The sequence below is a fragment of the Cnephaeus nilssonii genome (genome assembly GCF_951640355.1).
Source record: "Cnephaeus nilssonii genome assembly, chromosome: 5".
Classification (NCBI taxonomy): domain Eukaryota; kingdom Metazoa; phylum Chordata; class Mammalia; order Chiroptera; family Vespertilionidae; genus Cnephaeus; species Cnephaeus nilssonii.
The window spans coordinates 28,376,180-28,658,399 of NC_137076.1; the positions used below are offsets into that span (position 1 = coordinate 28,376,180).

General features: G+C 50.1%; 11 protein-coding genes across 15 annotated transcripts; 7 read left to right on the forward strand and 4 right to left on the reverse strand.

The window, feature by feature from the left end:
- The first annotated feature begins 3,938 nt into the window (after window positions 1–3,938).
- Window positions 3,939–9,435, forward strand: DUS3L (dihydrouridine synthase 3 like). 2 transcript variants are annotated; one of them, XM_079771920.1, is made up of 13 exons: window positions 3,939–4,132; window positions 5,058–5,346; window positions 5,591–6,103; window positions 6,456–6,497; window positions 6,664–6,816; window positions 7,063–7,179; window positions 7,377–7,442; window positions 7,509–7,619; window positions 7,841–7,937; window positions 8,045–8,120; window positions 8,472–8,660; window positions 8,737–8,865; window positions 8,951–9,435. In XM_079771920.1, the coding sequence occupies exons 1-13, from the start codon at window positions 4,035–4,037 to the stop codon at window positions 9,021–9,023; spliced, it is 1,953 nt and encodes a 650-aa protein (XP_079628046.1). In that variant the 5' UTR covers window positions 3,939–4,034; the 3' UTR covers window positions 9,024–9,435. The 2 variants fall into 2 exon arrangements, with proteins under 2 accessions (XP_079628046.1, XP_079628045.1); XM_079771919.1 differs by having other exon boundaries at window positions 7,377–7,619.
- Window positions 9,436–9,505: 70 nt separating this feature from the next.
- PRR22 (proline rich 22) lies at window positions 9,506–11,357 on the forward strand. The gene is given in 4 exon segments (XM_079771921.1): window positions 9,506–9,773; window positions 9,875–9,937; window positions 10,239–11,299; window positions 11,301–11,357. Coding segments are annotated over 4 exon segments (1,296 nt in total). The 5' UTR covers window positions 9,506–9,643; the 3' UTR covers window positions 11,343–11,357.
- A 4,318-nt stretch (window positions 11,358–15,675) lies between these two features.
- On the reverse strand, window positions 15,676–58,328 carry CATSPERD (cation channel sperm associated auxiliary subunit delta; the record flags this gene model as incomplete). Its single annotated transcript, XM_079773075.1, has 20 exons — window positions 58,221–58,328; window positions 51,146–51,218; window positions 49,792–49,906; window positions 48,367–48,434; window positions 47,137–47,250; window positions 41,756–41,839; window positions 39,209–39,359; window positions 37,220–37,315; window positions 34,691–34,773; window positions 32,043–32,219; window positions 29,638–29,751; window positions 28,649–28,738; window positions 27,851–27,909; window positions 24,772–24,850; window positions 23,400–23,452; window positions 21,642–21,716; window positions 20,749–20,877; window positions 19,092–19,272; window positions 17,315–17,472; window positions 15,676–15,913 (listed from the first exon to the last, which is right to left on the reverse strand). The coding sequence occupies exons 1-20, from the start codon at window positions 58,292–58,294 to the stop codon at window positions 15,676–15,678; spliced, it is 2,211 nt and encodes a 736-aa protein (XP_079629201.1). The 5' UTR covers window positions 58,295–58,328.
- A 666-nt stretch (window positions 58,329–58,994) lies between these two features.
- On the forward strand, window positions 58,995–78,294 carry LONP1 (lon peptidase 1, mitochondrial). The gene is made up of 18 exons (XM_079771309.1): window positions 58,995–59,458; window positions 61,768–61,856; window positions 62,517–62,636; window positions 64,373–64,601; window positions 67,132–67,193; window positions 67,724–67,853; window positions 68,327–68,410; window positions 68,688–68,908; window positions 70,101–70,239; window positions 71,037–71,215; window positions 73,130–73,217; window positions 73,596–73,718; window positions 73,799–73,915; window positions 75,394–75,534; window positions 75,899–76,064; window positions 76,675–76,889; window positions 76,968–77,132; window positions 77,978–78,294. Exons 1-18 carry the CDS (start codon window positions 59,024–59,026, stop codon window positions 78,152–78,154), a joined length of 2,880 nt encoding a protein of 959 aa, XP_079627435.1. The 5' UTR covers window positions 58,995–59,023; the 3' UTR covers window positions 78,155–78,294.
- Window positions 78,295–78,411: 117 nt separating this feature from the next.
- On the reverse strand, window positions 78,412–80,253 carry RPL36 (ribosomal protein L36). 2 transcript variants are annotated; one of them, XM_079771311.1, is made up of 4 exons: window positions 80,118–80,253; window positions 79,842–79,936; window positions 78,663–78,797; window positions 78,412–78,538 (listed from the first exon to the last, which is right to left on the reverse strand). In XM_079771311.1, the coding sequence occupies exons 2-4, from the start codon at window positions 79,932–79,934 to the stop codon at window positions 78,449–78,451; spliced, it is 318 nt and encodes a 105-aa protein (XP_079627437.1). In that variant the 5' UTR covers window positions 79,935–79,936; window positions 80,118–80,253; the 3' UTR covers window positions 78,412–78,448. The 2 variants fall into 2 exon arrangements, with proteins under 2 accessions (XP_079627437.1, XP_079627438.1); XM_079771312.1 differs by having other exon boundaries at window positions 80,062–80,153.
- Window positions 80,254–80,284: 31 nt separating this feature from the next.
- Window positions 80,285–85,666, reverse strand: HSD11B1L (hydroxysteroid 11-beta dehydrogenase 1 like). Its single transcript, XM_079771313.1, is given in 7 exon segments — window positions 80,285–81,880; window positions 82,014–82,107; window positions 82,467–82,558; window positions 82,947–82,994; window positions 82,997–83,057; window positions 83,659–83,789; window positions 83,873–85,666. Coding segments are annotated over 7 exon segments (942 nt in total). The 5' UTR covers window positions 83,946–85,666; the 3' UTR covers window positions 80,285–81,437.
- A 505-nt stretch (window positions 85,667–86,171) lies between these two features.
- On the forward strand, window positions 86,172–88,387 carry MICOS13 (mitochondrial contact site and cristae organizing system subunit 13). The gene is made up of 4 exons (XM_079771310.1): window positions 86,172–86,626; window positions 87,340–87,517; window positions 87,710–87,761; window positions 88,163–88,387. The coding sequence occupies exons 1-4, from the start codon at window positions 86,598–86,600 to the stop codon at window positions 88,258–88,260; spliced, it is 357 nt and encodes a 118-aa protein (XP_079627436.1). The 5' UTR covers window positions 86,172–86,597; the 3' UTR covers window positions 88,261–88,387.
- Window positions 88,388–92,284: 3,897 nt separating this feature from the next.
- Window positions 92,285–133,511, reverse strand: SAFB (scaffold attachment factor B). 2 transcript variants are annotated; one of them, XM_079770104.1, is made up of 21 exons: window positions 133,151–133,511; window positions 129,526–129,610; window positions 113,840–113,904; window positions 113,551–113,754; window positions 112,184–112,246; window positions 109,079–109,106; window positions 107,629–108,139; window positions 107,156–107,205; window positions 106,127–106,221; window positions 103,778–103,927; window positions 103,615–103,697; window positions 103,133–103,272; window positions 102,860–102,948; window positions 100,807–100,913; window positions 98,307–98,597; window positions 96,820–96,957; window positions 96,563–96,605; window positions 94,016–94,134; window positions 93,619–93,719; window positions 93,140–93,206; window positions 92,285–92,881 (listed from the first exon to the last, which is right to left on the reverse strand). In XM_079770104.1, the coding sequence occupies exons 1-21, from the start codon at window positions 133,337–133,339 to the stop codon at window positions 92,752–92,754; spliced, it is 2,748 nt and encodes a 915-aa protein (XP_079626230.1). In that variant the 5' UTR covers window positions 133,340–133,511; the 3' UTR covers window positions 92,285–92,751. The 2 variants fall into 2 exon arrangements, with proteins under 2 accessions (XP_079626230.1, XP_079626229.1); XM_079770103.1 differs by having other exon boundaries at window positions 93,619–93,725; window positions 133,151–133,510.
- A 201-nt stretch (window positions 133,512–133,712) lies between these two features.
- Window positions 133,713–171,800, forward strand: SAFB2 (scaffold attachment factor B2). The gene is made up of 21 exons (XM_079770496.1): window positions 133,713–133,983; window positions 135,128–135,215; window positions 140,233–140,297; window positions 140,383–140,586; window positions 142,591–142,653; window positions 143,758–143,785; window positions 144,695–145,205; window positions 145,630–145,679; window positions 146,113–146,213; window positions 149,977–150,126; window positions 150,217–150,329; window positions 156,289–156,419; window positions 157,798–157,889; window positions 161,167–161,303; window positions 163,127–163,402; window positions 164,405–164,545; window positions 165,733–165,775; window positions 166,774–166,904; window positions 170,786–170,898; window positions 171,047–171,113; window positions 171,409–171,800. Exons 1-21 carry the CDS (start codon window positions 133,798–133,800, stop codon window positions 171,557–171,559), a joined length of 2,841 nt encoding a protein of 946 aa, XP_079626622.1. The 5' UTR covers window positions 133,713–133,797; the 3' UTR covers window positions 171,560–171,800.
- Window positions 171,801–189,533: 17,733 nt separating this feature from the next.
- On the forward strand, window positions 189,534–193,153 carry TINCR (TINCR ubiquitin domain containing). 2 transcript variants are annotated; one of them, XM_079772733.1, is made up of 3 exons: window positions 189,534–189,833; window positions 191,831–191,921; window positions 192,467–193,153. In XM_079772733.1, exons 1-2 carry the CDS (start codon window positions 189,574–189,576, stop codon window positions 191,832–191,834), a joined length of 264 nt encoding a protein of 87 aa, XP_079628859.1. In that variant the 5' UTR covers window positions 189,534–189,573; the 3' UTR covers window positions 191,835–191,921; window positions 192,467–193,153. The 2 variants fall into 2 exon arrangements, with proteins under 2 accessions (XP_079628859.1, XP_079628860.1); XM_079772734.1 differs by having other exon boundaries at window positions 189,534–189,777.
- A 64,018-nt stretch (window positions 193,154–257,171) lies between these two features.
- ZNRF4 (zinc and ring finger 4) lies at window positions 257,172–258,254 on the forward strand (the record flags this gene model as incomplete). The annotated part of the gene is made up of 1 exon (XM_079770226.1): window positions 257,172–258,254. The coding sequence occupies one exon, from the start codon at window positions 257,172–257,174 to the stop codon at window positions 258,252–258,254; it is 1,083 nt and encodes a 360-aa protein (XP_079626352.1).
- Between the last annotated feature and the right edge of the window lie 23,966 nt (window positions 258,255–282,220).

A 282,220-nucleotide genomic window follows, 5' to 3' on the forward strand; every position in this document is an offset into this window, starting at 1 on the left:
ACACATACAAAGGACACACATGCACTCAGACACATAAACATGCTCATAGGCACACACACAGATACCCCCAAAGTCATTCATACTCGGCAGTCACAGCTGTAAATGTGTATACACCGTCAGCCTCCCCCACACACTCACACACACAGCAGCCCCAGCAGCACATCCATCCTGGCATCTGGCTCTCGGTCACCCGCCTGCCCTGCTGTCTCATGTCCTTGGCCCCAGGCTGCCCTAATCCCGGTCTCGTGTCCCGAAGCCAGAAGATAAGGGGCAGCTGCAGCCTCAGATAAAGAAGGCGCAGCCACAAATCCGGGGCAGGCCCAGCAGAGGTGGGCACCAAGCCCAGCCGCACCTGCCTCGCTGCTGGCAACCCCATCCGGCCTGGCAGAAAGGGACCGGATGGACTAGAGGGCAAGGGGGAGACAGAGGAGAGGGATGGGGGAGGGGGAGAGACAGAGAGATGCAGAAAGAGACACACAGAGAAATAACGAAATGTGAAGAGAGATGAGACAAACATGGAGGGAAAGAGAAATGCGGAGAAAGGAAGAGAGCGAGGGACACACAGAACGAAATACAAAAAGAGGACCAGAAACACGGACAGAAACAGGAGGAATAACAGAGCCAGGCAGAGAGCGAGCTAGGGACTTGAGAGAAGTGCCGGTGGCCTTCCCCAGGCCCCGCACTACCCCCTCCCGGGTGCCTCAGTCTCCCCACCTGCCTCCTTCTTGCTTTGGAGAATGACCCAAGCCTGGTTCACCTTCCTCAATGTCCCCACACTCTCCAGGGTGACACCTGGGAAGGCCTCGGCCCCCTGCCACAACCTCAGTGAAGGTGGGACCCCTAGAGCAGGTCCTACCCTGTGTCTGTTTCCCCAGCCATGGTAAGATGTGTTCACCCAGGAAGTGTTAATTGAGCACCTACTGTGAGCCAGGCCCTGTGTTGGGTGCCAGGGTCACAGGGTGCCCAAGGTAGACCCAACTTCCATACTCTCTAGGCTCACAGTCCAGTAGGGACGTGGCCAGGTAGCCTCCAGAGTAATCAGAACGGTGATGGGGGGGGGGGGGCGGGGGGAGAACACTCAGGCAGCTGCAGAACCTGTAAGGGATGCTGCACCCTCGCTGCCGCTCGAGCAGGGAGCCCTTATGGTGTGGCTCAGGGGAAAAGGAGGTGAGAAAATGTGAGTATAATGAGCAAGGTGAATAGGAGCAGGGAATAGACTTCCTGGAAGAGCATGTACAAAGACTAGGAGGTAAGACTGGCTCATGGGAAGTCTGAAATGAACTTAGTGCTTGAGTTTAGGGAGTGAGGAGGTCATAAGGGATAAAGCTGGGGAAGGCAGCAGAGCTGAGTCATGTAGGAACTTGGGGGCCATGGTCAGATATGTATTAGAAAGTGCTCTGTTGATTAGAGCATTGTCCCAATATGCCAGACTTCCCATGAGCCAGTCTTACCTCCTAGTCTTTGTACATGCTCTTCCAGGAAGTCTATTCCCTGCTCCTATTCACCTTGCTCATTATACTCACATCAATCTCTGGTCAGGGCACATACCGGTGGCCCAACCGGTGTGGCTCAGTGGTTGAGCATCAACCTATGGACCAGGAGTTCACGGGTTTGATTCCCGGTCAGGGCACATGCCCAGGTTGTGGGCTCTATCACTAGTGCAAGAGGCAGCCAATCAGTGATTCTCTCGCATCATTGATGTTTCTCTCTCTCCCCCTCTCTGAAATCAATAAAAACATTAAAAAAAAAAAGAAGCAACCATTGATTGCATAAATAAGTGGAACAACAAATTGATGTTTCTCTCTATATATACATATAAACACTGAGTGGCCAGATTATTATGATCTCTGAATGCATAATAATCTGGCCACTCAGTGTGTGTGTGTGTGTGTGTGTGTGTGTGTGTGTGTATAGGTGTGTGTGTATATATATATATATATATATATATATATATATATATATATATATATTTTATAGGCCCAGTGCATGAATTCGTGCATGGGTGGGGTCCGGCCAGCCTGGCCAGGGGGAGGAGACATGGGTGGTTGGCCAGCCTGCCTGCTGGTTGAACTCCTGGTCGAGGGGGCAATTTGAATATTAGCCTTTTATTATATAGGACATACACTGAGTGGCCAGATTATTATGCATTCAGAGATCATAATAATCTGGCCACTCAGTGTATATCTAAAATCAATGAAGAAAATAAAAAGAAAGAGCTGTGGGAGGATAGGCTGTTGGGGCAGGATGAGAAGACACTGAGGCCTGAAATGGGAGAGGAGACTGACTGGAGAGGCACCCTGGAGGAAAAGATGGCAGGAGGCGGGAGAGAGGCAGTCGGGGGAGGCTGATGTCCTGGTCTCTGGCTCAGGACAGTGTGGCAGTCCCTGAGCAAGCGACCACTGCAGCCTGTGAGTTCAGGTAGAGGTGGAATAAATCCAGTTACTCCCACTCACAGTCAGAGGGAGTCAGTGAGTTAATGCAGGAAAAGGGCACACAGTCAATGCCCAATAATGGTTTAGCTACTGGTAAAAAAAAAAGTAATATTATATTGTTAAACAATATAAGTAATAGTGGGTAATATTATGTCATTAATATTAATGCCATGGTTATCAATGGCCAGTCCACAGCCCCCCTCCTACAGGGAACCTTCCTGATTCCCGCCCCCCCCCCCCCCAGAGGGGACAGACCACCTTCAGGCAGAGCCATGGAACCCTGGGAAAGCTCTCCTCAGAGAGGGGAGGCCATATTCCTGAGGTCCTGTGCTATGGGCTCAGTTTCCCCACACCAGTGCAATCGTCTCCCCAGACTGGTCATGGGTGCCTGTGGGAGGACAGGGCGGGACTACTGGCAGGACCTCAGGCCCCTTGGGAAGGAGTGAGCTCCCGTCCCTGGAGGTGGGTAAGAGGGGCTGGGCAAGAAACCTCCCAAGGACTGCAGACGTTTCTTCCAGTTTTAGATTCCCGACTCCACTGTTTTATTCCGATTGTCCTACAGAGGGCAGCCGAGGCCAGTGATGGAAGACAAACTGCTCCCCTGCCCACTCCATTTTCTCCCAGTTCTTGGAGAAGCTAGTTGTGGCCTCAGGCAAATCCTTTTTCTCTCTGGTCCTCATTTTCTCCATCTGTTAAGCCGGGTGCACACGCCCCGCGTCCCGTCCCTCCCCAGGGAAAGCTTTGTTGAGTTGAGCAACGAAATGCAAGGGAATCGAAGGGATTGGTTGTTCCCACCCGGCACTGGGTTCACGTAATTCAGGGCAAATAACAGAAATAAGTAAGAACAGTAGTCATTAACATTTATTGACTGTTATTTATTAAATCCTTGTCTTCCAAAAGAGATTTTTAAATCAGCCCCATTTTTCTGATGAGGAGATGGAGGCACAGAGAAATTAAACAACCCAGTTCCCAGCTGGTAAGTGGAAGGGCTGGGATTCGACCCTTGCAGGCAGAGTACAGAGAGCTCAGCATCAAGCCTCCGCCAGACACAGGGAGCTTTAGGCGGGGCACGACAGGGCACAGGGGGGCTGTCACAAATAGTGACGGATTCTGCCTTCCTTGCTGACAGCCCTTCCACTTCTCTCGGGGTAAAAGCCAAGTCCTCCCAAAAGGCCGCAAGACCCTGCACGACCGCTCCCTGCCCTCCCCTCCTCCCCGTCCCCACCTCGCTCACTCAGGTCCAGACACACAGGGCTAGCCATTTCTCCAACACCCCAGGCGGGGTCCGACCTCAGGGCTTTGCACTGGCTGTTCCCTCCACCTGAGACGCTTTTTTAAAAACCCAGCAAGGAAACAAAACACTTCTGTGAGCAAATTGCTGTCCGCAGGAGGGCAGTTTGCGAGCTCCTCGAGGACACTGAACATTTCCCACGTGCTACCACAGAGGCCCCACCCCCACGCACGCCCCGCCCCCGTTACGTCGACGTGCGTACAATGGCGTCTCTGGGAGCGACCCGGGCATGCGCACTTCCCAGCACGAGCGGCCAGGACACACGCGCGACCCGGAAGGCCTCGCTACACTCCAAAGAGAGAAGGGGGCGGATGGCGGAGGGTGCGGCGGAGGCCCCAGCAGAGAGTGGTGGCGATGGCGACTTAGGAGCCGGCGCGCTGGAACGGGGAGTGGCGCCCATTAAACCTCGGTGAGTCGCCGGGACTGACGGAATGCCTCACGGGGCCTTCCAGGGCCCGTAGGGCGGCTCGAGTGGTGCATGCCGGGAGAGAGGGCAGCCCTGGGCGGGAAGTTCGCAGGCTTCTTCAGCCTGGGCTGTTCCTCCGCGGCAGTACCTGGGCTAGTACACGTTCGGGGCTGTCACTTACACTAAGGACGCCGCGGGGCGTGCTAGCGTGGGCGGGGTTTGAGGCGAGGGCCGCAATGCAGGCTGGGGACTGTAGTTCCAGCGCATGTCGGGAATGGAGCATGTGCATCTCCAGGCAGCCGTAATTACTTAGGCTGAGTTTTTTATTTTTTTAAATATATTTTTATTAATTTCAGAGAGGAAGGGAGAGGGAGAGATAGAAACATCCATGATGAGAGAGAATCATCGTTTGGCTGCCTCCTGCATGCCCCCTATTGGGAATCGAGCCCACACATCCCCAACCGGCACTCGAACCTGCGACCTCCTGGTTCATAGGTCCACGCTCAACCACTGAGCCACCCTGCTGGGCCTGAAATTTCTGTCTGAAGAGATTCGCGGGGCAGGCTGGGGTTTGTAGGGCTGAAAGGTGTGCTGGGAAGCGTGGCAACTGTGGTCCCCGTTGTAAGGCATGCTGGGACCTGTAGTTTCTTTTAAGCCTAACGTGGCCTAGGACGTTCATGCCTGATACCTGTAATTTGGCTTAACACTCCGGCTGGGGGGACCCAGGGACAAAATAGGGCGTTCCTGTAGCCTTGAGGTGCTCCCAGGCTGGCAAATGTCCAGTTTTAAATAGTGAGTTCCCATCAGCAGAGCATGGAAGCAGAGACAAATGTTCTCAGCCCGTTTCCCCAGTTTTCATTGAGTGGAACTCTGGGGGGTGGGGGGTTCCCTCAACAAGCCCTCCTTTTTCCTCCTTCTCCGGTGGCAGATACCTCGCCACCAAGGAGCAGTTCCACGAATTCCTGGAAGCTGGAGGGCAGGAGAAGCCCAGCCAGGAAACCACGGGAGAAAACCATTATGACCGTGACCTGACTGAGCCTGAGGCCAAGCGGATCCGACTGGAGGATGGACAGCCAGGAGAGGGCGCCACGGAGGAGGCAGCTGAGCACCTCGAGCAGCCTCAGGCTCAGAAGAGAGCTCGGGGTCAGAACAAGGGCAGGCCTCACATAAAACCCACCCACTATGACAAGAACAGGCTCTGTCCCTCCCTTGTGCAGGTTAGTGTCATTGTCACCATAAAGTCCCAGAAGCCTTCAGTTTGAGCCTCTGTCCCCCATTCAGTCCTCATGGTGTTGTAATGTAAATGTCATTATTGTTCCCATTTCCCAGGTAAAGAAACTGAGGCACAGTGAGGTTACTGACTAGCCCAATGACACAGCCAGGAGGGGAAGGATCTTTGGTTCAAAGTGTGGCTGCCCCAGCCCCTCCCTGTCCTCCTTCACTGCCCCCCCTTCCCTGCAGGGATCAGCTGCAAAGTGCTTTTTTGGTGATCGCTGTCGTTTCCTACACGATGTGAGTTGCTACCTGGAGACGAAGCCAGCTGACCTGGGCCCCCGCTGTGTACTATTCGAGAACTATGGCAGGTGCCCCTATGGTGTGACCTGCCGCTTTGCCGGGGCCCATCTGGGGCCTGAGGGCCAGAATCTGGTGAGGGAGGAGGTGGTTCCGGCCCCTCCCGTCCGCAACAGCTTGGACAAAGCTCTGCAGCAGCAGCTGCGAAAGCGCAAGATCCATTTCGAGCGTGCCGAGCAGGCCCTGCACCAGCTGGGCAAGGGCCACCTGCCAAGCCCCACCCCTTCTGCCACTGTCCCTGAGGTCCCAGGGGCTGAGAGTGCCCCAGGGCAGGACAACTGTGATGCCCAGCAGGCCCCTCTGGCGCCCTGCCCTGGTACCCCTCCCAGCAGCCCCAGGCAGACCTGCGGGCCCCTGACGGATGAGGACATAGTCAGGCTTCGGTCTTGTGAGAAGAGGCAGGTACGTGTCACAGGCTTCCTGTTGAGGACACTAGTAGTGGGGAGCAGAAAGAGTGGGACATATCTCCCAGCCCCAGAGAGGGCTGAAGCAGAGGGAGGCAGTGGGGAAGGCTTCGTGGAAGAGGGGGCATTGGGACTGGGGTTTTGACGGTTGACTGGAAATTATCCAGAAGAGAGCATGGAGAAAAGATCATTTCTCATCGATGGATTGGTTGACATATGCAGAGATTAAGAGGTGAAAGAGTGCTAGGCCAGTGGGGCAAAGCTAAGCAAGTCCTAGATTGTGGGGAGAAGGGAGGCCTCAAAATCCAGATTGGAGGTGGAGCCTCACTGCGTGTTTTCTTCCCTTCCAGCTTGACATCAGTGGCAAACTGTACCTGGCGCCCCTCACCACGGTAGGACCCACGTGGGCGGGCTGGGTGGTGGCAGTGTGGTCACTCCCACGGTGCCCAGTGCCTGCCAGTCTTGGGTATTCCTGCTGAGGACACTAGCAGTGGAGCGGGGGCAGGAGTTTGGGGTCCCTGCTTGTCACACCCTTACCTGTTTGTGACCCCCAACCAGTGTGGGAACCTGCCTTTCCGGCGAATCTGTAAGCGCTACGGGGCTGACGTGACGTGTGGGGAGATGGCCGTTTGCACCAACCTGCTGCAGGGCCAGACGTCCGAGTGGGCCCTGCTCAAACGCCACCAGTGCGAGGACATCTTTGGCGTCCAGGTTGGTGCTGCCACCAGGGAGAGAGGAAGCGAGGGAGGAGGGGCTTTCAACTGCCAAGATTTGGAGCAAGGTTCAGGGTCCTCTCTCCTGGATCCCAGGCCCAGCTCAGTCACTTCCCAGATCCTCTCGCCAGCCTGATGCATCTCCAAGGGCTGATGCCTTGGGATGGGGCCGGGGTGGGGCCAGGCAGCGATGGTCTGAACTGGCCCTTGCCTCTCACCCCCTTTGCTCCAACACCTGCCGTAGCTGGAGGGTGCTTTCCCGGACACCATGACCAAGTGCGCAGAGCTGCTGAACCGCACCATCGAGGTGGATTTCGTGGACATCAACGTTGGCTGCCCCATTGACCTTGTGTACAAGAAGGTAGCGACCATTCAGCCCTGGATCCCCAGAGCGGGCAGATTGTAGATAAGGCGGACCCAGCCTCACTCCTGCCTGAGTCTCTGGGAACCTATGGGTTCCCTGTGCCTCAGTTTCCCTTTTCACAGCAAGGGCAGTGAGGGGTGTTGGGCCCGGCTTGGGTCTTGCCCTCCTTTGCTCCAACCGCCCATCTCTCCCAGGGTGGGGGCTGCGCCCTCATGAACCGCTCGGCCAAGTTCCAGCAGATCGTGCGTGGCATGGACCAGGTATGCCCTGAGATGCCCCCACCGTCCCCGCCCAACCCTGGGCCCCGCTCACACACTCATCCACAGGTGCTGGACGTGCCGCTGACCGTGAAGATCCGCACGGGCGTCCAGGAGCGTGTGAACCTGGCGCACAGGCTGCTGCCCAAGCTGCGGGACTGGGGGGCAGCCCTGGTCACGGTGGGTCTCGGGGTGCAGCGGGTATCAGGCCTTGGGGGCACTCCAGCAACCCTTTCTAATGGTCTCTCTCCCCCACCCCCTCTTCATCTCTGCTCTCCCTCCCTGTCTGTGTCTGTCTGTCTGTCTGTCTGTCTCAGCCTGGGTCTCTCTCTCTCTTTCTTCTCTGATGTTCCGCCTCCCGGATGGACCTTCCCTCCCTCCCTGTGTGGCCACTCCTCTAGCTGCACGGCCGCTCTCGGGAGCAGCGCTACACCAAGCTGGCCGACTGGCAGTACATCAGGCAGTGCGTGGCGGCAGCCAGCCCCATGCCCCTGTTCGGTGGGTCCCCAACCCTCACCGGAGACCCCTCCCTGCCCCAGTGGGGGCTGCTGGGCTGGCTTTCCTGCCTGTAGGCAGCTCCCCGAGGCCCTGTCTCTGCCCCTCAGGAAACGGGGACATCTTATCCTATGAGGACGCTAACTGCGCCATGCAGACCGGTGTCACTGGGATCATGATTGCCCGGTAGGTGGGCCCGGAGCCTGGGGGCTATCTGAGCTGCCCCTGGGCCCGGCCTGCAGCTCCAGAAGGCTGAGGGCACCTCTGAGCTTTGTCCCTTTTGTCACAGTGCCTCAGCCCAGCTGCTTGACCTCCTGGTCCATTTATCCCCAGCGGGCGGCTCTGTCTGAGCAGAGAGATGGCAGGGCTACAGCTGGCAGGGGCCAGAGGGACTAGGAATTTCTGCAGCTGTTGGCTTGGGGTGCGGGTTGGGACTCTTGGGCTTCAAGGCTTCTAGAACAGCTGGAGAGTCTGTCTGCACAGCTAGAGGGACAGGGACTGTGGGTTTGGGGCCTCTGACCACTCCCCGCCCCGCAGTGGTGCTCTGCTCAAGCCGTGGCTGTTCACGGAGATCAAGGAGCAGCGACACTGGGACATTTCCTCATCCGAGCGCCTGGACATCTTGCGGGACTTCACGAACTACGGCCTGGAACACTGGGGCTCGGACACGCAGGGCGTGGAGAAGACCCGCCGCTTCCTCCTCGAATGGCTCTCCTTCCTGTGCAGGTGGGCGTGGAGCTGCTGGGGGCGGGGGGTGTTGGTGAGGCCATCCTGGCCCAACCCTGTCCCCACCTGCCGGCAGGTATGTGCCTGTGGGCCTGCTGGAGCGGCTCCCACAGAGGATCAATGAGCGGCCCCCCTACTACCTGGGCCGGGACTACCTGGAGACACTCATGGCCAGCCAGAGGGCAACCGACTGGATCCGCATCAGGTGCCTGGGAACCGAGGAGCCGGGGTGGGGGCGTCCTGTGGGGGGTGTGGCCCAGCCTGACCCTGCCCTCCGCCTGCCCTCACAGTGAGATGCTGCTGGGACCTGTGCCGTCCAATTTCGTCTTCGTGCCAAAACACAAGGCCAATGCATACAAGTAGCTGCAGGGGTGGGAGGGGCATCGGAGGGTCCCCGGGGCGTGTGAGAAGACAATAAACTTCCTTCTTTTAAAACTCGGGCCTTTCTGTGACCCCGAGGCTGCCCCTTACACTCCCGGGAGCTCTCCCTGGACACCTGCCCGTCCCTGTCCGTGGCAGCTCCCTTCCTCCGCCCTCCCTCATGCACCAAAGTCGCCCTGCAGACCGCTGCTGATGCCCAGAGAGGCCCTGCACATAAAGAAGCCGCTGGGGCTTATGCGGGGGGGACCATGAAGGGGGACCCTTGGCCTGTGGGGGTGTGGATCAGGACGGGCTGCCTGGAGGAAGGGGCCTCAGAGCTATTAGATTGGCATTGCTGGTAAAGGCAGAAGGCAGTGTACGAGGCCCAGGATTTGCCCCACACTGGGACACATGTCTGTGGCTGCCTTGGTTTCCCCTTCTATCCCTGTCCACCCTCCCCCACCTCCAATACCCGGAATCCTGACCAGCGGGCTGGAACCTGCTGCCCGGAGTAACCAGGCAAACAGAACTCCGCATGACCTCTGCGCCTGTTCTCTGGGTGGGCTGCCTGTGCTCCCACCTGCCACCCTCTGGGCCTGCCCAGGCTGGGCCCCCGCCCCCCCATGCAGCACCCGAAGCCTTTCTACACTCCTGCAGCCCCCCCAGAAGGTTTCAGCCCTCGGGGCCTGGATGGCACCGAGGGGCCAGGCAGCCAGCCCACTCCTGCCTGCACAGAGCCTCTTCCCACTGTGGGTACGCATCAGGGAGCGGTGGGGGCGGGGCTAACAGGGTTGGGGGCCTGGGCTCTGCCCACCAGCTTCAGGACCCCACTACCAGCCGGCCTTTGTTCACAGGCTCCTCCAACCTGTATCACCCCCCAAACCTGGAGAAAGAGGTGTTTCCAGGCCCTCCGGCAGGTAGGCCTCCTCCCAACCCTGACGGCACCCTGGGCGTGGGTCGGAGGAGGCAGGGCCATCTTGCCTCCACCCTGGCCTCCGAGGCTCCCGGAGCAAGGTTCATGCCCGTTTCCCCAAAGGGCTCCCAGACCAAGGTCTGTGTGCCCCATCTAGACAAGGCCTGTTGGCTCTTGGCCCCGACGGGTCCCTCAAGCCCAGGCTCCTGTCCACAGGCCCCCGGGTTTAGGGCCCCCACCTCACCCCCTCCCCTGCAGGCGGGTTGTAGCCCTGCCCTCTCAGGGCCACCCTCCTGGGCCCGCAGGTTTCCAGATGGCGCCCTGCGGCTGCTTCTTTGACCCCCGCATTTACCGAATCGAGTGGGCCACCACCGACTTCGGCCAGTCGTCCCTGTACAAGCTGGCAGCAGCGGGCGGTGGGGTGCCAGCCGGGGGCCCCAATTCACCCAGCACCTACCTCCTAGAGCCCCAGCACTATCTCAAGGCCCCGGTGCCGCCTCCGCCATACCCCCATTTCCAGCCAGTGCCTGGGGGCCCCCAGTACCTCATGCCCTACTTCCCCCCTGAGGGGCCCGGGCCTGAGGCCCTGGGCTTTATGGGGGATGGAGGGGCCCCCGCCTTTGTGGAGCTGCCCCCACCCCTGCTCAAGGAAGGCCTGGTGCCCCTGCCACCGCCGCTGCCCGCCAAGGAAAAGCTGCCGCCTGTCGTCCTCACGCTGCCTCCTGAGGCCGCCCCGCCCCCCGGGGGCTATGGCCACCTCAAGGGGCGCCTGAGCCAGTTCCACATGCCTGGGGAGTCCCTAGCCTTTCCTGCCAAGGAGCTGCAGGGCAGTGGCACTGGGCCGGGCCTGCTGTACCCCCCAGGCCCTGGGGGCCCCAAGGCTGCCCCAGCAGAGGCAGCCCCATTGGAGGCAGGGGAGACCAGGTCCCCCGAGGCCACCAGGGCCTTCGTGCTGCCTGAGAAGGTGCTGCTGGAAGATGCCATGAAGCTCTTCGACTGCCTGCCAGGGGGCGCCGAGCCCGAGGGGTCCCTGCGCAAGGTCCCGGGGCCAGCCCTGCCCGACAGCGGGGGCGGTGGGGATGACTCCTCCAGCGACATCCGCTCGCTGCACCTGCCGGATGAGCTGCTGTCCTTCGACTACAGCGTGCCCGAGATCCTGGACACCGTGTCCAACGTGGACTACTTTTTCAACTTCAAGGCGCTCGATGAGGAGCCACCACCCTGCCCAGGGCCCCCCGCCATCACCATTGCGGCCCCTGCGCTTCGGGCCGAGCCTCCCAGCAAGAGAAAGTCCGGTGCCTCAGCCACCAAAAAGGGGAGACAAGGAGGCAAGAGTAAGCAGGCCATGGGCCTGGCCAGCGCCCCATCCCCCGGGACCCAGGCAGGACCTGGGAGCCACCCCCCATTAAAGCGGATTTGATCTCTCAGCCAATGTCTGCTCAGTGGCGATGGGGGCCGTAGGCAGGGCGGACGTGGAGGGCTTGCCTCTCACCTGCTCCAATGCCCAGTGGCCCCAAACCAGGAGGGGAGGCCCGGCAGGACCCCATGCCTCCTGGTGCCAGGCTTCCAGACTGAGCGAGGAGGTGGGCTCGGGATTCTAAATCCCTTCTGTCCAGGCCCGCGCTGTAAGGATTCCTCGCCTCCATGTTTGGTGAGAAAAGTCCAGGCTGCCCGAGATGGGCAGGAACCTGCCTGGAGGGAGACACACAGCAAGCAGGGTGGGCCCCAGGCCCTGCCCTCTTCTGTCCCCGCGAAGCCATAGTCAGTGGAGGAACCTGTGAGGGGGTTTGGCTGGGCTCCGCCTCAGCCCATCTCCCAAGGGGTGGGTGAGAGGCATGGGAAGGGGCCGTGGTGCCTGTGAAGGACCCCGCGCTGTCCAGGCCTATGTGGAGGCAAGTGCTAGATGGAGGTGAAGGCACCTGGTGGTCGGAGGGTGGCGGCTGGGCAGGGAGGTGGGAGGTGGTACCCCAAAACAAGCCACCTGTGATGGGGACCAGCAGAGTGCACCCGGGTGACTCTGGGGTGGGCAAGTCTGTCCCAGGAAGGCAGCCAGCCAGGCCCCGTATGCTGGGCGCCCCCATTGGGTCCCGCTCAGGTTCTATATCCCAAGCAGCAGGCACGGAGAGCCCCGAGTTTGGGTGTCCATATCTCACCCCTGCTCCCTCCCACCCTGTCTCTCCTCGGGCCCATGGAGCTCCTCTTCCCCTGCCTGTCCAGGCTCTCCCCAGCCTTTCCAGGGCAGCTGCCAGCCACAGCCTCCGCCTCCGAAGCCCTCGAGGTGAGCCTGAAGGGGCCAACTTGGTTTCCCAGGTGACTATAAGGCAAGCATGTCAAACTCAGGCTAACACGGGCCAAATAAACGAGTTTAAGTTTCTGTGGGCCACAAAAAAACAAAAGCTTCACTTTTCATAGAAACGTAGGTTCATTTCGATAGAGACATGCTGAATACAAAGGGCTGAAATTAATGAGTAATCGTTAACGTAACGTAAGAGAATATTTTAATAAAAATTAATATTTTTTCTTGAACATTAACTTACCAGACATTGAATAACTGCACAAATTAATAAGCGTAATGCAAATAAACCTATTTCTCTTGTTCTCCCAAAGTGAAATAATTCCTGTTGTGCACACCAAACAAGTCAGTCCAAGACTAATGACGTGGCATTCGGCTGCTAAAATATTCACTGCTAGTATTAGTGGAGATAAATGGTGCGCCTGTGCGGTAAGGCGTGTAAGGGAAATGAATGCAACACGTTATAGTGATCAGTCATTAGTGGATGTTGTAGTTCATTATTAATAATGATGTATAACAGGATATTGTAAAAATTAAGGTATGAAATTTTTATTAAAAGGTTTCTTACATACCATTATATTGGCTGGGCCGCAGAAATATTCCTTGTGGGTCACGAGTTTGACATGCTTGATATAAGGGATCAGGAAGCAAAGGGAGATGGGGGCCTGCTCCCCTCCCCCTACAGAGAGGCCCTGGGCTGGGTGGTGGAGGTCCGGGGTTTGACTAGAATCAGGAAGTGGCTAGGTCCAGGGAGGGCAGACGGGAGCTGAAACCTGGTGCCGCTCCCGTGCCCAGCACCACACCGAAGCCTGCAGTGCCGTGGGCCTACATGGCTCATCTCCCTGAACCCTATTGCAAAGCTCAGCGAAACGGAGACAGTTATGCCCTGGCTGGTTTGGCTCAGTGGATAGAGCGTCAGCCTGTGGACTGAAGGGTCCCAGGTTAGATTCCAGTCAAGGGCATATGCCTGGGTCTCAGGCTCGGTCCCCAGTGGGGGGCATGCAGGAGGCAGCCGATCAATGGTTCTCGCTCATCATTGATATCTTCTGTCCCTCTCCCTTCCTCTCTGAAATCAATAAAAATACATTTTAAAAAGGAAGAAGTGGAGACAGCTATGCCATGTGGGCACTGTCCCCTCCACCCCTGGACTTGCACAGGTACTGGCATCATTTACGTTTGTCCCCACTGTGTCGGTCCCGTCTCTGTTCTGAACCGAGCATGGGCTTCGAGAAGTCCGGAGCCCACTTCCCTGGCCTTCCTTCTGAGCCCTGAAGTAGCACGTGGGGTGTTTGGGGATGAAAATCAAGTGTCCCCGACGCAGGGAAGGCCCTGGCAAAGGAGGTGGTGGATGATGAGCTTGTTTTTCTGATGATGACTGCAGACCAGGGCCAGGAAGCCAGTGTCACTGACAACCAAACACGTCCCCTCCAGAGAGGCTGCAGGGGTGGGGGGTGGGCCCTCCTGCTCAGCCCTGGAGGGCAGAGTAAGTGGTTACTTCACTGTGTTTGGCAGTGGAGGTTTCGATGACTGGATTGAGGCTGCAGTGGGCAATTTAGATGATCACAAATATATTTTTTAACTTAAGAGTAAACAGGAGAAGTCGTGGGACCACCCAAGTTTCCACTGACAATGAGCTGGCTGCCCCATGCCACCTGGGTTTATGACGAAGTGGTGACCTCCCACTGATGGATAGATGGATGGAAAGAGTATATATGTACATTTTATGTGTACAGGGTGGGGCAAAATTAGGTTTACAGCTGTGAATTTGCAAAACATAGTGTATTGCATTTTTTTTATTATACTAGGGCCCAGTGCAGAAATTCGTGCACCTTGAAAGGAACTGTGGGCCGCAAGGCTGCGGTGGGCACAGGGGCGGGTCTTGGCCCATCCTCTGCGCCCCTACCCGGCCCCTCCCGCCGTAGCCCCCAGTCCCCTGTCTCCCGGCTGGTCCCACACACTGCCGGCGCAGAGCGATTGGGGCCAGCGCACCGGCAGCGGGTGTGAGTGCCTGGCGGGACCGAGGCACGTGGGAGCAAATTGGCTGCTGCCCTGGATCGCCCCTTAGGAGCAGGGGGAGGTGGAGAGGCCCTCAGGGGCCATTGGGGCAGGTGCTGGCTGTGGGTGCGAGTGCCTGGCGGGACCGTGGCACGCGGAAGCAAAGAATTTTCAGTAACCACCAGAGGCTCACCCAGATGACAGTGACTGATGCCCTGCCTTGGTCTGGCGCCCCCGCTCACCTGCTCCACCATCCCGCCACGGCCAATGCCCACCATGTTCCACACTCTGCCACCTGCTGCTGATGCCCACCATGTTCCGTGCGCACCCCCTAATGTTTGGTGCCTGTCATAGTGACCGGTTATTCGGTTGTTCCGCCATTCGGTCTTTTTACATATTAGGGTTTTATATAGAGAGATTATTTTCCATACAAACAACTATAAACCTACTTTTGCTCCACCCTCTTTATGTACATATCTACACACATGCATATAAGTATACACATGCACATGTTGCCTGCACACGTTTTATACACACACGTACATATATGTATACGAGTATACACACACGTCACACAAATATGTGTATATGTGTTGCATGTATATATGTATGCACATGCAAAACATACATATGCATATATACATATGCATACATGCTATGCATGTAGAATATTATCCACACACATGTAATGTGTATATATGTATGTATATGTATGTATTTACCTATAGGTATATACCCATGCTTATGTATATACACAGCCATAATAAAGTATATATATGTAAATGTATATGCTTACCTCTCTACACACACATATATACTTGTCTGTGCATACTATATGTATGTATACATAAGTGTATACATAGTACACAGACATGCACGTGCATATGTACACATACTATATGCACTAGTACCTATTATATGTACCTATGCATATACACACATATCCCTATATATCACATACATACACACGTGTATAGATATGTATGTATACATGTGTGCACATCACCTCATGCATATGTATAAATAACATGCATTTCAATTTTATTCATGTTTATACAAAACATGCCTATTTATGTTTGTTTGTACATGTGTTAGGGTTTATAAACACAGATATGGAATTTCATCAGCCTACAGACTCCACTGCTTTTTCCTGGGTCTTAACCTTCACTAACAACATGTCACTGTCTCACGCTCTGCTGAGGCCCGCCTGTCACTCCACGTGTGCCTGCTGGTCTGCATCACCCGCTCCTCTTGATTAGTGCTTGGGCCGCCCCCTCCTGACTGTTACAGCCGATGGAGGTGCTGCCATTGAGAGGAACCCCGACAGCAGCATATTGAGGAAGGCAGAGCAGTGCAAACAGGTGTCAGGAAACCCCCACCCATGACTGATGCTCACGCCACCTGCTTGTTTCGTATGCACTTTATTATGACAACTCTGAGCCTCCAGTGCACGCTCAGTGCCTACATTGGAAACACGCACAAGACCTTCTGCACCTGTTGCACAGACTGACCCAGTACCCTGTCAACCTGCGGCCCAGCTCCGTGTGCAGCAGTTTGGGGATCATGTAGGCCAGCCACACAGACAGCAGGATGGAAATCATGAGCAGGAAAATGGTGATCTCAGGCATGAGGAAGGGCAGTGGGAAGGCCCCGTACACGTAGACGCTGAAGGCGGTTGTCAGGTGACAGTAGCTGCAAGGGGTGGGTGGGGAGAGACCACGGGGCACTGCCTTCAAGGGCCTTGCCTTTACCCAGAAAACAACACCGAGATGAGGGCCCTGGACCGGCACCAGGACAGCAAGTCCCACATATGTCCACTCAACTTCATCCATCCTGAGTCTGCCTTCCTCTTGTGTATTTTGGCAGTGGTCATGTCCCCCCACCCCCAGGACGCCTGGAGTCCCCTGCTCTGGGGACAAAGGGCCCCCTGCTCCGTGCCCAGGTTCCATCAGAGCGTGGAAGCAGAGGGGGCAGGACAGCCACAGGCATCCATGAGGCTGGCGGCCAGCAGGATGGGCCGGAAGGGCGCCCCAGGAGGGGCCCAGGGGATGGGAGAGCTCGCTGAGGGCTCTACCGGAAGCAGGTGAAGGAGGAGGAGGTGACATCTCACAGGTAGCCAGCCGCCTCTCCTCTGGGTGTCCCCACCCCTGTGCCTTTTGCCCAGTGCCATCTCAGAGCTAGTCCCTCCGGTCCAGGGTGTGGGGCCTCTAGGGAAGTCAGGGTCTCCACGTGCTTTGGGGGGTGGAGTTTGTACCTGTCTTAAAGGGATAGATGATGGAGAGAATGGGCCTCCATAATTCCCTTCTCAGTGGGAGACACTGATGCTCCAGATAAGCACACCAGGTGTGACTTAGGACAGGCGTCCTCAAACCACGGCCCGCGGGCCACATGCGGGTGTTTTTGCCATTTTGTTTTTTTACTTCAAAATAAGATAAGTGCAGTGTGCATAGGAATTTGCTCATAGGTTTTTTTTAAACTATAGTCCGGCCCTCCAATGGTCTGAGGGACAGTGAACTGGCCCCCTGTTTAAAAAGTTCGAGGACCGCCAAAACCGGTTTGGCTCAGTGGATAGAGCGTCGGCCTGCGGACTGAAAGGTCCCAGGTTCGATTCCGGTCAAGGGCATGTACCTTGGTTGCGGGCACATCCCCAGTAGGGGGTGTGCAGGAGGCAGCTGGTCGATGTTTCTCTCTCATCGATGTTTCTAGCTTTCTATCCCTCTCCCTTCCTCTCTGTAAAAAATCAATAAAATATATTTAAAAAAAAAAAAAAAAAAAGTTCGAGGACCCCTGAAGGAGGTTCTCAGTCCTCATGGATGGTAAGTGTTCAACCACCAGCTCTGGGGTGGGAGAGTGCTGGTTGATAGTGTGTGCTGATTCCCCTGGTGTAAATACTCCCACCATGGCCAATTTCAAGTCCACTGGCTTGCAGAATCCCTGAACATTTCTGAGTCGGCTCCTTCACATCACCAGACATGGCACGAGAGGGCGACTCTGGCCCCTGTTGGGAGAATGGGTCTCCCACACGTGTGATGTGCCCAGCCGTTCCCAGAGGCCCCGGGCACAGGGTGGTTTCCCCCACCCCGCCCTACTCACCTGTAGTACGGATCCACGATAGAAATGAGAAAGACATAGATTCCATTCCTTTGGTCGAAAATGATCTTGTTTTCTGTTGGGCCTCCCAGGATCTGATATGGGACATTTGGCCATTGCAAGGGAGCGTCATTGTTGGGGTCGTGGCAGCTCACGTAGTTCTGGGAGGAGGACAGGGGTGTGCCCACTGGCCTGCTAGCACCACAGTCAGTCCCCCTTGCTCACCAACCACCCAGGGTGCAGGCCAGGGCCCCGTGCTCGCTGGGTGGGCCCTGTGCTCCCGATCCCTGTGGAGGCAGCTTCACCCCTCCCTCTGCTTTCCCGGCATTTGTGCAACATTGTGAATGTACAAGACAATGAGTGTGCGCTCTAAAACCCACTGTGTTCTGTGAATTTCACATCGGTAAAAAAAAAAACCACAAAAAACCCACACAGCCTGAATCGGTTTGGCTCAGTGGATAGAGCATCGGTCTGCAGACTGAAGGGTCCCAGGTTCGATTCCAGTCAGGGGCATGTACCTTGGTTGCGGGCACATCCCCAGTAGGGGGTGTGCAGGAAGCAGCTGATCGATGTTTCTCTCTCATCAATGTTTCTAACTCTCTATCCCTCTCCCCTCCTCTCTGTAAAAAATCCATAAAATATATTTAAAACAAACAAAACAAAAAACCCCACACACATGTCACCAACAAAACAGATGACCAAATTCACATGACAGAAGGGGGTATAAAGAAAGGAGCCACGCCCTGCTGGGTGACTGAGTTGGTTGGAGCATCGTCCCATGCACCAAAAGGTTGCAGGTTCGATTCCCAATCAGGCCAGCATACCTAGGTTGCGGGTTTGACCCCCAGTCGGGGCATGTAGGGGAGGCAACCAATGGAGGTTTCTCACATCAGTGTTTCTCTCTCCTCTCTAAAAAATCACTGAAACAAACCCCCACGTCCTCAGTGAGGATTTTAAAAAGGAGCCAAGAATCCGCAGGCAGGAGGGGCCCGGGTGTGGGAGCCAGCATCGCCGTTGGTAGCGTTGCTGCATTGCGCTGTGCCTGTGCTTTGGAGCTGAGGGACTCCGTCGATGGAAATTATTAATGTGCATCCCAAAAGGACTAATGCCATTTCTTCCATTTCCTGACATGGTGTCCTTACGTGTCCGTTGTGTACAAACCAATGCACATGATAGAAATGCTCGCTGAGCAGAACAGATGGCGAATTTAGTCAGCCCCTTAGAAATGGGCATTTGGATGGTTCTAGAACATGATCAGCAATGCCCACAGCTCTGAATGTTTGGCCGAAAGCCCTTGGGAGAGATTCCCAAAGGAGTCACAGGTCTTACATTCCCACTGTGTTCCCCACCTGCTGTGGACTGAATATTGGTATTCCCCTCCCCTCACCCCGCAAATTCACATGTTAAAACCCAACCCCCAAGGGGATGGTGCGAGGAGATGGGGACTCTGAGAGGAGATTAGATGCTAAAGCGGTGCCCCTACGAAAGGCCCTCCCGAGAGCTCCCTCGCCCCTCGGCCTCGGCCACGTGAGACACAGGGAGAAGACAGTCACTTAGGAACCAGGAGGTGGCCTCTCACCAGACACCAGGTCTGCAGCACCTTGACCTTGACCTCCAGCCCCCAGGATGGAGAGAATAAATGTTCCTGTCCATCGCCCCCGGCTCTGGTGTTCTGCGACAGCAGCCAGACGGACCCAGAGAACCCTAACTGGGTTCGCGCGCTCTGTGGTCACCATCGGACTGGTGACCTGCGTGGAAAGAACGGAGGAGTAACTGCTACCTCTCGGTCCCAGGAGAAGGACGACCCCTGGGCTTCCTCCCGGATGGTGGTCCAGTTCTGCGGCTGGGAACTGCAGAGCGCGGTGTCCGCCGTCAGGGAGTACGTGTATGTGAACAGCCCGTTCACCTCCACCAAGACGTACTCGGCCTCCACAATCTCCTGGAACTTCCCCGCCTGCCACCTAGGACGCACGCACAGAGCGCTGGGGCGCAGGGAGGCAGGCAGCCCCGTGGGTTAGGAGACCCTTCTAGGGGCGTGCGAGCAGCAGAGCAAAGAGGAGCCCCCCTCCCCCCAATGACACTCATGGATGGTCAACAGGTGGACGCAGCAGAGGCAGGTAGGACAGGGAGGGGGCGCGGGGGGCAGGCATTGAGGTGTTCCGTGGGGTGGACACAAAGGCATCTCTGGGGAGGAGACAAATGAGCAGAGCCTGGGAGAAACGGGTGTGACGTCCGATCGCCGAATGATGTCATTGTCAGAGACATCGATTAATTAATGAGTAAACCATGAGTGACACCCTTCACACCAGCGTCTGAGAGTCTCCTGCCCGCATCTGCCAGCGGCAGCAGGGAGCCATCTGGGCTGGGGGTGAGGGCCGAGCCAAGCCGCTGTGGCTCGGACACCCGGTCTGTTGTCTCCCGCCAGCGTGGAGCTTACCTCCTCGGACAGGACCCTCCCTGCCCCCACCCCGCTCACACCCCCCCCAGGTGGCAGCTCTGAGTGGGGACTGGTCCCTCGGCCAGGGGCTCAGGCTGTGTGTCTGGCCTGGGCCGTTGCCTGGGCGTGGACTGAGACCAGGTGAACTGAGACGCGCTGCGCTAAGGAGCCTAAGGCTTACAGGTGCGCTGTGCCGTCTGGCGCCCACCACGCAGTCAGGGGGTGTGCCCCGCAGATGTGCTCCTTTCAATTAGTTCCCACCAAGCAACAGGCACGCCCGGTGCCCAGGCTGCATGCCCGGTGCCCAGTGGCCGCGTGGAGCTCCTGGCTGCCCACTGGGTGATCCAGGGTGATGGGGCATTTCCGCCACCGCAGAGTCCTGGCCAGCCCCCGGGGCCTGTGCTGAAGTGACCTTACTGGACCATCCATCACCCGTAAAAACGTAGAAATGACACGGAAGTGTGTCCCCCCAAATTCTGATGTTGGAGCCCTAACCCCCAGGGTGACTCTCTGGAGGTGGGCCCTGACCCGGAGGAAGAGGAGACGCAGGGCTCACTGGCTCCCGCCGCCTGAGGACACACGGGAGGGAGGCCGTGGGGCGCAGGAGCCTCGGGGAACCCGCCCTGCTGACGCCTTGCTCTTGGACTTGGGGCCCCAGGACTGTGAGACAGTCACGTCTGATGTCTAAGCCCCCCAGTCCCTGGAATGTTGTCATGGCCGCGGGAGGTAAGACAGTGGGCACGTAGGGGCTGTCTGAGCTGAGAGCTAAGGGGGAAAGGCAAGAACGGGGTAGGGAGAGGGCACAGCTGGGCAAAGGGCCGGTGGGGCTGGAGGGGCCGGGGGTCGGGGGCCTGGAGGGGCCGGTGGGGGGGGGGGTGGAGAGACGGGTGGAGAGGGCTGAGGGGGAGACTGAGCTTTATCCAAGGGCGATGGGGGCACCTGAAGGGCCAGGCGGAGCGGGGAGCAGGGAGCGAGGCCGCCAGCCGCACAGGGAGCTTACAGTTCCACCACGGGCTTCCAGGGGCTGTCGTAGTGGATGAGGAGGGGACAGCCCAGCTTCTCGTAAGGGTAGTGCACCAACAGGTCCTCGGTGGCCTTCTGGCCCTGGAAGTTGGGGTCGTAGGCTTCCCTGAGCAGAGAGGGGGCAGGGGTGAGGTCCCTCCAGGCAGCCCCGATGCCCCCACCCCCTCCTCCCAGGCTCAGCTGCTTCCAGTGGAGGGGAGTCTGAGGAGGGGGTCAGCGGTTAACTTTGCGGGTCCACTGGGCTGTGCCCCAGAACCTGGGTGTGGTCAGACATTGTTCTGATGTTTCCGTGAGAGTGTTTTTGGGATGAAATTAGCATTTGAATCAGTTGGACTCAGTCGAGTGCCCTCCCCAATGCAGGTGCATTCAAAGGCCTTAATAGGAAAAGCGTGTGCCTTCCCGCTCCCGCCTCCTCCCTCCCTCCCCTGCCGTCTCTTTCTTTCTCTGTGTGTTTCCCTCACACAGCCTGTTGCTTCTCTTTCCGTGGAGACCCCTGGCTCACACATTCCTTTGTGCCTCATGAGGTCTGACTGTAGCCACACTGGTCAGTAAGCCCAGCCGCGCCAGTTTTGTCCTTGGCTGTGGCCCTGGACAGCTGACCGACTTTTGGCTTGTATCCAAGGCCATGTCTTCTCACAGCGGGGGACCTGCACCAGCATAGAGGGGCTCCCCGAGCCCGGGGCTAAGAAGGCTGAGCCCCTTCCATGCCCGCTTAGGGGTGCACCTTGGCTCGCCACCCCCTCCTGCTTTGGCTGACAGTGTCTGGCCAACTCTCCTAGCTCTGATGAGCAGGTGGCCGGGCGCTGGGAAGGGTCTGTAAGATGGGGGTGGTCACAGGAGGGAGGGGGTGAAGGAAAAGCTCTGGCTCACTTCTCGATGATGTAGCTGTAATTGTCCTGGAGGGCCACGGGGTCCAGGTTGCCTTTGTAACAGGCTGAGATTTCGCTGAAAGCAACAAAAGGGGGTGAGAAGCTGCTGACCCCACACAGAACTGAAGCAGCATGAATTCTTCCCGTTGACATATATGCCCCGTTGGTTTGGTATTGGAGCCCTTTCTTACTTTCTGGTTCTCTGAGATGTTCCAGGCTTATCTCACCCGAGGATATTATTCCATTGATTTTTACAGAGAATGGAACAGAGGGAGAGGGACAGGGGAGACAGGGGGGGAGAGACACTGATGTGAGAGAGACACATTTATTGGTTGCCTCCTGCATGGGCCTAGGATCGAACTTCTCAGCATCGAGTCACATGCTCGTCAGCCTTCTTTTCTTGTTTAGACGTGCCGTTGCCCATTTTTGTCTGTTCATTTCTCTCTCTCTCTCTCTCTCTCTCTCTTTTAATTTATTGATTTTCAGGTAGAGGAAGGGAGCGAGAGAAAAAGAAACACTGATTTGCTGTCCCACTTATTTGTGCGTTCATTGGGTGTTTCTTGTATGTGTCCTGACCAGGATCGAACCCACAATCTTGGCATATTGGGACCACGCTCTAACCAGCTGAACTCCCTGCCAGGGCTTTCTCTCTCCCTTTTTAAATTGATTTGTAGGAATCCTTTATAAATTCTGGTTACAAGTCCTTTGCTGGTTACATATGTGGCAAATATCTTCCCACTCTCTAGGCAAAAGTTTTTAAATATTGTGTTAAGAACCTTTCCTGCACACATGTTCTAAGTAAGTAATTTATTGCTCCAATAAAGTGTTTCCATGGGGGGGTGTCATCACCTGAGCGTGTGATTGCCTTGTGCAGGGAGCACTCAAGTCCGGTCCTGATGGGCCCTGGAGCCGACTGCAAAGTTGCAGGATCGGGAGCCCTGTGGATGGCTCATGGGGCAGCCAGACATCAGTGCCCTGGGAGTATTTACACCAGGGGGGTTGGCAGTGCTGCAAATTAGGGCTCCCTCTCTACCCAGACTCTGCCTGAAGGGCAAAAGGCTGGTAATTTGGCCGATCTTCAGACTTCGGTGTTGTTTTTTTATTTTTTGTTTTTTTTCGGTGTTGTTTTTTTTTAAGTATATTTTTATTGATTTCAGAGAGGAAGGGAGAGGGGGAGAGAGATAGAAACATCAATGAGGAGAGAGAACCATTGATTGACTGCCTCCTGCACACTCCCCACTAGGGATGGAGCCTGCAACCTGGGCATGTGCCCTAACCTGGAATCGTACCATGACCCCCTGGTTCATAGGTTGATGCTCAATCACCGAGCCATGCCGGCCAGGCCAGACTTTATTTTTTTCTTGGATTCTCATGGCCTCATTCCCTGGGGTAATGATGGATACTGGAGGCAAAGTTCCCAAACTATTCATCAAGCAATTAAAACAAAAAACCTGGCATGATTTTGATTAAAATGAGGAATTAAGGAATTCAAAGGAAGGACTAGGATGAGCCAAATAACTAGGGAGGAGGAGGAAATGTGAATGTCACCGAGTTGGTGAAGGAGGAGGACCACTGGGCAAGAAACTCAAACCTCACCTAACAGTATAGACTAGCGCCTGTTTATGGCGGAAATGGTGAGCAGAGACACAGGCACACAGGATGCAGCAGCAACTTCAGCAACTGTGGAGCCACGATGACCAATCCCACCCCATCCCTATGCCCCATTCCCCCCCCACCCCAATATTAGCAACACACTTACTTCTGAACAACGATCTTTTTCTTCAAGTCACAGCCAATGGAAATGATCGCTGTCTGGAGAGAGAGGGGGGGGGGGGAGAGAGAGAGAGAGAGAGAGAGAGAACCGGATCTGTGAGGGCCACGAATAGCCCAGCCACACTGAAGACCAGTCGGGGACACCCTGGCACGGGAACTCACTGTGACTATGGCCCCCACGGAGGTCAGGCCCTAAGAGCTGCTGAGCACGGGGGCACAGCTGAGGCCCCCCCACGGCTGACCTACCTCTTAGGAGTTTTGAAGAGACCAGAACCCAGTTTATAAACTCAGCACGATGTTTGGGATACAAAGCTCAAGGAAAGGAGGGAGGGAGGGAGGGAGGGAGAGGGAGGAAGAGGTTACAATGAATAAACAGAAAGGAGAAAAGAGGAAGACCAATATGGGGTCAGCCTGACAGCCCTAGGGATGTGCTTCTGAAACGGGGTGTGGAGCACCCTCAGTGATCGACTAGGGAATCTGAACCCACAGGACAGGGAGACTGTTATTTGAAAAGGGACCTTATTTTAAGACAAACATGGGCTTAACCATAAAACGGAATGCAAGATTTGTATCAATTTTTTAAAAAATTGTGGTAAATAGACAATATATACTTTAGCATCTTTTTAAATATATATTTCTATTAATTTCAGAGAGGAAGAGAGAGAGAGAGAGAGAGAGAGAGAGAGAGAGAGAGAGAGGGAGAGAAACATCAATGATGAGAGAGAATCATTGACCGGCTGCCTCCTGCACGCCCCCTACTGGGGATTTAGTCTGCAACCCAGGCTTGTGTCCTTGACTGGAATCAAACCCAGGACCCTTAAGTCCGCAGGCCAACGCTCTATCCACTGAGCCAAGGAGGGTGTCCTGTTCCTCAGGTCCATCTTCTTGGTGCCCTCACCCACTGCAGTAACTATATTGTCTTCTCTTTGTCATCTTGATGCCCTGGCACCTGGGGCCTTGCTGACAGGACCCCCCCCCCCGCCCCCTGCCGAGGGCTGGCTAGTTCATAAAGATGGCCAATATTCACCTGAGAACACAGTCCTCCATTGCAAACCAACCAATCCAGAACCACAGTTTTTTCTCTTAGGAGCTGTTACCTGAGTCACCAGGGGCTGACGGTACCTGACCAACAAGGACCAGGATTAATACACCTGCTCCGAGGGTGGTCCGTCACGAGCGGCAGCCCTGGGGGCTAACGGAGGAGGGGCAGTGACCCAGCAATGGGGAGAGGACCACCTGCCTTCCCACATCCTGTGTGTGGGCTTGGCCAGGCCCTCAGGGGACAGTCAGTTGAGGCCTGCTGCCATTATTCCTAACACTCATGACAAAGGACAGGGACAGCAAAGGTTTGGACATACCAGCGGCTTGAGGTCCACGCACGAAATTTCCTTGTTGGCTATATCCACAGTGATGGTGGATATGGTGGGCTTCTCTATGCTGTAAGGCAAAGGGAGTGTTGGTTATTGCACACGGGTGTCGCAGTAGAAAGAATTGCCAACCCATCCATCTTATTTGTTTATCTGTCTATCATCCGCCTGTCCATCTGTCCATCCATTCTGGCACACCAGAATATTGACTGAGGACTTCTGCTCACATATGGTGACCCCATCTTCCCTTGAGTGTCTACCTCTTCTTGAATCAGTTTTGTTCACTTATTTATAACTAGTGGCCTGGGGCACGAACCTGTGCACATTGAAAGGAAATTAATTAGAAGAAATATTTTGATATCACTATTCACCATTTCTCTATAATAGAAGTGTCAACCGAATTCATGATTGACAGTGACAGATTGAAACACATGCGTGTGATTGGTGCCAGTGAGAGCTTCATAGGTATCGTGCATGTGCGAGTCAACGTTTATTTTTAAACTAGAGGCCTGGTGCACGGTTTCGTGCACCGGTGGGGTCCCTCGGCGTGGCCGGTGGGATCAGGCTGACGCTGGCAGCTAACATCCCCTGAGGGGTGTGGAAGTGTGCCAAGTGGCAGGTGGCTCATCCCTGCCCTGCTGAGCGGAGCTCCTGCTGCGGGAGTACACTGACCACCAGGGGGCAGCTCCTGTGTTGAGAGTGCCCCTGGTGGTCAGTGCATGTCATAGACTTTAGACTTAGACTTTCATATATATAGATAACTTGTTGAAAAGAACATCTGGCCCAGCCAGTTTTTTCTAGATAGTCGGCCCGTGGACTGAAGGGATGTGGGCTCGATTCCAGTCAAGGGTACGTACCTTGGTTACAGGCTTGATCCCGGCCCCGGTCAAGGTATGTGTTGAAGGCAACCAATTGATGTGTCTCACATCAATGTTTCTCTCTGTCTCTCCCCTCCCTTCCACTCTTACTAAAAAAAAAAAAAAAAAAAAAAAAAATCAATGGAAAAAATATCCTCAGGTGAGGTTTAACAGAAAAAAAAATCTGACATTCAGTTTTATCACCTAGCTTCATATAATGTTTTCTCATTTTAAAAGTAGCTTCTGTATTCATACTTTTATCTTCATTTCCTATTCCTATTGCTCATCCATCAGGATTATAGGGTCTTATTTATTGCACCAGTCTTCTGAAGAGCCAGCTTTATGTTTCATTTTGACTTTATATTGTCTTTTTGCCCTCGATTTAATTCATTTCAGATCATATAATTATTAATTCCCTTCTCATAATTTCCTTTTTTTTTTTTTTTGCTCCCCTGGTTCCTTAAGTTAAATATTTAGTTCATTTATCTTTAGTTATATCTTTTCCTAATGACAAAAGTGCTTGAGGTATAAACTTTCCTCTGAGTATATTTTAGCTGTATTTCATGAGTTTTTTGACTCAGGAATTATTTGTAAGGGTGCATCTTAATTCCAAGTAAAGGAGATTTTGGTATTGTTGTTGCTTTTTGTTGTTGTTGAGTTCTAGTTCTGTTGGATTTAAGGTCTGAGGGTGTGATCTGAACATTTCTACTGGGAGAACTGATTTTTTATGGCTAAATACATAAATTATAAGGTGGCTTTTCAATGAATTTACCACAAGCACAAGAGAAACATAATTCTATAGTAGAGAACACAAAGTTCTATTTTTTACTTTATACTTATATTTTTTCAGTTCTATTGAGGTGTAATTAACAAATATAATGGGAGATATTTAAAGTATAGAATGTAGAGTGTGATGATTGACTGATACAGGTACACATTGTAAAAGTTAACACATCCATTACCTTGCATATTATTATAATTTGGCAGGAACATTTAATTATACTCTCTTGATAAATTTCAATTGTATAATGTAGTGTTACAAAGGTCTATGGATAGAATTAAGACATACTGTGTTGAAGTATATTACTCTAGCGACATCCTACAAGCGGAATCGTACATATGTGTCCTTTCGTGTGTGGCCTGTTTCACTGAGCATGAGGTCAAGGTCCATCCACACTGTAGCAGGTGTCAGAATGTCCTTCTTCTTCAAGGCTGAATAAGCTTCCCTTGTGTAAAAGAACCACATTCTGTTTATCTACTCATCTGTTAATAGATATTTAGGTTGCTCCCACCTTTTGGCCTTTGTGAATAATGCTGCTGTGAATGTGGGGGTGCAGGTATCTGTTTGGAACCCTACTTTCAACTCGTTTGGGTATGTACCAAAAAGTGGGGTTGCTGGATCATGTGGTAATTCTATGTTTAATTTTTGTGGAACTGTCATTTGTAAAGTGTTTTCAGCATTCTTTAAAAAATATTTTATTTTAAAAAATATATTTGTATTGATTTCAGAGAGGAAGGGAGAAGGAGAGAGACAGAAACATCAATGATGAGAGAGAATCATTGATCTGCTGCCTCCTGCATGCCTCACACTGGGGATGGGGCCCGCAACCCGGGCATATGGCCTGATGGGGAATCGAACCGTGACCTTCTGGTTCATAGGTTGATGATCAACCACTGAGCAATATATGGCTGGGCCCCTCATTCTTTTTTAAAAAAATTGAATGTATTGGGGTGACATTGGTTAATAAAATTATATAGGTTTCAGGTATATAATTCTATAATACATCCCCTATAGTATTATCTGTTCACCACCCCCAGTCCAATCTTCTTCCATCATCATTTATCCCCCCTATTTTTTAAAAAAATATTTTTTTTATTGATCTCAGAGAGGAAGGGAGAGGGAGAGAGAGATAGAAACATCAATGATGAAAGAGAACCATTGATCAGCTGCCTCCTGCACGCCCCCCACTGGGGATTGAACCCACAACCCGGGCACATGCCCTGACAGGAATCAAACTATGACCTCCTGGTTCTTAGGCCGATGCTCAATGGCTGAACCACACCGGCCGGGCCACCCTCCCGATTTTAATCATTCTTGCCTTACCATCCTCCATGAAAGGGGGCGTCTCAAACTTGGTTTTGCTTTCCTGGCTCCTGTTAAGAGAACCCCATAGACATCCTGGGGCCGCCCGCCAGTCTGAGTAATGACATACCTGGAGGTGAAGTTGGGGTCAGCCCTGCCCCAGTGTTGCTGCTGCTTCAGGGAAATGTTCTGTGGGATGAGAGAGAAAACCCGGTGCCACAGTGGGGTAGCCTGGGTCAGTCCCAAGCTCGGGGTTTGGGAAGGAGGGGGGAGGAGGGGGCCCTGGGAGGAGGAGCCCGGAGACCGTCCAGGCCTCTCCTGGTTCTAATTCTCCCATGAAAGGCTTCTGAAAGCTCATGGAAATGGCCACCCCAGCTCCTTCGTTCCCTGTTGCCTTTGCCCTGGACATAGTGTGAGGTGTAACTTTGTTCCCCGTCTCATTTCTCCGGGAAGTGACAAGAACTGGTCCAAAGCATCCTGCCTGGCTGAGTTGGGGATCCCAGGCTTCTGTGCACAAGTCCAAATGCTGTGATGCGACCCATGAGGCCTGGCTCAGACCTACAGACCCCCGGCCCATATATCCAAGTCCTTCCCGTCCCCGTGGCTCCCCCATTCTAACACCTCAGTTACCAGCTAATAGGGACCTCCTCCTTCCTGGGGCTGGGTGAGCTTCCCGGCCATGTCCTCTGTGCTCTCCCAGTGTCCCCTTAATGACGTCACTTGCTTAGGTGAGTGCTGCCTGCCTGAGTTGGGGATGAGCTGGGAATGTTTCCCCCAAGTCCTGCAGCACCTAAGGCAGGTGCGTGCGAGGAAGGAGAGGAGGAAGGAGGGTCAGGCCCAGAAAGGACCATGGGCGTGGACTCGGCCGGGGCGGTCAGGCGTGCCCTTCACCTCACTGATCCTGGTGTGGGGCGTGGGCGCGGCTCACCAGCCTGTGCTTGGTGTTCCCATCATAGGTGTAGCCATCTTCGTAGTTGAAGACATTAAGCCCCAAAGCGTGGGGATTGCTCACCATGGCCTGGGGTGGGGACAGAAGGGGCATCAGGGGTGACACCAGCAAATGCAGCTGCCAGTCCTATCCCCAGATGTTCCCCCCACCTCATCCACAGCCCTTAGCTGTGGCCTCTAAGCCTCGAGCTGCTGAGCTGCTGCTGCAGGGCCCAGACCCGGCCCTCAAGCGAGGAGCAGCCGCGGCCTGATCTGCAGAGGGAGGCCCAGATGAGAGACCTCTGGATGAGAGCCAGCGCCAGCCTGGCGTTCCCTCACTGGCCCTGGTCCTGGCAGGCTGGACCCCCATATTCTTACACTAATCTACCCCCCCAATTTCCAGGCTTGGACACTTGTGTTCCAGGCCCAGGACACCCGTGATTCTCAGCACTCCCGCTGCGTGAGGGAAGGCTGTGGGTCAAGGCTCTGCTAAGAAGAGAAGGAACTTGTAGAAAGCACATGGGCAGCTGAAGGGTAGAGAATGGGGCACGGAGATCTGGTGAAAGGAGCCCTGGCACACGGCTCCGTCTGCCCGGACACGTAGAGGCTAGTTGAGGAGAAAAAGACAGGTTCTATGGGTTTCGTGAGTGAGTTCTCTCCATGGGAGTCTGGGAACAATGGGACAATGGGTACAGGGCGTGAGGTCAAGGACGCTGGGAACATCACGTGTTGGAAACACTTGTCCAGCCGGGCTGGTGTGGCTCAGTGCACTGAGCATCGTCCCTTGTACTGAGAGGTCGCCGACTTCATTCTGGTCAGGGCACATGCCCAGGTTGTGGGCTCAGTCCACAGTGGGGGCGGGGGGTTGTGCAGGAGACAACCGATCAATGTTTCTCTCACTCTCCCTTCCCCTCTCTCTCTAAAGTCAATAAAAACACATCTAAGGGAAAAGAAGAAACACTTGTCCAACAGATAAGGAGATGTCCTTACGAGTGGGACAGGGGATGTGCCTGGCCGGGGTATCATCATGGCGGTCAACTCCAATTTGCTGTTCATATCAATGGTATACATTTTATTGTCAAAGTCTCCTTGCAGTATTTCCACCTAGTTAGAAATGTAAAAAAAAAAAAAGAAATGAAATGAAATCAAGCCTTGTTCCCCAAAAAGAAAAGGGCAAGTAGGTGAGAGGTCAGCGGTCACCCCGCTGGGTGGGCGAAATGGGTGATGGGGGTCAAAAGGTACAACCTTCCAGTTATAAGATACTAGGGATGTGATGTATAGCACTGAGACTATAGTTAACAATAGTTATTGCATATTTGAAAGTTGCTAAGAGTAGATCTTAAAAATTCTCATCACAAGAAAAGAAATTTGGCCCGGCTGACATGCTCAGTGGTTGAGCATCTACCTATGAACGAAGAGGTCATGGTTCGATTCCCGGTCAGGGCACATGCCCAGGTTACGGGCTGGATCCCCAGTGTGGGGTGTGCAGAAACAGCCTATCAATGATTCTCCCTCTCCCTTCCTCACTGAAATCAATAAAAATAAAAAATTTATAACTATGTGTGGTGATGAATGTTAACTAGGTTTACTGTGGTGAGCATTTTACAACATTAACATACATCAAATTATGTTGTAGACTTGAAACTAATATAATGTTCTATAGTATGTCAATAATATCTCATTAATCCTGGCTGGGTAGCTCAATTGGTAAGAGCGTTGTCCCCACATGCCAGGGTTGTGGGTTCAATCCCGATCTGGGCACATACAAAAATCAACCAATGAATACAGTATATGAATAAGTGGAACAACAAATCAATAGTTCTCTCTCTCTCTCCTCTCTAAAATCAATGAATAATTTTTAAAAAAATATTTCATTAAAACTGGAAAAAACTTTAAAAATAAAGTTAGAAAAAACTTTCCTGTATTTCTGACCATGTGATTTCTAGGGACTACAAAGATGGATTCTGGGAGCCTAAAGAAGACATTTTACTATTTCTGTCCAGCAGCTGCTCCCCCTTCCTGAGTGTATCCCCAGTTTCCTTTGGGACTATCCTGAGTTTCCTTTGGCAAATCACCCTCTTGCACATCCTTGGATATGTGGCGTGGGGTGAACTGACTACACCACTGTCTCTAGGAGTGAATTCTGATTGGCTCATCCTAACCTTGTGATTGGTTCAGGAATGGGTATGTCATCCCCTATGAGCCAATGAGATGTGGGAGACATGCTGGGCTTTCTCTTGGCTTCTCCAGGACTCTGATGAGACCCTTCTCTTCTCTTCTCTTCTCTTCTCTTCTCTTCTCTTCTCTTCTCTTCTCTTCTCTTCTCTTCTCTTCTCTTCTCTTCTCTTCTCTTCTCCTCTTTCTTTCTTTCTTTCTTTCTTTCTTTCTTTCTTTCTTTCTTTCTTTCTTTCTTTCTTTCTTCTTTCTTTCTTTCTTTTTCCCTCCCTCCCTCCCTCCCTCCCTCCCTCCCTTCCTCCCTCCCTCCCTTCCTCCCTCCCTTCCTCCCTCCCTTCCTTTCTTTTTCTTTTTTTAAATATATATTCTTATTTGAACCTGGGACTCTTCGGTCCGCAGGCCAACGCTCTATCCACTGAGCCTAACCAGCTAGGGCTAGAGACCCCCTTTCTTGCCTGGGTACAGCATGAGGATGCCAGGTCTTCAGGGTTGGCTGCAGCTTGCTGCCATGATATGAGAAAGCATGAAACATCCTGGCAGGCAGAGTGGAGAGGTGGAAAGAAGCCGGCTCCTGGTGGCATGATATCAAACACCAGATCAAGCCTCACCTGAAGTCTTCCCCCTTTGGATGTTTTGGTCCTAGAGTCAATAATTGCCTTTCTGGTTTAAGGCCATTTGTTTGGATTTTCCATCACTTGCAGAATAATGAGTCCAAATTGATATGTGCATATTTCTCCATTTCTATGATTTTCCTCTCTTTAATTAGTCTGCTTGACGGAGGTCAAGGCTGACCCCCATGGCTCACGGATAGCCTGAGCCCAAATGAATCTCCCTCCCTGGGGGCTCCAGGTAAGTTTCTGTGGAGCCAAGACTGTTCATTTAACTGCTTGTGGTCTGGATAACCAAATCTCTTACTTTCTTCTCTTCTGAGCAATTTGAGGGTTTGTTGACTTCCTTGTTACAAAGAGCATCTACTAAAAGTGAAATACGTTTCTATTTGAAAGAACGAACAGGAAACTACCTACAAGATGTGGGTGCCAGCCTTTGGGGCAGTGGTGGCTGACTGTCAAATCTAGTTGTTCATGTGAAGTTCAGGCAGCCAACCCTACTTGGAGCTCGACATGTGGTTGCCGGACACAGATGCCCAACTCTGGGTCTCTGGGATTTGTGGGGTTTTTTTAGTGTCTTGAATATGGAGCTAAACAGTTATGATCACATACTTTGCAGACGTCAACTTGGAGTTGAGGGTCCATGAGAACTGCCTGGATATTCACGGGGCACTTCTGGAAATCAAAAGCTGGAAACTCCGAGTCAGGAAGTGGGGTCAGGATTTCAAGTATCCCCAGGCCAGTGAACATCAGGGCTGCCTGTTGGGACCAGATGTCTTGGTGTGCAAACTGGAAAAGAAAAAAAAAGTGATTCTGAAATCAGTTCATTCTAATTCTTTTTTGAGGATTTAAATTTTGTCTTAAGATTTGGGTTTAAAGAAGGTAGACCAAACAAACAAACAGCAAAATTATAGGTACGCTTTGTTGAGACACCTACTCAAGTTTTACTCCTCCCTTGTGTTTAAATTAATCATGGAAACTGTGTTTCCTATCAGAGAGGCTACCCGTGGAATTTCTTAATAGGTCATGGACCTGCTTGGAGAGTTGGAAAAGCCACAGGATCTCTCCCCAGAAAATGCTGGTCATCAGAATGTCAGGGTTAAGGCTTCAAAGAGACAGTTCTGGTGCTAATGCCCCACACCAGTGATCCTGTCCTAACTCCACTGTCAGGCAACTTTTAGGAAATAGGGTGGCTGTAGATGTAACAGGACAAACACTGAAGTAGCAGTCGGCACAGCCGGGGGACTTTTCTGGCTCAGTTGCAAAGAAGTTACGGGACCTTCGGAGAGAGAGGGACTTGAACTTCAGTTTCTCCCTGTAAAAGCTGAATGATATTGACACCTTCGTAGGGTTGTTGTGAGGATGAAATAAAATTAGATAAGCAAAATGTACTGTGAGATATTCCAGCATCACCACTCCATACCTCTGTAACCTTGGATAAATGACTTTACCTCTCTGCACCTCGGTTTGACCATCTGTCCAATGGGAACAATTTAAGAGTCTGCTTCTTAAGATGATGGTCAAAGTTAAATGAGGTTAATAGTCAGAAGATGGTTAGACCATATTCTAAGTGCTCAGTAAGTTTTAGCTGTCATTGCTATCCTCTCTAATAAAATGGTAATATGCAAATTAACCATCACTCCGCTACATAAGCCATGCCCACCAGCCAAGCCACGCCCACCAGCCAATCAGGGTGAGTATGCAAATTAACCCCAATCCAAGATGGCTACAGCCACAGAGAGCAAGGTTTCCCAGGTAACAGAGTAAGCCAAGCTTTCCATAGCCGTTGCAGGCCTAAGCCTCCACTCAAGCTACAAAGTTTCAATTATAGAAGGTAAACAAATTCAAACAAATGGCGGCAGAATGGAGCTTGAGAGAGCAGGCCAGGGTTGCCAGCGGCAACAGGGGAAGCAAAGCTTTCCTGCACACCCTGGCCGGGCTCAGCTTAAGGCTACAAAGTTTCAATTGTAGAAGGTGAATTAACTGCCACAGAAATGGCTGCCGGAGCCCCAGGCTTGGCTCCGCTCCAGGCTACAAAGTTTCAATTGTAGAAGGAAAATAAATTCCAGATACCAGGGCCTCCCCTTGGGTTGCCAGGGGGCGTGGCCGGCCTGCAAACCACCACAGGCCCCTCGCTCAGGCCGCCCCACACCCCAAGGGAACCCCCACCCTGATCTGTGACACCCTTCAGGGCAAACCAGCTGGCCCCCACCCCTGTACCAGGCCTCTATCCTATCTAATAAAAGAGTAATATGCAGATTGATCATCACTGCAACACACAATATAGCTGCCCCCATGTGGTCAAAGATCCTGCCCCCATGTGGAGACAAGATGGCCACCACAAGATGGCCAGCAGGAGAGGGCAGTTGGGAGGCACCAGGCCTGCAAGGGAGGGCAGTTGCGAGGGACCAGGCTTGCAAGGGAGGGCAGTTGGAGGTGATCAACCCTGCAGGAGAGGGCAGTTAGGGGTGACCAGGCCGGCAGAGGAGGGAAGTTGGGGGCAAACAGGCTGGCAGGGGAGCAGTTAAGCATCAACCAGGCTGGCAGCAGAGTGGTTAAAGGGTGATCAGGCTGGCAGGCAGAAGCGGTTAGGGGCAATCAGGAAGGCAGGCAGGCAAGCAGTTGGGAGCCAGCAGTCCTGGATTGTGAGAGGGATGTCCGACTGCCCGTTTAGGCCCAATCCCACCAGGATCGGGCCTAAACGGGCAGTCGGACATCCCTCCAGGAGTCCCAGATTGGAGAGGGTACAGGCTGGGCTAAGGGACAACCCCCTGCCGTGCACGAATTTCGTGCACCGGGCTTCTAGTTATTTTAATAACTATAAAAATTACTATTACTACTAAGTTAATGTTAATAATGATATTAATTTAAATTATTGTTATTACTTCTGCTATTAAAATACTGTTACTATTTTGATAATTAGAGCAATTTCTAGCCTCCAGTAAGAGTATTGGAGCCCTAGCCAGTTTGGCTGAGAGGGCAGAGCATTGGCCTGTGGACCAAAGGGTCCCGGGTTTGATTCCAGTCAAGGGCATATACCTTGGTTGCAGTCTCCTCCCCAGCCCTGGTCTGGCTCATGCAGGAGGCAACCAATCCGTGTCTCTCACACCAGTGTTTCCCTCTGTCTTTTCCTCTCTCTTCCACTCTCTCTAAAAATCAATGGAAAAATACCTTTGTGCGAAGACTAACAAAACAACAAAAGAGAATATTGGAAGTTTGAGAACAAAGCCGGGAATAACCCTAACTTTGATTTTACCTACTTTGATTATGAAACTTGTCAGGATTCCCAGGCTGCCATAATACAAACTATCCTCCTGAGTTAAAACTGCCAGTGCATTTTCATCTAGAAAAAAACAATAAGACAGAACACTGAAATGAGGCTTTTTTTGCCCTAGTCGGTTTGGCTCAGTGGATAGAGTGCTGGCCTACAGACTAAAGGGTCCCAGGTTCAATTCCAGTCAAGGGCACATGCCCGGGTTCTGGGCTCAATCCCTGGTAGGAGGAGTGCAGGAGGTAGCCAATCAATGATTTTCTCTCATCATTAACCCTTTGCACTTGCTTGCTTTTTTCTCGATTCCTGCTACCGATGCTAACCATGTCGAGTCACACTCGACATCCGAGAGCAAAAGGTTAATGTTTCTCTCTCCTTTCCTCTCTGAAATCAATAAAGTATATTTAAAAAAAAAAAAGAAATGAGGCCTGTTTTAATAGACAAAAATATTTAAAATATAAAGTGATGTTTTTTTTTAAAATTACCCCAAATTCCATCATCTAGACTGGGCTCAACAAACTTCTGCAAAGAACCAGATGGCAAGTAGTTTCTGCTCTGCTGGTCATGTCATGTCTGTTAAAAGTATTCAACTCTGCCCTGGCCAGTGGCTCAGTTGATTGAAGCATCGTCCCGTGCACCAACAGGCTGCAGGTTCGATTCCCGGTCAGGGTACATACCTAGGTTGTGGGTTTGGTCCCTGGTCGGGACACGTATGAGAGGCAACCAATCACTGTTTCTCTCTTCTCTCTTCTCTCTCTCTCTCTCTTCTCTCTCTCTCTCTCTCTCTCTCTCTCTCTCTCTCTCTCAAAAATCAATAAACATATACTCAGGTGAGGGTTTAAAAAAAAGTATTCAACTCTGAAAGTAGATCTGGACAAATCGTAAGTGAATGACTGTTCCAATAAAACAAGCTATGGGCCAGATTTGACCTGCAGGCTAGGGTTACTGAACCCTGACATAGGTAACCACTGTTAACATTTTAGTAAACATCTTTTCTGATAGTTGCATATACTGGGATCATATTCTGGAACCCTCCAAGCTGCTTTGTAACTTAATTTTTTCCTTTCCTTTTGTGTACATGGATGTAGTTGGCTGGTTGATTTTCTGGCGCCTGGGTAAACTCTAAGTTACTTAACCAGTCCTCCACTGATGGACATTGAGGCTGTTTCTGATCTTTTGCATGTACAAAGTTCCAAGGAAACACAGGACACCATTAAGAGATTTTATGAAAGAGGGTAATAAGATCCAATGTATATTTTTATTCTTTTTTTTTAAGCAACCAAGGAGTTTTGCACAGTGGCAGTATCGTAGCCAATGAAGTTTATCTGATTATTATTATTATTATTTAATATTTTTATTGATTTTTTACAGAGAGGAAGGGAGAGGGATAGAGAGCTAGAAACATCGATGAGAGCGAAACATCGACCAGCTGCCTCCTGCACATCCCCCACCGGGGATGTGCTCGCAACGAATGTACATGCCCTTGACCGGAATCGAACCTGGGACCCTTCAGTCTGAAGACCGACGCTCTATCCACTGAGCCAAACCGGTTTTGGCAGTTTATCTGATTATTGCTAATTGGGAAAAAAGCAACCAAGGAGCCCTGGCCAGTGTTGCTAAGTGGTTAGAGAGTCGGCCCCACACGGAAGGGTTACAGGTTTGGTTCTCAGTCAAGGTCATGTACCTGGGTTGCAGGTTTGAACCCCGGCCCTGATCAGGGCACATGCAGGAGGCAGCCAGTTGATGTGTCTCTCTCACATCCATGTTTTTTTCTCTCTCTCTTTCTCTCTCTCCTTCTCTCCTTCCCTCCCTTTCACTCTCTTCAAAAATCAATGGAAAATATATCCTTGGGTGAGGAGTAACAAAAATAATAACAATAAAACAACCGAGGAAGTTTTCAGAAGAAGCAAGTCTTAAGCTGAGCCTGGAAAAAAGCTTCTGATGTAGAAAGGTGAGGTGTTCGTAGGGGAAGGACCAGACTAATGTTACTAAGGGTTTCTCAACCCAAGCTCCATTGTTTTTTTGTGGTGGGAGTGTCCTGTGCATTGTATGATGTTGGGTAGCATCCCTGGCCTCTACCCAGAGGGTACCAGGCATAACCCCCCCTCCAAGTCATGACAAGCATCTCCATATGTCGGGCAGTGTCCCCCGGTTGAGAACCATGGGGTAAGGTGGACAAAAGGGATCCCTTAGGGCAGTGGTGGGCAGTCGGATGAGATACAAGATATACAGACCTGAATGTCATTTTTGCGAATTTGAATATTATTCTTTAGAAAATATGAAAGATTCTAGACATGGAAAATGATGTGTACTTAATAATTTTTTTAAAGGAGTGGGAAGACAAGCCATTGACTGGGAGAAAATATTTGCAGAGACTATTTTTGATACGGGACTTGCATCTAGAATATATAAAACACTTGAAACTCAACAATAAAAAGGCAAACAGCCCAGTTAAAAAATGACCAAGGACCTAAAGGGAGAGTTCAGCTACAAAGCTACCCGCAGGCTGGATACGCACTCGCAGCCACAGTGTGGATGGTGATGCCGGCATCAAAAACGGAAGGATACAAGGTGCCAGGTCTTTCTTGCACCTGGACAGGGAAGACGAGTTGACCTAAGAGACAACAGGGCAGAATCATGAGACCTGGGCACATGTTGGAATGGGGAGTCCACTGGTGAAATGATAAAGATTCAACAAAAATGTAATACTGAGGTGCAATGTTGTAAAACACCCTCCGGAACGAACTTAGGTTTAAGGAAGCTGCTTCACCGCCTGGAACAGAGCGCGTACTCAGGTAACCAGTATTAGGAAAAAGAGCGCTTTCTTTCTGGAATGGGCTCTCAAACGGGCAGCCCGAGCCCCTCTCTTACACGCTGGGGAACACGGGGTTCAGGTAGCCTGACTGGCGCTGGGTAGCTGGCTGTGACTGTGGGCGCTCTTGCAACCACACCTGTGCCCAGAGGTTCCTGACAGCACCTCTTCAGGGAGGGCTGCCTTTTGCTCCCCGGCTGTGCCCGCTGGCGGGCTGGAGCTCCAGGGCCTGGCACTTCCAGGATCCCTCACCTAGGCCACCGACAGGTGCTGTGCCACTTCCAGATTCCTTTCTCGCCCAAGGGAAGCTCAAGTGAGTGGTCCTGACACGTCTCCTAGAATCCCTACCCTCAGCCCCAAAACAAGGTCTGCAGTTCCTGCACTGAAGGCTCGGACCTCTGCCGTCAGATCTGGTGACTTTCAGAACCTGCTGCCTATGTGTCCCTGAAGGTCCCACAAGGCAGGGGAGGGGGAGGGCGAAATGCAGTTAGGAGGTGTGTGGTAAATGGGAACATGGCCCCTTCCCATGCTCCAGCTCCCCGCCCACCCTATGGGAAGACCATGAAGGCCATCAGTAAGTGGACCATGAGGCTTTGGGAGCCTGGCCAGCTCCTCAGTCAAGGAAACAGCTAGCAGTTTTGAGTTCACACAGCTAATGCTAAAAAACATCCCCCTTCCCCTGCATGCCCCGGTTTCCTCTGCTTTCTGTTCTTTTCTTTTTTTTTCCAATTTTTTTATTAAGGTATTATATGTGTACATATCTTACCATTGCCCCCCCCCACCCCACTCCCATATATGCCCTCACCCCCCAGAGTTTTGCATCCATTGGTTATGCTTATATGCATGCATACAAGTCCTTTGATTGATCTCTTATCTCCCCCACCTCTCCCTAACCTTCCCCCTGTAATTTGACAGTCTGTTTGATGCTTTACTGTCTCTGTATCTATCTTTTTGTTCAAGTTTATAATGTTCTTTATTATCCATAAATGAGTGAGATCATGTGGTATTTTTCTTTCATTGACTGACTTATTTCACTTAACATAATGTTCTCCAATTCCATCCAGGTTGCTGCAAATGATGAGAATTCCTTCTTTTTTATGGCAGCGTAGTATTCCATTGTGTAGATGTACCATAGTTTTCTGATCCAGTCATCTGCTGACGGGCACCTAGGCTGTTTCCAAATCTTAGCTATGGTGAATTGTGCTGCTATGAACATAGGGGTGCATATATCCTTTCTGATTGGCGTTTCTAGTTTCTTCGGATATATTCCCAGGAGTGGGATTACTGGGTCAAATGGGAGTTCCATTTTCAGTTTTTTGAGGAAACTCCATACTGTTCTTTATAAAACCTTGTGTTGGGCAAGTCTGGGTGGCTGCGAAACAATAGGTAGTAGCCCATCTGCAGGCCGGATGGGACTTAGCTGTTCAACTCCACCGGCGGCAGGTGGTGTGGCGTTCACTGGACCACATGTACGTAAGACCTAATAAACCCTTCTCTTCCCCAGCCTGCCCTCTGGGTTATTTCTTTGAGAATCCGAGAACCATACCTTGAGGTGTTGTGGGACCTCAGCACTTTGCAGAACAGGCGGCAAAGTGAGAATGGGTTCCACTCAAGTCAGGGGAGAGAAAAAATAGTGGCGTGTGCTTCCCCCACCTGGAGGGGGACCCTGAGTGGCAGCCCTGAGCCGGCACTCACCTGAATTTCGGGAAACGAGCAGGCTCTTCTCAAACCAGAAGATCAGAATGCCTTTCTGTCCGGGGATGATGATGATGTTAAGGGTGCCATTGTAGTCAAAGGGCAGCCCAAAACTGTGGTTCAGAGGGTAGTCTGAGTACTCAAACTTGGCCTGAGAAAGACATTCCAAATCCGTGATTACAGAGCGGCAGCAGGTGTAGGTCCTCCTGCTTCATTATTCAAACTTTCTTCAAACTTGCTTAACTGTCCCAGCAGCTCTCAGCAGGGGGTGGTTCTGCCCCCCGGCATGTCTGGGGAAGTCTGTGGTTGTCACACTAGGGGTGCTCCTGGCATGGTGAATGGGGGCCCAACATCCCACAGTGCACAGGACAGATTCTCACAACAAAGAACTGTTCACCGGAACTGTCCACAGTGCAAGATGCGGTGCCTGCTCTCCCTCAGTCTCTGGCAGGCCCAGCTGGCGCCCTTGCTCCTGAGTTATTATTCAAGTTCCTTTCTCTCCTCCAACCCACCTGTGTGCACACCCCAGCTTCATTTCCTAACAGCCTCCTTCATCAAGCCACTCGCACCTTGCGACCCTCTAGGGCCGGCTCCGGCGTCCGGTCTGAATTGTTGGGCATGGTTGTCCAAGTTCTCTCTTATTTGCTCTTTATGAAAGCACTACAGCACTGTGCAAGGATGCAATTTTTAAAAAACACGGTCACTGGTTCATGTGAGTCCCACCATGCAGCTGCGGCCCTCCCAGCTGTCGGTGGAGAGGAGGGGAGACTCCTGGCTTGTTTTCTAAGTGCCTCCTGGGGAGAGAACTAAGTGCTCAGTGTCAGGACCCAGGTGCACAGGCTGCTGAACTTGACTGGTCCACCCCCCACCCCCACTGTGGACACCCGCCAGGCCCGTCTGCAGGAGGTGCCTAAGGGACAGTGAGTATGAGTTCTCATCTCCCAGCTCATCCCTGTGTGTGACCTGGCTGGCCTCAGGCCCCAGGTATTAGAATTGCTCAGCTGAGCTGCCCGTGTAGGCGAAGCCAATTAAGGCAACAAGGCAAGCCTTGACAGAGTTCTAATTGCTTCCTGCGGTGGGCTCAACCAGGAAACAATCAGCCCTCCGTCCCTCTCCCCGCGGAAGGGCAGCCAGGGGAGGGTCTGCTGGATCAGCACAGGTGAGGGGCTCCTCTCACTGCCTCCACCAGGAGCCCCACAAAAGGCCTCTGAAGACATACGGCCAGGGCCTGGAGGGGAGATGGCAGCCAATGGAGAGGTACTGAGTGCTGAGTCAGAGTAACGTGTCAGCGAGGTTTTCTCCTCTTTTCTCCATAGGGAGGCTCCTGAAGCTAAAGTCCTAGGAATGAAGGCCGCCCACAGGGGCCTGGGACAATTGCAAGTCCTTCAGAACCTGCAGAGCATCATCCTGTCCTAAGTCTGGACTGGGGAGGGAGCATCCCCGGGGGCCTGCCAGGTGCCGCTTCCTGATAGCCTGTGGTCAGGCCTGAGAATCAGGCATAGGCGGCAGCCAGGAGCTGGACTCCTCAGCCACTAAATTCTTGACATTTTTCTGGGTAGTGGGAGTGTTTCTGTAAATCGGGCAGCTCCTTATGCTAATGAGGGGACTCTGGGTGGGGCTGGACCAATCTCGTGTTAGAGGGTGGAGCTTTCAGCTATCCGACATCACCCCAAGCTCCTGAGGCTTACTGAGAGTGGGTCTCCCTCAAACTTCAGAGCTGCACACCCTGTTCACAATTTTTGCAATACCAGGTCCTGACTGTACTTAATCGCTTTCCGATGTGATATTTTATCTTCTGATGCAATTTAAATGGGGGGGAGGGAAGGAGGGAGGGAGGGTGTGTGGATGAATGGGTATCTGGATGAAAGGTAGGTAGATGGCCCTGGACGGTTTGGCTCAGTGGATAGAGCGTCGGCCTGGGGACTCAAGGGTCCCGGGTTCGATTCCAGTCAAGGGCATGTACCTTGGTTGTGGGCACATTCCAGTGGGGAGTGTGCAGGATGCAGCTGATTGATGTTCCTCTCTATCCCTCTCCCTCCCTCTCTGTAAAAAATCAATAAAATATATTTTAAAAAAAAAGAAAGGTAGGTAGATGGACGGGTGGGTAGATGGACTGATAAGTAGGTAAATGGATGGATGGATGGATATATATGTGAATGGATGGACTGCTAGGTAGATGGATAGGTGAATGAAAAGCTAGATGGATTTCAGCCCTAGCCAGTTTGGCTCAGTGGATAGAGCGTTGGTGGACTGAGGGGTCCTGGTTCAATTCTGGTCAAGGGCATGTACCTCGGTTCGTTCAGGCTTCTCCAGGGCTGCATGCAGGAGACAACCAATCGATGTGTTTCTCTCACAGTGATATTTCTCTGTCTTTCCCTCTCTTTTCCACTCTCTCTAAAAATCAACTGAAAAATATCCGCACGTGAGGATTTTTTAAAAAATCTAGACAGATTTAAGATATGAAAATCCAAGTGTGTGACATTTAATAAAACCCTGGCTTGGGACAAAGATCACTTGAAGTCATTCTTCCCAGGCCAAATGACTCACCTTCTCTTGATTAATGAGAAGCACCCCAATCTGTGACAAGGAGAAAAGGTAGAAGATTCCACCCAAAGACCCCACTAGTTGTTCCTGTGAAACAAAAAACATTGTATATGAATAAATGGTAAGCATGTGTTTAATTCTAAATTTAACTTTAGGGTATCCAATAAGCTAAAATGAAGTAAAATCTTTAAAAATTATGATCTATTCTCTATGAAATGTAGCTGTTAGGTCGAGGCAGGGGGGACATCCAGAGCCGATGCATGCATCTGCAAGGTAGATGGTGACAGAGATAACTGGCGCCTTCCTAGACCCCTGGCCCGAGGCGGAAATTCCACACCTCTCACGACCTCCGGCCTCCCCTCACTAAACAGCTGTATAAAAGAAGTACCTATGCCCCCTTTTTGGTGCGAACTTCCCTGGCCCACCCTGGGACCAGCGAATTTCGCCAGGGAGCGCAAGATTAAAACCTCCCCCCTTTTAATCGCCTGGACTCTGTCTTGTTTCCTGTGTCGCAAACCTCTCAGTAGCACCCTCAGTAGAACCTCGAGTGAAGACAGCTTTGTGTTGGGAGTTGGAGAAAGTGGTGTGACCGGCTGCTAGATGCATGCCTAGCTCCTTCCTTCCTGCCTAGGTTCCTCACGCCCGTTGTTTGGCTGGTCAGCAGAGCGCACAGCAGCCACACTGGCGCACAAGGCCACGCCGACATCTTTCAGGTAAGAGAGACGACTGTCCTCATTAAGCCTCTGTTTTTTTTTGGAGGTGCTACATAATATACAGTGCTTTGGACTGAATTGTGTCCAAACCCCCCTCCAAATCCACTGGTCAAAACCCTAACCCTTTGTATTAGTCCAGTCAGGCTGCTGTGACAAAATACCACAGACTGGGTGGCTTATAAACAATAGAAATTTATTCCTCACAGCTCTGGAGGCTGGAAATCTAAGATCAAGGTGCCAGCATGGTCAAGCGAGGGCCCCCCTCTGGGTCACAGACTTCTCCCTCTGTCCTCACAAGGCGAAGGGGGCCAGCAAGCTCTCTGGGGCCTCTGGTAAAGAGCACTTATCCCATTCCTGAGGGCTTTACCCTTATGACCTAAGCACTCCCAAGGGTTCCACCACCACCAATAACCACACACACACACACACACACACACACACACATGCAGCAGAAAGACTCTTGAATTAATCATGGGTATTGAAGTGATGGGACATTATGAAGAGTAAACATTGTTCTAGGACTTTATCTTCTCTCCTGGGGAGGGGTAGTGCATTTTTGTTGTTGTACACAGGATGGCTGTATTGTGTTGGGCAGACTTTTGTCCTTGTTAGTGTCTTTATTTGGAGGTTCTGGTTGAAGGAGATGTGTATGGATGTCAAATTGACAAGAATGGACTTGTGATGGTTAATTCCATGTGTCCACTTGGCTGCACTGAGGGATGCCAAGAGAACTGGTAAAACATTGTTCCTGAATGTGTCCACAAAGTGTCTCTGGAAGAGCTTAGCATTTGTTTCAGTAGATGAGTAAAGGAGACTCACTCTTACCAGTGTGGGTGGGCATCACCCAATCCTTCAGGGGCCCAAAAGAACAAAAAGTTAGCCCTGACCAGTTTGGCTCAGTGGACAGAACGTCAGCCTGCGGACTGAAGGGTCCCAGGTTCGATTCTAGTCAAGGGCATGTACCTTGGTTGTGGGCACATCCCCAGTAGGGGGTGTTCAGGAGGCAGCTTATCGATGTTTCTAACTCTATCCCTCTCCCTTCCTCTCTGTAAAAAATCAATAAGATATATATATTTTTAAATTTAATAAATCTTCATTGTTCAGATTATTACAATTATTCCTTTTCCTCCCCACAGCTCCCCCCGACCCGGTTCCCACCCCACCCTCTGCCCTTACCCCCGCCCCCGTCCTCATCCATAGGTGTACGAGTTTTGTCCAGTCTCTTCCCGCACACCCCATATCTCTTTCCATCCAAGAATTGTCAGTCCACTCCCTTTCTGTGCCCCTGATTCTATTATATTCACCAGTTTATTCTGTTCATCAGATTTTTAATTCACTTGATTTTTAGATTCACTTGTTGATAAATACGTATTTGTTGTTCATAATTTTTATCTTTACCTTTTTCTTCTTCTTCCTCTTCTTAAAGAATACCTTTCAGCATTTCATATAATACTGGTTTGGTGGTGATGAACTCCTTTAGCTTTTTCTTATCTGTGAAGCTCTTTATCTGCCCTTCAATTCTGAATGATAGCTTTGCTGGGTAGAGTAATCTTGGTTGTAGGTTCTTGCTATTCATCACTTTGAATATTGCTTGCCACTCCCGTCTGGCCTGCATAGTTTCTGTTGAGAAATCCGCTGACAGTCGTATGGGTGCTTCCTTGTAGGTAACTAACTGTTTTTCTCTTGCTGCTTTTAATATTCTCTCTTTGTCTTTTGCTCTTGGCATTTTAATTATGATGTGTCTTGGTGTGGTTCTCTTTGGATTCCTTTTGTTTGGGGTTCTGTGCACTTCCTGGACTTGTAAGTCTATTTCTTTCACCAGGTGGGGGAAGTTTTCGGTCATTATTTCTTTTTTTTTTTTAATATATTTTTATTGATTTTTTACAGAGAGGAAGAGAGAGGGATAGAGAGTTAGAAACATCGATGAGAGAGAAACATCGATCAGCTGCCTCTTGCACACCCCCTACTGGGGATGTGTCCACAACCAAGGTACATGCCCTTGACCGGAATCGAACCTGGGACCCTTGAGTCCGCAGGCCGACGCTCTATCCACTGAGCCAAACCGGTTTCGGCCGGTCATTATTTCTTCCAATAGGTTTTCAGTATCTTGCTCTCTCTCTTCTTCTGGCACCCCCATAATTCTGATGTTGGTACGCTTGAAGTTGTCCCAGAGGTTCCTTACACTATCTTCATATTTTTGGATTCTTTTTTCTTTTCCAGTTGAGTGCTTTTTGCTTCTTTGTATTTCAAATCTTTGACTTGATTCTTGCATTCCTCTAGTCTGCTGTTGGGTCTCTGTATAATATTTTTTATTTCAGTCAGTGTATGCTTAATTTCTAGTTGGTCCTTTTTCATATCCTCGAGGGTCTCGCTAAATTTGGCCTTTTCTAGAAAATTCTTGAAAAACCTTATAACTGTAGTTTTGAACTCTATATCCAGTTGTTTGCTTTCCTCCATTTCTTTCATTTGTGATCTGTTTCTTTGTCTCTGCATTTTGGCTGCTTCCCTGAGTTGACAGAGTGGCTTTGTGTGCTAGGTGTCCTATAGGGCCCAGTGGCTCAGCCTTCCCAGTTACCTGAGGTGGACACTGTTGGTGCACCCCTTTGTGGGCTGTGTGCACAGTCTTGTTATAGTTAAGCCTTGATTGTTGTTGGTATCACTGGGAGGAATTGCCCTCCAGGCCAATTGGCTGTGAGGATCAGCTGTGTCTACACTGAGAGAACTTCTGTGCTGGAGACACCCTTATGGGAGAAGACTTGCAAAAGCCTCTGTGCTCACCTTGAATGGGGCAGAGTCTCAGGACAGAGCAGACAGCATTGGTTTCCCGTCAGCCCTGCCTAATAGGCCCCTGTGCCCCATGTCCCATGGTTATCACTGCAAGCACCTCTGAGAGAAAGCTGCCCTCGAGTTCCGCCCACTGCCAGACAGTCCAGTTTCTCCCCGAATGAGTCTGGGTCCCCAGAGTCTCGCCCGGAACTGGAGTTCAGTGCAGTTGGGAGCTTGTGTCTCCTTCCCACTTGAGAAAGCCAGCCACATACTCAGTTGCCTGCCCTCACCGCGCGCGCCTTGGTACCTCTGCCTTCCGCAGTTCCTCTGAGTCTCAGTGTGCTTTTCTCTTTCCTGACAGTCCAGTTTCACCCTGTATGAGTCTGGGTCCCCAAGGTCTCGCCTGGAACTGGAGTTCAGCGCAGTTGGGAGCTTTTGTCTCCCTCCCGCTTGAGAAAGCCAGCTGTGCACTCAGTTGCCAGTCCTCTCATCCTGCGCGTCTCAGTACCTCTGCCTCCTGCCGCTCCTCTGAGTCTCCGTGTGCTTTTCTCTTTCCTTCTAGTTGTGGAATTTCCACTCAGCCAGCCTTCCTGTGGTTCTGGGTGATGTCCGTTTTGTCTTTTAGTTGTAGTTTTGAAATTGTTGTGCGAGGCAACAGTTTAGGTGTTTACCTATGCCGCCATCTTGGTTTCTCCCCAATAAGATATATTTTTTTAAAAAGTTGGAGGAAGGGCAAATCCACTCTCTCTTTTTGACCTGGGGCCTCCATCTTCTCCTGTCCTCTTCCTGGTTTTCCAGTTTTTGTGTTCTGGGACTTACATCAGCAGCCCCTGGGTCCTTCCAGGTCTAATTTCAAATGAAAACATGTGGCTGGTTAGGTTCTAGGCTTCTTTGGGGCTCTTAGGCAGGACTGAGAAATCAGATCTGAGACATGATCAGAACTTGGGTGTGGAGTAGACTCTGTCTGCACTCCTTTGGACATACTTCCTAAGTGCTTGGGGGTAAAGCCATTCTCTGAGTCAGAATAAAATGTCCTCATTCTCTTAGCTACCCAATGTCCTGATCACTTCAGCTGTGCCGAGCTGCGTGGCCTTGGTAAAGGCCCTGAGCTTCTCTGAGCCTCCATCCCTCTATTAGTTTCCTAGGGCTGCCACAAAACAAAACAAACCAACAGAAAACACCACATACCGGGGGCTTAAAACAACAAAAACTTAATGTCACTGTTCTGGAAGGCAGAGTCTGGAATCAAAGTGTTGGCATGGTTGGTTCCTTCTGAAGTTCTCAGGAAGAACCTGGCCATCACTTAGAGCGTGTGGTGGCTGCCAGCAGCCCTTGCATTCATTGGCTTGCAATTGCATCCATCTCTTCAGTGTCAGCCCCGTCACACGCCTTCTTTTCTGTGAGCATCTTTGTGCCCTCTCCTCTTATAATGACACCAGTCATTGGATTTAGGGCCCAACCTAATCCACTATGACTCCATCTTGACTTAACAAATTACATCTGTAGAGACCCTATGTCCAAGTAAGATAACATTCTGAGGTTGTGGGTGGACATAAATTTGCAGGGGGGGGGGGGCACAAATTCAACCCAATACCGTTTTCATCTATAAAATCAGGGTCATAAGAGTACTGATCTTCAGGTGGGCATGGGGTTAAATATCATAATTAATGTGCAGCCTTTACTTTGGCACTAGTTTTCATAAGCACTCCATAAACGTGCTATCATCTAAAACCTCTTGTCTCCTTTCCTAACTTCCTAATCTCCCTAGCCAGGTCCCATGACCTGGAATTTTCCCTACCCTCCTGAGAGACAGAAGCCCTGGTTCACCCACTGCGTGCTAATTACTCCAATCACACACAAGACATTTATCTTTTTTGGTTCACGTTTTCATGCAAATGCACATACCTGTCCTTCATGGATATAATTCTCAAATATGAATCCCCAGTTATCTGAGAAATATATATTGGTCTGAGATATCTGCTCTCCATGCGAATAGGCAAAAACGAAAATACTTATATCCTGGAAGAATACACACAGAATAGTCACTTTAAAAGGAGGTTTGGGGGGTGGGGATGGGGAGATGCTGTTGAAGGTCACAAACTTGCACCCAGTAGCTACATACTCCTGCAGATCTAATGCCCAGCAGAGTGATTATAGACAGCAGTGCTATACTGTAAGCTTCAAAGTTGCTAAGAAACTAGATCTTAATGGTTCCCACTACAAAAAAAGAAATGGCAATGATGTGCCATGATGCAGGTAACCCTACAGTGGCCATCACATTGCAATATGTAAATGTATCAAATCATCACATTGTACACTTACAGTGTTATGTCAATTATATCTCAGTAAAAAAGGGAGATCAATGCCAAGGGTAAAACTCCTGGGCAATTACCCCAGAAAAATTAAAACATATGCACATACAAAAATCTGTACATAAGTGGTTATAGTAGCTTTTTTCACAATAGCCCCAAAGTGGAGGCAACCAAATCCGGGTGCATTCAGACCACAGAATGTTACTTGACAACGAAAAGGGAAAGACTAGAGATATATACAACAAATTGGATGTGTCTCCAGAGAATTTAGCTGACAAAAGCTGGTCCTCAAAGGTCCCATATTGTACGGTTCCATTTATATAACATCTGTGAAGTGGTAAAATTATAGAGGTGGGGAACAGATTTATGGTTGACAGGCGTTGGGTGAGATGGGGGCAAGGAGGTATGGAGCTTTGGGATTACAGAATAGGCAGTCTGGTATTTCAATGGCAGTAATGCTTCTGTGATGTGGCAATGTGATAAAATGCTAGATACACTGTATCTATGTTAATACTAGTTTTAGTATGATACTACAGTTATGTAAGATGGTAGATGTGGGAAGGGTACATGGGAAACTGTATGATCTTTTCAACTTACTGGAGAGTCTATAATTATTTTAAAATAACAAGTTCAAAAAAAAGGAAGGCAGATGGATATATTCTTAGTGTACTAGCCCCAGAGCCCCTCCCGCATCTTAGGTTGTCGGGTGAGCCCTGGGGAAATGACATTGCCCAAGTCCAAAGGCCCAACCCCCAAGGATTCGCCTGTCTTTATTTCTATCTGTGCTCAGAGCAGAGTAAAAAAAATGATACCCTGTACTCACCAAGCAAAAGGGATGCTTACTATAACAACAGTTGTCACCAGAAATATGTGAAACAGGGTGTTCTATGCCTGAAAGGAAAAGATCATTTGGAAACTATATGAGTTACCTGAAGGTCAGAGAAAAGGTTTAGACACTGTTAAAGATTTTGCTTACTTTGGTCCAGTCACTAATTTAAATGGAGACTGACCTTGTATGCACATATACATAACCCATGGACACAGACAATAGGGTGCTGAAGGCCTGGGGGGGGGGTGGTGGCGGAGGCAGGCTGGAGGAGGTCAATGGGAGAAAAATGGGGACATATGTAATACTTTCAACAATAAAGAATTATTAAAACAAACAAAAAACAAATGGAGACTGCAGCCAAGAAATCAGGACAAGGCTAAGTAACCTGCTATTGACATGTGGGGCCAGATGGTTCCTGGTTGTGGGGGTCGTCCTGTGCCTGTGGGACATTTTGCAGCACCCCTGCCTTTAATGACTCAATGTAGCACTTTCCTCCAGTCTGGATAACCAAAAATACCTCCCCACGTTGCCAAAGTGTCATCCGGGGGCAGAACTGTCCCTAGTTGAGAAGCACACACCACAATCATGCCGGGGAAAAGGAAAGGCAGCAGGAAAAGAGGAAGACAAAATGTAAGATGGATGGATTCCGTAATAGAAGCCACAGACATGAGTCCACAAGAGCCGGGCGGGGCTGCTGGGGGAAGGGCAGTGTGGACATCACTCATTCAGAGTATTGCCAGGAATCAGAGCCAATCCAATGCCACTTCTGGGAATACAAAGAAATTTAAAAATTAAAAGCATGGACTCAGGAAGATATTTGTACACACACACACACACACACACACACACACACACACGTTCAAACAGTGTTGTGCACAATAGCTAAAACACAGAAGCAACCCGAGTGTCCACTGGCCAATGACTGTATTAACAAAATGTGGTCTATCTGTACCATGGAATGTTGTCGCCAAGCATCTAGAAGTCATTCTTGTCCAGAGAAGGGTTCTCTGGCTTATAACTGCAATCTGCAGTGGATGGGGGTTCAGCCCATCTTCCATTTGAATTTTAAAGGACAAGGTGACATTCAGGGACAGACATCCACATAACGGATGGTTTGTCCTTCCGAAATTAATAACCATTTCTCTGAGGTTGGCTGAACTCAAATGAAATAAAAAAATACAAAAAGGCCCTGGCCAGGGTGGCTCAGCTAGTTGAGGTGTCATCTCATACACCAAGAGTTGGTGGGTTCAATTCCTGGTCAGGACACATACCCAGGTTGCAGGTTTGATCCCCGCATATGGAGGCCACCAATCGGTGTTTTTTTCCTCCCCTCTCCCTCCTTTCCCCCCATCTCTCAAATCAGTTAAGTAAAACAAAAACAAATACAAAAACAAAAAAACACATAAAAAGAATATATACCTGTCGATGCAGTCCAGGAATTGGTTTTAATATTATAAACATAGACTTTTTTATTCACTACTAACAGCAATACTGGACCAGCAAAATGTGCTGATGTTACTTCTGGTATGCCAACCTATAAATAATGACATACATAACATCAATAAACACCTCTTTTTGGACATCAATTTGGGAAGCAATACTTCTAGACACACATCCAAGAAACATTTGTGCCAACAGGAGCTGTTCGGTTCCTAGATATTGGGGACTATGTATCCTGGGGTAAGCTGGAACCAAAACTGGGAGGTTGAAATGGGTGTTTGGTGGCCTCAGACAGTTAAATTCACTCCCTCATCAAAACCTTCTCTGAGCCCTGGCTGGTATAGCTCAGGGGTTAGAGTGTCAGCCTGCACCTCAAGGGGTCATGAGTTCGATTCCCAGTCAAGTGCACATACCTGGGTTGCAGGTTTCGGTCCCCAGCCCTGGTTGGGGAGTGTGCAGAAGGCAACCAATTGACGTGTCTCACACAGATGTTTCTCTTTCTCGTCATCCCTCCCTCCCTCCCTCCCTCCCTCCCTCCCTCCCTCCCTCCCTCCCTCCCTTCCTCTCTTCCTTCTACTCTCTCTTAAAAAAAAAAATCAATGGAAAAAAATATCCTTGGGTGAGGATTAATGACAAAACAAAAAACCCAAAATACAAAAAACAAACCTCTTCTGAGGAGGCCCTGGCCAGGTAGCTCACTTGGTTAGAGCAATCATCCCAATATGCCAAGGTTGCACATTAGATCCCAGGTCAGGGCACATACAGAATCAATCAATGAATGCATATAAGTGGAACAACAAATCCATGTTTCTCTCTCCGGAAAAATAAAAACAAAATAACAACAACAAACGCTTCTCCAAGGATAAAGCCTAAAGATAAATGATAAATGAGGAGCATAAATGATGAGCATAACTATTGCTTCCAAGAAACATTGGTATCTTGATAGATGGCAAAACTTCTTTAACATAGGTGCTAATGGTAGAATTTCTCAAGATAGTTACTAAGAGGGTAAAGGTTTTTCTGTTTTGGTTTAGGACAATTTAGGGAGGCCCTGGAATTAGTGCATGTAATCTATCTATTCCCAACACACAACCAATTGTAGGAAGCATTGGCAATAATTCTGCTTCCTTTTTCAGGAAAAAAGGGTACCATTTTGGTAGTAAGGACAGAATAGAATCAACCCTCTCAATGTCTTAAAGAGATACATTTTTTTTTTTTGTAAAATAAATTTCAAATAAACAAAAACAAACTAATGTGATATTTCCAAATTATACCTTTACCCTGAGTATTATGTATTTCAAGCATCCTTCAGATTGTTCCATATAATAACTACCTGCATTGATGGAGGGATGGAAAATGGAGGAAGACTACTCTCAAAGTTATTTCTCGTGAAAAAAAGTTGTCGTCTGAAATAAACAATAAAACAGTTAAATTAGGAGAATTTTACACAGGGGAAAAAAAGACAATGAAAGTCACTCTAAAAATGTTACACATATCAAAATTCCTTTAAAAATAAGGAACAATTTAGATTCTGCCCATCTATCTATCTATCCATCCATCCATCCATCTATTTTTGCATGAGTAAATTTGTATAACCTGGGTATTGAACTTCTTGAAATAACATTATTTTAAAAGTGTGACCAGCTCTACCAGTTTGTCTTTCCCGGGTTTGATTCTGGTCAAGAACACATAGCTACGTTGCAGGCTTGATCCCTGGCCCTGGTCAGAGCGTTGTGGGAGGCAACCAATTGATGTTTCTCTCTCTGTCTCTCCCCCTCCCTTCCACTCGTTGTAAAAATATCCTCGTGTGAGAATTAATAAATAAATAAGCGTGACCACATTGTTACCATAGACAAAGTACAGGCAGCCAGTGGCAGGGTGAGTGTGGGTTGACTGGCCACTTTGGAGGGCCAGGCTGTATGGGGGCTGTGTGGAGGATGCAGGCATGCTGGCATCCAGGGGCACCCTATGGACTCCAACGGGCTCCTCGTGATGTGCAAATGCTGTGTCCAGTGTAGGGAGATGGGCCTAATGGTGGGTCCTGCAGCCCCCCCACCCCCCACTCACACACACTCCACTCTCCACTAACTCTGATACTATAGACAGAGAGTGCCAGGGAGTCTTCCCCATTAGTCAAGATGGCGCACTAATGCGCCAAAATCTATGAAGATAAATGGATAGGGCCTGAACATGCCAAAAGCTGGAAAGACAGGGCCCGAATGCACCAAAAGACAGAAAGATGGCCCTAGCTTGTTTACTCAGTGGTTAGAGCGTCAGCCTGTGGACTGATGATTCACGGTTCAATTCCAGTCAAGGGCACATGCCTTAGTTGCAGGCTCAATCCAGGACCCCAGTTGGGGCGCATGGGGGAGGAAACCGGTCAATGTGTCTCTCTCACATTGATGTTTCTCTATGTCTCTCCCCCTCCTTTCCAGTCTCTCTAAAAAAATCAATGGAAGAAATATTCTCGGGTGAGGATTAACAACAAAAAAAGTTAGAAAGATGAATGGATAGGACCTGAGTGTGCCAAAAGCTAGGAAGATAATTGGATGGGGCGGGGTGGGGGGGAAGTCTTCCCCTCCCTTTCCTACAAAAATAGTGGGCTTGAACAGGTAGGGGGGATCATCTTTGAGATGGGAGTCAATCATTTTCCCAGGTCATAGCACCTGAATAAACCTCTTTCCTTTTGCAACAGCACCTGTCTCATGAGGTTGTCTTTCATTGTGGCAGGCAGCCAAACCTGTGTTTCAGTTATAGTTTTGGTGACCCAGATGGGACAGCATGGACCTCAGTAAGTCCTGGAGGGCCTGGGCTAAGGTCCCAGCTGCCTGTGGTAGGCTGACCCTGGGAGCAGGACTGTGGGGGCTTCCCAGCAGCTGCCGAGAGTTTTTCTCAAGGAAGTTCGCTGCACTCCTTTTCAAGGCATCAGCTGCCTGAAATGTTTGGCTAGTGAAATGTAATGGGTTTCTGAGAAGTAGATGGACTCCACGACTGAGTAAGTTGAACTGGCATGGATACCGGGGGTGGGGGTGGGGGGGTCCTCTTTCCCTGTGCTTGGGCTTCATGCCACTTGGATCCAGTTAGAACCACTTGTCGTATTGGTTGGCAGGAGATAAGCAGCTAGGACCTGCTTGTGAGTGCTCATTTGAACTAATAGAATATGGATCCAAGTTTTTTTTTCACATGTTCCCACTTTGGAGTCTTTCTATGGTTATGGTTTTGGGTTTTGTACTTTTGTGCCACCAGAGGATGTTCTTTTGTTGTCTCCTGAAGGGAGCCCACTGGGAGCCCAGATTTTGGTAGATTGATCTATGGTACAGCTATGATCCAATGACTAAGAAGGGATTAGTTTTCTATTGTAACACTGCTTGGCCTATGCATACTTTAGATTACAAGGAAAAATGACCTCTAAATGGTTCCTTAAATTACTACACCATCATACAGTTGGAATTGTCTTGCCAATGGCCAGGGAAATGTCCAGGTGTTTATATCTTTATACAATGGGGATTCAGCAAAAAGAAAAAAGAAAAGGGAACCAAACTAATGGTGCAGAGGAGAGAACTGGCTTCAAAACTTCTCCCTAATAGTAAGACACAGGAAGAAAAAGAAAATGAGGAGATGAGCCTCTTTAATGCCCTGAACCTGGGGGACCTTGGAATAGCAGCAGGAAGATTTCCCCACCACCATCACTGCTGCTAGATACCCCTGAAATAGAGCCCAGAGGAGCAACAGCTCCGACCCTGTCTGATGAAGGAATGGTCTCCCCTGGAAGACCAGGCAGGGCACCCAATGTGGCCAGGGAGCATCCTATCTGGAGCAGGACAATTCCCTTTGAAGAAGAATAAACTAGGGAGGCAAACCTGCTGGCCACTGCTGGCCCATACTCAATTTTCCACTTCAGATTTACTGAATTTGAAGAATTCCAACCCCTCATATGGGTAGGATCCACAGAAAATGGCAGATCTTATCACCTCCATTTTTTTCCATTCACCATCCAAACTGGGCATACTTACAGGCTATCTTGAACATCCTGCTAATTGCCAATGAAAAGTGGTTAGTTATAGATAACACTGGGGCAATTCCCTTTACAGAGCCCAACTGGGACCCAAATGGCAGGGACCATTGAAAGGACTTAAGAAAGAGTGCCTAAACAAAAGAATCTGACTAGGATACAGGCCATTCAATAGAGACCAAATGAAGACTATTCTGAGTTTTTAGAAAGGATCTATCTGGCCTATTGAAAGCACACTGATGCTGACCCACAGGGAGCAGAAAATGTTCAGATGGTAAACATGACTTTAAAAAAAATACATTTTTTAATTGATTTCAGAGAGGAAGGGAGAGGAAGAGAGAGAGAGAGATAGAAACATCAATGATGAGAGAGAATCATTGATCGGCTGCCTCCTGCACCCCCCCAAACCGGGCATGTGCCCTGACCTCAACCTCCTGGTTCGTAAGTCAATGTTCAACCACTGAGCCACGCCAGCCAGGCTAAACATGACTTTTATTGGGCAAAGTGCCCTGGAATTAAGTACTTTCTGGTCTCTTCATCTCTCTTCCTCTGACTTCCATTCCAACTGTGGACTCCCTGAAGGCTAGTAACTAGCAACACAGGACAGACCCATCTTCCTTAACCTTTGTTGAATGAATCAATGAGGGAAAATCTAACATTTTAATAAAAATGATGGTTAACAATCCATAAAATGGTTACTTACCCTAGATACAGGGCTATGTTTTTGTTGCAAGGATGTTTAATCAAGCGTGTTGTCATAGATGAAGAATACAGGACATCCTGGGCAGATAGTCGCAAAATTTAATAATAATAAACACTTGATGAAAACAGTATCCTAATGTGCAATATTGAAAATGTAAAGGTGAACTCTGAATTAAGCAGGTGCACTGTATCAATATCATTTTCCTGTTTTGATATTACACTCTGGTTATGTCAGATGTCACCACTGAGTATAGGGTGCCTGGGATGTTTTGAAACTATTTCTGCAACCTGCGATGAATCTATCATTTCAAAATAAAGAGTGAAAAAAGATTCTTAAGCTAATTCATAACACATTTCATTCCACATGTTATTTTTTTTTATGTCCAGATTGTTAGTTATTAGAGAGGCGAGAGGACAAAGAATTGTAAAGCTAACAGGTTAGAAACCAGCCACTTTGAGATTATTTAGAAATGCTGTCACCTCTTCACAAATGATGTAATGTCAATAGATAATTTATTTTAACAAGTGAAATATTTTTTTCTTCATACATTTTATTTTTTAAATTGAATTTATTAGGGTGACATTGGTTAATAAAATTTATAGCTTTTGGATGTATAATTCTATAATACATCATCTGTATATTGTATTGTGATCTCATTACCCCAATTTCTTCATGCGTTTTAGGTACACGTGGGGGGAAAGGAAGTTTCCTATTGTACTATCTCTACTAATAATAGAAGAATATGCAAATTGTCCCAGACACTGTCACAGTAATAACCGAACAGCAGGCTGCGTGGGGCAACCAGGCTGGCAAGGGGGTTAGTGAGGGACAATCAAACGACTGAACAGTAGGCTGTGTGGGGTGACCAGGCCAGCAGAGGGGGGCAGTAAGGGGCGAACAGGTTGGCGGGGGGGGGGGGCAGTTAGGGGTGACCAGGCTGGCGGGGGGGGGGGGGGCAGTTAGGAGTGATCAGGCTGGCGGCGGGCGGGGGGGCAGGTAAGGGGCAATCAGGCTGGCAGGCAGAGGCAGTTAGGGGTGATCAGGCTGGCAAGGGGGTGGGAGCAGTTAAGGGTGATCAGGCAGGCAGGCAAGTGAGCAGTTAGGAGCCAGTGGTCCCGGGTTGTGAGAGGGATGTCCAACTGCTGGTTTAGGCCCGATAACCGATCCCTGGGATTGGGCCTAAACCAGCAGTCGGACATCCCCCGAGAGGTTCTGGATTGAAGAGGGTGCAGGCTGGGCTGAGGGGACCCCCCCCCTCCCTTGCATGCACGAATTTCGTGCATGGGGCCTCTAGTATCATATAAACAAATATAAACAAATTTGCTTCCCATGTTATTGCAGATTTTAAAATCTCCTATCAAATAGAAGAACACTGGTGACCTGATTTCTAAACCCACTTCTGCCTCCTGGCTTTGTCCAGGTTACTTGATCTGTACTTTTTTAGTGAAATGGGAAAGACAAATCCTTTATTTCAAAGTGCGATAGTAAAGATTAATATTGTATATCTAACACAACACGGGCACCACAAAAATACTGGGAAATATTCTGATCTAGTTATTAGATAAAAGCAAAGAATGAATATTAAATATGGAGTCACATACCCCTGGAGTTTCATGGCCATCATGAATTACCTTTCCTGTCCTCACTGTTTGAACACTAGAGGTAAGCAACAAGAGAGACCTTCTGTCAATGTTTATTGAATGTTCAGCATGACTCCCACCAGATTGTCTCTGGGTTAACTCTGAAGTACCTGTTCTTGATGCTTTTCAGGTTATGGAGCCCCTGGAAAATCTAATTAAACTGGGGGTCCTCCTCTCCCACAGAGACACATGGATACCCCAAAATGGTGATATTTCCAAGTGCTCATAAAGGCCCATTTGCAGACCTCAGATCAGGAAGATTAAGAATTCCTACTTCCACGTTTTCTTTTTCGTCTTTTTGTGTATGTGGAATGTTGGTGGCTGGAAGTATGTTGGTATAGTTTACAGCAGGGTTCTCAATCTTGGATGTGCGCCAGAAGCACCTGGAGGGCTTGATAAACTTTATACGGTTGGGCCTCACCTGTAGGTCCAGGGAACTGCAGTTGTAACAAATTCTCAGGTCATGCTGTTCCTGCTGACCCAGGACCACATTTTGAGAACTCATATGGGGAAATGGGAGAATTAGATGAAATCTTTACAGACTTTGAAACAAATCCTCCTAGTAAATCTTACTGGAAAACCCTACTCCACACGGACTAGCTATGTGTCTTTAGACCTGTGTGTCTTTCATTTCGCTGGGTCTGTTTTCACAGCCCTAAACAAGGTTAATGGATCACTAGTAAAGATGAAATGAGGCCAAGCACCAAAGCACACATTCAGTATTTCATTATCAAACAGGGCCCTGCTAAATGTGACAGCTCACTTCTGGCAAGAGCTCCCTGAGGACAGGAACTGGGCTTTATAGCTTCTGTCCAGCTCGTATAGCACCTTGCATAGCCTTCACTAATATAAGTTACTGAAATCTAATAATGTTCTAGGTATTGAGCGAATAAAATAAACATTCTACACTCTCATGGAGCTATTATTTCTAGTGACAGCAACAGAAGAAAAAAGTTGTCAACAGAAAATAACAAGTTAGTGATTGATAGTAAAAGGCAGATATGAGGAGGGGGGCCTTAAATGAGGAAGTATTATTTAAGTCGGGATTAAGACCTGATTGATGAGGAAAAAGCCATGGAGAAACCTGGAAGCAAAGCGTACCATTGGAGGAAATAGTATGTCCCAAGTCTCTCCCATCCCCAAAGCTGGATCTGGTTTGGTGTGTTCAGGGACAGTGTGCCCAGAGCAGTGACTTCATGGGCAGGGATCAGATTGGTGGTTGTAAAATCCCTAGGAACCTTGGCAATACCTAGAGACATTTTTTTATTGATGGGTAAAGCCTGGGATAGTAGGTACACCTGGCATCTAGTGGGTGGAGGCCAGGGATGCTGCTCAACATCCAACAGTGCACAGGACGGCCCTACCCCAGAGAATGACCAGGCCCTACATGTCAGCTGCGCTGCTGTTGAGAAACCTGGGGCCAGATCATGCGAGGAAATGATCTGCTCAAGGAACTCGGGTTTTATTCTGGGTGCCACAGAGAACCAGAGAAGGGGAATGACGAGATCAAATTAGTGTATCAATTCCTCTGGCTGCCTGCGTGAGGGATGGATAGGAAGGCACAGCCTAGGGGGGTGGGAGTGGAAGTGGCTTGAACAGTCCAGTTTTGAAGTGGCAACAAGAGGACTTGGTGATGGCCCTAACTGGTTTGGCTCAGTGGATAGAGCGTCGGCCTGCGGATTCAAGGGTCCCGGGTTCGATTCCAGTCAAGGGCATGTACCTTGGTTGTGGGCACATCCCCAGTAGGAGGTGTGCAGGAGGCAGCTGATGGATGTTTTTCTCCCATCGGTGTTTCTAACTCTTTATCCCTCTCCCTTCCTCTCGGTAAAAAAATCATTAAAATATATTTAAAAAAAAGAAGAAGAGGACTTGGTGATGGACTGGATGGATAGGTTAGAATGGGGTGAGAGAAGGGGAGGTATCACGTTTGATTTCTAGAAGAGCAAACTGGGAAACCTAAATCCCTCCGGATTCCGCCCAGGCCTCCACTCAGAGGAGCCAACCTTCCTTCCCGACCCCTGGTAGCACCCCAAACCCGGAAGGGCGGCCGCACCGGCACAGCGGCTGAGCTCTGGCCAGCGAGCAGAGCCGCAAGGACGCTATGGCGACTAGCATCAACACCAGCATCTGGTTAGAGGCACCGCCGCCACCACCAACGTCCTCAACCGCCGCAGTGGTGCTTCACAGTCTGGGCATGCGCAGAAGAGAGCCTGAGCACCGTGTCTGGGGTCGCCACGGATCCTGAGCATGCGCACCTCGGCTCCTGGGAAGCCTAAATCCACCTACCTCAACACGCCCCCTTCCAGAACCTGGACACGCGCATACAGTCACACGCGCATGCTCTCACTGGAGTCTGAGCATGCGCGCGTTGTCCCCCGAACCGGCCCGGAGAGATTGGGCAGGAGCACGGGGTGCGCGTTGACAACTTCAGCTTGAGCGCAGAGTCTCCCGAGGAAGTTCGAGTTCACCAACCAGGAGCCTGAGCATGCGCCTATCACTCGCACGCCCTCTAAGCGCCCACGTGTGCACGAGGCTCTCCACACGTTCGCGAAGGTTCACTTTCAGCGACAGCTGGTCCTTTTCCTGCGGGTTAAAGCGCGTGCTCACCCCCACGTGACCCGAAGAGGCCTGGGCGGTGCCAGCTGGTTGGCTGGAAGAGGTGGATTTGTGGAGGGAGCTGGAACCCCGCCCCCTCTTCAGGCCCCGCCTCCACTTTCTTCCAAGCCTCAGTCCCCTCAATTCTTCTTTCCGGGACCCCGCCCCGCAGGCACCGGAGCACGCTCCCGACGTCACGTACACTGCAGTCCTGTGAGCGGAAATGACGCAAGCCCTGTGCGCCACCAGGATGGCCGGGCCATGGCGGCGGGCACAGGGTACGTGCGGCTGTGGGGCGCTGCGCGGTGTTGGGCGCTACGGCGGCCACTGCCGGCTGTCGCCGGGGGGCGGGTCCAAACTGCGGCCGGAGCGTGGTTGCCCAGAGGCCGGCGGGCCTGCGACACTTCTCCTCCGTGGGCGCTTTGGGGCCGCGGCCCCACGGCTGCGGGCCAGTGGCGGGGGCTTTGGGAGGCTAACAGCCGCGGCGGCGGCGGCAGCGGATTCTCGGGTGGCGAGGATGCCCCTGAGGGCGGCGTGGAGGATGGCGCCGCCGGCGCGGGGGGCAGCGCGGGCGGCGGGGAAGGCCCCGTTATAACGGCGCTGACACCTATGACCATCCCGGACGTGTTCCCGCACCTGCCACTCATCGCCGTCACCCGCAATCCGGTGTTCCCGCGCTTTATCAAGATTATCGAGGTAATGAGATCTCCTACGTTGTCCTCCGTTTCCCCACCTCTGCAAGCAGCGAGTTGGGCCGAGAGAAAGTTTAGCACCCTCATTTCTCGAAAGTTTTTCAGACACGAAGTTTATCAGAGGCAGGAGTTGGAATTTTGTCTGCGTATCACTCACTAGCTTGGTGAACTGGAGCCACATTCCTCCTCTAGGATCTCTTAAGGGGAGTTGAACCCAAACGAGCTTAGGACTGTGCACTTAGCGTGTAATCATAGAAATCCGGCTCTGAGAAGAACCAGAAAAGCAATGTTGCGGCCAGTTACTTTTCTGCAGGTGTTGGTAAATGTTTTGTAACCCCGTCTCCCCAGAGTGGCCTCCTTTCTGGTTATGAGCCCCTTTGGGATCAGGATTAATTCCTTTCTTAAACAAGTATTTCTAGATCCTGTGCCAAGATCAGTTCTAGCTGTTAGGGGTACAGCAGTGAACAAGACAAAAATTCCTGCCTTTGGAGCTCACATTTTAGTGAGAAGCAAGAAGTAATTAACAAGATTAGTAAGTAAAGTATGTGCTGGAAGATAATAAGTACTACAGGGAGTAGTAGAGCAAGGCGCTGAGGAGGAAGGTGGGAGAGGAATCTTCTCCGAGGGGTGCAGCGATGGTTTTTTTCACTCGGCAGAGTCTTCTTAACCCCCTACCATGTGGCCAGCACTGAGGTACAGCAGCAAACAAATCAAACAGTCCCTGTGCCTAAGGAACTGAGGTTGTAATGGAAAGAGGCAGGAAACAAGGTCGTTTCAGACTAAGAAACCTAAAGGGAGGGTTGGGTGGGGAACTAGGGTGATGTAATAGAGAGAAAACATTGTGAGTGCAAGGAACTTGCAATTTTAGAGTAGGAAGGACACAAATACCTCCCTCCCCCACCCCACCCCTTTTTTAATGATGTGGAAACTGGAGTCCATGGAGGAGAAAGGTTATCTTTAACTGTCTAAGCAAGGTCGTACAATGAGTCAACCTCTGTATTCACCCTCCAGCTTCTCCCCCTCACCCTAGTTTCTGCTAAGTAAATCTCAGGGATGCCTTGGAAAGGAACAAAACAGAGGGGCAGCAGCCAGCCAGCGAGGAGGGGACAGAAGAGGCCCCCTCCACCTCCTGTTTTGCACTGCTGACTATGTTTGCCTGAGCTGTTCTCCCAAGGGCCTTCCTTGATGTTGAGTAGTGGTTATTTGGAGGCCCCAGGGTGAGACCCTGTAGCTGACTCCACCACCCCTAGTTCTGTAACATTGGGCAAGCGGTTCCTCTGGGCCTTCATTTTCTCATCTGTGAAATGGACATAATAGTATCTTCTGTCTTAGAGTTGTTGTGGGAAATAAGTGAGGTCATGTAAAGGATCCAGAATGGTGCCTGGTGCTTAGTATGCCTCAATAGTAAGCAGCTGCACCTGTTATTTTTTATGTGGGGCTCTTCAGACATTTCAGAAGCCTGCCTTGGAGACCTCTTTCCCGTCTTTGACCCACCATCAGCAGTCCTCTCTACCCTACTAGGCCTCTGGGGCCAGGACCCTAAGTTAAGAGCTGCTGTTAGAGTTAAAACACTGTTTCTCAAATTTTGGTGCTTGGACCAGCAGCATCACCTGGGAGCTTGTTTAGAATGCAAATTCTCAGGCCCTCTTTAGATTTCCTGCATCAGAAACTATGTATACTAAAGATTGAGAGCCATTAAGTTTAGGCAGTCTGGTCTGGGAATTATCGCAGGCTTGAAAGAAATCATTTGAACCCTAAAAGAAATTTGTGCACCACCCCCATCAGCTGTTTCCTAGGAGACATCATTAGCCCTCTGCCTGTCGCCGAAATGACATCAAGAAAATGTGCTGTGATCTTGGGGGTTTCAATGATCAATAAATAGGGTAAAGATGTGATTGGGAAATACTTTCAGTGAAAATTAGAGGAAGTTATCATCCTATGGGGTGGGCCACATTTGAATTACACACGTTTAGTGTAGTTCTTCTGACACTGATGAAATCAGTAAAGTTTAGACTGAAACAGCTTTTGAAATTGAATCAGTTGCTTAGTTCTGGCCATTTGTCTACATTGAGTTTTCTTTAGGAAGGGGGAGAACCACTGAGGAGTGCAGTTGTTCAACCCTGTACCACTCCCTTCTTCATATATCTGTCTTTTGTTTGTTTTTGGTTCAGGGGTTCCTGGACTAAGTTGGTTAGTGACCTGGATCAGATTAGCATGTCCCCAGAGAATAATGTAGAAAATGTTAGAGCTGCTATCAAAATGTCAGCTAGAAAACCTACCCTGCATTTCACTTTGGGGTCATTGTCATGCTAGGTTAAAAATAAGAAGTTGGTTGAGCTGCTAAGAAGGAAAGTCCGTCTTGCCCAGCCATATGCCGGCGTCTTTCTAAAGAGAGATGACACGTAAGTGTAATTTTTCCTTCACTCCTTTGCTGAAGTCGCCCTGGAGTGTAGCTCACCACCAGTTCTGCTCCCTAAAGTAGCCTGGACCTCTGACCCTTGATCTGAAAGAAACCAAGTAGAGCCTACAGGGGACTCGGCCAAGAGCCAAGCATTCCTTTATAACCTGGACTGAAGGCTCGGCTTGCAGCGCTGGGCTTCATGCCTTGTCAAGATAAGGGGGGCGGGAGGTATTAACCTTGAGGACCCTTGGTGTTAAAACACGCACACCTGCAAGGCCGCTTCAGCACAGAGCGAAGGGGGCAGATATTACTGCTTTGGATATGTCCACCTTGACTCCAGGCAGAAATTTAGTTCCACTTCCAAGTGAGAAGCCTAGGGTGTCCTGAGTAGGCTCTGTCCTGGGATTTTGGAATGGAATGAAAATTCCATCCAGGATGCCTCATGGCCAGGAGCTACTCGCCTGTGCAGTTACCGCTGGTATTCCTTAGCTGGCAGGTACTTCACTGGGCTCCACAGCCCCTGTGGGAGCAAGGAGGTCACTGTTGGTTTTCAGTCCAGGCCAGTTGAGTTTTTCGTCTCTCCTTCCTCCAACCTAGCCTGAGACACTCCATGGGAATTAGAGAGCCTGTGCTGATGTTCCTTTGTGTCTCTCTCCCTCAGTAACGAGTCCGACGTGGTCGAGAGCTTGGACGAGATCTACCACACAGGAACATTTGTCCAGATCCATGAGATGCAGGACCTTGGAGACAAGCTGCGCATGATTGTCATGGGACACAGAAGGTTCGGGGGTCTGTGGGACAATGGGGAGGGTGGTTCTGAGTACTCCCAGGTCCCAGCACTGACCCACCCTTCTCAGTCATCCCTGCAGCCTGTTCACTACAGTGACTACACCAAAGCTGGAGATGGAGGCTAAGACATGTCACCTCTGGACCCTCCCTTCTCAGAGTTCCTTTGTTAAAGTGGCAGTATGGGTGGTCAGTGAGAAGTCGTTTCTAAGCATCACAAAAACAGAAAGTAGCAAGTTGCCTCATGTCTAGGTGTCCGCTGTTCACAGCTGGGCTTGCTTTTCCTCCAAGTGCTTGTGTCTGCGTCTGCCTGCAGATAATGCTGTATTGTCATTCTTTGCAATTTGCAGTTTCTCACTCAGACACGCTTCTTTGTCGGTCCATGGAATTTTTAACTGTCAAAGGACTGCATATGTTTATAAGTCCAGTTTAAGCCCTTGTAAATATCACGATTTAAAAAATCTGCAAGGTCAGCTTAGGGTTGAAGCTCTCGATAGAGGAACTAACCAGCTTTTCACATGTGTTCCAAGGAACGTTGATCCTGTGAGATGCTTCACAAGAGTCCTGTGACCAAATATACATGAGAACATGTCAGAGTACAAGCTGATAACGTGTAGTGAAGATACAGTGAATGTTCTGAAAAGCCCCTCATTGGAGATACTTTACAGCATTTTTTGAATTCAGAGTCTTCCATCCGTTTTTCTCATCTAGCCTTTTTCTTGGGTCAGCTGGGCAGCACCCCAGAATACACTCTGGGGAAAGGGCCTGTGCCGGGCCCTGATTCTGTGCAAGTCCTGATGGCACTCCCTGCACTGAGCCTCCACACCCTTCACCTGTTCCCGCTAGTCTGTTTGAGGGAAGAGGCTGTTCCTCTCTGTCCTGGAAGGATTCATGAGCCAGAGGGAAGAGAATAAGATTCAGTCAGAATTAATAAACAGTGGTGGCTGCTAACTGCCCTGCCTTACAGAATGAGGTGCCCTATAGAATGAGCCCTCTCTCCTGAGGCCAGGCCTGCCCAGGACTTACCGAGGCCCAGCCTCCTTTTCTCTGTGCACCTTGCTGATGACAGCTGGGCACTGAGTTGGCATCTGTGTTGGCTGACAGGCCTTTCCTCTGAGGAAGGCACCTTTGTTAGTTACCTGTGTGACAGAGGGGAGGTGAAACACGTCGTTTAACACCTGGATGGAGAGACAGGACGGGGCCACCTTGGGGAGCACCCCTAGTGGGGGACACCAGAGGCATGAAAACAGGTCACAAGCTGAAATCAAATGGTGGTGGGTGCTTTAGGGAGGAGGGGAGATGAAGATGGGCAGGGTGACGGGATCTGGCCTCCTTGAGGAGGTGCCCTTGAATCGAGACCTGAACAACACGAAGGAGTGAGCTCCAGGGTGAGAGAGGCAGGCAGAGTCCCAGAGATGGGCTTTGCTGAGGTGGCAGCTTGTAATGGTCCCCAGAACTGGTTTCCACTGGCTCATCCATGAGTTTGTGGAGGACAGTAGGGCATTGGTGTGAGAATGGAGTGGATGGGTCTGCTGGAGTCTGAGGGCAGAGGGGGACCCTGGTCTTTGGGTTCTGAGGAAGTAGCTCAGTCTTCAGCTCCAGAGTTTGTAGTTACCCTGCCCTAGGGCCCTGGGCCCTGCAGGACCCTTAGTTATCAGCACTGGGGGCCTCATTAGGGCAGGGCCCCTCCCAACCTCAGCAGCTCCATTTCTGCCTCGCTCCCGGCTACAGGATTCACATCAGCAGACAGCTGGAGGTGGAGCCGGAGGAGGCCGAGGCTGAGAAGCAGAAGCCCCGCCGGAAGCCCAAGCGGAGCAAGAAGGAGGCGGAGGAGGATCTGGGTGCCAGGCGCCAGATGGAGGTGGTGGTGGAGCCCAACTCAGGCACCCCCAGCGAGGTGCTCATGGTGGAAGTCGAGAATGTTGTCCATGAGGACTTCCAGGTCACAGAGGAAGTGAAGGTGAGTCAGCACTCCTGAGTAAGGGGCTAGCCTGTTGCAGCACTCAAATTGTTGGAGAGTGCAAAGCATACTTTCCCTCACAAAAGTCTTTGGGAGAAACTGGGATGAGAAAGGTGAAGGAAATCCACTGGGGTCCTTAGCTGCTCTCGAAGGAGGCAGGGTTTGAACCCAGGTCCAGCCCCAGCCTGTGATCTCCAAGCAGGTGCCTCCAGCCTTCCCCCCAAACCTGGTGCATTGGGGAGGGGAAGCAGGGCACATTCCTCGGGAACCCGGGCTCTGAGGCAGGAAAGAAAAGCCTTCCTGGTGAGCCAGCTTTGGAGGTGGTGGTGGGAGTGTCCTTCCACCAGTTCTTCTAGTGCAAGTTCTAGACAGGGTGACCGCTGGGTAGGAATATAGTGAATAGCTTTGGTCTGATTCTGGGGCACTGTGGTTTTTATGTTTTCTTTTCTTTTTTTTTAAATTTATTTTTAGAGAGCGAGAGAAGCATTGATTTGTTATTACACTTAATTTGTGTATTCATGAGTTGATTATTATATGTGCCCTGACGGGATCGAACCTGCAACCTTGGCGTATAGGGACCATGCTCTAACCAATTGAGCTACCCAGCCAGGGCCCCAAGGCACTGTGTTGAGAAGGATTCTGGGGCAGCTTCTGAGCTCCGAGGGAGGAGTGCTGTGATTCGTTGGTGATGTCAGCCTTGGGTGTTGGAAGGGGCTTGGCTGCATTTGCCACTGGCCTGTACCAGCAGTCCAGGGCCGCCCAGGCCCTTTAGAGCAGCGCTGTTTGGGAGAACCTTCCATGGTGGTGGAAATATTTTGCAATTCGGCACCTGTGGCTATTAAGCACTCTACCTATGGCTGGTGTGACTGAGCAACAGAACACCCATTTTATTTATTTATTTATTTATTTATTTATTTATTTATTTATTTTAAAAATATATATTTTATTGATTTTTTACAGAGAGGAAGAGAGAGGGATAGAGAGTTAGAAACATCGATGAGAGAGAAACATTGATCAGCTGCCTCTTGCACACCCCCTACTGGGGATGTGCCCGCAACCAAGGTACATGCCCTTGACCAGAATCGAACCTGGGACCCTTTTTTTTTTTTTTTAAATATATTTCTTTATTGATTTCAGAGAGAAAGGGAGAAGGAGAGAGAGATAGAGACATCAATGATGAGAGAGAATCATTGATCGGCTGCCTTCTGCATGCCCCCTACTGGGGATCGAGCCTGCAACCCAGGCATGTGCCCTTGGCCGGAATCGAACCTGGGACCCTTCATTCCGCAGGCTGACGCTCTATCCACTGAGCCAAGCCAGCTAGGGCGAACCTGGGACCCTTGAGTCCGCAGGCCGACACTCTATCCACTGAGCCAAACCGGTTTCGGCAGAACACCCATTTTAAGTGAATAGCTACCAGTGGCTGCCGAACTGAGGTGTGGGTTTGTATGTCATAAACAGCACAGCTTCAGAATTTCCTATGAGGATTGTGTAGTGGGGGAAAGGCAAAGACAGATTGTGTTATGAAAAGAATCAAGGAGCAGGCTGGGGGTCTGGTGCGGAGAGCCCCTTGTGTTGGGCTGGAAATGGGGCCGCCACTCCGCCTGTCATGCAATGCACGTTCGTGGGAAACCTGGTGCTAACCCATTTGTAGACGACCTGTATGTAGCAGAGCAGCTCCCCCACTGCCATTTAATGAAAGTCAGCCCTCAACACAAGGACTTGAATAAAAAAGGAAAAGAAAAAAGAATCGAGGACCTTGGAGAGACAGCGCACTCATCCTTGTTCACGCAAGGGCGGTGGACCTTCAGCTGGCTTCCTTCTATAAAGATAACTTGGGCAATTCAGGGACAAATCCAATAAGTAGATACCACGAGATTACACTAGAAAACCCCAGCCATTGTGGCTGCTTGCTTCGTGCCCACTGGTGCCCTCATTGGAGTACAATATGCTGCAAACCGGGCCTTCTGGAAACAAATGAGGTGTGGGTATGTGTGTCATAAACTGCCTGGTGGTCCTGCCAGAACAAGACCAGCTTCACTGTGGCAGGGAACAAAGGAAAGAAGTAACGCAGTACCCATGGGTCCACAGCCTAGGGCCCCACCACTAAAGGGACCTGTGGCAAAGTTCCAGGAGGAACAGGATGAGAGCCCTAGTGACTCGGGCAGATTTCAGGCAAAGAAGTCACAGACTGTATGTTTTGTGGCCAAGGTTGAGGAGTGTCAGTTGTGAGGAAAAGTAAAGAAAACATCCACTCCCTTTTTAATACTATCAATAAAAAGAAAGGATCCCCCTCCCCTGCCCCGAAACACCTCATTCTAAGATTAGAATGGTGTAAGGAGGCAGAGTTGGTTTTAGTATTTGCTCAGTTGGTTCGGTGTCCCCGTGACTAGTGAATTCTGGCTCTGCTCCTGGGTCTCTAAGGCCATCCTTGGCCAGGAACAGGTGGGAGGGGCTCCCTAGGGCCACAGTGCCCCCCCACCACTGGCCCCAGGACCCCATGTTCCATGCTACTCTTCTCTCTTGCCAGGCCCTGACAGCTGAGATTGTGAAGACCATCCGGGACATCATTGCCTTGAACCCACTCTACAGGTTGGTGTCGTGCACCCTCCCCAACCGGAATCTGGTAGCCTTCCTGAGGCCAGGCTGGGCTCTCTCTGTGGCACCTGGGTCGGCAGAAGTTTTTCTCAAGAGTGTCCTGGTAGAGAACCTTTTGGGGGCAAGAATTTGACACCCAGGCCCAGTCTTGTGCAGGTGGAGCCTCTTCCTCTCTAACAGGGACATCCTGGGGTGGGATGGCTGACCTGGCCCAGGTTCTTTGCCTCTTCCTACTAACAAGGATCTGGATTTGCCTGGAAGTCTTTGTTGTCATTAGCTGGGGTGAAGGGGGATCTCATGAGGTTACCACGTGGCTGCTGGAGGGGCTTCTATCAGGGCTGGAGGTGTTACTCTCATGACTCTCGGACAAGGAGGCCCTACTGGTCCTGAAGCTGGGGAGGCCCATATGCAATGCTGGCTCTCAGTGCTGCTAGGGACCAGGAGACTGAGGGCCAGCAGGAGTGAAGTCCCAGCTGCTGTCATGGTCCTCGTGCCCCATGACAGTGTCCCTCTGTCCCTTCCAGAGAGTCTGTGCTGCAAATGATGCAGGCCGGCCAGAGGGTGGTGGACAACCCCATCTACCTGAGCGACATGGGTGCTGCACTGACTGGAGCAGAGTCCCACGAGCTGCAGGATGTCCTGGAGGAGACCAATGTGAGTTGTCCGCACATGCACTGAGCTGGTTCTGTTCTGTGTACTGGGCCGCTTCCCAGGCTGGCTGGTGTCCTCAGCTCCCTTTTGAGATGATTTCACATCAACACATGTCCTTCATGCACATCCAGCTCCCTCATTCTTTTTAACTGCTGCATAGTATTCCATCAGGTGGTGTCCATGATTTAGTGGTGGCATATTTGAGTTGTCACCAGTCTTTTGCTGTTACAAACAACACCTGTATAAACATCCTGATCCACACAGCTTATAGAACTGCTGGAGTTTATCTGTAGAAGGTGTTTCCAGAACCCGGCTTGTTGAAACAGAGGTGCATGCCTCTTTTTGTTAACGTGTGGCTGGTGGTCTATCACAGTTTAGGCTCCCTCTAGCAAAAGCTTGCTGAGTGCCCTGATCTCCCCTCCCCCATCCCTGCAGAGATGGACAACCATTCTGATTGATCTCTCCTTTTTTGGCAGATTCCCAAGCGACTGTATAAGGCCCTGTCCCTCCTCAAGAAGGAGTTTGAGTTGAGCAAGCTGCAGCAGCGCCTGGGGCGGGAGGTAAGTGGGGTGGGGACAGCCCTGAGCCGAGAAGGCTTCTGTGCGTGCACTTGGGCTGTGAAACTCATTAGGTTAAAACTTACAACTGATCCTCGCGGCTGAACCCAGAGAAAGAGGTCTCCATCTGACCATCCCCCTTTGAGGGGAGGAGCTCTCCGCATTCAGAGTCCTGGGGAAAATGTTCGAAACGGGAACCAGATTGGGAAAGGTTGCAAAGCTTTTTTCCAAGACTGGACTGTGTACTCTCGGGTCTGAGGGCAGCTTCTCGGCCCTGCAGGTGGAGGAGAAAATCAAGCAGACACATCGCAAGTACCTCCTGCAAGAGCAGCTGAAGATCATCAAGAAGGAGCTAGGCCTGGAGAAGGAGGACAAGGACGCCATTGAGGAGAAGTTCCGTGAGCGGCTGAAGGAGCTCGTCGTCCCCAAGCACGTCATGGATGTTGTGGATGAGGAGCTGAGCAAGCTGGGCCTGTTAGACAACCACTCCTCAGAGTTCAAGTGAGTGCCTGGGGGCAGCGGTGCTGGTTCCTCCGTCACACCTGGCTCTCAGAAGAGCCTGTGAGCTGGCAGGGTCTGGGATGTTGACCCAGAAAGCCACCGGCACGGGCACAGGCACTTGTCTTAAACAGCCGTGACATGCATCGGTCCTCTCATACCACCCTGTGTGGGACCTGCCTTTGTCACCCCCATTTCTCAGATGAAGAAATCACAGTTCAGGAAAGTCAAGTCAGTAACCAGGGCCTCTAAGCTGGTGGTTGGGACAGGGATTTGAACCCAAGGACATATGGCTCTAAGCCAGTGCTTCCAGCCAGAACCAGGAGTCCCTGAGCCATCACCCTGAGGTCACTATCTTCCCCTGGCTTCGGTCCTCTGGCCTCCCTCTTGCTTTGAGAGTCAGCCAGGAAGTAAGCGTATTTTGTTGGGGACTCAGCCTTGACCAGCGGTCCTTGTCCCTCCCACACTGGCTGTGAGTCAGGCTGGCTGCCCAGGGTTTGGGCAGAGAGGCTCAGAGCCTGGGGTGTCAGATCCCAGGGACTGGGCGTTGCTCCCGGGCAGTTTGTGGACTGGCTGGTCCTGGAACGGCCCTTCTGAAGGGAGGACCCAAGCACCAGGCCCCTCCCTGGCTCAGGATGTCTGGGGAGGGCAGCACTCTTTCCACAGGACCCTGGGAGATGCTGACGCCTCCATTCTAAAGGCGCCCCAGCTTTTCTTCCTCAGGCAGCTAATGAGCTTTCATGCTGCTGTCCCAAGTGTTCATAAACTAGAGCCTTAAAACATGAACTGATGATACAGTCTCCTATTAGGATCCTAGTGAGGGGGCCTCTTCTAGGCCCCTGTCAATGACACACAACTCCCAGGCACAGGTTACTCTCTTGGTAATGCTGACCTGCCATCATCCAGGCTTCAGTCTCTTCACTTGCCCTGGGTTAGGTTGTCCCCTCCATTCTAACCACTGTCCCTTCCATGGTGTTAGACCCTAAGCAGTCCCCATGCTCGCCGTGTCTCTGGTCTGGGAAAGGGGCCTGGCACTTGTGGTGTGGCCCTCACTGAGATAGCTTTCCATAGTGCTGGCAGCCGATGGTGTAGTTCACGCTTTAGGCTCAGTGGGTACCAGCCATGTGGATTTGCAACAGCAGGGATCAGGTGCCTCTCTGGGCCCCACTCACCACTCTGGTCTGTCCTGTGGCAGTGTCACTCGCAACTATCTGGACTGGCTGACGTCCATCCCATGGGGCAAGTACAGTGACGAGAACCTGGATCTGGCCCGTGCCCAGGCAGTGCTGGAGGAGGACCACTATGGGATGGAGGACGTCAAGAAGCGCATCCTGGTGAGGCCGTCTGTACCCTCTTCTGTGGGCCCCAGGGTCCTGGGCACAGACCAGGCTAACCCTCCGCTGGGCACCACTCCCACATCCCATGCACTTGGTTGTTGCACCTAGGGTGGATGCTGAGAGGCATGGTCTGTAATGGTCTGGGTTTGCATGTGGGTCTGGATGCCTCAGGGGCTGGGGCCCAGGATCTCTTCCCCCGCCCTCTGCCGTCCCCCCCGCCTCTGTACTGTTGGGGAGACCTAGAGGAGCCCCATGGTGAATGTGGGGGTCTAGAAGGGTACAGAGGGGTTCAGGAAGGTAAGCGGTAGAGGGCCCTGGCCAGAGGTGTTGGATTGGCTCAGAAATGTCTGGGGCTGCCAGAGCCAGCCTGCCCTGCTCCAGGGGCTCAAAGATTTACAATGGGAAGAAAACAGGCCTGGCTGAGGGCATTGGGGCGTGGACAGACCAGGAGAAAGGAGGAGGCCATTGTGATCCATGATATGGAAGAAAGCCTGTTAAGTGGGGGAGCTGGCTGATGGGCCTGTACTGTGGTCATCCATAGTTGATTGTCGGTCACACATGTTCTCCTGGCATCTACTTGTCCCATCGGTGCCACAGGCTATCCCACCCTGTGGCAGATGACACCTGCAGTCAGGTTGGCTCCTCCAGGACAGGCCTTGTCCCTTCCCACCCCCCAGAAACCTAGAAAGTACCAGAAGGTGGCCAGGCTCATGTCAGGCATAGCCCTTACTTTCCACAAAGGCCATGAGCGGCGAGTGATTGATTGTCTTATGAGAGCCCACCTCTGCCCATAGGAGTTCATTGCCGTCAGCCAGCTCCGAGGCTCGACCCAGGGCAAGATCCTCTGCTTCTACGGCCCCCCTGGTGTGGGCAAGACCAGCATCGCCCGTTCCATCGCTCGAGCCCTGAACCGAGAGTACTTCCGCTTCAGTGTCGGTGGCATGACGGATGTGGCCGAGATAAAGGGGCACAGGTAGGCCCAGCCTCCTGGATCTGCTCCTGCCTTGGTTAAAGTGAATGGGGTGGCAAAGGAGTAAACTCCACTCACACTGGAGGTAGTAACTGAAAAGCTCAGGTGTCTAGGCCCGGCTGAATCCAGGTGCTCAAACATTGGATCCAAATCTTGACCTCTTAGGGAGGGCTTTGTCAGCATTTCCAGCTTAGTTCCCACCAGCAACTCCCCCGCAGCCCCACCAGAGTTCCAGGGCTGGTGCTTGCCATTCTGCCTGGGCCATCTGACTAGTGACTGAACTATAGTGAGGGGCAAGGTGGTCTCCCCAGTGAGAATGGGCCAGCCCACACCTGTGAGGCCTGAGCACCTGTCTTGATTCTTTCCTCCCTCATCAGACCCAGAGCAGGGGCTGGTATCTTCTGTGTCCCGGGTCTTAACCATTTGTACACCATAAGCGTCTATAGACGCAAGCAGGGGACCTTTTTTAATTAAATTCAAAACATCGTGGCAGTTAACTGGTTAAAGCTACCTGGTCCTGTGCCTGGCACCCTTCCGGGGAGCAGTCAGGATCTTGGGGAGCAGTCAGGATCTTGCGTTCTCATGGGGCTTCCCGCCATGCTGGCCTCCACACAGGTTGGTTCTTGGAAAAGTGTAAACTGCTTGAGACACAAGTGTAGCAGAACACTAGTCTCTGTTCTGTTTGCCACAGTGTTCAAAGGTGGGTGGGGAGGCCGGGTGGGGAGAAGGTAGCGCTGTCATATGCTATTCTTGGTGCTTCTCCCTAATGACTAATAGATGCGTTATCTCTATGGACCACCCACAGGTTTTCCTGTTCTCCCTTGTACCTGGCCACATGACTTTCTACCTGCCCCCAAGCTCTGGCAAACTAGTGTTCAAGGATGATTTGAGTCCGTATTAAAAGTTCCTTTTTTGTTGTCTCTAAAAACATGGATATTTTGGCCACCCACTGGGCAGGGCAAGTTGGGTGTAACCTCCACCCTTCACTGTCTCGAACCCGCAGGGAGGTGGGCAGTCTCTCGGCTTCCTGGCACAGAGCCTTGTGTGAGCTCCAGGACGGGTCAAGAAGGGACAGGGCCCACACAGCATTGGAGGCCTCCAGGCTGGGATGGTGCAGATGTTCCTGGGAGACCTCCTCTGAGGGTGGAGGTGTGCAGGGAGCTGACTTAGAGGCTGGGAAGGTTCTTGCCTGACCTCTGAGCTGGGTGAGCAGGAGGCTGAAAGTTAGGGATGAGCCTGAGGGAAGGTAGAGGGGATCCTAGCACCTCCTGTGCTCTAGTTGGGAACTGCCTAGGAGCTGCAGCAAGGACCACTCCCCAGGGTGAGAAGCATTGGCTGAGTTTCTGCACAAGTACAGGCAGTCTGACGTAGGGAGGTCATTGGGGAGAGGAGCCCAGGATGGGCAGTTGGGCGCTCTTTACTGATGCTAGTCTGGGATTCCAAACAAGGACAAGGACGGGGAACTAACTGACTGCTGTTATCATATTGAAAACTGCCAAGCTCCCCTCGGCCCACATAGCCCACCCCTGTCTCCTCGCTGCCCTCACCTTCTTCCTCTCTCAGCTCTCACTCTCTTCCTGCCCCAGGTGTTGGGGATGTTCCTGGTGCCGGTTTCTGGCTGCTCCCGGTCTTCTGGTTCTGTTGGGTTTCACTGGATAGGAGGTGCTGACTGGGGGATGGGTCTGAGTGAGACCTGGATATGAATCTGTCCCCTGCCCTGAATCTGAGCTGGGAAAGGTGGTTGGGGTGACTGAGTGCTCTGCAGATTGGCCTGGCCAGAAGCGGCCAGCATTTCCTCCCAGAGGGCACATGGCACACTGAGGTCCTGGATCTCCAAGGGAGCTGGGCCTGCGAGTGCTCATGTGGCCCCCAGTGGATGAGGCAGGCACTGACCGCCCAGCATGCCCTCTTTCCCAGGCGGACATACGTGGGCGCCATGCCGGGAAAGATCATACAGTGCCTGAAGAAGACCAAGACCGAGAATCCCCTGATCCTGATAGACGAGGTGTGTGTGGGCCCCAGAGGGCTGAGCTGTGGCTGTGCTTCCCTGAGGTTCAAACGCTGTCTCCTGGGCCCTCCTAGCCCAGAGCTCCGGGCAGCTCTGGCCAGGCAGTCTGTTCAGAATGACACCCATGGCCCCTGTGGCTTCGATGGTCCCTGAGTCACCGTGGGCAGCCTCACTGCAGCAAGGCCATCTCATGACACTGACCCCTCTCCTGCCCCAGAGCACCCCATGTCTGCCCACAGTCACGCTGTGAGGCCAACCCTCTTGTCCCTTCTCAGGGCTTCCCCAGTTCTTGGTTCCCCCGCCTTAGTACCTGGTGAACAGGTGCAAGGGGCAGGACAAGGTGCCAACACCATCTGCCCTCTGATACCCTTCCAGGTGGATAAGATTGGCCGGGGTTACCAGGGGGATCCCTCGTCAGCGTTGCTCGAGTTGCTGGATCCTGAGCAGAATGCCAACTTCCTGGACCACTACCTGGACGTGCCCGTGGACTTATCCAAGGTGTGTCCTGCCTGGGGGCTGACCCTGGCAGGGAGAGGTAGGGTGGCCAGTCCTCCAGCACCTCACACTGGCTCCCCTAGGTGCTGTTCATCTGCACGGCCAACGTCATTGAGACCATCCCAGAGCCACTGAGGGACCGGATGGAGATGATCAACGTGTCGGGCTATGTGGCCCAGGAGAAGCTTGCCATTGCAGAGGTGAGGCTAGGTATCCCATCTGTCAAGCCCTGGGGAGGGGGTGCCCCACTGTGCTCAGGCTTAAGGAACATCTGAGTGCACACTTAAGTACTGGGCACTTAGAGTTGGGGGTGCAGTCCACAGTGCCCCTGCTCTCAGAGCTCCCAGTCCTGTTCTAGTCAACTATCAAACCTGAGGAGGAGGGAGACAGGATACTTGATCCCCTGTGTCATGTATGTATGACCAAAAGTAACTTGAGGCATGTTGTAAACTGTATAATGTCACACCCCTGACACCAGGCGTGGGGTGTTTGCCCCCACCAGCCAGTTTTCTGGCTGGGTGTCCTGCATTTCAGTGACACTATCCAGGGTTAGCAGCAGAACTTCCAGGTTCCGGGCTCATCCCACAGAACTGCCCCAACTTGAGGAGCCACTCACAAGTCCCGGCCTCTCTGACCGACCAGCTATAAGCTGGGTTCTTACAACCTCTTCCTCAGGTTTGATAGTTGACTGGAGCAGCTTACAGAACTCAGGAAAACAGTTTATTTACTGGTTTATTATATAGGATGTACCTTGGGAACAGCCAAAAAGAGTGACACAGGATGAGACATAGGGAAGGGCTGCAGAGGGGAGTCTTGTATTTCCATTGCAGTGTTTACTATTTGGAAAGGGGTTTCTCTCCCTCCATGCCTTTGCAGCCCGGAGACGGGCACTGGGCCAGATTTCAGGGCCCAGGGGAAGGGAGGGAACAAGGAGCTTGGGTGGCAGGGGTGCTGGGACTCCCTGCCATGTCTGTCCTCCATCCACAGGACTCAACCCGGTGAAGGATGGGCTAATTCAGGGTCTGGGTGGGGGCTTCCTTCAAACCCCTGAAGGGATGACAGGAGGGACACAAGGACTTCTGGGAGCTCCAGGACCAACTTGCAGAGTCAGTCGGCTCTGTCCCCTACCTAGTGCTCAGGACTGTCTGTCCAAAGACTGCTGTACAGCAGGAGTTGTGCTGGGCTATGGGTGACCATGGAGCCTCTGTCTGCTCAGGGCAGCAGCTACATAACCTTGTCTGTATGTGGGGTGAGCCCAGGAACCAGGGAGGCCTTCCTGAAGGAAGTGACATCTTAAGATGACACCTGGAGAGAGGATAGCAATTGGATCTGGGCAGAGGATGGAGCAGGAGCAGGGGTGGCTGGCTGGGGGTCTGTAGGTTGCGGGCCTCTGTTCAGGGTCCTGGCACCCGCTGAGCTCTGCCCAGATACTCTGTTACCGTCCTTCCAAGCTTACTGGTTCCTTTCACCATCAGTGACACCCTTTAGCCTGCCCTGACACCTGTGTTCATTGGACGACCCCAGCTTCCTCAGGGACCAGAGCTCCATGAAGGCAGGGTCCACCTCAGTCCTGTCTTTACCAGCCAGGGATCTGTGGCTGGGCGGTGGGCCCTGGATCCTGAGACCTGGGGTGGGGAAGGACCCAGGGGGGTCCTGACAGAGCTCTCCTCTCTGCCAGCGGTACCTGGTGCCTCAAGCCCGTGCCCTGTGCGGCCTGGATGAAAGCAAGGCCAAGCTGTCGTCGGACGTGCTGACCGTCCTTATTAAGCAGTACTGCCGGGAGAGCGGAGTGCGCAACCTGCAGAAGCAGGTGGAGAAGGTGAGCTAGAGGGTGTGATGTGACAGAAGGGAGCCAGACACAGGGCCGATGCCGTCTGACCCCACTCCTGTGAGGTCCCCAGCAGTCAGACTCAGATATAAAAGTAGAATGGCGGGTGCCCAGGGGCTGGGGAGTTTTTGTTAGGGAAGCTGAGAAAATTCTGGAGATCGACGGTGGGGATGGTTGCACAGCAGCGTGAATGTACTTAATGCCGCTGAGCTTTACTCTTAGAAATGGCTACAATGGTACATTTTTTTATGTGATGTGCATTTTACACAATTTAAAAATTAAAGCAAAAGGAGATGGAGGTGGTGAGTGGGGGCCTGTGGCCCGGCTGCCCATCATCCTGCCACACCTGCCCCAGGTCTTAAGGAAGTCCGCCTACAAGATTGTCAGTGGTCAGGCTGAGTCCGTGGAGGTGACACCTGAGAACCTGCAGGACTTCGTGGGGAAGCCAGTGTTCACTGTGGAACGCATGTATGAAGTGACGCCGCCTGGCGTGGTCATGGGGCTGGCCTGGACCGCCATGGGTGAGTGCTATGTGTCCTTCCGTTTGTCCTCTGGACAAGTTTGTACTTTGTTGCTCTGAACCGCCCTCTGGCTGACCGGTGGCGCACAATGAGGCCAAGGGAATGGGGCTGTTGGAGAGGTGGCCGGTGTGCTCCCTGAGCTTTATTTAGGTGATGCTGTGACCGGTTTGCATGTGGGACAGTCCTTCACAGCATGAGACCCTGGGACACCACCCAGCAGGGGAAGGGGTGAGAGGGAACTTCAGTGTCTAGGTGACTTTGCTCTGCTTGGGGTTCAGGGTCTTTTAGAGCCCAGGGGTTGCTGGCAGGGGTTGTGCCGTTTTGGGGTGTTTGTAAAGGAAGTGAGCTCTGGTTGCAAAAAGTTTGCTTATTTGGACTATATTTAGAGCTATTGTGTAAGAACTTGGTGTTGGCAGCCTGTGTGGGTACACAATGTAGGGCCAGTGCACAGTGGCTCCCTTAGGCGGCATGGGCGCTGGCACGTGGAAGAGAAGGTGCTAGGCTGAGGAGGGTGAGGAAGTGTTGCAGACAGTGGCCCAGCATTGAGGAGTGGCTACCCTGGGAATCTGAACTGTCTCGGAGCTCACAAGCCCTACACACTGTCTTCCAGGAGGCTCCACGCTGTTTGTCGAGACATCCCCAAGGCGGCCTCAGGAGAAGAACAGCAAGGACAAGGACGGGAGCCTGGAGGTGACAGGCCAGCTGGGGGAGGTGATGAAGGAGAGTGCCCGCATTGCCTACACTTTTGCCAGGGCCTTCCTGATGCGGCATGACCCCACTAATGAGTACCTGGTGACTTCACACATCCACCTGCATGTGCCAGAGGTGAGCCACAGTGCCCACCCCCCCCCCAAGCAGCCTTGCATTGGGCCTGACGACCACCCACCTGCCTCTCCCCACCAGGGCGCCACTCCCAAGGATGGGCCGAGTGCTGGCTGCACCATCGTCACAGCGCTGCTATCACTGGCCATGGACAGGCCCGTGCGGCAGAACCTGGCCATGACCGGTGAGGTCTCCCTCACAGGCAAGATCCTGCCAGTGGGCGGCATCAAAGAGAAGACCATTGCGGTGAGTGCTGTTCCCTTCCCCACCCTCCACTGCCATGTAGTCAGTCCTCTGACAGGTAAGGCACAGCAGACCCATCTAATGGCCCATTTTACAGTGAGCATGGGATTTGGACCTGGAACCCCCCCTCCCCAAAATGAATGCCTCTGTGGCTTTGTGGGCTCCTTGAGGAATGAGGTCTTTAGCTTCATTGCCCACTTCTCAATGGCCTGGCACTGAGAACCTTGGGCAGATCCTTCATCCCCTCCCCTACGTATCCAACTCCTGGCAGAGCCCCACTGTCTCCTGAGCCTCCACTGCCCTCTGACTAGTATACTCCAGATTGGGCAGGATGGTCAGTAAGACTCAAAAAATCTCAAGTGTTGGCTACATTTTCAAAATAATGTTTTTCTCTTTCACTGCATTTTTAGGTGCCCCACCTCTAAAGCAGAGGTGGGGAACCTTTGTTCTGGCAAGATTCATTTGGGTATTTATAGCATCCTTTGTGGGCCACACAAAGTTATCAACTTAAAAATTAACCTGCTACACTTGGTCAAACATCTAATTAACTCTAATGCCTTGGCAGGGCCAGACCACATGATTTTTTGGGCCTTGGCCTCACATTCCCCACCCGTTCTAAAGGTAAAGCAATGGGTGCCGATTCACACACGGTGCTGGGCAGTCATTTGTGGTGGACTCTGAAGGAGCCACACTCCTACGACCAGCCCTAGACTTCTTCAGAAGCCAGGGCCCTTATCTGAGCACTGCTCTGGGCCACTACGAACAGGAGCCCACCAAGTCCTCCCCCTCCTGGAGCACACTGGGTCCCTGCAGCCTTCCTGGACTAACCCATGACTAACCCATCCTAGGCCAAGCGTGCTGGAGTGACATGCATCATCCTGCCAGCAGAAAACAAGAAGGACTTCTGGGATCTAGCTGATTTCATCACTGAAGGCCTGGAGGTCCACTTTGTGGAGCACTATTGTGAGATCTTTGACATTGCCTTCCCCAAGGAGCAGGCGGAGGCCCTCGCTGTGGAGCGGTGATGGTGGCCTAGGCACTGCTGGTGCGGATAGGCCCGTTCTGAGCTGAAACTGCACTGGGGGGAAGGGGCTCTGGGCAATTGAGCCACCAGGACTCGGCAAGTGGCCCGGAACCCAAGGACCTCAATTACAACTTGATCACGGAATCTGACATATATGAACTATTTAATTATGATTAAAGACCATTTCTAGTACTACCTGTGTCTTCTTTCTGTGCCTACCATATGGACCAGCTGCAATGCCAGCACAGGAGCCGCAGGTTTCTGAACAGGTTTTATTATACAGACGGGGTGGGGCTCAGTCCTTCTTGGCTGCTGCCTTCCTCATGGCTGCAAGGACATTGCTCAGCTCCTCTCTCTTCCTCTTGGCGCGAATGTGTGTCCCCACCTGCAAGCAAGGCGGGCCATCAGCCTGGGCCCCATCCCACTCTCTGGGCACAGATGTGTTTGCACCTGCCTAGCAAGAGGCCAAATGCTTCCACCCAATCCCACCCCACCAACTGCCCACCTACCCTTTTCTTGATGAATTTCAGGGCCCTCTTGTCCTTAGAGACCTTGAGCAGCTCCATGGCACGACGCTCATAGGGGGCAAAGCCACACACCTCTCGGATCATGTCCCGAACGAACTTGGTGTGCTTGGTGAGGCGCTGCGGGGTGAAGGGAGGCCATCAGGACGAAGGGCTCCAAACCCAGACCCTTAGGGTCACGTCTGGGCCTCCGCCGGGAGTATTCTGTCTGGTACAATGGAAGCAGGAATCCTCCCCACCCCCCACCCCCCAATGGCAACACAGCATGTCATGCCTGGTCCTTTCCACAGGCTGTGGCTGGGCCAGGAATCTTTTCCCATCGGACACAAGCTGCCATGCAGAGTTGGGGCTACTTAATAAAGTGGATAAAAAAGGGGTCCTGTAACAAACACAAGTCTTGCTCAGGAAAGTCTTCAATTATGAGCAAGTCTTTGTGGGTAGTCATGCTCCAGGCCTGTAACTGCTTTGGTGAAAGGTTTTCAAGCAAACCCTGGCCACTGTTCTTGGGCATCTAGGTTAACACCTTTGATGACAATGCCAGAGTAATCCCCTTCGAGGGTGTGACAACCCTCAAGAGCACATAATCTTAACCATCCTGCAATCCAATCCCCGCCTTGCTTTCTTCCTTAAATTCCCTCCTTAATTTAAAATGCATTCAGAAGTTGCAGAACTGTTAACCTCTGGGAAAACTTTAGATCTTGCTTCCAGGCAATTGTCCGTTTGGCTCAAATAAACTCATGAAAATTCTCTACAGGTGTGGACGTTTCTTAGGTAGTCAGAGGCCCATAAATCCTGACCTGCCTGAAACGCCTCAACCTGATACTCCAAAGAATCAGCTGGCTAACCTCCACCCGACGCCTATTCTAGTGGGCAAACTGCTTATGTCAAAACCCGCTCCCAAATTCGCTCCACCTGCCCCTGCTTCCATCCCGCGGGCGGGAGGGTGGTGGTGTATGGCCCGGCTGGGCGTTCGCCGGGCAGACATATTAGGTATTTCACTCACTGCTCTGGCCCGCCGGCACCCCCTTTCTGCCGCTCAGCCCACCGCAGGGCTCCCCACTACTCTCGGTAGCCTGGAGCCTGTGGCCGGGCCGTGCCCTCCGCCCGGAAAGCCCTTCCCCCCTCACTACCAGAAGCAACCCGAGCGCGCGACTCGGAACTCACCCCGCGGCGGCGGCTGTGCCTCGGCTTGCTCACGTTCTTGGTCACCTTGTGGCCCTTGTTGAGGCCCACGGCCATGGGGTAGCGCAGAGCCATGGCTGCGGACAAGGGTGGGGAGAGGGGGGAGAGGTAAGTCTCGGCTCGGCCACTGCTGCCCAGAACGCAGCGTCCCGGCCCCCTCGCAGTCGTTCACTACACCCAGCCATTACCCCAAGGGAATTACCGGAGGCCCTGGGGTACGGATGGCGGTGGATCCCACCAGCGCCGAGATGAACTAACCTGCTGCTCCTCAATGGCTGCCGCGGCGGAAGGGCTGGCGCAGCGCGGAACTCTGGGATATCTATTCCTCACGGGTTGCGCGGGCCAGAGAGGCAGGGTTGCTGCGAGCGCCCCCTGGCGGCTGGAGGATTTCCTGCGGTCTCGTAAGCAAGCACATTTATCCCAGCCGGCCCTAGCGAGGGGTGGGAGTTGGTGGGTATGCCTATGGCTAGGGTGCCTCCCTATTCCGGGGGCGTGGAAAGTTCGAATCTCACCTCTGCTGGGTGAAATCCCATCTCAGCCGCTAGCTGGCGCCAGGGACTTCAACCTCAATACCTGAATTTCTCCATTTATAAAATAAGGGCAATAATAGGACATATTCCAAACTCTTTGATATAATGGTACCTGACGCAAAATAAAACTTCCATAAACGGAGGCATTTTATATGAGGCCAACCTCTGAGTTAGGGATAAGGAAGGCGATGTGGTATAGTGCCCATTGGTGGCATTTGGTGTGAATCGATTTTATTTTAGGCGATGCAGAAATGAGAAGTATAAGAACAAAAATAATTTTTTTTCTCGTTTTTCTCTTTCAATCCTAATGTCAAGTGTGTAGTCCTTGATGCACATTAGTATTACCCATGCACAAACCATGTATTTTGTGTGGCAAATAATACCTTTGGTCCACAATCAGTATCCTTCCTTCTGCCCCGGACTTGCTGGGTGAGCCCACCTCCCTCCCAGCCTGTTTCTCCACCTGTGAAATGGGGTTGAGAGCTCTAGTACACACACTCTTCCCTGCCTGCTGGAAGGACCAAGAAATTTGAACAACAGATGTGCAAGGGGAAAAGGATTTGTATTATGAAAAGGGAGGCTGGGTACAGAGCAAAACACACTCCTTCCCTTCTCCCCTCCTTGGACCCTGCCATTGGGTAGATGGTTTTGTGGCTCTCCTTTGCTTAGGGCAAGGAGTGAGTGGAAAGAACAAATCAGGTGGTTCCACGTGGGAGACAGAAGGATGGATCCAAGGGAGCCCCTAGGGCTGGCTTTCCACATGACCTCTAGCCTTAGTTTCCCCATCCGCGAAACAGAAGCAGCAATCACGTCAACAATGACCAAGGAGAAGACTGAGGTAATGCCTTCCAGGCCCCTGACAAGGTACTGGCACACACACTGCTCTCACACCCAGAGATTTCATTGTTTCCGGGTGCTAATAGTTTTTCGGTTTTCCTTTCCTGTATTGATGATGCTATCTTGGGTCATGGCCACCCTCGCAAAGGTGTCTCTGTGTCCCACCTTCAGGGTGGCTGGATGAGGGTCCTCTCCGAGAAGATGAAGGAGCTCAGGCAGCAGCAGTGGCAGTGACATTGAGCTCCTGGCGGATGAACCAGGCCCTTGGGTGAGGCAGCCAGGCCCGCAGGAGGCAGAGTACGTGGAAGCACCAGGGGTAGAAGACGTAGGAGACCCGCGTGGCACCGCCCCGAATCACAGCCAGGGCTGCCTTGGGCCCCAGGCCTGTCTTGGTCCTTGTGACACCCCTGGGACAGCAGTGCTTGGTGTGGACTGTGGCTGGGGCTGGGTGGCCCCCCACAACCCCCGGTTCCTGCCCCTGGTCTTGCCTGACTCCCTCCTTAGCTGAGGCGCGATCCTGGAGGCCCAGGACGCATATGGTGATGGCCACGTTCACATCCTGCACATGCAGCTCCCGCTGCAGGGAGCCAAAGAAACTGTCCAGTGCGAACTTGGCCGCAGAATAGGGACTGGAGAAGGACGTGGGCACACGGCCTGGGGGTGCAGGAGGGTAGCAGCTGAGCTGCCACACACTGCTCTCCCCCTCCTCGAGGTAACCTCCTAGCCCCATCCAGGCTCTCCTGCATCAGGCCTGTGGCTTCCCCACTCCCCGCCCCGCGTCACGCACCGAGCAGCGAGGACACCACCACCAGGGAGCCCTGGCTGTCCGTCAGACTGGGCAGCGCCAACAAAGTCAGTTGCACGTAACTCAGGAAGTTCACCTGGAGGCGGTGACTGGGAGTCAGGCAGCAGGCCCAGAAGGTGGAGGCAGGGGGCGGAACCTATAAACCTTGGGGGAGGGGCTGGTTAGGGATGGGCAGGAACTAGGACCAGGGCGGAGCCAAGGCCTGGAGAGGTGGAGCCTAGAAGCAGGAGGGCAGGGGGGGCCGGAGCCCAAAGAGGGATGGGGGAGAGGATGGAGCCTGGGAAGGAAGGGCTGGAGTGCCGGCAGTGTGAGGAGCCACAGTCGAAAAACGGGGTGAAATCTAGCAAACTTAGAGGTGGGACCCGGGGATAGGAGGGATGGAGCACCCGCCCGGGAGGCTGGGAGGCAGGGCCGGGTCGAGAAGGGGCGGAGCACCTGCATGAGCCAGCTAGTTCCTGGGGCACTGTGGGCCCGCGTGCCTGCTGGGGCGGCACCCAGGTGGTTCAGCACGAGGTAGTCCAGCCCGCCCGTCCAGGAGAAGCCCATCAGCGAGGAGCTAGTCCTTGAGGCTCCACCCCCCGGACTCCTCCCTAGCCCCGCCTCTTAAACTCTCACACTTCACCCAGAGCGTGGAACCAACGAGTTCCGCCCTCGGTAGAGCCCTTTCTCCCCCCTCCCCCCCCCCCCCCCAGATGAAAGAGACCCAGCCCTACTCCCCGGATCCTGACAGGCTCCAGGCTACGGCCTGAATCCAATGGAGCTCCCTGGATGCAATGCGGCTCCACCCCCAGTTACGCCCCAGAACCTTATAAATTTCCTCCCACAGACACCCATTACTACCACACCCCCACGCCAATTGGGGTCCTGCCCCTAAAGTCTAAGCCAAGGTCCCAGACTCCAGGCCCCGCCCCTCACCCAGCTTGTCCAGCGCAAACTGCACCACGCGCTCGGGCACCTCGGGGAGGCCGTGTCCGCAGCGATGAAGAAGACCTTGGGAGCGCCCAGCTTCCGGCAGTTCCCTACCACCTGGGGGGCCAGAGCTGCCCGTGGGCCCCTCTACCCCGTAGGCTCCCTCTACCTGCCAGACGCATTGGGGCCCCAGCCTGGAGCCCCGTCCCCTACTCTGAACCTCCTGTTCAGTTCCCAAAGCTTTACCACTGGGGTCGTAAACTGGCATCTGTTTCATTTGATCAATCATCACGATTTAAAACTCAGGGGATATCAGATAAATCTCAAGGTTTCTGGCCCCCTTGAAATTCTGGAAGGTGTGTGTCCAAGAGCTGTGCATTTCCTCGGAACGTTCTGCTGCTAAGAAAAGTCCACCCACCCCCCTTTTCAGTTTGGGAGCCCTGTCTATCATCACAGCCTTTGGACACGGCCAATACTGCCATTTACCGAGGAACACTCCTGTTTGACACTCACTGTCTTACTGCATCCACCCAATTCCACAGCACACAAGAAGGTACTTTGTTTTCCCTTTTGCAAATGAGGAAATTAAGGCTCACAGAGGTTAAGCAACTTGCCCAAGGTCACATGGGAAACCTGGGATCTTTGCAGAGATTCAAACCCAGGCCCCATTTTCTACCCACTCGCACCCCCACCATTACACTGGAGATGGGTGTCTCACCTTCTGCAGGAAAGCCTCGGTGCGGGCAGTGAGCACCAGGTGGGAGCCCAGGTGGGCACAGTGATATGCCAGTTCCTCCCCAACGCCAGCACTGGCTCCTGTCAGCAGCACACGGGCTCCCTGGAGGCTAGCTGGCAGCGAGCAGGGGTGGTCAGCCTAGAGTGTGCACAGAGCAGCTGGCCGGATTCCTCCCTGGCCCACCTCAGGCACTCACCTGGGTCAAAGCTGTCAGCCCAATAATAGGCAAAGAATAGGGCTCCCAGCCCAGTGAGGAGGAGTACCTTCATGGCCCGCCCTGGGAAACAGTGAGAGAGAGGGTGGCCAGCATGGTCCTGGGCCACAGCCACACCTGTTTCCCCAACTGCTCCTCTGTTTGAAGATCATCTTGGCCCCTAGACTTGCGCCTCTTCTCCATCAAAACAGCCACCACGTGGTCCAGGCCACCATCCAGGTCACCTGAACCACTCTACCAGTCTTTGGGGCTTTCTCCTTCCAGGCAACAGCAGAATCACATCTTGCCTCCCTCTGCTGAAAATTCTCCCAGATTCATTTAGGACAAAAGTCACACTCCTTGATGACCAAAAGGGCCCTTCATGCACCAGCCCCTCTTGCTCACTCTGCTTTTTGCCACACCAGCCTCTGCTGTTCCTGAGAACCAGCCAGTCACCATCTGCCTCAGGGCCTTTGCACTGGCTGTTCCCTCTGCCCTAAATGCTCCAGGCAGATAATCCAATGGCTTGCTTTTACTTCATTCAAGTCTCCGCATAAAAATTACTTCTTCCCAGAGCACTTCCTGGGCCTCTTTTTCTGAAGCACGTCCCTTACTCTCCCTTACCTCTACAACTTCTTTCTCCTTCTCAGCACGTAACATCACCTGAAATCACCTTGATGATTTGTTTCATGTTCACTGTCATTCACTTCTCCTAGACCAGTGATGGGCAACCTTTTGAGCTTGGTGTGTCAAACTTCGCCAAAAAACTGAGCATAACTCGGGTAGTGTGTCACTTTGAGGAAAAAACATTATTTTGCAAATGTTTCATCCTCAGGAGCAGCAAATGTTTCATCCTCGGCATGCGGCCGCCTCAGCGGCCACGTGTCATCAGAAATGGCTATGCGTGTCAGTGCTGACACGCGTGTCATAGGTTCACCATCACTGTCCTAGACTGTCAACCACACGAGGTCAGGAAGGAAACAGAAACCTACTTCTGTTTTTTTCACTGTTAGGTCTTCAGTGCCCCAAACTGTGTCAAGGACACAGCAGGTGCTCAATAGATACTAGATTAACACAGGAATGTGGGAGGCAAGAGCTGGGGGAGCCTCAAAAGACCACTCTGGAGATACCCAGGAGGAGTGAGAAGGTCCCCATGTCATGAGAGTTAAGCTATGGGAGCGATTTACTTGGCCCAGGGAAAAGGCAAAAGAAACAGGCTGGCTGCTTAAAGTTTGGGGAGTCATAGGTTTCCTTTGAAGAGGGCACAGGTTCATCACATCTTGGGGTTTCTATCCTCTGTACTCAGTGGGACAAAGAGGAGAGGGGACTTCTAGGACCCAGGATGCTGAGCGCTGGTGCGATTGGGAGTTCCTATATCCCCAATCTCTAGATCCAGCCCTATGTCCTTTGCCCCACAACAAAGCTCCAGCGGCCTCCCCTCCTCCCTTATCTTTACACTCCGCTCCTCCCAACCTGTTCTAGCCAAGCAGCCAAAGGGATGTGTCAAAAGAAGTCTGGTGTGCCTCTTCCTGCTCTAAACCCTCCCAGGGGCTCGCCACCGCTCCAGATGGAGACCAAGCTCCTCACACCCCCAGGGGGTCTGGCCGCTGCCCACCTGTCCATTCCCATCTTCCCCAACTCCTGTCTAGGAGTCAGTTCTCAGACAAGTGAACTTGTCGCCCTTCCCAGTCACACCAGCAATTCTCGCAGCAGGGAACCCGCTCCCACCTCCTTCCCTTCCAGGGAAAGCCCGTGAAGCCCCTCAGCTCAACCCTCTTCCCACCGATGTATGGATGGATGGACGAAGCACCTGGGCTGAGATGGGGATGGAGGGAAGCGGATCCTCGCAGAATCCACTGGCCCTCTGACCTCGCTGGGCATCAGTTTTCCCGTGGTACAAAAAGGGCGTGCGACCCGTTCCGAGCTCCCAACCGCTCACTCACCCACTCGAGCCTGTTTCTTCCGCCGTACACCGGGGCTGGGGGTCCCTGCCCGGGAGCCAAGCGCACGCCAGTAGGGTCTACCCTTCACGGCGGGCGGCCCCCGAACACGCCCCTCCCGTAGGGCCCGAGTCACGTGACCAATCCTGCCTCTTCGCCAGAAAGCGCCAGGCCGCGCGGACTCTGCGACGCCCGGCGTTGCCAGGCAACGGCCTCCGGCTGGCTCTTTTGATCCCAGCCAAATCCCTAGCTCAGTTTCCTGAAGGAAAACACTCCCCACCATTCGAAACCGCTCACGTGACCTAGATCCGCCTCTCTCGAACAATTCCGACCTCGTGTTGCCGTGACAACTGGCTTCTAGGGACACTCTTCTTAGGCCCTTGTCCTGAGTCACCCGCGCGGGCGCGGGTGGATCTCCCGGGCTCCGACATCTTCTTGGGTCACCCTCAGGCCTCACTCCAGACACCCTGCTACTCTTTTCATTCACGCCACCGAGACCGGACTACATTTCCCAGGAGCCTTGACGGCTAGGCAAGTCATCCGGCGCCTCACAAGGCAGCGCCGAATACATTTCCCAGACAGCTTTGCGGCGGCCCGGCCCATAAGATTACTCCGCACACTTTTGCGGTGGGACCCAAACCTCTGGCATTTCTGAGCGGTAACGAGACTCCGACTCCCGGAGGCCTTTGCGGCTGACAAAGGAAACTACACTTCCTAGAGGCCTCTGCCGCGTCGCTACCGGAAGCGGCGGGCGAGCCGACTGTCCTTGCGCGCGGAGTCGAGCGGCTATGGTGTCCCGAGTGTGGTCGATGATGAGGTGCGTGTGGCGGGCGGGCCTCGAGCTCCCGAGAAAGTCCTCCCTGCGGACACCCTCCTCTGGTTTGCTCCCCATCTACTCTTCGTTTCCCGTAGTGTCAGGTGCCCTATGGCCCACATGGGGAAACTGAGTTTCAAGCGGAGAGGTGATTCCCGAGGTCGCGCGAGCCCTTGCTTTCGTATTCTCGGAATACGAGATCTCTCCGAGTCTCAGTTGCCTTCTCTGTAAAGTGGGTGTGCCGCACGCCATTTATTAGGAGGTGAATGCGCACCCACAGCGGCGCTGGACATACAGGAAGCGACCAGATACACTTGGAAAACCCTTGCGGAGGGTGCCTCCTCGGGCAGAAGGCAGAAAGTCAAAGGACTTCTGTCTTCACTGTTCCCTGCTCTATGCTTAATCATTAGTGATCCACTGTCCCTTTGCGGGCCTCAGTTTATAAGTTGAATGGGGCGGAGTACTCCTGCTTTGCACACTGTAAATGGACTACTGTGCCTAGTACGGGTCAAGCATGCCTCTGAGCTAGCAAGGTGCCCAGTCATTTCCCTATTAGCTGCCTGGCTTCAAGTATGTCACATTTTGGATTGTGGGGCTCCCTAGGGGGTCTAACTCCTACTCCCATAGGCCTAGGGTCCTCCCCCCGCCCCTCCTCCACATCCCGTGGGTGGCCTGCAGTGTTCCCTAAGCTGCTGTCGTTCCTTCCCTGCATTCAGGTTTCTCATCAAGGGGAGTGTGGCTGGGGGAGTGGTCTACCTGGTGTACGACCAGGAGCTGCTGGGGCCCAGCGACAAGAGCCAGGCAGCCCTTCAGAGGGCGGAGGAGGTTGTCCCCCCTGCCATGTACCAGTTCAGCCAGTACGTGTGTGAGCAGACGGGCCTGAAGATACCCCAGGTACCCCATGCCGGGAGTGAGGCTGAAGCTTGATGGGAACCAACTTTGGGGTGGCCTTCAGTCCCTGGTCCCTCCAACCTTGCTTGGTGTCCTCCACACTGGGGCATGTGCTGCTTTCCCTGCCTCGGGAGGGAGTTGGGGCTGCCAGGCCCTTCCCCTCTCATCAGCCCCTTCTCCCCTGTCTCTTCCCAGCTCCCAGCCCCTCCAAAGTTTAACTTTCACATCCGTGAGTCCTGGAATTCAGGTAGGCCCTGGTCCCTCTGCTTGGGGGTGTGGCCCCAGGTACCTTAGTCTAGCACCCCTGACCCTGCTTCCTGGTCATGCCTTTCCATCACTCCCCTTTCTGCTGTGTGTCCTCTCCCACATCTGAGAGAGAAGGGGTGGAGGTTCCAGGGAGGTAGGAGCAAGATGGAGCCTCTTTTTGAGAGCTTGGGCCACCACTGGAGCACATCAGGGTCAGGTGGCCTCGGACAAGGTGAGGTCCTGTCCCTCCTCTGTCTCAGTTCCCTGGTGTGGAATTGACAAAGTTGGAAGTGGCACTTCTAAGAGCATGGCTGAGTTGGGTGTCCCAAGGGGTTGGATTAAACCCTTTGGCTGCAGGTGGGGAGCCTGACCAGGCATTGGGCCCTTCTTCCCTCCCCACAGGCATCATGACAGTGATGTCGGCCCTGTCGGTGGCCCCTTCCAAGGCCTGTGAATACACCAAGGAGGGCTGGGAATACCTGAAGGAACGAATCAAGTAGCCTATCAGAGGAGGCTGTCTCCCCAGTCGGAAATGGGCACGGACCTCAAGCCTCTGGAATGGGACCCTGATCTAAGGGCAGCTCCCGGCCTTGCCGCCCAATAAAGGACTTTGGAAGTGTTTCCTGACCTGTGTGCTTGTCCCAGCTGGCTCTCAGCGTGTGTGCTTCTGGCTCCTGGGGGCTGCTCACAGCCTGATCTCGGCACACACCTTTCTGTCTGGTCCCTGACCACTGGGACCCTCACCCCATATGGGAAGTGGGAACAGATAGGTGGCCCCAGTGCTCAGCGCCCTGGGAAAGGGTTAAGAAAGTGCTGAAGGCCAAACTGGGCTGGGGGATCTGGGGTCTTAGCGGACTGAGCCCTGGGTAGGCAGTCTGGGAGCCAGGGCTCAGTAGATTGGGAAGAATTCATCTCTCCTGTGCCGTCTACACTTCCAATCTTGCCTGGGGGAGTGGTCTGGTATTCTCTGGGAGCATAGGCCTGGAGGTCACTGCCCTCCCGATTTCATCTCACGGAGGTGCTCTGTTCCCTTCAGAAGCCTTCCCTGGCACTCGTACCCACACTGGATCAGCTGTCTAGTGATCTGAACGTATCTGCTGGGAAGTTGGGCTGTCTAGATGTTCCCAGCCACCCCACCGTTGAGGGCATCCCCCTGTTGTGACACTAGAAGGAAATCTGTGCCCCAGTCAGCGGTGGAGGTGGGCACAGATAGGAGCCAGAGGCTGACCCAGGAACCTGCCCTGAGAGCAAGGAGAAGACCCTGGTTATGGTTCTCTGAGCCAGCATGGAATTCTCTGTTCCCAAGAGTGCTGGGGTGTTTGTCCCTCAGTTTAGGGATAAAGCTCCCACAGACCCATGATTCTGGAAGAAGCAGCAGGTATTACATGTGAGGAAAGTAGAGGCCAGGCATTTCCCCAGAGAAGCAACGCATTGTTACCTGATGACAGGGCGAGGTGTAGCTGAGGGTGGGTGGCCTGGCCTGCGGTGCTTGGGGAGGCAAAACCCACAGAGACCTGTGCTACCATGGTCTCCCATGTCCATTGTGGCACCTGAATGCTGCCCAGCTCCCTGTGCCTCCTCTGCACTTGGGCCTCTCCTGGGATGGGAGCAGGTCTAGGGTGAAGGCAGGATGGGTAAGGCCAGCATCCCTGATCCTTGGTGCTGCCCAAGAGGGACCTGGCGCTGGCCATCTCAGAAGCAGGAGTGTGGCCTAAGTTCAGGACCCGCCCAGCCTGGCTCTCTACCCACTGTGCCCTTCCCCCAGTCCCATTGGCCCATTTTTCAGATGGAGACACTTGCATAGCCAGGTTAAAAGCCCAACCTGTCCACCAGGAGCCCAGATGGTTAACCTTAAACCCTACCTGGGACACAGGATTTCCACTTGCTTCACCCTCATGGGCCCATGAGGGATTTATACCCTGAGACTCATTGATCGGCTGTCTCCTGCATGTCCCCCACTGGGGATGGAACCCGCAACCTGGGCATGTGCCCTAACTGGGAATCAAACCGTGACCTGGTTCTTATGACATTCAGCCACTGAGCATGCCAGCTGGGCTCAACCCACCTTTATCATAACTATTTCATGAAGTGGGGAGAGACCTGCTAAGGCCACCCCACCGCACTTGAGCAATTGTTAAAAGCCCGTTGTCAATCCAACAAAGCCTGCAGAAAAGGAAACCAACCTCTGTAGGTGTGCAAGGGGCTGCCCTGGGAGCATGCTCAGCTCTCCTGGCACCCTCACCTCCAGGAGGCTGTCCTGCAGCTCATGAACTTTGTACTCGGGGTGTGTGTGTGTATTGGGGCATGGGAGAGTCCCCGAAACTGAACCCAAGACCTGGTCTTTACAGCCTCTATGATTTACTTAGATACTGCCCACATGCTGGGCCCAGGATCAGCTGCTGGCTCCTGACTCCTCATGGCTACTCTCTCATCCTCCATGTGGATCCAGCCGCCAGCCCAGAGACCAGACTGCCACTCTTGACCCCTCCATTGCCTCACCTAGTCAGACCCCCCAATTCCTCTCTGTCCACTTGTATCATTACCAGTGCAAGACCACCTTCCTGGTCTCCCCACCTCTAGGCTGGCCCCACCAATCTTTCCCAAAGTCAAGTCTGATCATGTCACTATCCTGCTCAGAAATACCCGATGGCTCCCCACTGCCCTCCCTGTGAGCCCAGATACCTCCCAAGGGCCCTCTTCTTACTTCCCTAGGTGCCCACAACTCATGGGCCCCCTTCACCAGGCCACCACCCTTCCTCCTGGCTGACTGCCCTAACCTATTCCTTCTTTCCTCAGACTGAGTTGAGAGCCCACTCTGGGCTTCTTTGGCACCCTGTGGGTGCCCTTGACAGCACCTACCACCTCGGCAGGGTTTCCTCACCTCAGCATCAGACATTCAAGGTCAGATGAATCTTTGGGTGGGGGGGGGAGGGGCATCCTGGGCACTGTAGATATTGAGCAGTACCTCTGCCTCCACCCCCAAATGCCAGTAACACCCCTTATTTCCCAGTCATGACAACCACATGTCTCCAGGTGCTGCCCAATGTCCTCTGGGGACATAATCACCCTAGTTTGAGAACTGCGTTAGGGGTTGGTATGAGTACCCTGTGGCTGTTGGCTTAACATAAATTGTTTCAGTTCTGGAGGTCAGAGCCTAACCCAGGTCTCACTGGGCTAAAATCCAGGTGGTAGCGGGCCTGGCTCCTGGAGGCTCCAGAATCCGTTTCCTGGCCTTTTCCAGCTTCTAGAGGCTGCTGCATTGCTTGGTCCTTGGGCCCTTTTTCCATCTTCACAGCCAGCAGTGTCTTCTTCCTCCCTCTCTCTCACATCTGTCTCCCCTGTTGCCCTATTTTTTTTTCTAAGGATCCTTATGATGATATTGGACCTACTTGGATAACCCAGGGTCATCTCCCATCTCAAGGTCCTTAATTTTTAAAATCTGACCTGACAAGTCCCATTTGCCACCAGAGTTCACTTTGCCCACCCCTGTCCTGGTGGGACTATGCTAAGATAGGACGGATGGTGAGTTCTGCTGAATGGAGAGACATGAGCCTCAAGGATCCTGTGTGTGCTGGGCTCAGGGTTTCCATGTTACCTGCTGAGAACAAGTCCAGCTGATGCTCTGTTCCCAGAGCCATATGCTGGGCAAAGGCCGAGCCCCTTCCTTTATGCTGTCCAACTTTGGGCCACATGGTTTGCAGCAGCCTGGTCTCTTCCCATAGTGGCTGAGGGCCAAACCAGCTTTTATTAAGTCTGAAAGTACAAGGTAACACACCCCCACACACAACCGCTGTGTGTTTCTTTGTAAAGTTTTGTGGTTTATAGGTATCCTAGTGGACTAGAACTTGGGAGCTGTTATGTGGCCTTCAGAGAATAAGGCTATTTATATCTTGGGTGGAGGGGAGATGGGATGGGTTGGGACGGGATGGGGGGGGAGAGGGAGAATAGGTAGGAAGGAGAGGGGGAAAGTCCCACAATGGTACCTCTTAAAGCAACCCAGTAGCTGGATTTTACAGTTGAGCAAATGGAGATTCAGAAATGAAGGAACTTGCCCCAAGGCAGGATGCAAAGGCAGAGCTTGGTCCCTTTGTCACAGGTCAGGTGGTTGGTCTCCGGCAGAGGAACACAGTGGGCCCATTGGCTGAGCAGAGGACATATGACTCCTTGAAGCTGAGGGTGGGAGACAACTACCAAGCTGCAAACCCCTGGATTACAGGAATGCTTGGTCCCTGAACACATCGGCCTCACACTGTCCAGCCATAAGGTCTCCTTCCTTCTCATGTCCTGACAACACCCCTTCCACACTCAGGCCCTGCCCCTCCCCCAGCAGAGTTCATCACTTCCTGGTATTCAACAGCTCTTCCTTCAGCTCCCCACTTTGCTATTAACTTGTCCTCACCCCACTAGGATGCAGTTCCACTCATGTGAGGTCCCTAGAGGAGTTAGATCCATAGAGACAAAACTAGATGATGGGTGCTTGGGGAGGGGGAAGGGGAGATAAGTTAGTGTTTACTGAGTTCCAGTTGGGGGAAATAAGTTCCAAAGATGACTGGTGATGGTTGTACACAGTGTGAATTAAATGCCACTGAACGGTGCACATAAAAATAGTTAAAATAGTAAATTTCATCTTATATATATTTTACCACACACACAGAAAATAACAGCCTGTTCAGCAAGGGCTACAGGATTGCTGGAAACCCCAACAGTCCCTGGAAGCTGCCCTCCTTTCCTAAAGGAAAAGCTGTGCTGAGTATAGTTTTGTTTTAAAGAGACAGAAGTAAAAAGAGAGGATGCTTTAAATAAAGGATATGTGAACAGAAACACATTTATTACAAAAAAAAAAAAAAAACAAAAAAAAAAAAAACAAATTCACATTGTATCGAGCTACAATATGGCAGCAGATAAAAAAAAAGTTATTGTACACAGTTTAAGATAAATCCTAACAGAACATACTCTGGTTGCCACATGACGGAACACAGGATTCCAAGCACTTAGTAGCGGCGAGTGAAGCGAGCGTCATTAGGTCGGCTGCCCCGGTTCTGGCCAGCAAATCCACCTTGCATTCCACCACGCGGGATCACGTGACCCCGAGAGGCCCCACCGGGGGTAAAGCTGCCACGCCTGGAACAAATGCAGATGCTCATATATTCTGAGTCTGTTTAGTGGGATGTGTTGGGTGCTGTGGGTCACATGCTCTTCGGAACCCTCTTCCCTCAAGCAGCAGCACCATGGGACAGACCTCGCACCATTTTAGGACACAGTACATTAGGGGAGGCAGGGTAAGTTGGGAAGACTTGAATGTTTCTAAAACTTCCCCAAGGCAAGCCAACATATAAAGAGGAGACTAGTACAGAGAGACCAACTGACAGAATGCCTTACCCTGACATCCCTCCCCTGTTCATCATGTGACCTGGCCCAGAGTGACCAGACATGCTTCTCTCACCACCTGGAAAACAAGAGACACTTTTCACATGGTGCTTCTAAGCACAGAATGTAGTTTAGAGGACAATGACACAGGGTTCTGGTATGTCCAGTCCCTTTCTTGAGCCACCCAGTCAAACCAAATCTCACAGGTCTCCAGTGAATGTATAAGCACCAGAACGCCACAGGGCTGTCCTCACTAAGTTACAGGGGGGAGGAGTTACCAACACCCACATCACTCTTCTGTGCCAACCCTCACTGCCCCCCCCCCGTCATTAAGGGGCTTCTCCTCTACCAGGCCCTGGGGAGGGAGAGCAGAGAAAGTATTCCTGCTCTCAGAGGAGGGGGATTAGCAATGATTAGTGAAGAGCAGGTGCAGCTTAAACTTTCTAGATGCTTCTCTACGGACAGATGCATCCCTGAGAGCCAGGCCTTACCTTGCCACCTCTTGTGGCCCCTGTCTATCATGCCTCCATCAGCAGCGCCCTGCCATGCACGGTCATCCTCAATTCTTCGGCCATGGTCCCCCCAGTCACGTCTGCCCCTTGGAAAGAAACATCTCTGATTTGGATTGCCCCCATCTCTGCCTCTCAGAACATCAACAGCAGTGGGTTCTGGAGCTTGGGTTTAGCATTCTGTGTTCCCAGCCCCCCAGCCCTTCAGGCAGTGGGGACTGAGGGAAACAGGGCTGGCTCTGGCCCCATGTTACTCAAAGAGCTCCAAGGTGGCCTGAGCCATAGAGCCAGTGCTCATCTCACCCCAAAGATGGTGGGTCCTCAGCCTGTCAGCTATATGTGAGGCCCACAAGGGAACTGTGGAGTGTGAGACACAAACCTGGGTGGAGGAGGCAGCCCCCGGCCCTCGCTCATCCTCTTGTCAGAGCCATATCCACCCCACCCGTCACGGGAGTCCCGTCCGTGGCGCTCTGGTCCTCCGTGGCGTTCAGGATAATGCTGAATGTTAAAGAGCCAAAATGAAAAGGCTTTAGTATTAACCCTTCATCCCAAGGCCTTTGGGGCAACAAGGTAATAAAGACAACTACTACTCAGAAGCACTTGCACACCCGAGTCCATGTTGCCAGGCACTCTGCACACTGCCTTATGCCACACATGCCATTTCATCTCACATGACACAGCTGCATCGCTGAAGTCTGCTCATGGCCTGGTGAAGAACAGCTGCTCAAGAGTCAAGGAAAAGGAGAAGGATATTTAGGGCTGAGATTCACCCTAATCAGAAGGCAGAGAATTGAGAGATTGAGGGACTGAGGGGTGCTGGGACCTAGCAACTGCTCCATGCCAAGAATGAGCCCCTGTGCTAACAATATAAACACCCCTGCAGAACCACAGAGTAGAAGGGCCACAAGGAATCCTTTAACACAACTCACTACTGGGCCTCGCATTATGCCCCTGATTTGCCACTGGCTCTGCACCATCAAGTGCTTCGCTGGCACAGCCCTAGTAGTGCCTGGCCCCATTCTTTGTGCTCCATGAAGGAGGAATGAGAGAAGAAGCCCCTGTCTGCTAGAGGAACATCTATGGATGACTTTTTGGAACCAGGGGAGGTGGCTTTCCCTCCATGATTTGCTGTTCCACAAACCCAACCGGTGACCTTGGGGGCTTTTGCCCCAGAACCACATTTGATATGAGAGGGAACTATAAGGGAGCCCTGGTCATGAAGCCCCTTGGATGCCTGCTACAGCAGTCCGGTCACTGCCTACAGCCATGTTCACCTACCCCTTAGGCTGGGAGCCCTCCAAGGCCATGCCCTTACATGAAGCCCTAACTGCCACCTGGTCTCTTACCCCCAAATGTGCATGGACACCTCCCCTCAACAAGAGAAGATAAGGGGTCAATTTTACCAGGTGGACAAAACAGAGCACTGTCCCTTCAAGGGGCGAAATCAAAGACCAAAGTGTCCACCAAAGTCTGTGCTGTCAAATTAAAGAAAAGCTGTTTAAAGCGGACCCCTGAAATAACACTTCTACAAAATAAATTATAGCTCATGATTTACAGAGCTTCATCTGATTGTGGACAAAGACGAAGGTTGAAGAAAGAATGAATTTTTACATGTAGCCTTCTATCTAAAGACACATAACTGGACAGAGGAACATTTAATATAGGGAAGCAGGAAAGTTCAACTTAGCAAGACCTGGTTCTTTAAAGCCCATTTCCACCTCTTCCTGGCATTTTAAAGTTTAATCAACATTCTTTTGTCCAACTAACTAGCCCATGTAACAGTTCAACAAGGCCCCGAAGATCTGTGATATTTCCCCTTCCTGTTGTCATATGTCATCATTTGCCACTTGGGGCAGCACTAAAATCAACAAACCCTTTCAGTTTTGCATTGTCTGATATCAGATGAAAACCCGCTAGCAGTAACAGCTATGTGTGGGGGACTGTGCAAACACTTTCTCTGAACATGTGGTCTCATTTATTCAACCACCTATGTGGTACAATAACCTCATTTCACAGCTAGAGAAATAGGCTCGGCAAAAGTGGTGGCAGCAGGCATGACCCTGGTTCTGATTCTAGAGCCTTGACAGTTTAACCACTGTGTTCAACTTCTCCACCAAAGAAAAACCTTAAGACTGGGTCTAGACTTGGCTGCATGTAAGATTTATCTCCAAGAGAAAACGGACTCATGCGAGGATCACAGAACTAGTCCTGAGGTGGCAGAGGAACCCCTCGATATACCAAGGAACTAAGCCACCCCCAGCCACGTTCTTAGGAAATGATGGAACAGGCTGGGAAAGATGCTGGAGTCAGGGAAAGGACAGACTCATAGGACAGCAATTCTGCTGAACATTACCCTGACCACAACCTTCTCTCAATCCCTTCGATTTTCCATTTAACCACTCAAGAGTTGGGGCTCCTTGGGAAATTTCTCAATCCACATGTAAGATAGGAAAAAAAGTAGAAAACTAAGCTTATTTCCTAAGGTGTTAATTCTGCAAAAGGAACGAGTGTGGACCAGAGACTGGGATGCTATCTGAGGATCACCAGGGAAGGCTGACCAGGGACCACAGGTGCACCTGGACTCCACAAGGAAGTGTGGCATCTGTCAGCTGTTTAGGTCACAAGGTACATTCCTACAGAGCCTTTCAGACTCACCCAAGGCTCTCTAGCATTTTACTACCAGTGCATTTAGCTACTAGGCGTATAGAACTTCAGGTCAAATCCAAAAAAGGCTTCAGAAAATCTGTTGAGATTTCCAAACAAGACGAAGCACAATTCAAATTGTCATCCCACAAACAGTGAAGGGCTGCCCTTCTCCTTTACTCATTCTTGCACTAATGCAAAAGGGAGGAGGAGGAAGGCTGGTATAAGAACGAAAGAGAACTCAATGGGAAAACTTGGCCTACAACCATAGCTTCTGATTTACCTGTCCTTCTCTTTCTCCCATCATGGACCTTGAACCTTCTCTCCTAAAAGAGATAATTGAAAAGAAACCATAAGGAGATATTGGTTAGACCACCAAATAGAAAACATCTCCCAAATTGAATCCAGTATTCCACACACACACTGTTCAAGTGGATTCACAGAACCTAGAAGGGCCAACCTCACTTCCTTGCTATTAAGAATGACTCAGGACAAATGTCATCTGCATTAAGTAGGCAGGATCCTGGGGGCCCAGCTAACCTGTCTACTGAGTGGTCAGGGTAGCGGCCCCGGTCTCTGTGGTCAAAGTCGTGGAAGCGGTCGTGGCGGCTGAAGTCAGAATGGTAACGCTCATCCAGGGCAGCTCTCTTGGCTTCTGGCCAATAGGCATCGTCTCGCCTGGAATGGGAAGAAAGGGCTGAGTGCATTTCCCCCTCCAAATAGACCATCTTGTGGGAGCTGGTGAACTACCCCTCGAGACTATCCCTGACCCCACCACTTAACTTGATCAACGGAGTATTCTTTGCTGTACAAGCTGAGAGAGGCTGGAGGGGTGACATAGATCTGACTGAAAGCCCTGGCTGGTGCTGTTCAGTGGTGAGAATGTTGGCCTGCACACTGAAGGGGTCATAGGTTCGATACCCAACTCCTGTTGAGGTGTGTGTGAGTGGCAACCAATGGATGTGTCTCTCTCACATAGATGTCTCTTTCTCTCTCTGCCCCCCTCCCACCTTCCCTCCATTCCATTCTAAAAATGGGAAAAATATCCTCAGGTGAGGATTAACAATCAAACAGAAAAAATCTGTCTGAATGACTGTTCTATTTTGTTCAACACATCCGCTTCCCCTATGTAGAAAAGCTTTGGTTTGCCTGTAAGAGGTGATCACACATACTCATCTGCAGAATGGCCACCATGAGGGTTGGCCTCAATCTATCAAGACAGCAAACAAGAGGTGTCATCGGGGCTCTATAATGTACTTCTGTGTCTTCATCCATGACACTGACTTGACCCATTAAAGACATCCGGTGGGGAGGACTTTTAGAAGTATTTTGAAGTGATGTTTGAAAACATTTATGAGTAGAACAGACTCCCAGCATCAGTATTCTGCACAAAGGCATTAAAAAGTCCTGAAGGAATCTAAAGACCTCTTATAGAAGTCACGTTGTATGTTTTACAGAGACCTCTTTTAGCTCGAGGAAGAAAAAAGATAAATGCATTTGGGAACACTCAGAAAGGATCACTGCTGGGATTATCACCCAGAGTCCTCATAGCAGGGTTCAAATTTAGTCCTCTTTTTCACTGGTGGTTAGCACTTTAGTTTCATGTACCACATCAATATTTTTTATAATAGAAAGTTTTATTATTTGAATAAGCAACAACAAATTACTGCAATGATTACAAAGCCTGGAAGGGGCCCAGAGCAGGTGCTCCTTGTCTGCCTGCCTGGGTACCTGAACTTCCTCCCCAGGGAATCTGCTCTGGGTACCTGAACTCCCTCCTCAAGGAATCTGTTCTGGGACTGGAAGATAGTGCCTTCATCAGCACAACTTTGCCCAACTATTTCCTCACTGGACCTCAGACCATTGCAGATTTCCCGACCAAGTACAGGACATTGAATTGGACTGTAGCAAGTATTAGTGCTTCTTTTTAAATAAGAATTCCAAGTGAACATGATTTTGGGGACCATAACACAATTCTTAATGTCATAGGCCACCCCAGGGTAGCCGGTGGGAGCAGCTCGGCTTACCGGCCATCCACATCATAGGGCCTCCGCACAGCAGGCCGCCGTTCCTGCTCATAGCGTAATTCCTGCTGACGCCGCAGCTCCTCCCGCTCTCGGAGAATGCGCTCTTGCTCCTTCCTGCGCTCATGCTCCACATGCATGCGCTCCCGCTCTAGCCGCTCCCGCTCCATGCGCTCCCGCTCCAGGCGGTGCCGATGGAAGGCCAGCCTCTCCCGGGCATACTCCAGCTGCTCCCGCTCCTCCTGCTCCCACAGTGCCTGCATGCGCTGCTCCCGTTCACTGCGCTCACGCAACCTGTGGGCAGAGAGCAGCAGCTGCAGGGGCCCAAAGGCTGCAGTGCAGGTGGCATCACCCAGTGGGGTGAGCTTTATGAATGCAGAGCAGCCATGGAGCACTGCAGAAATGTAGCTTGCAGGGCTGGGTGTAGACCTGCAGGACTGCTGCTCTAGCAGGAAGAACAAGGATGGAGCCTACTGCATACAAAAGAGCAGCAAGAGCCCGGAAACTAAGCATTGGCTGTGCTTTCAGATGAGTCCAAGACCAGCCAGGTTACAGCAAAGGGGTATGTGTGGGGTCTATAATATAAACTAAGATCTTTTGGAGTTCAACATCTGATTCTGTAAAATTACCCATTAAAAATAAGAAACAGAACATATTTTTCATAGCTAAGTCTGAATTAGAACCTTTGCTCTCTAAATCATGAACTTCAATTAGTCACTGTGAAACCAAGCTAGGGCACTAGAATCAAAATCATTTGATGCTGTTATATAAATTCAGGTGAATTTAACAACAAGCAAGGGCCTGTAACAGCTGAGTGGTGAAGTGCTGACGAGGCCATGCAGGGCCCCTGCCCCATACTGGAGAGCCCTTCTTGTGGTAGTGATACTGATCATACTATAGCACGTTTCCTCCAGTCTCTGTATACCTGCGAGCCTGTCTCCTTTCCATCTTTTGCTATGCATTTACTGACACACATTTGTACTAACAGAAATGCATAATCTTGCCTTGTTTTGTGTCTGTATTTTGGACAAAATGGCAGCTTCCTTGGCTAACATAACACATCCAGAACCCTCCCATATCCCCATTTTGTAATTTACCACGCACTTTCGGGAAGGAGCTCGTGGAGTAGGCAGGTTTACATAACCAGCACCCAGAGGCAGACCTCATCGTTGTTCCCAATCTCACAAAAAGGGACACCCATATCCCCATTGTCCTGTGCATAAGTTCCTCCAGGGAGCTTTGAAGAGGAGGCATTACTGTGTCTGGGACACTAGGATTTAGAAGTGTGCCTATGCAGAATGTCTCCCTAGGCTGTGTGCCATGTACACTCCCACACCTACCAATACCCGTCTCCCACACTATAATTCAAATGGTGGATCAAACTAAACTGGTGAATAAAAAGCTGGTCTCACTGCTGTTTTCATCTCAATTTCCCTGATCCCCAGTGAGGCTGAACCACTTTCTACATGTTTCGTGGACACTTGTATGTCTTTTATCCATTTTACTATCAGGGTTTTTCCTTATTACATTTATTTCAAATGACCTTTATTCCCACCTGTCATATGTCTTTTGACTTTTTCTTCGGTCTTTCATTATAGAAAGGTTAAGTTATGATTTAGTCTACTTCTCCCTCATGACTTTTCAGGACTTCTAAAGCTAAAATTCACAAATATATTTACTTTCATATTATATAATTTTAATTTTTATGCTTGTGTTCAGTCATCAGTTCATTTTAACTATTTTGTCAAGGACATTGGTGAGTTGGGAGACCCAAAAGACTATCCAAAGAACAAATGACCTGAAGTCATTTTTGGGGAGTCTATCACTAGTGGGAAATGTCATTTTTATCAGGTTAATTTCCACATGTACATGGTTCTGTTCTGCTGATTTATTTGCCAATTACATTATGAAAACAAAAATTTCCTTTGCCCAATGCCTTTCCCTCTTAGGCATAAAGTTCTGTGTGGGACATTAAAAACAAAACAGTACCCCATTCCCTTTCCTCTCTCTTACTTTCTAGACTTTTTTTTTTTTTACTAACAATTATTTTTTAAACTACAGTTTAGAAGTTCTTTCTTGATAAGGAAAAGTGTCACTCAACGTGGTCAATACTATTTGTGTTTAGTTTAGTTTTAAAAAATTATAAAAACATTTTTTCCCTCAGCTTATTTAAGGATGAGGATGTCTCAGCTCTCTCAATATCTGTCCCACCATTCTTCCTTTTTCATAGCTTCCGGAGCAAATTGGTGTTAACTAGCATGACTGCACCAAGAAGCATTCCATCTCCTGCCACTGTTCCCTTCCATAATCTTCAGGAAGACATGAGCCTATTTACATGAGAAAATAATCTGAAAAAGCCTAAATTAAAAGTCACAGCATGGCAACCGGAAACCAAAGGGGCCAACAGTTTCCACCCACAGGGGGCTTTGAAATAGCCTTGGACACAGTTATAATCAGTTCAGGGCAGCAACCAACCAGTGAACCTTTCTGGACCCTGACTCACCTGCGGGACTCTGAGTCTCTTGATTTCCGAGGCTCTTTGACTCTATCAAAGGACACAACAGACCGCTTCTCTCTGCTGGCTGATTTGCGATCCTGGCTCTTAGAAATCTGGTTCACCAAGGAACATTATGAAGGTAGAAATGACAACAGAAACAATCATGTCCAGGTCCAAGCATCCAACATGAAGATAAGAAATGAAGATTAACGTTTAATGAGACAATTAAGTAACAACAGGTTCCCTCCTAGGGAACTTCATATTTTGCTTATAATTCAAAATCACAGATCTTCATCACCATTTAATACTAATATACAGGTGATGCAAAAGTAGGTTTACAGTTGTTCATATGAAAAATACAATAATTAATAATAAAAGATCAAGGAAGTATTTTTTAATACTTTGTCTTTTGCATCCACAGTAAATTCCTTAATCTTATAGTTTTCGTTCATAATTTAATATGCAGTGAGTGTCCAACTGAGGCCCCTTTTGGTATGTTGGAGGATTCCTTATTTGTGCTGACTGCATTCTTTTTGAGATCTACCTATCTTAGCCCTAGAATCCACACTTTCATTTTACCATTTTCTAAAAAAAAAAATGTATTTCTATTAATTTCAGAGAGGAAGGGAGAGGGAGAAAGAGAAACATCAATGATAAGAGAATCATCAATGATAAGAGAATAATTGACCGCCCGCCTCTTGCATGTCCCACACCGGGGATTGAGCCCGCAACCCAGGGACATGCCCTGACCGGGAATCGAACCGTGAGCTCCTGGTTCATAGGTTGACGCTCAACCACTGAGCCATGTGGGCCGGGCCTAAACATTTTTAATAAAGTAAGAGTAAAGGCTATATTAAAGTATTTGCAAAAACATATACACAGACTTCCATAATCAGAATGTTTACTTGCAACTGATGCACACTACTCAATAGCTGGAATGGTTTGTCATCTGTGCAGCACAGGGTTAACACAACAGGCCTAGGTGGAATCTGGGAACCCAATGCTCAAAGTGTCCCCAGTGGAGAGTTAACTGGTATGGGTGGTTCACTATGCCTGAACTGTGCAAACTATAGTTACACAGGAACACCTGCTTTCCTTCTGGGAGTTGGGAATTTGATACATGCTAAGTAACCAGCCCCCTATAAAAATTTTGCCTGAGACTCTAATGGGTTTCTGTGGGCAGAAGCATCACCCGTGGGTTGCTGCATTTTCACTGCTCTGTGAGCCTTCATGGGAGGGAGGGATACAAAGGAGCTGGTAAAGGGTTCCCTCCAAACTCTGCCTGTCTTTCCCATGATCCACTGTGTATCCTCACTGCATCACTGTAGCCAACCTTAGCTGAAGTACTTCTAAAAGCTCAGTCCACGGGTCCATCTAGAGAATCACTAAATGTGGGTGATCTTGGAGACCCACACCTATCAAAGTTGTAAGGCTGTCAAAAGTTGAATGTATGATTATCAACACTGTTCATGACCCTAATGGAAGGGAGACTGAAGCCGTAAGAACCTAACACAGGTACTTTGTGGATTCTGTGTTCTGCAGAGCATCTGTAAGGAGACAGTACAGGATGAAGCTAAGGTGGCTGGGTCACATGTAGATTAGGAATGCACGATGAAGTACTGCCGAAACTTTCAGGGCAGGCAATGAAAATGGACTGGTAAACACTGGCTCAGGGAAAAGGTCAACCACTCCCATGTTTGAATCTTAATATTAGCTTTAGAAAAAAAGAGCAATAATTCTCATCAGAACAAAGTTAAGTATAAAGAAAAGCATTTACTTATTTATTCAGAATTTCAAGAGTTTATTGGGGGGGGGGGGGGGGGGAGGAAGAGTTTATTAGAACCAAACTGACAGCATGGGCCAGAAAGCAAGATCTCATGTGCTCCTAAAGGAAAGCTTTTAAGCTTTTTTTTTTTAAGTTCAAGATATCTACATTTTGAAAAGATAGACAACCTTTCTCAAATTAACCTCAAGAATTCCCTAAAACACACTTAGAAATGTAAATGGATGTCAAATGAAAAAAACTGCTAAATACCCTCGTTAGAAAATCAATACTCACTCTCTCTTTGGATCCCGAGGTTTTGACACTAATAACGGGCACACCTTTAGATTTATCCATTACTACAGTCCGCTCAGTTCCTCGACTACCTACAGGAAGAAAGGTGTCAGTGTAAGGTAAGAAACAAGAAACATCCAAATGAGAAAAAAATACTGAACTCTGGAAAATAAATCTAGTTTGTGTTGCCAACCGATGACAGCAAACCAACAAACCACAATGGCCAAGAACAGAGCTCAAAGTGAGCTCTTACATATCGGTTAGGTGGTAGGCTACCTGATTTTGTGGTTCGAGATCGCTCTGAAGGGCCAGGTTTCTGATCATCTTGATCTTTACTCTTTTCTCCACTTCCATCTTCACCCTTTCTAGCATCATCTTTTCTGTCAGCTTTATCTTCCCTTTTAAGGTTTGCTGATCTAGGTAAGACCCCAAAACAAAGAAGTGTGTTAGATCAGGTATTTTGATAAACAAACCAGCCACTATCAGATTCTTGCAATGAGCACCAAGTGCCAAGAAGGAGGCTGCCTCAACTGGCATTGACATGACAACCAAGAACAAGGAGTCTATCCTGCTTTCCCCAAGTACCCCTGGATTAAGGAAATCCAGCACAATGACTGGTGCTGGAACTGCCTTACAACAAATGGGAAAAACAAAGGGGGTCAGGGGCCTCGTGCTCTTCCCTATCTGTGGAGAACGTGAAGGATGTGAAACAAAGAAAAAAATCGTCTTGGCCACAATTTCCTTAGAGAAAAGAATACCTTTCACCGGTGCTGGACTTCTCTTTTTTCCCTTCACCCTCTCTTTTGTCAGAGGTTTTCTTTCCAGCAGGCTCATTTTTTGCCTGAAAAATAGAAGCAAATGGAAGTATTACCTTACTGTTTCCTCAAATAGTCACAGCCCTGGAAGAAAATGGCCCTATACCTTTTCCACTGAGATCATCTTCCCGTGGAGCTCAGTCTTATGCAGGTGGTTAATGCATTTTGTAGCCTCTTCCGCTGTGGACATTGTCACAAAGCCGTAGCAGCGAGCTCCAGGACTCCGAGCATTTGTCACAACCTTGGCACCCACCACCTCAAAGGAAAACATAGAAATATGTCTTGAACACGAAACCCTCCCACACAGTCATTACAGTTCACACTGCTATCCTCTGATATACCCCAAGTCAGGCCTCCTCCCTGGTATGAGGATCCATGGGAAAACCCTATCACCAGGTGCCTGAAAAGAGGCAGATGACTGGGGAAGATAATGCTACTGTCTTGCAGTTAACTACTCCAAGGACCTCCTCCACTTATGGCTATTCCTCCAGGGAACCAGGTTGGTAGTGTGGCAAAAGCAAAATGAAGGCAGAGTTCTGCAAACATTCCTTTAATATTATCTCAAACTTGTAAAAAAGTTACTCTGAATATACAGTCATAGATGTGAGCAGCAAATAGAAAGACATATCTACAGATGGCTATTGACATAAGAACAAGTTTGCAACGAGCACTCTGGGAGGCAGAATCCATCTCATTAGGAATAACAACAAGTTCGTTAAGATATCTGAGGCACTAAAGGTACATCTTCACATACTGAGTAATTCCCCCAATCATTTCAGCAAGCTGATGTCTGGCACCAGGTTCAGAAGCCCCACAGCAGCCAGTATTCATCCTTATTTTCCACATGGAATCTTAGCCCCAAAGGAAGGTTTCAGAGTGGTCTGATTCTGTGTTCAATGAAACCTACAATGCTCCCAAGAACCCATAGGTCTCAGGGTGACATTTCCCTGCTGAGAGTACCCATCTCCTCTGAGGGCCACAGGGGAATGAGGAAAGGCTCACCCTGGATTATTGAGGCCCAGGGAATCGTCAGCTATTTCTATCACCAAGGCATGTTTAATTTTCCCTTTGTTAACTCTTGGACATCAATAACCAAGGTAAATACTGTTGGTTTTATCTCTTATAAATAGCCTATTTTTACCTATAGCTGGGGCATTTATGGCCACTTCCCCTGTGCACCCCCAGCCCCTCTCTCTTTCCTCCCTCCTCAGGCCTTGGAGGGAGGAAAGAGAGAGTCCAGGAGGCACAGGGAGAAGGTGAGAAAAAAGGAAGGAAAGCCAACACAAGTGCCCTAACAAACAACTAACTGTAGTGGGGCGGGGCGGGGGGGGGGGGGGAGGCCCCGAGGCTGGTGCATGAGTGTCTATCAATCACTGCCATTACCAAGGGCTGAGGAGGGAGGAAAGAGAGAGGGGCTGAGGGTGCACAGGGGAAGTGGCCATAAATGCCCCCGCTATAGGCAAAAACAGGCTATGGGTGCCCTAACTGGTTTGACTGAGTGGATAGAAGGGTCAGGGGCCCTGGTCAGGACGTGTGCATGAGGCAACACAATCGATGTCTTTCCCTCACATCAGTATTTCTTTCTGTCTTTTCCTCTCCTTTCCAATCTCTCGGAAAATCAATGGAAAAAATATCCTCGGCCCTAACTAGTTTGGCTCAGTGGATAGAGCGTCGGCCCGTGGACTGAAGGGTCCCCAGTTCAATTCCGGTCAACGGCACATGCCTGGGTTTCAGGCTCGATCCCCAGTACAGGGTATGCGGGAGGCAGCTGATCAATGATTCTCTCTCATCACTGATGTTTCTATCTCTCCCTCTCCCTCTCTGAAATCAGTAAAAATGTATTAAAAAAAAGAAAAAAAAGAAAAAGAAATCCTCGGATGAATTTATTTTTTTTTTAAATCAGGCTAAAGGTGAGGGTCACAGGCAGGGCATCCATAGCTCTGCTATAGCTACATACCATCTTTAGGAGGCAGCAATTGAAGGTCCCCCAGTGTACAGATGTTCCCATAAGGGAAGTGACATGAACCTGGCCACACAACTGTGAGTGGCAGAGCCGGAACCTGTCACTGGTCAAGATGCAAAGGCCTTATATGTGTACAGCCTCACTTGTGCTGTCCTGCAGTTACCACTGTCTCACAGAAGTGCTGAGAGCATCCTCCGCCCTGCCCTTTGCTACAGCCCCTGTAGCCCTTCTTGGGTTTAAGTCTTGAAGCCTTAAAAAAGTAGCTTGGGGGCAGTGGATGGGGGAGAACAGAAAATAGAGGAGGTCTGGGAGCTTCCACAGATCTGTCACCTCCACACGTAGAGGGGTAGGTGATCCTGCACAGGCCATGAACTGTGAGCTCAAAGAACAGCAAGGTGTCAAAAGTGGCCACTTGAGAGGACAGTAATCTGCATATAAAGGCTATTGTAAATTGGCTTACAGACATCTTCTCCAGAAAACCCTTGGTCTTACCTTTCCATATTTGCTGAAAAGATTCTTCAAATCTGTAGCTCTGGTGGTGGAAGAAAGTCCACTAACCCAAAAATTTCTACCACAACTGCTACGACCTATTTAAAAAACACAAAGAGTCTGGTCAAGAATATAATTCAAACAATATCTTAAAGTCATTAGAAACCCCATATGTCCCTCCCACTTGTCCAATATACCAGCAGCCCCCAAGGCCCACTGTCCTTACACAACTGGATTGACACACTAGGCCCAACAGGACCTGAAGCAATGCCACTTACAACAGCAAGCCAGGGGCTGTTAGGATCATGGAGATTCCCTCAAAGTTACCAAACCACATCATGAAAAACAGTGAGGTAGCTTTTGAACAAAGGATGCTGGTATCTGTGTCAAACCACTTTGGGGCTCCTTTCTGGTGACACATACTTTGCACCTACCCCAGTTATGGTTCTTTTTACAATACTGATTAAGAATGAATCTGGGCCAAAACCGGTTCGGCTCAGTGGATAGAGCGTCAACCTGCAGACTGAAGGGTCCCGGGTTCGATTCCGGTCGGGGGCATGTACCTTGGTTTCGGGCACATCCCCAGTGGGGGGTGGGCAGGAGGCAGCAGATCGATGTTTCTCTCTCATCGATGTTTCTAACTCGCTATCCCTCTCTCTGAAAAATCAATAAAATATATTTAAAAAAATAAAAAAAGAATGAATCTGGATAGTAAAATGTTAATTAAAGAAAAAAAAAATGTAATCAAGGGGTAAGGTGCTGAAAAACCAGGTAAGCCCCAAGATATCTGACACCAGAGCATTTTTTTCCATTTCCAAAGTGCCCTCGTGAAAACAAGGGCCTGCATGACATTGATACATCAACCCGAAAGAACTGGCCTGCTCCCCACTACCCAGGACCTGCAGAGTGAAGAGCAGGAGTGGAAAAAGACCTCATGTAAGACACACAGACACATCTGGGTGAGAAATACACTAACATACCACACTAGTGCTGAGGCCACATACCCTACAAGAGACTGCCGTAGGGACCTACCTTTGTCCTCTTTGGAAAGCCGTTTTGTATCCGAGTCATCTTCGATAGAACTAGAGAGAAAAAATAATGTCACTCCAGGAGGAAGAAGTAGAGAGGAAACCAACTCAAAATTATAAAACACGTGCTGAGGTTGCATACCTACCCGAAATTTAGTTCTGAAAAAATGATACCCCGACAAACTTGTATTGAAAATCTGACCTAACCATAAGATTTCAGACCCACAGGAGTTAATTAATTCGGCTGGGCTAAAGATAATTAAGAAGAATTAAAGAAAACAACCATGACTGGTTGAGAAAAGAAAAAAGATTATATAATCAGTTTAAAATAAACAAAGAGAAATAAAACATTCTTTAGAGGTAAATTACAATTTCGTCAGTCTGGCTGGCCAATTGTAGAAAAAACAGCTTATGTGTGTCATTAAACGACCAATGAAAAGGAGATAGCGTCTGGTCTAAAACTGAGAAAAAACAAACCTCATTTTCTGATCAGCGCCCTCACTGGCTGAGGACTCTTTAGGAGCCGGAGGGACTTCATTACAAGCTTCAAAAGCAAACTTCTTCACGTCTTCTTTGCTATCTCTGGGGTCTGGGCTTGAGGCTTCCTGGGGCGCTTCTGCGACCTCCTCGCTAGAGGCTTCTGTGCGCTCTGAGGCTTTACTACTCTGCTCAACTGGCTCCTCTAGCCCTACAGGCTCACAGTCCATCCTCTCGTCACCGCCTGTCTGCTCCACGGGCTCCCTTTTCACTACCGCTAACAGGGTGTCTGCCTCGCTCCACTGAGCTTGTGCTGTTGACTCGCTGGCCAAATCTAAATCACCCTCCTCCGGATGGCCGCTGCCAAAAAGGTCCTCTTCCTCCGCAAGCTTTCTGTCTGGCCCCACGCTACTTGTATCCTGTGCAAATGGCTGCTCCAGCTCGGAACCTTCTTCTTTTACTGGCTCAGATTTACAAGTTTCCCCCAAAATGTCGAGTATTTTCTCATTTTCTACGGATTTAACAGGAATAGAATGGCACAAGGTTTAATTACCAGGGAAATAAAGCAATCACAAATGTGGAACTGGCACGGCTGCCACACTAACACGAAGAGAACTGCTAGCTACACAGAGATTGGAAAACCCGCGGGTACACACGTTACACTGGTTACACTACCTGCACTCCAACCGACTGCTAGAGTAAGCCGCTACGCTACATGGAAGAGAAAAGCATCCCAGAGATTTAACCCCCAAAACCTTCTGGCTGATTCTTGACAGTCTTCATTCTGTCGTCGTTTACATATGACTCTTCCAAATTTAGCTTCCAAAGTCCAAGTTGCTTAACTGAATGTATCACCATTCACTGAACAGCTCAATTTCCAAATTTCTTTGAATTTCTTTTAACAGAACAGTCCAACATGACAATCAGAATCTTTTCCATCGGTGCTCTGAGATATTTGAAGTCCAGAAAGTGAATAGTATTTGTTTGGAATTCTCATGAAGAAACTCTTTCCTCTTCTGGAATCCAGTTATGTCTCAATGTTTTAAAATGTATCTCCCTACCTCTACCTGCACTGCCTGAATTAAAAAGCATAAAGTTAAGGTACTGTCCAATATCACAAGATCTGTTTTGTGGGGTACAGCAGTATTAGCTCGAGAGGCATGCAAACTCTTTCTACATACATTTAAGTGCCATTTATATTTAAAAAGGCATGAGATTGGTTCATCTCATAAATACATTTTGCAAAATGAGAAATTAGCCACTTTCACAGATCTGGTGATATGGCTGGGTTTCCAATCTCTATGATCCTGGTATGTTCTGGATTGTAAACTTTTAGAACAATGTATACTATACTAAGGCAACTTTTTAAAATTTAAGAATTCAAATTAGAGAAGGTGGAAAACTAGAATGGTTCCAAACCCCCGCTGATAAATTTTTCATTGAACAGTACCTGGCTCCAAGGATGGCTCTTCAATTTCCTGTGAAAAAAACACAATAAAATAAAAAAATAAGATTTGTGCTAGTTGATTTATACCAAAAACTACAATAACTAAAAGGGAAATAAAAACATAGACTAGAGCATTCACAAATGCAACAGGAGGAGAACTTGCTCGTGAAGGAAAAGAGCCCACACAGCTGGCATCCAGCTCCTTCCTCTGGGCCCCAAACCCCACATATTTCAGGCTACTCTCAAGGAACCTGGTATCTGGTTTTCATTTTTTGCTGTGTTTCCCCAGCACCTGGCAACATTTCACTTTTCATGGTGATGAACTGATCACATGCCTACCCGTCCCTCTAGACAAAACTCTTAAATGCAAGGAGAGCAGTGTTTTCATTTTTCTATTTTTAGTGTCTAACAGAATGCCTGACACATAGCAAACAACCAGGTTTTCAGTAATTAATGTAGCATTAGTTTAGAATATTCACAAGACTGAGGGAATACAGGCATGTCGTTGGAAACTGTTATTTTGCAGTTGTACCACAGCTACCCCTTTGTCACCTGAGAGCTCTCCAGGATTACATATATCTCCTACAATCAAGGTCCCCACTGGGCCAGCCCTAATTCCTAAATATCCCTCCAACCCTTCTCAGGAAGCCCTGTCAATTCAGACCATTGTTATCCCTCACCTACAATAGCCTCTGGTTTACTATTCCCATCTCTCCATCTGTCTGCACTTTTGCCACCATGGTGAACACATGTCCCTCTGTGGCCCCTAAAGACTTTAGCAATGGCCCCTCACACCACTTCCCTCCCCAACAGGCCCACTTGTTCCCTGACCTCACTCCCAGCCAAGTCTTACACATTTAGGTCAGGGGTCCTTGAATCATAGAAAGGTCATCCTGAATGGCTTCAGAGGCTGAAGGGCCTTTCTCTCAATATGTAATTCATGTCCCCTAGAAGGTACATTATTCTAGAATTCCAGTCAATAGTGATGAGCACTCACTAGGTTCCAGGTGCAAATTTAAACACCTTATGTATACATATATTAATCATTAGACAATACTAGCAGGATGGAACTATTAGTATCATCTTTTCTCTCAGATTAGGAGACTGGCACAGAACGATTGACAAACTTGCTCAAGAACACACAGCACACAGAGCCCAGATCTAAGCAAAGGCTGTGTACCAGTCAGGCCAATTCCCAATGCTCTGTTTATGTGTGTACTCCACACATGGAGGACCGGCCCTGTGAGGATGGAGACCAGTCTTTCTTCTCACTCATGTCTGTATCCACACCACCACATCACAGGTACTTCACATATACCCCATAAATGGTTGTGGATGGTCTATATCTTTCTCTGGAAATTGACCTGCCATTCTAGGAAGCCCTAGGAAATTGTTCACTTTATTCATAGTTTCATTTAACTGTTAATCAAGTTGTTTTTAACATAACATATGCACTTTGGGAAGTAAAACACTATGAGCAAAACAAAGGATCACTCTAGGCAGAACAATTCTCTCAACTTTTTCCAAAGAAAAATGAATATATTCCTATTTGTCTCTGGAAAGGGTTATATGCTTTCCATTTTAACTTGGGAGTCTTTGACCTAGAACAAAAACTCAACGAAACAACCAGAACTGGCTCCTCTTTCTTTTCATAGGGAGAAATAAAATGCATCTCTTCAAAGTAGGAGAGACATCAGTCCTAAAGTGAGCTGGGTTCCACGAAGTTTTATTTTTTGAGGTATGCATACTCCTTGAGGCTAGGGCTCTACTTAACCAGTAACAATCAACCTTGCCCTGCCTGGCAGAGCAAAAAGAGATTATTTGAAAGGTGATTTCTAATTAAGCAGCACAGTTAACATAAAAAACAAACAAACAAACAAAACAATCAAGGACTGGAATAAGCTGATTGTATTTTCATTTCCTTACAACAGTTTCTATTAAAGCCCTAGCTGGCTTGGCTCAGTGGATAGAGCATTGGCCTGAGGACTGAAGGGTGGCAGGTTTGATTTCAGTCAAGGGCATAAGCCTGGTTTGAGGGCTTGATCTCCAGCAGGGGTTGTACAGGAAGCAGCTGATGATTCTCTCTCATCATTGATGTTTCACTCTCTCCCCCTCCCTCTCCCTTCCTCTCTAAAATCAATAAAAATATAAACAAACAAACAAACAAACAAACAGTTTCTATTAAAAATTAGACCCAAGCCCTGGCCAGCTTCTCAGTGGTTAGAGTTCTGGCCTGTGCAATGAAGAGCTGTGGGTTCAATTTCCAGTCAATTGCATGTACTTGGGTTGCATGTTTGATCTCCAGTCTTTGTTGGGGCGTGTACAGGAGGCAGAGTTGATGTGTCACTCATATCAATGTTTCTTTCTCTCTGCACCCCGCCCCCTCTAAAAAAAAATCAATAGAAAAATATCCTTGGGTGAGGATTAAAAAAAAAATTATTAAAAATTAGACCCAAGTAAGTTTATTCCAACAGTTTACATACATGTAAGTCTGGCAGAAACATTAAAAGGAAACTCAAGACCCACATTTATTGAAATCATACCTGTAAGTTAGTCCACATCTCATTTTTTCTCATCTAAGGTTTAATATTTACAGATGGTAATGAAACAGCCAAGATGATATGGTAATCAAAAAAATTCCTTGCATTTTCCAAAAGAAATACTTGCCAAAGGCAGAACCAGAAGCCTTGGAATCCACCTGTCCCAGCTGTGATGTCTGTGCTCTGCCCACTCTACCCCCGCCTGCATCCTAGTCTGGACCCCATCAATCTTTCTTAGGGAGGGAGCCCCCCTTGCTATTTGACCCAACAGTCTTTCTGCAGAGGATGCCCTCAGCAATCAAATCAGCAACTTTCCCAAATATGCCCTCTGTTACAGGGAAGCCATAGTAATTGAGTGGGAAGTCAAGATGATGAGTCCTTTGCAACAGGTACATTGTATTTAGGGGGAGGGGAGCAAAACCCTCTCTAAAGATGCTGACAAAGTAGGCAATATTAACAAACCTTGCAATGACTTTTCCTTGGGAGTGCAACACAATGTCTGCAGTGGTTTCCAGAAACTGTAGTATAACCTTTGATGCTAAAATTATTGAGAGATACAACAATTTACCTGTAATATAGTGAAGTCAGATGATGAAGTATCTAAATTATTTATAGTTTCTCTGTCCTCTAGCTGTAAAATAAACAGAGAAGACAGTTTATTACATCAATAAGGTAACATAATGGAACATCTATACAATAACAAGTAACAGCCATGAAAAATCACTTATGACAGCCCTGGTCGGTGTGGCTCAGCTGGTTGGGGGTTGTCCCGTGTACTGAAAGTTTGATTACCAATCAGGGTGCATCCCTAGGTTGTGGGCTCAATCCTCGGTAAGGAGCATGCAGGAAGCAGTTTTGATGCAGGAAGCAATCAATGTTTCCCTCTCGCATTGATGTTTCTCTCTTTCTCCCTCCCCTTCCTCACTCTAAAAATCAATTTAAAAAAATCATTTGACAAAATTCTAAATACAGTACAGAAATCAAAACAGCAATATAGTGTGATTCTGCTGGGGGTTTGGAACCTACCCCCATGGATAAGGGAGGTTACTGTAGTACATTAACTTTGTAAGTAGATTTGGAGCATGAGGTTTGGAGACTACTTTTCAAGGAACAATGTCCAGAATCATGCGTTAGAGTGGATTCTTAAGACTTTGGTGGCCACCACCACTTTCCCCAAACCTGGATGCCAATGACAATGGGACTGTTGCCCCTGAGGTGGCAACTGCCCTGAATGGAATGGCATCTCTGAGAACCCTGCTTCCTACCATTATCAACTTCCAAATCAGAGTATGGGGACAGAAGCACAGGACTGGCAAAGCCCCAGTGATCCATCACTTTTTCTGTATACCTAGCAAACTTATCCTCAAAAAAGGAAAATTATCTAATAAATGGTACCAAGACAACATGGTGCATGAGTTAAGTACATGGACTCTGGAATTGGTCTGGTCTTAATTCTTATCCTCTTATGATCCTGGAGATATTTCTTTACCTTTTAAACCCTCAATTTCTTCAACTGAAAATGGGCATAACCACCTATTTGTCATACTGTTGTTTAAAAAACAGCCTGGGCCAGCGTGACTCAGTGGTTAGAGTTGCCTATGCCCAAAAGGGTCTCAGGTTTGATTGCAGGTTCTATCTTGGCGCTGTCAGTGCGAGTGAGGGAGGCAGCCAATCAATGTCTCTCTCCCCTCCTGCCCTCCCTTCCCCTCTCTCTAAAAAATAAATGGGAAAAATATCCTTAGGTGACGATTAACAGCCCCCCACACCCAATTAAAGAACATAATGCCTAATGCCTGGCAGACAGGCCTTCAATGGTGTCCCTGAAACGTTTAATGTATCATTCTGCAAATGTATAGCATATACTCCACTTCTCATCTATTATGACATTTGAGGAATTGATGCACTCAGGGCACATTCTAGAGACCGAGTACCTACAGCATGTTCTTGAAGTTGCTCAGGAAGCTCTTTCATTTCTCCCTCTAGCTCTCTACTATCAGATAGAGACTCTGGGAGATTATCAGCATCATCGTCTTCCACACAATCTGCAACACTTCCATTATCGATTTCTGCTTCATCTAACACGCTGATATCCATCATGTCAATGTCCTGCAAGTTCTCCAAACTGGCTTCAACATCCTCCTGTGACATAACATAACACAGCCATCAACAAATGAACTGCTACTGGTCCATCACTGAGCAGAATTACTGTCAATGCTACACATACCTGTCCATCCCCAGAATTTTCCTCCAGCCCATTATCTTCCACACCTTCTTCTTCTGGTTTACGTCCTAAAGAGATAATTGTCAAAGCAGATTAGTAACATGCATTTTCCAGAAGCAATATATATTTTTTGGAAATATTTTTATTGATTTCAGAGAGGAAGGGAGAGGGAAAGGGAGAGGGAGAGGGAGAGGGAGAGGAGAGAGAGAGAGAGAGAGAGAGAGAGAGAGAGAGAGAGAGAGAGAGAAACATCGATGATGAGAATCATTGATTGGCTGCCTCTTGCACACCACCTTCTGAGGATCAAGTCCACAACTCGGGCATGTGCCCTTGAATGGAATCGAACCTGGGACCCTTCAGTCTGCAGGTTGACACTCTATCCACTGAGCCAAACCAGCTAGGGCCAGAAGAAATAATTTTTGACTTTTATAGGCCCACAGCACTACAGAAATGGCCACCTAAAACACCCCCACTGTCATTTTGTAATCTTTTCACTTAATATGTTGTGAACATATTTCCATATTCTTTTGTTGTTAATCCTTACACGAAGATATTTTTCCATTGTTGTTGTTTTTCCCCCCCTGGAAAGTAGAACGAAAGGAGAGAGGGAAGAGTGGAAGGAAGGAGAGAGGGAGAGAGAGAAGTATCAATGTAAAACACATCAATTGGTTGCCTCCTGAACGTGCCCCGACTAACTGAGGCCAGGGATCGAACCTGCAACCTTTCAGTGTATGGGCTGACACTCTAACCATCAAACCACATGGACCAGGAAGTATTTCCATATTCTTTATTAGCATTGCATGGAGATATCATCATTTGTCTAATTCCTATGGCTGGAAATTTAAAAAAAGACTTATAAAGATGAATACTCTGGCGATTTTTATTTTTTTTTGGCATCTAGGCAATTATCCTCTTAGAACATGTTTCTAGAAATGGCACCCCCAGGACAAAGAGGATATGTATTTTTAAGGCTTTGATGAAAACAAACGAAAACACACACATTATTGCAATATCCCAGAAGGTAGTTATTTCAATTCACACAGTTTCATCCACAATGAATAAAAGTGCCAATCTTTCTGAATCTTTGTTAAAATCAGCCATTTTTCTTTATCCTTACCAATGTGCTAGGCAAAAAGGAATACTTGTAACCTGAATTTATCTGATTACTGCTTAGGTTGAAATATTGTTGTTGCTCAAATTGTAGTTTTATAACTCTCATTTACATCCTTTTGCCATTTAAAAATTTGTTCCACTTCTCATTTTATTTAATTAATTTATTATTTTTATTTTTTGGTTAATCCTCACTGGAGGATATTTTTCCATTGACTTTTAGAGAGTGGGAGGAAGGCGGGGGGGGGGGGGGGGGGAGAGGCAGAGAGAGAGAGAGAGACAGACAGACAGACAGACAGACAGACATCTGGTTACCTCCTGCATGAGCCCTGACCAGAGGCCGGGCCATGGAGGAGACTACAACCAAGGTACGTGCATGCCCTTGACCAGAATTGAACCTGGGACCCTTTGGTCTGCAGGCCAACGCTCAATCCATTGAACCCAACTGGCAAGGCTCTCCTCATTTTATTTTTAAAAATGCATTCTTACTGATTTCAGAGGAAGGGTGAGGGATAGATAGAAACACCAATGATGAGAGAGAATCACTGATCGGCTACCTCCTGCACACCTCATCATTGAGAATCAAGCCTGAAACATGGGCATGTGCTCTAACCAGGAATCGGACCTATAACCTCCTGGTTCATAGGTTGACGCTCAACCACTGAGCCACGCCGGTTGGGCCAGTTCTCATTTTATATTTGCACATCGCACACACAACAGATATTTTCTCACAGTCCTTCACCAATCTTTTATTTATGGGTTCTGGGTAAATTTCACTTTCATGTAGCCAAAGCCATTGAACAGTTTTTATGTGTAAACGGTTTTTTACTTTCATGTTTAAAAGCCCTTCTCCATACTAAGACTACATAAATACTCACCTGTATTTACATCTTTATTGGTTTTCAATTTAATACTTGACTCAGTTTTGTTCAGACTGAAACTATTTTCCAAATGACTGTCCTACTTGGAAACTAATTTTCCTACAACATTTAACTAATTTTTCCTCTCACCACTGATTTAAAATGTTGGTACAACTCGTTATTTTATTTTTATGTATGCCTGGGACTTTTTTTAAAAATATATATATACTTTATTGATTTTTTACAGAGAAGAAGGGAGAGGGAGCGAGTTAGGTACATGCCCTTGACCGGAATCAAACCTGGGACCCTTGAGTCCACAGGTTGACTTTTTATCCACTGAGCTAAACTGGTTAGGGCTGTCTGGGACTTTTTAAAGTTTCTATTCCCTTCCACTGATTTCTTACCAGCTTTAATTATGTGGTGTTATAATATTTTTTAAAATATAAAGTATTGGTATTAACTAGAAGAAAGGAAACTAAAGTGAATTGGAAGGAATGGCTTAACTTCAGGGGTTTCAAGAGGTTAGTAATTTAAGATTAAGAAAAAAATAAACATTAAGAAGCTAGAGCCCAGCCAGCATGGCTCAGTGGTTGAGTGTTTACCTACGAACCAGAAGGTCATGGTTTGATTCCCGGTCAGGGCACATGCCCAGGTTGTAGGCTCGATCCCCAGTGTGGGCTGTACAGAACGCAGCCAATCAATGATTCTCTTTCACCCTGATGTTTCTATCTCTCTCTGCCTTCCTCTCTGAAATCAATAAAAATATGTTAAAAGAAGGGGGGGAAAAAAAAGAAAGAAGCAGCTGGACACATTTTTGGCTTGCATTCACTTTTCAGACAACTTTAACACAGTACTTTAAAAAAAAAGGAAACAACTTACTCTAACTTCCCTTATCCAACCTTGTAATTTTTTTCTTTCTTTCTTAATCCTTACCCAAGGATATTTTTTCCATTGATTTATATTTATATTTATTTTTAAAATATATTTTATTAATTTTTTACAGAGAGGAAGGGAGAAGGATAGAGCGTTAGAAACATCGATGAGAGCGAAACATCGACCAGCTGCCTCCTGCACACTCCCCACTGGGGATGTGCCTGCAACCAAGGTACATGTCCTTGACCGGAATCCAACCTAGGACCCTTCAGTCCGCAGGCCGACGCTCTATCCACTGAGCCACTCCGGTTAGGGCGATTTATACTTATTTTTATTGTGAACTGTTTATAACAGTTCACAGAGGGCAGGACTGTTAGCACTTTCATCCGAACAGCAGTATATAGGTGGTTATTTAAAACTAGAGGCCCGGTGCACGAAATTCGTGCATGGGGGTAGGGGGGGTGTCCCTCAGCCCAGCTTGCACCCTCTCCAATCAGGGACCCCTCAAGGGATGTCCGACTGCCCGTTTAGGCCCGATCCCACCGGACATCCCTCTCACAATCCAGGACTGCTGGCTCCCAACTGCTCGCCTGCCTGCCTGCCTTCCTGATTGCCCCTAACCGCTTCTGCCTGCTAGCCTGATCACCCCCTAACCACTCCCATGCCAGCCTGGTTGATGTCTAACTGCTCCCCTGCCAGCCTGTTTGCCCCCAACTTCCCTCCTCTGCCGGCCTGGTCACCCCCAACTGCCCTCCTCTGCAGGGTTGATTGCTTCCAACTGCCTTCTCTTGCAGGCCTGGTCCCTCTCAACTGCCTTCCCTTGCAGGCCTGGTACCTCCCAACTGCCCTCCCCTGCTGGCCATCTGTGGTGGCCATCTTGTGTCCACATGGGGGCAGGATCTTTGACCACATAGGGGTAGCTAGCTTGATCTTGTGTGTTGGAGTGATGGTCAATCTGCATATTACTCTTTTATTAGATAGGATGAACAAAATAGATACAGGTAAATAATAACAGAAATGACAGACCTGAAGCAAAATGAAATTAGGCATAACAAAAATAAAAAATTTATGGGAAAAATAAATTTTTGGTCTCTAGAATTAGGTTAGCTAAAATTAAATCAATTCACTATTTTATTTTAAAATTTTTATTTTTCAATTACAGTTGACATGCCATATTATATTAGTTTCAGGTGTACCTGATTGACTATTCAATGTGAATGAAGCATAAAATCACACATATGAAATACATAAAATATACTCAAATGCAGAGTAGTGTAGTACTTTTTTGTGTCTTAGAGGTACTGCTAGAGATGCAGCTTCCTATAGTTCTTTATCTGCTCAGCTTCTGGAAGGATGTGGGAAAGGACGCTGATCTGCCATGCAAACTTAAGAAACCTCACTTCGCCCTAACTGGTTTGGCTCAGTGGATAGAGCGTCGGCCTGCGGACTCAAGGGTCCCAGGTTCGATTCTGGTCAAGGGCATGTACCTTGCTTGTGGGCACATCCCCAGTGGGGGGTGTGCAGGAGGCAGCTGATCGATGTTTCTCTCTCATCAATGTTTCTAACTCTCTCTCTCTCTCCCCCTTCCTCTCTGTAAAAAATCAAAAAACAAACAAACAAAAAACCCCAGGGACAGGAATTTTCTTGTAACATGTCACCTGATTTTTATTTAGGAACATAAGGGATCGTCACACTAACACTAGAATATATTATGTACAAATAGCCTTGGTGACTATTATGATATTCTTTTTAAAAAAACTGAATTTACTGAGGTGATACTGATTAATAAATTATAGGTTTCAGGTATACAATTTTATAATACCTCATCTGTACATTGTATTGTGTATTCACCACTCCAAGTCTCCTTCCATTTTATAATATTATTATAGCAAATCATGCTTTGGGCTTCAAAGGACATTAGGAACTCAACCTAGTTGTCTTTGCACATATGCTGGGAACACACAGCAGCAGCACTTCCCAGCTTTACTGGATTTGATAAAGCTGCTATCACTTTGGAATATGTATATGTTTGTTGTCCAGTTCTATTCTATTAGCTAGGCAAAGTCTGACTAGGCTACCACAAACTCGCCACCCTTTTTACTGTATTTCTCCCTTTCACAAGAAAGGTAGCAGATTTTTATCAAGCAGAATCAAAGGTTTCCACTCATAAGACCAACTTTTCTCCTGAGCAGCAGCCCAAATCTCTTCCAGGGTAGAGCTCTCCAGGTAAGACATGATTGGAAATGTGAAGAGAACAGGCTGTCTTATGAATGTTTAGTTTTCAATATAGAAAGCATATCCCCCCACTAGGAAGCTTCTCAACAATTACTATTTGGGAAAAGAGCCCTACTTTCCAAAGATGAAAAACTATGTATTTAAACCAACTTCAAATTAAGATAAATATCACTCCCTGGCAAAAACTCAAGCACTGCCTATCTTTACCCAACGAAAAGGACAGCCCTCAAATTCTTCCATAAAGTAAATGTCATCCTTGTTAGCAGCCTCCAAACTGTAAAAATCACTATTCTTGCCTCAGTAACCTGCTCCTGCCCCCACTTGCTTGGGATTCTACCTTCTCTTCTGGTTCAGCTTCTGATTATGTCTACATTCACCTCCCACTTCCACTGTGTGGCCTGAGGAATGGGTAGGCCACTGCTTATTTTTATCTGACTACACAACTATACAAATACAGTCATTAAAAGACTTACTTATTTCACTGTAAATTTTACTTCACTAATAAAAGACTCACCCTCTTAAAGATATTAAAAAAGTTAGTCTCCTTTTCCCCACTGTACTCCTAAGAAGTAATCATTGTTATCAGCTTTGTAGGTCTTTAAAACATTTTATTGTGCATTTACATACATATATAAATGGTAATAAACTTGTTATGTCATAGGATCATACTTTATATACTTGCTGTAAATTGCTTTTGTTACTCATTAACAGGCCATGGAATATTTTCTTGCACTATATAATGATACATCACCATCATTTATTCCACACTGTGGACACCTCCCACCAAGAGGCTTTATTAGTTTTTCACCTCCAACAACTGCCCATTTCCTCATACCCTTGGCCAAAGTGGGATATTAGGAACAGTGTAAATTTTTACCAGTGTGGCAGGCAAAAATGGTATCTCATTATTTTTATATTTTCCTTCAATTACTAGCAAGGTGGAATCTTTGTCATGTTTGTTTCTTTTATTTGTGAACTGGCAATTCAGTCTCTACTTTTTGTCACCTGGATTGCTCTATTTTCCTCATGAATTTGTAGGAATATTTAATGCTTTCTGGATATTTATATGCTGCAATATTTTTGCCCAGTCTCTTGTGTGTTTTAATTATTTACAGTGTATTTTATTTTAATTTCTTTAAAAAAATATTTTAAATATATTTTTATTAATTTCAGAGAAAGGGAGAGACAGAAACATCAGTGATGAGAAAATCATTGATTGGCTGGCTCCCACACATCCCCTACTGGGGACCAAGCCCGCAACCCAGGCATGTGCCCTGACTGGGAGTCGAACAGAACCATGACCTCCTGGTTCATAGATAGCTCATCCACTGAGCCACTCCAGCCAGGCTGTGGTGTCTTTTGTTGGTAGGCTTAAACTTTTTATATAACCAAATTTATTTTTCTTTGTAGCCTCTCAGTTTTAATTTCATTTAGAGCCTTCCTTATCTCTATATTATAAAAGTGCTATCCTAGCTGGAATTTCTATTTTGTTTGAAAAAAGAATAGTTTTCCCTATCAGCCAACTGTTCTATTATCATTTATTGAAAAATATATTAAAATATATTTTATATTAAAATTTTATATATTTTATATAAAAATACATTAAAATGAATAAATCCTCAAACTTTGTTTCCAATAGCCTACCACTAAAATTAGAGCAAGTCTGCACCAATGATTTTTCAAAATTCTAGTTATTCTTGTGCATTTTTTCAGATTTTTAGAACAAATTCCATAGTCTCTTTTTTTAGTTTACTTTGGGGGGAAACTTGACAACTTTTTGATACAAAGTCATCACATCAAGGAAAACCTCCTCAAAATTAGTCATGTAACAGGTCTTGAATAGTTCTTCTTTGTTTCACTTATTGTTTAGATTACTATATATATATTTTTATGTCCATCTGGCAATATCTTACTTAATAGTAAGTCTTTGACTTACAGATGCTATCACTGACATCTCAAAAACGAAAGTGAATCAAGTGACAAACAATTATATCTAGGCAGCAAGTTTGTCAGATGCACTGTTCATATTAGCCAGGGCTTAATTTTTTCACATTTAAGTTGTCATTGGCTTATATCTGATTGCTTTACCAGTAGTTAATTTCCTGAGGCATATTCAGCCCAACAGACCTTACAAATCCAGCATTGGCCTAGTTAGAACTGACATCCCAGTAGCAGAGTACCACTCTCCATAAAAAGGAACAAGAGTGCCTGGAAGAAATGGCTGATTGTCAGGGTGGGAGGGGAAAAGTACAAGAGAATGGAACACCCTCTCTTGTGCCAGAAAGTAAGAATTGCTCAAAGAATGACATGGACATGTCAAAAAGACAGGGGAACCAACCTGAAGAGCTCTCATTGAGATAATTTGAACTTAAATAATAAAATCTTATAACCTATTGAATAAAATAAGAATCTCTAAGTTCCTCTTGATAAATGGGGGAAAGGGCAAGTTATTCTTTATGGTACAAAACCAACTAACAGATGGAGAAGGAATAATAAAATTTAGAAAAATCACTACTAGGTAAGAATCAGTGGATACTAAAACTAGTGAAGGATGAACAGGATATTTACATAATTCTCGAAGTATTTTCCCTAGAGATATAATTAACTTTCAGGTGGAGAAATCTGACCAACACCATTTTAAATCAGTTACTTGAATGGGCTGCATGTGCCTCTGGAGAAGATACACTGAGAAGAGTAATACTTCCTGTGGTATTGCTGACAAATATATAATTTGAACCTAATCATAAGAACAGGCTCCAAAATAAGCTGTCTATATACTTAAAAAATGGCAATGCCATGAGTATAACGCAAGTCTCAGGAACTGTTCCGGATTAAAGGAAACCAAAAAGATATGACAACTGAATGAAATGCATTATCTTGGATTTTCCTTTTGAATTATGAAGAGCATTACCGGAAAAAAAGTCTAAATCTAAATAAGGTCTAAGCTTAGATAACAGCATTGTATCAAACTTAATTTCTTGATTTTGAGAACTAATGCCATGTAATGTCCTTGCTTTTAGGCAATACTGTATGTAGTATTTAAGGCAAAGGGGGCACATGCTTGCAACTTACTCTCAAATAGTTCAAAAAAACATATACATACATACATATATAAACCAACAAAAGACCCAGTAGCACAGTACAGGTAATAGCTTAAAAAGCAAATGTGCCCTGGCCGGTGCCCTGAGCAGTGGTTAGAGCATCAGCCTGTAAACCAAAGGGTCTCAGGCTCATTCCCTGGCCCTCCAGGTCCAGGAACATACAAGAGGCAACCAATTGATGTGCCTCTCTCACATTGATGTATATTTCCCCCCCCCCCCCCGCTCTCTCTAGAAATTAATGGGAAAAATAACCTCGGATGAAGATTAACAATAAATAAATAAATAAACAAATAAATAAAGTTAAAAGCAAATGTGCTGACTTTGCTTTTCCAGTTCCAACCAGATGGGAGATATTTGCAAACAGTAGCTCCAACAAAGGTTTAATTTCCAAAATATATAAAGAACTCATAGCCCTAGCTGGTTTGGCTCAGTGGATAGAGCATTGGCCTGCGGACCAAAGGGTCCCAGGTTCGATTCCGGTCAAGAGCACATGCCCGGGATTGCGGGCTCAATCCCCAGTAGGGGGCGTGCAGGAGGCAGTCAATCAATGATTCTCATCATTGATATCTCTATCTTTCTCTCTCCCTCTCCCTTCCTCTCTGAAATCAATAAAATATATATTTAAAAAAACAACTCATGAAACTCAACACCAAACCAACAAACAACCCAATCAAAAAGTGGGCAGAAGAAATGAAAATACACCTGTCCCAAGAAGACATACGAGCAGCCAACAAATATATGAAAAGATGTTCAACCTTACTGGCAATTAGGGAACTGCAAATAAAAACTACAATGAGATACCATCTCACACCTGTTAAGAGTGGCCATTGTCAACACAATAAGCAATAACAAGTATTGGAGAGGTTGTGGAAAAAAGGGAATCCTCATTCACTGCGGGTGGGAATGTAGACTGGTACAACCACTATGGAAAGCAGTCTGGTGATCCCTCAAAAAAATTGAGAATAGCGCTACCATACAACCCAGCAATCCGCCTCTCCTGGGTATATACCCCAAAACCTCGAAATCATGTATTGGCAAAGATACATGCACCCCTATATTCATTGCAACATTATTCATGGTGGCCAAAACATGGAAACGACCAGTATTCCACAATAGAGGACTGGGTAAAAAAGATGCAGTACATATACAGAATGGAATACTACTCAGCCACAAGAAAGGATGAAAGAGTACCATTTGCAACAACATGGATGGACCTTGAGAATATTATGCTAAGTGAAATGTCAGTCAGAAAAAGCTAAGAACCATATAATCTCACCCATATGTGGGTTATAAAATTGAAACTCGTGAACATGAACAACAGTGTGGCAGAGGGAAGGGGGTGGGGGAAGAAGGGGATCTTAATATATGGTGACAGGAGAAGGTTTGACTTTGGGTGGTGGACACACGGTGCCATATACAGATGTTGTAATATAGGAATCCACACCTGAAACTGTATGTTCACGTTGACCAATACCATTCCAATAAAATAAAAATTAATTAAAAAATAAATAGAAGATTCTGCTAAACAAATTATTGGTGTCAAACTACTTTGGAGGAATGCTGAGAGTACCTGAGATATGCTTTCAGGGATTCTAATTAAAATAACCAGCATGCTGATTTCAAACCATCTTGAATTTGTTCATCAAGAGGGTTAGACCGGTTTGGCTCAGTGGATAGAGTGTTGGCCTGTGGACTCAAGGGTCCCAGGTTCGATTCCAGTCAAGGGCATGTACCTTGGTTGTGGGCACATCCCCAGGAGGCGGGGGGTGCAGGAGGCAGCTGACTGATGTTTCTCTCTCATCAATGTTTCAAACTCTCTATATCCCTCTCCCTCCTCTCTGTAAAAAAAAAAAAAAAAATCAATAAAATATATTTTTTTTAAAAAAAGAGGGTTAGAAGAAAGAACTCTACAGTATTTTCAGTTAAATTCCCAATACAATCTAATAAGGTAGTTGAAATTTTCAACTACCTTATTAAATTGTATTGGGAGTTTAACTGAACTTGCCATATAAAATACTTTAGTAGAACTTGCCATCCTATCTAATAAAAGAGTAATATGCAAATTGACCATCACTCCAACACACAAGATGGCCACCCCTATGTGGTCAAAGATGGCTGCCCCCATGTGGACACAAGATGGCTACCCCAAGATGGCCGGCAGGAGAGGGCAGTTGTGGGTGATCAAGCCAGCAGGGGAGGGCAGTTGGGAGGGACCAGGCCTGCAAGGGAGGGCAGTTGGGGGCGATCAGGCCTGCAGGGGAAGGCAGTTGGGGAGGACCAGGCCTGCAAGGGAGGGCAGTTAGGGGGGACCCAGGCCTGCAGGGGAGGGCAGTTAGGGGTGACCAGGTTGGCAGGGAAGGGCAGTTGGGGGTGACTAGGCCTGCAGGGGAGGACAGCTGGGGAGAACCAGGCCTGCAGGGGAGGGCAGTTGGGGAGAACCAGGCCTGCAAGGGAGGGCAGTTAGGGGCGACCAGGCTGGCAAAGGAGGGCAGTTAGGGGTGATCAGGCCGGCAGGGGAGTGGTTAGGGGCAATCAGGCAGGCGAGCAGTTGGGAGCCAGCAGTCCTGGATTGTGAGAGGGATGTCCCAGATTGGAGAGGGTGCAGGCTGGGCTGAGGGACACACACCCCTATGCACGAATTTCGTGCACCAGGCCTCTAGTATAAAATATCACAATACGCCCTAACCGGTTTGGCTCTGTGGATAGAGCGTCGGCCTGTGGACTCAAGGGTCCCAGGTTCGATTCCAGTCAAGGGCATGTACCTTGGTTGCGGGCACATCCCCAGTAGGGGTGTGCAGGAGGCAGCTGATTGATGTTTCTCTCTCATTGATGTTTCTAACTCTCTCTTTCCCTTCCTCTCTGTAAAAAAACAATAAAAATATATTTAAAAAATATATACCACAATATTCTATAAAGCTCCAGATAAAACTAATTCTGCTGGGCAAAGAAACCAGACACAAAAGTGATTCTACTGAATGATTCTACTTTACATGAAGTTCCAGAGCAGGCAAAACTAAATATGGTGACAATAATCACAAAATTTTGTGGGGGACGTTGGAGGGGGAGTGTGACTGGGAAAGGGCAAGAAGAATCTGACAGAACTATTCCTTATTTTGATCCCTACCTACCTCAAAACATATGTGAAAATGAATTCCAAATGAATTAAAAATCCTAATGTAAAAATAAAACCATAACTATTAGCTGTACAATGTAGAATACTTTCTATATTTTAAAGAGAGGACCTTTTAAAAACACAACATAAAATCTAGAAAACATACAGAATAGGTTAACAGCACTGCCTAAATTAACAATTAAAACTTTAATGATCAAAACACCACAAACAAGTTAAGTAAAATGACAGACTGGGTAGGAAACAATTGCAACGTTTTATAGTCCTTAAAAGTCAACAAGACAAACAACCCAGTAGAAAAAATGGGCAAAGGGCATGGAAAGGCAATTTGGTAAATACAGATGGCCAATTATCAGAAACTGTCTAATCTGTGAAGAAATGCAAATGAAAACCTTACCTGTAGAGAAATGCAGATAAATACAACAAAATATCTTTCTTCTATAGAAGTGGCAAAAAAAAAAAAAGAAGATAATACTCAGTGTTAAGCGAGAGTTTAAAGAAATAGGCACACCCCCTCACAGTGTTAGGTGAGAGACTGACCATTACAGACTGTTGGAGTAACTATTATAAAATAAAATGCACATATCCTTTGACCATAAAATTTTACTTCTAATTATCTACACCAATAAAAGAGTAAGATGCAAATTGACTGTACCTTCACGACGCCCCCAGCCAATCAGGAATGAGTATGCAAATTAACCCAACAAGGATGGCGGGTTCATTTGCATATGCAGGTGCTGAGCAACCAGGGTGCTGAGCAACCAGGGGCGGGGCGGGACACTTGCATCGCCGCCATGGCGATGATGCAGGCGTTCCGCATGGCCCCAGTGGCTCTGGGCCTCTGGGCAGCGTGGGAAGGCGGAAAGGCAGCTCTAGGCTAGAGCGAAAAGGCGGCTGGCAGCCAGGGGAAGGAAGGCCCATTTTTGCACGAATCTTCATGCATCAGGCCTCTAGTCAAAATATATATCTTTAACCACAGAGGCATTTCTGGTTCATGGCAGCACTGAAAATTGGATATGCTGACTGAAAATTGGAAAATAATCTCAACAGTCTAGTACCAAGGAGACCGATGAGCTACATATTGTTGTACATCATATGAAAGATTACTATTAACCTTTTGCACTCGGATGTCGAGTGTGACTCGACACGGTTAGCATTAGAATAAAGAAATCGAGAAAAAAGCAAGCGAATGCAAAGCTATTTAAAAAGAATAAGGTCTTTTACTTGTAGAACTTGGAAATATGTCCTTAACATGTTAAGTGAAAAAAGCAAATCCTATCCTATACTATATACTGTATTTTCCGGCGTATAAGACGACTAGGCGTATAAGACAACCCCCAACTTTTCCAGTTAAAATATAGAGTTTGGGATATACCCGCCCTATAAGATGACACCCGGCGTATAAAATGACCCCCGACTTTTGAGAAGATTTTCCTGGGTTAAGAAGTTGTCTTATACGCTGGAAAATACGGTACTATAATAAAAGGGTAATATGCAAATTGACCCTAACAGCAGAATGACCAGGAACTACCGGTCACTATGATGCACACTGACCACCAGGGGGCAGATGCTCAATGCAGGAGCTGCCCCATAGGGGGTCAGTGCGCTTCCATAGGGGGAGCACCGCTCAGCCCAGAAGCTGGCTCAGTGGTGGGAGCTTCTTCTGCCTCCACAGCAGTGCTAAGGATGTCCAACTAAGAAAGCAGGTGGACACCCCCAAGGCCTCTTGGGCTGCCAGAGAGATGACTGCCAGCTTAGGCCTGATCCACCAGGAAGCGGGCCTAAGCCGTCAATCGGATATCCCCCAAAGGGTCCTGGACTACGAGAGGGTGCAGGCTAGGCTGAAGAACCTCCTCTCCGCCAAATGCATGAATTTTCATGCACTGAGCCTCTAGTTATAAAATATTTTGTATAGGAGCTAGCTGGTTTGGCTCAGTGGATAGAACATCAGCCTGCAGACTGAAGGGTCCTGGGTTTGATTCCAGCCAAGGGTACATGCCCGGGTTGTGGGCTCAATCCCCAGTAGGGGATGAGCAGGAGGCAGCCAATCAATGATTCTCTCTCATCACTGATGTTTCTCTCTCTCCCCCTCTCTGAAATCAATAAACATAAAATAACAAAATATATTGTATAGGACCTTTTTCTTATTAATCTTCACCCTAGGATATTTTTTCCATTGATTTTTAGAGAGAGTGGGAGGAAGGGAGGAAGAGGAGGGGAGGAGGGCGAGAGAAAGAGAGAGACAATGATGTGAATGAGACACATTGACTGGATGCCTCCACACACACCCGACCAGGGCTAGGGTTTGAACCTGCAACCCAGGTAAGTGCCTTTGACCGGGAATTGAACCCTCAACCCTTAGGTGTGTGGGCCTATGTTCTAAGCAATGAGTGATACTGGCCAGGGAAGGACCTATTTTTTTTTTTTAAAGCAAAGGAGAATAAATTTACATAGGTGTGTCTGCATCTTGATGTTTTTATTTTTAAACTAGTGGCCTGGTTGCATGAAATTTGTGCACGGAGGGGGCGGGGTGCTCCCTCAGCCCAGCCTGCACTTTCTCCAATTGGGGACCCCTTCGGGGACATCCCTCTCGCTATCTGGGACCGCTGGCTCCTAACTGCTCACCTGCCTGCCTGCCCCTAACTGCCCTTCCCTGCCTGCCTGATCGCCCCAATTGCCCTTCCCTGCCAGCCTGATCTCGCCCCTAACTTACCTCCCCTGCCAGCCTGATCTCACCTCCAACTGCCACGGTAACCCAGCACTGACTGCAGGACTGACTTGTGGTCGGTTCAGCCTTCAGTTGTTATGGACCCTGGGTTTTTATATGTATTAGGATGACTGCACACACACATAAAAGTCTTATAAAGCATGCCCAATCTTCTATTAGGTTTCCTCCTTACTGAGAAGAAACTTCTACATGTTAATGTTACTTAATGCCAAGTCTGTATTTTCAAAAAACCTTAGTACAATTTTTTTTTTGGGGGGGGGGGGGGTGGTTAATCCTCACCTGAGGATATTTTTCCTTGGATTTTTTTTGTTTTTTTGAAAGAGTGGAAGGGAGGGGGAGATACAGAGAGAGGGGAACATTGATGTGAAAGAGACACATCGATTAGTTGCCTTCCGCATTCACCCCAACCAAGGCCGGGGATGAGCCTGCAACTGAGGTATGTGCCCTTGACCCGAATTGAACGTGAGACCCTTCAATCCACAAGCTGATGCTCTATCCACTGACCCAAACTGTCTAGGGTAGTACAATTTTTTTTTTAATGGAAAAGGAAAGCAAAAAGAAGATTCAAAAGCTCACACTACAATTGTCTTTTTCTGATTTTCCAGTACACTTTCCCTTAGCAAAGACATTTACTTGGGCAAAGGCAAAAATACACAATGTATCATGGACCCAGAAGTGACTTCATTCCAAGGTGAGGTCACAACTACAGCTCTCCCACAGCTTACACCACACAGTGTGGCTGACATCGGTGCCTGCTTCTCGGACATTTCAAACCCAGTTCTTTCTTCATCACTGGCCAAGTAGTATGAATATTTAATTTTGATTTGGACCTGAGCAACAAAGCCTCCAAGGGACTATTCAGAACAGTCCAAATGCCCAATTTTAACGGATTCTTTCTTAAAACAGTCGTTGAATGTTACTAAATTACTGAGTAATTACCGAGGGGAAAGAAAAGCAAGGAAGATACAGCCCCTGCCCTCAACAATCTGGTTATAACCTGTTGCGAAATGACATAAGCAAGATATGAGGAACTAGGTCATGGCAGTGTAGAGGACCTAAGGAGTCGTGAGTTGCTATTGGTAGGATCAGAAGTTGTCTCTTGATGAACTAGGACATGAATACAGACAGATAAGGAAGAAGAGTGGGGAGAATACAGAAGGCCAAGAGAATGAACTACATTTTTTGCAGCCTGATGAAAGCCCAGAATGTAGTAGAGGAAGGTAGTGGGGGAGGAAGTGGGAAAGGGAGGTTTGGGTCAGATCGTGAGCATCATTAATGCTATGTGGAAAGTGGTTTTTATACAGCAGGTAGTTTTTTAAAGTAATATCTATAAAAGTGACAACTCTGTCTTGGCCAGGCAGCATTCAAAAGGGCAGTTAGTTTCTGCAAGTCACAGCAATAGTAGACTCAAGCCATCCTAAATACTCTTTTTTAAGGAAAGTGAAAAGCCCGGATAAGCAAAGGCTGCCGAGAAATCTAGAGGAAAGTGAGTAAAGGTGTAAATGCCCCTTCCACCCTCTGAATTCCCAAGTATCACAGAAATAAAATACAGTGATCTGTCCCAAATACAACCAAGTAAATGAGGCATATTAGCAAAGGAAGTAGTTTTGAGGACAGTGCAACATTAGCAGTGGTCATAAATTCCTTGATACCTTTGCTAGATCTCTTTGATGTCTTCTTGTTTCCTTCAGAGGTAATTTCAATTTCATCAGGATTACCCCCTTCATCTTCAATTGCCTAAAGGAAAGGTAAATGGGGAAAAAAAATTTCACCATGAAAGTCAACAGACTTGACTTTCACAGAAGCTCGGGGTCAATGATTTGGAAGTGCATCACCTCCACCCCTTCCATTCTTTCTCTTGCTCTACACATTGAAGCAAGGGCTCTGGAGTTAGATTCTAACAGTTCTAAGCTCTGTGGTCTTAAGGAGATTTACTTCATCACTGTTTTCTACTTCATAACGTGGGGTTACATAAAAATACAGCACTTACCTTAAAAGCTGTGTGAGAACTCTATCCCCCATGTAAAGCAAGCACTGAACAAACTATCGTCTTATTTTTAACATTACCACCACAATCTGGTTTATCCTATTCCCGGGCTCAATGGAACTAAAAAACGGAAAGGCACACTCTCCACTTTCCTATGATTTCACCCTGCAATGTGCTATTTGACCTCAGAAACCCCTCTCCATGCCACACCTGCACTCGACACTGTCTGTATAGAATACAATTCATTGGCCGAGTTCCTACTGTGTGTAGCACGGAACAAGACATGACATGTAGTACCTCATCTATGACTGACTCTAAAGGTCTTGCTCTCAGCCACTAGGCGACTCACCTCAAAGGATACAGAATTAGAAGAAGCTCTTGGCAAGCCCAGCCTCCCACCCGAAGTACGTGTCATTCACTTCAACAGCCCCACCCACACTCAGCAAATCAGTACTGAACATGTCAATGATGACATCCCTGAAAACTGGGCTTCAGGTTTTACTAATAACCCTTTCTCTTTTTACCGTACTATCCAGTGAGCATAATTTTCTTATAAATCCACTACAAATACTGCATTTTATTTGTAGACCGTTTCAGATTCTCAGGAGTTTCTAGCTTGCTATCTGAATTTAGAATGAGACTAGGGGGGTCCTGCACCTACCTAATCTGTATCAGGAGCAAAGAAAACCTCTCTCGTCTCCCTGAAGCCAGATCTAGAAAAAAATCAAAGTTCTGGCCTGGGATCAAGGGACAGACAACCAGAAAGCCCCTTACCCTCTTAGCTAGGGACAGACAATTCTGGACCACTAAGAGAATAGAGCTGTTCTAGACATGTCTTTTTCTTCATCTTATGAGGAGGTGTACATTTCTCCCTCACTCTCATTGGGGTGCAGTGTTTACAGGATCATCTCTATGGGGACTGAGAGCTCTGAGTCATCCTTATAGGCCGTGACAAATTAACATTGTTGTGTGTTCCCTCCATCTTTTCCTCTTTTGCCCTCCCAGGAAAAATAAACCAAGGAAGGGATACAAACTGGATGACAGAACTTGGAGAGAAAGAGAAGATCAGCAATAATTCCAGACTTGCTTGGGCATGGTAGACGAGTTCATAGGCTCACGGTATCTACTAGTACGTAGTGCCCATGTCCCTAAGAAACTGAAAGGAGGGAAAAGGTGGGATGGATTTGTCCCCTGAAAGATGACAGTGATGGAAGATGCAGTCTCAGCCACCAGCCTGACAGGAGGATTCAATACCATCTTATCAGCTCTGCAGGCTTGCAGACTGTCTGGGAGGAAAAAAGTATAAAATGCCCAATTTGGTGTTGTTGACAGGAGGCTCTGGTGGCTAAGAACATGGACTACATCTTCCCAAGTGCCAACCCTCACCACCCTTGTTGAGTCTTCTCCAGGTAAACATCTGGGTTAATGAACTGCCTGCCCTGAATAAAGGAATTTAGTATTCATAGTGAATAAAAGTTAAGGAAGTTAGTATCCATAGTTAAAGAATATAAGCTCTAGTTAGAAAGGCCCCAACTGGCTCTGGGCATGTCACCTCACCACTCTTGAGCCTGAGCTTCCTTATCTGGGAAAGTAAGAAAAATAGGAAAAATATCTACTTCCTCTCAACAGCAATCAAAATAAAAAACAAAACCCCAGCCCTAACCGGTTTGGCTCAGTGGATAGAACATTGGCCTGCGGACTGAAGGGTCCCAGGTTCGATTCCGGTCAAGGGCATGTACCTTGGTTTCGGCACATCCCCAGGAGGGGGTGTACAGGAGGCAGCTGATTGATGTTTCTCTCTCATCAATGTTTCTAACTCTCTCTCCCTTCCTCTCTGTAAAAAAATCAATAAAATATATTTTAAAAAATAAATAAAACCCCAATCCTTAGTTGTTTGGGAGTCAGGGTGGAATGAGTCACAAACCACACTATCTGCAGGGAATGGAGACAGGGGTGAAGGCTGAGAGGGTCTCAAGACAAGAGGAGCCTGGCCAGTGTTGCTCAGTGGTTGATGTTAACCTACGAACCAGGTCACCTGTTCAATTCCGGGTGGGGGCTGCTGGCTCCATCCCCATTAGGGGGCGTTCAGCAGGCAGCTGATCAATGATTCTCTTTCATCACTGATGTTTCTACTTCTCTCCCTCCCTCTCTGAAATCAATAAAAAATAAAAATAAATGACAAGAGCTAGGTGGGGAAAAGGTAAAAAAGAAAAAAAAATGAAGCCAACAAGAATAAGAAAAACGTAAGAGATGCAAACATTTTACTTAACTCCGTGTTTTTCACACCTATCCTTCAGTACCCCTTAAGGTAGGGATTACAGCCCCCATTTTGGAAATGACACAGAGAAAAAATGACTTGTGACAACGATCAGATCCCCAGTGTTTACATGCGCCAGGCAATATGCCAAGGCCTTTCAGGCAACCTCACTTAGTCCTAAAACAAAAGCACTATGTTTTCCTTCTTTTTACACAAGAAGCAGCAGGCTCAAGAGAGGAGTAAACGTCTTCCATGCAAAAGATCAAGCCACCGAAACCTGACAGAGCCCTAAGCCCAGTCGCACACTGCCTGCCTTTTGGGGTAAGCCGTCTCGGTGTCTTCCCCAAGTCTGTCTGTCTTACATTTCTGGTCACTATTGCAAACAACCCTTTCCCTCCCGTGTTATACCCCCGAGCTAGTGATGGCAAACCCCAAATTGGTTTTTTCCCTTTAAACATTTTCTTGACATGCTCACTTTATACATTAACCTCCTTATTCAAGGCTTGTTGGCCCTAATGGGACAATAAACATCTATCTTTGTCGAAAAGACTCCCGCGGCCAGCGAGGGCACAGGGACTCCAACGGCTTGGGTTCAAATCTCCGTCGCCTCCTCTCCCCGACCGTGTGACCTTGGCCGAGTCCCCTGCCTCCCCCAGGAAGTGAGGATTTCAGGATTCCCCATCCATTTTTGGGAAGCTGGAAAGAGACAATGAGAGGAAAGCCCGCAGCCAAGTGGTTGCTGCGGAAAACAAGCCGTCGGTCGATGTAACCCGCCACCTAGAGCTGCGCGGCTACCGCGGCTTCCCCCGGTCGCGTCAGATTTTCCTTTCCTCGCCCCATTGCGGCGCTAGGATTTGAACCTGGGCCTGGCTGGGCTCGCAGCTCCCGCTGGGGCCTAGGAGGAGCAGGGAGAAGCACGGAGCGCCAGGCCGCAAATGGGGCCGGAGGCGGGCCCCGAGACCAGACAAACTCTGTGGCGGCTGCGGAGGTCCCACGACCCAACTCTTGTCCAGGCAGAGGGCCCCGGCTCTACCTTTCTGAGCCTCTCCATCAGAACGCTCTTGTTGCCGCTCGAGTCCAGGTTCCGTTTCTTCAGCTCCGCCCGCAGATCGATCACCCGCAGGTCGCTGAGGCGCCGCGTCCCGGTCTCAGACGAGGCGGAGCTCAGAGCCGCAGCGCCCGCCGCACCCGAATCGCCTAGGCCTGAGAGAGTCTCCGCCATTCCAGGGACCCTGGCTCCGCCACCCACTTCACACAGAACCGGGCCTGGGTTCTCTCAGCTCCTAGCACAAAATGGCGCCGCCTGCCAGAGAACTGCTCCAGCGCCCCGGCTCGCCTTGCTTCTGCGCAGGCGCACCTGGCGCAGGCCCCGATACTCGGTAGCGTCTGCAAATGCGTGGGGAGAGCCTTAGGGGATGTGCGCAGGCGTGTTGCATCTCTCCAGCCTCCCGCTGCGAAAGGCCGGGACGCATGCGTGTTGTATATACGGCGCCTGCGCGTAGTTGGGAACGCGCGGTTGGTCGGCGCCCTAGCCCGTGGCGGCTAAGAACGCCTGCACTGCCGGAAAGCGGGGCGGGAGGAAGTGATTGCGTTTTCCTCTTAGGCGGCGCCATTTTGTGCTCAGAGCCGCTCCAGCCGCCGGCGGTGTGGGGAGTAGGTGCCGGAGACGGGAAACTCGGGATGGCGGAGACCCTGGCAGGCTCTGGCGACTCGGGTTCTGGCACGGCCGCTGTTGGTCCGGGCGCCTCGGAGGCGGGGACGCGGCGGCTCAGCGAACTGCGAGTGATCGATCTGCGGGCGGAGCTGAAGAAGCGAAACCTGGACACGGGAGGCAACAAGAGCGTCCTGATGGAGCGACTCAAGAAGGTGAGGTGGCTCGGGGCACGGGGCTGGCGCAGGAGGTCGGGGTGCGCCCCCGAGTGGACCTGTCACCGCGACTTCTGGACCCGGGCGTCTGCGGCCCGCCCCCCTCTTGGCCGACCCCCCGGCCTGAGCTGTCCGGGACGAGGGGGCCTGGCTGTGTGACCTTGGCCCGTTATCGTCCCTCTCTGTGCCTTGTTTCCTACCAGGTAGTCGCCTCAGGTGCGCTGACAGCCTGCCTTCTTAGACACTAGGGTGGCCCCTGACTCCTCCCAAGGCTCGAGTTTTAGATTGGGCTCTGTGACCTTGTACAAGTGCCTATGTCTCGGAGCCTCGATTTCCCTCCCTGGAGAACAGATGTCTGAAGGACCTTTGAGATCTTGCAGGAAAGGGAGCTGTGCTTGTACCTGCCCCAGCGCCTTTGCACTTACCGTACCCTCCGCCAGACTGCTCTTCTCCCAGGTCGCCTGGCTGACTCCTCGTCTTTTGGGTCTGTTTGCGATGTCACCTCCCTGATCACCCTGTCTAAATCACCTTCAGTAAAGTGCAGCTCCCCCTCCCTCACTTTCTCTTGTCCTCCTGTGTTTATTCCCCTCCACACAACGCGTAACACAAACTTGAATATGGAGGATTGTCGTGTCTCCAACCAGAACAAGCTTAAGGGTGGGGAACTTGTGAGTTTAGTGTGAGTGCCCAGTCTCGTGCCAGGCAGGAGGAAAGCACTGAGGCACCTTCCCCAACCCAATCTGTCTGTTCTCCCTCCCCGCACTACCCCAGGCCAAAGATGGCTTGGTGGACCACCACTCGGAGCCCATTGCTCATGTAGACCCAAGTACAAGCCTCTTGTTATTATTTGTTATATTGTTAACTTAAACTAGAAGGTTGGGCAGTTTCAAGGTTAGGGGCCAATTTGCAACTGGTCATTGACCCTGATTCTGAGCACCCTTTCACACACCCCTTTGTCTTAGGCGGGGAGGGGGGCGTGCAGAGAGAACCAAGTTGTGCTGGGTTCATCCTGAGCCTTGTGGGCTTGAAGCCCAGATAGCAGAAACAGACTTGCCCTTTGCAAGGAAGAGTTAGAAGTTGTTACTTAAAAACAACGTGTGCCCTGCAGCTCTTGATAATGTAAAAATCCATCTCTTCCTGACAGGCAGTTAAAGAAGAAGGGCAGGATCCTGATGAAATTGGCATCACATTGGAAGCCACAAACAAGAAGACAGCAAAGAGATGTGTTAAAGGTATCCACCTGTACTTACTGCTGCTTGAGATCCCAGTGTTTGTTTTGAGAGCTTACTTAGAGAACTGTCTTTTTAGCACTCTTTCTGCCCTCCCGGCCGGGAGGAGAGTGTCTTCAGCTGTCGTTGTTCTCCATCTCCTAATTAGGCCTGCTCTTCAGCTAACAAGTAACTGTCAGGGTGCTGGAGGAGGACACCAAGTGAAATTAAAATATATGCTAAAGACATCTCAGTTCTTGCCATTGGTATCTAAAAAGAACTAGAGTAAGACACTCTAAAAGCTGTCCTGACTGGTTTGAGCACCTGCTTTGGCTTCCTTCCTGGTTCAAAAAAATACGACTTAAATCAAGGAAAACGACAACCACCCAAGACCAAATAGAACTCAGCTTCTCTTTGGTCCAAAATAGATTGTCAGAGTATTTGTACCCAGCCTCTGTTTTTACTAGTGTGATTTTTAAAAAATTAAGATATAATTCAAATACTATAGAATTCACCTAAAGTGTACAATGCAGTGCTTATTCACAAGACTGTGCAGTCATCACCAGTGTCTAATTCTAGGTTATTTTCATTACCTCCGTGCCCACTAGCAATCACTCCCCATTTTCCCCTTGGCACTAATTGACTTTGTCTCTGTAGATTTGCCTATTCTGGACATTTCATATAAATAGAATCATACAGTCTGTGGCCTTTTGTGTCGGCCTTCTTTCACTGAGTATTATGTTTTCAAGGTATATTTATGTCATGCCCATACATTAATTCCTTTATGGATAATACCTATTATTTTTTGGAAGGGTTTAATTTCAGAAAACTTTGAAACCTTGCTCCCCTTATTGTAGGGAGGAATTACTTATTGTATTAAAGTGATCAAGAAGAATTAACCAAATGTCCTCATTATTAGATTTTACAGTGATAAGGACAATATAATTTAGGCAGTGGAGGACAGTTGTTTAGAAAGTCAAAAGAAATTAATTTGTAGCATTTTCAACAATTTCAGTTTACTTTTTTTTTTTTTATAATATATTTTATTGATTTTTCACGGAGAGGAAGGGAGAGGGATAGAGAGCTAGAAACATCGGTCGGCTGCTTCCTGCACACCCCTCACTGGGGATGTGCCCGCAACCAAGGCACATGCCCCCGACCGGAATCGAACCTGGGACCCCTCAGTCCCCAGGCCGATGCTCTATCCACTGAGCCAAACCGGTTACGGTTCAGTTTACTTTTTAAGCAGATTTTCCTAGAAGGAAAACTTTTCTATGACGTATCTAACTTTTAAAACTTGTATGGTATAAATGTTTTGAAAGGTTAAATTTTTTAGTTAGGTTTCATAAAGAGATCTACATTATGTTTAATTTTAAAACATTGATTTTTTTTTCTGCTATTGTATTGATCCATACTTCACTATGAACACGGACTGTCTAAATGAATACAGACTATGAGAGACTGGAAACATACAAATACCTCTTTGTCTTGTTTTTTAAAATATATTTTTATTGATTTCAGAGAGGAAGGAAGGGAGAGAGAGAGAGAAACATCAATGATGAGAGAGAATCATTGATCGGCTGCTTCCTGCATGCCCCTTCCTGGGGATCAAGCCCTAAACCGCGGCAAGTGCCATGACCATGACTGGGAATCAGACCAGGACCTCTTGGTTCATAGGTCTCACTGAGTCATACCAGCCAGGCAGCAACTATGGTCTGCAAGCCTGTTTTACAATAGCTATGAAACGACTTAAGTTAGTTTAAAAGTTTTTAATGTAGATGCTCATTTAAAGCTGTTGAGGTTTAAGGTTTATGAATCCAAATGTTCTTGGCTCCTAACGGGGATCTTTACATCATTAGACAAACTGAACCTTAGCTAGGTGCTTTAAAAACCTATCTGAATGTCTGGATTAAAGCTTATGTCAAATCAAAACTATGTGGAATTAGCATTTTGTCTGGAAAGCTTTGGTAATGGTCATTTTCATTTGTATAGAGAGAATGCTTATACCAATACTAGAGGCCCGGTGCATGAAATTCGTGCACTGGTAGGGTCCCTAGGCCTGGCCAGCAATCAAGGCCGATCGGGGCTTTCCTTCATTCCACACCACCCCCTGGCAGTAAGTGCACATCATAGCAAGTGGTTGAACTCCTGAACGGGTAATTTGCATATTAGCCTTTTATTATATAGGATTATTATATAGGATAGCTCTAGCAATGGTCCCTTCCCCGTTTTCAGAAAAGTCACCAACACCTAGAGAAGGAAGAGGTAGGTGGTCTGAAGTCCAGGGACAGGATAGCACCTATAGGTTGTTGAGCTAGCATATCCTTTGGAGGTGTTTGGGCTCCTGGTTAGTGTCATGGTGTCCTGGTTGAAATTAGGTCCTCAAGATTACATAAAAGTGATCAGGAAGAATTAACCAGTTGTTTTCCAGAGTCTGCAAGAGTGGGACTAATTCTGGGAAGTCAAGAGTGACTGTTACCTTTTAAAAGTAAAGAGTAGCTAAAATTGTGGAAGACGTGTGGATGTGTTTTGAAAGATTAAGTTTTGGAATTATGCTTTATGTGAGAAACTAAAATTTGATTTTCTAGTTTCTGTCCTGTTGCTCCCCATAGTCCCCGTTTCAGCTTTTAGTCAGCAGAGACCAGGCCCTTGGGATTGGGGTACAGCCTATCTGCTCAGTATTTGTCATTCCCACTCTTATTTAGGGCATTTTTTGGTGAAGCTTTAGGATGTGCATTTTTCTTGTTTACATCCTGTGTGTGCACTGCAGGCTACTATTTAAAGACCTAGAAATAGGTTGCAACTGCCAAACATTTTTAGACAGTGTATTTCAGAAGGTTATGCTGGGCTTAGATATAATGGGAAGTGGTACAGCTGAGTTTTTGAGTCCCAGCTTTGGAGCTGAACCAAATTCTTGTGTGTCAAATACAGATAGTAAACCTGCTAGCGTTGTGGGGAGTTTAAATAATAAGATATAAAGAACACAGTATCTGACATATAAAACTACTTTTCTTGAGTGGTAACTGATAATAATGATAAATGAAATACTTAAGTTGTAAACATTGCAGTTTGAATCTTTAGTCAAAGTTTCTGTCCTGGCTAGGGCCTCAGTTGGTGGGAGCTTCATCCCATACCCCAAAAGGTTGGGGGTTTGATTCCCAGTCAGGGCAAATACCTAGGTTGCAAGTTTGATCCCCCATTGAGTGTCTACAGGTGGCAACAGATCAATGTTTTTCTCCCTCCCTTCCTCTCTGTTGAAAATCAATAAAAACATATCTTCAGGTGAGGATTAAAAAAAAAAAAAGATTGTGGTTTCTTATGTTTAATTTTTTATTTAAAAATTATAAAAATAGTATTTTTCAATAATTTGGAAGATGTAAAAAGTATGTATGTAAAAATAAAATTATCTCTAATTATACCACTCCATATTTTAACCAATGTTGGTGGTTGCCTCAGTCATCTCCATCTGTATGCATCTTCACGCTTGCATGTATACAAACATACATGTGCTTTTTAAAAGGAGATCTACATGGTTTTGTTTACTTATTTAATTTTATTGATTTACTTTAGAGAGGGAGAGAGAAGAGGAAGGATGAGAGAGAGAGATTGATTTTTGTTGTTCCATTATTAATGCATTCATTGTTTGATTGTTTTAAGTGCCCTGACCAGGGGTCAAACCCACAACCTTGGCGTATTGGGATGATGCTCTAACCAACTGAGCTTCCCGGCCAGAGCCTCTTTTTTTAACTTTATGGGAATTTTACCATATTAAGTATTCTTGAGAGCTTATTTAAGTTACAAGACATTGTGTGGTGTACCACAGGGTTTCACAGCCTTAGCACTGTTAACTATTTAGAGTAAATAGTTCTTTGTTTAGGACGCTGTCCTATGCAATGTGGTATGGTGAGCAGCATCCCTGGTCACTCACTATCCACTAAATAGGTGCCAGTAGCACACACACACACACACACACCCAGGTCTGATGCCCTCCAAAATGTCTCCAGATATTGCCGGGTTACACCCCATTCTCCCCATTGACTCCCCATGCTGGTATCCACATATGAACAAAATGTGCTATAATTTCTTTCCCTTTCAGGTGTTTAGGCTATGTACACTTTCTAGAAAGAATAAATATCTATCTTTTGAATCCCTTGTCAGACATTTTAGTGCATGTCCTAAGGGGAACACCTGGAATAAAGAGCATATACATTTTCAAGGCCTTCGGTACATGTGGAGCCTCACCTTTCCCTCTAACCCCCTGGGAATACCTAGCATTAACTATAAATAGTTCTTTTGTATTCATAAGACTCGGGATTTTATGGTAGCCTTTGCCTCGCAGATAAAAGTTCTTGAGCTGAAGACTGATGAAAGGCAGGCAGCCTGCTTGAAATGGTGGAATGTAGGGAAAGCCAGAAAGTTTATAATCCAGAATGTTATTTGAAGTTGCATTTCTTTAAAGATGGATATTACATTTGTAAAATTATATTTGTTGGAAAATGCCTGTTATTCTTTGCTCTTCTTTTGGGATGTTTGTTTTACTTTGGAGTGGTTTTGAAATTTTTTGAAGCGCTTAGGTATTTTGTTAAAAATCAAATGCTTTTTGTTTGATAGTATTACAGAAATCCTAGATATTCATATCCCAATGGAGACAAAATTGCACACATTGAAACAGGCACTTCGCCTGATTGGCTCTGTAGTTGAGTGTCTACCTATGAACCAGGAGATCATGGTTTTATTCCCGGTCAGGACACATGCCTGGATTGCGGGCTCAACCTCCATTGTGGGTTGTGCAGGAGGCAGCTGATCAATGATTCTCTCTCATCATTTTTGTTTCTATCTCTCTCTCCCTCTCACCTCCTCTCTGAAATAAATAAATAAATAATTTAATTAGTAAAATACTTAAAAACAGAAAAAAAAAAAAACAGGCACGTCTTCTAGTTTCCTTGTAACATGTTCTAAGATTGAAATCTATCATTCTGCATAAACTAATTATAAGCCTAGACCTGAGTGTTACCTGATTGAACAATTATTCTGTAATTAGGACAGAAGATAGAGGAAGAAGGCACAGAAGATAATGGCCTAGAAGAGGATTCCAGAGACGGGCAGGTATGTGGCATGACAGTGGAGACAGCAGCAGGAGCTCTGAGTCCTGGTCTACCTGGTCATTGATACCTCTCATTCGTCTTTATAGGAGGATGTGGAAGCAAGTTTGGAGAGCTTGCAGAATATTGACATGATGGATGTTAGTGTGTTAGAAGAAGCTGAAATCGAGAACAGCAGTGCCCCAGACTTTGGGGATGATGGCACAGACAGCATCCTCGATTCCCTTTGTGATAGCAAAGAGTATGTGGCTGCACAGCTGAGTGAGCTTCCAGCTCAGCTCACAGAACATGCTGTAGGTAACAGTGAGACACGTGGAATGTGGCAGGAGGCCCAAGGCTCCCAGTGTTTGTGTGCTGTTTATATGGGCAAGAACATGCTAAGGGTTGGTTGATTAAATAGCAAGCAGCAAAATCAGTCACCATAAACATTTAATTTAGGAACTGAACCTTGGTGGTAAATTCTGTCCATTTAAACTCAACATAGGTCAGATATTAATAACTTCTTCATTAATGTTTCTGTAGTATTGGAGACTATTTCTAATTGGGTGGGAGACACTTTCTAAGCATAAGCCATAAAAGGTTGCACAGTTGATAAAAGTACTTTCCTTTTTAAAAAGTAGGTAAAAAAAACTAGAAAGATAAAACAAAAACAGTTTATAACTTCATCATCCAGATAATCTTATAGATGTTTTAGAAAGTTTATGCATAAGAATAGACAGTCATGCCCTGGCCGGTTTTGCTCAGTGGTTGGAGCATCAGCCCACTGACTGAAGAGTCCCGGGTTCATTTCCAGTCGGGGGCACGAATCTTGGTTGCAGGCTCGATCCCTGGCCCCAGTAGGGGTGCATGAGGGAGGCAGCCAGCCATTGAGTCTCTCTCACATCGATGTTTCTCTCTTTCTGTTCCCCTCCTTTCCACTTTCTAAAAATCAGTGGAAAAATATCCTCAGGTGAGGATTAACAATAAATAATAATAATAATAGCTCTAGCTGGTTTGGCTCGGTGGATAGAGTGTCAACCCTGGGACTGAAGGGTCCCGGATTCAATTCCAGTCAAGGGCACGTACCTCAGTTGCAGGCTCAATCCCTGGCCCTGGTCCGGGTGCGAGCAGGAGGAAAACGATCAATGTGTGTGTCTCCCCTCCTCCTTCCCACTCTCTAAAAATCAATGGCAAAATATTCTCAGGATTAACAACAACAACAAAAAAAGAATAGTTGGTCATATTAAAAGGTGTGAAATATAGTGAAAAAAGTATTTGTCACCCCAGAAAAACCCCTTCCATTAAAGGGATTCACTATTAATGTCCTGGTGTGTAAGGTAGGGCTTTAATTCTGTTACCGGTGTCTACTTCCCAAGTTCTCCCAGTATTTCGGCCTAGAGCTCTTTGTGGTGGCCATCCTAGAAATAATGGTCATTTGAATCTTACCACCTTGGCATGCCCAGCCATTCTAGTTTGGTTGTGTTGTTTACTTAAGGCATTACAGCTTTAAACTAAAACAACTGCCCTCGAAGGACTGAACTTTAAACCAAGGACAAAAGCCACAAACTCCGAACATCACTCCTCAACCTAGGATAATATTAAGCAACTGATTTTCCCTCTCTAGGCGTGATCCTGTTGTATCATGTTAATTATTTTCAGAGCATGTACTTGGTTTCTAACTTCTTGGTTAATGGAAGTGTCCAGGTTATAAGGTTCAAACTTATAAAATGATAAAAGAAATATTTGGAAAGGGATATCTTTGTATTTCACTTAGAAAGGTAAAAGACCTTCAAATTTAGTAATCTTTAAAATAAGTGGGATTTGTTTGCTTTTTTATTTTTATTTTGTTTTTTGATATAGTAAATAGTAAAAAGAAAATAGTCAAGTTAAGTGTTTGTTAAATACACTACTCTGGAAGAAAGTACCCTGTTACTGTTATTTTAAAAGTGTTGCTACCAAGTGAAATTTGAGGAGTACCTGGTGTTGAGTTCTGCTTTGGGAATTCTATGGATGAGTGGTGTATGTGGGCCACCAGTATGTGGAAACTGCCTGGAAGTTAATTCTTTCATTCATTTGGGCAATGCTGACAGAATACCTACTGTCTGCAAGCCTCTGTCAGTGATGCTGCTGTTATCCAGTGCTAGAGCAGGTATGGGGACAGAGAGGCAAGTAATAAACTGAATAATCTGACAATTAACTTGTGGATGGCAGTAGATATCTGAAGGAAATAGATACATGGGTTGCCTGGAACATAGTGAAGCATAGGCCTAGGCATTCCCAGCTCTGAGCCCACAAAGTGACCTTCCATTATCTTTCAGGTAGACGGGGAAGGCTTTGAGAGCACTTTGGATGCTTCATCGTTGGACTTCAAAGTACCTTCGGTAAGTGACCATCTGTTTCTGCATGATTGGAAACTTGACATGAGTGGTTGGTTTTCCATATTTGGAAAGGATGTGTAGGTGTATGTACAAATGATTCATTGAGGATTGATATTGAGCTGAGTGCTAAGGATAAGAGGTTTGAGAGCCAAACAGATCATTTTCAGGGTTTGCAGTCTAGTGGGGGCAGGGTTAATAACCAACAAAGAATGTAACTGGAAGAGAAGTTTGAGTAGTTGGCCAATCTAGAAGGCTACCTGGAGGAAGTCCTGTTTGAATTAAGGTCTGACATTGGTCAGGAGTTAGCCCAGTAAAGAAGAAAAGAAGACTTTGGGGTAGAAGGGAACATGGCTTATTGTAGGAATGGAGTACACAGGGTAAGGGCAGAGGGGCGGAGTGGGGCTGCAGAAGCAGGTGGGCCTGACTGCCAGAGTCTTTGGGTGGGGAAAGGATTTGGCAGGTGTTCTTGTTTTCAGTGGGAAGTCAGGGAAAGGTTTTAACAGGGTAGAGAGATGGTTTTAACAGGTTCCAGTTATAAATAATAGTTTATGTTGGGAGAAACACATTTTTTTCTCCAGTCTGGTTTGATGTATAAAGCAGTGGCCATCTGTGTAACTTCTGCCTTGACTGTGGGAGTCTGCCAGCTGCAGAGGCCATTAGATCAGCTTAAACTTGGGTTGGGATGGCCAGACTCTGAGTGAAGAATTGAACAGGCTAAATATTACCGCTGCCTTTCTGCTTTTGCTGGGGGGATAATGGCAAAGTGATTGTATAACGGAATGCATTCTTTTGAGTGGATCTGCCCAGTTTTTAAGTGCCTTGTGGTTTTTCTTTCTCTTTTCTTTTTTTATTTATTTATTATTTATTGTTTAAAGTTTTACATATGTCTCCTTTTTCCCTGCTTGACCGCCCCCGCCTCAGCCATTCCCACCCTGGGCAAGCCCCCACCGCCCCAGTGTCTGTGTCTATTGGTTATGCTAATATGCATGCATACATGTCCTTTGGTTGCTCTTTAATCTCCCCCCCGCCCCCCGCCATTTGTCTCTGGATCTATTCTTGTTCATCAAATTCTGTTGATCGTTATTTTCTCTTTTCTTTTTTAATTAGGATATTGAAGAACCACTCTTGGAGCCAGGTACTGATAAGAGAAACACAACAGTTATGGTTTGAAAGTTTTTCTCACTACATTTTTTTCAAGCTGTCTATATATTTTATGCTGTATTATGGTCTTGTAAATTATTTTAATGGTGGACAATCCAGATCGTACAAGGATCAGAGATTGGAAACCCATTCATATCACCAGATCTGTGGAACTGCTGTTCTGGTTTCTAGAGGTCAGATGTATGTGGTGAGATGTAGTGATTACGTTCATCTCTCCAACCACATAGAATGGCATTTACATAATTTCTCCTTGTGATTCTTCCATGTGTTTCTACACATGAAACAGATCTTGTGATATTTCTCTGCAGTCAATTTGATTAATGCAGTTAAGGCAGGATAAAGCAATTGTCAGGGAACTTATAACCTGAGAAGTGACTGGATTCCAGAAGAGGAAACAGAGTTTCTTCATGAAAATTTCCAGCATGTTATTTCCCTTCTGGACTGCGTTTATCTCTCGCCATCTGAAGAGTTTCTGGTGTTCCTATTGGACTGTTCTGTTAAAAGAAATTCAAAGAAATTTGGAAATTGAGCTGTCATTGAGTGATGACTGCATTCGGTTCAGCACCTTGGACATTGGAAAAATAAGTCAGAAGACCCAGACTTGAACCAAACATGAAGAAGACTGTTGAGAAGCAGCCAAGTGGTTGTAGGTGTTTAAATCGGTGGGGGCCTGTTCCATGTAGCGTAGCGGCTTACTCTAGCAGTCGGTTGGAGTGCAGGTAGTGTAACCAGTGTAACGTGTGTACCCGCGGGTTTTCCAATCTCTGTGTAGCTAGCAGTTCTCTTCGTGTTAGTGTGGCAGCCGTGCCAGTTCCACATTTGTGATTGCTTTATTTCCCTGGTAATTAAACCTTGTGCCATTCTATTCCTGTTAAATCCGTAGAAAATGAGAAAATACTCGACATTTTGGGGGAAACTTGTAAATCTGAGCCAGTAAAAGAAGAAGGTTCCGAGCTGGAGCAGCCATTTGCACAGGATACAAGTAGCGTGGGGCCAGACAGAAAGCTTGCGGAGGAAGAGGACCTTTTTGGCAGCGGCCATCCGGAGGAGGGTGATTTAGATTTGGCCAGCGAGTCAACAGCACAAGCTCAGTGGAGCGAGGCAGACACCCTGTTAGCGGTAGTGAAAAGGGAGCCCGTGGAGCAGACAGGCGGTGACGAGAGGATGGACTGTGAGCCTGTAGGGCTAGAGGAGCCAGTTGAGCAGAGTAGTAAAGCCTCAGAGCGCACAGAAGCCTCTAGCGAGGAGGTCGCAGAAGCGCCCCAGGAAGCCTCAAGCCCAGACCCCAGAGATAGCAAAGAAGACGTGAAGAAGTTTGCTTTTGAAGCTTGTAATGAAGTCCCTCCGGCTCCTAAAGAGTCCTCAGCCAGTGAGGGCGCTGATCAGAAAATGAGGTTTGTTTTTTCTCAGTTTTAGACCAGACGCTATCTCCTTTTCATTGGTCGTTTAATGACACACATAAGCTGTTTTTTCTACAATTGGCCAGCCAGACTGACGAAATTGTAATTTACCTCTAAAGAATGTTTTATTTCTCTTTGTGTATTTTTAGTGGCTGATTTGATTCCTTTTTTTCTCAACCGACTATGGTTGTGTTCTTAAATTCCTAAGTGTTCTCTTCAGTTAAATTGAATTGATTTAAGAATCTGATATTGTATTTTGGGGGGTCAAATATCCAATATAAGCTTGCAAAGGTGTCTTGTTAAAATTTTACTTCAGACTAATTTTCTGGTAGGTATTCAGTTTTAGCACACATTATATTTTTAATTTAGTTCTCTTTTGTTTTTTTCCTGCGTGATTAACATTAACTTTTGTCTCTAGTTCTTTTAAGGAAGAAAAAGATATAAAGCCAGTCATTAAAGATGAAAAAGGTATGATTTAACTTACGTGGTGGGGAACCACCTATGGATCCCTTGGCGTAGGTGGGAGGGGCCTGAAAATTGCCACATTCTGGAATTTACAGTGAATCCTGTTACAACCCTATTCTCCATTGAATAATGTAACAAGGGTTATAGAAACTGCTATCTTGGTTGAGATCTGATCATTGAAAGACATTTCAGTTTGTAATAACCTGGACAAGATTACTCCTCAAGTAAGAAAACTCTTGTTTTTCCCATCCACATTTTCATCTCTGTCCTATGTGTTGACAGTAATTAAATTCTTGGATTAAAAGAGTTGAAATTGAAAAGAAAAAAGCATTGAAATTGAATGTGGTTAGGGTTTAAGAGAGAGCCACATTTCAGGAGTGGTCATGGTTACTATTATTCCTGGTGGCAAAGCATAATCTTCTCTCTCCTGCTGCAGGTCGTATCAGCAGCAGTTCTGGTAGGAATTTGTGGGTCAGTGGACTGTCCTCCACAACTCGAGCAACAGATCTGAAGAACCTTTTCAGCAAGTATGGGAAGGTATGCTCTCCCTTACGTCTGTCTTGCTACCCAGCCTCAACTTAGCATTAAAAAATATACTCAATAAAAATATATTTAAAAAATATATATATATATATATATATATATATATATATATATATATATATTCACACTCTCAAGCCCCGTTGGTGTGGCTCAGTGGTTGAGTGTCGACCTATGAACCAGGAGGTCACAGTTCAATTCCTGGTCAGGGTGCCTGCCTAGGTTGCAGGCTCAAACCCCAGTAGGGGCCCTGAAGGAGGCAGCCAATCAGTGATTCTTATCATTGATGTTTCTATCTCTTTTTTCCTCTCTGAAATCAATCCTATAAAATAAAAGGCTAATATGCAAATTGACTGAACAGTGAAACGACTGGTTGCTATGACGCACATGACCACCAGGGGCAGCCACTCAACGCAGGAGCTGCCCCCTGGTGGTCAGTGCGCTCCCACGGGTGGGGGGGTGGGGGGCGCCACTCAGCCAGAAGCCTGGCTCACCACTGGTGAGCACAGTGGCGGTGTTGGGAGCCTCCTCCACCTCCGCGGCAGCGCTAAACATGTCTTGACTGCCAGATTAGGCCTGTTCCCCGCTGTGCATGAATTTCATGCACCAGGCCTCTAGTAAAAATATATACTCGAGTTTAGAACCCTACTTCATGCTAATTTTATTGTTGGTCATTTTTAACCCTTTGCACTCGCTTTTTTCTCGATTCCTTTATTCTAATGCTAACCGTGTCGAGTCACACTCAACATCCGAGTGCAAAAGGCTAATTTAAGAGGAGGCTGGAGGAGGAAATCCTCAAGGGGGAGAACCTACCTTGTTTTTGGTAGTGTGCCTTTTTTTTCTATTTGAGAGTGGTTAACAGACAAACCAGATAATCATGATGTAGAACACTATGCAGGAAACCTGTGTAAATAGCTACAATCTGAATGTTCTTGTGCTTCTTTCTAACTTCTCTTCAAGAAACTGCTATATCTTTTGGCTTATACAAAATTTAAAGCTGGCATGCTGAGGGTTTTTTTCTTAACAGTAAGTTAAGTGTTGGCTTTTATATCTTACTAGAGGCCCAGTGCACAAAATTCGTGCCCTCAAGGGGGGGGGGGTCCCCCAGCCTGGCCTGTGCCCTGTCACAGTGCAGGAGCCTCGTGATTGATTGCCCCAAAGAGGTAGGCCGCCGGGAGGCGGGACCCCTAGGCAGGCCTCGCCTCACCTCGTGGAGGCTGGACTTACAGGCAAGCTCTGTGCTGCACACGCAGCGTCAAGCCCAGCCCCGCCCACCTGCGCATGCCCACTGTGCACACAGCCATCTTTTGATGGCGTGAGGGCATCACAGCTTGACGACCACCTAGGCTTTTATTAGTAAGGATAGCATCTTAAGTATATACTTTAAAAACTAGAATGTGATAGTGATTTACAAATAAATCACCTAATATGCTGCTAATTGGGGGCAGGCAGAAAATAATACAGTTCTAAAACTTTCTAAGGAACTTAAAAGACTTTTAAAATAAAAATTATTCTGTTACTTTGGAATTAAGTGATGAAGCAATCTTTTTATAAGCCACAGAGACTGCCCTGGTCTCCAGGATGCCTGTGGGAAGTGGCCCTCTGAGGGGGCGGTAGGGGACAGTGCCTCAAGGAGTTGAGAACTTGCAGGGATTCTAGGCAGAGTTTCTGAGGCTGACTCATCCTGGCTACTCAGTCATATCTTTGCTCAGATCCATGTCACCCAATTAGGTATTGGTGAATACATTAGTGATTTAGGCAGTATGGATCCAGAAGAAGCATTCAAAAGGGCTTGGAAAACTATTAAGCCATAACCTCATTTATTTTGTTGACCTCTTTCTGAACTCAGGTACTGATTATAAAGCCTAAGCAAACATGTAAGGTCCCTATCATAGATCTTACAGACTGGTGGAAAAATCATTTACAGAATAAACACATACAACACATTCAATAAATATGTTAAGGAAAATTACAGCATGCAATCATATGGTAAGAGACCTAATTTAGATTTGGGGGGTGGGTTCAGCAAAGCTTGCTGAGGAAGCCATATTTAGGGCAAGACCTGAATGATTGGAGTTCAGCATGCCTGTGGAATTCAGCTCTGGGTAAAGGAAGGCCCAGTAGTGGGACAAGGCTTTGTAATTTGGATGAGCTCATCAAAGGCTACTGTGCAAAGCTACAGGGCAGAGTGCAAGGGGGAAGGAGGAGTGGGGAGACAGGGATATGCGAGCTTCTCATGGTATCTGCCCTTATTTGGGTTTAACTGTCATTGGAAATGATGCCCTTGCAAGGATTATTAGTTTAATGGAAAGATCAAATAACCCCATAATTGGCTCAGTCCCTTGACCTTCAGGAGAAGTAAGAATGCAAAGCTGCTCTGCTCTGAGAACTGACACTGTGTCTTTAGCAGAGGCTTCTTTCACCTTTGTCCCAGGATCCTTCAGTCTGTAGGCCAATGCTCTATCCACTGAGCCAAACCAGCTAAGGCTAACCCAATCATTTTTTATTGGATACCAGGCATTGTGACTTTTACCTTGTGAGCTAGTTATTCTTATATCCCTGCAAATGTCCTTGAGCTTTTGCTGGGGCACAGTTCAGACAATTGCTCGATCAGTGTAGAGGCTTGTTGTTAAGCTTTGTTAATCAGGCCAGAGCTCAGGGATAGCTTCATCCACTCCTGGGCAACATCCTTCTGAGCACTCAGCCCAATGCCCATGAATTACAGGCTTTTCTATCCAGCCATTGGGTTCATTCTGGGGGAAGTGGGCCTTGCAGCACTGAGTGAGCCCCGGGGATTGTTCCCTCTGCAGCTGTCTTTGCGTGTCTCTCTGTGTGGTACTATGATTGGTCACTGCTTTTATCTGCTCAGACTCTGACCTGTGCTCATCTCAGGGATACCAGCCCCCTCAGTTCCTCCTCCCTGCCCATGGCCTGAAACATCTAGGCAGTAAGAATGGGCAACTATAAGGCTGCCTCATGTGTTTCCACTCTTGCAGGTGTCTCCATTCTGTGTAGCCTGGTGCCTGGTGTCTGAAAACCCTTGTTGCCTACATTTCCTACCGTTTTTTAGTTTCAGGTAGTAGGAGAGTTAATGGTTGGTTCTCCATGCTGGCTGGAAGTGGAAGTTTGCTCTGCATCTATGTCAGAGGTCTTCCTAGCCTTGGTTCACATAGATTGGGGTGCATTTCTGAGTAGATATTCCCTCAGCTGTCCATGGATAGAATGGAATTAGATAAAATGATCTGAGTGGGAAGGGCTTTTGATTAATTAACAAGTTTTCATTAGTGTAGTTTAACTGTTTTTAGCTCTCCCTGTTTGTTTTTTGTCACTGTAGAGCTGATCTTGTATCAAAAGCAGTTGTATTTTGATAGGTCAGTTATTTTTAATAACTAGGAAGAACTGACAAATCCTGGAGAAGTAAAAACTAGTACAAATGATTTTTTTTTTCAGGTTACTTACGCGTATTTATTTAGCTGTTGTCATGGGGATTATCCCAATTTTCCATAAAATCCTCTTGACCCCGATGCAGTATCATGGCATAAAAGACTCAAAGTGCCACTAGACAAAAGGACAAAGGGTTTTGTTTTCTTAATATTAACCATGATTTTGGATAATGTTTGGGAACATTTTATATAGATGGCCAAATGAAAGATACCAAAATGTCTAATGGAAATGATTTTGATGATCAGTTAACTGCTAGTAATTTTTTACATTGTGTGATTATTTGTATGAGAAAATAAGAGTGCCCTTTCCTATGAAGGTTGTCGGCGCCAAAGTGGTGACCAATGCCCGCAGTCCTGGGGCTCGATGCTATGGATTTGTCACCATGTCGACATCTGATGAGGCTACGAAATGTATCAGCCATCTCCACAGAACTGAGCTTCATGGAAGAATGATCTCCGTAGAGAAGGTAAGGCAGTCCTTGCCTGTTCTAACTCATGAACTTTACATGGGGGAAGACCTAGTCCATGAGCCATTTCTATCTGCATTATATTTTTAGGCCAAAAACGAACCTGCTGGGAAAAAGCTGTCCGACAAAAAGGAGTGTGAAGTGAAGAAGGAAAAAGTATCTAGTGTTGACAGACATCATCCTGTGGAGATCAAAGTTGAAAAGTAAAGTAATTTTTTAAAATTTTTTTTATTGATTTCAGAGAGGAGGGGAGAGGGAGATAGAAACATCAATGATGAGAGAGAATCATTGATTGGCTGCCTCCTGCATGCCCCCTACTGGGATCGAGCCCGCAACCTGGGCATGTGCCCTTGACTGGAATTGAACCTGGGACCCTTCAGTCTGCAGGCCGATGCTCTATCCACTGAGCCAAACCAGCCAGGGCTAAAGTAATTTTTTAAACGCTTTCTCTTGGGTTGATGGCTGGGAGGAGGGCAGGTGGCAGTCACAGGGTCGCTCACGAAACAAGCATGTGTCCTTTGCAAAAACAGCCTCACCAGCTTCTCATTTACATCACAGGTGATTTTTGCATCTTGCTGCTACTTCAGTGTTTAGCTTTCAACAGATATTCATTTCATAATGCTAAAAAATGGATTCAGATGATCCTTAATAAGTATGTACATCTAAATAATCTAGTAGCCTGTTGAAAAAAAAACAAAATGAATAACATTTATTTTTTTATTAAATATATTTTTATTGATTTCAGAGGGGAAGGGAGAGTGAGAGATAGAAACATCAGTGATGAGAGAGAATCATTGATCGGCTGCCTCTTGCATGTCCCCTACTGGGAATCGAGCCCACAACCCAGGCATGTGCCCTTGACCGGAATCAAACTTGGAACCCTTGAGTCCGCAGGCCAATGCTCTTATCCACTGAGCCAAACCAGCTAGGGCACCATTTATTTTTTATTCCAAACATCCTGGGCCCTTGCACAGCCTCTGAAAACTTTGAATCATTTCATGGTCCAGGTTGATTTTCATGTGAATCTTGCTTTTTATCCCAGCAACTGCAAAAACCCAGCTTTGCAAAGATAACATCATTATTCAAAGGAATGTAAGCTGATTGAATATTGAAATGAGCCGCCTTAAGCTAGTATTTTGTGCAGCACTTGGCAGTTGTCAAGTATTTTTGTGTTTCCCTCAAAAACTTGAAATATCCCAGAGTACCTATTAGTTCACTGTGGTACCTTGGGGGTACCTTGGCATAGTAATTTGGGGACCACAGGTCTTAGATACTATTTTTATAAAGGAGGTGATTTGTAGCTTTAATGAAGATGGAAATAAGGTGAGATCTTTCACAGCAGGCATTAATTATACTTTTATCAAAACAATATGCTTGCCCTAGCCGGTTTGGCTCAGTGGATAGAGCATCAGCCTGCGGACTGAAGGGTCCCAGGTTTGATTCCAGCCAAGGGCACATGCCCAGGTTGTGGGCTCGATCCCCAGTAGGGGGCGTGCAGAGGCAGCTGATCAATGATTCTCTTTCATCATTGATGCTTCTATCTCTCTCTCCCTCTCCCTTCTTCTCTGAAATCAATAAAAATATCAAAACAAAGCAAAAGCCATAAGCTTATCTTTTGGGTAGGTAGAATTTGGTGATGTGCTTGATAACAGTGCTATTCTCAAAACACTGTGTGTCTGCGTTACATTTATATTATCAACACAATTTATTTCCACTTCCAGGTACACTTGCATTCTAAAAATTAAACCCTTTGCTAAGAATCTGTAAATTTCACAGTAATTCTATTTTGCTGGTTTTTTTTACATAAGAAAATTTATAGTTGAGTAAACATGGCTGTGGACATCAATACTCATAAGTTGGACTTTGTTTTTAATAGTGTAATTGCTGGTCTTCAGTGTGACCAAGTTAGAAATTGTAGGTCCATGAGAAATGGCTATCAGATGAGCCTTCATGTACTTAGAAGTAAGCCCCATGATTTTATCAGCAACTTCTTGTTTAAAGGACACATCTATTAGCAGTGCTAAAAATATCTATATTGTTAGAATATGGGGAGTTGTTGGTTTTTTTAGTGTCTTGAGATGCTTTTCATTGGTTGATTTTTTTGAATCACAGAAGTGAGATGTGTTTATGGCAAAAAGAAAGGGGATAATAATCAGCTAGTGTGTGTGTGTGCAGGGGGGTCCCTGAGTCCCTAGAAGAGTCCTGTGAGGTCTGTGCTCTGTGTAGAAAGAAGAGGAAACTGGCCCAGAAAGGGGACCCAAGGTCACACAGCTTAGCTGGCAAGCAGCAAGGCCAGAATTTAGTCCTGGGCTGTTGCCCTCAGTCCTGGGGCACTTAACTGGGTGATGAGCTTAAGGTGTTTAAAACCAAACTGCCTAAGTGGTTTGCCTAGCAGGTTGAATATTTCAAAATTTGTTTTTAACCTTATTTATTTCGTTCACATAAACACCTTTATTAACCTTTCCTTTTATATTAAGAATTTCTAGGCTTAGTCGTCAGCCTAAGTGAAATGGAGAAGCTTGTCCATACAGGTGGCTTGACTTGGTTGTCATGGATTAGTAGTGATTTTTCTATAATTGTCGTTTAGGAAGCACACACTGAAGTCAGGCAAAATACCACTACCTGGTTGGAACACTTTTTGGTATATGTCCCTCCAGCCTTTTATCCTACGTGCAGGTGTTTTCTTTGTTGGTTTTCTCGTGTGGGTTCTTTTTTTTTTTTTTAATTATTTTTAACTTTGTGTTATCAACAAGTTCTTTGTGTCTAGGAGGTGCCATTGAGTACAGAACAAGTAAGGAGAGGTCTCCTGTTGAAACATTATTCAGGTCTCCTTGGAGGGAGGAGGCACCACTGCAGAATAGTGGAAGAGGTACATCAGAGATGATTCATGGTGGCTTTATTTGCAGTCATATGGCCACTGGAACCAATCTCTAGTCTATCATAAGGGAAATGGAAATAACTGTGCACTGTTGTGTAGCAGCTGAAAGGAACCAGATCTGTGTATGAATCCACACAGACTAACCTTTAAAAAAAAAAAATTGTATTGATTTTAGAGAAGCAGGGAGAGGGAGAGAGAGATTGAAACATCAATGATGAGCGAGAATCATTCATCAGCTGCCTCCTGGCATGTTCCCTGACTGGGAATTATGGTTCATAGGTCAGTACTCAACCACTGAGCCACACCGACTGGGCCAGACTAACCTTTCAAGCAGTGATTTTTCAACCGGTGTGCTGCAAGAATGTTTAAAACATGCAATACCTGACTACTTAGTCAAGGGTATTGACCTCTTTTCCCTTAGATTGTCAAAATTAAAAATGACAACAGCCAACTAACTCACCAATAGCCGTCCGGTTTGAATGAATGAAAATCATACCTTTTTTTTTTCTCTCTTTGTCACATTGGCAAAAAAAATACATTTTTTGGTGTGCGGCAGCATTTTAGTAATTAGTTTGTGTGTGCCATGAGCTGAAAATCGCTGCTTTAAAGCATGAGGTGAAAAGCGCTAAAGAGCAACATATCAAGGCCCATCCCAGTATGTTAGTCTTCAGAAATGTAAAACATCCCTGAAGATCTTCAGGGTTATGTGAAAGTACCCATAAAGGTTCGCGAGGTGAGCCAAATGATTGACAGTTAGGGCACCATGGGTGGTGATGGGACAAGTGTATCTGTGACATTCACTGCATCTATAGTATTGTATTGTAAGGGAAACCTGCCCTGGTTGGTTTTTTCTCATCTGCCTGGGGACCAAAGGGTCAAGTGTTTGATTCCAGGTCAAAGGGCACGTACCTCAGTTGCAGGTTCCCCAGCCCTGGTAGGGGCATGTGCTGGAGGCAACCAATTGAGGTATATCTCTGACATCAATGTTTCTCCACCTCCTCTCTCCCTTCCACTCTCTAGAAATCAATGGAAAAAATATCCTCGAATGAGGACTTAAAAAAAAAAAAAAAAAGAAACCAGTATGTTAAAAACATTTACAGCCCTAACTGGTTTGGCTCAGTGGATAGAGCGTCAGCCTGCGAACTCAAGGGTCCCAGGTTCGATTCTGGTCAAGGGCATGTACCATGGTTGCGGGCACATCCCCAGTAGGGGCTGTGCAGGAGGCAGCTGATCAATGTTTCTCTCTCATCGATGTTTCTAACTCTCTATCCCTCTCCCTTCCTCTCTGTAAAAAATCAATAAAATACATTAAAAAATTACAATTGTCAATTTTGGTACACACCATCCATGATTATGGTATGTCCTTACATTTTTAAAACCTTAAGATTGAAAGTTTTTCTCAAAATGAATATTAATTTAAAGACACAGCTTTGTGCTGTGGAAGTCTAGGAGAAAGGAAGAGTGAACTGAGAGGGGTTTCTTCGGCCAGTGTGAACTCTGCTCAGGTTGTAGGGAAAAGAGGGCAAGAAGTGCTAGTTAGAGAACCTAGTGCAGTGGTTCTCAACCTTTCTAATGCCGCAACTCTTTAATACAGTTCCTCATGTTGTGGTGACCCCCAACCATAAAATTATTTTCGTTGCTACTTCATAACTGTAATTTTGCTACTGTTATGAATCGTAATGTAAATATCTGTGTTTTCCGATGGTCTTAGATTCTAGTGGGACCTGGCTTTCCTGTCCTGGAGCTTGGCACATGGTGGGCATTTAATGACTAGAATTTAATTGCCTGAGACAGACAGCATTAAGAAATATGGAAGACATTTTAAATGGAAACAATGATTTATTTCACTGCTTAGAATAAAACTGCCTTGCCTGGACAGTATGGCTCAAAGGTTGAGCATTGGCCTATGAAACATGAGGTCACAGTTTGATTCTTAGGGCACATGCCTGGGTTGCAGGCTTGAATCCCCATGAGTGGGTGTGCAGGAGGCAGCCGATCAATGATTCTCTGTCAATGATGTTTCTATCTCTTCCTTTCTCTTCCTCTCTGAAAGCAGTCCTATATAATAAAAGCCTAATATGCAAATCGACAGAACGGCAGAACAACTCGTCGCTATGACTTGCACTGACCACCAAGGGGCAGATGCTCAGCGCAGGAGCTGCCCGCAGGCCCCAGGCCAGTGGGGCCCCCCCCCCCCCACATTGCCCCACCAGTCGCCCCACAGATAGGCTCTGATCACCAGCCAGGCCTAGGGACCCTACCCGTGTATGAATTTCGTGTACCAGGCCTCTAGTAAAAATATAAAAATAAAACTGGCCTGGCTGGTGTGATTCAGTGGTTGAGTATCCACCTATGCACCAAGAAGTCACTGGTTCAATTCCCCATCAGGCCACATGCCTGGGTTTCGTGCTTAATCTTTAGCAGGGGGTGTCAGGAGTCACCTGATCAATGTTTCTCTCTCATCAATGTTTCTATCTCTCCCTCTCCCTCCCTCTCTCTCTAAAAAACAAAACTGCCTTTGGTTGAAATGTTAGTTTCCGTATTTGCTGGCATATAACACAGCATTTTATTTTATTTTTAAATTTTTTTTTTTTTTTATTTCAGAGAGGAAGGGAAAGATAGAAACATCAATGATGAGTGAGAATCATTGATCGGCTACCTTCTGCATGCCCTACGCTGGGGATTGAGCCCACAACCTGGGCATGTGCTCTGACTGGGAATCAGACTGTGACCTGGTTCATAGGGCAACGCTCAACCACTGAACCACGCTGGCTGGGCTAATAGCATTTTAACTCCTCAAAGTATGCAGATATTGCCAGGTACAAGTGTTAGTGGGTAGGTGGCTCACTGCTTCGTGTTGTAGGAATGTCCGTTCTGGTACTGTACCTCAATTCTATATTATACTATACCTGTTTGGGGAAAATTTTTCCCTATAAAACTTACTATTCCACATATACAAAATGTTTCAAAATGAGACATTTGAAAATAGTTTTTCACAGGCATTCTTCCATCATGTATACTTGCATACCTGTCATATATATAAGTGCTTCTAGCATCTTGGGAAAACATCCTCATGAGCTTGCAGTTTTATCCTGCATATTTTGAGATGTGACAGATAACTTAAGTGGGAATAGGGGCTGTGTCTGAATATTACCACAGTTTTCAAATAATTCTCCCCATCTACTTGCTGCTCGCCTGGTTTGTTTTGTGCATCAATCTGAGCGAGCAAACTGCTCCTATTAGAGTCTCAGGAACTCAAGTTTGATAACCATGTTTTTATATAGAACTGTAATTAAGAAGGAAGAGAAGATGGAAAAAAAGGAGGGAAAAAGGCCTGAAGACATTAAAAAGGAGGAAAAAGACGAAGACGAGCTAAAACCAGGAACTACAAATCGGTCCAGAGTCACCAAATCAGGTGATTAGAGGCTAAGTGTTCATGAGGGGGGAAGAGCCTGTCAGAATGGGCTGGTGGGTGTCATAATAGATCAAGTAAGTACAGCGAGCTTTTTAGTGACTTTGCTTAGTTTTGCTGCTCATAAAAAGCCACTAAAGCAACAGAGCCTCAGGTGATGAGGTGGCTTAAAGGAGTTTCTACACAACAGCAGAAATGCAGAGATATTCTGGTCAGTGATTTAACTTTACTGGCAGCTCAGTGACCTGGGTTCTTCTTTTTCCTGAGTCTTTAACAGAAAAGAGTGGGGGGTTGCCAGAGGGGTATGTCCTAGTTCTTGTAACTAATTCAGTACAATTCTATAGGTGTGTAATCTTATTTTTCTTGCCTGTATGGTAAAGCCAGATCAAATGAAAATCTTATGTCTGTAGACTGTGGAGCAGGAGCAGTTGCACTTATAGTGTGCCACCTCTGTTGTCATTTTATAAAAATTCCTTGCACTCTGCATCTTCAGATTTGCATGAGGCTCCACAGAATGTTTTGTGGCAAAAAAAAAAAAAAAAAAAAAAAGCCCATCCCTTCCCCTTCTCAAAAAAGAAAACCAGAAACAAAACCTGACCATCTGGAGCACTGGGATTTGGTGCAGTGCATTACAAGTTAGATCTTAATCATTGGGGTAATTTGCCAGCAGTCTCATGAGGAACGTGTTTTTAAAATGTTCCTGGAGTATTGCAAATTTCCCTAAATCCATGGTTGTTCTGGCAGTTAGAGCCTGCTTAGCTTGCTGTGAAGAGGAAGAATTGGTGTAGAGCCTTTATTGCTGAAGATGGATGAAGGGAAGCTCACTCGTGGGGGTGGGGAGGGGCTCCCTCGGAGCCAGCAGTATCTAATTCAGAGCACAAGAGCCTGGGTTATGCAGAGCATTCCACAATGTGTGGTAGGAATAAAAATTGAAATTGGTTATCCTGGAGCCACTAGGATTGAGTATGAGGGATAAAGGAAACAAGCCTATAGGTGGGATGTGTTTGTGTACATGTTGCAGAATGCACTTTGACTCAGATTTAAGTTGTAAGATGCAGGCAAGTCCATTCTAGATGAGCAAAGTCGTGTTTGGGTTTGCCAACTGGTTTCCACCCAGTGTAGTCATATTGGTAGTGCTTCTTTTTTGGTAATCCTCGCTAGAGGATATTCTTTCCTTTGGTTTTTAGAGAGAGTGGAAGGGAGAGAAAGAGAGAGAGAGAAACATCAATTTTTATATCATCATGAAGACAGGGACAGGACACAAAGGCTTTAGCGTTAGCATTAGTCACTTGACAGCTGGGGGCGGGGGCGAGGCAAGAGCCCCCAGCTGGCTTGTGTACATCAGCACATTTTCACAGATTGCTGTGTTTTTTCCCTGAAGGAAGCAGAGGAATGGAACGGACAGTAGTAATGGATAAATCAAAAGGAGAGCCTGTCATTAGTGTGAAAACCACAAGCAGGTCAAAAGAAAGAGTGAGTATTGCTTCTGTCATCTCAAGGCCAGTCGTTTTTTATTTGCATTTATGAAAACAACATTGTTTGGCCTTTAACATTTTAAGAGTTCTTTGAAGTCCTTGGGAGGCATATTGTTAACTCTTTAGATTATGCATAGAAACATGAAATTAGATTCTAGAACTTATTTCAGAACGATGCTTACCCATGTTTGCTTTCCAGAAATGTGTTCGCCCTTCTTTGATTCTTTGTCAGGTTATACCATCTTTTAGGACAGTGGTCGGCAAACTCATTAGTCACCAGAGCCAAATATCAACAGGACAACGATTGAAATTTCTTTTGAGAGCCAAATTTTTTAAACTTAAACTTCTTCTAATGCCACTTCTTCAAAATAGACTCGCCCAGGCCGTGGTATTTTGTGGAAGAGCCACACTCAAGGGGCCAAAGAGCCGCATGTGGCTCGCGAGCCGCAGTTTGCTGACCATGGTTCTAGGAGAACTGATTCCCAATGACAGAGCTGGAAGGACAACACCCAGGCTTTCCAAATAGGAGGCAGCTTCTACTCTTTTGGCTAATCTAATAGCAGTTTATTCATTTTCTTTAGTTGATTTTCTATTAAATTAACCAAAAAGAAAAGTGGAGTCCACCCTAAAACTGACTGTCATGTCATCAGACAACGAGTTACATTGCTTATTAACTTATGCACATAGCTGGACAAGCTAGGGGCCTCTCATTTTGCTCTTCCAGTCTGGAAAACAAACCCTCTGTTTCCCAGATGAAGATTCCAGCTAATACGTTAATGAGGAGAGCAACACTTTTTCAGTGAATACACTTTTTATGATTCACCCAAAAATACTTTGTGTTGTTAAGACTTAAGTTTTAAATTAACATTTAAATTCCATAGAGAGCAGTTCCTAATGCCATTTTTTCTATGGGCTACATGGAAATCATAAAATACAGAGAAATAAACAAAAAAGACCCATAAACTTACCACTCAGATAACTGATGTTAAAAAAAAATGTAGTAGTGATGTAAATGTGATTAAAGCATTCAGATAGTATAAGAAGGCACAACATAAGCCTCTTTTCTGCATGGGCTTCTCACACTTCTCTCACAATACTGTACACACAACACACTGTATATGCTCTGAAACACCACCACTAACGGGTTCCTATAACTTGCTCTTGGACACCTTTTTTGCATAATATACTGAGATATACAGTGCTGCTTTCTAATTTAATTTTGAAATTATTGTAGATTCACAGGGAGCTGTAAAGAATAGGACAGAGGTCCCATGTGTCCGTCACCCAGTTTTGCCCAGTGATATTATTTCCTGTAACTGTAGCACAATATCAAAGCCAGGAAGATGGTGTCGACGTACAGTGTGTATGCAGTGCTAAGACATTTAATTGCTAGTGTAGATGGACATGTCCCGCTATTGAAAACTGCTGTGGGCAGCCTTCCTATGCCTGCCTCTTGGCAGGCTTGTAACCACCTGTCAGTAGGATTGCTAGGTCCAAAGGTGTATGTGTGTTGTTGTTTGTATTAGATGTTATCAGGTGCCCTTCAGAAAGTTACAGAGGATGCTGACATTCCTGGGGTGCGGAGCTTGTGCTGAGTCACCAGTAAGTGGCGAGGCCATGTTGTGACCAGGAGTACAATTTGAGGACTGCGGTGCCTGCTGGTCTCTGCACTAGATCATATCCTTCCCCCAGAACCTAGAGTGGCTGTCCCTCCTCATTCCAACCTGCAGTGTGTGTGATTACACTTTAAACTCTGCCCGTCTCGTAGGTGAAGAGTGTCCTATGATGTTTTGGGGGTGCATCTGTCCTCTATTTGTATGTCCCTCTCTGTTCTCCCCACCCCCCACAGTCTTTTTTTAGTAGAAGAGCTGGTTCTAATCTTTGCCCATCTTCCTTCCAGGTTACTTTGTCTTTCATTGATTTTTTTTTTAACCCCCTGTGTGGGCTAATTAAGAAATTAAGCTGAACAGCATTTTCTTTTAAGATTTTTAATTGATTTTTAGAGGAAGAGGAAGGGAGAGGGGGAGAGAGAGAGAGAAACATCTATGTGAGAACAAAACATTGATCAGCTGCCTCCTGCATGCCCCCACCAGGGATTGAATCTGCAGCTCAAGTATGTGTTCTGACCAGTAATTGAACCAGCGCAACCTTTTAGTGTACAAGATGACACCCTTAACCAACTGAGCCACACGGGCCAGGACAGAGCAGCTTTTTAAAAATGTGGTGTTCCAGACCCTGTCCTGTGTAGGAGGCCCTGGGTTCTGGGCTATGTGAAAGCTTCCTGGGAGAGTCTGATTTGTGGCCAGTCTTGGGTGTCTCAGCCTCTGAGAGCCTTAAAGATGTTAGTTGGCCATCATTGTTTTCTACCTTATGCCAGAAATAGAATAGGCAAGTCACCCATTAATCTTTTCTACATTATTGGGAGTGAACTTTACAGTACAGTACCTTGGATTATTCTCTCTTTTTTTTTTTAATATATTTAATTGATTTTTTTACAGAGAGGAAGAGAGAGGGATAGAGAATTAGAAACATCGATGAGAGAGAATCATCGATCAGCTGCCTCTTGCACACCCCCTACTGGGGATGTGCCCACAACCAAGGTACATGCCTTTGACTGGAATCGAACCTGGGACCTTTCAGTCCGCAGGCCGACGCTCTATCCACTGAGCCAAACCGGTTTTGGCGGATTATTCTCTTTTAAGGCTGCCTGCCTGAGCCCTGACTTAGCACTTGAGAAGTGAAAGATGTAGTCCTTCATCTTACTGTCCAAACAGCTGGCTCTACAGCTGCCCCCCAGTGAATGAAGGGGCCATGTGGCTCTGCTACACTAGAAAAACTGCCTGTAGGTTTTCTGAGGTTCCATCCCATCTTTTCTCTTCCCTTAATATCCTTTGCTTACAAGGTTTAAAAGCCAGACTATAGGGCCCTAGCCCGGTAGGTCAGTTAGAGCATCGTCCCGACACACCAAGGTTGTGGGTTTGATCCCCAGTCAGGGCACATACAAGAATCAACAGGTGAGTACATAAGTGGAACAACAAATTGTTCTCCCTCCTTCCCCCCACCTCTCTAAAAGCAATTTAAAGAAAAATTAAAGACAGATTATGGGGTGAGCAATGTGACTCGGATGTGGAATGAAGCGGCCTGTGCTGGGGCCTCCATGTAACCTGAGTGCGACAGAAGAATCTTAGTTTAATCCAGATAATGTATATTTAACTTTCATTGTGCATTTGTTGTAGTCATTTTTCTGACATTAATAAACCAATTTTGGTGAACAGAGCTCCAAGAGTCAGGATCGAAAATCAGAAAGCAAAGAGAAGAGAGACATCTTATCATTTGACAAAATCAAAGAGCAAAGGGAGCGAGAGCGCCAGAGGCAGTGGGAGCGGGAAATCCGAGAGTCGGAGAGGCGGCGGTGAGTGGGGCGGAGCCAGGCTGCTGGTCTGCTCTGGGGATTGTTGTCCTTTCTCCCCAAGTGAGTCTCCTCTGTAGCCTGGGCTTGCAGGCCATCTTGTGTGTTTCCCTGGGGCCAAAAGGACAGTATGATATTCATCAAAAGCCCCTTTTTTAAAAAATGAATTTATTTGGGTAACATTGCTTTATAAAATTATATAGGTTTCAGGTATACAATTCTACAATACATCATCTGTATATTGAATGTGTGTTTACCATCCCACCATCAAAAGCCCATTTCTGCTGAGCATTTCCTCTGGCTGACGGTGGACCCTGGCCCGTGGAGCTCACCCAGGGATGGCTTTGATGGAAGGGTCCCAAGTGTCGAGGCCTCAGTCACCCTCTGGAAATGTACATAAATGAGTGAGATTTTTTTAAAAAAGGCAACCAAGGAATGTGGCAGTTTTATTGGAGATGTTACATGAGTGGCCTCTTCACCCCTGGATGTCTGCGGTTATGGCCTTTTCAGGCAGCAGGGGTCGCAGTCGTGTTCTTTGCCCTCTCACCTTTTATTAAGAAGATAGTTTATTGAAGTAAGCCTGTCATTTCCACTTCTGTGTTCTGCCATATCATGTCAAGACATCTGGAGCCCCCTTGACATTTCCTTCCAGTGTTGTTCCATGAAACAAAAGGTTTACATCATGGTGTTTGGAGAACTTTCTTGAACTAAAGCAGATCACTTACAAACCTCTTAAGTTATGCTACGTTTGCTTTTATCTGAAGTCATGTGATTTCAGCTCCTGCCTGTGTCACTTTAGAAAATAAAAGCACATTGAGAAGCCTTTTGATCCCATTCCAGAGGTATTTTGCTTCCATCTCGCTCATGCTTGGTTTGGAGCCTTTCCAGGCACTGGTGGGATGTGAGAAAAGCGACAGCATGTCCTCTTCTCACACAGAGAGGGTGGTCCCAGTCTCTGCTCAGCTCCTGGTGTGCCGTGACTGAGGACATGAGACCTTGGTCCCAGCTGCCGGTGCCAGGCCAGCATACAATCACCTCACTAGCCTTCGCCTATCCCCACACCTTCCTAGGTCTATTCAAAATGACACATTTCAAAATACAGTGTTTTTAGGGGGAAGATGTAGAAAAGAGGTGGCTCATTTACAGCATTAATCTGCGACAGAGTACCCTTTTACCCTCAGGGAAAGCTACTATAATTGCTTCTTTTTTAAAAAAAAATATATTTTATTGATTTTTTTATAGAGAGGAAGAGAGAGGGATAGAGAGTTAGAAACATCGATGAGAGAGAAACATCGATCAGCTGCCTCTTGCACAACCCCCACTGGGGATGTGCCCACAACCAAGGTACATGCCCTTGACCAGAATCGAACCTGGGACCTTTCAGTCCGAAGGCCGACGCTCTATCCACTGAGCCAAACCGATTTCGGCTACTATAATTGCTTCTTAAGGGTTTTCTCTGTTTACACAGCAGTTACCCTTTGCTTTTCTGATTTTTCTCCACCTTACTGATGTGTGGCTTTATTTGGGGGCCTTTGAGCCAAGTCCTCCTGGCCTGGACCTGAGCTCTGTGTCTCCCTGCTGGTCCCTCCCAGCCCACCTCTGTCTTTGCTTTTTTGAGAAAGGGCAAGTTTGGACATTGGGGCTTCTGGCTGTTCTAAGCAACTTAGTGCGAGTGGGTAAGCACCTGCCCCCTATAGCCTGGGCCCAAACCAGTGAGCATCCAAGAAACCCAGAATGGCCAGGTGGAGGTATCCTGGCCCCTTTGTAGGACGGTGCCTCAATGGCCAGGGACCTCCCTTCAGAGTGGCCTTGCTGTGTCCCTGCAGAGAGCGCGAGCAGCGTGAGCGGGAGCAACGCCTGGAGGCCTGGAAGGAGAAGGCACGGCTGCACCGGGAGCGCATGGAGCTTGAGTGCCAGCGTCACCTCCTGGAGCGGGAGCGCATGGAGCGGGAACGGCTGGAACGAGAGCGTATGCGAGTGGAGCGTGAGCGCAGAAAGGAGCAGGAGCGCATTCACCGTGAGCGTGAGGAGCTGCGGCGTCAGCAGGAACAGCTACGCTATGAGCAGCGGCAGGGGCTCCGGAGGCCCCATGATGATGGGAGGTAAGGATCCAGCCCACCTGTGGCCTAGAGGTGTTGCCTCTCTTCCCATTCCAGGAGCTGCTTCGGCTGCTGTCCATTTGAGTGTTGGAGAATCAGGGCTATTTAACACGAAATTTGGACACCTGTCCAGAACTCGTTGCCCTCACCACCATGAGTGTGTGTAGTTTAATGTCACAATCTCCTGGCTATGCAACTTTCTCCCCAACTGAGTTCATGGAGAATCTTGATAGTTCCAGTGCTGAAGGGTTTGTGATGCTTTCACTTAGGCTGTGCCATTATTTGCACTGTGATTCCTGGTGGAGCATCACCACCCTCCAAGTGCTGTTGCAGGAGGTGACCAAGCGTGCATTAGGCCCGCATTGGCCACGGCCGCCACTCCATATCGTGTCCTTGTAGGGGGAAAGGCACAGAGTTGGCACTGTGGAAAAGGACATTGCCTTCTGTTTTAAAAGTAGGTTTATTGGTCTCTAGCTTCTCTGAGCTGCTTAATTGTCAGTCACCCATTACCTCACCACCCATGAGCCTAGTTTTCTGGTAAAAATCAGGAAGAAGATAATTGGATGCTGTCCTAAGCTGTATGTAGTTCACTATCACCCGATCTAATTCCCTTTGCCTTTTGCATAAATCTCGGGGAGGTTCAGGTTATAGAAGATGGGAAGCTGAAAATGTGGCACCTCAGAATAACAGTCCTGAAGAATCAAGTATTTTATTTCACTTGCATTTGAACTCAGGTGGGGATCAAGGTATTAACAGTGTTATGACACAATTAGCTCACAGCGGTCTGATTTTCAGAATTGTCAGATGAGAATACTCATGCCTCTTGGCAGTTTTGGGAATATTAATTTATCAAATCAAAGTGATAGTGATTGGATGTTTAGCGATTAGCCCTGCAGTACATTTTAAATGATGCTGGGTCTGGAGAGAGAGCTCCCCTCCCCACCTTCACTCTCTTTTTCCCTTTGTTCTCTTTCATAAGTAAAATTTGCATCCTTTTTAAAACAGGCGAGATGATGCCTATTGGCCAGAAGGAAAACGTGTGGCCCTGGAGGACAGGTACCGACCGGATTTCCCTCGGTACGATCACCGTTTCCACGACTTTGACCATCGAAACCGAGGCCAGTACCAGGACCATGCGGTCGACAGGTCAGACCCCACCCCCTTTTTGCAGAAGAGACAGGTCTCCCTCTGTTCTCTTAATGTCCAATATACTTGTGATGTCCTAGTGGGTAGGGTTTGACCAGCCACACATGGGATTTAGAAACAGGCCTTGAGCAAAGTGTTGGAATCGTGGCCAGTTACGGCATCCGGGACTTGTCTGGCAAAAACGGTCCCCCAGACCTCATTTCATCCACTGTCCTTTGCACGGAGAGGATGGATGGGGCCCTAGGCAGGACCTGAGCCTCAGAATTCCCCAACACTCAGCTCTCTTGGGGGTGGCCCAGGCTCTGGGTTTCACACCTCCCTGGTGATTCCTCCCTGTCTCTCGCGTCAGCACCAGCCCCCAAGATTCACTATCACCCGATCTAATTCCCTTTGCCTTTTGCATAGCGAGGGAGAAGCAGTTAATACACACAGATGAGGAAGCAGTTTTTAGAAGAGGTGTGACCTGCCTGAGCTGGTGAAGGCAGAGTGGGCAGGAGGGTTTACTGACAGGTGTAGGTTTCTTTGCCAGCAAACTACCAAGAGAACTGACCAGAGAATGTGGGACAGTTCTCATTGGGCCTTGTTTGTGTTTTGAAGGTCAGGGTGGGTTTTTTAGCCAGTGTTTTTTCTTTACCATGCCTTATTTAATGAGGACTAGATTAGGAAGACAGCCCTCACTTTTCCAGTTGAAGAGTTCTCCCTTTTTGGGAGAAATCCCATTGGGCTCCCCTGGGCTGCATATCCTGGAGCCATTTCACCATTCATTAGCTCTCTGTAAGGGAAGGGAAAATGTGGCTAAAAAGCTACTTATTTAATTCATTGTGGCTGGAGTTGGTTTGATATTTGGTGTGAATCAAATGTGTTGAGCCAGAGGTTAGGTTTCCCTGTTACCAGGCCATAGGTAAATGAAGCCTTAGCTTCATTCAGGGGTATCTGCTTCTGAGACCCTTCCCTCCAGGGTATTTCAGTAAAATTAATATTTCCACCTTCTTAGGATCTGACTTTACTCCCACCCCCAGGGAAAGATGTGAGCCAGCTTTTTTTTTTTTTTTTTTTTTTTAAATCAGGCAGTTCTTACATGGGGAAATAGAATGAGTACCCCAATTGTGGCTTTTGTGGGACCTGTAGAAATGTTGTATGGTACCATCAGCTGCCATTGGAATTAGATTTTATTTTATTTTTTTCAGGAGGGAGGGCTCAAGGACAGTGATGGGAGAGCGAGATGGACAGGTGAGTAACATCCAGACATTGGGTGCCTGCTCTGTGTCTGGGTGGGCGGGGGAGCATGGACACGGCATTCTGGAGAACAAATAACACGCAGAATTGCTTGATTTCTGATAAGTGGAGGCTTTGTTCAGATGCATAGGGCTTGTTCTTGTTTCATTTTATCTAGCAGAAACTGCAAGTAGCTCTTGTTGCCAGCTTGCTTAGAGTGCCTCTGAGTCTCGGGACTGTGGGTACCCCAAATGGGGCTTAGCGGCCTGTCAGGCGGTCATTTAGCCCATGTTTGGGCGGGGTCCCTGTGTTTCAGGTGCCTCTGGGGTGGATCCCAGTGGCTCTGATCTGCTGATACCTGGTGAGGGATGCATAAGGTGTCAGTTCAGAGAAAAGGGGAGCCTGCCAGGAGAAAGGCAGGGGACAGGCATCAGCAGCATAGTTCTTAAAACAGGAGTGTGTTTTCTAAGAACAGTAGACCAGCTCCATCACTGCCCAGATGTGCTGGATTCCTGAGCACAGAACTGGTTGGCCAAGGCACTGAAGTTCTCTTCAGCGCTTGCCTCCAGTATCAGCTACTGAGGGGCCGTGCCACCTCCATAGATGGATGGCAAAGGAGGAAGTCAAGTGGGGGCGCAGTGGAAGGGGACCTCCTGTCATCAGCAAGGAAGACTCGAAGTGACTTTTCTCAGTGGACCTCCCAGGGCCAGAGAGGCTTGTGCTGGCACTTTGTGTGGCACCAGTGATAGAGCTATAGGGACTCAGTTCCCAAGCAAGGAACCAAGAGCTCTGCCAAGAGCTCCTCAGGTATTGTCAGGGTCACAAACAGAGCATCCAGCAACTAGCAAGATTCTGAATGGGCCTGGGCAGGTCCTCAGAGTGGCCAGAGGTGCTGTGGCCCACCCTGGCCCACCCCAGCAGTGTGTATAGGTTGACAGGCCTCCCAGAGGTGAACCTGTACAGGCCTGTAGGGAGTGAGATAGCTAGAGTCGCCCTGTCCTTCTGCCTTTCAGCACTACTCAGATGACCGCCATGGCCATGGAGGACCACCAGAGCGTCACGGCCGGGACTCTCGGGATGGCTGGGGGGGCTACGGCTCAGACAAGAGGATGAGTGAGGGCCGGGGGCCACCACCTCCACCCAGGTTAGTGGGCAGCCCATGATGGCGGTGGGCATCTTCCCTGGCTAGAGGCCCGTCCCTCTGAAAATGAACTGGCTGTGTGCACCTTGCCAGGTTGCCTGCATCACCCAGTTATGAACATCTGTATCACAAGGCCCCTGCCTGCTGAAGGAGACATCCCTGAAGTCTTCCTTAGATTTGTCCCCTTAGAGTCTTAGGCTCTATAGCAGTGGTTCTCAACCTGTGGGTCGCGACCCACAGGTTGAGAACCACTAGCAGGGTCGCCTAAGACCATCGGAAAACACAGATATTTACATTACGATTCATAACAGTAGCAAAATTACAGTTATGAAGTAGCAACGAAAATAATTTTATGGTTGGGGGTCACCACAACATGAGGAATTGTATTAAAGGGTCGCGGCATTAAAAAGGTTGAGAACCACTGCCCTAGACAGTAGTAAAGCTTTACTCCCCCACATCCACACCTCCCCCCAAAAAATTGTCTTAGGAATTTTGAAGGCCAGCATCTTGGATACCAGAAGGTTCTACTTTATCTCTCGTGGGGTTTCAGGTGTTCAGTCTGATAGATTAATGCAAAGTGTGCTTTCCCGAGCAACCTACTTAGCACTCAGTCTTTAACATTTAAACCATTTTCCTTAAGTACCTGTGGGAAATAGAAATGAGAGAACTTTCTTTCTTAGACTGGAGACGGCCCTGAACAGCCTCACTGCCTGACTGGGTGCTGTCACTTGTTGGCAGACGTTAGAAACTTTCAGGTCTCACTTTTGGGGAGCAGTTTTGCATTTGCCCTCACAGACGTGTTGGGGGCTCTGGTGGATTCCTAGTTCTTGCCTCTGAACACTTGTCAGCCCAGTGGTCAGTCCACTTGTCATTCTAGACTCAGCCTTGGTCTTATCATTCCTGGACAGTCATGATGACTGCTGGTGCCCTCAAAATGGGACCATATTTGGATTTTAATCTCCCAGAATTTCTGTCTGAAACAATTTTTAAAAAATACGTTTTTATTGATTTTAGAGAGAGGGGCAGGGAAAGGGATAGAAAGAGAGATTGGCATTCTCCTACATGACCCCTACTGGGGATTGAGCCCACAGCCTGGGCATGTGACCTGACTGGAAATCAACCAGTGACCTCTTGGTACATTGGTCGATGCTCAACCACTGAACCACACCAGCCAGGCTCTTTTTCAAACAGCTTTTTTGGCACATAGTTCACATGCCATACAGTTCACCCATTTAAAGTGTACAATTCGCCCTAGCTGGTTTGGCTCAGTGGAAAGAGCATCAGCCTGTGGACCAAAGAGTCCCGGGTTTGATTCCGGTCAAGGGCATGTACCTCGGTTGCAGATTCCTCCCTGGCCTGGGCCCTGGTCAGGGCTCGTGCAAGAGGCAACCAATCAATGTGTTTCTCTCACATCGATGTTTCTCTCTTTCCCTCTCTCTTCCACTCTCCCTAAAAATCAATGGAAAAATATCCTCGGGTGAGGATTAAAAAAAAATAAAGTAAAATCTACAATTCAGTGGCTTTCTGTATGTTCATAACAGTCTATTTTAGAATATCTTCACACACACAAAAAAAAAACCTTGCCCTAGCTGGTTTGGCTCAGCCAGTAGAGCGTCGGCTTGTGGACTGAAGGGTCTCAGATTCGATTCCGGTCAGAGGCACATACCTGGGTTGCAGGCTTGATCCCCGGTAGGGTAGGGGGCATGAAGGAGGCAACTAATTGATGATTCTCTCTCATCAGTGATGTTTCTCTTTCTCTCTCTCTCTCTCTCTCTCTCCCCCCCCCCCCCCCACCTTCCTCTCTGAAATAAATAAAAATATATTAAAAAAAAAAATCCTTGACCTGGCCCCATCATTTTCCATCCCCTCCACCAGCCCCTAGCAATCACTAACCTACTTCCTGTTTTTCTGGATGTGCCTATTCTGGAAATTTCACATAAATGGAGTCAAATTCTTTGTGGCCTTTGTGTGTAGCTTCTCTCTCTGTGCATCATGATTTCAAGTTTCATCCACGTTATAGTGAATGACAGTGCTTCTTCATTCATTGTTTTAATTTATTGCTTTGAAAGAGAGAGAGAAACATTGGTTTGTTGTTCCACTTATTTGTACATTCATTGGTTGCCCCTGATATGTGCCCTGACTGGAGATTGACCCTGAAACCTTGGTGTTTCTAACCAACTGAGCTACCTGGCCAGGACTTTTTCTTTTCTTTTTAGTTTATGAGTTTACTAGAGGCCCGGTGCACAAAATTTGTGCACTCTGGGGGCGTGCCTCAGCCCAGCCTGTGCCCTCTTGCAGTCCAGGAGCCCTCAGGGGATGTCCGACTGCCTGCCACAGCCTCTGCACTCACCAGCCATGAGCCTGGCTTCTGGTTGAGCAGCACTCCCCCTGTGGGAGTGCACTGACCACCAGCGTGCAGCTCCTGTGTTGAGTGTCTGTCCCCTGGTGGTCAGTGTGTGTCATAGCAACTGGTCGTTCTGCTATTCAGTCGATTTGCATATTAGCCTTTTATTATATAGGATTTGAGCCAAACTAATGACATATGCTGGGAAGCTAGATCTCAAATGTTCCCGCTTCACTCCTTTTCGTGGTCACATAATGTTCCCCAGTATGGATGGACCACTTCTTATGTATCCTTTCATGAGTTGAAGGACAAACACTTGGGTTATTTCCGTTTGGGGACTATTATGAATTATGCTTTTAACCTTTTGCACTTGGATGTCGAGTGCAAATTACTCTTTGAATGTATCAATAATTTGAAATATAAAAAAATCCAAATAAATAAGTTGGTATGAAAAGAAACTCCCGTTTTTTATTCTACTGCCGCGCTTTATAAAATCTGGGGTATTTAAAAAATTAAATCCCGAGTAGAATAAAGGAATCGAGAAAAAAGCAAGCGAGTGCAAAGGGTTCAGAACATTTATGTACAGGTTTTTGTTAACATATGTTCCCTTCTCTAGACACCTAGGAGGGGCATTGCTGGTTCCATGGTCCCTAGAAGTTGAACCTTTTGAGGAACCGCTGCTGTTGTTTCCCCTGGAGGCTACCCCATTTTCAGTTCCCGCTAGCCATGTGAGGGTTCCAGTTTCTCCACATCCTCACCAGCACTTGTTACAGTCTGTTGTTGTTTTTTATTTTTTTATTTTTTTTTTTAATCCTGACCCGAGGTTATTTTTCCATTGATTTTTAGAGAGAGTGGGAGAGTGGGAGGGAGAGAGAGAGAAACATCAATATGAGAGAGACACACCGATTGGTTGCCTCCCACACACACCCCAACCAGGGCCGGGGATTGAGCCTGCAACCCAGATACATGCCCCTGACCAGAATCGGACGCCTGACTGGAATCAAACCCTCAACCTTTCAGTCCAAGGGTCGACACTCCATCCACTGAGGCAAAGCTGCTAAGGTTGATCTTTTGTGTGTTTTTTTTGTTTGTTTGTTTTTGGTTTTTTGAGAGAGAGAAAGAGAAAGGAGAGAGAGGATCATCAATTTGTTGCCCCACCCATTTATGTGTTCATTGGTTGTTTCTTGTATGTGCCTGACCAGGGATCGAACCCACAACCTTGGTTTATCAGGACAACATTCTAACCAACTGAGCTGCCTGGCCAGGACCTGATAAGAGTCATGGCGTAAAAAAAAAAAAAAAGAGTCTTGGCGTAGCTGGGATGGGGGTGCATCTCAATCATCTGGTTGAGATGTTACCGATGCGGAACACATTCCTGTGTGCTTATTGGCCATGCGTGTACCTTTGGAAAAGTGTCTGTTCCCATCTTTGCCCACTCCCCTCAGAAGCATTCGGTACAAGGTGTGAAGGCTGAAGCCATGCCACAGCCTTCCCTAGAGGCATACTGGGATGTATCTGCTTTTTTTCCCTTTCGGTACAGGGGTGGACGTGACTGGACGGAGCACAGTCAGAGGCTAGAGGAGCACCAGGAGCGTGCCTGGCCAGGCATGGTAGACGCAGGCACGGCAGGCCGGGAGCACGCCAGGTGGCTAGGTATGGGCTAACTCCTGCCCATGAGTGAGGGTGGGGGGCTCCCAGGAAGGGTTGGCCAGTCCCAGACTCTCCACAGGCCAGCTTCCCCCCCAGCTTTTCCAGAGACTTCCAAGAAGGGAGTGTTTGCAGACTCTTTCTTCTCTTCCAGGTGCTGAGAGGGGCCTCTCTGGGCCCTCAGGGACAGGGCACATGGCCAATCGGGGTGGAATGTCGGGGTAAGAAGTTTTGTCCCCGCATTAAATTGATTTGTTCCTGCTTCTCACTTCCTCTCCCTTTTTTGCATGTTTGATCAACTTGCTGGGTTGAATGTTTTGAAAACAAGTCCCAAAAGCAGCTCTTGGTAACTAGTGCAAATAACGCTCTCCAGGGACCTGGAATGTGGTCTGTAATTATGATGTTTCTCACCCGGAAAAAGCCATGCGGGCTCTGAAGGCTGCAGAGCTGCGTGCTGCCATGTGATGGTGAAAATGTAAAGCACTTCAAGGGACAAATGTGTGCCTTTGTTCTTAGGCGAGGCGGCTTTGCACAGGATGGGCATTCCCAGGGCCACGTGGTGCCCAGTGGAGAACTGGAAGATGGAGGACTGGCCGGCCAAGACCGGGGCAGCAGAGTCCCGCACCCCCACCCCCATCCATACCCCCACTTCACTCGCCGCTACTAAACCCCACTCCCTCCACGTGTTCAGGTAGGCAGATGCACTGTTGAATTTCTTAGCCAGTTACCTTGAACTTGTGGAATCTTTTAAGAAGCAAAAACAAATCCTGCCACCATGTTGTAGCTCGGTAATATGTGAACTCATTTTTTTTTTTAAAAAATAAGCGTGTTCTTGTTCTGCCATTTTTGAGACAAGGTTTCTGTAATGAGGCATTCCATTTTCCATTAATAAAAGTTTACGGTTCGCATTCTGGTGTGTGTGTGTTGTGGTGATTACAGAGCAAAGAATAGTACTGACCTTCAGCACCACCATTGCACACTTGGTGGTGGCTGCCAGCTCATCATACTTGAATTCTCCCAACCGTTGATAAAGTGGGCATCATCTCCCCATCTGAGAAATAAGGAGCCAGGTGCAGGGGTTAGATCACGTGCCCAAGGTCTTAGAGCTTGTAGGTGGCAGAGCTGGGGTGGGAATTGGGAATTCTTCGTTGAGGGGAGGGGTGTGTGCATTGTGGAGCCCCTGACCAGTCACTTCACTCTCTGTGCCAGAGTGCCTGGGGCAGCGCCCAGTGATGGTGTGAGGTGTGGGGGCCTGGCTAAGGGATGGGCACATGTGTCGGGCCCTACAGTGCTTGGTAGCTGCCCTCAGCCCCCAGAGCACACTGGCTCTTCTAAAAGGGCTGCCTCTTCTTGGCACGGGCTCAGTGTGCCTGATGCAATCATTTTTCTGGAAGTGCAGATTTACATGTGAAGTCTCCTCATTTGTGATAGAGTTGATTCCGGTTTTCTTCATTAAAGACTACCGAACAAGGCACCTGGCTGGGCAGAGGTGCCACATCACAAGTCCGAGCAGGCCCCTCCAGGGTGACACCACAGTGAGGTGCCTCTCCTAGGAGAAGAGCAGCGGCACAGGCAGAACTGCCACAGAGAGTGGGGGACTGCAGGCATGTTGGGGCAGAAAAGCCGTATCTGTCACCTCATGAGTAGGAGGTCTGGTGGCCACAAGGCTGGGGCAAGAGGAAGGCTTGCTTCCCACCAGTCCTGGCCCTGGTCCAGTGTGGTAAGAGTTAATCCACTGTGCTACCTGCTGGGAACCTCAATTCCCTTCCCTTGGTAACTGGGACAGCCACCCCACAGGCCCCAAACAATTGCCAATTCTCCCTGAATACCCTGTGCTCCTGCTGGGCTGTTTAGTTTTAAAAGAGCAATCTGAAAATCCTCCCCACCATCAAAGGCAGGCAGTGCTGGCCCCTCCGTGACCTGTCTGTCTGAATTGCTGCAAATAAACACTTTGTGAGCTTTCCCCACCGCAAGGGTTCGTAGAGTCGTTTTCCAATGACAGGTTGACAGGACATCGGCCCCATGTTGCGGACTGGGGGCGACATGGCATATTGCCTCCTGCACAGAAGTCTGTCTCTGCAAAGTATAGTCTGGGCTTTCCATTTGAGGCACGAAAAGCCAGACTTAGCCTGGGGTAGTGGGTGAGACCAGTTTTAGCAGTCGTCACGTAGCTGTAATGGAGCAATTACTCCGGCAGGCAGAGTTGCATCCTAGTGTGCCACCAGGGCTCTCAACTGGGGCACCGCCACCAAGCTGCTTGAGGAAGCCTTGGGGAACTGCAGGCTATTCCCCCTGGACAGCCCCTTCCTAGTTAGCTGGGCCTTTTTTTGTTAATCCTTTTAACAAAAGGTACATTTTTTCATTGATTTTTAGCGTGGAAGGGAGGGAGAGAGAGAAAAACATGGATGTGAGAGAGACACATCGATTGGTTGCCTCCCTCCTACATGTGCCCCAACCAGGGCCTAGGATTGAACCTGCAACCCAGGTACGTGCTCTTGACCAGGAAGCTAACCCTTGACCCGTAAGTGCACAGGCCGACACTCTAACCACTGATCCATGCCAGCCAGGGCCCGGCTTTGTTTTATTAGTATACTAGAAGCCCGGTGCACGAAATTCGTGCACGGCGGGGGGTTGTCCCTCAGCCCAGCCTGTACCCTCTCCAATCTGGGACTCCTGGAGGGATGTCCGACTGCCCGTAAACGGGCAGTCGGACATCCCTCTCACAATCCAGGACTGCTGGCTCCTAACTGCTTGCCTGCCTGCCTTCCTGATTGCCCCTAACCGCTTCTGCCTGCCAGCCTGATCACCCCCTAACCACTCCGCTGCCAGCCTGGTTGATGCTTAACTGCTCCCCTGCCAGCCTGTTTGCCCCCAACTTCCCTCCTCTGCCGGCCTGGTCACCCCTAACTGCCCTCTCCTGCAGGGTTGATCACCTCCAACTGCCCTCCCTTGCAAGCCTGGTCCCTCTCAACTGCCCTCCCTTGCAGGCCTGGTCCCTCACAACTGCCCTTCCTTGCAGGCCGGGTGCCTCCCAACTGCCCTCTCCTGCTGGCCATCTTGTGGCCATCTTGTGTCCACATGGGGGCAGGATCTGTGACCACATGGGGCAGCTATATTGTGTGTTGCAGTGATGACCAATCTGTATATTACTCTTTTATTAGATAGAATAGAGGCCTGGTGCACAGGTGGGGGCCAGCTGGTTTGCCCTGAAGGGTGTCCGTTATGGAGGCTAGAAGTTCAAGATCAAGGTGTTGGCAGAGCTAATTCCTCCCGAGGCCGTGAAGGAGAATCTGTTTCTGGTGGTCACTGGCAATCTTTGGCATTCTTGCCGTGTGGAAGCATCACCCTATCTCTGCCTCCTTTACCCAGCCTCCCTGTGTGTTTGCATCCAAATGTCCCCTTTTTATAAGGACACAGTCATACAGGATTAGGGTCACCCTAATGACATGTTACCTGTGCAAAGGCCTTGTCTCCAAAATGGGGTCACATTCTGAGGTCCTGGGGGCCAGGACTTCATATGGATTTTCCCAGGGGTGCAACTTCTGGGTAAATTGAGAGGATTGCTTATTGTTCAGTACAGAACCTTACCAAGAGCTGCTCACCATTTCTGTGAGCAGAGCTGGGGTCTCTGCCTCCCTGCTGATTCTGCCTGATCGGCATCGTCTGAATAAATCGGTCCTCACCATCGTGCTCAGTGTCGGACATTCTTTTTGTTTTTTCTGACTGTATCTGATAGTGCATCACATTGGTTGGATTGTTCCTTTTTTTAAGTTGTGTGTAGTTAGATTATATCCACTCAGACTTTTATTTCAGGAGAGAAAAGAGGAGGTGGAACAAAATATCTGTTACGTAAAAGGGACTGCTGCCCTGGCCAGTGGGTTCAGTGGTTAGAGCGTCGACCTGAGGACCAAAGGGTCTCAGGTTGGATCCCCAGCCCTGGTCGGGGTACATGCTGGAGGCAACCAATCACTGTGTCTCACATCAGTGTTTCCCTCCCTCCCTTCCTTCCACTCTAAAAAATCAATGGAAAAATGAAAGGGACACTTGGGTTGTTCCATCCTTTGGCTTCTGTGAATAATGTTGCCATGAAGACAGGTGTATCTGTTTGCCGTTCTCTTGGTGGATACTTTTTAACTTGAGGAACCGCCTAAATGTGGCTGCACCATTTTCTATTCCCACGACCCATGCACAAGCTTTCTAATTTCTCCACACCCTTGCCAACACTTGTTAGTTTCTGTTTTTGTTTGTTTGTTTTATATTTTTTGCTTTTGTTAATCCTCGCCTGAGGATATTTTTCCTTTGATATTTAGGGAGAGTGGAAGAGAGAGGGAAAGAGAGAGAAACATAGATGTGAGAGAAACACATAGATAGATTGCCTCCTGCCCCAGGCCCCGGGCCAGAGAGGAGCCTGCAATCAAGGTACATGCCCTTGACCGAAATCGAACCCGGGACCCTTTGGTTCATAGGCCAATGCTCTATCTACTAAGCCAAACTGGCCAGGGCTGTTTGTTTTATGATAGCCATCCAGACAGTAGAATACTATTGTATTCATCCTTAAAAAGGAAGGACATTCTGACACCTGCTACAAAGAGGATGAACCGTGAGGATATTATGCTCAGTGAAATAATCCAGTCACAAAAGGACAAATATTGTGTGATTGCATTCATAAGAGGTCCCTAGAGGAGTCAGATCCATAAAAACAAAGCATATTGTGGGCCCTAGCTGGTTTGGCCCAGTGGATAGAGCATCAGCCTGTGGACTGAAAGGTCCTGGGTTTGATTCCGGTCAAGGGCACATGCCCGGGTTGCAGGCTCAACCCCCAGTACGGGGTGAGCAGGAGGCAGCCGATCAGTGATTCTCTCTCATCATTGATGTTTCTATCTCTCCCTCTTCCTTCCTCTCTGAAATCAATAAAAATATATTTAAAAATAAATAAAAATAAAATATTTTTTAAAAAAGAAAAAGTATATGATGGGAGCCAGGGGCTGGGGTAGAGGGATGAGTAGTTAGTGTTTAATAGGGACAGAGTTTCAGTTTGGTAATATGAGAACGTTCCGGAGATGGAGGGTGGGGATGGTTGCACAACATTGTGAATGTACTTAATGCCATTGAGCTAAACACTTCAAAATTGTGCCCTGGCTGGTTTGGCTCAGTGGGTGGAGCGTCGGCCTGCAGCTTGAGGGGTCCCAGGTTTGGGGTCCCAGGTTTGATTCCGGTCAAGGGCATGTACCTTGGTTGCGGGCACATCCCCAGTGGGGGGAATGCAGGAGGCGGCTGATTGATGTTTCTCTCATAGATGTTTCTAACTCTCTATCCCTCCCTTCCTCTCTATAAAAATCAATAAAATATATATATTTTTAAAAATAGTTACATTTTATGTATATTTAATCACAATCCTATCTAATAAAATGGTAATATACAAATTAACCATCACTCCATCACAAAGATGGCAGCGCCCATAGCCATGAGATGGCGACGCCCAGTCCTCTCAGCCCCGCTGGAGTCCCCCAGTCCCGGGGATGGGGGCGGGTGGCCACTGAGAACGGGCAGCGTGAGTGGCCTGGCAGAATGCTTGCTTCGTTGCCCCGGCGACGAGGCAAGCGTTCTGTGCCTGGCTGCGGATAGGCCTCTGGGCCACAGAGAGCCTCTGGGCAGTGGGCGTGGAGCAGCCAGGCCCTGCAGAGAGCTACTGGCGCACAGATTCGTGCGCAGGGCTACTAGTTTTAAATAATTTTAAAGGTGGGGATCTGTTAGGTATCAGGAGTGAGAACCACTGGGGTATAAACTGGGAAGCCAGGCTCATGAACCAGACTGCTTAGAATCAACCCACCTGTCTGCCTGCACCTCATCCCTATATGCTAAGGCCTGCCTACAGGAAGTTACTAGTTTTTCTCTGCTTTGGCTTCCGTAACTGGAAGAAGGGAATAGTGATAGTATTTACCATAGAGGGCCTTCGCTATGATTAAATTAATTAATATAGCCCTGGCCGAATGGCTCAGTTAGTTAGAGTTTCATCCCATACACCAAAAGGTTGCAGTTTTGATTCTGTCAGGGCACATACCTAGGTTGCAGGTTTGATCCCTGGTCAGGGCGCATATGGGAGGCAACTGATCAATGTTTCTCACTGATATCTCTCCTTTTCTCTAAAAATCAATAAACAGCCCAACAGACTGGAACCTTCAGGTTCGATTCCAGTCAAGAACATGTACCTTGGTTGCAGGCTCCTCCCCAACCTGGGCCCTCGTCGGGGCTCGTGCAGGAAGCAACCAATTGATGTGTTTCTCTCACATCAGTTTTCTCTTTGTCTTTCCCTTGCTCTTCCAGTCTCTCTAAAAAGCAATGGGGCCCAGCCGGCGTGGCTCAGTGGTTGAGCATTGACCAGGAGCCAAGAGGTCACAGTTCGATTCCCGGTCAGGGCACATGGCTAGTTTGCGGACTCGATCCCCAGTGTGGGGCGTGCAGGAGGCAGTCAATCAATGATGCTCTTTCATCATTGATGTTTCTATCTCTCTCTTCCTCTCTGAAACCAATAAAAATATATATTTTTTAAAAGATATGTTTCCTATTTTAAGAAAAAGCAATGGAAACAATATCCTCAGGTGAGGATTGAATAAATAAATAAGAAAATCAATAAACATATCCTCAGATGAGGATTTTTTAAAAAATTAATTATAAAGCTCAGAATTGCTCCTGGCACATAGTAAGTGCTTAATAAATGTTGACAGGCACTAAGAGTCCCTGCAGGAATAGGGCCCAGGATGCTCATGTTTTACAGGAGACCTGTACAATGAGGAGGGTAGAGGGAAGAATTTATTGGCTGCACAAATACAAAAAGAAGACTGTAAAATCAGAATTAATACCTTATCAAACGTCTCCACATCTACAAAAATGTGTCAACTTCATCAACTGCTAAATTTTGTATTCATAACGATTTCATTACATTTCAAAACAGCTCCTAGGTTAAATTTTCTCACTTTGTAGGAATTCCCACGCCTGCACGATGATTGCCAGGCTTACATCGCATGTGTTACTTTTAGTCAAAAATTTTCAAATGCAGCCAAAACCAGTTTGGCTCAGTGGATAGAGCGTCAGCCTGCGGACTGAAGGGTCCTGGGTTCGATTCCGGTCAGGGGCATGTACCTTGGTTGCGGGCACATCCCCAGTAGAGGGTGTGCAAGAGGCAGCTGATCGATGTTTCTAACTCTCTATCCCTCTCCCTTCCTCTCTGTAAAAAATTAATAAAACATATTAAAAATAATTTCAAATGCAACGTTATAAGAAGGGCTTTTTACCTTTTAAAAACACATCCACAAAGTCGTTGGTTAGTGGGGATGGGGTGACTTTTAACTGGCTTCCAGGTCTCTACTGTGAAGTATCACTGTCCCTATCTTGGTCACATGGTCCAAGATGAGGCCCAGATGTCATAAAGAGTCAAAAGCCAGAAAATAAAGACTTGGCCAACCCACCTAGAATGTGGTAGACACAGAGTAGTGAATGCTTACTGAATTTATGAAGAGGAGAAAGAAAATACAGAATAATTCTGTATCTTCAAGTTTTCAGATTGCTTCACCTCTTGTGTGACCTACTGGCTCTTTGGAGGCCTGGAACAAAATTCCTCTAGTTTAAAGTGTTATGGGGCCTCTAGATCCTGTGTCTTCTAGTGTCGGCAATAAACACCAGGTGGAAGACTATCTGCTGAGATTCAGAGGGAGCACTACAAACATGTTTGAACGTGTGCAGTAGTAACGCTGCCGTTACTTAGAAAGGACTGAGGAAGGTGGAGGGGGGTGCGCGCTTCTTAAAAATGCACCTCCTGCTCTGGCCCAGCAGCTCAGTTGATTAGCGCATCATCCCTATATGCTCAGGCTGCAGGCTCAGTCCAGGTCACATACAAGGAGCAACCAATGAATGCATAAGTAAGTGGAACAACAAATCGATGTTTCTCTCTCAAATCAATAAATAATTTTTTTAAATGCACCTCACTCCACCTCCAGCAGGTCTGAGAGTTGGGGTCCCCAGGCCCCAAGTCAGACCCGCTGGTTTGATTCAGGCCCTACCTCCAGCCACTCCTGGGATCCTGACGGTTGAGAAGCACTGGGATGGTGACCCTTTTGGGGAGGCCTCCATGAGGGTTGGGTGACTTGAGGCCAAACTAGGCGGGAGAGTTCCAATCCCAGCTCTGCCCTTCGCCACTTGGATGACCTTGAACCCTTCTGAATTTTCTTGTAAAATGGGCAGGGTGATTCAGAGGATGTGAGAAGATGATGCATTCAAAGTGCTTTACACAGTATGTGCTTGTAGTAGGCTCTTAACAAATGGTTGTAGTTGCTGTTAATTCTTCTACAAGAACCAGGTCTGAAGTAGGCCTTCTGCCTCAGCCAGAAAGCTCTACCTCTAAGGAGTAAGTGTGGCCTTAAGATGTGAGGAAGGGGTCCATTCGGCATTCATGTCCATCATGGCAGCTGTAATCTATGCTATTGCATTAATAATTTTTTTTATTTGAAAAATATATTTTATTGATTTTTTACAGAGAGGAAGGGAGAGGGAGAGAGAGTTAGAAACATCGATGAGAGAGAAACATCGATCAGCTGCCTCCTGCACACCCCCTACTGGGAATGTGCCCCCAACCAAGGTACATGCCCTTGATCAGAATCAAACCTGGGACCCTTTAGTCCGCAGGCCGATGCTCTATCCACTGAGCCAAACCGGTTAGGGCTGCATTAATAATTTTTAAAACCAAGAGGCCCCAGGCTTGGCCTCTTGAATGCGGCATGCTGCGGGGTTAAGTGCTGGGAGCCTCTTGCCGCTGCTTCCAGTTCTTCAGTCTTACCTACCTCATGCCAACCTGCTGAGAAACTGCCAGGGCGCCCCACATACCCAGCCACAGAAACCTCGAGTCGGGCCCCACAGGGAGGCTCATAAAAGGCACTGAAGCTTCTCCTGCATAGTTGCTGCCGGCCACGATGGACCAAATGTTTATAGACTCAGCTGAAATGAGACCCAGCAGGGTAGATTTCACAAGCAGCTCAGAAAATGTCCCTTCAGCCCCTGGCCCTGGAAAAACAGGGCACAGAGAGGGAAGAAGCCCACTTGGCCAAGCCCCCTCCCACCCCCAGCAAGGCAAGATCAAAGATCTGGGCTCAAGAGTGTACCTATGAGCCTTTTCTAGCTCACTCATTCATTTAGCAAACACTTCCTTGGGCATTTCCTGTGTGCTGGGCTCTGCCAGGGACACAGCCATGACCATAACCATAACCAAGACAGACCTGCTCTCTGGAGCTCAACGGATGATTTCAAGGACGGGATGGAATAAGGAAAAGAAGAGATTAAGAGGCTCCCTGGAGGAGGTGACTGGAAGGGCATTCTGGGAGAGGGAACAGAATGTGCAGTAGCCCAGAAAGGAAAGGGTGCAGTACCTCAGAGCAAGCAGGTGCAGGGGAGACATGGAGTCAGGCAGAGTGGCCTCCACAGTCTGGATGGTCAGGGTTCAGGTGTCAGCTAGCGGGTGATGGGGGCGGGGGGTATTGAGAAGAGATCCCTGCCCTCTTAGTAAGGTTCAAGGATGACTGTTCCTTCCCCTCTCTTGGACCTTCCTTGCTTGGGGGCCCAACTCTTCACTGTCCCCACACCCCCTTCCCTTGCTACCAGCACTTGCCACCTTCAGGGAGCCAGCAGTAGCCAGCCCTGGGGAAGGGGTAAGCCAACATGGCCTTATGGGCCTCTTCAATAACTGAACCAGGCACCCCGCCCTGTGTACCCCTCCCTGTGTACCCCTTATTAGCCGCACCCTCTGTCCTCTGCTCTGCCCTCGTCCAAACAGAAGCTGGACAAGGATAAAGCAGGGGGACCACGTGCTCCTCCAGGTATGAGGTCCCCTCCCCAAAGACCAGAACATAGGAGGTAGGTGTGGCTGGCAGGCAAAGCTGATGAGGTTGGTCATCACACCCCACCCCGACTGAGTCATAGCGACAGCCTATGGTGGCAGGAAGTGCCAGGATGATATCACTGGGGGACAGGGCACAGAGAGTGTGGCTAATAAGAGGGGTACACAGGGAGGAGTGATTGGAGGTAACCGGCTCAGTTATTGAAGAGGCCTTGGGCTCTGGCAGTGGGGAAGAGGTGTGAGGGGAGAAAGAAAAAGAGAGATGGAGAGCCACAGAAGGCGAGACAGAGCTGGAGAGAGAGAGACAGACACAGAAAGAAAAAGAGGAGAGAAGAGGCTGAGACACAGAGAAATAGAGACACAGGCAAATAGAGACAGAAGCAATCACAGAGGAACACAGGGGGACCCCGAGGCCCACAGGGATGTTAAGCCGCTGAGCTGTCCTGCCCCATGTCCCTTGTTCCCACCAGGTGGCGTCCGAAAGCCACGCAGCCATCCCTGCCCAGCCCCTCCTTAGCAGGAGGCCCTGGGCCCCAAGGAGGAGGGATGGAGGTGGAGGCTGGCGCAGGGGGAGCCTCCCTAACCTGGCCACCCCAGGCCAAAGCCCTGGGGGCGGGGGGTGGGCATGTCTCGTGTGTATATCGATGCTTGTTTGGGGCTGTGTCTGCGTTGGTCTGTGTGTGCTTTTTTAAAATATGTTTTTATTGATTTCAGAGAGGAAGGGAGAGGGAGTGAAAGATAGAAACATCAACGATGAGAGAGAATCATTGATGGGCTGCCTCCTGCACACCGCACACTGGGGATGGAGCCTGTAACCCAGGCATGTGCCCTGACTGGGAATTGAACCATGACCTCCTGGTTCATAGGTCGATGCTCAACTACTGAGCCACACCAGCTGGGCTGCGTGTGCTTGTTTTGAAGTGGGTGTGTCTGCATAGGTCTGGGAGTGTGTGTCCTTGAATGTGTCTCTGGGGAGGAGAGGTAACTCTGTGTCTCCTGTCTCCATACCCACAGAAACCTGCCACTACCTCTCCATTCACCTTCCTCGGCAGCTCTGTGTTGAGTCACCAAAAGAATTAGAGAACTGAAACATTTATGGAGCACTTATTGGTGGCTCCCAGAGTCTGTCATGGGACCCCCAAGGAAAGGTGACAGGACAGAAACAGGTGTTCATGGAACCGACTGAGCAAAATTTAGGTTCTACTAAACCTCAGCACCTACCGTGTGCCAGGCCCTAGCTAGAGGGCTACTTTTATGCTGTGGACTCAGTTTCCTCGTCTGTAAAATGGACCTGATATTAGCATCTACCTCATAGCTTTGCTGTTAAGTGATTGAGTTGAGTTTTGTAAAGCTCTTTAAACACTGCCTGGCACAGCCTAAGGAGTCAGTAAGTATCAGAAATCACTTATAACTGCAAGCACATCCATTAACCCACGGGTCAGTGGGAGCCCCTGGGAATCCTCCCCTCACTGCTCAGGGTATGAGGATTGTCTTAAAGACCTAACAAGGTAGATGCTCAGATGCCTGCACAAAAACTTCCCTTTTGGTCTAGCTCACCGGTTCTCTCAGTCAGTGTACAGAAAAATGAGGAGATGAGATCATAAAGCTGCTGTCCCAGGCATCAGGGACTCGGCAGTGAACAAAACAGACAAAAATCCCTGCCTTCGGGGAGTTTCTGTTCTCGTGGGAACAAAACACGCTAAATGAAATTGATTTGTCACTTAACAAAGGTGAGTCGTTATAATTAGTTATTATCCATCAAAGGCTTTCAATACACTTTGCCATTTTACATTCATGAAAGATGGTACTAACTTACGCCAGCAACAGATGTATCTATTGACTTGCACCCTCGCAGAACTTAATATCTTTGTTGAATATTAGAGTGGGGGACAATCCTAGGGTGATTAAACACTTTTTTATGTGAGTCTTTATTTTATGAGTTCTCACCTATGTCTTTTATTTTTTTAGTTTTTAAAAAATAATATACCACTTGTTAACTTTTTTGAATGGTACAGCCACTTTATATTTATTTATTTATTTTAAATCCTCACCTGAAGATATTTTTCCATTGATATTTATTTTTCATTATTATTTTTTTATTATATATATATTTTTATTGATTTCAGAGAGGAAGGAACAGGGAGAGAGAGATAGAAACACCAATGAGAAGAGAATCATTGATCAGCTGCCTCCTGCATGCCACCTATCAGGGATGGAGCCTGCAACCTGGGCATGTGCCCTTAACCGGAATCGAACCTAGGACCCTTCAGTCTGCAGGCGGATGCTTTATCCACTGAGCCAAACTGGCTAGGGCTGTCCTTTATTTTTAATTTTTTTTTTAATGTTAATCCTCACCTGAGCATTGCTATTTAGAGAGAGTAGAAGGGAGGGGGAGAGACAGAGAGAGAGAGAAACATTGATGTGAGAGAGACACATAGATTGGTTACATCCCCCATGGGCCTGGACCAGGGCCAGGGATCGAGCTTGCAACCTAGGTATGTGCCCTTGACTGGAATCGAACCCGAGACCCTTCAGTCCAAAGGCCAATGCTCTATCCACCGAGCCAAACCAGCTAGGGCTATGTCTTTTATGTGTTCAAAGTGACATCCATGTCCTTGGCATATCTCTCTGTTTTTATTTATCTCTAACGACTCTTTATATATGAAGGATGCTACTTTTGAACATGTTGCTAGCAAATAGCCTTTGTTTTTATAGAGCTAGGAATAACATAATTTACCAACAGGGACCACCATGAACCCTCATTTACCAGGTATCCTAGCAATGAATTTCTTAAGAAATTTCTTTGGAGTGGGACACATAGACCCAAGAAGTAGTAGCTATGAAGAGAGCACTCTGACCTGAGTAAGGCCTCTCTTAGCTCAGGATTAATGTGTCCATCTTCTAAAATAGATTCCACATTGCCAGGTACCTTTCTAACATAAATTAGACCAGGCCACTCCCTTGTTTCAAACCTCCCATGGCTCCCCATTGCCCTTAGAAGAAAATCCAAACTCCTCCCCATGCCCTTCTCAAAGCCACCCTTTCCACACCACGTTTTCCTTTTGGTACTGTCCCAGGTAGAGGCACCTGAGCTCTCCTGCTAACTCATTTCTGCCATGTTCCAGGGGCTCTGCTTCACCCTCCTGCGTGGCTTTGGGGAAGCCTCCGTTTTCTCTTCTGAGAAACAGGAGAACAAAAGTACGGACCTCATAGGCTTGGTGACAGGGACCCAATGGGGTAACTGATTGTAAAGCATGGAGGGATGTCCATTTGCTTTTTCCATAACCTTGTTAGCATCTCTTCCTGGGGGGAAGGAGAGACATTGGCAAACAGCTGCCTTGGGACTCGCTTTCTTGATCAAAATGAGGACACAAAGTTAGTACTCTTACTAGACCAGGGAAGGCAAGCCCTTCAGGGCTCAGGGAGTGCATAGGACCTGGCAGGGATTGTAGGGAATTCGTGTCCCGTCCACAGAGGGCCCATGGCTGACACTTGGACTGGGGGCCCAGGAGAACTCCAACCTCTCACATGGAAACACTCATTGACCAATTCTAAAACAAAAACAGCCCTAGCTGGTTTGGCTCAGTGGCTAGAGCATGGGCCTGAGGACTGAAGGGTCCCGGGTTTGATTCCGGTCAAGGGCACGTGCCTGGGTTACAAGTTTGATTCCCCAGTGGTAGCCGTGCAGGGGGCAACCAATCAATGAGTCTCATCATGGATGTTTCTATTTCTCTCTTCCTCTCTGAAATTAATAAAATGTAAAATAAATAAATACATAAATGCAACAAAAACATTGTGTGGGCCTCTGGGCTTGCAGTTTGAGAGACTGCTGGCCCAAGGGGACAAGTCTAATAAACCTCTTTTGGCCCTGGCCAGTGGCACTCAGTGGTTAGAGCGTCAGCCCGTGCACCAAAGGGTTGTGGGTTCGATTCTTGGTCAGGGGCACCTACCTGGGTTGCAGGTTCACTCCTGACCCGGGTGGAGGCATGTGTGGGAAGTAACAAATCCATGTGTCTCTCTCACATTGATGTTTTTCTCTCTCTTTCCCCCTCCCCCTCCCCCTCCCTCGCTCCCACTCTCTCTAAAAATCAATGCAGGGGGGTGGGGCAGGGGACAAAACTCTTTTGTGTCACAAGAGACTAAACATCTGTGATTCCAGAATTTGGCCAAATTCAGTGGCTATGTCCCCTCCCTTCCTATCTGCCTGCAGTGTTGGGGAACACCAGCCCCACCCACACGTATCCCTTCTGCTTCAGAGGACCCATGCATTCTGGCCCATTTTTAAAACCTGTTCTTCCCACTTCCCACTGATTCTCTGAACTCCCTCAGAACCTTCCCCAACATTCCTTTGCCCCCTAAGACACCCAGAAGTGACCCGTGTGTCGATTACTACCTGGAACCCTGAGCCCTGGATTCTAGAATGCTCACGAGGAGGGGTGAATATTCTGAGGGTCTAGAACGCCAGGCCTTCCAAGATGCTGGGAGTCCGCGATTTCAGTGATCCTACGATTCTGAGCCTCCCAGGTCCCAGAACTCAGGGATTCTCCAGCTTATCCCTGTCCGCCCGGCTCTTCCATAATTGCCCCTGACAGATAATAGTGTCTCCGGGCGGAAACCATGATTCCTCTAATCCAGCAGCCCAAGCCCAGGGCCTGCTGCCCACAGCCACCTGGCTTTCCCTCACAGCTTAATGAGAAAGTCAGAATTAATTGGAACTGGCACCCAACACTTACAGGGCTCGGTGTGGCCGGCTTGGCCTCCATATGTTGAAGCCAAGGGTCCCTGGGCCTTGCTCTGATCTGTCCTAGACATCAACAGGTATGACATGTGAGGCCTGGAGCTTAGCCTGATAAGGGAGGTGGCTGGGGCCGTGATGACCTGGTTCTGCAGGTAGAGCCAGCCTGCTCACCTTCCCTGGAGAGAGTGCACACCCTCGTTCTACCACTTCGCTCTGTCTGCCTCAGTTTTCCCCTTTTGTTCCCTGAGCCAGCCTCATGGTTTGCTGTAAATTGCTCAGCACATGCATTGTGCTGTAATCTGTCCTTGGGCACATGGGTAGACTCCCAGAGGGATATAGCTAGTTTATTATTTCAATAGCTATTATCAGAGAGATTATGCTATTTCACACTCCAAACCCCTTTTTTTAAAAAAAATGTATTTTTATTGATTTTAGAGAGGAAGGGAGAGGGAGAGAGAGATAGAAACATCAATGAGAGGGAATCACTGATCGGCTGCCTCCTGCACGCCCCCTACTGGGGATTGAGCCCGCAACCCAGGCATGTGCCCTTGACCGGAATCGAACCTGGGACCCTTCAGTCCGCAGGCTGATGCTCTATCCACTGAGCCAAGCCGGCTAGGGCTCACTTTACTTTTTATCCAATTTCCCCCCGCCCCTGCTTTGCTTTATCCCACCTCCTTAATCTATCACCTATGGATTTCATGTAACCCACCTATGTCCCTCCTTTGATTGCAATGTATAAATACAGATGTAACCCGCCATTCTCCAGAGTATTATCTCAATTCCTTGAGGTTCTGCTTCCTGGCATATGTCGACAGATTGGCTCAAATAAACTCACAAAAATTCTTTACAGCTGAAACCGGTTTGGCTCAGTGGATAGAAAGTCGGCCTGCGGACTCAAGGGTCCCAGGTTCAATTCTGGTCAAGGGCATGTACCTTGGTTTCGGGCACATCCCCAGTAGGGGGTGTGCAGGAGGCAGCTGATTGATGTTTCTCTCTCATCGATGTTTCTAACTCCCTATCCCTCTCTCTTCCTCTCTGTAAAAAATCAATAAAATATATTTTAAAAAAATTCTTTACAGGTTTCAATGTTGTTGTTTTTTTACGTTGACAAAGCTATTTACATATTAAGGAAATCAGCTTTTTCTCTATCAATCTTGGAAAAGTTTTTCTGACTTTGGCTATTGACTGTCTAGTGTGTGTGTGTGTGTGTGTGTGTGTGTGTGTGAGAGAGAGAGACAGAGAGAGAGAGAGAGAGAGAGAGAGAGAGAGAGAGAGAGAGAGAGAGAAAGAGAGAGAGTTTTATATTTGTTTGCAGTTAGTTATTAATCTTTTAATTAAAGACTTCAGGGTTTAATGTCATGTTTTAACAAACTAGGATTATTATTTTTAATTCCCATGTTTTCTTTGTGTAGTTTATAGTCCTCCCCTCCCCCTCTTTCTTTTCTGGGAGGGGTGATCCATCTGGAATTTGCTTTTAGCCACTTTCAAAAATCTTAATCTGAAATCTCATGATTGTGTAAGAAGCTTCATAGTCAGCGGACAATAGCGTGAGTGTTGAAGCCAAGTGGCTGGGATTCAAATCCTGGCTCTGCCATTTTCCCCTGTGTATTGTCAGGGGAGCCATGTATCCTCTCTATGCCGCAGTTTACTCATCTGCAAAATGGGAGATAATAGCATCATGTGGGAATTAAGGGGTGTGTTCTATTTTTAAAAAATATGTTTTTATTGATTTTTAGAGAGAGAGAAAGGGAGAGAGAGAGAGAAACATCACGTTGTTGTCCCACTTACTTGTGCATGCATTCATTGGTTGTTTCTTATATGTGCCCTGACCTGGGATTGAATCCACAAGCTTGGTGTATTGGGATGATGCTCTAACCAAATGAGCAACCAGCCAGGCCAAGTTGCACTTTTTTTCCTGAATATCCTCTTGAAACCAGACAACCAATGGGTCTGGGCTGCCTGTCACTACTTGAGCCAGTTCAGCAGAGACAGGGTTGAATCATACATGAGCGTTTATTCCCATGCCACCAGCAGTATGGGAGAGCAGCAGGTCACCCACAAACATCTGCTCTGCAAACCCCTACAAACCAGCTGCTTATCAGGTAGGACTAAGATTACATGGGAAAGCAGGGATGGTAGACCCGGGGAAGTAGGCTATGCGGGCTGGGCGGGACTCCATTGTTTGGGCAAACAGGTTGTTAATCTTTCCATGATAATAGGCAGTTCTTGACGGAGAATGGACCACGTTCCCAGGTTGACTCCCAGGTCCTGGGTGGGGATACAACTCCCAGCCGGGTTCGAATGTCCTTTCTCTAACCAGAACAAGGCAATCATGGTGAACAGAGCCTGGTTACCGTTTCCCATAACCATAGCTAGTCCCCAATATTCTATTTTTGCCCCTAACACTCTCAGCATAGACAATGATAAGTGACTGTGCTTCAGTAACATTTCTCAGTGCTCTACCCTCAGTCATTTCATCCTCATAACAACCCCATTGGATAGATGGGAACGTGGAGGCCCAGGGTCGTGAAGTTCCTTCCCTGAGGATCTTTCAAGCGTCAAGGTCAGGGTTAGAGCCCACACTCTGCCCACTGTCCTGTTCTGGCCTCAGCCTCCCTCTCGCCCTCCCTCCTGCCACTGCTGGAGGAGGAGTTCCCAGTGGGCTTCATCTTAACTGGCTTCTAAGTCTAGACTGAATCATGGAGGTCAAGCCAGCATCCTGGAGACCCAGAACTGGTCAGTCCTGTCCTGGAGGGTAAGACAGTGGGCAGGGGCAGACAGCAGGCAATCAGGGAAGGCTTTTGGGAAGAGGTGTCACTGGAGAGGCAAGAGGAGCCTGAGAAAGGGGTTGCCAGGGTGGGGGGGGGGCATGGAATTGGGGGTAGGTGAGCCTCCTGTGGCTGCCACTGACCACAAATCTTTACTCCTGCTTTTCCCCCACGAGGCACACACTGAACTATAAAGTTGGTGATGGATCGTGGGAAGGTGTCTCCTTGGTGGGAATGTTGAACTCCTATTCATCTGCCAAAGCCCTAGCTCCAATGCCTACCCCGTCTGGGAAGCCATGCCCACATACTGGCCTTTCCCAGTCTGGGTTCTCTCCTCCTACTTAAGCCCTGACCTCAGAGGGCTGTGTCCAACTCTGTATCCCTCACCCTCAACTGGGAGACCCTTGAAGGCAGGGTCCTAGGTGGTGATGTCTCTGGTGCTTGGCATTGCTCAGCCCAACCAACACAGAGTAGATGCTTGCTGAATGTGTCTTGAAGGAAATAAGGAAATAAATGAGTAAGCGATGAATAGAATTCTCAATCACTTGTTTCCCTCTGCCCACAGCCGTCCTGTGTTCCCACCTCCCTCAGGGTTAAAAGCCCAAGTTCTCCCCAAGGCCCACATGGCTCTGTAACACCTGCCCCTCATCACCCCCCTGACCTCACCTCTTCCCTCTCTCCCCCTTGCTCACTCTGCTCCAGCCACCAGGGCCCCCTATCTGTTCCTCCAACCACCAGGCATGACCCTGCCCCAGGGCCTTTGCACGAGCTCTGTTCCCGCCTCCGTCTGGTCTGCAGCACTCTTGACCCTTTGCATGACTGACTCACTGCTTCTCACCTTCAGAAGTCAATTCAAATGCCACCTCCTCAGAGAGATCTCTCTTAACCTAGATCTCCAACCTCGCTTCCCTTCCTTCTTCTCTCCCTGGCCCTTCCCAGGACAGGGTGCCTTGGGTATTTAAGTATTCATCTTTACGGTGTGTCTCCTCATTGTGGGCTTTGTTCGCAGGTATCCCGGGCGCTTCCAGTAGGCACTTAATACATCTGTGCACGAAGGGAAAGGTGTCTGCGGGGGGGGGGGGGGGGGGGGGGGCCGAGGGGCCCTCGGCCTGCCCTGCCCTCCGTCTGCCCCGCCCTCCAGGGACCTCCCCCAGGCACAGCGGGCGTGGCCGGCCGGGCGGGCGGGCGGGCGCGGCGGGGGCGGGCTGCCAGTCCTGTCGGGCGGGTGCGCTGGGCACGAGGGGCCGGGGCCGGGGCCGGGGCCGGGCGGGGAGCGCCCGGCGGGCGCCATGGAGGGGCTTCGGCGGGGCCTGTCGCGCTGGAAGCGCTACCACATCAAAGTGCACCTGGCGGACGAGGCGCTGCTGCTGCCGCTCACGGTGCGGCCGCGCGACACGCTCAGCGACCTGCGCGCCCAGCTGGTGGGCCAGGGCGTGAGCTCCTGGAAGCGCACCTTCTACTACAACGCGCGGCGGCTGGACGACCACCAGACGGTGCGCGACGTGCGCCTGCAGGACGGCTCGGTGCTGCTGCTCGTCAGCGACCCCAGGTGGCGGGCCGGGCGGGCGGGCTGGGGTCCCGGGGTGAGAGCCGGTCCAGGCTGGGAGAGGAAGGCAGGGGACCGGAGGGCCTGTTGGGGTGGGGGATGGGAATGAGTCGGGGCTCGGGGAGATAGCGGGGCGCCAGAGGGCCTGGCTGGGGTCCGGGTAGGGGGGACGTGGGCGGGCGGGTAGACCAGGGGTCCTTCCCGACCCCTGGAACGCCTTCTCCCCCGGCCCCAGCACTGCCCTGCTGGGTACCCGCTGGAACAGAGGAATGGAGGGCGGCAGGCCCCGAGAGCCGCCAGGAGGGCAGCTGGATGCCCCCTGCCTGCTTCCTTCCTTTCTCTCCCTCTGTCTCTGGCCTCCCCTCCCTTTCGTTGTCTCCCCTCTCTCCCTCTCTCCGCGGTGCTGTCCTATTTATTCCACGTCTTATCATTCTTTCTGCCTCTCTATGGCTCGGCCCATTTCTGTCTGTCCATTCTGTCTCTGCTCTTTTCTCTGTCTCTCTTTCCCTCCGTCTCTCCCGGTGCATTTCTGTCTCTGTTTGGCTCTGGCTCTGTCTTTCTGAGTCTCTGGTCCTTCCCTCTTCATCCATCTCCCCCAGTACCCCTGCCACCCCACATTCCCATCCCGACACTGGCTGCCTACACTCTGCCCTGGCCACCTGGAGTCCGGGCCAGGGTGACCCACGAGGGGGCTGCAGAGAAGGGCTTCTGGGCGGCGGGGAGAGCACACACTGGGAGGTGAGGGAGATTGGCAGGGGCTGGTCACAGAGTTCCACCTTGGAGATGTTGGGCAGGGGACACACTGGAGCCATATGTGTAACCCTGGAGTTCAGGGGGGTTGTGCTGGTCGGGCCACAGAGGCTTGGTCTGCCAAGCCTGCGGTGATGTTTTGAGAGCAGGAGCCTCAGATGCCGGTCCTGGAGACTCAAGGTGTGTGTGTGTGGGGGGGGGGGGGGGGGGGAGGAAGGATCTTAGGGGCAGGGGGAGACGATGGGATGGTGACCGATGGGGGTTGGGGGCTTGGGCTGGCAGAGGGTGTTCCTGGCAGTGCACCTTCTACAAGGTCTGGAAGCTGGACAACCCCAGACATCACACACCATAATCATCGTTCAATATGCAATAAGCATTTATTGAGTGCCTACTGTGTGCCAGGCCATGTGCTGGGCACTGGAACCCAGTGGGGACTCAGACCAGGCCTGCCCTCACTGAACAGACATGAAACCAAATAAACATATGATTAATGTTAGATTGGAATGTTTTACACCTTCCTCCTTCCCTCCCTCAGCTCCTTCAGGTCTTTGTTCAGATATATACATCCTGGCAGAAATATATGTATGTGTGTGTGTGTGTGTGTGTGTGTATATATATATATATATATATATATATATATATATATATATATATATGTATATAATTGATTTCAGAGAGGAAGGGAGAGGGAGAGAGAGATAAACATCAATGATGAGAGAGAATCACTGACTGCTGCCTCCTGCACACCCCTTTACTGGGGATCGCAACCCTGGCATGTGCCCTGACCGTGAACTTCTGGTTCATGGGTCAATGCTCAACCACTGAGCCACACCAGCCAGGCCCCATCCCTGCTTTTATCTTTCTCTCTGACACTTAGCAACCCCTGACTTCTCTATATTTTTCAAAAAAAAATTTTTTTTTTACCCCATCTCCCCCAGCAGACTGTAAACTTTATGAGGGCATTGCTGTTCATCCTGTTCACTGTTGTGTTCACAGTTCAGTGCCTGGCACATAGTAGGTGCTCAATAAATATTTGTGGAATGTGTTGTCTGAAGGTGAGGAAAGGGCTGCTCAGAACATTTTCCAGCAGTTCCTGGATGTGGGGGAGAAGGTCTCTGACTTGGGGGTAAGTCCTGGCAGATGTGGGAAGATGCATCAGCCAGACACTGTGCAGATAGGCGAGCCCTTGAGTGCTGAGGTGAGGACAGCGTTTGGCCTGCAATCTGTGTCTTTCTGTCCCCCTCCTGCAGGTAGTCCGGGTTGGAGGAGGTGAAGCCATGACCGAGGGGACCGAAGATGCTGGCTGAAGGAGCAGGCTGGGGTGGGGGACACCTTCGGGAGGTAAGTCATTCCAGGGACCTTACCTGTTGTGAGGACCACAGTTGGGGGGAAATGAGGCCCAGAGAGGAGAAGGGACTCACCTCTTTTGAGTGTCACCCCACCCCCCTGACTCCAAACCCCTGCGCTTTTCACCCCTTGGGCAAGGACACTACCCTTGCCTTCTCACTTACCTTTGGACTAACCGCGTTGCCCCTAACATGAATGATGCTCCCAGACTTGCTGTGTGGCCTTGGGTGAACGACTGCCTCTCTGGGCTCTGTTACCCGCCTCCTCACTTTGTACTCTTGGCCTGAATTCCTGTGGCTCCCACCCGGTGGCTCCCTCTAAGAATGGCTGGCTGCCTGTGGCTAAAGGGCCATCCTGTCCCTCCTGGGGGGCACCAGGCCCGTGGGGAAGGAGGGAATGACTGCAGGTGTTGCTGTCCACACCCGTCGGGAGGGGATATTAGGGAAAAGGGAAGAAGGAAACCTGGCCAGAGAGCTGGTGTTTCATGCTCCTCGAGGCCTGGATTGAGATTGGCTTATCCACCCCTCCTGCTGTTCCAGGTCCTGGGCTCCTAGAACACTGCCCTGACCAGCTGATGCCCACTGCCGGGGACACTCCTGATGGAGCCCCACTCCCTGACACTGAACTAGGACATTGTCGCCCCGGCTCAGCCCATCAGGTTGTACTGTGTGACCCTGAGGCCATGCAGCAGGAACCACGGTGCCAGCGTGGCCAGCCAAGGGCTAGCGTGTGAAGGAAGCAGAGGGGAGAGGAGCGGGAACCAGGCAGCACCTCTCCTACCTTGTACATTCTCGTGGCCACACTTTGCCCAAGCTGTGCCCCTGCCAAAGGCACCTTCCACACCCCTCTCTGCGGCTCCAGCCCACCTGGAATTCCAGCCTCCTCCAGGAAGTCTTCTCGGGTGCCCTCCTGCCCAGCCAGTGAGCACCGCATCCTCTTGTGGGTCCCCACGAGCCCCTCTACTGTGAACAGCCTTGGCTGTGGGGTATAGCCAGTCGCTCAGGAAATCTCAAATGACTGAAGGTGGAGACTGCTCTACCCTTTTCCCCAAATACCTCCTCTCATGGCATCTGTGCCCGCCCCCTTGGAGTGCCCTCCCTTAATGCCTTGCCCCCTGCCTGCTGCATGGGGGGTTTCCTGGTTGGGTCTGAAGGACTCTGGTCGAGTAGGCAGAGATCTGGGGGCCCCGTGCCTGGTAGAGCACTGAGGCTTGGATGGTAATCGTCCCCCCCCCCATCCCACTCATTTTTATTGTGACAATAAAGCACGTTTTTTGCGTGGTCCCGAATGCCGAAAACAACTCCTTACGGTTGGCTGCAGCCGCTCACCCTGCTTTCCACTCTGAGCCCTGAGCCACGGGTGGTAATTCTGAGGACGTTCCAGGCAGTGTGTTGTGGGAATTCTGGGTACAAGACCCCCCAGATAGAACGCGGAGCCTTGGTTGGATCGCTGACCTGCAGCCGCGTGGAGTCAGGTCCTTTGCGCAGACCGGGAGGCTGGTTGGGGGTGGAGGGTCCGGCCTGCGCGTGGTGTGGCGTTCACGCTCCAGCTGCTGGCCTGGCGCCTGGCGCCGGGAAGAGGCACGGGAGCCTGGGAAGAAATAATGTTTTAATTAAGAAAGAGTCATGTTGGCCGCAAGGCCCAGAGCGGAGACAGGTGGATAAGAAATCACGGCTGTGGGGACAGTGCGCTCGCGTCTCCCTGGGGGGTGCAGTGCTGTGACCCAGGTTGTCCCTCGGAGGTGGTTTCCGAGGGCCCTGTGGGTGCACAGTGGGGGAGGCATCCAGGCCCCTATTCTGCCAGGTTTGGGCTTCTGTCCCTGGGTCACATGCATGGGCCTGTGGGTGCACACACGTTTGGGGGCCCAGGACCCCTCCTTCCAGGGCCCAGCAGAGAGGTAGGGCTTTTTAATAATCATCCCAGCTCAATCCCTCAGCCCCTCCCTGCCAGGGTCTGTACCATATACTTGTGGGGCCAGCCATGCTGTTTAACTGCGATGGTGGCTATAATTACGGCCCATTTTACAGGTGGGGTGTCCAAGGTCACCATCCTCCCCTCCAGGCTGCAACTCCAGCAGCCCTTGACCTGAGGGGTCCTCAGCCCAAGTGTGTGTGTGTGGGGGGCCCTGGTGAGGATGGGGGAGAGTTTCCTGCGTCTAGATGGGATGGGAGTCGGGGAAAGCACTTTCAGGGAGTTTTCACGGTTAACAAACACTATGCAAATTTAATGCAAATGAATGCAAATCACCACCCATTTCTTAAGCCTAGACAGCTCTGGCATGTTGTGAAATAATAATGTTGGACCTGTCCCTTGGTGTGGGTCTGGAGGCGAGATACAAAGCCTTCCCCTTCTTTCCTCCTCCCTTCCCCTTTCCTTCTTTTTTCCTTTCCTCCCCTCCCTTTCTCTTCCTTCCTTTCCTTCCCACCCTCCCCTTCTCTCCCTCTTTCCCTTCCTTCACATTATTTGTTGAAGACCCCCCCCCCCCCCCAGTCCTGAGATGAACACAAACAGCAAAAGTGGCTTCTGGTGTCACTATTTTCCAGATGGGGAAACTGAGGCACAAGCCTGGCCTGAGGTCCCAGAGCCACATTGTGGAGAGTGTCCCCATCAACTGTCCTTATCGGCCAAAGTGGGGGGTACCTATGACCCAAGGAGAAGAGCTGACAGTGGCTGGACAGGCTCACGGGTTTCTTGGCCTTAAATGGCGGGCTGCTAAGCCTGGATCTGGAGACATCTCGCATTGACTTGCCCGTTCCTCCAGTCCTTCTTTCTCCTCCCGCTCCATCTTCATATTCCTTGAATTCTGGACACAACCCGTCTGCTCCATTTGCATGCCTTACCTTCTCTGTTTGGCAAGCTCCTACTTATCCTTTAAAACCCCAGCTCCAATGCCCCTTCTTCATGAAGCCATTTCTGATCCTCTGAGAAGAGCCTCTATTTCCCTCTGGGCTTCTGTGGCCCCCGGTATCTCTTTCTGGTCCGGCCATGACCACCTGGGGCCAGCATTGTCACTGAACACCCTGACGGTTCCAGCCCTGGCCTGGTAATGGCACACTTCCAGACCTTTGCATATGCATATTCTCTACCCAGAATGCCCTTTTCAGTCTTCTGCACCTGGCACACCCCTAAACTTTCAATGCCCACCACGAATGCCCCACCTCCATGTGGGCTCTACCGCTCTCTCCCAGACCACACCTGGGTCCCGCAGCCTCCGTCCCTCTTCCTGGCCCACGCCTGCCCCTTGGAACTGGGAGGTCTGTGTGTCCTCCCAGTCTGGGGAGCTGCCTCTGGGGACCTGGGGTCATCCAGGCTGGGACTAGGTACAGAGGGGCTGGCTGTCGTGGAATGTGTACTGATGAAAGATTAAGTGTTTGAAAACAAAATCCAATTCAGACTTCATGACCAAGCGCTTCCTCCACCCTTTCCTCTTGCTCACGTCCAGGCCTTTGCATAAGCTGTGTCCTTTGCCAGGAATGCCTTTCCCCTTGAATCCTGTTCTGGGGGACCCTAAGCCAGGCGCCTCCCCTTTCTGGGCTGAGAAACTGGGGGAGCCCGCCCCCCACCCCAGGGCCTTTCAGGCTCCTGGCTCCACCCCAGGAGCAAGTCTGGGCTGTGAGAAGTTTCGGGTGAGACTTGGCAGCCACTTCTCTCTCTGGGGCCCACGGCGTCCCAGGGAGGAGCCACCTCCTGCTTTAGCTGCCCACCTGGTCTGTGCTCTCAGAATGTCAAGGGGCATTTTCCTGGGCACGTAAATCCAGACAGTTCCCAGAGGAGGCACCCGTGGCTTCGCTAGAAACCACACTTACCCGACCCCCCGCTTCAGTCCTGTTCTCTCTCTCTCTCTCTCTCTCAACTCAATTAAAAGAACCCCCTTTTCCCCTGATGCCCTGAATGTGACCTCGGGCATTTTTAAGCAGCTGCTGCGGCCATGCAGTTTGAAATAATTGGTTAAGCACCACCAGTTTACACGGATGGCGGATGGCGTGGTGATCAGGAGACCCAGCCGTGGGCCCTCCTGGGGCTTCAGGTCCAGCAGAAGAGACGGGCTACAGAGTGGGGGCTGCTCCTGGTACCCCAGACACAGACTTCCTCTGATGACCTTGGGTGGTCTTTGTCCCTCTCTGGGCCTCAGTTTTCCCACCGCCGGAGGAGGGAGGTGTTTAGGGCAGCTGCGCCTGGAGCTACTCTCACGGCATAGGCTGTTGGTTGGCAGAGAGAGCCTGACTCATCCCCGGGTACACATGGGTTTGAAAGAATCCTCCAAGGGGAAAACAGTTGTAAGGAAAAAATAAATAAATAAATAAAAAAGTCGCAGAGTTGACCACCCAGCCTGCCATCTGACTCACCTGGGAGGAAACAGCCTTCCTGCCATCCCCTGCACCATCGGGAAAACTTGCCTGTCTCTCCCCCGCTGTGGCCCGGCCCATCCCCTGCAGGCTGCGGCCTCACTGCGGGCTCAGGCCTAGCCCTGAGGGCTCCTGATGAGGCACTGACCTCACCCTTGGGTTCTGAGCTCCAGATCCACCTGACCCCTGGCTGGGGCCCCACTCTTTCTAGCCACAGGCACTTGCATGTGCTGTTTCTAAGTGTGGAGGTCCCTCTCCTCACCCCTCACCTTTCACTCGCGGCTTTGCAGGTTCTTTGTCATTTCCTGGGGGAGGCCCTGAACAACTCTCCCGTTTTGCATGCTCACACCATCCTGTTCTTTTCCTCTGTGGCATTAATTATTTAGGTTGTTATTCATTCAATGTATGTTTTTCTCTGCTAGCCTGTGGGCACCGTGAAGGCTGGGAAGGGGTCTCAGCTGGTCACCACTGGATCACACGGCATTTAATAACCCAGTGTAGGCTAGCAACAGTAAAATATACATATAAGAGAATAAGCCAGTGTAAGGGACTGGGGGACCGGGGACATCCTCCCTCCTCAGGCTCCATGAAGGCCTCCTGCCCCAGTTCCTGTCACCATCGTGCCCGGCTCCAGGTGGCCGCGGGGCACAGGGGCTCGGGATTGGGATTCCAGGCATTCTGGTTCCTGCCATGGTGATGAATGGGAAAAGTTCAGAATTAATTATTGGCTGCTCCTCTGGCCTGATGTGGACAGATACAGTGTCCTTGCTGCTGTGTCTGCCCACCACCTCTCGGGAGTTAATTAGAGGTTGGGAAGTGGCCGGCTCAGGGGAAGGTCCGAGAAGGCGCTGCTGCCAGATGGAGCTGGGTGCACAGCCTAGCTCTGCTGGGCCACTTCGGGCAATTCGCTTCCCCTCTCTGAGCCTCAGTTTTCTCATTTGGAAAAGGGAAAGAGAAAACATCCTTGTCTGTTGGGATGAATTTCTTGGGAGAATCACCTCGAGCTAGTAGAGTGTGGCATATCCGATGAATGCTGCAGAAATGGCAAGTTGTCTTTGCAGGCTTAATTCTTCCTCTCCTGCCACCACCAGCAGAATGAAGTGAGGGTTAGGCGCAGCATCCTTACCCAGAGGTAGATCTGTTTCCCTCACATGGAGAGATAGAGCACATGGCAAACATAGGACTGTTTGTAAAAATTGATCTAAGACAAAAACCACAAAGGACCAACAGTTTGTCTGAACTACTTCCTTTGCCCTCAAATTTCAGATTGCCTGACCCCACTGCGAGAGTACAGTGCCCTCTGGTGGGCAGTAGAAAGGTGGCATGAATACAAATGTCATCAAGTCCGCCTAGCACTGAGTGGTAGAAAGATCACCATAAATGTAATTTAAAACTTTCTGGTACCACTAGGAAAAAGTAAACATAAGCAGGTACATTTTATTTTAATAATGTTTTATTAAAATACTATTTGATTCAATATGTTCAAAATATTTTAACATGCAACCAATATAAAAATTTATTAATGAGCTATCTTAGGGGCAGCATCCTTACCCATTCTTTTTTTTTTTCTTCATACCAAGTCTTTAGAATCTGGTGTGTATTTTATATTCACAGAACATCTCAATTTGAACTAGTAAAATTTTTATTTTATTTATTATTATTTAAAAATATTTTTATTGATTTCAGAAAGGAAGGGAGAGGGAGGGAGAGAGAGAGAAAAAAACATCAATTGAACTGTAACCTCCTGGTTCATAGGTTGACACTCAACCACTGAGCCATGCTGGCGGGCTATTATTATAATTTTTAATCCTCATCCAAGAGAATGAGGATTTTTTTGCCATTGATTTTTAGAGAGAGTGGAAGGGAAGGGGGAAAGGGAAAGAGAGAGAGAAACACTGATGTGAGAGAGACACATCGATTGGTTGCCTCCCACACGCTCCCCAACTGGGGGGCGGGGATTGAACCTGCAACCCAGGTACATTCTACCCACTGAGCCATGCTGGCCAGGGCTGAACTAGTAACATTTTATTTTTTATTTATTTATCTTTTTAATATATTTTTATTGATTTCAGAGGGGAAAGGAGAGGTAGAGAGAGATAGAAACATCAATGGTGAGAGAGAATCATTGATTGGCCACCTCTTGCATGTCCCACACTAGGGATCAAGCCTGCAACCTGGGCATGTGCCCTTGACCAGAATTGAACCCAGGACGCCTCATTCCGAAGGCTGATGCTCTATCCATTGAGCCAAACCAGCTGGGGCTGAACTAGTAACATTTTAAATGCCAGTGGCTCCCAATTGGACAGCATAGAATTAGGGTATATGATTAGCTCTTGCCTGGACCATGCAGTCCCCTCTGCCCTGGTCCCCCAACTCCAGCTCCCACCCTCATCCTCCACAGTCTGTCCTCCCCTCAGAAGCCACTAGAGGGCATCTGTGAGCCCCTGAGTCCCACCCCCTCCTTTGTTCACAGCCCTCCTTGGATCTCATTGCCTTTGGGAGAGAGAGGAGGACTAGGGCTTTTACCCTGAATGAGGTGGGAGCCCAGGTGAGTCATGATAGTGAAAGAGTGTTCCAGGCAGAGGGAACAGCCAGTGCAAAGACCCTGAGGCAGGACGGTGCCTGGCCTGTTAGAGGAACAGCCAGGAGGCCACTCATGTGACTGCAGCAGAGTGAGCAGAGGGGAGGGCAGGGAGAGGAAGGGAGCATGTCCTGAAAGGCTCTGTGCAGGGGCGGGGCGGGCGGGGGACTTGGGCTTTTCTTCCTAGATGGATGGTAGGTGGTGGGTTTAGCAAGAACAAAGGCTCTGAGGGATTGGGGGAGACTGGTTGCATTGTTTCTGAATTCAGGACAGGCAATAACCCCACCTCAGTGGAGTCAAGGGTTTCAAACCTGCCTCTCCCTCCCCTTAGCCCAGTGACTTGAGGCCAATGACTTGCCCTTCTGGGCCTCAGTTTCCCATCCATAAGATGGGTCCAATAATGGACCATCCTCTGACAGTGTTGAGGCTGAGGATGAAAAAGGGGCCGCGTACTAAATCTGACACGGTCAGGGGAGGCCTACATGGCGGGCCTTACAAACTCAGAGACCGAAAGTAGCCACATAGGGTGGTCTAAACATCAAAATGTCTGACTAAAAGCGGATCGTGGCTGGTAGTCATGCCTTAGGACTGCAGCTTCCTTGACCAAGGTCAGTCTTTACCTAAGTGAGTCTGCCTGTTGTCTTTTTGCATCTACGAAAACATGCCTTTGGAATGTCAGAGTCATCTTTTCCAGAGCCCTCAGGGCACACACATCTCATCCGAGCTTGAGACTACAGCACCCCTCATTGTCATCTTGTTCCCGGAATCCCATCTCCATGTGCTGTGAATGCTCATTATTAACTACCCTGGACCCACCCATGTGAAAGAACGGTGTGTCTCTTCCTTTCACTCTTTATCCAGATTCTCACAGATTTTCCCACTTTGCTTTCCCTGCCTCCCTAACCATCCACCAGTGGATTTCCTGCCACCCTCCTGATGTCTTCCTCCTTCGATTCTAATGTATAAAACAAGCTGCAAAACTGCCATTCTCTGGAGCATTTTCTCAGTTCTTTGAGATTTTGCTTCCTGGCCATTGCCATTAGTTTGGCTCAAATAAACTCGTAAGAGTTCTCCACAGGTCTGGACGTTTCTCCCATCCACAGGCTCCGATGAGCTCCTGACCCCGGCCGCAGTCCCGCAGCCCCGACTGGGATCAGGGTGAGGGGAGAGGCACCGGCCTTGGAACAAAATTTAAGGAGGCTCCCTGACTCAGTCGTCTGGATAAATGCTACTTTAATGCAACATTTAAGAAACAAAAAACAAACAGTGAATGTAGAAACATCTACAATGGACAAAGAATCAGTGTGAAATATTGGCAGGCCCTGACCCTCCACTGGCTCCACCCGCCTCACTACCTCCCCCATTTCCAGGCTCTCCCAGCACCTGGGAGGCCCTTCCCCCAGCACAGTCTCCCCGCCCAGCCTTAAAGGCCTCTGATTAAACCTTAATTCCCCATAATTAAGCCCAGGGACCTGGTGGGTCTGAAGCATTCTAAGGAGGGAGGCCCTGGCAGGGGTGGGCCAGCCTGGGCTTCCCTGGGGGAGAGGGGAGGCCGGAAGGGAGGCCGCTGAGAGGCTGCTGGGAAGCCCAATCTTAATTAGCGCCTCAGGGTTAATTACTGGGCCCAGGAACAGGCTGAGACATCTTTTTCTCTAAGCCTACCCCCATTCTCTTCCAACACAATATATTTATTTTTAAAATGTTCTTTTGCCCTGGCCAGGTTGCTCAGTTGGTTAGAGTGTCATCCCAATACCCCAAGGATTCGGGTTCAATCCCCCATCAGAGTCAGGGCACATACAAGAATCAACCAGTGAATGCATAAATACGTGGAACAACAAATAGATGTTTTTTTTTCTCTCTCTCCCTAAAATCAATTAATCAATTTTAAAAAATATATATTTTATTGATTTTTTACAGAGAGGAAGGGAGAGGGATAGAGAGTCAGAAACATCCATGAGAGCGAAAGATCGATCAGCTGCCTCCTGCACACTCCCCACTGGGGATGTGCCCACAACCAAGGTACATGCCCTTGACTGGTATCGAATCTGGGACCCTTCAGTCCGCAGACCGACATTCTATCCACTGAGCCAAACCAGTTAGGGCACAATCAATTTTTTAGACTTCTTTTTTAAAAATATATTTTTATTGATTTCAGAGAGGGAGAGAGAGATAGAAACATCAATGATGAGAGAGAATCATTGACTGCTGCCTCATGCATGCCCCCTACTGGGGATCAAGCCCAGGCATGTGCCCTTGACCGGAATTGATCCCAGGACTCTTCAGTCGACACTCTATCCATTGAGCTAAACTGGCTAGGGCAATCAATAAATTTTTAAAAATACACTTCTATATTCTACCATGGAAACATCTATATATATATAAAAGGCTAATATACAAATTGTCCCCACGGGAGTTTGGCTGGGAGACCAGAAGTTCGATTGCTTGCTATGATGTGTGCTGTCCACCAGGGGGCAGCATGCAATGAAGGAAGGCCCCAATAGGCCCTGATTGCCCACCAGGCCTAGGGTGCATGAATTTTGTGCACTGGGCCTCTAGTGTGTGTGTGTGTGTGTGTGTGTGTGTGTGTGTGTGTGTATAACAGTGTATTATATAAACTTTGGGGATATATATTGAAATGAATATATAACTTCTGAAAAATGATCTATGTGATCTTGTTTAGAACCATGGTAGCTGCAGCTGCTTTGTGAGCACTGAGTATGTGCCAATTGTTTACACACATTTCTTAGCTCATCTCACAAGAGCTCTGGGGGTATACAAGCTATTCTTACCCCGGTTCCCCAAGAGCTTGCCTGACTCTAGGATCTGTGCTCTTGGCCCCGTTATATACACCAGAGTGGGTTCCAACTTGACATTTGACATCTTCGCCTGCAAAGCCTGAACAGGCTGTTCAAAGCAGGAAAGCCCCTTTGAGTTTCAGGTAAAATTGGAATTTGTGATTTTTTATTTTTATTTATTTTATTTATTTATTTATTTTTTTGCTTGGGCCTCCAAGCATTTGCCTGGGCAGTTCCCTCCACCAGGAATGCCTTTCCTTCCCATGTGTGAATCCTCCTTGATATTCCAAACTCAGCTCACATGTCTGAAGGAGGCTTTCTCTGTGACTCCCCAAATTGAGGCTTCACAACTTCCTACCAAGGGCCCCCAGTCTCCCCCGGCCTCATGCGACCAGCGCGGGTGTGCCTGCCGCAGGCATGTATTGCAGGGGCCTGCTCTGCACGCCCCATGTCCCCACAGCCGTGCCCGTGGGTGGCAGGTCGTCCCCCCTGTCCCCTCAGCCTCACACATCAGCCCCGCTCTCTGCCTCCAGCCGGGAACAATTATAGTGTCAGAGACGTTGCTATCGCCCCAGACAGGTCGGCCTCATGTTTAATTCATCTCGGGGCTAATTATAGCCAGGCTGGGGGAGGGGCACGGTAAACTTGGCTTCCCCGCCCTGGCCCTTCCTGCTGCCTGGGTGGCCAGGACAGGGTGGTGGGAGGGACAGGGTTTTGTGTCCCTCTCCCCACCTCCAACCGCCGGCTCCGGACGGCTGTGCCAGCCTTGCAGCACCTCCTCCAAGGGTGCAATCTCGGAGGCAGCACTGATGGCGGGAACGCAGACACAGGGCAGGGCGGGGCAGTGGAAGGAGGCGCGTGGATTCCAGCTCCTGGCACCTGTGTGCGAGCATCCGGATGCCTTCTTCCTTCCTACCCCCCTTGTTTCCGCGGATCAAGATTGATAATAATAACCTGGGATGGTTATTAAAATGGCAAGCTAGCCGAAACCGGTTTGGCTCAGTGGATAGAGAGTCAGCCTGCGGACTGAAAGGTCCCAGGTTCGATTCCGGTCAGGGGCATGTACCTTAGTTGCGGGCACATCCCCAGTAGGGGGTGTGCAAGAGGCAGCTGATCGATGTTTCTCTCTCATCGATGTTTCTAACTCTCTCTCTCCCTTCCTCTCTGTAAAAAATCAATAAAATATATTTAAAAAAATAAAAAATAAAATGGCAAGCTAGCCCACCATTTTCCAGGTGAGCCCATCAAGGCCTGAGGTTGCAGGGGAGATGGGGGGGCCCTAACAATAGTGAGTAATAATTGTCAACCTTTAGAGTTGGGTGACAGTATTGTTTGTGGGGTTTGGCCCTCCTGAAATGCTAGCTACATTGACCACCACCAGCCTAGAGTGCCGCTCTGTGGCAGGCACAGTCCTGAGCAGGGGTCCTCAAACTTTTTAAACAGGGGGCCAGTTCACTGTCCCTCAGACCGTTGGAGGGCCGGACTATAGTTAAAAAAAACAACAACTATGAACAAATTCCTATGCACACTGCACATATCTTATTTTGAAGTAAAAAAACAAAATGGCAAAAACACCCGGCGGGCCAGATAAATGTCCTCGGCGGGCCGCATGTGGCCCGCGGGCCGTAGTCTGAGGACGCCTGGTCCTGAGCAATGGATGTGATGCTCACTGCGCTGGGATGTAGGGGGAGGTGAGCGAGGCACTCGCCTGGGCGGCAAAGCTTCGGGAGGCACCAAGGAACTGAGCAGGAGAAAGACCACTTTCGCCATGTTTTAAAGAATCCGAAACAAGACAAAAGGTCCCTGTGAAACAAAATACCCAAATGTGAAATACAGACCCTGCTCGGGTAGAACGTGCATGAATGTTTTGATCCGTTCAACAGCCCCTAGGAGGTGGGGACTGTGATGACCAACACGGGTGGGGAAACTGAGGCACGCAGCAGCGAGGTGACATGCTCCTGTCCATTCTGCCCTCCTCTCTGCTCCACCACCCTTGTCCCGGCCCGGTCGGGTCTTTGTTCTCCCCTCCCCGGCGTGGACCCCCTGCTTCCTGTCCCCAGCTGGTCCTTGTCAACTTGCCTAAGTGGCACTGCCCGAAACAGCTGTGCAGGCCAGCCCCCCCCGCGGGCTGTCCTGTGCCATGTGCCCACCGCCCCTGCATCACAGCTCTCCTGGGCTGCTGACCCACGGAAGCTCCCCGGCCCTGGAGCCTGGGCACTTGCGGCTCCCTCCATGCCTCGGCGTCCCCATGTGTATCCTGGGGGCCTTGCAGTCCAGCAAGAGGGGTGGCGAGACTCCGGTCCCCGCCTGCTTGAGGGGCCGCCATTCGTGGGGATAAGGGTGACCCCCTTCAAATCTCGGTTCAAATGTATGTGCACTTTGGAGCTATGATTCCAGAGCCAGCGGGCCTTGCACGCTGTGTCATTTTAGGCAACACTTAACCTCTTTGTAGCAACGGCGCCCTCGGCAAAAGGCCTCTGGATGAAATGGATGCAGGGGAAGCGTAGGGCGATGCCTGGCGCACAGTAGGTGCTCAATGAGTTGCTGAAATCCCTGGGGCCAGGCGCTTGGCTTGGCGCCCCGGGGTCCTGGGCCACGCAGGTCTGACCCGTGTAAAGAGGAGAGACCTCGGCTCCAAGAAGGGTCAGGACAGCACGGAGGTCGGCCCCTCGCGGCTGGCCCATGGGGAGTCCAACCAGGGGCTGGGCCTCCGCGCTGACCCCGCTGACCCCCTCAGGCCCAAAGAGGGGCCGAGGCGCCCCCAGGTCACACAGCACCAGAGCGGGAGAGCACACGGGGCCCCTCTTCATCCCGGCTCCAGGCTGCGGGGCTGGAGGCGGCGGCTGGGAGGAAGGACCGCGTTCCCAGCGTGGAGCATTTCCATGGCAGCCCGGCGGGAGTCCGCCGCTGCGATTCGGGGTCCGCTGGAGCGGCTGCTAAAAATAGCCAGCACCACCCCGGGCTCATCAGCGGCCGGGCGTTTGGCTGCCAGGTCCCCGCTCCCCGCTCTCCTTCTGCTCCCGCGCGCGCGCGGCACAGCGAGGCTGCGGGAGGATGGCGCGGGCACGCGCCGCCTGGTCCTGGCCCTCACCCCGGGGACCTGCTTCCAGGCAGGGCCCCTCCTGGCCTTCCTCTCCGGATCTCCCTCAAAGGCGACGCTGATGGCACTCCTCCCTGCTCTGAAGCCTTCCGTGGCTCCCCACGGCTTTTGACCTCAAGCCCCCACCTTCGCCCCCATTACCCTCCTGATTTCAGCCTCCCCCCCCCCCCCTCTGGATGTCTCTCAGGGGCTGGAACCCACACATACTCCCCCTCGGACAGAGCCTTTGCTCAGGCGGTCCCTTCCCTGTGGACCGCACTGCCTTCTCCTTTTCATCTGTCACATCTCAGCTTACACGTCACCTCCCCTGGAAAGCCTGCAGCCCCAGCTCAGCTCTGCGGCCGCTGGTAGGTCCCCTCCTGCCAGCTCTGACTCTGACCTGTGAGCTCTGACGGGGAAAGGATGAATGCGTTTTGGTTCTAGCATTAGGCATTGCACATGGTACACAGCAGGTGCTCAGTAAGTGTTTGTGGAATGAGTAACGGAACGAGATTGCCCAGTTCTGATAGAGGCATTTCCTGGGGGTAATCATGGTGGGCATCCAAGCGGAGGGTTCCTACTGTCCTCTGTCTCCAGGCCAGAAAGTCCATGGTCCATCTTCTCTCTCCAGGAGATTCATTCATCCACTTCCTCAAGGGAGGATGGCTGCTGTGTGATCCGCTATGTCACTCATCTTCTCTGATCCCCTCTCTGCCTTACAGATCGCCTCAGACACAAGGACTTAGAGGTTGAAAGGATCCAGCTAGTGGAGCTGCCAAAATCTGGAAAGGAGAGGGAGGGAGAGACGACAGTGGAGAGGATGGAAATACATTAGCTGTTGAAGAACCAGTGGGCAGCCTCCGATGAACAGAGTTTTCTGAGCCAGAAAGGAGAGTTTCCGGGCTGAGCAGAAGGTGCTGAATTTGGCATGGTGTCCCGTGGGGAGAGGGGAGAGGCCAAGAGCAGACTCAAAGGGAAGTCTACAGTGTGGGCAGTTGACAGTGCGCAACACTCTTGATGATTTGAGGTCCATGTTGCCATGAAACTATGGTCGTCGCAGCATCACCAAACCACGGCTTAAGTGAGGGAGGAGCTCATTGCTCCTTGTCCTCAGGGCTGGGCACCATCCCGGGCTGTGATGGAGGCTCCACAATCGCCAGAGACCTAGACGTCTTTTATCAGCCGAGCTCCCGTCGGGTGGACCAAAATGGCTGCTTCAGCCCCTGCCACCACGGCCACCTTCCCCGTGAGGGAGGAGGGTGGGGAGGAGTAAGGGCGGAGGAAGGCCTATTCTTACCTTTGGAGGTTACAGCCTGGAAGTTACAGGCACCATTTATGCTCACATCCGCCACGTAGTCAAACAGTGACTCTGGGTTGCAAGAAATGTGTGTAGTGTTCAGCTGGGCAGATTCTTTTGTTTTTTAAACTCGCACCCGAGGATATGTTTTCATTGATTCTAGAGAGAGAGGAAGGGAGAGAGAGATGGAGATGGAGATGGAGATGGAGAGGGAGAGGGAGAGGGAGAGGGAGAGGGAGAGGGAGAGGGAGAGGGAGAGGGAGAGAGAGAGAGAGAGAGAGAGAGAGAAACATCAATCCGTTGCCTCCCATATCGAACCTGCAAGCCTTCGGTGCACAGGACAATGCTCTAACCAACTGAGCCACACTAGCCAAGACATGGGCAGATTCTATTTTTATTTATTTTTAAATATTTTAATTGATTTCAGAGAGGAAGGGAGAGGGAGAGACAGAAACGCCAATGATGAGAGAGAATCATTGATTGGCTGCCTCCTGCACGCCCCCTACTGGGGATCAAGCCCACAACCCAGGCATGTGCCCTTGATCAGAATCAAACCTGGTATCCTTCAGTCCCCAGGCCGATGTTCTATCCACTGAGCCAGACCAGCTAGGGCCTGATTCTATTTTTAAAGGAGAAAGTAGAGAATGAATATTGGGGGGCAGCCCACAGCGACTGCCCCCGAATGGGTTGGGAAGGAGGAGTCGACATCTGTCAACATTAAATACTCATCCTTGTCCTCTGGATGACCTGGCCCTGTCACCTCCCTGCTCTCCCCTCCTCCCTCTCTTCCCCTTGCTCACTCTGCTCCAGCAACGGGGGGGGGGGGGGGGGGGGGGGGGCGGCTCCTTGCTGTTCTCTCTACACACCAGGCATGGTCCTACCCCAGGGCCTTTGCACAGACGATTCCTGCTTCCTGGAATGCTCTTCTCCCAGATCTCTCCATGGCTTCCTCCCTCCTCTCCTTCAAATCTCTGCTCATATGTCACCTTCTCAGTGAGGCCTTCCCTGAACATCCTGTTTAAAATTGCAAACTGCCCTCTCTCCCCAATTCTTGCTCCATCCTGCTCTAATTTTCTTCCCAGCACTTAGCATTCTCTAAAATTCTATAGACAGGGAAACTGAGGTCCCAAGGGGAAAGGTGATTCACCCGAGGCCACGTGCTAGTGGGTGGCAAAATAGGGCCATGCTACCTGCTGAGTTCCCATCCCCTCTGTCACTGACCCTCCCTCTACCTCTCTTCCACCCAAGAGCTTCCTATAAATTTTCCATTCTGCCCATGTTTCCTGGGATGAATTTCTGTCGCTTTCAGCCAAGAGCCTGGGATGACCAAGGGACACCGCTGTCATGCCAGGCACAGTGCCTGGTGCATTAGCTGCTATATTACATGTAATTGCCACACCAACATGAGAACGTTTGCAGATTTCAGAGCACACCCATAATGCTCTTAGTCCCACTTCTCAGGGCATGGAGGGATGGAGGCAGAGTGGGGGGAAGGTGTGGTCCTGCTCACACAGCCAGGGGGTGGCAAGGGGCGGATTCCACCCTTCCGACTTCCTGGCCACCGTTAGATGAGGCTCACTGCCACCCAGGACTGTGCAAAGCTGATGGTCGTGGGTTCAAACCCTGGCTGGTGCGGCCTCGGGCATCTTCCTCTCCCTTGCCAGACCTCAGTTTTCTGTTCTGAGAAACGGGATCCTAAAAGCTGTCCTGGGTGCATCACACGGAACGTCCCATTGTTCCCGGAGCCTGGCATAAAGGTGAGGACGCCAGCCAGCTCCCGAGGGGGGCAGATGCCCCCAGCCCAGACGCCCTCCAGTTCCCGGGCCTCGCTCCATATTCCCTTGGCCACCCTGTGCCAGGTTTCTGTTTAGTTTAATAATCTCCTGAAAGTTTAATTGTTGTTTTATTCATCCGTGACCTTTCTCTCTCATCTGGAGACGTATTATTGCTAATCTACAAATTTCAAGAACCAGATTTATTTGCAAAACCAATTACCTTCCTATGCAAATGACCTCTTTCCACTCCCGCCTCCCTGGCCAGCTGGCTGCTGAGGGGTGAGGGGGAGCCGCTGCCCGCCCCTTTGGAGCTGCTGCTCAAACACTTGGATGCAGACTTATCTCTAATTCCTCCAAGCGGGTGGCCCGCTCGGCCCGGAGTTAATCAGAATCTCAGTAATCAAGGGAGGCCCTGACCCCACGTCTCTCGGCTCTGACCTCCTAAAGGGGCCTCTTGAAGTGGCCAGAGGTTCTGATTGCCTCCCCACCTGGCCCTTCTGATGGGAAGGGTGGCTGTTCAAGTGTTCATTCATTCACTTGTTTATTCCTTCATTCAAAATGATGCGTTGAGTGTCTGCTGTGAGCCAGGCACTGTTCTAGGCTTTGGAAGCAGAGCAGGGAACAGGCAGGCCGAAGGAAAGAAGGCCCCATCTTCAGGAAGCTGACCGAAAGAGAGAACAGGCAAGATAAATAAGGGAAGTATATAGCACAGCCCGCAGCATACATTTCAGTGGAGGCCGTGGCTAGCGTGGCTCGGCTGGTTGGGCGTTGTCCTGTGCACCTAAGGGTTGCTGCTTGCCTTGAGGACAGAGGAACTGTGTCTGTTTTGTTCACAGCTATATCATCAGTACCTAGAACAGTATCTGGGCACTCAATAAATATTTGTTGAGTGAATGAATGATGCAGCGGCCAGGAGGCCATGCTAGCCATGATGTAGAGGACTTAACTTCTTACGGTCATCTTGGCCTCAGCACTCTCCCATACCCTCATGGTGTGGCTGAAATGTTCCCATTTCACAGCGGAGAACATGGAGGTTGCTAGGTTAGGCATGTGGCTTGGCCAGCCAGAGCTGACGGGGCTGAGATCAGAAACCAGGGGCTGAAGGCATTGCCCTCAGTGGTACTCGGGGCTCCTGCAGCTATCTGACATGAGGAAGGAACAGAGCCTGAACTGGGAGGCATGACCCCCCCAATCCCTAGGCCTCAAGTTCTTCAACTGGGCAAGGGCCTTCGCGACTCTACCCACCTTGGTTTCCCTCACACCTCTCTGGCCGTGCCTCTGTCTCCTCTGCCTTCTTTCACTTCCTATGGCTGATTCTTGCTCCTCCCAGGGGTACCTGCCATTGAGTCAGACAACAGACATCTGCCTCTCTTTGGCATATACTGTTCCTTCTGCCTGTCACACTGTTCCCCCTTGAAGCCTTTCCATAGCCTCCCAACCTAATTAGCCCTTCCCCCCAATATACATCCCAGAGCAGCCTGAACGGGTCTTAAGGAAATGGCGAAATGCCAATGATGGAGTTATTTGTTCAATTGTTTGTTTAACATTTATCTTCCCAACTAGACACTAAGCTCCAATTGAACAGGGGCCTCAACTGTCATTTAAAATTTTTTTTAAAAAATTTATTTTTAGAGAGAGGAAGGGAGGGGGAGAGAGAGAGAGAGAGAACAGAGAAACATCAACTTGTGGTTCCACTTATTTATGCATTCATTGGTTAATTCTTGTATGTGCCCTGACTGGGGATCGAACCCGCAACCTTGGCATATGGGAACCATGCTCTAACCAACTGAGCTATCCAGCCAGGACACTTCGTCTGTCATTTTTATCCTGATGTCTACAGCACCCAGCACAGAAAAAAAGCACTTGGTGGCAGCTTATAAGTGTTCATTGAGTGATTGACCAGTGGGTGGGCAGATGGGGGGGTGGATGAATGAATGGGTGGGCAGGTGGGTAAGTGTGGGACTGTTCAAGTGTTCATTCATTCATTTGTTTATTCATTCCAATTGACCAGTGGGTGGGGGATGGGAGGATGGATGAGTGGTTGGATGGGTGAGAGATGGATGAAAGGATGGGGGGATGAGTGTGTGTGGGGGGTGGATGGAAGGATGGGGGCATGGGTGGGTGGGTGGGTGGGGGACGAAGGAATGTGTGGATGACTGAAGGTGGGTGGTGGAGCCTTGCCTTGGTGAGGCAGGCTACCCCCGCCAGTGGCTCTGAGGACCTGGTGGGGAGGGGTGGGCATGGCCGCGGACCTCTAGCTCTTTCTGCAGGGCTCAGATTGCCTCGGCCCTCACACCTGCACGCCTGTGTGATGAGATCTCTGTATATAGCTAGCACATCCCCCTGATGGGGCCCCACTTTTAGCCAGGAATGCAGCCCCCAGCCCTCTGCTCTTTACCCCTTCACTTGATTCAATCCTGGCCACCTGCCGGTTCAATTATTCTGCTGCTGGGGTGGCTGGCAATTTTCTTTCAGGGCTGAGAAGCTGTGTCTGTATCTGTGTGACTTTGAACAGCACGGAGACCCAGAGACAGAAACACAGAGACAACAAGAAGAGGAGAGAGAGAGAGAGAGAGAGAGAGAGAGAGAGAGAGAGAGAGAGAGAGAGCGCGATAGAGAGAGAGAAAGGCAGTCTGGGCTAATCTCATCCCCCCCCCCAAGCTTTTATTTATTTATTTTAAAAACTATTTTTGTTGCCCAGCTGGTGTGGCTCAGTGGTTGAGCATTGACCTATGAACCAGGAGGTCATGGTTCAATTCCCAGTCAGGGCACATGCCTGGGTAGTGAGCTAGATCCCCACCCAGTAGGGGGCGTGCAGGAGGCAGCCGATCAATGATTCTCTCTCATCATTGATGTTTCTATCTCTCTCTCCCTCTCCCTCTCCCTTCCTCTCTGAAATCAACAAAAATATATTTTAAAGAAATAAAGAAAGAATATACAAAAGTAACCTTTCCAACTGAGCCACACTGGCCAGGGCCCTCCCTCCAAGCTTTTAAAATATTCAAAACAGTGACCACCCAGCAAGAATTCCAGAATTTCCCCCTTGTGACCTCATTTTACTTTTCCATCTTTCAACACATCACACACACACACACACACACACACACACACACACACATTTCAGGACACAAAACTCAGCCCAGACTTTGCTGAGGACCTTGCTCATGACTGGTCAGCTCAGGGAAAATGGAGATAGTGAGCTCCTCATCCAGAGAGGAGTCCAAGCAGAGGGTGTAGAAGTTCAAGGTGCCCATTTATTCTGCACTGGATCCTTTAGATCTTTCTGAGCTCTTGCTAAATGCCAGGGGCTGTGATGGAGGGTATGAGGGGACAGAGGGAGGAGGTGAGGGCTGGAAGGGGACAGAAGCAGGTTGTGCAGGGCCTTGGGGGCTGGAGGATTTTGGCTTTTATCCCGAGGGAGGTTGGAGCCCTGGAGGGTGGTGGATTCCTGTCTCAGGTGCTCATAAGTGCCCTCTGACTGCTGCTCGTGGGAGGTCCGTTGTCAGGGGACCAGGGCAGAAGCAACTGCACTGGTCCAGGTGAGCAATGGTGTGGGAAGAGGAGTCCAGGCGGAGGAAGCAGCCAGTGCAAAGGTCCTGGGGCAGGACCGTGCCTCGCGTGTTGGAGGAGCAGTGAGGAGGCCTGTGAGGCTGGAGCAGAGTGAGGGAGGGGGAGAGAGGGAGGATGTGAGGGCAGGCAGGGGACAGGGGCAAGAAGTGCAGGGCCTAGTGGACATCAGGGAGGACTTGGGCTTTTATCCCCAGGGAGGAGGGAGCCCTGGGGGGCTGTGGGCAGAGGAGGGATGGGACTGGCTCAGGTTTGCCACGGATGGCTGTGAGCACCTTGCGCCTCTTTGGCTGTGTGACCTTGGGCAGGTTCCCCCCTTCTCCAGCTCTTGAGCCCCCGTCTCCACATGGCGGTGATAGACAGCGTCATTTCCCAGCACCCTCCTGAGCAGCCTCAGGATCCTTGATGACTCCACTGCCCTGGATCACGGGTGATTATCTGTAAGCACGAACCCTCCCCAGAGCTTTGCAGACAATAATGAAATCACCTAATCTCATGATCAGGGACTTCACAGGGCCGTCCTCACCAGCTGGTGCCTCTCTCCAGGGAGGAATTCCCCAGGCTCGGGCAAGAGGAGAAGGCGCTTCTTTTTCTCTGTGCCTCCCCCGCCAGGAGCTTAAGCAAAACCAGCCGCTCCCTGGAGAGGAATTGTGAGGTACCATCTTCACCTTTGGAGTCTCTCTAATTCTGACTGTGCACCCTCCTTGCTGGGTGGGTCTGGGCGACTCCCCACCCTCTCTGGATCTCGGTTTTTCTAAACTGGCTCCTGACACTGCTTCTAACCCTCCTGTGAGGGGCTACCTGGTGGGAAGCACAAGGCGGGGTCACCCTGTGAGAGGCAAAACCTTTTCTTCTGCTCCTTGCCCTCCCCCCGCCCCCGCTTTAAATTGTGGTCAAATACACATACCATAAAATTCACGGTCTGAACCATTTTTAAGTGCACAGCTCAGTGGCATTAAGTACATTCACATTGTGCAGCCGTCACCACCATCCATCCTCAGGACTGTTTTTCATCATCCCAAACAGAAACTCTGTGTCCATTACTCTTGCCTTTTCATCTTAACAAAGTATCTTAGTGATACGTCCATGACATTCCTTAGTTTTTTATATAGTTGCAAGGGACTCCTGGTTTGGCTGGATCTTCATCCTGTCATTTATTTACCCCTCCGCTTTTTCTAAGCTTTCTACACAGGTTTAACTCTCGCTTTATGCTGTTAACCACTGAGCTATCGGCTAAGAACCCTTGCTTCCCGGGGTGATAGTAAACATATTTAGTTACAGGTACAGCTTGTGTCACTGACCAATGAGAATGGATGCACTGCCCTAACTGGTTTGGCTCAGTGGATAGAGCGTTGGCCTGCGGACTGAAAGGTCCCAGGTTCGATTCCAGTCAAGGGCATGTACCTTGGTTGTGGGCACATCCCCAGTAGGAGGTGTGCAGGAGGCAGCTGATAGATGTTTCTCTCCCATCGATGTTTCTAACTCTCTATCCCTCTCCCTTCCTCTCTGTAAAAAAACAATAAAATATATTTAAAAAAAAGAAAAAAGAAGAAAAAAAAAGAGAGAATGGATGCACTGGGGCAGGTCCCAGCAGTGCTGTTATTGGCTAGAGCCATCATCATCTGTGTACCAAGCATTCCTGGACAGTGACAAGCCCAAGGTCATGGCCAAGTCCAGGACACAAACTGCCTTGCTCCCTATCTGCCAGCGCTTTGGTCTGAGGCTTCCTGAAGCCGGCCCTGCCATCCTCCCCCCCCCCCCCCCCCAGCAGGTATTGCTCCTTCTTCTTGAGAGGGTCTTGGTGGTTGGAAAGAAAAGGCCAGTAGATTGTTAGCGAGACTCATAGAAAGCATCTGGGACCAGGATGGCACAACGGTCCTGTTTGTGGCAGCTAAAGGGACCGGAAACCCTTAGCTGGCCCCTAGTCCAGCCTGGAAGAGCACCCCCTTGCTCCCGAGCCTCCCAAGAAGGTGGGTGGAAAGGGAGGGAACTGGGATGCCTGGTGAAGTGGAACTTAACATTTTTTAATCAGGACGAGCTGCCAGCCACCTTTCCTTTGTAGTGTGGGGACAGCTACACTCTGTGAAGCAGAACTTCTTTATTCAGGGAGACTCCGTTGAACAATTTCTCCGAGTTCTCATTCGGATTCAGGGCGCCCGTGGTCATGGGGGAATGTTGTTCGGTGATGACGTTGCCGTAGCAGATCGGATATGTCAAACCAGCCCCAATGCTATGGCTGAAAGCACTATGCATTTGTTTCTGTTCCCGAGTCTACAGATTAGCTGGTGATCCTTCTAGGCCCTCGGGGTAGGGGAGGCCACTCTGCGGATTTTGGCTGAGCTGCCTTGTTTGGGGGTCAGCTGGCTGTTGGCTGGGACAATGGAAGAGCAGGATGCTCTCCGGGCAGACTAGCCTGGGGTTATTCACATGGCAGCTGGGTTTCAGGAGAGTGAGCAGCAGCGTGCCAGGCCTCTTGAACTTGGAAGCAGACCCTGTTCCAGGGGAACCAGGAGATGACAGCGGCCCCAGCTGATACCCTGAGTGCAGCCTTGAGAGAAGTCCTGGAGCAGAGGATCCACTGAGTCATGGCTGGACTCTTGAGCCACAGAAATGGGGTCAAGAGATAATAACCAAGTGTTGTTTTAAGTATCGATGATGGTGGCAATTTGTTACACAGCAACAGCTAGTGGATACACCTCCCCATACTCCTTACTGTGCAGAGTGGGCCAATGGGGATGAGGTGGAACTGACCAAGCGAAGGGATGAAGGTTTTGTTTCCGTTCCGTCTGAGGCTCTTTCTGACAAGTTGAGGCGGCCCCGAGGGAGATCTAAAGGCAGACGATTCAGCGGCGTCAAATCAAAGACACCCGGGGCAGGACAGTCAGAGGACGTTGAACCTCTGGCTTCAGCAGTTGGCTCAGGACCACCCACCGTGACCCAGATTGGCTCAATCAGAGTGAAATCCTGAACATTTACTAGATTTCCGGGGGAAATCCTGCTATGGGAGAGAAGACACCCTTGTCCTCAGGTGTTACTGAGCTGGTGGGAACCTGGTCTTCCTAGAAGCTATCTGATCCAAGTAGGAAGCATCTTTCCATGAAAAGAGCTAATAGGGAGAAAAGAAAAGGATCTTGATGTGACGTGAGCGCCTGGATTGAACTGTACCTGAAGACATATATATATTCGTGTACCAGGCCTCTAGTGTGTGTGTGTGTGTGTGTGTGTGTGTGTGTGCCTGGTGCATGAATTCGTGCACAGGTGGGGTCCCTCTGGGTGGTCTGCAGGGATTGGGCCAAAACCCGCAGTCCAATGCTGCCTGCAGCTCCTATCTGCTGCTCCCGTTCATCCCAGCCCCACTGTGCCGGCAGTGGGCTCGCACCCAATCAGTCCCGATCAGGAGAGGATTGCGCTGCTGCAGCAGCACTCACCAGCCATGAGCCTTGCATCTGGCGCCCTCCCAAGGGGAGTGGCCTGTGGGATCGGGCTGAAACCAGCTCTCTGACATCCCCCCAAGGGGTCCCAGATTGTGAGAGGGTGCAGACCAGGCTGAGGGACATTGGCCTGGGAGGGACTGCGGGAGGGCTCCAAGGCATGTCTGGCCCATCTTGCTCAGCACCGAATGGCCGGACCCCAGCAGGAGGCTAACCTACTGGTGGGAGCATCTGCCCCCTGGTGGTTAGTGCACATCATAGCGAGTGGTTGAGCAGCCCTAGCATATCATTAGCATATTATGCTTTGATTGGTTGTTTGGTTGTTCTGCCATTCAGTCTATTTGCATATTACCCTTTTATGATCCTATCTAATAAAAGAGTAATACACAAATTGATTGTACCTCCACCACACCCACAAGCCACGCCCACCAGCCAAATCAGGAGCGAGTATGCAAATTAACCCAATCAAGATGGCTGCGGCCATGGAGAGAGCAGGAGGCTTGAGTTGCCCCCAGCAATGGAGGAAGCCAAGCTTTCTGCCCGCTCTGGCCTGCTTTGGCCTCTGCTCAAGGCTACAAAGTTTCAATTATAGAAGATAAATAAATTTCAGATTTATTTATCTGAAAGGGCCTCCACTTGGGTCGCCAGGGGATGTGGCTGGCCTGCAAACCACCACAGGCCCCTCACCCAGGCCGCCCCACGCCCCATGCCCCAAGAGAACCCCCACCCTGATCCGGAACACACTACAGGGAAAACCAGCCGTTTTCCGGAACACACTACAGGGAAAACCCCCACCTGTGCACCAGGCCTCTATCCTATCTAATAAAAGAGTAATATGCAAATTGACCATCACTCTAACACACAAGATGGCTGCCCCCATGTGGTCAAAGATGACTGCCCCCATGTGGACACAAGATGGCTGCCACAAGATGGCCAGCAGGGCAAGGCAGTTGGGAGGGACCAGGTCTGCAAGGGAGGGCAGTTGGGGGCGATCAAGCCTGCAGGGGAGGGCAGTTAGGGGTGACCAGGCCTGCAGGGGAGGGCAGTTGGGGTGACCAGGCCTGCAGGGGAGGGCAGTTAGGGGCAAACAGGCTGGCAGGGGAGCGTTTAGGGGGTGATCAGGCTGGCAGGCAGAAACGGTTAGGGGCAATCAGGAAGGCAGGCAGGCGAGCAGTTGGGAGCCTGCAGTCCTGGATTCTGAGAGAGATGTCCCAGATTGAAGAGGGTGCAGCCTGGGCTGAGGGACACCCCCTCCCCCATGCACGAATTTTGTGCACCAGGCCTATAGTATAGGATATTTTACAATTGCTCCCTTTTTGCCCATGCTGATCTGAATCCGGTGTTGTTGTTGCTGTTGCTTTGCCACTTGCAGACCAGAGTCCTGACTATTGATGATCCAGTTTTGGTGAAGCTGGTTCATGGCACTGTGTGAACTTGCTGGGACTGTCATAACATAGTACCACGGACTGGGCGGCTTAAACAACAGACATTTATTTTCCCACAATCCTGGAGCCTGGAGGCAAGTCTGAGACTAGGTGTCAGCAGGATGGGCTTCAGCTGAGGCCTCTCTCCTGGGCTTATAACAGGCTGCCTCCTCCCAGTGTCCTCACGTGGCCCACCCTCTGTGCATGTCTGCGTGCGAATCTCCTCATATTCTAAGGACACCAGTCCTATTAGATTAGGGCCCACCCATGTGACCTTACTTTAACTCAATTACCTCTTTAAAGGCCCTGCCTCCAAATCCAGTCACATTCTGAGGTCCTGGGGGTTAGAACTTCAACATATGAATCCGGGGGCGGGGCACAATTTGGCTTATAACAGGCACCAAGCCAGTGATGTATGTGTGTGTGTGTGTGTGTGTGTGTGCGTGATCAGCAGAACTTCTCTAACTGCAGACCTGCTGCTGGGGGTGACAGGGGAGGGGATCAGCTTCTAACATCTGGGAGGTGTTAGGGACGTGAGCAGCTGAGTGAGCAGCTTTGGGCTGGCCTTGGTGCTACAGGTAGAAGCCCTCCCTGCAGAGTGGTTAAAGATCAGGGCCCTTGTGCCAGACTGCCTGGGTTCAAGTCCCAACCCTGGACCTTGCCTGTCTGTGGCCCCAGGAAAGTCAGTGAACCTCTCCGTGCCTCAGTTTTCTCCTATGAGCACCCATATGCTTATTTTCTTCCCCCACCTGAACCCAGTCACTGCCCAGCCTCTCTGCTGTCAGTCCCTCCAAATCCTTCCCCTGTGCTAAGGCTCAGATCAAAGGTTGGCTCTTCAAGGAAGCCTCACTGGACCACCTTGAAATCTCCTATGAACTAACACAGGATTCATCTGCTGTCAGTATCTGAAGGGCTTGTCGTAGTTCCCATTCCCTTACATCAACCCTATGATGTAGAGTTCTTCTCAAACCCATTTTGCAGATGAGGAAACTGAGGCATAGCAAGATTAATTTTGCAGATGAGTAAACCAAGGCATAGTAAATTTAATTTGCTGGCCCAGCATTAGGGGAGGGGCTAAGATGGGGACCCAACTCCCAATACTATGGATTGTGCTCTTTTTCTTTTTCTTCAAAATATTTTTATTGATTTCAGAGGGGAAGGAAGAGGGAAAGAGAGATAGAAACATCAGTGATGAGAGAGAATCATTGATCAGCTGCCTCCTACATGTCCCCTACTAGGGATTGAGCCCACAACCTGGGCATGTACTGGGAATTGAACCGTGACCTTCTGGTTCATAGGTCAATGCTCAACCACTGAGCCACACCCACCGGGTTTGGATTGTGCTCTTAACCTCTGCTCTCTCTTTGGCTGGATCCTGCCCCTGAGTGTCTCTGTGATTGACAGGGTACCCTTCAGTGCCTGGTGAGCCTGGATGCTCTGTTGTGCCTCTCGGGCCCTCCTTTGCACTAGGAGGCTGGGCAGAGACCGGGAGAGGGAGGATGGAGGACACCAGTGAGAGGGGTGGGGAGAGATTGATCGTTCACAGAGTCCTGGGCCTCTACGGCCATGTTGCCGGTGGCTTTTGTGGAGATTTGTTGCATTGCAGACTCAGCACTTGGCCCGCTTCCCCTCACCTACTGTGCCCCGGTCTCTGCCAGAAGGAAAAAGGGTCTAGTGAGTCCCTGGAGCTGCCAAATTACCCACACAGGGTCCTCGGTGGCCCCCGTAGGCACAGCTTTCTCCCCAGAGGCAGGGAGGGCAGTGGTCTGTTGCCAGGCAGAAGTGGATTCAGGTTCTGGGTCTGCCACCCACTGGGTGACCTTGAAGTGTCCTTCAAGCTCCTGTGCCTCCACGCCCTCCTTTGTAACACCCTTCTCTAAAGGTTCAGCGTGAGCAGGAATCTTGGAGGTGGTGTGGACTGGGTGAATGATCGCCACAGCAACAGTAATGATACACACAGCACAGTGGTTAAAGGAGGCCCAGGCTTTGCAGTCACACACGCACCCGTTCAAATTCCAGCTTTTGGAATTTCTGAGACTGGGAGGAACCCCCAGCAAGTTGTTCCATCCCTGGGGGTCTCCATGTTCTTATCTAGGCAATGAGCCCAGCAGTATTTTCTCCTCCGTGGAGGCTGTGAGGAGGAGTTGGACAGGCCAAAGAGGGGGAAGGTCGTAATCCCCAGAGCCCACGAGGAAAGGATAAGCCACATGGCACAGGGGGAATTAAGGTGCAGATGGAGTGAAGGTTTCTAGTCAGCTGACTTTAAGAGAGAGAGATGGTCGTGGAGAGTCCCAATGGGCCCAGGGTAAGCCGAAGGGTTCTGAAGAATGGAAGAAGGAGGAAGGACAGGGGGAAGCAGAGAGATGGCAGCACCAGAAGGACTTGAGCGGCTATTGCTAGCTGTGACGATGGAGGAAGGGGCCTCTAGAGGCTAGAAAAGGCAGGAGACCGACTCTCCCCTGGAGCTCTCAGAAGGAACCAGCCCTACCCACAGCCTGACTTTAGCCCAAGGAGACCCGTGTCGGACTCCAGACTGCAGAACTGTCAGATAGTCCGTGTACATGGTTTGACTACGTATTTCACTAAGTTGGTGGTAGTTTGTTACGGCAGCCATAGGAAGCTACTACGGTGGTAACTGGCATTGGCAGATGTGGGATTCAGGCGTACGTCCATTGTTCCCTGCCTCCTAACATCCATCCTCCCACTCTTCCTCACCCACCGAACCATTGCTGGATGGCACTCTATTAAAGACTATTTTTCCCAGACTCCCTTGCAGCTAGCTAGCTAGGAATGACCATGTGACTGAGTCCTGGTCAATGAGATTTTGGGATGGGCTTCTGGGAAGACTCCATAAAGGAGACAGTCCACTGGAGAAAATCTACTTTGTCCTTCCACCCTTCTTCCCTCCTGCTGCTAGAATAAGGATGTGGGTGGTTGGATCTTTGGCAATATGTTCGACCATGAGGAGCAACATGGTAGACATACTGAGGAAGATGCAGGACTATGTTCTTGAATAGCTAAATCAATCATCCCTGGATGAACAAGTCATACATTTATTTAACAAGCATTTAATGAGCACTTCCATGTGCCACTGGGAACTTGCTAGTGAAGCTGATAAAAATTCCTGCCCCCAGGGAGCTGACATTCTGAGGAGGAAGAGGAGGAAGGGGAGAAGGAGGAGGGGGAGGGAAGAGAGGAGGAGGAGGAGGAGGAGAGCAGATAATGAACAATACCTAGTGCCAGGCCGTAGTGTAGGAAGGAAGATGAAGGGGCTAAAAGATAGAGAGTAGAGGGATTGATAGGCAAAGGCTCTTGGAATAAGTACTTTTGGTAAAGCTCTTAATGAGTAGAAGATAAAAAGTGCTTCTTAATATTGAAGCAAGTTGACTTGGGTTTTCCTGTTACTTGCAGCCAAAAGCATTGATGCTGCTGTTCTTTCTTTAAGTCCTCACATCATACCCATGGGGTGCAGAAGCAATGATCATCCTGTTTTACAGATGAGGAGACTCTGGCTGGGTGGGGAAGGGACATGCCCAAGATCACACAGCTAATAAGAGGAAGAGTCAGGAGTAAAACCCTTAGTGTCATGGGTAGCTGGGAGCCACGGAAGGTTTGAAGCTGAGAATAATGCAGTGAGATGTGGGGATCAGGTGGGGCGGGAAGACGCGTAAAGAGACAGATCCAACCTCCACACTTTGCTTCTGCAGTTCCCCCTGCCTGTGATGGCTTCTCTTTCCAACCCCTGCTGCAGCCACACCTCCTCCAGGAAGCCCCCCTGGCCCCCTCTGTCCTCATCATCTCATCGTGCCCTTCTGCAGAGAGCTCAGAGGGTTTGGGGACAAGCTGTGGGTCCCTCTCCCTCTCCCTGCCACCGTGCCATCATGTTTATGCATCGCTCTGGAAAAAACTGATTACATTCCAGCCTGACCTTCTCCCTGTCGGCAGGGCCCATTACTGCATCAATCACTCGGCTCGGAGGGGGAAAAATTATTTTATCTTTAACGATATTTAAAAGTGCTCAGCGGGGCCGTCATGGGTACTGGGCACGGGCGGCTGCTGGGCTCTGCACTCTAAATCCCCGCTTCCTGTTTGCTTTCTCCCGCCTTAGAGAAACTGCTGAAACCCTCTGATTTGCAAAGTTCATTTCCACCCTCTGCAGCCACCCCATTCCCAAAGGGGAGACACCCATCTTCCTCGGTGGGTCTCTCTGTCTCTCTGCCTTGACTCTCTTTGTCTTTCTGTCTCTGACTCTGTCGCTCTCACCACTGTCTCTCTTTGTCTCTAACTCTTTGTCTCTTTCTGCTCTGTCTTTGTTCGGACTCTGGGAACCCCAAGTGATCTCTCCATTTTTTTTTTTTTTAAATCCTCACCTTAGGATATTTTTCCATTGCTTTTCTGAGAGAGTGAAAGGGAGGATGGGAAGGGAAGAGAGAGAGAGAGAGAAAGAGAGAGAGAGAGAGAGAGAGAGAGAGAGAGAGAGAGAGAGAGAGGTGAGAAGGACACATTGACTGGTTGCCTCCCGCACGCGCCCAGACGGGGGTCAGGGAGTGAGCCTGCAACCCAGGTACGTGCCCTTGACTGGCAATCAAACCCAAGACCCTTTGGTGCACAGGGCGACGCTCTAACCACTGAGCACACCGACCAGGGCCCAAATGATCTCTTGAGTGCTCATCCGGAAGGGTGCCTACAAATCAGTTTCTCCTCCCCAGCACCCTGTGATGGAGATGCTGCGATCACGTCCATGTTACAGTGCTGGAGACAGAGGCCCAGAGAGGCAAAGCTCTTTTGCCAAGGTCACACAGCAATCATACCACGGCTGAACTGGGGAGATTTGAAACCACAGCTGTCTGTCACCAGACCTGGTCCCCTTAATCAGTCTAACCTGTCCCCGAAGAGAAAGAAAAGCTGTTGTCCCTTCCTTCTGAAAGCAGTGTAGGAGCCTGAAGGCTTTGAAGTCTCAAACCTCAGGGTCGGGTTTGAATCGTAAGCCAGCCACCCTGTGACCTTGGACGGGCACTGAGTAGCCTCTGCCTAAATCTCCTCACCAGGCGACCGAGTCTTCGTGGGTCTGTAGGGGACTGGGGTCCCGAATGTCACGATGGGATTGCCAGGTAAAGTACAAAATGTCCAGTTTAATTAGAATTTCAGATAAACCATGAATAATTTTTTTAGTATTAGTATATCCCCAATATTGTGTGGGATATACTTATATTAAAAATTCATTTATTGTTTGTCTGAAACTCAGATTTAACTAGGTCTCCTGTATTTTTTTAAAATATTTTTTTATTGATTCCAGAGATGTAGGGAGAGGGAGAGAGAGAGAACCATCAATGATGAGAGAGAATCACCGATCAGCTGCCTCCTGCACGCTCCCCACCAGGGATCCAGCCCGCAATCGGGGCATGTGCCCCTGACCGGAATCGAACCCGGGACCCTTCAGTCCATAGGCCGACGCTCTATTCACTGAGCCAAACCAGCTGGGGCAGGCCTCCTGTATTTTTATTGACCAAACTTGGCAACCCTCACTTTGGAGTCTCTCTGGAGGAATAGAAGGTTCTGGACACCGTGGGGCAGACTCATTTACGCACACGGTGCCAGGCTCTCATGGCCGCTCTGGATGTGACAATGAGGTCTCCAAGCGCGGAACACACTGAGGGGTTTGTGGTCGCGATGGCTCAGGACCCTCTGCTGGAGCCAGAGCCGGCCTCCATCATTGGGAAATGTCAGCCTCCACGGAGGTTTAACCTCCAGGGTAAAGCTGGCCAGAAGCCCAACATCTCACGAGGGGACAAAAACGCAGCCAGACTCAGGCCGCTGTCTTCCCACCCCCTCGTCCTGCACCCACGCCGGCCTGCCAGCCACCCCATCACGGCCTAGCCCAAGGCCCGGTGGCCCTGTCCTCAGGGTGTCAATACCTCCCGTTCTAAATTTCACCCCAGAAATCAATTAGGTCCTTGGGCAAGTTGATTATAAACCAGCTATTTTCATAATTGTTATGCCTTTAATAAATCAAAGCTGTGCACATTGCCGGCAAAATGGTGCTTTTCTCCGGGGCCATCCATTACCCGGGGAAGACAGGGCCGCGTCCGCAGTCCCTCGTCCGGCACCGGCCTGCAGAGGCTGCCGCCGCCCGGGGAGCCCCTGGACCTGGGCCAGGCTGTTCCATTACAGAATTGCTTAAGCAGCGTTTTAAATAACAAAAAGGGATATCATTTAATTTTTTTTGCAACGTGGAGATCAATACGCTGTCCTTCAGATGGCATGACGGATCGTCTTGGCCAGCTTCTCCGCGTTAATCCAATTTCCCTGGGTCTGGCTGTGACTGGGTGGGCTGGGCCCAGCCTGGAATGCAGGAGTCTGCAGGGTCTTCCCAGCCTCGGCCTCTGAGCGCTGCGGGTGTGGACGCAGTGGGGGAAGCGGGGAGGTGGGCAAGGCGCCAGTTCTGCAGGGCTGTGCGTCTCAGCCAGGGATGATGCTGTCCCCCGGGGGACACTGGGTAATGTCTGGGGACATCTGTAGTTGTCACGACTGGGGCAGCTCCTGGCATTGCGTGGGCAGGGGCCAGGGATGCTGCTCAGCACCCCACAGTGCCCAGGACAGTCCCCCACAGAGAATGTCCCAGCCCCAATGTCAGCGGTGCCGAGGGGCGAGCGATTCATAAAGGGCAGCAAGTGCAAGGTCTTCCCTCTCTTCGCTTCTGAGCCCCCTGTCCTGGTTATTCCGAAGCGCGGGGACCTCTGAGGCTCACTGTGAGGGCAGAGAGGCCCAGGTTTGAGTTCTGGGTCTGCTGCTGCTGATGGGGCTAAATTTGGGGCAAAACTGGCTGATTAGTTTCTTCCACCACAACATGGGCCTCTGGGTTCCTCCCTGCCTCCCCGAAGGGCTCCAGAGATCCTAGAATCAATGATTCAAGTCAGCCCGTGTATATTGAGCACCTACTGTATACCAAGCACCATTCTGGGTAGTGGGGACCCAGCCACCAAGATGGAGGAAAGGCCTGCCCTTAGGTGCTTTAAATTCTAATTGGGGGGGAGAGAGTCGCAAGTAAAGAAGCAAATGAGGAAGGCAGTTCCAGAGGTCGAAGGAAATAAGAAGGAGAGCCGCTGGGGGCGGGCCATTAGGGCCGGAAGCATGGGGTGTGGATTAGTCAGGGCTCTCCAGTGACACAGAACCAATCGGATATAAATATATATGTAGGAAGAGATCTGTTTATTATAAGGAATTGGCTCCCGCAATAATGAAACCTGAGATGCCCTACGATCCGTTGTCCGCGTTGCCCGGGAGCTGGAGACCCAGGAAAGCTGACGGTGTAAGTCCCGGCCCGAGGGCAGAAGACAGCTGTCCCAGCTCAGAGAGGAAACTCTCCCGTCTTCTCCTTTTTGTTCTCTTCAGGCTCAACAAATTGGATGCGGCCCACCCACACTGGGGAGAGCCACATGCTTTACCCCGTCTACTGACTCCAATGCCACGCACCCCATGGCCCAGCCAAAGAGAGGTTACCACGGGGGGCTTTTCTGAGGAGGTGACGCTGGAGCAAGAGCCCTCTGGCAGCTGCAGGGGGGCAGGGAAGTCTTGGCTTAGGTAGCAGTCAACGTCCTGACCTCCCTTTCCAGGGATTCTACTGCTTTGCCACATGTGGGCATGACATTTGGGCTGAGGAATTGGGGGGCAGGGAGGGGGTGGGCAGGAGGGGTGGAACAAGCCAGCCAGGTATGAGCAAAAACCCGGAGGTGGAAAAACTTGGGGAGTTTTGGAAAGAGGCTGGGACTAGATGTCAGAAGAGAGAGAGAGTGAACGTTGATTCTTGATGGCCAATTGGAATGCTGGATCAAACCATTCCTGGAGTCCGCACTACTTCTGAATTAAATGAAAATCTGGCCTCACTTTGCCTTGTGAGTCTCTAAGGCTGGAGGACATGCAAAAAAAAAAAAAAAAAAAACAAAAAAGAAAAAGAAAAAGAAAAAAAGAAAAAAAAAAGAAACTCACAAACTCTGTGGGCAGAAATATGAAGAGCTGGTAAAGCAATCTTCTTTCTTCTTCTTTTTTAATGTTTTTATTGATTTCAGAGAGAAAGGGAGATAGAAACATCAGTGATGAGAGAGAAACATTTATCGGCTGCCTCCTGCACGCTTCCTACTGGGGGTTGAGCCTAAAACCTGGGCACGTGCCCTGACCAGGAATCCAACTGGTGACGCCCTGGTGCATGGGGTGGTGCTCAACCAACGGAGCCACGCTGGCTGGGCAAAGCGGTCTTCTTTCCTAGTGCCACCATGACTTGCTGTTGTTTGTCAGGTTGAACCATTTGGGTTGAAGTCTTGGCAGCTGGGAGCCATAGAAGGTGCTGGAGCAGAGAAATGGCTCCCTTAACGCCCCCTGCCCCCCTCCAATGATTGCCCTTTTTCTTTCTCTGGCTGGCTTGGAGTAGGCCTCAGGTTGGAGCCGGCCGGCTGGCACCCCCCAGTCCCCCTGTATCCCCCCCATGCCCCCCACCAGCTGCTGGGCTGTCATCTCTGCGGGAAAGCCCGGGAGCAGGAGACGAGAATGACCGGTGATTGTCGCAGAGGCCTGCGCTCTAATTTCCACGGATGGGTTTTGAGCGGCTAATGTAGTCCCCGCTGGGCAGGAGATGGAGCGCGCGGCAGGGCCTCCAACACGGGCGTGCTTGAGACCCATCTACAGCCAGGGCTTTACCTCCCGACCTTTCCTTTGCTGCCCTGGGCTCGGGAAACCACCGGCCCCGGCCCTGGGGGCTCTGGGTGGAGAAGGTGGGGCAGAACCCTTGCCTTCTAGGATCTGGCCAAGCCGATGTGGGCCAGCGGGGCCAGGCTCCGAAGTGGTCCCTAGGGTTGGGTTTAGGATTTAGAGGTGATGAGGCTGGGAGGGGCACAGTGTCCTCTGGAGATGGATGTGGAAACGGAGGCTCAACGTAGGGCAGGATCTAGCATCCGAGTCTGGAGTTGGGCTCAGCATGGTTTAGTCCCGTGGTCGGCAAACTGCGGCTCGCGAGCCACACGCGGCTCTTTGGCCCCTTGGGTGTGGCTCTTCCACAAAATACCACGGCCTGGGCGAGTCTATTTTGAAGAAGTGGCGTTAGAAGAAGTTTAAGTTTAAAAAATTCGGCTCTCAAAAGAAATTTCAGTCGTTGTACTGTTGATATTTGGCTCTGTGGACTAATGAGTTTGCCGGCCGCTGGTTTAGACTAATCTCCAAGCGGGCACCGGGCCAGTGTTTGTGGAATGAAGAAAGGAATCCCACAATGACCACAACAAGGTGCCGAAGGGCGGAGTCCGGACACTGGGGCAGTCACCATAGTTCTCGCATACAAAACCCCTTCAAGGGCAGATGTGGTCATGACCTGTGTCCCTCAGGGGCCCAGAAACTCGGACGGGGGACCCCCCGGGTGTGCGGTTTCTCTCCCAGACCCCCACCCCAGCCCTGGCAGGTGGGCGGCCGTGGAGACAGCTGTGGGGTGGGAAGACAAGTAGCTCTGGCTGGAGCCCTGGATGTGAGAGGCAGGGGCGGCACAAGGGTGGAGACAGTGTGGGGGCTCAGCCAGGCCCTCCTGCTGGGGATGGGGCCGCCATCCTGGGGTTCCAGGCGGGAGCTGGGCCCACATTTACTGAAGGAAGAAATACCCGAAGGATAACACGGAGTCGGCCCCGCCTCCCACCTCTCCACAGCCCCCTGCAGGGACTCAGCTCCACCGAGCAGCCAGCGTTTCTGGGCCTTGCTGTGCACCAGGCAGACCCAGAGGGGAGACGAGAGAAGGAGGACGGTGCGCGGCAGCAGAACAGAAGACCTGGAGGTGCCTCAGAGAGAGGAAACCGCCGAGACTCAGGGGAGGAAGCCCCCAGTCAGCAAGACACCATTCCCCTCCGGCGCTCCCCTCTGGCGTGCCCCCAGGACCACGGGCCAAGAACAACAGGGTTTTATTGTGCACTTGTTTCTTAAAATAAGAAGCAAGATCCTAATGCAAGACGCCTCTCTCTAATTCCTCAAGAAAGCAGTACACTTGTCATTAGATTGTTTGCCGCGACCGAGGTGGCCTAATGCAAATGGCGCTGTGATTAATCCCCACCCCCTTGTTGGAGTTTTCACTTCCCCCACGTGCCCTCCCCCGCACCTGCCGTGAGTGGATCCTGGGGCGGGAGGTGGTGCAATCACGCTCAGGCGGTGGCAGTTCATTTCCTGACAATAAGTCCTCCACCCCCACGGGGCCCTGGGCACATGTGTCATCAGAGAGAAGCCTGGGGCTGAGACGGGGGCTACGGAATCCTCAGGAGGCGGTTTTGCCTCAAAGTAAATGGGCCTTTGGCTTCTGCCTTCTCCCTGGGCTCCGAGCCCAGGGCTTGTCATGGGTTTGCTCATTTCGTCCTCGCACAGGCCCGCGGTGCTGGCACCGCCACTTTCCCCACAATGGCCCACAGAAGCGAGGTGACTCGGCCAAGGTCACACAGAATGAGCGTGGCAGAGCTGGGACTCCAAGGCAGGCAGTCTGGCTCTTAAACACCAGGCCGGGCTTCTGCCTCTGGCAGGTCCGGGCAGCTCACAGCCTTCCTGAGGCTTGTCTCGGCCCCAGGCAGCTGAGACTCTGAATGCTGGCGCCTTGTGGGCCGGCCTCCGTTCCCTCCCTTCTGCCCATCCGCTGCCCTGGGCCTGCGTCATTCCTTGGCCAAGGCTGCAGCCCTCGCATCTTCCGGCAATCCTTCAGTTATTCTACCCGGTTTCCTCTTTGGTCCTCAGAGACACCAGGCACTGACCTGCCTCAGGGCCTTTGCATGTGCTATTCCCATTTCCTGGAACACCCTTCCCCCACTTCTCTATATGACTCTTTGCCACCCACCCACCCCCAATTCGCTCCATCTCACCAGCATGACTGCTGTCTTCTGATGCCCACCATCCTGCCCAAGAGTACAGCGGCCATGCTCCTTTCGGTCACTGCTGAATGTTTGGTGTTAAATGGTTGAGCAAAACTTTCCAGCAATCCTGAGTCAAGGCCTATGATTGATGCCCATTTTACAGATGGGGAAACTGAGGTCTATCCAATGCCAAGCCTTTGCCCAGTTTCTCTATTCTTTTTTTAAAAAAATATATTTTATTGATTTTTTACAGAGAGGAAGGGAGAGGGATAGTTAGAAACATTGATGAGAGAGAAACATCATTCAGCTGCCTCCTGCACACCTCCTACTGGGGATGTGCCCACAACCAAGGTACATGCCCCTGACCGGAATCGAACCTGGGAACCCTGAGTCCGTAGGCTGATGCTCTATCCAAGCCGGTTAGGGCCCAGTTTCTCTATTCTGACCCCTTTGGGGCCATGACCCCTCTGGGCATGAAGGGGTGGGAGGAACCATGGTCCCTCCCCAAACACGTCCACATTTCTAATCCCCGGAACCTGTGACTATGATGGATTTCATGGCATAAGGGAGACTTTACAGATGAATGAAGACCCCTGAGATGGAGGATTACCCTGGTTTAACTGAGGGAGGGGGTGGGGGGCCCCAGTGTCATCACAGGCTCCTTATAAGAGGGAGGCAGGAGGGACAGAGTCAGAGAAGGAAGAGGCTGCGCTGCTGGCGGTGACGATGGAGGCAGAGGCCACGAGCAAGGGTGTGGCGTCTCAGAAGCTGGAAAAGGCTGGGACCTCCGGGAGGACCACCCGTGCCCACACCTGGGTTTAGCCCCAGGAGACCCACTTCAGACTCTGGCCTCCAGGACGAATCAGAGAACCAGTCTGTGTTGTTTTACTCAGCGTTTCCCGAGGTTTGTGGTCCTTGGTTACGCAGCCCTAGGAAGCTCATGCCTGGGGCGACTCTGAACAGCCTGTCCACGTACACAAGCCCTCTCTCCCTGAGAGGCCACGGAAGGCCCTGCTTCCTCTGCCTCAACCCCTCTCCGTGGGAGGGTGTTCGTGTGGAGGGCAGTGGCTGCGGGGAGGCCCTGTGGCCTTGGCTCGGCCACGCTGACCCTGAGCAGCCTCTGTTTTCTCATCTGAAAAATGGGAATAACCTTCATCGCCCGTCCCACCGGCTGGTGCAGAGCCCCAGAGGCAGAAATGACTTTGGCAAGGCTTTGCCACGTGTCCTGTGCTGCGCATAATGGGGACTTGGAATCTGGCCTGCCCTCCCCCCCCTCCCGACCCCCCGGGCCCGCCGGGCTTCTTTCTGCACCCTGAACGCCCATTCCCCCCGCCAGGCCTTTGCCCACGCTGTGCCCTCTGCCTGGGACTCCCTTCCATGTCACCTGCTTTTCTCTTGCTCACCCATAGAGGACCTGGGAGACCGACACCTCTCACTCCAGCAAACAGTCCATGATGGCTCAGGTTACCCCTGTCAGAGCTCTCATCCCCCTGGGGCTGGGATCTGCTCGGTCATGTGATCATCTGTGAGCGCAGGAGGGCGGGGCCCATCTGCCTCAGTCACTGCTGTGTCCCCTGTGCTCAACACACAGCCTGGCGCACAGTAGGAACTCAGTCAGTATTTCGGCCTGAGTACCTGAATTAAACAGCGCACATTGGACGCCTTGTTATTATTAGAGAAAAGGCCCAGAGAGGGGAGGGGCCCCTGGGAATGAGCCTTCAGATGGTGTTAAAATGGTGCCTTTTGTCCTCCATGTGGCCGCCTGGGAAGGAGTCTTCCGGGCCCCTCCTCCCTCACTGCCTCTTGTAAGGAGCCCTGAACTAGGAGCTTGCCTTCGGACAGCTGGGTGACTTAGGGCAAGCCCCTCCCACCCTCCGACACCCTCAGATCCTACATCCCCCTAAGGTGGGAACATAAAGGGCCAATCGCCCAGCCAGTGTGGCTCAGTGGTTGAGCGTGAACCCATGAACCAGGAAGTCATGGTTCGATTCCTGGTCAGGGCACATGCCTGGGTTGCAGGCTCCACCCCCAGTAGGGAGCCTGCAAGGGTCAGCCTATGGATGACTCTCTCGCATCATTGATGTTTCTGTCTCTCCCTCTCCCTCTCTCTGAAGTCAATAGAAATATATTCACACACACACACACACACACACACACACACACACACACACACACACAACACAACACATAAAGGTCCAATAATGGACAAGGCACAGAGACAGCAGTCAGATTCTTGAGGTCACACAGCAAGTCATGAGGAGAGAGGGGACTGCCCCTCCCCTCAGCCTTCCTTCCCGGGGCCTGGGGGGCACGGATGGCCGTCTCCCGGGCGTGGGTTAATGAATGTCTGGCAGCCAGACCAGCACAAGGACAAGCGCGATGAATTTGTTTTTGTGGAGATCTCAATGCAGCGGTCCAGGCCAAGCGCGCCCGCTGGATGCCTCGCCCCACTCCCGCGCCCGCCTTTGTCAATATCTCAAAGTGCCAGGCGAAATCCCCTTCAATGCAAACCTCTGCTGAACACTGGAGGATCTCTTTTATTTTCCCCTCCCTATTTATTTATTCTCGCCCTCCCTCTCCCCTCCTCCCACGGCTCCAACAAGAAACGATTAAACAGCAGGGGAGGCCAAAAAAAGATGAACAAAGACAAGCATTCCGGGCCGAACGGGGGATTTTCAGGTGGAGAATGCGGCTGGCAAAGGTGGAATGTGGGATTGAGTGGGTTGAAAGGAGGCCGGTTCCCAGCAGAGGATTCTACCAGCTCAGGGCACAAAGGCAGCGGCTGGGCCTCCTCGGCAGAGCCGCCAACACCTGCTCCCTTTTCAGAGGCCACAAAAGGGAGGTTAAGCTTCAGCCACCGCCTCCCGTGGGGCTCGGCTGCCCCGGATTTGCAGGGACACAGGGGGGCAGCGAAGGGGGTCTCTTGGCCCAAGGGTGTGAGTAGGGGGCTCTGACAGTCCGAACAACCCAAACAGCCATCACCTGGCTTGGGTTTGAGTCCCAGCTCAGCGCTTTATCCAGCATTTCCCGAGTACCTACTGTGTGCCAGGCCCTGTGCTAGGCCCCGGGGACCCATCAGTGAGTGAGATGGAGACTACTTGCCTTAGCCTGACCTTTTGATAGGCTGTGTGACCTTGGGGCCCTGCCTTTGGAGGGCTGGGTCTTGGTTTTCTGCATCTGGAAAATAGGACGGCGTGTATGTCCATCTCACAGGAAATTAGAACATTTCTAGGAGATGCCTGTTGGCAGAGCGAGTGCCCCTAAACAGCTGGCACCAGGGTTCACCCCCCCCTGCTTTGGCACTGGAGACATTGGGGCTGGACCATTCTCTGTGGGGGCCCTCCTGGGCGCTGTGGGGCATGGAGCAGCATCCCTAACCCCCACCCACTCGTTACCAGGAGCACGCCCCGTCATGACAACCACAGATGGTCCTAGATACCGCCAAGTGTCCCCTGGAGGGCAGAGCTGCCTCCCGGTGAGAACCCCGGCTTTGCAATTATTAATTCTTAGAAATGATTTTGCCGGGCTAAAGCGTATGTATGCCCACAGTTTTATTTATTTATTTATTTATTTATTTATTTATTTATTTATTTGTTCGTTTATTTATTTATTTATTTATTGTTGTTGTTGTTATTGTTACTCCTCACCAGAGGATATTTTTTCCATTGATTTTTAGAGAGTGGAAAGGAGGGGGAGAGACAGAGAGAAACACTGATGAGAGAGGGACACATCGATTGGTTGCCTCCCGCACGCACTCTGACCGGGCCAGTGATCCAGCCTGCAACTGAGATACGTGCCCTTGACCGGGAATCGAACTCAGATCTCCTTAGTCCGCAGGCTGACGCTCTAACCACTGCACGCACCAGCCAGGGCCCCACAGTTTTAAACAAACGACAGATGTCAACTGGGCCTTTGCATTTTCACACCCTTAATGGCAAGATCGCCAAGTTGTAGCTATGACCCTCCCCAGGCCTGGCCACATCATGACGTACGAGACCACACGTTCCCTGGCCCAAGGTGAGACTGCAGGAAGGACTTCCCAGGCAGTTCCTCCTCCCCACCCCCGGCCCAGCCGCTGCAGTGCGGGGAGCCCGCTCCCTCCTGGGGGTGGGGAAGGAGTCTGACGGAGGGGCTGGCCTTTCTTCAGCGAGAGAAATGTTCTGCTTTGAGCTGAGGCTCTCATGGGGCCTCCTTCACTGGCTGGAGAAGGGAGGGACAAAAATAGCAGGAGTGGGGGCTCTGAATGTTGGGGTGTCCCTGTCTCTGGCACAGAGACAGAGAGCTCTGGACGGTCTCTGACTAGCAATCAATGCCCTGGCCCAGAAGCGGCCCAGCCACGTCCTGTTCTGCCTGCTGCAGAGACCATGGTTGCTGGAGGGTCAGACGTTGAGGTCCTGGGTCCCTAGCACCTCTCACCCCAAGCAGCCATCACTCACTCACTATTTCCCGCTCCCTCATCAGTGCTCTGACCTGTTCTGGCTGGGGACATAGCGAGGACCAAGACAGACCTGGCCCTGTCCTCCCAGAGCTCACAGTCCCGGCGGGGAAACGGGGAAACGGACCTGCGACATGGCTGGTGAGGGCTCTAATGGGGGGCTTTCGGGCAGCCGCAGAGCCCAGAGGGGCCCCTGCCCGGCCTGGAGGTCCGGGGAGATGACTTCTAAGCTGAGCCTGGAAGAGGAAGGCGGGTTCGCTGGCTGAAGATGGAGAGCAGGGAGCCTGATTGGGTTTTAGGAGCCCTTTGAGGGGAGTGGACAGGAAGGCTCAGGATTGGAGGCGGGGAGGCCAGGGAGGAGGCAGAGGCTGGGCCTGGAGGGGGTTAGTGGGAACAGGTCGTGGGAACAGGTAGGCAAACGCTGGGGTGGCCCTGAGATCGGAGCGGGTTTGGGGGCAACGTCGAGGGTCTGATGCCCAGACAGGGGTCCCTCCAAGGCCCAGATGTGGGGTGAGGGGGTCGGCAAAGGGAGCCAGGCGCATGCTCCTGAGCAGGCAGGCAGCCCGACAGGCGGCCTGTATCAGCTCCAGAGCCTCGTTTAAAACCACATCGTGGCGGCAACAAAAGCAATTTGCCTTGTGAATTTTCATCCTGAATGGATGATCTGCTTTTAATCAAGCAAGGCGTCCCAAAACGCTCTTAATTACCCCAAGTCAAGGGCTCGGCAGTCATTTTGATGTCGAATTTCGGGCGAGCAGGCGTGATTAGATTTTCACTAAACAGGTTCTGGGGAGACACGGCTGGAAGAGAAGGATGTTGGGGTGCAGTCGGACACGGCTGGCCTGGGTGTCTAATTTGGAACTGGGGGGCAGAGGGGTCACGGGCTGGAGCCAGGCCTCGGGCAGGGAAGTCAATCTCAGGCTTGATCGTGTGGCCCTGGGCAAGTCCCCATCCCTTTTGGGGATTCAGTCTCCCCTCTTAAAACGAAGCTTAACGGTGTCTGCGTGGGAAGGATAAAATGAGAGCGCACTGGAAAACCTCTCAGCATCAGACCGTTCATTCATTCATTCATTCAACCAATATTCATTCGACCTACTGTGTGTCAGGCCCCGTTTTAGGCACTGGATACTGAGCCACAGCCAAGACACGCGACATCCTGCCTCCTGGGTCTAACCACAAACATGCCACAGCTCACGGATTCTCAGATGCACAATTTTCAAGTATTAACATGTCTGAGATGGGGATGTGTCTGTTCCGTGATTTAATTGGCGGGGCTGCCTTCTCCCTTAGCGGGATATAAAATAAAGGTGGCTCTTCTACTGATCGCATCTCAGAGTCCACGGAATAGAGGAAGAAGGAAGTACCCGGCAGGGTGTGTTTGCAGGCCAGAAAAGCTTTGGAGGCAGGACTAAAAGACGGGGCTTCCAAAGACTTCAACACAAGCCGACAGCAGCCCTGCAGCCCACACCACACCGAGGGCCGGGGACGCGGCCACAGCGGCCCTGACCACACCTCACGTGGCTGCAGCGCATTCAGAATAAGCCCGACCAGCATGCAGACTCTCACCAGGGAGGGAGTGCTGGGTATCTGGGTGCTGACGCCCTCTCTCACGAGGTCACGGTGAGATGGTGGGAGGAACCGGAAGCTTGGGTGGTGGCTACGGGAGGCTGCCCTGGGAAGGTACTGAGTTTTGTTGATTTAAATTCCGGTAGGTAGGCTCGAACCATGCTAGGGCTGGCAAACATGCCTCCTTTTCCTGCTCCAACTGTCAAAACCCTTCCATTCTTATTATGTCAACACACGTTTGGTTTTGCTGCAGTCACACACAGCCCCCCGTCTCAGAGGCTAAGGACATCAAAGGTTTCTTTCCCAATCACCTTGTCTAGTCACTGTGGTTTCATGGGGCTGGGGGTCTGCCCCATGTTGCCTGATACCCGAAGAGACTGATGGAGCAGCCACGGTTTGGAATACCGTTGGTCTCTGGCACCGCGAGAGAGCTCTGGAGGGTCTCTCGCGAGGGATTAAGTGCTCTGGCCCAGAAGTGTCACAGGCCGTAACTCTTCATACAGTCCCACCCAGTCCAGCCAATCAGAGAAGTGCAGTCCTGTCATGTGCTCACCTGACAGCCAGCTACTGCTGTGTGACAAACACCCACCAAATCTCTTGGCCGTACAGCCACAAGCATCCAGTTCTCATTTGCACATCTGCAGGGCAGCTGGCCTAGGTTCCGATCTGCGAATTGAGTCCAGATCTGGTCCATGTGTTTCTCATCGTCCTTGGATCAGTGGCTACTCAAGACCCGTTTGTCTCCTGGCAAAGGCGGGCGCACAAGAGGGGGCGTGCAGAATAGGCCGTCCTCCTTAGGACCCAGGCTCAGAATTGGCACACTGTCGCTTTTGCTCATGTGGCCTTGGCCAAAGCAAGTTACATGGCTGGGCCTGACATCAGTGGGGCAGGGGGGTGTATTATTCCCGTGGTGTTTGGGGAGAGATTGAGTGAAATTTGCTGAGTAATAATCGAATCTTTCATATCCTAGAAGGTGAAGATCAGGAAATACTTGGTGAGAGCATTATTAGTTACCACACAGAAGCCATATGCATAAATGCCCAGGTTCTAAGTGGGAAGTCCAGGTGAAGGTGGGCTTCAGGCGTGGCTGGATCCAGGAGCTCATTTCTCTTTGTCTTTCTGCTCTGCTTTATCTGCATTGCTGTTCTCAGGCTCCATGAATCTTTTTGTTCCTGGTATAAGTGCAGCACAAAGAGCCTGCGTTGCGATTTTTTTTTTCTTTCAGGTGTCAAATCTCTGAATAGCATGTGACAAAGAAATAGCAACTTTCATCACTTGATTGACAGGTAAAATGCACAAATTATAGCCTTCTTTTCCCACTGCTTCCATCACACTCCTGGTCACACTGAGCAGTTCATCTTCTGCAAAACGCTCTCCTTTCCACAGGTTCCCCTCTCCCAGCGTTCCTTCACGCACTACCTCCCACATCCCCAACGGGATCTGATATACAATCCAGTGCCGCAGGCTCCCAGGGGGCCGGGTCAGAGTTCTTTGCACGAATTCCCGACCCTGCGATCCCTTCTCAGATCTGCCCACAAATTCATTTGCTTGAACCCAACTTGGCAGTCCCGGAACGTGAGCCTCTTGATTGAAGTCAGAAAAACAGGGCAGCAGTTTGCTTAATTGATTTGCTCTTAATTGGCTGTCTTCCCAGATGGTCCCCAGGGGAGGGAGCAGGGCGGAATCTGGATTACTTTGGGCACTTGCTGACCACCCACCCACCCCTTCCCCAGGCTGGCGGGAGGAAGAGCTGGACCCAGACTCTCCCAGCCCCGAGTGCTGAGGGCTAGGCCAGAGGGCGTGACCAGGTATGGTGTGGAGCTGAGAGCACTGCTCAGGGAGTTCAACAGACTTGGGTTTAAATCCCTGTTTGGGCCTGGCTGGCACGGCTCAGTGGTTGAGCATCAACTTATGATCCAGAAGATCATGGTTCGATTCCTGGTCAGGGCACATGCCCAGGTTACAGGCTCAATCCCCAGTAGGGGCCGTGCAGGAGGCAGCAGATCAATGATTCTCTCTCATCATTGATGTTTCTATCTCTCTCTCACTCTCACTTTCTCTGTGAAATCAGTAGAAATACATGTTTTAAAAAAGAAATATTATTATTATTTTTAAAATAGTATGTTTTTTATTGATTTCAGAGAGGGAAAGGGAGAGAGAGATAGATATATCAATGATGAGAGACAATCATTGATCAGCTGCCTCCTGCACGCCCCCTACTGGGAATCGAGCCCGAGACCCGGGCATGTGCCCTGTACCAGAATTGAACCTGGGACCCTTCAGTCTGCAGGCCGATGCTCTATCCACTGAGCCAAACTGGCGAGAGCAAAAAAGAAATATTATTATTATTTTTTAAAATATATTTTATTGATTTTTTACAGAGAGGAAGGGAGAGGGATAGAGAGTTAGAAACATCAATGAGAGAGAAACATTGATCAGCTGCCTCCTGCACACCCCCTACTGGGGATGTGCCCGCAACCAAGGTACATGCCTTTGACCAGAATCGAACCTGGGACCCTTTAGTCCGCAGGCCGACGCTCTATCCACTGAGCCAAACCGGTTAGGGCAAAAAAGAAATATTATTTAAAAAAAAATCCCTGTTTGGTCACTTACCCAGTGTAGCCATAGCTAAGCCACTTAACTCTGTGTACCTCAGTGTCTCCATCTGTATTCACTGAAGGAGGCAGCAGCATCTCACTCACATGGCTGCTGTAAGGAGCTAATACACGAACAGCAGGGGCCAGTCAGCCTTTTCCGTAAAGAGCCAGAACGGAAACATTTTTGGCTTTGAGGACACTGGGTCCACTCCGCCATGGTTGTGTGAAAGCCGCCCTGTGTCAACGAGTTGGGTGTGGCCGTGTGCCAATAAAACCTTATTTATGGACACTGAAATTTGAATTTATCATTTTTATGTGTCCCAAAATATTACCCTTTTATTTCTTTCAACCGTTTAAAAATGTCCGAAACAGGCCCTGATGTATACACAGCATGGACAATAGTCCTCAGCACATAGAAAGTCCTCCACAGGCCTGGACGAGAAGCTCAGTTGGTTGGAGTGTTGTCCTGTTACCCCAAGGTTGTGGGTTCCATCCCCAGTCAGGGCACGTACAAGAATCAACCAATGAATGCATAAATAACCGGAACAACAAATCAATGTTTCTCCTCTCTCTCTCTCTCTCTCTCTCTCTCTCTCTCTCTCTCTCATCAATTAAAAGAAAGAAAAAGAAAAGAAAGGCCCTGGCCAGTGTGGCTCAGTTGGTTGAGCGCTGTCCCAGGCCCGAAGGGTCGCTGGCTCATTTCCTGCTCAGGGCACGTGCCCAGGATGCAGTTCAATCACCAGTCGGGGTGCGTACAGAAGGCAACCGATGGATGTTTCTCTCTCTCTCTCAAAATCAATAAAAGCATATATTTTTAATAAAAATGCTCAACAAATACTCCTGTTACTGTTGTTTAATGTAAAGGTCGTAAGAGGGATCTCAGAGTTGGGGGGGGGGGGGAGCATGAAGAAGGACCTCAAACACCCATTTTACAAATGAGGCTGCCCCTCTTCCCGGCCATTTGACTCGGAGAAAGTGGTTTGGCCCCTGAGCCTCAGTTTCCCCGTCTGTACAAGGGGTATGTATGGCATTACTTCCCGAAGGCAAAGGAACGACTCACCCCTTCACCCTCTTTTGTGACTACGCTGCTCTGCCAAGCACGCTCACCTCTCTCCTTCAGGCTTCCCCGACCTGCTCTCGAGGTCCCTCCACCCAGAACACCCCCCTCCCCCGCTCCCCGTTGCCTCTGTCTCCTCCCTGCGGGCCAGCACAGAGGCTGCCTCCTCCAGGAAACTTCCTCGACCCCAGGGTGGATCAGAGGGCTTCTCTGGCCCCCCCTCGGGCCTGTGCGCCCTCTGGCCATCACTGCGGATGTCACCCTGGGCTGGGAGGCTCAGGGCTACACCAAGAGGACTCAGGGCTGCGTCTGCTCCGGGTACAAGGCTGGCGGGAAGGGGACCTACGAACAGGTGTGTCCCCCTCTGGACAGGAGGGACACTCGTAAGTGTAGGTGGTTTGTGAGGTGTTAGTTGTTGGCCCGCACGGGTCATTAACTTACACTGAAGAAAGAGCATTCTTTTCAATTCTCTTTCAACCGCCCCCCCCCCCCCACCAGCCACACTGCCCAATACAGAAGCCACGGGCTACACGTGGCTATTTACATTTAAATTGATTACATGAAATTTGATGGAAAGCAGGGTCTCAAAGAGCTATTTGTACACCACGTTCATAGCGGCATTACTCACAACAGCCAAGGGGTGGAGGCAACCCAAGTGTCCATGGACGGATAAAGGATAAACACAAAGTGGTCCATCCACACAATGGAATATTATCCAGGCTTAACAAGGAAGGACATTCTGACGCTGCAGTGTAGAGGAACAGTGAGGGCTTTATGCTCAGTGAAAGAAGCCAGACACAGAAAGACAAATACTGTGTGATTCCACCCACTGGAGGTCCCTACGGGAGTCAGATCCATAGAGACAGGAAGTAGGAGGTGGGTGCCAGGGGCTGGGGTTGGGGGGCGGGGAGATAGTGTTTAATGGGGGCAAAGTTTCAATTTGGGAAGATGAGAAGGTTCTGGAGATGGATGGAGGTGATGGTTGCACAACCATGCAAATGCAGTTTAATGGGGGTACACTTAAAACGTAGTTAAAAATTTCTAGGAATATATCCTAAGAATCCTGAAACACCAGTCAGAAAGAATATATGTACCCGTAAGATCTGGAAACAGCCCAAGTGCCCATCAGTAGAGGAGTGGATAAAAAAGCTGTGGTACATGTACACCATGGAATACTATGCAGCTGTGAAGGAGGAGGATCTCTTACCCTTTGCAACAGCATGGAGGGGCCTGGTGAATGTTATGCTAAGCGAGACAAGCCAGTCAGAGAAAGACAAGTATCACGTGATCTCACTTACACGTGGAATCTAATGAACAAAATAAACTGACGAACAAAATAGGTCCAGAGGCATGAATACATGGAACAGACTGACAGATCTCCGAGGGGCATGGGGCACAGGAAGGGGTTAATCAGAGAACTTACGTACATATAGCATAGCCCATGGCACAGACAAGAATGCGGTGAAGGCCTGGGGGGTGGGGCAGGGCTGGGTGGAGTGGGGCTGAAGGGGGACATGGGGACATTGGTAATACTGTCAACAATAAAAAATGGGTAACAAGGTAAACTTTATGTTATGTCGTTCACCACAATTTAAAAACATGAAGTAAGTCCACACGTTTGAGATGCAGTTCCGCATTTGCGTCGGACACATTTTAACTGCTCAGAAGCCACATGCCCCTGGTGGCCCCCATAATGGACGGGACAGACACGGGCCACTTCTTTCATCGCCCAGAGTTTACTGAGAGTGAGGTAAAGCCTCTTCTCAGGGCCTGATACTCCTTTTAAGGAGCGAGGAGGCCTGGGGCACACAGCTTGTAGTGGCAACAGGGAGACTCTATTAAATGGGTTGTTTTCACTGTGGATCAGTCAGCTGTTCTCCCCATGGAGGACAGAGGGCGCCTGTGAGCAGGTCTCTCCTCTGTCCACCACCCTCCAGGCCTCTCACGTCCCTGGAGGTAAAAACCCAAGTCCTCTCCACAAGGCCCTGTATGGCCTTTCCCGTCCTCTCCCTGCCCTCATCTCCTTCCCCTCTCCCCCTCACTCAGTCTCCTCCAGCCACATGGGCTTCCTAACTGTTTCTCCAAAACACCAAACACCGTCCTGCCCCAGGGCCTTTGCACAGGCTGTTCCCTTTGCTGACAAGCTGTTCCTTCAGAAAGCTACATGGCTCCCTCTCTCACTCATTTTCATTTTCATCCTAATTAAAAATTGCAAGTCTTGGCCCCTACACAGAGCTTAGAGCCATCTCCTATCCCACCCTCCAGACAGGAGCCTGGGGTTCAGGATCTGGGACTCTCTGAACAGTGCTCGGCTGGTGGGGAGTCCAGAATGCCCTGGCCTGCCCATGACCTTGTCCTCAGCCTGTCCTGTCCCCGGATGGCTCCGCCCCCTCCCTCCAGGAGCTCAGAAATTCGCCAGGCGCACAGATGCCAGACGGGAAAATTAATTGGGCCTTGCTGGGGCTGCTCTCCCTGCTCCCGTCAATAACAGCCGTAAAGCGGGATTTATGTGGCCGTGCTGGCTCTGGCGGGAACCTGGGAGGAGGGGCAATGTTCTAGAAAAGTCAATCTCTGGCCACAGGAACAGGAGGCAGCTGCGGCTCCAGGACCGGAGCCATCTCCTGCTGCCTTGGTCGAGGTTGCACCTTTGTCAGTGCGTTTGGAACATGAACGGCTTTAATGGGGAGGCAGGGATTGTTTTTATGTCTAATTTAACCAAGAGGGAAACTGGCACAGAGAGGTTAAGCAACGTAAGGTTGCACAGCGCTTCTGACACACTCAGCCTTGGCTTAGTTTGTGGGGACTACGATGTGCCAGGCACAATGGAGGCAGTTGAGGAAGACGTGCCCAGCCAGCTGGGGGGTGAAAGGTCGCACTGCGGGCCGGACCCTCTCTGCTAGTGCACCTTCTTCTCGGCTCCACACAGTCACAGGCTGGTCCCTCCCCACCCCCCCCACCCCCTAACACACACTTTTTCATAGTTTCCAGTGTAAGTCACAGACCGATTTATCTGGCCCCAGCTAGAGCTATTGATTGGAACCTGCTGGAGGCCTTGGGGTAGCTGATGGCATGCATCCATTGCCCTCCCTCCACCCCTGCCCCTTCTGGGTAGAGGCTCTCTAGGCATCCCTGGGGAAGGAAGTCTGGTTCATCCGGACTCTGCTGTGTGACACTTGGGGAAGTGCCTTACCCTCTCTGGGCTCAGCTGCCTCATCTGAAAAACAGGGATAATAACAATCATGGACGTGAGCAGGAACCTGGAGCCGGCCTAGACAGGGAGCGTCCAGCCCTGGGAGCACCCAGCGGCTGACATTTTACTATTATTCTTACTGTTTTTTGTTGCCTTCCAACTGCAGGGAGAGGCGAGGCCTCGGCATCTGCACCTCCTTCTCCCTGGGGCCCTTTCTTCCATCCCTGGACCAAACCCAGTGCCCCCCCCCTCCATGCAGGCACCTCCGGGACAGTTTTGATGGACATGTTTTTTGCACAGAAAAAAAGCTGGAGGAATTGTATTTTGCCAAAAGTGTCAGCTGGAGAGAAAATATTTCTTGCATCTCTCGTGAGTGTTGAAGTAGGAGAGCTAGCGTATTGGTGGGGGCCAGGGGTCCACACAATAGGACCGGCTGCCCCAGTCAGCCCCCAACCACCCCTCCCCAACTATGCCCAAGCCCAGCGCCCTACGCCCTCCTCTCCGTCTCTGCTGGCTTCTCCCCTCAGATAGTCTCCTACATCCACTCTCAGACACCCTCATCTCTTTCTCCACAAGGAGGAAATGACACGGGTGCTGTGGCTTGGGTTCCCCCGGAGAAGGGGGTAAGTGGGAGGAGCACTCCAAGCAGAGGGCACAGCTCATGCAAAGGCCCTGGGGCAGGACCGGGCACGGTGTGATTTGAGAATCAGCCGGGAGATCCATGTGCCTGGAGTAAGACTGAGCGAAGGGGAGAGAGGGAGGAGGTGAGGCCAGGGAGGAAATGGGTGCAGGGACTTTGGGGTCATGGGGAGGACTGGGGGTTTTATTCCAGGAGCACCAAGGAGCCCTGGGAGGGTTTTTCAAGGGAGGGAGACACCAAACAAGCACCCTCATAGACAGAGGAGGTGTGGGCAGCAACCCATCAAGATTCAAAATAAACCAAACTCGGTCTCTGCCCCTGTTCTAGAACTAGAGACACCCCAATCACCTTGGTTTTGGCGTTGAAGTACCATTAAATGGAAACTACCTGAAGGCGACCACCGGGGGCGCACAACCCCTGCAATCACTGTAAAGGAAAACTTCACAGCCAGGATAAAGGATGTCAGCAGGTGTCCGGAATACATGGAAGCGGGCGAGAGGAAGCTGCAGAACAATGGCGTGGAAGGAGAAGGTTCTGGAAGCATCTGCATCAGAGTGTCAACGTGACCTACGCCAAGGGAAGAAGATTTAGTTTTATTTTGTGGTTACTTGTTTTATTCTTGCCCTGCTCAGTAGTGGAGCATCAACCTATGAACCAGGAGGTTCAATTCTCGGTCAGGGCACATGCCCAGGTTGCGGGCTCGATCCCCAGTGTGGGGCGTGCAGGAAGCAGCCGATCAGTGATTCTCTCTCATCATTGATGTTTCTCTCTCTCTCCTTCTCCCTTCCTCTCTGAAATCAATAAAAATATAAAAATTAAAAATAAATGAACTAGTTCATGCATTTGGTAGGTTCCCAATGTTGTACTGCCCTTCTCTAGTTCCAAGATGCTTTCACTGCAAACGAAAACCCAGTTCCCCCAAATATTGCTTTGTAACATTCAAAAATATTTTTTATTGTGGTCAAATACACGAGGGTGGGCAAAACTCAGTTTACAGTTGTTTGTGAGGAGAAAGACATGCAGGTTACGATGGTCACATGGCTTTATTAACTCTGTGTTTCACGTATTCACAACTGTAAACCTACCTTTGCCCACCTGTACGTGATGCTACCAGCTCTGGTGGCCTAGGTCCTTATCGGGGGCAGCGTCACCCCAATCTCTGTCTCTAGCTTCGCTGGCCGTCTTCTCCGTCTCCGTGTCCCTTCCTCTTCTTACAGAGACAGCAGTCGTTGACTGTAGGGCCCTCCCCAGATCCAGGATGGTTTCTTATGGGATCCTTAACTAATTACACCTACAAAGACCTTCTTTCCAAATAAGGTCACATTCTGGGGTCTGGGCGTCATGGATTTTGGGGGGACACTCTTCATCCCACTATACCTGTAAGGTACCTTATTCACAGGTCCAAGGATTAGGATGATGGCATTTGGGGGGATATTATTGTGCCTACCAAACCATTCATCCTATGTGTCCCTCCCCTGCTCAGTGCTCTCCCAGGACTCCCCATTGCCTTAGACGAAACTCCTTACGGCTGCCCACAGGGCTCTGTGTGGTCCTGAACCCACATCCGTCTCCCGCATCCCTTCCCCATCTCACTCCACCTCCAAGCTGTTCTTCACACAGGCCAGGCTGGTTCCTGCCTCAGGACCTTTGCATGGGCTGTGTCCTCTGCCTGGAACACCCTTTCTTACCCTCTATCTTCCCACAGCTGCTTCTCATTGGTCTCTTTAGAGATGCCTTCCCAGACCACGTGCTCAAGCTGCCCCACCCCCTCCACTGTCATTGGCTATAATATAAACTGCCACCCTGGCTCCTGTCTTCCTCCCATAGCCTGTCCCCGCACAGCAACCGCCAGAGGGAGCCTGTGAGCATGAGTCAGGTGTAGTCGCTCCTCTGCTCACAGCCCCTCAGGACTCTCACCTCTCTCCAGGTAAAAGCCCAAGTCCTGCCTGCTGCCCACAAGGCCATATATGAACTGCACCCCCCCATAGCATGTATTATTCAACATACCACACAATTATGTACCGTACGTTGTTTATTGCTCGTTGCCCAATCTCCCCCTGGACATGAGCTCCGAGAGGGCAGAACCTGGGTCTTCCTCCATCACTGCTTGTCTGCAGGCCCAACCCAGGGCCCTCCAGCCAGCGGAGGGACTCAGATGAGTATCTGTGTGACCCGGAGTGACATGTGTTCCATCCTGGAGCCTCAGTTTCCACATCTGTGTAATGGGGTCCTGATCTATCTATTCTTGGGGTTGTTGAGAGTCTTGAGCCACCCCAAGCCTGCAGAAGCACTAGGCCAGCTGGGCTCTGGTACCCAGTAGGCACCTGACTCTTGCTTCCTTGGTCCATCACTGAGACCTGGTGTGGGAGGTGACAACCCTGCAGATGCCACCGGCTCTGGCTGTCCCCTCGGGTCAGGACACATTTGTAAATTGCAGGTAGGTGGTTCCCACAGCTGCAAAGCCAAGGACAGGTGGGGATGAGACTGGGACTATCTCAGGTCCCTCCCCCCGCCGCCCTTTTTAGGATAGTTTATTGATTTTTAGAGAGAGGAAGGGAGCAGGAGAGAGAGAGAGAGAAACATTGATGTGAAAGAACAACATTCATGGACTGCCTTCTGCACATCCCCCACCAGGGATGGAGCCTGCAACCCCAGCATGTGCCCTTGACCAGGAGTTGAACCAGCAACCTCCTGACGGCCAACCAACTGAGCCACAATGGCCAGGACCTCAGGTCCATCTTGAGGCTCAGGGCCGGGCTCAGAGGAGAGGCCTGGGAGCCCTCCTTCCCCCTCTCCGGGCCTCAGTTTCCCCATCAGCAAAAGAAGAGGCTTGAGATCACTGAGGCATCTCTGGGTTCCTTCAGCCATGCATGAGTCCTGCATGCATTTCTGACAAACCCTTCTGTGGCTTTGAACCTCCATATATAAAGTGCAAGGGTGAAAGAAGAAATAAGGTCTGAGTACCGGGGCAGGTAACCATCCATCTCCTTTATGCACCATGCCTATCTCCCAGGACAGGGCCCAGAGCTCAACAAACAGTAGGGATACCCCTGTCAAGATAGCTACATTGATTGGGCACTTACTGTATATCTGGCCCCACACTGAGAACTTGATAAGACATTATATCAAATATAGGCCCCAGACAGCAGCCCGGTGACATAGGGTACAATTATTATGCCCATTCTGCAGATGGGAAAACTGAGCCAAGAAGTTGTGGAGGCTGAACTGGACCCAGGTCTCTCTGATCCCAAGTCTGTGCTCTAAACCGCCACACTCTACAACCTCAGGAAACGGTTGTCAAATAAATAAATGAGTGCTGATTGAGCCTCTGGAAAGGGGGAGGGGACGCTTGGCCACTTTTCATAAGGGCACAGGGGCCTCCAGTTTTCCCCAATAATAAGGTCATGGCTCAGACCTCCTGCCTCTCCCTGCATCCTCCCAGAACAGCTGCCACCTTGCAAAGACGCAGGCAGGGGAACTGATTTCTTCCTTGAACCTGGAGCCAAAGGCTTCCCCCAACCCCACCTCCCTTCTCCTTGAGACCCCTCTGGCAGGAGAGGAGGGAGGGATCTCTCCATTTGTCCACCTGCAGCCTCCTTTAAAGACAAGCAAAATATTTTTTAAAAAAACAAGCGTGCCAGCCCACAGGCTGCATGGGAGTGTGTGCGCGCGTGTGTGAGCGCACGCACGGATCTATGAAATATTTAGGTAGCGCCCAGTCTGTTTATGGCCGTGATTAATCTTGTGTCTGGTTGGCGGAGAGCAGAACAAAACGGCTCTCCTCTCCGTGGCCAGGCTCCTCTCCCAGAGGGGGCGGGGGGAGCGGGGAGAGGAGGAGAATTTGGGAGGCAAGCGGTGGCCTGGACGCCAGCTTCAGGAAGCTTCTCCTAAATGCCCCTGTCCTGCCTGCCTGTCCCCCACCCCCAGGATGGCCACAAAGTCCCCAACCCAGCTGGTACCCCCTGTCCCCTGGGCACTGGGCTAAGTAGTGATTGCATTTTGTCTTTATAGCTTTGTTGAGCTATAGCTGGCATACAATAGACTGCAACTACAGGGGTGGGCAAAAGTAGATTAAGTGACCAGCCATCTTTACCTAAAAGATAAATCGTAAGTAAGGGCACAAAATAATAACAATAATAATAAGAAGAAGACAACTAATACAAGTAAGTCACACAACAATGCATAGATGACACAAGGGTAAATTGTTTCGCACACGCACAAAAGTATGCCTCCTTTTGCCCCGCCCTGCCCTGAAGGTAGCACACGTGTGCACACCTGTAAAACCAGCAGGACAGTGAACACATCCATGGCCCCCAAAACTTCCCCAGGATTTTTGGTAACAGCCACGGATCTGCTTTTGGTCACTTTGAATTAGTTTGCATTTATTTAAAAAAAATTTTTTTAAATATTTTTATTGATTTCAGAGAGGAAGGGAGAGAGAGAGAGAGAAACATCAATGATGACAGAACCATTGATTGGCTGCCTCCTGCACGCCCCATACTGGGGATGGAGCCCGAAACCTGGGCAAGTGCCCTGACCAGGAATCGAACCGTGACCTCCAGGTTCATAGGTCGATGCTCAATCACTGAGCCAAGCCGGCCGGGGCTCTTTACATTTCTAAGGTACAACCCAGCATGCATGCTGTTGCGCCTGGCTTCTTCGGCTCAGCGTAATGACTCCGGGGTTTGTCTGCGTTGTTGCGTTTCTCTACGCTCCGTTCCTTTTAATGACTGAGGAATGGTCCGTGGCTTGCGTGGACTGCTGTGTGTTTATGCCTTCCCCTGTTGGTGGACAGTTGGATGGTTTCCAGGTTGGGGCTGTTACTGATAAAGTTGCTCTGAACATGTGGGGACCAGTCTTTGTGTGGATACGTGCTCTTGTTTTTCTTGGGTAAATTCCTAGGAGCGGAATTGCTGGGTCACATGGTGGGGGTGAGTTTCACTTTTTAGGACACTTGGGAGCATTTGAAAATGGTGACGGTGCCTGGGAAGCACTGGGCGTGGATCACCTTGCTCCTTCCGTGAGATGGTGCAGTGGCAAGAAGGGGAAACTGAGGACAGGCCATGTGGCTGGGGAGTGGCAGAGCTGGGACTCGAACCCAGGGCCGTCTGAGCCCAGAGCCCCACCGGTGGGCTGCATTACCTGAGCTTGGATGGAAGTGTATGGGCACATTCAGTGCCTTGCTGTTTCCCAACCTGGCCAGGAGCATTTCTGACTTTGTATGGTGTCATCCCCTGAGAGCCTGGTGTCCAGTAGGTGCTCAATAAATGCACTCGGAAATCAAGGTGCAAGCCGTTAAGTCTGGCTGCAAATCAGATCTCATTCCTCCCCCACCTGAAACCTACAGTGGCTCCCTAGTGTGCCTTTAGGAGGAAGCTTAAACGCCATAATTCGACCTAAGACTTATTTGAATTCTGGCTCTACTCCTGTTCCAGCCACACTGCCTCTTTGCCATTTGTGAAACGCAAACGAGGCCCTGCCACAGAGCCTTTGCACCTGCTGTCCCCGCCGCCTGAACCCGCAACACCTACTTTGCACATGAGCGGCTCCTCCCCCTCCTTCAGTTCCCAGCTCAAAGGTCACCTCCTCGGGGAAGCCTCCCTGATTTCCCCAACTAAATCAGGCCCACCCAGGCCCCTCTGTGGCACCCATCACCCTCTGGTTCCTACCTGCAGGCCTTTCTGCTTTATTCTGTATTTACTTGCTTCTTAAAAGGTCCATGAGCATTCACCCAGGGCTTGCCGTCTGCCTGCACCCGCTCTGGGCCCTGCACCTCCCAAGTGTGAGCTCATCTAAACTTTTTACGACTTGTGCGTCCGGTGCGATCAGGAGCGCCATTGACAGACGTGGAAACGGAGGCACAGCGTGGCTCAGGCTACACAGCCAGAGCCATCTGAGGGCCGGGTACATGCGGACCGCGTGTCCCTCCGCAGGACCGGCCTGGCCCATCCCAGCTGTCTTCCCGGCCCAGCCCAGGGCCCGGCTCAGCTGGGGAAACAGCCCTGTTGCCACAGACGAAGCAGCAGAAACCCTAAGGGGGTGGCAACTAGCCCAATGGCCAGGCTGGCTTTGACCCTGCACGTGGGACCTGCCAGCCCCAGGTCCTTTTCCATCCCTAAAGCCGAAACCAGCCCTCTCCCCAACCCCTCTGTGAGCCCCAAACCTCAGAGTGGCCTCCACGGGTGCTGGCTCAGACTGCGAACAGATGCTCGCTATTTTAAACCCACTGTTTAACTCATTAAGACAGCTGTTTCCCATCCCCAAAGTCGGCGGAATTAGAATTAAATTCATCCCAGAATTAAACACACACATACACACACACGCACATACCCCGCCACCATTTGGAGGCAAAACTTGTTAGCATTTAGGCAAGCTGTGCCGTCCAGCCCGGGGCTGGGCGCGGCTTCCGCCTGGCGAGTTAAATCACAGCCAGTGGCTGCCCGCCGCGCCTTTGGCCAGGATGCCCCGTGAGCCCAGATTCCTGCGTCTGCCCAGGCCTCTGCCCTTAGAGTCCAGCTGCCAATTGGGTGCCCCCTGGGATTTCTCCCTGACACCCCCCGCCCCCGCCCGGACCCAGCGAGGCCCACATCAAGATCAGGTCTGGTTTCCATCATGGGGACGGCCCTCCCACTTCTACCTGCCACTCGCAGCAGAGTCCAGATCTCACCCCCTCATCCTCCTCTCCTCTCACCTCGCCAAACGGCCAGGACCCCTTGGCAATGCCACTTCCAAACAGCTCTGCTCCACCCCTACTGCTACTGCACTAGTCCGAGCCTCCATTGCCTCTGGCCGGGACACTTGCCCCTGCCTCCTGCCTCAATCCCAACCGGCTGTTTTTCCTCGGTAGCCAGAGGGATTTTCCCCGCGCCTCAATGTGATTGTGTCCGATACTCTCTCTTTTTAAAAAATCTATCTCTATTGTTGAAAGTATTACAGATGCCCCCCCCCCCCCCCCCGCCATTGACCCTTTCTAGCCTGCACCCCTCCCCCCACCCCAGGCCTTCACCACCCTATTGTTTGTGTACATGCACATATGCATATACTCTAAGTTCTTTGGTTAATCTCTTCCCACCCACCCACCCCAGCCTTCCCTCTTTTTTTCAACATTATGATCCATGCTTCTATGTCTGTGGATCCAGTTTGTTTATCAGTTTATTTTTTTTACTTAGATTCCACATATGAGTGAGATCATGTGATACTTGTCTTTCTCGGACTGACTTATTTCGCTTAGCATAATACTCTCCAGGTCCCTCCCTCCATGCTGTCTCAAAGGGTAAGAGTTCCTTCTTTTTTACTGCTGCATGGTATTCCCTGGTGTAGATGTACCACAGGTTTTTAATCCACTCATCTACTGATGGGCACTTGGGCTGTTTCCAGATCTTAGCTATTGTAAATTGTGCTGCTATGAACATAGGGGTGCATACATTCTTTCTGATTGGTGTTTTGGGTTTCTTAGGATATATTCCTAGAAATGGGATCATTGGGTCAAATGGGAGTTCCATTTTTAATTTTCTGAGGAAACTCCATACTGTTCTCCACAGTGGCTGCACCAGTTGCATTCCCACTTCCCTTTTCTCCCATCCTGGCCAGCACCTGTCATTGGTTGATTTGTTGATGGTAGCCATTCTGACAGGTGTGAGGTGATGCCTCATTGCTGTTTTAATTTGCGGTGTCTGATCCGCTCTTATTTGAAACCCGCCAGCACTGTGGAACTTTCTGTCATGATGAGAATGTCCAGACCCTGTGACTCCGACACGGTCCCGCCCACGTGCCTCTGGAGCCTTTGAAATGTGGCCGGTGTGAGCGAGGAACGGAATTTTCAAAAAAGTTAATGAATTTCAACAACCGCATGTAGCTAGTGGGGGCCACGTGGGTCGGTGCAGCTCTCAAGGCTCTGGCTGACGGCGACAGGCCCAGCCAGGCCGGGCCCTCGCTACTTCCCTGTGCTGGCCTCCCAGCGCTGACTCGGCCTCAGCCTGCGGCTCTGGCCCCGGGGGGTGGGGTGGGGGCTAGAGATGTCACAGAATTGATGCCACTCCCCCCTGGCTGGTGTGGCTTAGTTCGTTAGAGTGTCGTCATGTGCACTGAAGTGTCACGGGTTCGGTTCCCAGTCAGGGCACATACCCAGGTTGCGGGTTCGATCCCTGGTGGGGGTGCATTCTGGAAGCAACCGAAGGATGTTTCTCTCACGTCGATGTTTCTCTCTTCTTTCCTCTTTCCCTAGAATCAATGAAAAACATGTCCTCAGGTAAGGATTAAAAATAAATAAATAAAGAATTGATGCCACCCCCAAGCTTTGGCTGGCAGGCACTGGGGCATAAATACCCCAGCTCCCTTGTCCCTGGAGTGGGGTCTCTCTGAAGTGCATGCTAGAGCTCTAGGGTACCTCCCGGAGGTCCCACATGGGACGGACCCCATCCGCCCACCAGGTTCCTGCTCACGTGTGCATCCTGGGTGGCTCCTTCCCTCCCTCTCTCACTTCCCACTCCTTCCTGGGACGGCCTCCCACACGAGCTGCTTGTACCCGGATCCTGTCTCCAGGCTGCGCGCAGGGAACCCAGATGGGCCAGCCTCTAGGCTGCACTCTCACGAAGACGCAGACTGTTCATCATGGTCCGCGAGGCCCCCCAGGACCCAGCTGCTGACAGACACTGTCCCTGCCGTCCACACGGCCTTAGTGTCCGCTGGCTCCGCCTCAGACACGCAGGCTCAAGTGACCATGCCGCTCCCGCCCGGCACAGGCGTCCCACCTGCCTCCGTCTGCCAGCTCCTCCTCACGCCCAGCCTCCATGCACATGCACATGCTGTACCACGTCCATGTGGAGGGGACTCCCCATCCCCTCTGGGCCAGCCATGGTCTCTCTCAGACTTTCTTCTTCTTTATCCCTCCCCTCCCTCTTTTCTCCCCTCCCCTCCCCTCCCCTCCCCTTTCCTCCCCTCCCCTCCCCTCCCCTCCCCTCCCCTCCCTCTTTTCTCCCCTCTCCTCTCCTCCCCTTCCCTCCCCTTCTCCTCTCCTCTCCTCTCCTCTCCTCTCCTCTCCTCTCCTCTCCTCTCCTCTCCTCTCCTCTCCTCTCCTCTCCTCTCCTCTCCTCTCCTCTCCTCTCCTCTCCTCTCAGTTCTCCTCCTACTCCACCCCTTTTCTCCTTCCCTCCTCTTTCCTCCTTTTCCTTCCACCTCTTCTCCTTCTCCCTCCCCTCCTCCCCCTCCTCCTCTCCTCTTCCTTTTCTTCCTCCTGTTCCCTCTCCTACCCCTCCCCTTTTCTTCCTGCCCCTTCTCCTGCTCCTATTTTTCCTTCCTCCTCTCCTGCTCCCGCTCCCTCTCCTCCTCCTTCCCAGCCTCCGCTCCCCTTCTTGATCCCCTCCTCCTCCTCCATCTCCCTCCCCCTCCTCCCCCTCCTTCTCTTCCTCTTCTCTCCCCTCCTCCTTCTCTTGTCTTGGTTGCTTCTGGGTCCCCAGTGCCCAGCCCAGAGACTGGCACACAGTAGGTGCTTAGCAAATATTTGATGAACAAATAAATGAAATTAAATGATGCCAGTCAACAAATGCCTGATGCCCAGGTGGCACCCCAAGAATGAGGTGTGTTTAGAAGGGAAGGTCTTCCCTCGTTTCAGGCTCCCATTCAAACCTCCCTGCCTCGGGGAGCCCTCCCTTGGGCCCCCCAGTGACGCTGCCCCTCTGTCAGGCCTGCTTCATTTCCTGCACAGCACTTCACACTCTGAAATGACGTCATGTGATGGTTGGCTCATTCATTTATTTAATTGTTTATTGGCCATCTCCCCTTCTCTCGGCTGAAACACAGCCTCGGTGAGGTCGGGGTTCGTCTTGGTCGCACTGTGCACCCTGTGCCGAGCAGCTCGCCTGCAGTGTTTTCTGCCTTTAATCATCCCCACGTGAAAACCGGGCCTTGTGTTATAGAGGCAGTTAGACATGAACCAACAGGGAGGGAGGAGCCAGGCAGCAGCAGCTATCTGACTAAGCGTTCGTCACCAGGCCCGGCCCGATAATGGGGGGGCGGTGGGGGGAAGCTGGGGCAGGGGAAGGCCTTTCGCTGGTGCTGGAGCCACGATGGCGAGCAGAAAGGGGAGGAAATAAACCTGGAAAATCCAGGAACGATCAGGCGGGAGAAGGACGCCAGCCTGGGAAAAGCCGGGAGAGAGGTCGGACAGCGGGAAGGAAAGCCTGCTCTCTCCGAAGCCCCAGCGAATAGGGACGCAGGACAAAGGCCCAGGCTCCTTGGGCAGCTGCACGGAGCAAGTGCAGCCGGAGCAGGGGCTGTGCCAGACCGTCGGAGCCTCGGGTGCCAGGGTCGCGGCACCACGGCTCTGGGCCTGGCCCTCTGGTCCTGGTGGGTGCGGGTGGGGGCCTGCAGCTGCGAAGGCCTTCCCCCGGCCCAGAGACAGACTAAACCGCCTGGCCGTGCGTGAGGCGTGGGGCGTGGTGTGCCAGGGGCAGAGCCACAACATCACCAGCTTCTCCTGCTGGACCCACCGGGGAAGCGCCTCGCGGGGTGCAGCCGCCGTTTTGGGGGCTTCTGTGCTGCCATAAATCTTAGACCTTCCTGCACATGCGCCCCTGAGATGCCTTTCCTGGGACTCCGTGGGAGAGCCTGTTTCCTCTGGTGGCTCTCGGAGCCGGAGCGGTGGGGAGACAAATGAGGCAGCCTGGCGTCAGCCAGCAAGCCCGTTCCTTTGCAGCCGGACGGACGCCCGTCGCGTGGGGACCAGGCTGGCACGGGGCCAGGGGCCATTTGGGAAGCTGGGGCAGAGGAGGCGGCCCGGCCTCTGAGCGGGCACGTGGGCAGCTTCCTCCCGGGAGAAGCGGGAAAAGCACAGTCCACGCTCGAAGGGTGAGGGGGGCCCGAGGGCATTGTGTCCAGGAAGTGTCTGTCTTAATGCGGGGAAGCTGGGCCGGTACGTGAGGGCCACGCAGGGCCCTGCACCCAGCTCTCCCCTGGCACCGTCTGGGACCACAGACACAGGTCTGGCCTTCAAGCTGGCAAAGTCCACTGGGTATCTGCTGTGGGGAACGAGGGGCAGAGAGAGAGGCAGAGAAAGACAAGACTGCGGGGGAGAGACCAACAATGGGAAACATAGATCTAGAGACACAGGCCCAGGGGTGTGCACACCGGCAGGGACAGACGTAGACAAAGAAAGCACGCAACAGAGACTGACAGCAGTCAGAGAGCAACAGAGGTTTTGAGTCAGAGACATTGAAAGACTGAGACAGGAAGTTGAAGAGGGCCCTCGCTGGTGTGGCTCAGTGGATAGAGCACCGGCCTGCGGGCTGAAGGGTCCCGGGTTCAATTCTGCTCAAGGGCACGTGCCTCGGTCGCAGGTTCGATGGAAGGCAACCAATTGATGTGTTCTCTCTCTGACATCAATGTTTCTCTCTCTGTCTCTCTCCCTCCCTTCCACTCTCTCTAAAATTCAATGGAGCCCTAACCGGTTTGGCTCAGTGGATAGAGCGTCAGCCTGCAGACTCAAGGGTCCCAGGTTCGATTCTGGTCAAGGGCATGTACCTGGGTTGCGGGCACATCCCCAGTGGGGAGTATGCAGGAGGCAGCTGATCGATGTTTCTCTCTCATCGATGTTTCTAACTCTCTATCCCTCTCCCTTCCTCTCTGTAAAAAAATCAATAAAATATATTTTAAAAAATAAAAATAAAATTCAATGGAAAAATATCCTCAAGTGAGGATTAACAACAACAACAAAAAAGAGAGAGAGAGAGGGACAGAGAGAAACAGAAGAGGGGAAGACAAAAAGAGACACTGACAGAGAAAGGGAAAGATAGAGAAGGAAGGGGAGACAGAATCAGGTGGATAGAGAGACAGAAATGGAGATGCCGAGAGAGGAGAGATGGAGAGAGGGGCTGGGTCAGCCTGCAGGCGGTGAGTCACTGGCCACTTATTACAGACTCTGCAGACCTCCCGTCTCTCCTCCTCGCCCAGCCCCCTGGGGTAAGACTGCTCCCTTCAAGCCCGGTCCCGTTGGGTGTGTATGTGTACTGCACACCCGCCCATGTGCGGGCAAGTGGACCTTCAGTTTAGCAGGGGATGCACTCAGGGAAGGAAGGAGAGGCGACTGGCTCCTGGGGCAAGCAGAGTGGACATAGGACACCTCCCATCACCCCATCTGATACGAGCTTGATAGCCAATGCTCAGAGGAGCCTCTGCTATCCCCCCTCTGGGCATTACCAAAGGCGGTCCCCACTAGGAACATTTGGGGAGAGGGATGGGTGCGGAGCAGAAAGAGAAAATCAAGCTTATGATGGTGCCCGTGTCTTTTCTACGAGATCCTGGAAGCCTCCCTGTCCCCCACGAGGTGAGTGGTCTGGGGATAGAAAGCCTCTCTCAGGAGAACAGGGAATATATCGGTTCCTGTCCCAGGGGCTCCGGTGTTGAGTGGCCTTGGGGCTCAGCTGGATGGAGGTGCTCAAAGGGTGTTTCTGGGACCCGGGTCTCTCTCTGCCTCTTTTTTTCCCTGATTTCCTGTGTCTTCTTTTATTCTTCGGCAGCACCTTCGTCTGTGTTCCCCAGAATCAGACCCCGCGACAAGAATCTGAATGCAAGTCATCTATTTTGGAAGTGATCTCAGAAAACCCCGGGAGGAGAGTAGGGCCCGGGAGGCGGGAACAGGAAGGAAAGCAGCAAAGACGCATCGTCGTGGTTCAGGGGCTCAGTCTGCGGGGGCCTCGAGGAGATGGTGAGGGACGTGCACCCAGGCTATCTCATTTGAGGGGCAGAAGAGACCAGGTATTTGCCCACTCGCTCTGACCAGTCATTGGCTCAAGGGTGTGAGTGATCTGGCACATCCAGACTTCCCTGCACGCGGGCAGAGCAGGGAGCAAAATCCTGCCAACACCTCCATCTTGTACTTTTGGCCCCCAGAACCGCGAGGCACTGGGTTCCTGCTGTTTCCAGTCACCCAGCTTGTGGTACTCTGTTACAGCAGCCCGAGCAAACTAATACGCCCTATTTATCAACGTCCCGTCTTTTCCCGCTTTCTCCATCTTCTCCCTGTCATCATCCATTGGGTCCTTTATTTACCAAGTATCTCCTAAAGCTCGACTCACCCGTTGTCTTCCTTTAAAAAGAAAACGGTGTGAGTCATAAATGAAACACCCATATCTCTTGCCACAACGAGACGAGGCCCACAAAACACAAAGGCACAGACAACAAGATGATGGTTTACAATTCCCATGGGACCGAGGACCTTTCTCTTAGGACCGTGGTCGGCAAACCGCGGCTCTCGAGCCACATGCGGCTCTTTGGCCCCTTGAGTGTGGCTCTTCCACAAAATACCATGGCCTGGGCGAGTCTATTTTGAAGAAGTGGCGTTAGAGGAAGTTTAAGTTTAAAAAATTTGGCTCTCAAAAGAAATTTCAATCGTTGTACTGTTGATATTTGGCTCTGTTGACTAATGAGTTTGCCGTCCACTGCCTTAGGAAAATTAGCAGCTGCCTGAAAGGTATTAAAAATGGTGGCATCGAGCTAGACTTTCTCCAGAGAAAGAGAATGGAAGGGAGCGAGGTCAGGATGCTCACCTTCTCTCTCCTCCTCCGCACACACCCACCACTCGGGGCCAGCATCCCCTCTGCGTGTCTCTCTGTCCCCTCCTCTCCATCCCATTCCTCAGCTCCTTCCCGGATTCTCTGGCTGCCTCCTGGCCTTCCTGGCCTCTTCCTCCCTCTCCCACCCAAGCTCCACCCAGCAACCAGAGGGCTCTTTCAAATCTCTTTATTTCAGGAGTAATAAGTGAATTTGTTTCCATGATAAAAAGTCAAAGCAATGCAGAAACGTATGGAGTGGAGTTGGGAAACACAATCCACCCATATCCTGCTTCTCTTCTTCTTCTTCTTTTTTTTTTTTTTTAAAAAAAATATATTTTATTGATTTTTTTACAGAGAGGAAGGGAGAGGGATAGAGAGTTAGAAACATCGATGAGAGAGAAACATCGATCAGCTGCCTCCTGCACACTCCCCACTGGGGATGTGCCCGCAACCAAGGTACATGCCCTTGACCGGAATCGAACCTGGGACCCTTGAGTCCGCAGGCCGACGCTCTATCCACTGAGCCAAACCGGTTAGGGCTTGCCTCTCTTCTAAACTGTCTTGTGGCTCTCGGTCATTCTCTGTGTAAGCCCCAAGGCCACCCATGTTCAAGGTTCTGGTCAGGCCCTGCCCACGCTTCCCCAAGACCCTCCCTCCAGCCACGCCAATGGCTTACTATTTTCAGCCCCTCAACCCTCTCTCCCTTTCTCTGTACCTCGCTCACCTCAGGACCTTCCCACATGCCATCCACACCCCCGGATGCTGTCCTCTGTCCCCTCACACCCAGTTCATCCTTCCTCACCCTCCAGTTTGACGGTGGTGACACCCTGCCTTGGGCCGCTGCACCCCGAGGCAGGTCCTGGGACAAGGCTTCCAGCGTGTATCCATTCCCCACAGCTGCCATCACCGAGTGCCACAAATGGGGGCACTTAACGCAGCAGACGTCGATTCCCTCCCAGCTCTGGAGGTGGGAGGCCCAGGATCGAGGTGTGGGCAGTGCTGGTCCCTTCTTGGGGGCCCGGAGGGGGGATCTGTTTCGTGCCGCTCTCCCGGTTTCTGGTCGAGGCCACACCCTCGGCCTCCCGTGACTTCCCATCGCTGCCTCGGTTGTCACGTGGCCTTCTCTGTGTCTCTTCTCCTTCGCCGGCTGAGGGCCGCTGTGAGAGGTATTAGACAAACGGAGAAAAACCTCAAGAATAAGTAGTCGACCTGGCAAAATGCGGTTGAGAGAGAATTCTGTTCCCAGCAGAAGGAAGGGCATTTGCAAAGCTCTAGACGGTCAACAGATCATGATGTAGTCGGAGCCTTGAAAAGCATTCTGGTTTTTGAGGTTGGCAGGGGCTTGACTGTGGCAGGGGGCGGGGGGTGGGGTGGACACAGAGAAGAGGGTGGGCTTCCTCTGGAGGCAGTGGGGAGCAATGGGAGAGTTTAAAGCATGGGAGAGATCAGAAGACTGGGATTTTAGAAAAATGCCTGACTGCCCTGTGATGATGAACTGGAAGGGTTGCCAACTAGAGGCAGGTCTGTTCTGGGGGGGTGACAAAGTCAGACCCCAGGGCGAGCAGCAGCCATGTGTTATCTCATCTAATTTCCACACCACCAGTTCTGTAAGATAGGCTACTTATCACTGTGCCCATTTCACAGAGCTGGAAGCTGAGGCCCAGAGAAGTTAAGTGATTTACCTAGCACCGCACGGTGGAGCCAGGAATCAAGACTGGAGCAGGCTGCCTAGTTGAGTAGGAGACAGACTCAAGGTGGGATATCTTGGGGATGAGAAGTGGGGAAGATGTGGGGCTGATGCCCAGCGTTCTGGCTGAGGAATGGGGAACAGAGACTCAGCTGGAGAGAAACCTCTGCAGGCGTCCTCAAACTACGGCCCGCGGGCCACATGCTGGTGTTTTTGCCGTTTTGTTTTTTTTACTTCAAAATAAGATATGTGCAGTGTGCATAGGAATTTGTTCCTAGTTTTTTTTTAAACTATAGTCCGGCCCTCCAACGGTCTGAGGGACAGTGAACTGGCCCCCTGTTTAAAAAGTTTGAGGACCCCTGCTCTAGAGTGAGAGAATAAAGCGGGTGCAGGAGGCCTACCAGGCAGTGAGGATGTGTGGCCACCCCTGCCAGCCCCACCCTGCCCTGGGCCCTTTTCTCTCCCCTCAAATCAAGTCTAGTTAGACTCTCAGTACATATGAACTCAGACAGATTCTCCCTGAGTCATGAGAAATAGCCAGCACAGGGAGAAAGGTCATTGTAGACAGAAGAAATAGCCGGTGCAAAGGTCCTGGGGCAGAACCGTGCTTGGCACGTTGGAGGAATAGTAACGTGGCTCTTGTGGCTGCAGCAGAGTGAACGAGGAGGAGAGAGGGAGGAACTCTGGAATTTGGGTTTTAAGAACTGACCTCCTGGGGGGAGGGTGCCCTGTACAAGACCGGGTCCTTCTAGGAACCTCAGAAGGGGGTAACATTGGCACTTTCTTTGTTGGGTCACTGAGAGGCACGGGGAGATGATGCTCGTGGAGTGTGAGTGTGAGTCCCGGATCTGTGCCACTCGGGCCACAGGCTCACATAAGGCCTTACACAAGAGAGGAGCTGGGGGTGCTCTGAGACTTCCAGAACACTTTTTGGAGACTGCCCAGCCCCCCCCCCCCCCCCCCCCCCCCCGTCAGAGACCTAGGGATTCTATCTTGGCCACAGGCTCAGGCCGCTGGGGGCAGAATGTAAGTGGATGATGTCACAGAGGCTGGGGGCATCTAGAACCCTGAGGGGTCCTGGCCTCGGCGCCATCTGCCAGCAAGGCCACCTGGTAGGTCAGTTCCTCCTGAGACCAGCCTTCAAAGACACGATGCAAACGCGCCTGCCACCAGGAGCCGTTCCTGCCTAGGGCCGCCCAGGTCCCAGCCGCTCTGCTGACCTGCCTCTGAGCCTCCCATTGAAGCCGCTTCCATTCCAACCTGGCCACGGGCCCCTGGGAGGCCCCGGAGATGCCCAAAGGCCTCCCATCTGCCATCCCCAGTGGGACCTAGTTCACTCAGCACAGGAGGAGGAGGGAGGGCGGGGTGGCCATGGGGCGGCAGCGGCGGGCCCTGGCCCTGAGGGCGGTCAAGGCCTCCCTGGTCCTGCTGGCGCTGCTGGTGCCCTCGCAGGCGCTGGTGCGGGCCGTGCTGGACGGCAACGCGAGCTCGGTGGACTTCGCGGACTTGCCGGCCATGTTCGGGGCGCCCCTGGCCCCCGAGGGCGTGCAGGGCTACCTGATGGAGGCCAAGCCGGCCAACGCATGCCACCCCATCGAGCGCCCGCGGCGGGTGGGCAACGGCTCCCTGGACGCCATCGTGCTCATTCGTCGCTACGACTGCACGTTTGACCTGAAGGTGCTGCACGCCCAGCAGGCCGGCTTCAAGGCCGCCATCGTGCACAACGTCTTCTCGGACGACCTGGTGCGCATGGCCCACGTGTACGAGGACCTGCGGCGCCAGATCTCCATCCCCGCCGTGTTCGTGAGCGAGGCCGCCTCGCAGGACTTGCGAGTCATCATGTGTTGCGACAAGTCCGCCCAGGTCCTCCTGTTGCCCAACTACCCGCCGTGCCCCGACCTGGACTGCCACCCCGTGCTGGCCATCTCCTGGGTCCTGGGCCGCACCCTGGCCCTGCTCATGTCCACCTTCTTCCTCCTCCGCCACCTGTGGAGCTGGCTGCGGTCCAGGTGGGCCTGCGGGCCCGCCGCGGTCAAGAAGCCGGCCTGCCGCAAGGCCCAGGTCCGGACCTTCACGCGGCTCAACGACGTGTGCGCCATCTGCCTGGACGAGTACGAGGAGGGCGAGCAGCTCAAGATCCTGCCCTGCTCCCACACGTATCACTGCAAGTGCATCGACCCCTGGTTCTCCCAGGCCGCCCAGCGCGCCTGCCCCGTGTGCAAGCAGTCGGTGGCCAGCACCGAGGACAGCTCCGACTCCACCATCGACAGCTTCTGCGATGAGGACCCCTCCCTGCGTGGCCACCACACCCCCATCTGGGCCATCCAGGCCCGGCTGCGCTCCCGGCGCCTGGAGCTGCTGGCCCGAGCCAGCCCGCACCACTCCTGCGCTGCCGCCTCCGTGGGGGTGGCCGAGGCTGCGGAGTCCTCCGAGGGGCCCCCAGACCCGCTCTGAGGCCCACGGACCCTGGCTGGCAAAGAGCGGGGTGGGGAGGGTAGCAATAAGTGTTTCTAGTCTGGAGAGAATAAAAATGGGTTTGAAAGCAGTTTGTGCCCTGGCTGCTGTGGGGCCACCCGCCTCTGGCCCCTCATGCCACCCACGTGATAAAGCCAGGGGAGCCCGAGGCTGGCGGCCATTGTCTGTGGTGAGTGAGAAGATATCGGCCGGCGGGGAGGGGGGCTTAAGGTCTCTGTGTGCATCCCCAGCGGTGGCCACGCTCGGGCCTGTGCCTCGGTTCCCATCCTGGGCACACAGCTGCTGATCCTGGATATGTTTATTCATTATTCACTGAAATGTTTTTTTTTTTAAATAAACTTTTCATTTTGGAATCATTTTAGATTCAAGGTAAATAGCTAAAGTTCTAGCGAGTGCTCATGTGCCCTCACCCGGCTTCCCCGGATGTTCACATCGTCCATAGCACAGCGTGTTCGTCATAACCAAGAAGGCAACATGGGTACCTGGGATGGACGAAACTCCAGCTTTTATCTGAATTTCCCCCATCATTCCAACTTTGGATACTGGGAAATGTCAAACACACCCACAGTAGAAAGAATAGAATAATGACCCCCCCCCCGCCCCACCATGTACCCGTTGCTCAGATTCAGCAATGATCTCCTGTATCTTCTCCACTTTCACCCACTCCCCCCTCCCTTGCTATTTTGATGCAAACCCCGGATTTTTTTTTTTTTTTCATCTGTAAACATTTCAGTTTGGGTTCTCAGCTGGGGTGGGTATTTCTCCCCAGGGGCAGTGTCTGGGCATTTTTGGTCGTCATCACATCATCACTGGCTGCTATTAGCCTCTCGTGGGTGGGAGCCAGGGATGCTGCCAATACCCTACAGCACCCAGGACAGACCTCCGCACAGAGAATGACCAGCCCCAGCGTCCACCGAGCTGAGGGGAGAGGCCTTGCTCTTCGTGATAACACCTCTTAAAAAACAGCCCCACAAATACCAGCATCATGTTCAAAATAGCGATCCCACTGGGGACACCTGGGAGTGTGACCCTTATGGTGTCCATTGTTTTGGGATGTCTGAATCAAGGTGATGGGCTCCTAACTCTGGTAAGGGGGAGCTCTCCCCTCCATCTCTCTCTCTCTCAGGGTTGCCTTGCACTTTATTTGGTGAAGCAACTGGATCATTCGCCCTTTGGTGATGTCCTTGGTCGTCTGGGTTTTGCCAACTGGGTGTCCCTGTGGTGTCATTTAACATGCTCCTCGGTCCCCCGTATTTCCTGTGAATTTCTACGTGGATTCAGAGACCAACTGAGATGTGGTTTAATTTTATGGTGAACAAACAAGGTGCTTCCTCCGTCCCTAGCATGCCCCCTTTTGTAGGAGACTTGGGCCACACTAAGGGGGCTTCTGGGATATGAGTGAGGGGCTCTTACTTGGCCACGGGGCAAGCATGATCAGGGACGTCACGGCTCTGAGACTGGCATAGTGAGAAGGAGGTGAGAATGCAGGAAGAGGTTTGGCTCAGTGGATAGAGCGTCCGCCTACAGACTGGAGGGTCCTGGGTTCGATTCCGGTCAAGGGCACATGCCCGGGTTGCAGGCTCTAGCCCCAGTAGGGGGCGTGCAGGAGGCGGCTGATCAATGATTCTTTCATTGTGGATGTTTCTCTTTCCCTCTCCCTTCCTCTCTGAAATCAATTAAAAAAAGACTAGGCCTCATGTGTTGGAGGAACAGTGAGGAGGCCCTTGTGACCAGAGCACAGTGAGCGGTGTGGGGGGGTGGGGGGAGGGGAAGAGGTGAGGGCAGGTGTGCAGGGCCTTGAAAAGCTTGATAAGGAATTCAGTTTTTATTCCGAGGAGCTGAGTAAAACCATTGGAGGGTTTCAAGTAGCTAAAAAAAAAAAAAAAAAAAAAAAAAAAATTCTGTTAGCAACAGTTCCAGGTCTCCATTTTATAAATGAGGCAACTGAGGCCCAGAGAGGCCAAGTCTAGTCTTGGTGGATTCACCAGTGAGTATTTGCACGTACTCAGAGGTTTGCTTTTTTACACACACGCAAGTGTTTTTCACCTGTGCTTGGCTGGAGCTGAGAACCTCTGAGGTGGTTTAGGGGAAGCTTTTCCCTTCTCTGATTGATGAAGGCAAAGATGGCTCGTGTGTGTGTGTGTGTGTGTGTGTGTGTGTGTGTGTGCTGGGGGCTGACCAACCAGAGCAGCTTAAGCACCTGGGGCTATTTGCTCGTGACAACGAATAGTCAGTTTAGTCAGTTCGGGGAAGGCAGGGAGGCCCCATGGTATCCACAGCCCAGGCTCCTCCCACCTCATTGCTCCGCATCCCCAGCAGGTGGGACAATACGATTGGAGGCGGTGAGAACAGCAGCAGTTGTTAGACGGGTGGGGCCAGACTGGACCTGGGTTCAGCAACCTGGGTACTTGAGTGCTGGCTAGGAAGGAATTCAGAGCCAAGCCTCAAACCACAAGAGACCATCTATTTAGAAAATCACAGAGGTGGAAGAAACGGGCTCCGGAAACAAGTTGCAGAGGCAAAAGAAGGGCCCTTGGAGCTTGGGAGTGAAGAAGGTATTGGTAAGGAGCACGGGGGGCGGGGGGGGGGGGGCGGGGGGGGAGGTGTGGAGAGAAGGGGATGGGGGAAGGCACGGGGGGTGTTCCTGGGAGGGAGAGCGCACTGGTCCCTCCATCCTAAGGGTTCTGAGGGTGGAGAGTTTAGGGGCGGTCCCAGGGGAAGATCTCAATAGCACATTCAGCAGCTTTCAGATGTGTCCTTTCAGGGTCTAGGTCTCCGCTGATTGATGGGTCGGTGCCAGGACAGGGCATCATTATCCAATGCAGCTGGTCCTGAGGTCACGGGTGGCATCGCTTGTCTGATTTTTCTGCTTTTCTGGGCCTGGAGCTGAAATACAACTGAGGCCTGAATGTTGTCTCTAGGGAGGAAAGGTCAGGGGCCTAAACAGAATGACTGGTGATGTGCTAGGAGAGGAAGGTCATCCTGGGAGTGAGGGCCCACCCTACAATTGTCCCTTTCCACCCTGGCGACCTCTGTACCTGGCCCATCGTCCTTGCTCTGCTCATGTCTGCCTAGCTGCCCACCACAATACAGCTGCTTGAACGCCAGCCCTCACATGTGCATCCCAGTCAATGAGAAAGAAGGAGTGAGGAAGGGGTCCCCTGTCCCTGTAAAGACATTTCACGGAAATTCCACACATCGCTTCTGCTCGTAACCCATCGGCCAGAGCCTAGTCATGTGGCTATACTTCCTGAAAGGAAGCTGGGAAGTGTAGTTTTTATTCTGCGTGGCCAGCAGTCCAGCTGAAAACCACGGGCTCTGTTATGATGGAAAAGGAGAGAAGAGGTGTTAGGAGTGGCCGGCGTCGCCTGCCTTTTAGATTCCTTGAAGGTCACAGGCACCACAGGGGAGCAGGTACAGCTCCAGGCCACCTGACTTCTTTCCACTATTAAATCGTTCTGAGCCTCAGTTTCCCCATCTGTACATAGAGGACAGTGACAGCACCTGCCCTGCAGGGTTCCTTCAGCATGGATGGCTGTACATAGTGCCTGACACCTACGAAGTGATCTGTCAGTATTTGTCCATCAACTAAGTGACATGCCCATAGCCCAGTTATAACGTTGGATGATCAGCTCTGTGATGGGAGGAACTCAGGCGCTGTGTTAACTCAAATGGATGTGCCTGACCCAACCCAGAGAACCTGGAAGGCTTCTTGGAGGCGGAGTCTTCTGAGCAGAAGGAGCAGGGGTCAGTACTGTAAAAAGAAAAGTGACTCTGGCAGCTGGAACAGCATGAGCAAAGGCCCCAAGCAGCCTGGACTGGCATCTAGTGGGTGCTTAACAGGTGTACACAGAGCCCTTGCCCCCAAACCAGGAATTTCCCCCTCTGAGAAGGGGCCTTCGCTTTATCACAGCCTCCTCGGTCCCCCAACAGCCAGGCGCGGGCCCTTCTCCAGCCGCCTCCAGGAAAGCTGGGCGCTGCCAAGGACCGCCAGCTTAGCGAGGCCAGCCCGTGCCAGCCCGTGCCAGCCCCATCGGTCCTTCCTGGTGGCTGCTCTAGGTAAACACCAGCGGAGGCCTCCTCCTGCCCATCCAGGCAGTGGCCCATCTGTGTGGTCTAAGGGGCAGTGTGGCCAAATGGGGGGAGCTGAGACTCAGAGGAGGGGTGCCTGGCCTTGGCGCAGGGATACTAGAAGCCTCCGGCATGACTACTGAGCACATACGGGCGGCCAGGTGCCTGCACTGGCTCCTTGCGCCCTGAGCCAGGCTCCTGTGCCCATCCCCGTTTTCCAGAGGAAGAAACTGAGTTCGTGAAAGAGGATGTGTCTTGCCCAGGGCCACATCCCTGGAAGCTGACTGAGCCTGTGGCAACGGGGAGCTCACTGCAGCACCTGAGCCAGTTTTCCCATGTTTAAATGGCTCTCACTTCCAATGCTGCAGTCTGCTGGCCTCCACTTCCCCATGTGTGGGTCGTGACTCCTCCTGTTTGTCTGCATGACCATACGTGCTGAGCACCTACTTGTCCAAGCCTTAGACATAGCAGTGGCCAAGACAGGCCCAGTCCCTGCCCAGGTGGGCCACCCAGTCTAGTGGAGGGAATGGACTGTGACAAGGCAGTGTCGGGGTGAATAGGCTATGATAGGGCGCACAGGTGAGCGTTCAGAGGGGCACTTGCCCCAGCCTGGAGGGTCAGGGTAGGCTTCTCAGGTAGAGCATCCACCTCAAGACCCAAAGGATAGAGCAGAAGCAGCTGGGCGTGGGGTGGGAAGGGTGTTCCAGGGAGGAGGGAACAACATCGCAAGGACGCAGAGCCTCAAAGGCACAGGGGCTCTTAAACTTCTGGACCTCTCCCCAGCTCCAGGCACACCCCCACTTGTAGTTACAACACATAATGACACTTCAAGTTCATAACCCCACCCTCTTCAGCAGCCTGAACGTGCTTGCGCTCTATTATTCTAGAAGACAAGTGAAAGTAGGTCTTCTTATAACCAATTCCAGTGTCCAAATGAGGAAACAGAGGCCCAGAGAGGTTTAGTGCCTTGCCCTGGGGCAAACATCTCAGCGAGGACAAAGCTGGCATTCAGACCCGAAGAGCCTATCGTTGGAGGCTGTTTGCATCACTTCTATACGATCCCCCCCCCCCCCCCCCCCCCCCCGTGAAGAGTGGCTGGAATGAAGGAGTGAATAGTGGAATGAGAGGCAGAGTGATGGCCCCTCTCCTCTCAGGCCAGGGAGCTTGGGGCGTTCCTCACCCCTGGCTGTGTCCCAGTTCCTCCTCCCGACCTCTTTGGGTGGGTGCCAATCCTCTCTGATTTGGGTTGAGGACAGTGTGTTCTTCACCTCCTCTCCTCCACCCGCCCTGCTCCTAATGATAGGACCAGTGAGAAGCAAATTCCAAGGAACCGTTACTGCCACTCCCAGCAGCCAATGGAGGCAGCTGCAATATGGCGGAGGCCCCAAGGAGGCTGGCTGCCAAGATCTCAGCCTAGGCGGCATCTGAAAAGGGGGCAGGGGATTTGCAAAGGCTGATTCATCACCTGGTTCCCTTTCTTTCCTCCTCCCCTGTCCCCGCCTCCTCCTTCCTTCCTTCTCTTCCTTGCCCATCCCTTCCAGCCTCCCAGCCGAGCCCAGGAGGGGAGGACGTTTTTTAGGAACAGATGGCTGCCTTCTTTGCCCAGCGCTCTGCCAGTTAACGCCGCCTGTAATTAAACTTCCCACAAATTAGCTGTCAGCTACGCTAAAGGGAACCGTCCCTCTCAAATGCCACCTTGACTTGCTGAATCGTGAGCCTTATTGACAAAATAATTAAAGACAGAGGGAGGCAACCAAAATTTGGAGCCTTTTCCCCCTAATATCTCTATCGGTGTCCATAGCCAAACACTCCCATCCAGGACTTGCCAGGCCTTTTTCCTGAGGTTCCGTGAATTAATGCCACCCTTGTGGGAGGAATGTCTATTGAGTACCTTGTGGGCCAGGCACTGCGCTAGGAGCTGGCGGCACAGCAGTGATCAAGGTAGTCATAGTCATTGCCTTCTTGGAGCTCACAGCCGTGACATACATTTTTTTTTAAAGCAAAGGAAATAAATGGAGTTGTCACAGCTGGGGAAAAGCACTCGGAGAGAAGGAACAGCCAGTGCAAAGGCCCTAAGGCAGGACCAGTCGTGAAGGGAGCTGGACCAGGTGCAGATGGAGGAAAGGGGAGAAGTGGGCCGATTTGGGGAAATCAGCCCACTTCTGCAGGCAGAAGTGACAGGAATGGCTGATATATTGTGAGGAGGAAGAAGAGGGTAAGAAAAAGGGGAAAGAAGGGAGCTGCCGACTCCCAGATCTCTGGCCTGGAGGCAGAAGAAAGGATAGTTGATCCACAAAGATGCCAGATTTCCCTAGAGTAAAGCCATTTCCGTAGAGTAAAGATTTCCATAGAGTAAAGCCATTCACAAAAAGAAAAGTCTTTAGGCTCACATAGGCCAATTGCCAAGGTCCAGGGAGTGTGGTTGGATGGAGTAAGGCCCCCAGCCCAGGCCTCTGCACCCCAGGCTCCCCTCGCAGGGGGCATGACCCAGCATTAAGGAAGGAGGTGAATGCTACCTACACCTGTTAGGGTGTAATCAGGTCCTGCTGGCTGCAAAACCCAGCCCCCAGGACACCCCATGGGAGACCAGCGATGTGCCTGCCAAATGCCCATGGACTGCAGAGGCTCAAGGCCCAGCTCTCTGGGGTCGGAGGAGGGTTATGGGAGCCTTGCCAGGCAGGCAGGAAGGCCACCATGGACTTCTGCATTCCTGCTTCTCCCAGGATAGCTTGCAGCCCCACAGGGCAGATTTCAGGCCCCCAAAGCACCTCAGGGCCTTTGCACAAGCTGTACTGGTTACTTGCTACTTGTTTCCCTCCCTTTCTTATCCTTCGGGTCTTTGCTCAGGCACCGCTTCCTCCAGGAGGCCTCCCTGATGCCTCAGCCTGAGTTAAGTGCTTCCTTCAGGTCCCCTCCCAGGCCTGTGCTGACACCATTATGGCCCAGGCCACCCCGTGTTGTACCCACCCGACACTGTGTCTGTCCTCTTCCCCCATGGACTGGGAACCCCAGGAGGTCTGGATCGGCCTTTGTCAGTCTCTGCTCCCACTGCCTAGCAGAGTTGGGGGCACACCATAGGCTCAATAAATAATAGTAACTAAGAACAGAGCTTATATGAAACCCTTGGGGCCAGATGTGTTTCAGAATTCAGAATGTCCTGGAATGTAGGAACCTATTGGATACAGTCAGCATGTGTTATATGGAACTACCCATCAGGGCCCGGGGCAGCCCCTGCCCTTCCCAATCAAACACAGTAGCAATATAATAGGAACGTTCACAAAAATGGGATCCATAGAGCTTATTAATAGCCAAAGGCCATTAACTCCTGATCCTGATGAAAACTTCCTGTTTTTAGAGCTTTATTTTAAATAATTTATTTTTATTGATTTCAGAGAGGAAGGGAGAGAGAGAGAGAGAGATAGGAACATCAATGATGAGAGAGGATCATTGATTGGCGGCCTCCTGCATGCCCCACACTGGGGATCTAGCCCACAACCTGGGCATCTGCCCTGACCGGGAATCGAACCGTGATCTACTGGCTCATAGGTCGACGCTCAACCACTGAGCCACACCGGCTGGGCTGTTTTTAGCTTTTTAGATGTTGGAGTTGTGGGTGAGGAACTGGAGTTGTTGGCTTGTGGCCACTGTTTGTTGTGTGCCTTCACCTGCTTGGCACAGAGAGGCAGTGTCCGCCATGACCAAGAGCATGGGGTGTTTCAGGGCCTGGTTCAGATCCCAGCTTTGCCCACTTTGGGCCTGTGGGGTGGGGACAGGAAACAGCACCTTCCAGTACCTTGGTTTTTCCGTCTGTAAAATGGACATGATAATGTACCTAATTTGCGATGCTGTTGGTGGAGAGGATGAAATAATTTCGTTTACATTTAATTTGTATGAAGTGCTTAGAATGTCACCAGGCCGCTGTAAGTCCTCAAAAGCTATTTGTAAGCTGTATTTGTTCAATTTAAAAAATAGTAATTAATAGACTGGGGAAGACTGAGGACAATTAAGATTATAGGCACCATAATCACCGAGAAAGTCACAGTGAGCAAAGATGTTCATTTCGAGGCAGGTGATGGGACTTTGGGACAAACACAAAAGTGTAGAAAACAAGAAGAAAAGTATTAAGTTCTCTCGTTCTCTCTCTCTCTCTCTTCTCTCTCTCTCTCTTTCTCTCTCTCCCTTAAAAACACATGTCCTGCCCTAGCTGGTTTGGCTCAGTGGATAGAGCATGGGCCTGTGGACTGAAAGGTCCCGGGTTTGATTCCAGTCAAAGGCACATGCCTGGGTTGCAGGCTCGCTCCCCAGTGTGGGGCATGCAGAAGGCAGCCAATCAATGATTCTCTCTCATCATTGATGTTTCTATCTCTCTCTCCCTCTCCCTTCCTCTCTGAAATCAATAAAATATATTAAAAAACACACACACACACCAAAAAACACACGTCCTCAGGGTTCTTTCTGGGGTGACAGAACTGCTGTCTATAGAGACAGTGGTTACACAGGTGTATATATTTGCCAAAACTCCTCGAACTGTATACTTAACCTTTTGCACTCACATGTCGAGTGTGACTCGACACGGTTACCATTAGAATAAAGGAATCGAGAAAAAAGCAAGCGAGTGCAAAGGGTTAAACCTCAATACAGGCAAAAAACCAGAAAACAAAACATGCATATAGATGAATGCCCAAACACGTGCTTACGGTCTCCCCCACGGCTGCTGGGAATGCAGCACGCTACAGCCCCCTCTGGGCAACCGTTCGGCAGTTTCTTAAAAAGTTAAACACACACCTACCATATGACCCAACCATCCTCCTGGGTGTTTGCCCAAGAGAAATGAAAGCATATGTCCACACGAAGACGTGTGTGACAATGTTCGTAGCAGCTTATCCAGCACAGCCAAACACAGGAAACCACCCAAATGCCCAGGAGCCAGGGACTAGCTAAATGAGCCCCCGTCCCTGCATACACGGGAATAAGACCGCAGGAGAAGGAGTCAACTATAGTCAGACATGCAACCGCTCGGAGTGAAAGAAGCCAGATGCCAGACTACGTCCTGTATGATTCTATTTATAGCAATTTTAAAAATAGGCCAAGGAACCTGTGATGATGGAGAGTAGAAAGAGTTACCTAGGGTGGAGGTGGGGGTGGGGGGTGGGGGAGTACTGACTGGAAGGTGGCCAGGAAGCCTTGCCTGGTGGAAGGAGGCATGCTGCAAATGTAAGGGAGCCCTGGGAAACTCAGCCAGAACGAATGCAAAGGAATCCAGGATGAATTTTTTTTTCCCCCAGCAAAAACAAAGTATCCAAATTTTAAATAAAGACAGTAGTTGACCTTGCACTTGCTAGCCTCACCTCCACTTCCCTCTCTGGTTCCTGGGCTTGGGTAAAAGCGCCCCCAGCCCTACCTACACTTCAGATTGGTGCCTTTGCTGTGTGGAAGTTACACCTCAGCGAGAAAGTGAAGAAAAAAGAGACCAGGTGCACAAAACAACCTTATTGACTCTCGAGAACCCACAATTTTTTTTTTTTAAGTCCATTAGGATGATTCTGGGAGAGAAAGGGGATAAAGGAAGAAGAAAAAAGTATGTAAAGCCGGTCGTGGTGGCGTGGGGATGGATGGGATCAAATAAATGTTTGTTGGATAAATACAGCAGTGAGCAGGGCACAGCTCCCAGCAGCTCCCGGGAGCTCCCAGTAAATAAGCGAGTGAAGAAGGTAATGAAGAGGGGAGCCCTCCACGCCGTCCTCCCCTCCTCGGCCTCTGCCAGCCCTGCCGGCTGGGCAGCCTCTGGCCGCGCAGCCTGGTGCCTTCCCCTTTCCACCGCCGTCTGCACCTCTTGGCTAGGGAGCGGGAAGGAGAGGTGACCCTCTTCCCCATTCATTATTCCTGAGCCCTCGGAGGGCAGGGACCTGGATGCAAGTGCGCTACCGCTGTATCCCCAGTGAGCTCTCGGGCTGCCATTCAGCGGGTGCTCAATAAAAGTGCAATTGTCCCGAAAGATCGCAGCTCTGGGGTCTTTTGACTGCTCGGAGGTGCAAAGGGGAGAAGGGTCTTTACCCTTCGGGCTCCGATGGGGAGATTGTGCACCCCTGAGCGCAGAGGGTGGCAGGCAGAGGTCTCTAAGTCCAGCCCCTTCTCGCTGGGGTCAGAGTCCAGCGAGGGGCATAAGTAGGCGGGGGTCTCACAGTCAGGAGTGGGTACAGGTGCCACCCCGGGGCCTGCGGGAGGCTGCGGAACCCCAACCCCCCTCACTTCGTACCGGCTCCGCTTTCCTGGGGGCGACGGGAGAACGGCCTCCAGGCTGGCCAATGGGAACGTGGGGTGGGCGCATTACCTCATCAGGCAGCACGACCATTGGCTGAGGGCTCCCGAGGGGCGGGAGCCGAGGACCAGATGGGGCCAGCGGGAAGGGTCTTGGCAGAGGAGGAAGAGAGGGAGAGGGGCGGGGAGGAAGCCCGTGGATGAGACACTGCAGTATTTGCATGGCTGTGAGTGGGTCTTTATAATGCGTGTCGCCCTCTACTCCATGTCGCCCCCTTTGCCTGGTCATCCCAAGACTGACTTTAGTGGGTAAGCAGAAGGGGAATGAAGGATCCCCTCACTCCCTTGCTAAATTAGGAGCCCCCCTCCCCCAAACACACAAAGTGTCCCCAAGGCAGCATGGACAGACCCCTTCCCCCAAATCAAACAGGACCTCAGTTTGCCAGTCTACCTGGGACATCACCATTCATCCCACGGGGCCATAGATGGCCTTAGAGCATTTAGGTCAGTAACACATCACATACTCTCTACCGGCTTCCTGCAGGGTCCTCCCACCCTCTTGGCTGAGAACCCCAACTCTGCAATCCTAGCCTGCCTGATGCCTAAATCTCCCCTACATCCCCTTGGTGGTTAGTGTGGTGTTATTTTGCATACCTCCAGGACTGGGAAACTCGCTCTTTTTGGCTGCATAAAAGATCTTACGATTGACCCCCAAATCTGCCTCCATCAGCAGAGATATTTTGGTTTTTTTTTTCCATTTTATTTTGAATGCAAAACCAGGTTTATTTGTACACACACCCATGAAGGAGCGCAGTCTCTGTCAGATGGAGAAGATTAAGATTCTTAAGTGGCTGCTTTGGGGACCTACGGCAATGGGAGGACTTGCTTTGCTGCCTTCAGATGTGGATCTATTCACCTGACACTTCAGCAGGTTTTAAAACGGGTCTTCCTCCTCCGGGCCCGCTTTCCAATCCCTTATGACACGCACGCTGGCGTTCCAGGGGGTTTGTGTTCTTCCGTTTACCCAGGTGCTTTCCCATGTAGGGTAAGAGATCAGAAGCGCTGGTCTTCGGGTCCGGCAGGAGCTTGGTAACTTGTTCTCCAGAGCAGACTCTAGAGCTCGCTTGCCAGTTCCCCAGTTCATCTATCTCAGGCCTCTTACTCACCGGAAGGCAGAGTTTACTCTCCCGGCCTCTTAGATATCTTAGGAATTGCTTCCCATGTCCTCTCTTCACTTCAGCTTGGTCTTCAAAGAATGAGGCAACACAAGGTTCTCCTGGGTCTTCAAGGTAATAACAGGCCATCTATACTAATAAAAGGGTAATATGCTAATTAGTCCGGATGACCATCCAGACGTCCTTCCGGACGTCCTTCCGGAAAAAGCCACGGTGGTGGGGCTGAGGCAGAGGTGGTTAGGGGCAATCAGGCCGGCAGGGGGGAGCAGTTAGGAGCCAGTGGTCCCAGATTGTGAGTGGGATGTCCGACGGGTCCCAGACTGGAGAGGGTTCAGGCCGGGCTGAGGGACCTGTCCCTCCCGCCCTCCGCGCCCCCCTGCACATAAGCATCACTGAGGGGCAGCTCATCAGATGCCACGGGATTAATAGCAACCCTACACTCTTCACAGAGGGGGTGCTGGGCTGCCATCTCAGCTCTAGAGAAAACCAGGTATAAACAGGGCTTGGCAGAGAGATCTTTTAAAATATAAATCTGAGCTTGCTTCCCGTCACCCCCAGTCTCCTCAGTGAGCCTGAAAAGACCTGGGGAGGTCTGGTCTCTGCAGACTTCTCCCGCTCAGCCCTCCCCGTCCCAGTCAACTTCGCCTGCCTATTTCCTCCTCAACCTTTGCACAAGCTGTTCTCTCTCTACTTGGAAGGCCCTTCTCCCTCCCTCCCTCCCTCCCTCCCTCCCTCCCTCCCTCCCTTCCTTCCTTCCTTTTTTTTTTTGTTCTTGCCTGCCTCTTTGATACATTCAGGTGTCAGCCCTTCTAGGAAGGCTTCCCCCACCCCTGGGGGAGGGAAGGAACCACTTGGCCCCCCCCCCCCCCCCCCCCGCATACATTGTATCTCCCCTAACTGGCCTTGCACATTAGAATTGCCACTCGCCTGCTGCCCACCTCGAAATTGGTGGCTGCCTGCAGGGCTCTGGAAGTCACCAGCCTAGACTTTTGTGGAAATTTGATTCTCCCCAGAACTGCCCCCCCCCCAGGCTCTCCCCGGGGGCATCATTAGTTTAAAACCATCTCCTCTGATCTGCTCACCACAGGCCACCTCCCACGAAGCTCTGCGGAGCCCCTTGTGAAGAGTGACTAACAGCCATTAGATTAATGGGGAAGGCGCAGCGTTTTCATTTCGGCTGCATCTACAGACTAAATGTTCCCGTGTCATTACAATTAAGGACACATTCGGATGTGACTGCTCCTGGCGGTCTTGCCTCTCTCCTCCTATTTCCCCTCCGCTTGGGCCTTCTCGCCCTCGGTTTCCTTCCCAACCTCCGCAGTCTCCCCACCTGTCTGCCCAGAAACTCAGCTTTTTCTTTCTTCCTGCCTCTCGTTCTTTCCCTTCACGTCTGTCTGTCCTCGTTCTGAGTCGCTGTCTCTCTTTCTACAGCTCAAATTCCTTGATCTTCCTATGTCTTTCTCCGGTCTCTTTCTGTCTTCACTGGTCTGCCCCGCCTTTTCTCTCTGGCGCGTTCTGTCTTTGCCAGTCTTCAGAGTCCTTCTCGCCCCTTTGTCTATGTCCAGCTTACATTTTAAAGTGCACGAGTCTGACATGTGTGGCCTAAGAGTCATCACATTGGTATAGACCCGCGTAGCCTCCACCCGATCAAGACAGAATGTTCTCATCCTCAGCGCTCCCTCTGTGCCCCCTCCTCGTCAGGCCTCCTCGAGGGTAACTGTGTTGTTTTCTTAAATTTTTTTATTTTCATTTATTTCAGAGAGAGGAAGGGAGAGGGGGAGAGAGATAGAAACAGCAAGGATGAGAGAGAATCACTGATCAGCTGCCTCCTGCACGCCCCACACTGGGGATCGAGCCTGCAACCCGAGCAGGTGCCCTGCCCGGGAATTGAACCTTGACCTCCTGATTCATAGGTCAATGCTCAACCGCGGAGCCACACCGGCTGGGCTTTTTCTTTTTTTTCTTTTGCGTTTCCTACCCTGATCCTGGGACTGAGCACGCTTTACATCTTCTGCCTTCCCCAGTTGCCCTTCCAGGGCAGGGCCAGGCGAGGGGCCATGTGCCTGGGATCCCGAGAAGCCTCCTGTGGGTGCAATGGCCCTTCCAAGAAGCCAACTATGGCCCACTGAGTCCCCCAAGGGACTTACAGGCCAGGGCCCGGGAGACAGAGGTCCTTCTGTAGCCAGGGCACCCTTTGTCCTCACGCTCTTTAGGTCCCGGTTCAAAAATCTGACATTATTGCTCACCAGGCTCTTAGGAAGTCAAAGGCCCTCCCAGGTCCTGACCAGACCTATAGATGAGTCTTTTAGCACAGGGGACCTTGAGGGACCGGGGGCCCTTCACTTCTCCTTCACCTGTGCGGACAGCAAAACTGAGGCCCAGCATGGGACCTACCCAAGGGCACAGAGTGAGTCTGGACCGGGTAGAGTTAGGACCCAGGTCTCCTGGGGACCAGCTCAGGTTGGTCTCTGTTCTTTTCCGAGCCTTAGTTTTCCCCATATGTGAAATGGGAGGTTGAGGGCTGAGTTAGGAGACGCTGGTCTCTGGGCTGTGAATCAAAAGACTTTGGTCCCTGCTCCACTCAGGTGGGCAGTACCATGGAGAGCGGCAGGGGGTGGGTGGGTGGGTGGGGGCATGGGGAAGCTTTCTACCTGCCTGTCACGTTCAAGGTCAAATGTGGGCCTCCCAGGAGAGAGAGAGCAGGTTATTCGTAAGTATACACACACTATCTCCTGGGTGGGGTTGTGAATTTGTCTGCACTTTCCCCGGTGAAATGGGACACAGGAAGAATCGGTTTTGATAGAGGAAAGGATTGGACTTCTGAAACGAATCTGATCCTGACTCATCCTGTCCAGATCCCAGATTCTCCCGCCCCGTCCCGCCCCCAGGCCTGTTCAGGGGCCCCTCCCTGGCACACTTCAGCTTCAGCCCTTCGCTTAGGCTAGTCTGCCCTCGGGGCCATGCTTTCCTTCCTTCCCGCCCTCCAAAGCCGCCCGGTCTCTGAAAACAGGGCTTTCCCAGCCTGACACACTTTTTCTCTCCCCGACAGTGACCTGGCACAGGGCTGCGCCTCTAGTTGCAAAGCTATAATACTTATAATGACCTTCCTCTTCCTCCTCCTCCTCCTCCTCCTCCCCCTCCTCCCCCTCCTTGCCTTTACTGAGCCATCACTGTGCCAGGCATTGTGCGAAGGGCTTGACCCGAATCTTCTTGGGTAATCCATTGTTCACCAGACTTTGGAGACAAGCACAACCATTGTCCCATTTTACAGTTGCGTACTTGAGGCACAGAGAGGGTGCAATATTTTGGCTGAGGTCACACAGCCCGTGAGTGGCAGAGCTGGGATTCGAACCCAGGTCTGGGGGACCCCCTGAGGCCACCCCTACTGGAAGTGAATGTCAGAACATACGCCCAGCGTCTCCGCTTCCCTCCGTGCGGCTGAAAGTGGGTTTACAGACACCAGAACGCCTGTTGTCAGCAGCTCCTCTGGCCTCTGATAAATCGAGAGAATTAAAATCCATTTAGAGGGAAATCTCTAAATAGGTCTGTGTTGTGTTTTGTGTGTGTTTTTTCCTGTCTTTTTCCCCCCTGCTGTCTCCGCCTGGGTAATGTATTCCAGGAGCAGAACTGAATCTGACTTAATTGAATTTAAAAGCAGGTATTACATCTGCACCTTGTAAGCAAAGGCGGGCGGAGGAGTCGCTGGGAGACGGAGCGTTTTTCCCATGTCGCCTAGATCTTGGTGCCAAGGAAGTGGCGTGGCGTGAATCTTCGTCCAGGGCTTCTTTCTGGGGCTCTCCCTGGGCTGGGCCCTAAAGGGTGGGGTTTGGAGGGGGAGAGGCCAAGGGGACGTGCAGTGAGGGGCTCCTGGGCCTCTGGGAATGGATGCAGTGAACCCTGCTGCCTGCAAAGGCCAACTTGGGAGGTGGGGCCAACAAAAAGCGGATGTGTCCCCTCCTCCCGGCTTCCTGTTAGCCCCACCTCCAAACCGTGTCCCCAACTGCCCCGTCTCACCCTCTCCCCTGCCTCCACCCTGACCTGAGCACCCCTCATCGCTTGCCTGGACTCACTGTCCCATCCTGAGTCATCCACAGCAGCCAAAATTACCCGCCCCCCTTTTTTTTTCTTTTTAAATTGTAACTCTTTTAAAAAAATTTTTTTTTTTTATTGATTTCAGAGAGGAAGGGAGAGGGAGAGAGAGATAGAAACATCAAGGATGAGAATCACTGATTGGCTGCCTCCTGCACACCCCCTACTGGGGATGGAGCCTGCAACCCAGGCTTGTGCCCTGACCGGGAATGGAACCATGACCTCCTCGTTCATAGGTCAACGCTCAACCACTGAGCCACGCCAGCAGGCTTGGTTTGATATCTTAATTCTGCCTCAGCCTTCACCTCTCAGCTTTTTCTGACCCCGGGAAGCCTTCCCTGGCCTCCCAGGCTGGATCAGGCATCCCCTGTGCTCGAGGAGCTGCCGAGCATCCCCCGCCGTGGCCCTGACCATGGGCCACAGGTGACCTGGCTGTCTTCGACACCAGTTAGTTGGAGCTGGGTCTGTCTTGGTCACTGCTGTGTTTCCAGAACCCAGACAGGGATACAGGATACAGTAGGTGCTCAATAAATGCTTGCTGAATGCTGACATAATTCTCTTCTCCCGCAGACCGTATGTCCTTGGGAAACAAGACACACCACTTTCAACTTCCTCCATCTAATGGCAGATTTCTAACAGTATCTCGGGCTGTCGATTAGAAATAGATCCAGTCAATGCGCTTGTTTTTAGTTCTGCAGTACGTCTGTGATGGATGGGCGGGCGGGTGGGAGTGCTATTAAGTGGGGAGGATTTTCTATATGTTCCAGGTTCTGGAAAGACTTTCTTCAAAAAGCTATCTGGCCCGATCTCAAAATGAGAAAGTCATTAGGCTCACACACTCACTCTCTCTCACACACACATTGCAGGAGACCATCTCATTCCTGGAAGAAAAAAAAAAAAAGCAATTAATACACAACTGCAAATGTCACAGTCTGTGCGTGGAGACAGTGAGGCCCACAGCTGACAGGGAGCAAGAGGCAATGGTTTTTTGTTTTTGTTTTTCCCCCCAAAGCATGTCAGAGTTCTCCCTAGAAGAGCTGACAACTGAGTTAGAGAGGTGAGAGATTTTCCTGGTGCCGTGTCTTAGGCTGGGAAGCAGTCCCAGGGGGAGGGGAGGAAGCCAGTGTTCCTGAGCAGGTGACTGCCAAGGGCAACGGGGACTCAGTCCCAGTGGGGGCTCCTGGGAGAGGGCGGAGAACATGCACTTGAGCTGTGCCTCCCGAGGTCCAGGCACTGGTGTATTGATGCAGCCTGTCACTGGCCGAGGGCTGCTTTCTGAAGCATCAAGTCCCTGGCGCTTCCCGCCTGCCCCTCACCCTGCTGAGAAGGCCTCAGCCACGGAGAGGCAGGCGGCTGCGGAAGGGCGCTGGCGGCTGGCCTTGACATGTGGGTGCCAAGGGCATGCAGGTGGGACAAGCACTGCATCGGCTGCTCACAGTGGCACTCACAACGAGTCATCATTCATCTAAAAAGAGGAGTCACCTGGTTGGTGTGGTTCAGTGGTTGAGCGGTGACCCATGAACCAGGAGGTCACGGTTCAATTCCTGGTCGGGGCACGTGCCCCGGTTGTAGGCTCGATCCCCAGTAGGCATGCAGAAGGCAGCCGGTCAATGATTCTTTCTCATCATTGATGTTTCTATCTCTCTCTCCCTCTCCCTTCCTCTCTGAAATCAATAAATTAAAAAAAAAAGATTTATCAATTCCCTACTGGGTGTCAGGTGCTATGTTGGGGGCTAGGGTCAGTGCTGGTCAAGACAAACTCAGCCCCATCCTTCTGGAACTCAAGGGCACATATCCAGGCAGTCACAGTCTCGGGGGGTGAGACCTGTGGTGGGAAAAGCTCAGGCGTCTGAGGCAGCTCAGAGACGCCTCTCTCCGCATTGGGCAGGGCTCAGGGGAGCTTCCCGGACGGTGACATCTAACGATGAGTAGGTGTTAGACGACTAAGGAGGAGCAGGAAAGAATGGAGTAGTACTTGGACTAGGAGGATTTTCCACAAATAGTTTAGACTTTTTCTTGAGGGCATTGGGGAGCCATGGAGGGCTACAGAGGAGAGAGGAAGGGTCAGGATTATACTTATGGTCGATCGCTCTGCTGTGTGGATGCTAAGAGGCTGTCAAGGAGGCTGTTGCAGGAACTAGTGTTTGTCTGAACAAGGTAGGAAGGAGTAGGGAGAGGAGGTGGTTTGGAGACAATAATAATGAGATCAATAAGACTTGGTGAGTGTGGAAATAGGGTAGGAATAAGGAAGGGAGATATTTTAAAAAACATTTTTTATTGATTTTGAGAGAGAGAGAGAAACATCGATGTGAGGGCAGAACATTGATAGGCTTCCTCCTGCATGCCCCCTACCAGGGATTGAGCCTGCAACCCAGGCATGTGCCCTGACCAGGAATCAAACCGGCAACCTTTTGGTGCATGGGACGGTGCCCAATCCACTGAGCCACACCAGCCAGGGCAAGAAAGGGAGATACTGAGTCTTGTTTCCAGATTTCCAGAAAAACATTGGAACCTCTGTTGAGATGGGACACAGGAAGAGGAGCTGGTGTAGGGTAAAGTGATGCGCTGGGGGGGGGGGGGGGGGGCGGGGCGGTAGGCTGTACCAGGACATCCAAGAGGAGGTGACTGGAGGAACTGGCTAGAGCTCTGGATCCACATCTGACTGGAGATGGAGTTCAGGGCATCGTCAGGGGGTTGAAGCTGTGGAAACAAGTGTCTGAATTTGGACCTCCCAGGAAAAAGGCCGGAGCATTAAAACAATAATAAATGAAGTTCAGCTTTCCTTTCCCACAGCAAATGTTAGAAGCCCCGTTCTCCCGCTTGTGCACTAGCTTCAGTTCCCCCCAAGGTGGTGGTCCCTGAAAACCCATCAGATCTCTCAGTCTGCATCCTTTGGCCTCGTGGCCACGGCTGACCCAGTCGGGAGGCCAGTAGGAACAGGACTCAGCGATTGGCTGAATGCACCCAACCCTAACCCGTCCAGAGCTATTGGGTAGCAATCAAACCATAGGATTGGAAGGGGGAAAGGCATAGATTGGTCAAGATAACACTACTTACTGTACGAACCTCGCAGAGCTCCATGACTTGACAGTTTGTTCCCATATAAAGTGGAACCAGGTATTTCTGATTAGCAGGCAGCTTCTCTCCATCCAGTGACTCAGGGACTGGCCTTTTCGGTCTTGTGGCTCCTCCACCATCTCTGTGAAGAACACGGCCAGGACTGAAAGTGATGGGCACCTCACTCCCACCCACATCCCATTGGCTAAATTCAGTCACGTGTCTACATCAAACACAAGGGGTGTTGGGAAATGTAGCCTTGCTGTGTGCCTGGAAGAAAGAGGGTGGGGCAGAGCCCCCAGACAGCAGCAAAGTCAGGGTAATGCTGCCTCCTGGCGGTGGGGAGAAGAATGCAGGTGGGGAAAGGACACAAATGTCCAACAGGATGACCCCAGCCACTGAAATCATGGAGAGAAATTCTCTAATTCAACTCGTGATGTTGATTAAAGGGAGGGAAAGTATCCTCTCTAGTTGAGAAGCTCCTTTTGGGAAGGAACCTGATGTGTCTTGGTCGAGACTTTGTCACTATATCCTAGAACGATGCCTGGCGCACAGTAGGTGCTGGATATATATTTACTGAATGGGTGAATGGATGGCTAGGTTGGAGGATGGAGGACAGGCTGAATGGGTGGGGAGGTAGTGAATGGGTGATGGATGGAGGATGGATGAATGGATAGACAGTGGATGGTTGGTTGGATGGATGAATGGATGGATGGGTGAAACCATCCATTTATGAATGAAACCAACCCTTCTCCATCTTTGGGCTGCACTGATATAGCTGTGGAACCCGATAGTGTGAATCCCCCAAGAGACCCCTGGCCATAGTTGTAGAGTTATGGGGTTCTGGGACAGTCTTCTGCTTTTCAGGTAGATGGACACCCACCTGATGGCCATGAGATGGTTTGAGGTGCTCCCTAACGCCCCTTTAAATACCCACCGAGTCTCCCAGGGAGAGAGCTCTTCCTCCCCCTTCTTTTTAAAGAAGAAAGTCTTACTTGGGTGCTAATTAGTCTTTAATGTCCCCCTAACACACGGGGATCTCCCCTCTGGACAGAGAAAGAGAGCAGGCCTCAGCTCAGAGCCTCAGAGACAACTGACTCTTGTCATAAATTAACAACATGATTTTGTTTATATTGAGTTAGGTTCTACTTATGGTCAGGGATGCTGGCTTTTCATTTATAGTCATGATAAACAATTCCCTTTTAAGTAGGTATAAGACTTTAAGAGTGGGCCAGTTTCGCCCTGGCCGGTATGGCTCCGTGGTAGAGCTTTGGCCAGCACTGAAGGGTCTCCCATTCCATTCCCGGTCAAGAGCATGTACCTGGGTTGCAGGTTTGATCTGCGGCCCACTCTGGCCCATTTGGGGCACGTGCTGGAAGCAACCAATCGATGTGTCTTCTCTCACACATCAATGTTTCTCTCTGTCTCTCTCCCTCTCCCTCCCTTCCACTCTAAAAATCAATGGAAAAAAATATCCTCCAGTGAGGATGAGTAACAGTGATGAAAAAGAGTGGGTCCGTTTGAAAAAATATTCAGGAAATGGTAGTAGAGGTGACTGGAAGGTGGTGTAAGATGGACTTCGATTTGGGAATCTGAGGCTTGGGCAGTTGCCGTGTGACCTGGAGCCAGTTGCCTCACCTCTCTGATGGTCAGTTTCCTCATCGGAAAATGCTCTCAGTAATTCCCCTGTCACGGAATGCTTTGGGTGGGTAGGTGAGTTAGCTCCACTGTGTGACCCTGGGACTCGGGCCCTTGCAGCATCTTGGGGTCTTTTTTGTCTGCTTGCCTCAGAAAACAAGTGGGGGATCAGGAGGGAAGCTTTCTCCTCAGGTGGGAGAGGCTAGGGATTGCTTCACTATGGATAGCAGGAATCTCTTACCTGTCCAGGTCCTTGGGAGATTTGTGGGGGTGTCTTTTATTGTCGGGGAGACTGTTTTTAACCTATTCTCAGGAAAGATGCTGGGGTCCATCACCTATGCTGTTCTTCCCCTCTGGAAGAGTCAACCTGTGCACTGCCCAGCCAGCGTGGTTCAGTGGTTGAGCATCAGCCTGTGAACCAGGAGGTCACGGTTCGATTCCCGGGCAGGGAACGTGCCCAGGTTGCGGGCTCTTTCCCCAGTGGGGGGTGTGCAGGAGGCAGCCGATCAATGAGTCTCTCTCATCATTGATGTTTCTATCTCTTTCTCCCTCTCCCTTCCTCTCTGAAATCATTAAAATTTATTTAACAAATAAAATTAAATTAATAAACCTGTGCACTGATGCTGGACAGAAAGGCATTGTCACCGGGGCAAAGTTTTCAAGCACCTGGCACAGTGTATCAGGGAGAGACTTCTGAGAGGATTTATAGAGAGCGTGGGAGAGAGTCTAGTCTGCCCAGGACAGGGCTTGGGTCCACCCTGGAATAACCTGTGTGTGTCGTGGAGCCTGGTGACCCTGGGGATGAGCACCCCGACCTTTCTCGAGAGTCTGGCTGCATCCTCTCCTCCCATCCCCCACCCTCCTAGCCCAGACTGGTGTGTTTTCCCTAGATGACATTTGGAATCTTTTAATAGTTGTCACATTAGCATACATTTGCATACCTTATGCTAATAGGGCTATTTATTTTTGAAAAAGCACTTTGACTTGTGGGGCCCTGTCTCACTGGGGATCTCACACCAAGTTTTACCTGGAGACTGTCTACTTCCCTGGAGGGGCGGGGTGTTGCATTCTGCCAAAACCGGGATGGGGGGCCACCACCTCCCAGATACACCCCAGGGGAGAGGGAGTGTCACTAGCCTGGGCCTTTGCTGGATGCCTGGACTGAGCTGGGACCTGCAGCTCACAGGTAGATCTTTTTCTTGTGCCCATTTTGCAGATGAGACAGCAGAGGCAGAATGAACACAGTGTTGGTCGAGCACCAGATCCCCACCCAAGGACATGGCTTCTCCTCTGACATCTGGCTCCGCAGGGCCTTTCTGATCTTCCAGAGAAAAACTGAACTCCACACCTCCCTCCAGGCACCCACCATGGCTTTGCTCCTCTCATGAAAACACTCCTTGAGAGAGTGGTCCACACTCACCCTCCGGCTCTTCTTCGCTAGCCAGCTTCTTAAGCCTTCCTGGCCCTCCATCCCTGAAACCGCTCTCTCCAAGGTCAGAGATGGCCTTTTCCACCCCCCTGACCCGAGTTTGACCCTGCTGAGCCCCCTTCTCCTGAGAACTCCTCAGGGACACCCCCCTTCCACTCCTGGTACCCACTGGCTTCCCCCTACCTCTCCCGGCCCCTCCTCCATCTCCCCCTCACCCACACCTCCTCCCTCACCACACCCCTCCCCTGGGAGGCCTGTTGGGTCTTAAATGCCCCTGCTGACCATGCCACCCAGAGATTGGTCTTCAGCCTGGGCTCCCCTGAGTGCCAGACTCGGGTCCAGCTATCCCTCCACATCTCCACAGGGGGCTCAGGGAGGTCTCCTACTGAACACAGCCACCTCTGCCAAACCTTCCCCCAAACCTGCTCCTCCCCTGTCCCCCATCTTGGCTGAGGGCAGCCCCATCCTTGTAGCTGCTCAGCTAGGATCTTGGAATCACCCTGTTACTCCACATCCTCAGTAAACCTTGGCCTCCCACTTTTAAGAATTACATTAAGTCCTCACCCAGCGGAGCGGCTCATTGGTTGAGCATCGTCCTGTGCACTGCAAGGTTGCTGGCTCAATTCCTGGTCAGGACACATACCTGGGTTGCGGGTTTGATCCCCAGTTGGCGCATATACTGAAGGCAACTGATTGATGCTTCTCTCTCACATCGATGTTTCTCTCTCTTCCTCTCTCTAAGCATGTCCTCAGGTGAGGATAAAAAGAAGAATAATTACATTATGTTTTATCCTTTCCCCCTGATTCCACCCTGTAGGCTCCCTGCTCACCTCCTCTTCTCTCACCCCTACCCCCCTGTGCTCACTTGGCTCCAGCCTCCCTGTTCCTCCAACACACCAGCACGGTCCAGCCCCAGGGCCTTTGCACGGACTGTCCCCTCTGCCTGGACTGATCTCTATATAAGCCGTTTTTGTTTCTTATATCCCCAATATCCCAGCATGGAAAACAATACTCAGCACACAGTAGACACTCACTCAAACATTTAGCATAGAAAGTATCTCTGGAACCAACATCCCCCCTACACACACACACACACACACACGCACGCACAATATTTGTGGTTGTTATATTACTGGGATGACAGGCAACTTCGACGTTTTTGTAGACTTGTTTTCTAATTTTCACCCCAAAGAATGAAACTCCATTGGGGCCTAAAACAAAAAGAAATGTCAGTGCAGCTTTGGGGCAGTGCCCCACCAGCCGTGGGACCCAGAGCAGGTGGCGTTGCCCCGGAACCTCCACTTTCTCATCCAGAAAATGAGGATGATTCTAGCTCCACCCCCGCAAAAATCCCCCGAGGGCCAACTTTCTGAGTCTCATAGAGTTAAATCCAGTCCGGGGCAGTGACATTTGCAATGCATGAAGTTTAAACATTTTCAATAAAGGAAAACAAATCCGCCGCCTGCCCTCTGATTTATAGTAATCGCCCACCAGCCGCCGTGGATGTAATTGTCCAGCGGAGGGGGCGGCAGGGCCTTCCCGCGGGCCCATCGGGGATGCGGCCCCGGTCAGGTTAAGCAAATGCATTACTGTAATAACTTGGGAGGCGGCTGAAGCCATTAGCAAGAAGGGAGAATAAATATTATCCCAAGAAGCTCCAGAATCGGCGGTTTTATCACTGAGAATTGTCCCCGTGCTATTTACTTTCAATTTAAATTTTCGGGAAAGTGGCTCTTGGCACATTTTATGTATGAAGGAGAATGACTGGAATTGAAAAATGGCCTGATTGTGCCATCCAGGAGGGGAAGAGCCACGGTGTTTCCGAGTCCTGCTCTGTCCCACCGACTCGCTCTTCCTCAGGCCGCGCGGAGAGTCTGAGCACCAGGACCCACGCTCAGGCACTTTCTGGAGGCGGTAGAGTTTGACCTGAGCCTGTCCCAGGGATCACGGAGTGAAATATCGAAGGACGTGGCTTCATTTCGTTACAGCCGACCTTACAGAGCCTCTGGTCTGCTCTACTTGTTGACTGATGGGGGAAACTGAGGCCCAGAGTGAGGTTGTCATGAGCTACTTGCCTCTACTTGCTTAAGGCCTCCTTCCAACTCTACCTCCTCTCATTCAAGAGCCTTCATTGGCTCCCTGTGGTCCCTGGGGTAAAACCAGGCCACACATCACACTCAGAATGGGATTCAAAATGGATTGTAGATCTACATGTAAAATGTAAAATC

Excerpts from the sequence above, each read along its gene's own strand:
- DUS3L (XM_079771919.1), top strand. The coding sequence starts at position 4,035 with ATGGCGGAGGGTGCGGCGGAGGCCCCAGCAGAGAGTGGTGGCGATGGC. Across the intron at positions 6,498-6,663 it reads ACCTGGCGCCCCTCACCACG|TGTGGGAACCTGCCTTTCCG; the intron begins GTAGGACCCACG and ends ACCCCCAACCAG. Across the intron at positions 8,866-8,950 it reads ACCGACTGGATCCGCATCAG|TGAGATGCTGCTGGGACCTG; the intron begins GTGCCTGGGAAC and ends CTGCCCTCACAG.
- LONP1 (XM_079771309.1), top strand. The coding sequence starts at position 59,024 with ATGGCGGCGGGCACAGGGTACGTGCGGCTGTGGGGCGCTGCGCGGTGT. Across the intron at positions 59,459-61,767 it reads GCTTTATCAAGATTATCGAG|GTTAAAAATAAGAAGTTGGT; the intron begins GTAATGAGATCT and ends TTGTCATGCTAG. Across the intron at positions 70,240-71,036 it reads ACGTCAAGAAGCGCATCCTG|GAGTTCATTGCCGTCAGCCA; the intron begins GTGAGGCCGTCT and ends CTCTGCCCATAG.
- RPL36 (XM_079771311.1), bottom strand. The coding sequence starts at position 79,934 with ATGGCTCTGCGCTACCCCATGGCCGTGGGCCTCAACAAGGGCCACAAG. Across the intron at positions 78,798-79,841 it reads GGCACAGCCGCCGCCGCGGG|CGCCTCACCAAGCACACCAA; the intron begins GTGAGTTCCGAG and ends TTCACCCCGCAG. Across the intron at positions 78,539-78,662 it reads TGAAATTCATCAAGAAAAGG|GTGGGGACACACATTCGCGC; the intron begins GTAGGTGGGCAG and ends CCTTGCTTGCAG.
- MICOS13 (XM_079771310.1), top strand. The coding sequence starts at position 86,598 with ATGGTGTCCCGAGTGTGGTCGATGATGAG. Across the intron at positions 87,518-87,709 it reads CGGGCCTGAAGATACCCCAG|CTCCCAGCCCCTCCAAAGTT; the intron begins GTACCCCATGCC and ends GTCTCTTCCCAG. Across the intron at positions 87,762-88,162 it reads CCGTGAGTCCTGGAATTCAG|GCATCATGACAGTGATGTCG; the intron begins GTAGGCCCTGGT and ends CCCTCCCCACAG.
- SAFB (XM_079770103.1), bottom strand. The coding sequence starts at position 133,339 with ATGGCGGAGACTCTCTCAGGCCTAGGCGATTCGGGTGCGGCGGGCGCT. Across the intron at positions 103,273-103,614 it reads AAGTCCAGCACCGGTGAAAG|ATCAGCAAACCTTAAAAGGG; the intron begins GTATTCTTTTCT and ends GGTCTTACCTAG. Across the intron at positions 100,914-102,859 it reads CCTCGGGATCCAAAGAGAGA|ATTTCTAAGAGCCAGGATCG; the intron begins GTGAGTATTGAT and ends TTGGTGAACCAG.
- SAFB2 (XM_079770496.1), top strand. The coding sequence starts at position 133,798 with ATGGCGGAGACCCTGGCAGGCTCTGGCGACTCGGGTTCTGGCACGGCC. Across the intron at positions 164,546-165,732 it reads CAGGACCATGCGGTCGACAG|GAGGGAGGGCTCAAGGACAG; the intron begins GTCAGACCCCAC and ends TATTTTTTTCAG. Across the intron at positions 171,114-171,408 it reads AATCGGGGTGGAATGTCGGG|GCGAGGCGGCTTTGCACAGG; the intron begins GTAAGAAGTTTT and ends CTTTGTTCTTAG.
- TINCR (XM_079772733.1), top strand. The coding sequence starts at position 189,574 with ATGGAGGGGCTTCGGCGGGGCCTGTCGCGCTGGAAGCGCTACCACATC.